Source organism: Pongo pygmaeus, chromosome 7 (assembly GCF_028885625.2).
Source record: "Pongo pygmaeus isolate AG05252 chromosome 7, NHGRI_mPonPyg2-v2.0_pri, whole genome shotgun sequence".
NCBI classification, from domain to species: Eukaryota; Metazoa; Chordata; class Mammalia; order Primates; family Hominidae; genus Pongo; species Pongo pygmaeus.
Genome location: NC_072380.2, coordinates 56,417,512 through 56,704,902, shown reverse-complemented (window position 1 = coordinate 56,704,902; position 287,391 = coordinate 56,417,512).

Sequence of the window (287,391 nt, the reverse complement as noted above, 5' to 3'; positions counted from 1 at the left end):
CCCAGGATTTGGGCAATATTCAGTACAGGGGGTCTTCCGAAAGTTCATAGAAAATGTACATGGTGAGAAATCTATGCATGGATTTCAATTCGTTTTCACTAAAATAAACATGTACTAACTTCTTACAACCTTTCTGAACTGGATCTCATTGGAGGCACTAAGAAGGATGGGACATCCACTGAAAAGGCCTCCTATCAGTGCAACTTGAATTCCGCTAAAATTGCAGCAAGAGCAAACATCCAATTGACGGTGAAGCTTGGGTGGAAGAATGAAGAAATCATTGATGTTTGAAGAAAAGCTTCTAAGGACACTAGCCCAAAGAAATCAACTCTTTACGGAGGTATGGCTTGTTTCAAGAAGAGATGAGAAGATGTGGAAGATGAATCCTGCAGTGGCTGTGAAAACCATTGTGCCCAGATCAGCTGCAGTGACGACGAGAGCTATCAGTGGAAATTTTCAACAGGAGGGATCACGATCCTGGGGCACCTGTTTGACAAATTGTAACCGGAATTTGGAACATGGCTTTGCCAATATGATCCTGAAGACAAAGCGTCATCAAAGCGATGGCTACCAAGAGATGGCAGTGGTCCAGTCAAAGGAAAAGGAGGGCAGACCAAAGGCAACATCATGGCATCAGTGTTATGGGACGCTCAAGGCATTTTGCATGTTGACTTTCTGAAGAGCCAAACATCTGCTTATTAGGAGAGTGTTTTGCGAAACTTAGACAAAGCTTTGGTAGAAACATGCTGGGAAAGTCTCACTCGAGTCCTTTTTGACCACATCAATCCTCTGCTCATTCCTCTCGTCAAACAAGGGCCATTTTGTCAGTTTCAATGGGCAATCCTTAGGAATTCACCTTCCAGGCTGGTTTCGTTCCTTCCAACTTCTTTTTGTTTCCTCATGAGAAAAAGTCTCCTTGCCTTGCTTGGAAAGATGAGAGAAAGTCTCGTTGCCTTGCTTGGAAAGATGAGAGATGAGATCCTCCTCTTGTCTCCCAGGACAGAATGGTCAGACTTGAGTTTCCTTTCTCCTCACTCTTGTCTTCCTTGAGGGAGCTGCTGTGCCAGACAGAACTGCTCCCGTGTCTAGACACTGGTAGACTCGTTGAAGATCCGCACAGGCAATCCTCCGTGGGGTCAAAGTGGAAGGACTTATTTCTTTAGGGCTCAGTAGTCCGCATCCTGACGCGCACCTTCAGCAGGCCAGGGTGGGGAAAAGGAGGGTGAAAGGGGGTGGCTCAGAGCCCGCTTCTTCAGCTTGGGGGTATCCTGGGAGGAACCGTTGTCCAGTGAGCAGGTCTTCGTCTCCACCAAATTCCCTAGGGGGAAATTTCTGGCAGCCCTTCTTGTTCAGCAGCTTATTGGGGCCAGGTGGACCTCGGCTAGTCACCAGCCGGAAGGCCTTTCTCCATTTCAGTTAGTTTTGCAAGTTGCCTAGGTGACTATTGACCTCATTATCCAGAACAGCAAAGGGACGAGGGGTGAGAAGAGTGGCCGTCTGGGTTTGCAGCATATTGCTGCCTTATAGGAGTTGTGCAGTCATCGGGTGTGTGGAACTCCACCTGGCTGATCGGTGGGAACGCCTCCACAAACTCGCTAAATTCAGTAGCTTTTGCCTTCCAAGATTCATTTGTCCAATGTAGAATGCTTTAAACGAACGAGCATGAAGAGTGCTGGGCCGGAAAGTGACGATACGGATGGTAGGGGCTCCTCGGAGTAGAGGAGTAGAGTTTTACTATGATAACTAGGAGGCAAATAACAAGGAGCTGAACGTGATGCATAATAAACGAAGCACACACTCACGAAGCTCCATACCAACTACATTCAAATGGTAATCATGATATTTGGAAATACAACTTAATGGGAAATCATTAAGTAATCTCATCCAACTTTCTTTAGTGGGTGGCAGGGCTACGGAGGGGAAACAGCAATGGTTCTGGTACCTCCTTAACTTTCTTCCATTCAATTCACCCAACAAGCCTCCAGAGAAGATATTACTGCTTTGATATTACAAAGGGAAAGACAGGTATGGCATCTCTAAAGAGCACAATGTTCTAGGACTGGGATGACTTGAAATCCACACACACACATTTCTGAGAGAATTTTGCCATAAGGTACCTTACACCTTACTGTAAACTTATTTTACAATAAGTCTTGAACATCATTCCAAGTTACCATTTGGAAGAGTTTCCTCCATTTGGTTTTGTTCTAGCTGCATAGTATTCTTCTGTAAGGATGAACGTACTCTGATTTAGTTAGCCAGCCTCTTACTGATGTACAATTAAGTCGTTTTTAAATCTTTCACTCTTGAAAATCTTGTTTCTCACACATAAATATTTGTATCCAATAAATAGTTGAAGTAGAATTGTTGGAGTTCGAGACCAGCCTGGCCAACATGGTGAAAACCCATCTCTCCTAGAAACACAAAATTGGCCGCACATGATGGGACATGCCTTTAATCTCAGCTGAGGCAGGAGAATCACTTCAGCCTGGGAGGCAGAGGTTGTAGTGAGCCGAAATCATGCCACTGCACTCCAGCCTGGGGAACACGAGCGAAACCATATCCCCCCCAAAACAATAATAATAAATGTATATCTATCTATCTATCTCTCTATCTATATAGGTACATATATCCAATAGAATCCTATTCAGCCTTGAAAAAGAAAGAAATCTTATCATTAGCAACATGAATGAGCCTAGAGGATGTTCTACTGTGTGAAATAAAGCAAAGGCCAGACACAGTGGCTCAGGCCTGTAATCCCAGGACTTTGGGAGGAGAAGGGAGGAGGAAGAGTTGAGCCCAGGAGTTGGAGATCAACCATCTCTACAAAAAATACAAAAATTAGCCAGGTGTGGTGTTGGACGCCTGTAGTCCTAGCTACTCAGGAGGCTGAAGTGGGAGGATCTCTTGACCCCGGGAGGTGGAGGCCGTGGTGAGCCGTGTTTGTGTCACTGTACTCCAGCCTTGGTGACAGACTCCGACACTGTCTGAAAAAATACATCAATACATCATAAAGTTTTAAAAAGCAAACACAGAAATACAAATACTGCACGATCTCACTTCTATGTGCAATGTAAAAAAGTGGAACTCAGAGTCGTAGAGAGCAGAACGCTGCTTACCCGAGGCAGGGGCCGGGGAGGGATTGGGAGATGTTAGTCTAATGATACAAAATTTCAGATACGAATAGTTCTAGAGATATGTTGAACAGCACGGCAACCACAGTGGGTAACTATGTACTGTATACTTGAAATGTGCTATCAGAGTAGATTTGAAACATGTTCTCATCACCATAAAATCAGTATGTGAGGAAACGAATGTGTTAATTAGCTTGATTTTTGTGTCATTCCACAATGTATACATATATGAAACATCATGTTGTACACCATAAATATATATCATTTTTATTTGTCAATTAAAAATGACAATTGAAATAAATTATAAAAATACAATGAAATAACGTACACTGCAAAAGACTTTTATCTATTAAATCTCCAGAGAAGAACTCTAAGTTATAAAGGAAAATAAAATTCCAGGAACGGTGAAATCCATCAGAAATGCCCTTCTTCAGCGCTTTCTGAAATTTGTCTGACACACTGGAAATCCAGTTCTTCACTAAGTCAGTGTTCTGGAAGTGTTAGTGTGTGTGTATATACGTGTGCGTGGGCTCACATACACAAATTAAATGAATGGAAATGTAAGCATCCAGATTATCAGTTTAATTTAGTTATCCATACATACACACACACACACACACACTCACACACCGAAAACATTGACAAAATCAGCCATTCCACCAAAACTAGCTGCTTAGTGTCTCATCTCTCATTGAAGATTCCAAATAGAAACGTGGATTTAAAGAGGCATGGTGGTTCATTCTCTCTTGGAGCCCTGTTGGAAGTTGACTGACTGATTCAGGCATTGTGTTTGCTCTTGCTTCCCTGGTTCTTTGAATTGGGACGTGAGGGTGTCCATTTTAGATCTTTCCTGCTTTCTCTTGTGGGCATTTAATGCTACGTTTCCCTCTACACACTGCTTTCAATGTATCCCAGAGATTCTGGTATGTTGTGTCTTTGTTCTCATTGGTTTCAAAGAACATCTTTATTCTGTCTTCATTTCGCTATGTACCCAGTAGTCACTCAGGAGCAGATTGCTCCGTTTCCGTGTAGTTGAGCGGTTTTGAGTGAGTTTCTTCATCCTGAGGTCCAGTTTGACTGCCCTGGGGTCTGAGAGACAGTTGGTTGTAATTTCTGTTCTTTTGCATTTGCGGAGGAGTGCTTTCCTTCCAACTATGTGGTCAGTTTTGGAATAAGTGTGATGTGGTGCTGAGAAGAATGTATATTCTGTTGATTTGGGGTGGAGAGTTAATGTAGATGTCTATTCGGTCTGCTTGGTGCAGAGCTAAGTTCAGTTCCTGGATATCCTTTTCAACTTTCTGTCTCGTTGATCTGTTTCATGTTGACGGTGGGGTGTTAAAATCTCCCATTGCTATTGTGTGGGTGTCTAATTATCTTCTGATGACACTTGAAAGATCAAGAAGTAGAAGCGCAAAAAGGTTATGCGTCCAATATGACAAAGCTAGTCAGTGGTGGAATTGGAATGGGAACCCAGATGTCTAACTCCAGAGCCTAAGGGCTTGAGCCACCTCACAGTGGTGCCTCTAGAGAAAACCAGGTAAGCGCACATTCAAAAGCAAAGGACTTTGAGTTGTTTTTAGCTTTTTTTTTATTTTTAATTTTTAACTTCATACAGACACTTATTCTGCGCCTGCCCCGGGGGCGGGGGAAAAATCGGGTGGGGGAGGGGAGGTTCAGACAGCCCCACAGAAGGGGAAGAGGCCCAAGAACGAAGACGATCAGGAGGCTGGTGGGCCTGGGGGCTGGCCTTGTTGTCAGAGGCCGGGGAAGTCCAGGTGGGCTGGGGGAGGCTAGTGGTGGAAGGCCAGAGGTCTGGGAGGGGCAGAGGGATGGGCACAGGCGCCAGGGGCGGCGGCAGGGTCTCCGGGGACTGGGAGTGGCGGCTGGGGCCTCGGGGAGCCCATTGGTGGAAGGACAGAGGTCTGGGAGGGGCAGAGGGATGGGGACAGGGACGACGGCCCGCGGCAGGGACTCCGGGGGACTGGGAGTCCGGGGTCGGGGTTAGTCTTGGCTTTTGGCCCTCTCCTGCCGCCGGCTGCTCCAGTTTCTTTCGCTTTGCGGCGAGGTGGACAGGGCTAGCTCTCGGGATCGATGGCAGTTTGGGAAGAGGCCTGGGGCTCAGGACAGGCCAGGGCGGCGGGAGAGGCGGACCGGTGGCGTGGCTGGATCTGGGCGCGCTGTCGAACCTTCCACATCGCCAGCTGCAGGCAGGCGTTTGCGTCCTCGCTGGAGTTGTGGCCGTCCTGGCTGTCCTGGATGATCTGTCCCAGGTAGTCGGCCGCGAGATTCCTGAGGGAACGCTTGTAGGGGAAACCCAGGTAGTGCGGGAAGAGCACGGCCGTGTCCACCACGGTGCTGTGGATCAGCTTGAGGGCCAGCAGATCGCTCTCCAGGCTGTGCCCGATGAGGATGGTTTGGGCGCTGAAAAAGCTCAGCAGGATGGCTTGGACTTCGGGCAACGTGACGCTCGTCTTGGCGACGTCGGCCTCGGTCACTCCGGAAAACCTGGTGTTGTAGTCCACGATCTCGTTGTCGGGCTTGACGAAGGTGTCGTACACCACTTGCATGTCGGCGTCCACCACGGTGACGCGGGTCAGCTCCAGGCCATGCGTGGTGTAGCACATCTCACAGTCCAAGGCGTAGATTCCTGGATAAGCGTCTGTGGAAAACTCTTTCTTGAAGGTCTTCACGAAGCCATGGAGGCTCTCCTTGCGGCCGTCCCGCACGTGCTGCTTTGCCACCTGGCAGCCCACTGAGCCAGGAGCAGCTGCACAGCAGGTGTACTGGCTAACCCGGCCTCCAGCCACTTGGCTGGAGCGGACCCGCCCCCAGTGATAATAACACAACTGGTCGCGTAGACAGCGGCCCGAGGAGGACACCAGGTAGTCGGTGCCACAACGGCAGCAGACCCTGCAGGAGGAGTCGCCGGGCCCCTTCCCCTGGCCAGTGAAGAGGACGGCGCCTCCGGGCCGCTCGGGGTGCGGGAAGGGGTAGCCGTTCTCCTTGAGCTGGTCCTGGGTGAGCAGGAACTCCTGGAGGCGGCTGTACAGGGCGGCCCTGCTGAGGCCCGGCATGGAGCTGGGGGTCAGGCCCTTCAGTCTCTTGAGGGTGTTCAGGACCACATTCAGGTACATGTTCTTGTTGGGGCTGCAGTCGTAGGCCACCTTCTCCTCGTTCAGCGCCTTCTCCTCGGCCTCCTGCTGGGAGGCGCAGAACTTGAGACACTCTTTGGTGAACAGTTGGAGATAGCCTCGGCGGATGACGGTGGGGACTTGGCAGCGAGACCTTCGGAGGATAATGGGTTTCTTCCAAGTCGGTAAGGATGGACGACGGACGATTCGCTTAGAGCTGAGTGTGGTGGAGGTCTTGCATGCCCTCCCCCGTCTGTTGCGACCAGTCTTCCGTGGCTGTGTGCCGACCCTGGAGCCATTGGAGCGTTGGCTGCTGCCGGCCACCCGGGTTCTCTTGGCATCGGTGCGACCTGCGACCAAGCAGGGGCTGGGAAAGTGGGCGATCCTCTTCCTCTCCCTGGGGGCTGAGATGCGGACTCCACAGGGCCTCTCTGTCAGCCTTGGGGCGGCTGGCAAGCAGCAGGCCGACCCCCTCTGCGCGGGGAAGTACCACGCCTCCGTCGCCATCTTGGGCCACGCTGGGGGCACCGCCGGACCCCTATTCTGGGGCTCCGCCCGGATGTCCACGAGTGCTGAGGCCTGGTTGTGCATCTGGGGCACGCAGAGCCCGAAGCTCTGGGCAGGCTGATGAGAGGGCAGTGGGAATTCTGGAGCCTCGAGGGCCGCCTCCTCGGCCACCTTCTTGGCTTCTGGGTATGCAGGAGGGAACCAGCAGGGAGCTGTGGCTCGCAACATCTTGCTGCCTTCGGGAACACCGACCTGGCTCTGCTCCACTCCCAAATGGCGGCTTGCCTCGTGGGGCGCCTCCTCGGCCACCTTCTTAGCTTCTGGGTATGCAGGTGGGAACCAGCAGGGAGCTGTGGCTCGCAACATCTTGCTGCCTTCGGGAGCACCGGCCTGGCTCTGCTCCTCTCCCAACTGGCGGCTTGCCTCGAGGGCCGCCTCCTCGGCCACCTTCTTGGCTTCTGGGCATGCAGGTGGGAACCAGCAGGGAGCTGTGGCTCGCAACATCTTGCTGCCTTCGGGAACACCGACCTGGCTCTGCTCCTCTCCCAAATGGCGGCTTGCCTCGTGGGCCGCCTCCTCGGCCACCTTCTTAGCTTCTGGGTATGCAGGTGGGAACCAGCAGGGAGCTGTGGCTCGCAACATCTTGCTGCCTTCGGGAGCACCGGCCTGGCTCTGCTCCTCTCCCAACTGGCGGCTTCAATGAGTGGCGCGGCCGCCCCGCCTCACCTTTATACAGGCACAGGGCAGAGTGGGTGGGACTTCCCCTTCATTGGATTGGTGCTTCAGTCTAGTCACACTGAACCTCATCTTCCACGAGACTTCAGCTTGGGAATTCCTCAGGGGGTCCGCCCATGGAATCAACTGGAATTCCCGGTTGCCAACCTTGGAGCTAGGTTCCTTTTCTTAAGTTAATTGACTGTCCCTGCACAGCAGTCCTATAATAGCGAGTGGAATTGGGCTACCTAGGATTAAATTAAGGTTCAGGGAGGTTGGTCAGCTTGCTGGGCCCACCCAGCAACCCATGGAGCCAGGACTTGGCCAGCAGTCTGCTGCATGCTGGAGGGCATGCCTCTCTCTGGGGCTGCCTTTCCCTGCTCTGTGCACTCCTCCACTGTGGGCAAACTGAAGACAGGAAGTGGACCGCATCCACTTCTCTCCCAGGATTTGGGCAATATTCAGTACAGGGGGTCTTCCGAAAGTTCATAGAAAATGTACATGGTGAGAAATCTATGCATGGATTTCAATTCGTTTTCACTAAAATAAACATGTACTAACTTCTTACAACCTTTCCGAACTGGATCTCATTGGAGGCACTAAGAAGGATGAGACATCCACTGAAAAGGCCTCCTATCAGTGCAACTTGAATTCCGCTAAAATTGCAGCAAGAGCAAACATCCAATTGACGGTGAAGCTTGGGTGGAAGAATGAAGAAATCATTGATGTTTGAAGAAAAGCTTCTAAGGACACTAGCCCAAAGAAATCAACTCTTTACGGAGGTATGGCTTGTTTCAAGAAGAGATGAGAAGATGTGGAAGATGAATCCTGCAGTGGCTGTGAAAACCATTGTGCCCAGATCAGCTGCAGTGACGACGAGAGCTATCAGTGGAAATTTTCAACAGGAGGGATCACGATCCTGGGGCACCTGTTTGACAAATTGTAACCGGAATTTGGAACATGGCTTTGCCAATATGATCCTGAAGACAAAGCGTCATCAAAGCGATGGCTACCAAGAGATGGCAGTGGTCCAGTCAAAGGAAAAGGAGGGCAGACCAAAGGCAACATCATGGCATCAGTGTTATGGGACGCTCAAGGCATTTTGCATGTTGACTTTCTGAAGAGCCAAACATCTGCTTATTAGGAGAGTGTTTTGCGAAACTTAGACAAAGCTTTGGTAGAAACGTGCTGGGAAAGTCTCACTCGAGTCCTTTTTGACCACATCAATGCTCTGCTCATTCCTCTCGTCAAACAAGGGCCATTTTGTCAGTTTCAATGGGCAATCCTTAGGAATTCACCTTCCAGGCTGGTTTCGTTCCTTCCAACTTCTTTTTGTTTCCTCATGAGAAAAAGTCTCCTTGCCTTGCTTGGAAAGATGAGAGAAAGTCTCGTTGCCTTGCTTGGAAAGATGAGAGATGAGATCCTCCTCTTGTCTCCCAGGACAGAATGGTCAGACTTGAGTTTCCTTTCTCCTCACTCTTGTCTTCCTTGAGGGAGCTGCTGTGCCAGACAGAACTGCTCCCGTGTCTAGACACTGGTAGACTCGTTGAAGATCCGCACAGGCAATCCTCCGTGGGGTCAAAGTGGAAGGACTTATTTCTTTAGGGCTCAGTAGTCCGCATCCTGACGCGCACCTTCACCAGGCCAGGGTGGGGAAAAGGAGGGTGAAAGGGGGTGGCTCAGAGCCCGCTTCTTCAGCTTGGGGGTATCCTGGGAGGAACCGTTGTCCAGTGAGCAGGTCTTCGTCTCCACCAAATTCCCTAGGGGGAAATTTCTGGCAGCCCTTCTTGTTCAGCAGCTTATTGGGGCCAGGTGGACCTCGGCTAGTCACCAGCCGGAAGGCCTTTCTCCATTTCAGTTTGTTTTGCAGTTGCCTAGGTGACTATTGACCTCATTATCCAGAACAGCAAAGGGACGAGAGGTGAGAAGTGTGGCCGTCTGGGTTTGCAGCATATTGCTGCCTTATAGGAGTTGTGCAGTCATCGGGTGTGTGGAACTCCACCTGGCTGACCGGTGGGAACGCCTCCACAAACTCGCTAAATTCAGTAGCTTTTGCCTTCCAAGATTCATTTGCCCAATGTAGAATACTTTAAACGAACGAGCATGAAGAGTGCTGGGCCGGAAAGTGACGATACGGATGGTAGGGGCTCCTCGGAGTAGAGGAGTAGAGTTTTACTATGATAACTAGGAGGCAAATAACAAGGAGCTGAACGTGATGCATAATAAACGAAGCACACACTCACGAAGCTCCATACCAACTACATTCAAATGGTAATCATGATATTTGGAAATACAACTTAATGGGAAATCATTAAGTAATCTCATCCAACTTTCTTTAGTGGGTGGCAGGGCTATGGAGGGGAAACAGGAATGGTTCTGCTACCTCCTTAACTTTCTTCCATTAAATTCACCCAACAAGCCTCCAGAGAAGATATTACTGCTTTGATATTACAAAGGGAAAGACAGGTATGGCATCTCTAAAGAGCACAATGTTCTAAGACTGGGATGACTTGAAATCCACACACACATTTCTGAGAGAATTTTGCCATAAGGTACCTTACACCTTACTGTAAACTTATTTTACAATAAGTCTTGAACATCATTCCAAGTTACCATTTGGAAGAGTTTCCTCCATTTGGTTTTGTTCTAGCTGCATAGTATTCTTCTGTAAGGATGAACGTACTCTGATTTAGTTAGCCAGCCTCTTACTGATGTACAATTAAGTCGTTTTTAAATCTTTCACTCTTGAAAATCTTGTTTCTCACACATAAATATTTGTATCCAATAAATAGTTGAAGTAGAATTGTTGGAGTTCGAGACCAGCCTGGCCAACATGGTGAAAACCCATCTCTCCTAGAAACACAAAATTGGCCGCACATGATGGGACATGCCTTTAATCTCAGCTGAGGCAGGAGAATCACTTCAGCCTGGGAGGCAGAGGTTGTAGTGAGCCGAAATCATGCCACTGCACTCCAGCCTGGGGAACACGAGCGAAACCATATCCCCCGCAAAACAATAATAATAAATGTATATCTATCTATCTCTCTATCTATATAGGTACATATATCCAATAGAATCCTATTCAGCCTTGAAAAAGAAAGAAATCTTATCATTAGCAACATGAATGAGCCTAGAGGTTGTTCTACTGTGTGAAATAAAGCAAAGGCCAGACACAGTGGCTCAGGCCTGTAATCCCAGGACTTTGGGAGGAGAAGGGAGGAGGAAGAGTTGAGCCCAGGAGTTGGAGATCAACCATCTCTACAAAAAATACAAAAATTAGCCAGGTGTGGTGTTGGACGCCTGTAGTCCTAGCTACTCAGGAGGCTGAAGTGGGAGGATCTCTTGACCCCGGGAGGTGGAGGCCGTGGTGAGCCGTGTTTGTGTCACTGTACTCCAGCCTTGGTGACAGACTCCGACACTGTCTGAAAAAATACATCAATACATCATAAAGTTTTAAAAAGCAAACACAGAAATACAAATACTGCACGATCTCACTTCTATGTGCAATGTAAAAAAGTGGAACTCAGAGTCGTAGAGAGCAGAACGCTGCTTACCCGAGGCAGGGGCCGGGGAGGGATTGGGAGATGTTAGTCTAATGATACAAAATTTCAGATACGAATAGTTCTAGAGATATGTTGAACAGCACGGCAACCACAGTGGGTAACTATGTACTGTATACTTGAAATGTGCTATCAGAGTAGATTTGAAACATGTTCTCATCACCATAAAATCAGTATGTGAGGAAACGAATGTGTTAATTAGCTTGATTTTTGTGTCATTCCACAATGTATACATATATGAAACATCATGTTGTACACCATAAATATATATCATTTTTATTTGTCAATTTAAAATGACAATTTAAATAAATTATAAAAATAAAATGAAATAACGTACACTGCAAAAGACTTTTATCTATTAAATCTCCAGAGAAGAACTCTAAGTTATAAAGGAAAATAAAATTCCAGGAACGGTGAAATCCATCAGAAATGCCCTTCTTCAGCGCTTTCTGAAATTTGTCTGACACACTGGAAATCCAGTTCTTCACTAAGTCAGTGTTCTGGAAGTGTTAGTGTGTGTGTATATACGTGTGCGTGGGCTCACATACACAAATTAAATGAATGGAAATGTAAGCATCCAGATTATCAGTTTAATTTAGTTATCCATACATACACACACACACACACACTCACACACCGAAAACATTGACAAAATCAGCCATTCCACCAAAACTAGCTGCTTAGTGTCTCATCTCTCATTGAAGATTCCAAATAGAAACGTGGATTTAAAGAGGCATGGTGGTTCATTCTCTCTTGGAGCCCTGTTGGAAGTTGACTGACTGATTCAGGCATTGTGTTTGCTCTTGCTTCCCTGGTTCTTTGAATTGGGACGTGAGGGTGTCCATTTTAGATCTTTCCTGCTTTCTCTTGTGGGCATTTAATGCTACGTTTCCCTCTACACACTGCTTTCAATGTATCCCAGAGATTCTGGTATGTTGTGTCTTTGTTCTCATTGGTTTCAAAGAACATCTTTATTCTGTCTTCATTTCGCTATGTACCCAGTAGTCACTCAGGAGCAGATTGCTCCGTTTCCGTGTAGTTGAGCGGTTTTGAGTGAGTTTCTTCATCCTGAGGTCCAGTTTGACTGCCCTGGGGTCTGAGAGACAGTTGGTTGTAATTTCTGTTCTTTTGCATTTGCGGAGGAGTGCTTTCCTTCCAACTATGTGGTCAGTTTTGGAATAAGTGTGATGTGGTGCTGAGAAGAATGTATATTCTGTTGATTTGGGGTGGAGAGTTAATGTAGATGTCTATTCGGTCTGCTTGGTGCAGAGCTAAGTTCAGTTCCTGGATATCCTTTTCAACTTTCTGTCTCGTTGATCTGTTTCATGTTGACGGTGGGGTGTTAAAATCTCCCATTGCTATTGTGTGGGTGTCTAATTATCTTCTGATGACACTTGAAAGATCAAGAAGTAGAAGCGCAAAAAGGTTATGCGTCCAATATGACAAAGCTAGTCAGTGGTGGAATTGGAATGGGAACCCAGATGTCTAACTCCAGAGCCTAAGGGCTTGAGCCACCTCACAGTGGTGCCTCTAGAGAAAACCAGGTAAGCGCACATTCAAAAGCAAAGGACTTTGAGTTGTTTTTAGCTTTTTTTTTATTTTTAATTTTTAACTTCATACAGACATTTATTCTGCGCCTGCCCCGGGGGCGGGGGAAAAATCGGGTGGGGGAGGGGAGGTTCAGACAGCCCCACAGAAGGGGAAGAGGCCCAAGAACGAAGACGATCAGGAGGCTGGTGGGCCTGGGGGCTGGCCTTGTTGTCAGAGGCCGGGGAAGTCCAGGTGGGCTGGGGGAGGCTAGTGGTGGAAGGCCAGAGGTCTGGGAGGGGCAGAGGGATGGGCACAGGCGCCAGGGGCGGCGGCAGGGTCTCCGGGGACTGGGAGTGGCGGCTGGGGCCTCGGGGAGCCCATTGGTGGAAGGACAGAGGTCTGGGAGGGGCAGAGGGATGGGGACAGGGACGACGGCCCGCGGCAGGGACTCCGGGGGACTGGGAGTCCGGGGTCGGGGTTAGTCTTGGCTTTTGGCCCTCTCCTGCCGCCGGCTGCTCCAGTTTCTTTCGCTTTGCGGCGAGGTGGACAGGGCTAGCTCTCGGGATCGATGGCAGTTTGGGAAGAGGCCTGGGGCTCAGGACAGGCCAGGGCGGCGGGAGAGGCGGACCGGTGGCGTGGCTGGATCTGGGCGCGCTGTCGAACCTTCCACATCGCCAGCTGCAGGCAGGCGTTTGCGTCCTCGCTGGAGTTGTGGCCGTCCTGGCTGTCCTGGATGATCTGTCCCAGGTAGTCGGCCGCGAGATTCCTGAGGGAACGCTTGTAGGGGAAACCCAGGTAGTGCGGGAAGAGCACGGCCGTGTCCACCACGGTGCTGTGGATCAGCTTGAGGGCCAGCAGATCGCTCTCCAGGCTGTGCCCGATGAGGATGGTTTGGGCGCTGAAAAAGCTCAGCAGGATGGCTTGGACTTCGGGCAACGTGACGCTCGTCTTGGCGACGTCGGCCTCGGTCACTCCGGAAAACCTGGTGTTGTAGTCCACGATCTCGTTGTCGGGCTTGACGAAGGTGTCGTACACCACTTGCATGTCGGCGTCCACCACGGTGACGCGGGTCAGCTCCAGGCCATGCGTGGTGTAGCACATCTCACAGTCCAAGGCGTAGATTCCTGGATAAGCGTCTGTGGAAAACTCTTTCTTGAAGGTCTTCACGAAGCCATGGAGGCTCTCCTTGCGGCCGTCCCGCACGTGCTGCTTCGCCACCTGGCAGCCCACTGAGCCAGGAGCAGCTGCACAGCAGGTGTACTGGCTAACCCGGCCTCCAGCCACTTGGCTGGAGCGGACCCGCCCCCAGTGATAATAACACAACTGGTCGCGTAGACAGCGGCCCGAGGAGGACACCAGGTAGTCGGTGCCACAACGGCAGCAGACCCTGCAGGAGGAGTCGCCGGGCCCCTTCCCCTGGCCAGTGAAGAGGACGGCGCCTCCGGGCCGCTCGGGGTGCGGGAAGGGGTAGCCGTTCTCCTTGAGCTGGTCCTGGGTGAGCAGGAACTCCTGGAGGCGGCTGTACAGGGCGGCCCTGCTGAGGCCCGGCATGGAGCTGGGGGTCAGGCCCTTCAGTCTCTTGAGGGTGTTCAGGACCACATTCAGGTACATGTTCTTGTTGGGGCTGCAGTCGTAGGCCACCTTCTCCTCGTTCAGCGCCTTCTCCTCGGCCTCCTGCTGGGAGGCGCAGAACTTGAGACACTCTTTGGTGAACAGTTGGAGATAGCCTCGGCGGATGACGGTGGGGACTTGGCAGCGAGACCTTCGGAGGATAATGGGTTTCTTCCAAGTCGGTAAGGATGGACGACGGACGATTCGCTTAGAGCTGAGTGTGGTGGAGGTCTTGCATGCCCTCCCCCGTCTGTTGCGACCAGTCTTCCGTGGCTGTGTGCCGACCCTGGAGCCATTGGAGCGTTGGCTGCTGCCGGCCACCCGGGTTCTCTTGGCATCGGTGCGACCTGCGACCAAGCAGGGGCTGGGAAAGTGGGCGATCCTCTTCCTCTCCCTGGGGGCTGAGATGCGGACTCCACAGGGCCTCTCTGTCAGCCTTGGGGCGGCTGGCAAGCAGCAGGCCGACCCCCTCTGCGCGGGGAAGTACCACGCCTCCGTCGCCATCTTGGGCCACGCTGGGGGCACCGCCGGACCCCTATTCTGGGGCTCCGCCCGGATGTCCACGAGTGCTGAGGCCTGGTTGTGCATCTGGGGCACGCAGAGCCCGAAGCTCTGGGCAGGCTGATGAGAGGGCAGTGGGAATTCTGGAGCCTCGAGGGCCGCCTCCTCGGCCACCTTCTTGGCTTCTGGGTATGCAGGAGGGAACCAGCAGGGAGCTGTGGCTCGCAACATCTTGCTGCCTTCGGGAACACCGACCTGGCTCTGCTCCACTCCCAAATGGCGGCTTGCCTCGTGGGGCGCCTCCTCGGCCACCTTCTTAGCTTCTGGGTATGCAGGTGGGAACCAGCAGGGAGCTGTGGCTCGCAACATCTTGCTGCCTTCGGGAGCACCGGCCTGGCTCTGCTCCTCTCCCAACTGGCGGCTTGCCTCGAGGGCCGCCTCCTCGGCCACCTTCTTGGCTTCTGGGCATGCAGGTGGGAACCAGCAGGGAGCTGTGGCTCGCAACATCTTGCTGCCTTCGGGAACACCGACCTGGCTCTGCTCCTCTCCCAAATGGCGGCTTGCCTCGTGGGCCGCCTCCTCGGCCACCTTCTTAGCTTCTGGGTATGCAGGTGGGAACCAGCAGGGAGCTGTGGCTCGCAACATCTTGCTGCCTTCGGGAGGACCGGCCTGGCTCTGCTCCTCTCCCAACTGGCGGCTTCAATGAGTGGCGCGGCCGCCCCGCCTCACCTTTATACAGGCACAGGGCAGAGTGGGTGGGACTTCCCCTTCATTGGATTGGTGCTTCAGTCTAGTCACACTGAACCTCATCTTCCACGAGACTTCAGCTTGGGAATTCCTCAGGGGGTCCGCCCATGGAATCAACTGGAATTCCCGGTTGCCAACCTTGGAGCTAGGTTCCTTTTCTTAAGTTAATTGACTGTCCCTGCACAGCAGTCCTATAATAGCGAGTGGAATTGGGCTACCTAGGATTAAATTAAGGTTCAGGGAGGTTGGTCAGCTTGCTGGGCCCACACAGCAACCCATGGAGCCAGGACTGGGCCAGCAGTCTGCTGCATGCTGGAGGGCATGCCTCTCTCTGGGGCTGCCTTTTCCTGCTCTGTGCACTCCTCCACTGTGGGCAAACTGAAGACAGGAAGTGGACCGCATCCACTTCTCTCCCAGGATTTGGGCAATATTCAGTACAGGGGGTCTTCCGAAAGTTCATAGAAAATGTACATGGTGAGAAATCTATGCATGGATTTCAATTCGTTTTCACTAAAATAAACATGTACTAACTTCTTACAACCTTTCTGAACTGGATCTCATTGGAGGCACTAAGAAGGATGAGACATCCACTGAAAAGGCCTCCTATCAGTGCAACTTGAATTCCGCTAAAATTGCAGCAAGAGGAAACATCCAACTGACGGTGAAGCTTGGGTGGAAGAATGAAGAAATCATTGATGTTTGAAGAAAAGCTTCTAAGGACACTAGCCCAAAGAAATCAACTCTTTACGGAGGTATGGCTTGTTTCAAGAAGAGATGAGAAGATGTGGAAGATGAATCCTGCAGTGGCTGTGAAAACCATTGTGCCCAGATCAGCTGCAGTGACGACGAGAGCTATCAGTGGAAATTTTCAACAGGAGGGATCACGATCCTGGGGCACCTGTTTGACAAATTGTAACCGGAATTTGGAACATGGCTTTGCCAATATGATCCTGAAGACAAAGCGTCATCAAAGCGATGGCTACCAAGAGATGGCAGTGGTCCAGTCAAAGGAAAAGGAGGGCAGACCAAAGGCAACATCATGGCATCAGTGTTATGGGACGCTCAAGGCATTTTGCATGTTGACTTTCTGAAGAGCCAAACATCTGCTTATTAGGAGAGTGTTTTGCGAAACTTAGACAAAGCTTTGGTAGAAACATGCTGGGAAAGTCTCACTCGAGTCCTTTTTGACCACATCAATGCTCTGCTCATTCCTCTCGTCAAACAAGGGCCATTTTGTCAGTTTCAATGGGCAATCCTTAGGAATTCACCTTCCAGGCTGGTTTCGTTCCTTCCAACTTCTTTTTGTTTCCTCATGAGAAAAAGTCTCCTTGCCTTGCTTGGAAAGATGAGAGAAAGTCTCGTTGCCTTGCTTGGAAAGATGAGAGATGAGATCCTCCTCTTGTCTCCCAGGACAGAATGGTCAGACTTGAGTTTCCTTTCTCCTCACTCTTGTCTTCCTTGAGGGAGCTGCTGTGCCAGACAGAACTGCTCCCGTGTCTAGACACTGGTAGACTCGTTGAAGATCCGCACAGGCAATCCTCCGTGGGGTCAAAGTGGAAGGACTTGTTTCTTTAGGGCTCAGTAGTCCGCATCCTGACGCGCACCTTCAGCAGGCCAGGGTGGGGAAAAGGAGGGTGAAAGGGGGTGGCTCAGTGCCCGCTTCTTCAGCTTGGGGGTATCCTGGGAGGAACCGTTGTCCAGTGAGCAGGTCTTCGTCTCCACCAAATTCCCTAGGGGGAAATTTCTGGCAGCCCTTCTTGTTCAGCAGCTTATTGTGGCCAGGTGGACCTCGGCTAGTCACCAGCCGGAAGGCCTTTCTCCATTTCAGTTAGTTTTGCAAGTTGCCTAGGTGACTATTGACCTCATTATCCAGAACAGCAAAGGGACGAGGGGTGAGAAGAGTGGCCGTCTGGGTTTGCAGCATATTGCTGCCTTATAGGAGTTGTGCAGTCATCGGGTGTGTGGAACTCCACCTTGCTGATCGGTGGGAAGGCCTCCACAAACTCGCTAAATTCAGTAGCTTTTGCCTTCCAAGATTCATTTGCCCAATGTAGAATACTTTAAACGAACGAGCATGAAGAGTGCTGGGCCGGAAAGTGACGATACGGATGGTAGGGGCTCCTCGGAGTAGAGGAGTAGAGTTTTACTATGATAACTAGGAGGCAAATAACAAGGAGCTGAACGTGATGCATAATAAACGAAGCACACACTCACGAAGCTCCATACCAACTACATTCAAATGGTAATCATGATATTTGGAAATACAACTTAATGGGAAATCATTAAGTAATCTCATCCAACTTTCTTTAGTGGGTGGCAGGGCTATGGAGGGGAAACAGCAATGGTTCTGCTACCTCCTTAACTTTCTTCCATTAAATTCACCCAACAAGCCTCCAGAGAAGATATTACTGCTTTGATATTACAAAGGGAAAGACAGGTATGGCATATCTAAAGAGCACAATGTTCTAGGACTGGGATGACTTGAAATCCACACACACATTTCTGAGAGAATTTTGCCATAAGGTACCTTACACCTTACTGTAAACTTATTTTACAATAAGTCTTGAACATCATTCCAAGTTACCATTTGGAAGAGTTTCCTCCATTTGGTTTTGTTCTAGCTGCATAGTATTCTTCTGTAAGGATGAACGTACTCTGATTTAGTTAGCCAGCCTCTTACTGATGTACAATTAAGTCGTTTTTAAATCTTTCACTCTTGAAAATCTTGTTTCTCACACATAAATATTTGTATCCAATAAATAGTTGAAGTAGAATTGTTGGAGTTCGAGACCAGCCTGGCCAACATGGTGAAAACCCATCTCTCCTAGAAACACAAAATTGGCCGCACATGATAGGACATGCCTTTAATCTCAGCTGAGGCAGGAGAATCACTTCAGCCTGGGAGGCAGAGGTTGTAGTGAGCCGAAATCATGCCACTGCACTCCAGCCTGGGGAACACGAGCGAAACCATATCCCCCCCAAAACAATAATAATAAATATCTATCTATCTATCTATCTATCTATATAGGTACATGTATCCAATAGAATCCTATTCAGCCTTGAAAAAGAAAGAAATCTTATCATTAGCAACATGAATGAGCTTAGAGGATGTTCTACTGTGTGAAATAAAGCAAAGGCCAGACACAGTGGCTCAGGCCTGTAATCCCAGGACTTTGGGAGGAGAAGGGAGGAGGAAGAGTTGAGCCCAGGAGTTGGAGATCAACCATCTCTACAAAAAATACAAAAATTAGCCAGGTGTGGTGTTGGACGCCTGTAGTCCTAGCTACTCAGGAGGCTGAAGTGGGAGGATCTCTTGACCCCGGGAGGTGGAGGCCGTGGTGAGCCGTGTTTGTGTCACTGTACTCCAGCCTTGGTGACAGACTCCGACACTGTCTGAAAAAATACATCAATACATCATAAAGTTTTAAAAAGCAAACACAGAAATACAAAAACTGCACGATCTCACTTCTATGTGCAATGTAAAAAAGTGGAACTCAGAGTCGTAGAGAGCAGAACGCTGCTTACCCGAGGCAGGGGCCGGGGAGGGATTGGGAGATGTTAGTCTAATGATACAAAATTTCAGATACGAATAGTTCTAGAGATATGTTGAACAGCACGGCAACGACAGTGGGTAACTATGTACTGTATACTTGAAATGTGCTATCAGAGTAGATTTGAAACATGTTCTCATCACCATAAAATCAGTATGTGAGGAAACGAATGTGTTAATTAGCTTGATTTTTGTGTCATTCCAGAATGTATACATATATGAAACATCATGTTGTACACCATAAATATATATCATTTTTATTTGTCAATTAAAAATGACAATTGAAATAAATTATAAAAATACAATGAAATAACGTACACTGCAAAAGACTTTTATCTATTAAATCTCCAGAGAAGAACTGTAAGTTATAAAGGAAAGTAAAATTCCAGGAACGGTGAAATCCATCAGAAATGCCCTTCTTCAGCGCTTTCTGAAATTTGTCTGACACACTGGAAATCCAGTTCTTCACTAAGTCAGTGTTCTGGAAGTGTTAGTGTGTGTGTATATACGTGTGCGTGGGCTCACATACACAAATTAAATGAATGGAAATGTAAGCATCCAGATTATCAGTTTAATTTAGTTATCTATACATACACACACACACACACACACTCACACACCGAAAATATTGACAAAATCAGCCATTCCACCAAAACTAGCTGCTTAGTGTCTCATCTCTCATTGAAGATTCCAAATAGAAACGTGGATTTAAAGAGGCATGGTGGTTCATTCTCTCTTGGAGCCCTGTTGGAAGTTGACTGACTGATTCAGGCATGGTGTTTGCTCTTGCTTCCCTGATTCTTTGAATTGGGACGTGAGGGTGTCCATTTTAGATCTTTCCTGCTTTCTCTTGTGGGCATTTAATGCTACGTTTCCCTCTACACACTGCTTTCAATGTATCCCAGAGATTCTGGTATGTTGTGTCTTTGTTCTCATTGGTTTCAAAGAACATCTTTATTCTGTCTTCATTTCGCTATGTACCCAGTAGTCACTCAGGAGCAGATTGCTCCGTTTCCGTGTAGTTGAGCGGTTTTGAGTGAGTTTCTTCATCCTGAGGTCCAGTTTGACTGCCCTGTGCTCTGAGAGACAGTTGGTTGTAATTTCTGTTCTTTTGCATTTGCGGAGGAGTGCTTTCCTTCCAACTATGTGGTCAGTTTTGGAATAAGTGTGATGTGGTGCTGAGAAGAATGTATATTCTGTTGATTTGGGGTGGAGAGTTAATGTAGATGTCTATTCGGTCTGCTTGGTGCAGAGCTAAGTTCAGTTCCTGGATATCCTTTTCAACTTTCTGTCTCGTTGATCTGTTTCATGTTGACGGTGGGGTGTTAAAATCTCCCATTGCTATTGTGTGGGTGTCTAATTATCTTCTGATGACACTTGAAAGATCAAGAAGTAGAAGCGCAAAAATGTTATGCGTCCAATATGACAAAGCTAGTAAGTGGTGGAATTGGAATGGGAACCCAGATGTCTAACTCCAGAGCCTAAGCGCTTGAGCCACCTCACAGTGGTGCCTCTAGAGAAAACCAGGTAAGCGCACATTCAAAAGCAAAGGACTTTCAGTTGTTTTTAGCTTTTTTTTTATTTTTAATTTTTAACTTCATACAGACATTTATTCTGCGCCTGCCCCGGGGGCGGGGGAAAAATCGGGTGTGGTAGGGGAGGTTCAGACAGCCCCACAGAAGGGGAAGAGGCCCAAGAACGAAGACGATCAGGAGGCTGGTGGGCCTGGGGGCTGGCCTTGTTGTCAGAGGCCGGGGAAGTCCAGGTGGGCTGGGGGAGGCTAGTGGTGGAAGGCCAGAGGTCTGGGAGGGGCAGAGGGATGGGCACAGGCGCCAGGGGCGGCGGCAGGGTCTCCGGGGACTGGGAGTGGCGGCTGGGGCCTCGGGGAGCCCATTGGTGGAAGGACAGAGGTCTGGGAGGGGCAGAGGGATGGGGACAGGGACGACGGCCCGCGGCAGGGACTCCGGGGGACTGGGAGTCCGGGGTCGGGGTTAGTCTTGGCTTTTGGCCCTCTCCTGCCGCCGGCTGCTCCAGTTTCTTTCGCTTTGCGGCGAGGTGGACAGGGCTAGCTCTCGGGATCGATGGCAGTTTGGGAAGAGGCCTGGGGCTCAGGACAGGCCAGGGCGGCGGGAGAGGCGGACCGGTGGCGTGGCTGGATCTGGGCGCGCTGTCGAACCTTCCACATCGCCAGCTGCAGGCAGGCGTTTGCGTCCTCGCTGGAGTTGTGGCCGTCCTGGCTGTCCTGGATGATCTGTCCCAGGTAGTCGGCCGCGAGATTCCTGAGGGAACGCTTGTAGGGGAAACCCAGGTAGTGCGGGAAGAGCACGGCCGTGTCCACCACGGTGCTGTGGATCAGCTTGAGGGCCAGCAGATCGCTCTCCAGGCTGTGCCCGATGAGGATGGTTTGGGCGCTGAAAAAGCTCAGCAGGATGGCTTGGACTTCGGGCAACGTGACGCTCGTCTTGGCGACGTCGGCCTCGGTCACTCCGGAAAACCTGGTGTTGTAGTCCACGATCTCGTTGTCGGGCTTGACGAAGGTGTCGTACACCACTTGCATGTCGGCGTCCACCACGGTGACGCGGGTCAGCTCCAGGCCATGCGTGGTGTAGCACATCTCACAGTCCAAGGCGTAGATTCCTGGATAAGCGTCTGTGGAAAACTCTTTCTTGAAGGTCTTCACGAAGCCATGGAGGCTCTCCTTGCGGCCGTCCCGCACGTGCTGCTTCGCCACCTGGCAGCCCACTGAGCCAGGAGCAGCTGCACAGCAGGTGTACTGGCTAACCCGGCCTCCAGCCACTTGGCTGGAGCGGACCCGCCCCCAGTGATAATAACACAACTGGTCGCGTAGACAGCGGCCCGAGGAGGACACCAGGTAGTCGGTGCCACAACGGCAGCAGACCCTGCAGGAGGAGTCGCCGGGCCCCTTCCCCTGGCCAGTGAAGAGGACGGCGCCTCCGGGCCGCTCGGGGTGCGGGAAGGGGTAGCCGTTCTCCTTGAGCTGGTCCTGGGTGAGCAGGAACTCCTGGAGGCGGCTGTACAGGGCGGCCCTGCTGAGGCCCGGCATGGAGCTGGGGGTCAGGCCCTTCAGTCTCTTGAGGGTGTTCAGGACCACATTCAGGTACATGTTCTTGTTGGGGCTGCAGTCGTAGGCCACCTTCTCCTCGTTCAGCGCCTTCTCCTCGGCCTCCTGCTGGGAGGCGCAGAACTTGAGACACTCTTTGGTGAACAGTTGGAGATAGCCTCGGCGGATGACGGTGGGGACTTGGCAGCGAGACCTTCGGAGGATAATGGGTTTCTTCCAAGTCGGTAAGGATGGACGACGGACGATTCGCTTAGAGCTGAGTGTGGTGGAGGTCTTGCATGCCCTCCCCCGTCTGTTGCGACCAGTCTTCCGTGGCTGTGTGCCGACCCTGGAGCCATTGGAGCGTTGGCTGCTGCCGGCCACCCGGGTTCTCTTGGCATCGGTGCGACCTGCGACCAAGCAGGGGCTGGGAAAGTGGGCGATCCTCTTCCTCTCCCTGGGGGCTGAGATGCGGACTCCACAGGGCCTCTCTGTCAGCCTTGGGGCGGCTGGCAAGCAGCAGGCCGACCCCCTCTGCGCGGGGAAGTACCACGCCTCCGTCGCCATCTTGGGCCACGCTGGGGGCACCGCTGGACCCCTATTCTGGGGCTCCGCCCGGATGTCCACGAGTGCTGAGGCCTGGTTGTGCATCTGGGGCACGCAGAGCCCGAAGCTCTGGGCAGGCTGATGAGAGGGCAGTGGGAATTCTGGAGCCTCGAGGGCCGCCTCCTCGGCCACCTTCTTGGCTTCTGGGTATGCAGGAGGGAACCAGCAGGGAGCTGTGGCTCGCAACATCTTGCTGCCTTCGGGAACACCGACCTGGCTCTGCTCCACTCCCAAATGGCGGCTTGCCTCGTGGGGCGCCTCCTCGGCCACCTTCTTAGCTTCTGGGTATGCAGGTGGGAACCAGCAGGGAGCTGTGGCTCGCAACATCTTGCTGCCTTCGGGAGCACCGGCCTGGCTCTGCTCCTCTCCCAACTGGCGGCTTGCCTCGAGGGCCGCCTCCTCGGCCACCTTCTTGGCTTCTGGGCATGCAGGTGGGAACCAGCAGGGAGCTGTGGCTCGCAACATCTTGCTGCCTTCGGGAACACCGACCTGGCTCTGCTCCTCTCCCAAATGGCGGCTTGCCTCGTGGGCCGCCTCCTCGGCCACCTTCTTAGCTTCTGGGTATGCAGGTGGGAACCAGCAGGGAGCTGTGGCTCGCAACATCTTGCTGCCTTCGGGAGCACCGGCCTGGCTCTGCTCCTCTCCCAACTGGCGGCTTCAATGAGTGGCGCGGCCGCCCCGCCTCACCTTTATACAGGCACAGGGCAGAGTGGGTGGGACTTCCCCTTCATTGGATTGGTGCTTCAGTCTAGTCACACTGAACCTCATCTTCCACGAGACTTCAGCTTGGGAATTCCTCAGGGGGTCCGCCCATGGAATCAACTGGAATTCCCGGTTGCCAACCTTGGAGCTAGGTTCCTTTTCTTAAGTTAATTGACTGTCCCTGCACAGCAGTCCTATAATAGCGAGTGGAATTGGGCTACCTAGGATTAAATTAAGGTTCAGGGAGGTTGGTCAGCTTGCTGGGCCCACACAGCAACCCATGGAGCCAGGACTGGGCCAGCAGTCTGCTACATGCTGGAGGGCATGCCTCTCTCTGGGGCTGCCTTTCCCTGCTCTGTGCACTCCTCCACTGTGGGCAAACTGAAGACAGGAAGTGGACCGCATCCACTTCTCTCCCAGGATTTGGGCAATATTCAGTACAGGGGGTCTTCCGAAAGTTCATAGAAAATGTACATGGTGAGAAATCTATGCATGGATTTCAATTCGTTTTCACTAAAATAAACATGTACTAACTTCTTACAACCTTTCTGAACTGGATCTCATTGGAGGCACTAAGAAGGATGAGACATCCACTGAAAAGGCCTCCTATCAGTGCAACTTGAATTCCGCTAAAATTGCAGCAAGAGCAAACATCCAATTGACGGTGAAGCTTGGGTGGAAGAATGAAGAAATCATTGATGTTTGAAGAAAAGCTTCTAAGGACACTAGCCCAAAGAAATCAACTCTTTACGGAGGTATGGCTTGTTTCAAGAAGAGATGAGAAGATGTGGAAGATGAATCCTGCAGTGGCTGTGAAAACCATTGTGCCCAGATCAGCTGCAGTGACGACGAGAGCTATCAGTGGAAATTTTCAACAGGAGGGATCACGATCCTGGGGCACCTGTTTGACAAATTGTAACCGGAATTTGGAACATGGCTTTGCCAATATGATCCTGAAGACAAAGCGTCATCAAAGCGATGGCTACCAAGAGATGGCAGTGGTCCAGTCAAAGGAAAAGGAGGGCAGACCAAAGGCAACATCATGGCATCAGTGTTATGGGACGCTCAAGGCATTTTGCATGTTGACTTTCTGAAGAGCCAAACATCTGCTTATTAGGAGAGTGTTTTGCGAAACTTAGACAAAGCTTTGGTAGAAACGTGCTGGGAAAGTCTCACTCGAGTCCTTTTTGACCACATCAATCCTCTGCTCATTCCTCTCGTCAAACAAGGCCATTTTTTCAGTTTCAATGGGCAATCCTTAGGAATTCACCTTCCAGGCTGGTTTCGTTCCTTCCAACTTCTTTTTGTTTCCTCATGAGAAAAAGTCTCCTTGCCTTGCTTGGAAAGATGAGAGAAAGTCTCGTTGCCTTGCTTGGAAAGATGAGAGATGAGATCCTCCTCTTGTCTCCCAGGACAGAATGGTCAGACTTGAGTTTCCTTTCTCCTCACTCTTGTCTTCCTTGAGGGAGCTGCTGTGCCAGACAGAACTGCTCCCGTGTCTAGACACTGGTAGACTCGTTGAAGATCCGCACAGGCAATCCTCCGTGGGGTCAAAGTGGAAGGACTTATTTCTTTAGGGCTCAGTAGTCGGCATCCTGACGCGCACCTTCAGCAGGCCAGGGTGGGGAAAAGGAGGGTGAAAGGGGGTGGCTCAGAGCCCGCTTCTTCAGCTTGGGGGTATCCTGGGAGGAACCGTTGTCCAGTGAGCAGGTCTTCGTCTCCACCAAATTCCCTAGGGGGAAATTTCTGGCAGCCCTTCTTGTTCAGCAGCTTATTGGGGCCAGGTGGACCTCGGCTAGTCACCAGCCGGAAGGCCTTTCTCCATTTCAGTTTGTTTTGCTGTTGCCTAGGTGACTATTGACCTCATTATCCAGAACAGCAAAGGGACGAGGGGTGAGAAGAGTGGCCGTCTGGGTTTGCAGCATATTGCTGCCTTATAGGAGTTGTGCAGTCATCGGGTGTGTGGAACTCCACCTGGCTGACCGGTGGGAACGCCTCCACAAACTCGCTAAATTCAGTAGCTTTTGCCTTCCAAGATTCATTTACACAATGTAGAATGCTTTAAACGAACGAGCATGAAGAGTGCTGGGCCGGAAAGTGACGATACGGATGGTAGGGGCTCCTCGGAGTAGAGGAGTAGAGTTTTACTATGATAACTAGGAGGCAAATAACAAGGAGCTGAACGTGATGCATAATAAACGAAGCACACACTCACGAAGCTCCATACCAACTACATTCAAATGGTAATCATGATATTTGGAAATACAACTTAATGGGAAATCATTAAGTAATCTCATCCAACTTTCTTTAGTGGGTGGCAGGGCTACGGAGGGGAAACAGCAATGGTTCTGGTACCTCCTTAACTTTCTTCCATTAAATTCACCCAACAAGCCTCCAGAGAAGATATTACTGCTTTGATATTACAAAGGGAAAGACAGGTATGGCATCTCTAAAGAGCACAATGTTCTAGGACTGGGATGACTTGAAATCCACACACACACATTTCTGAGAGAATTTTGCCATAAGGTACCTTACACCTTACTGTAAACTTATTTTACAATAAGTCTTGAACATCATTCCAAGTTACCATTTGGAAGAGTTTCCTCCATTTGGTTTTGTTCTAGCTGCATAGTATTCTTCTGTAAGGATGAACGTACTCTGATTTAGTTAGCCAGCCTCTTACTGATGTACAATTAAGTCGTTTTTAAATCTTTCACTCTTGAAAATCTTGTTTCTCACACATAAATATTTGTATCCAATAAATAGTTGAAGTAGAATTGTTGGAGTTCGAGACCAGCCTGGCCAACATGGTGAAAACCCATCTCTCCTAGAAACACAAAATTGGCCGCACATGATGGGACATGCCTTTAATCTCAGCTGAGGCAGGAGAATCACTTCAGCCTGGGAGGCAGAGGTTGTAGTGAGCCGAAATCATGCCACTGCACTCCAGCCTGGGGAACACGAGCGAAACCATATCCCCCCCAAAACAATAATAATAAATGTCTATCTATCTATCTCTCTATCTATATAGGTACATATATCCAATAGAATCCTATTCAGCCTTGAAAAAGAAAGAAATCTTATCATTAGCAACATGAATGAGCCTAGAGGATGTTCTACTGTGTGAAATAAAGCAAAGGCCAGACACAGTGGCTCAGGTCTGTAATCCCAGGACTTTGGGAGGAGAAGGGAAGAGGAAGAGTTGAGCCCAGGAGTTGGAGATCAACCATCTCTACAAAAAATACAAAAACTAGCCAGGTGTGGTGTTGGACGCCTGTAGTCCTAGCTACTCAGGAGGCTGAAGTGGGAGGATCTCTTGACCCCGGGAGGTGGAGGCCGTGGTGAGCCGTGTTTGTGTCACTGTACTCCAGCCTTGGTGACAGACTCCGACACTGTCTGAAAAAATACATCAATACATCATAAAGTTTTAAAAAGCAAACACAGAAATACAAATACTGCACGATCTCACTTCTATGTGCAATGTAAAAAAGTGGAACTCAGAGTCGTAGAGAGCAGAACGCTGCTTACCCGAGGCAGGGGCCGGGGAGGGATTGGGAGATGTTAGTCTAATGATACAAAATTCCAGATACGAATAGTTCTAGAGATATGTTGAACAGCACGGCAACCACAGTGGGTAACTATGTACTGTATACTTGAAATGTGCTATCAGAGTAGATTTGAAACATGTTCTCATCACCATAAAATCAGTATGTGAGGAAACGAATGTGTTAATTAGCTTGATTTTTGTGTCATTCCACAATGTATACATATATGAAACATCATGTTGTACACCATAAATATATATCATTTTTATTTGTCAATTTAAAATGACAATTCAAATAAATTATAAAAATAAAATGAAATAACGTACACTGCAAAAGACTTTTATCTATTAAATCTCCAGAGAAGAACTGTAAGTTATAAAGGAAAATAAAATTCCAGGAACGGTGAAATCCATCAGAAATGCCCTTCTTCAGCGCTTTCTGAAATTTGTCTGACACACTGGAAATCCAGTTCTTCACTAAGTCAGTGTTCTGGAAGTGTTAGTGTGTGTGTATATACGTGAGCGTGGGCTCACATACACAAATTAAATGAATGGAAATGTAAGCATCCAGATTATCAGTTTAATTTAGTTATCTATACATACACACACACACACACTCACACACCGAAAACATTGACAAAATCAGCCATTCCACCAAAACTAGCTGCTTAGTGTCTCATCTCTCATTGAAGATTCCAAATAGAAACGTGGATTTAAAGAGGCATGGTGGTTCATTCTCTCTTGGAGCCCTGTTGGAAGTTGACTGACTGATTCAGGCATTGTGTTTGCTCTTGCTTCCCTGGTTCTTTGAATTGGGACGTGAGGGTGTCCATTTTAGATCTTTCCTGCTTTCTCTTGTGGGCATTTAATGCTACGTTTCCCTCTACACACTGCTTTCAATGTATCCCAGAGATTCTGGTATGTTGTGTCTTTGTTCTCATTGGTTTCAAAGAACATCTTTATTCTGTCTTCATTTCGCTATGTACCCAGTAGTCACTCAGGAGCAGATTGCTCCGTTTCCGTGTAGTTGAGCGGTTTTGAGTGAGTTTCTTCATCCTGAGGTCCAGTTTGACTGCCCTGGGGTCTGAGAGACAGTTGGTTGTAATTTCTGTTCTTTTGCATTTGCGGAGGAGTGCTTTCCTTCCAACTATGTGGTCAGTTTTGGAATAAGTGTGATGTGGTGCTGAGAAGAATGTATATTCTGTTGATTTGGGGTGGAGAGTTAATGTAGATGTCTATTCGGTCTGCTTGGTGCAGAGCTAAGTTCAGTTCCTGGATATCCTTTTCAACTTTCTGTCTCGTTGATCTGTTTCATGTTGACGGTGGGGTGTTAAAATCTCCCATTGCTATTGTGTGGGTGTCTAATTATCTTCTGATGACACTTGAAAGATCAAGAAGTAGAAGCGCAAAAAGGTTATGCGTCCAATATGACAAAGCTAGTCAGTGGTGGAATTGGAATGGGAACCCAGATGTCTAACTCCAGAGCCTAAGGGCTTGAGCCACCTCACAGTGGTGCCTCTAGAGAAAACCAGGTAAGCGCACATTCAAAAGCAAAGGACTTTGAGTTGTTTTTAGCTTTTTTTTTATTTTTAATTTTTAACTTCATACAGACATTTATTCTGCGCCTGCCCCGGGGGCGGGGGAAAAATCGGGTGGGGGAGGGGAGGTTCAGACAGCCCCACAGAAGGGGAAGAGGCCCAAGAACGAAGACGATCAGGAGGCTGGTGGGCCTGGGGTCTGGCCTTGTTGTCAGAGGCCGGGGAATTCCAGGTGGGCTGGGGGAGGCTAGTGGTGGAAGGCCAGAGGTCTGGGAGGGGCAGAGGGATGGGCACAGGCGCCAGGGGCGGCGGCAGGGTCTCCGGGGACTGGGAGTGGCGGCTGGGGCCTCGGGGAGCCCATTGGTGGAAGGACAGAGGTCTGGGAGGGGCAGAGGGATGGGGACAGGGACGACGGCCCGCGGCAGGGACTCCGGGGGACTGGGAGTCCGGGGTCGGGGTTAGTCTTGGCTTTTGGCCCTCTCCTGCCGCCGGCTGCTCCAGTTTCTTTCGCTTTGCGGCGAGGTGGACAGGGCTAGCTCTCGGGATCGATGGCAGTTTGGGAAGAGGCCTGGGGCTCAGGACAGGCCAGGGCGGCGGGAGAGGCGGACCGGTGGCGTGGCTGGATCTGGGCGCGCTGTCGAACCTTCCACATCGCCAGCTGCAGGCAGGCGTTTGCGTCCTCGCTGGAGTTGTGGCCGTCCTGGCTGTCCTGGATGATCTGTCCCAGGTAGTCGGCCGCGAGATTCCTGAGGGAACGCTTGTAGGGGAAACCCAGGTAGTGCGGGAAGAGCACGGCCGTGTCCACCACGGTGCTGTGGATCAGCTTGAGGGCCAGCAGATCGCTCTCCAGGCTGTGCCCGATGAGGATGGTTTGGGCGCTGAAAAAGCTCAGCAGGATGGCTTGGACTTCGGGCAACGTGACGCTCGTCTTGGCGACGTCGGCCTCGGTCACTCCGGAAAACCTGGTGTTGTAGTCCACGATCTCGTTGTCGGGCTTGACGAAGGTGTCGTACACCACTTGCATGTCGGCGTCCACCACGGTGACGCGGGTCAGCTCCAGGCCATGCGTGGTGTAGCACATCTCACAGTCCAAGGCGTAGATTCCTGGATAAGCGTCTGTGGAAAACTCTTTCTTGAAGGTCTTCACGAAGCCATGGAGGCTCTCCTTGCGGCCGTCCCGCACGTGCTGCTTCGCCACCTGGCAGCCCACTGAGCCAGGAGCAGCTGCACAGCAGGTGTACTGGCTAACCCGGCCTCCAGCCACTTGGCTGGAGCGGACCCGCCCCCAGTGATAATAACACAACTGGTCGCGTAGACAGCGGCCCGAGGAGGACACCAGGTAGTCGGTGCCACAACGGCAGCAGACCCTGCAGGAGGAGTCGCCGGGCCCCTTCCCCTGGCCAGTGAAGAGGACGGCGCCTCCGGGCCGCTCGGGGTGCGGGAAGGGGTAGCCGTTCTCCTTGAGCTGGTCCTGGGTGAGCAGGAACTCCTGGAGGCGGCTGTACAGGGCGGCCCTGCTGAGGCCCGGCATGGAGCTGGGGGTCAGGCTCTTCAGTCTCTTGAGGGTGTTCAGGACCACATTCAGGTACATGTTCTTGTTGGGGCTGCAGTCGTAGGCCACCTTCTCCTCGTTCAGCGCCTTCTCCTCGGCCTCCTGCTGGGAGGCGCAGAACTTGAGACACTCTTTGGTGAACAGTTGGAGATAGCCTCGGCGGATGACGGTGGGGACTTGGCAGCGAGACCTTCGGAGGATAATGGGTTTCTTCCAAGTCGGTAAGGATGGACGACGGACGATTCGCTTAGAGCTGAGTGTGGTGGAGGTCTTGCATGCCCTCCCCCGTCTGTTGCGACCAGTCTTCCGTGGCTGTGTGCCGACCCTGGAGCCATTGGAGCGTTGGCTGCTGCCGGCCACCCGGGTTCTCTTGGCATCGGTGCGACCTGCGACCAAGCAGGGGCTGGGAAAGTGGGCGATCCTCTTCCTCTCCCTGGGGGCTGAGATGCGGACTCCACAGGGCCTCTCTGTCAGCCTTGGGGCGGCTGGCAAGCAGCAGGCCGACCCCCTCTGCGCGGGGAAGTACCACGCCTCCGTCGCCATCTTGGGCCACGCTGGGGGCACCGCCGGACCCCTATTCTGGGGCTCCGCCCGGATGTCCACGAGTGCTGAGGCCTGGTTGTGCATCTGGGGCACGCAGAGCCCGAAGCTCTGGGCAGGCTGATGAGAGGGCAGTGGGAATTCTGGAGCCTCGAGGGCCGCCTCCTCGGCCACCTTCTTGGCTTCTGGGTATGCAGGAGGGAACCAGCAGGGAGCTGTGGCTCGCAACATCTTGCTGCCTTCGGGAACACCGACCTGGCTCTGCTCCACTCCCAAATGGCGGCTTGCCTCGTGGGGCGCCTCCTCGGCCACCTTCTTAGCTTCTGGGTATGCAGGTGGGAACCAGCAGGGAGCTGTGGCTCGCAACATCTTGCTGCCTTCGGGAGCACCGGCCTGGCTCTGCTCCTCTCCCAACTGGCGGCTTGCCTCGAGGGCCGCCTCCTCGGCCACCTTCTTGGCTTCTGGGCATGCAGGTGGGAACCAGCAGGGAGCTGTGGCTCGCAACATCTTGCTGCCTTCGGGAACACCGACCTGGCTCTGCTCCTCTCCCAAATGGCGGCTTGCCTCGTGGGCCGCCTCCTCGGCCACCTTCTTAGCTTCTGGGTATGCAGGTGGGAACCAGCAGGGAGCTGTGGCTCGCAACATCTTGCTGCCTTCGGGAGCACCGGCCTGGCTCTGCTCCTCTCCCAACTGGCGGCTTCAATGAGTGGCGCGGCCGCCCCGCCTCACCTTTATACAGGCACAGGGCAGAGTGGGTGGGACTTCCCCTTCATTGGATTGGTGCTTCAGTCTAGTCACACTGAACCTCATCTTCCACGAGACTTCAGCTTGGGGATTCCTCAGGGGGTCCGCCCATGGAATCAACTGGAATTCCCGGTTGCCAACCTTGGAGCTAGGTTCCTTTTCTTAAGTTAATTGACTGTCCCTGCACAGCAGTCCTATAATAGCGAGTGGAATTGGGCTACCTAGGATTAAATTAAGGTTCAGGGAGGTTGGTCAGCTTGCTGGGCCCACACAGCAACCCATGGAGCCAGGACTGGGCCAGCAGTCTGCCGCATGCTGGAGGGCATGCCTCTCTCTGGGGCTGCCTTTCCCTGCTCTGTGCACTCCTCCACTGTGGGCAAACTGAAGACAGGAAGTGGACCGCATCCACTTCTCTCCCAGGATTTGGGCAATATTCAGTACAGGGGGTCTTCCGAAAGTTCATAGAAAATGTACATGGTGAGAAATCTATGCATGGATTTCAATTCGTTTTCACTAAAATAAACATGTACTAACTTCTTACAACCTTTCTGAACTGGATCTCATTGGAGGCACTAAGAAGGATGAGACATCCACTGAAAAGGCCTCCTATCAGTGCAACTTGAATTCCGCTAAAATTGCAGCAAGAGCAAACATCCAATTGACGGTGAAGCTTGGGTGGAAGAATGAAGAAATCATTGATGTTTGAAGAAAAGCTTCTAAGGACACCAGCCCAAAGAAATCAACTCTTTACGGAGGTATGGCTTGTTTCAAGAAGAGATGAGAAGATGTGGAAGATGAATCCTGCAGTGGCTGTGAAAACCATTGTGCCCAGATCAGCTGCAGTGAGGACGAGAGCTATCAGTGGAAATTTTCAACAGGAGGGATCACGATCCTGGGGCACCTGTTTGACAAATTGTAACCGGAATTTGGAACATGGCTTTGCCAATATGATCCTGAAGACAAAGCGTCATCAAAGCGATGGCTACCAAGAGATGGCAGTGGTCCAGTCAAAGGAAAAGGAGGGCAGACCAAAGGCAACATCATGGCATCAGTGTTATGGGACGCTCAAGGCATTTTGCATGTTGACTTTCTGAAGAGCCAAACATCTGCTTATTAGGAGAGTGTTTTGCGAAACTTAGACAAAGCTTTGGTAGAAACATGCTGGGAAAGTCTCACTCGAGTCCTTTTTGACCACATCAATGCTCTGCTCATTCCTCTCGTCAAACAAGGGCCATTTTGTCAGTTTCAATGGGCAATCCTTAGGAATTCACCTTCCAGGCTGGTTTCGTTCCTTCCAACTTCTTTTTGTTTCCTCATGAGAAAAAGTCTCCTTGCCTTGCTTGGAAAGATGAGAGAAAGTCTCGTTGCCTTGCTTGGAAAGATGAGAGATGAGATCCTCCTCTTGTCTCCCAGGACAGAATGGTCAGACTTGAGTTTCCTTTCTCCTCACTCTTGTCTTCCTTGAGGGAGCTGCTGTGCCAGACAGAACTGCTCCCGTGTCTAGACACTGGTAGACTCGTTGAAGATCCGCACAGGCAATCCTCCGTGGGGTCAAAGTGGAAGGACTTATTTCTTTAGGGCTCAGTAGTCCGCATCCTGACGCGCACCTTCACCAGGCCAGGGTGGGGAAAAGGAGGGTGAAAGGGGGTGGCTCAGAGCCCGCTTCTTCAGCTTGGGGGTATCCTGGGAGGAACCGTTGTCCAGTGAGCAGGTCTTCGTCTCCACCAAATTCCCTAGGGGGAAATTTCTGGCAGCCCTTCTTGTTCAGCAGCTTATTGGGGCCAGGTGGACCTCGGCTAGTCACCAGCCGGAAGGCCTTTCTCCATTTCAGTTTGTTTTGCAGTTGCCTAGGTGACTATTGACCTCATTATCCAGAACAGCAAAGGGACGAGAGGTGAGAAGAGTGGCCGTCTGGGCTTGCAGCATATTGCTGCCTTATAGGAGTTGTGCAGTCATCGGGTGTGTGGAACTCCACCTGGCTGACCGGTGGGAACGCCTCCACAAACTCGCTAAATTCAGTAGCTTTTGCCTTCCAAGATTCATTTACACAATGTAGAATGCTTTAAACGAACGAGCATGAAGAGTGCTGGGCCGGAAAGTGACGATACGGATGGTAGGGGCTCCTCGGAGTAGAGGAGTAGAGTTTTACTATGATAACTAGGAGGCAAATAACAAGGAGCTGAACGTGATGCATAATAAACGAAGCACACACTCACGAAGCTCCATACCAACTACATTCAAATGGTAATCATGATATTTGGAAATACAACTTAATGGGAAATCATTAAGTAATCTCATCCAACTTTCTTTAGTGGGTGGCAGGGCTACGGAGGGGAAACAGCAATGGTTCTGGTACCTCCTTAACTTTCTTCCATTAAATTCACCCAACAAGCCTCCAGAGAAGATATTACTGCTTTGATATTACAAAGGGAAAGACAGGTATGGCATCTCTAAAGAGCTCAATGTTCTAGGACTGGGATGGATTGAAATCCACACACACACATTTCTGAGAGAATTTTGCCATAAGGTACCTTACACCTTACTGTAAACTTATTTTACAATAAGTCTTGAACATCATTCCAAGTTACCATTTGGAAGAGTTTCCTCCATTTGGTTTTGTTCTAGCTGCATAGTATTCTTCTGTAAGGATGAACGTACTCTGATTAGGTTAGCCAGCCTCTTACTGATGTACAATTAAGTCGTTTTTAAATCTTTCACTCTTGAAAATCTTGTTTCTCACACATAAATATTTGTATCCAATAAATAGTTGAAGTAGAATTGTTGGAGTTCGAGACCAGCCTGGCCAACATGGTGAAAACCCATCTCTCCTAGAAACACAAAATTGGCCGCACATGATGGGACATGCCTTTAATCTCAGCTGAGGCAGGAGAATCACTTCAGCCTGGGAGGCAGAGGTTGTAGTGAGCCGAAATCATGCCACTGCACTCCAGCCTGGGGAACACGAGCGAAACCATATCCCCCCCAAAACAATAATAATAAATATCTATCTATCTATCTCTCTATCTATATAGGTACATATATCCAATAGAATCCTATTCAGCCTTGAAAAAGAAAGAAATCTTATCATTAGCAACATGAATGAGCCTAGAGGATGTTCTACTGTGTGAAATAAAGCAAAGGCCAGACACAGTGGCTCAGGCCTGTAATCCCAGGACTTTGGGAGGAGAAGGGAGGAGGAAGAGTTGAGCCCAGGAGTTGGAGATCAACCATCTCTACAAAAAATACAAAAATTAGCCAGGTGTGGTGTTGGACGCCTGTAGTCCTAGCTACTCAGGAGGCTGAAGTGGGAGGATCTCTTGACCCCGGGAGGTGGAGGCCGTGGTGAGCCGTGTTTGTGTCACTGTACTCCAGCCTTGGTGACAGACTCCGACACTGTCTGAAAAAATACATCAATACATCATAAAGTTTTAAAAAGCAAACACAGAAATACAAATACTGCACGATCTCACTTCTATGTGCAATGTAAAAAAGTGGAACTCAGAGTCGTAGAGAGCAGAACGCTGCTTACCCGAGGCAGGGGCCGGGGAGGGATTGGGAGATGTTAGTCTAATGATACAAAATTTCAGATACGAATAGTTCTAGAGATATGTTGAACAGCACGGCAACCACAGTGGGTAACTATGTACTGTATACTTGAAATGTGCTATCAGAGTAGATTTGAAACATGTTCTCATCACCATAAAATCAGTATGTGAGGAAACGAATGTGTTAATTAGCTTGATTTTTGTGTCATTCCACAATGTATACATATATGAATCATCATGTTGTACACCATAAATATATATCATTTTTATTTGTCAATTTAAAATGACAATTTAAATAAATTATAAAAATAAAATGAAATAACGTACACTGCAAAAGACTTTTATCTATTAAACCTCCAGAGAAGAACTCTAAGTTATAAAGGAAAATAAAATTCCAGGAACGGTGAAATCCATCAGAAATGCCCTTCTTCAGCGCTTTCTGAAATTTGTCTGACACACTGGAAATCCAGTTCTTCACTAAGTCAGTGTTCTGGAAGTGTTAGTGTGTGTGTATATACGTGTGCGTGGGCTCACATACACAAATTAAATGAATGGAAATGTAAGCATCCAGATTATCAGTTTAATTTAGTTATCTATACATACACACACACACACACTCACACACCGAAAACATTGACAAAATCAGCCATTCCACCAAAACTAGCTGCTTAGTGTCTCATCTCTCATTGAAGATTCCAAATAGAAACGTGGATTTAAAGAGGCATGGTGGTTCATTCTCTCTTGGAGCCCTGTTGGAAGTTGACTGACTGATTCAGGCATTGTGTTTGCTCTTGCTTCCCTGGTTCTTTGAATTGGGACGTGAGGGTGTCCATTTTAGATCTTTCCTGCTTTGTCTTGTGGGCATTTAATGCTACGTTTCCCTCTACACACTGCTTTCAATGTATCCCAGAGATTCTGGTATGTTGTGTCTTTGTTCTCATTGGTTTCAAAGAACATCTTTATTCTGTCTTCATTTCGCTATGTACCCAGTAGTCACTCAGGAGCAGATTGCTCCGTTTCCGTGTAGTTGAGCGGTTTTGAGTGAGTTTCTTCATCCTGAGGTCCAGTTTGACTGCCCTGGGGTCTGAGAGACAGTTGGTTGTAATTTCTGTTCTTTTGCATTTGCGGAGGAGTGCTTTCCTTCCAACTATGTGGTCAGTTTTGGAATAAGTGTGATGTGGTGCTGAGAAGAATGTATATTCTGTTGATTTGGGGTGGAGAGTTAATGTAGATGTCTATTCGGTCTGCTTGGTGCAGAGCTAAGTTCAGTTCCTGGATATCCTTTTCAACTTTCTGTCTCGTTGATCTGTTTCATGTTGACGGTGGGGTGTTAAAATCTCCCATTGCTATTGTGTGGGTGTCTAATTATCTTCTGATGACACTTGAAAGATCAAGAAGTAGAAGCGCAAAAAGGTTATGCGTCCAATATGACAAAGCTAGTCAGTGGTGGAAATGGAATGGGAACCCAGATGTCTAACTCCAGAGCCTAAGGGCTTGAGCCACCTCACAGTGGTGCCTCTAGAGAAAACCAGGTAAGCGCACATTCAAAAGCAAAGGACTTTGAGTTGTTTTTAGCTTTTTTTTTATTTTTAATTTTTAACTTCATACAGACATTTATTCTGCGCCTGCCCCGGGGGCGGGGGAAAAATCGGGTGGGGGAGGGGAGGTTCAGACAGCCCCACAGAAGGGGAAGAGGCCCAAGAACGAAGACGATCAGGAGGCTGGTGGGCCTGGGGGCTGGCCTTGTTGTCAGAGGCCGGGGAAGTCCAGGTGGGCTGGGGGAGGCTAGTGGTGGAAGGCCAGAGGTCTGGGAGGGACAGAGGGATGGGCACAGGCGCCAGGGGCGGCGGCAGGGTCTCCGGGGACTGGGAGTGGCGGCTGGGGCCTCGGGGAGCCCATTGGTGGAAGGACAGAGGTCTGGGAGGGGCAGAGGGATGGGGACAGGGACGACGGCCCGCGGCAGGGACTCCGGGGGACTGGGAGTCCGGGGTCGGGGTTAGTCTTGGCTTTTGGCCCTCTCCTGCCGCCGGCTGCTCCAGTTTCTTTCGCTTTGCGGCGAGGTGGACAGGGCTAGCTCTCGGGATCGATGGCAGTTTGGGAAGAGGCCTGGGGCTCAGGACAGGCCAGGGCGGCGGGAGAGGCGGACCGGTGGCGTGGCTGGATCTGGGCGCGCTGTCGAACCTTCCACATCGCCAGCTGCAGGCAGGCGTTTGCGTCCTCGCTGGAGTTGTGGCCGTCCTGGCTGTCCTGGATGATCTGTCCCAGGTAGTCGGCCGCGAGATTCCTGAGGGAACGCTTGTAGGGGAAACCCAGGTAGTGCGGGAAGAGCACGGCCGTGTCCACCACGGTGCTGTGGATCAGCTTGAGGGCCAGCAGATCGCTCTCCAGGCTGTGCCCGATGAGGATGGTTTGGGCGCTGAAAAAGCTCAGCAGGATGGCTTGGACTTCGGGCAACGTGACGCTCGTCTTGGCGACGTCGGCCTCGGTCACTCCGGAAAACCTGGTGTTGTAGTCCACGATCTCGTTGTCGGGCTTGACGAAGGTGTCGTACACCACTTGCATGTCGGCGTCCACCACGGTGACGCGGGTCAGCTCCAGGCCATGCGTGGTGTAGCACATCTCACAGTCCAAGGCGTAGATTCCTGGATAAGCGTCTGTGGAAAACTCTTTCTTGAAGGTCTTCACGAAGCCATGGAGGCTCTCCTTGCGGCCGTCCCGCACGTGCTGCTTCGCCACCTGGCAGCCCACTGAGCCAGGAGCAGCTGCACAGCAGGTGTACTGGCTAACCCGGCCTCCAGCCACTTGGCTGGAGCGGACCCGCCCCCAGTGATAATAACACAACTGGTCGCGTAGACAGCGGCCCGAGGAGGACACCAGGTAGTCGGTGCCACAACGGCAGCAGACCCTGCAGGAGGAGTCGCCGGGCCCCTTCCCCTGGCCAGTGAAGAGGACGGCGCCTCCGGGCCGCTCGGGGTGCGGGAAGGGGTAGCCGTTCTCCTTGAGCTGGTCCTGGGTGAGCAGGAACTCCTGGAGGCGGCTGTACAGGGCGGCCCTGCTGAGGCCCGGCATGGAGCTGGGGGTCAGGCTCTTCAGTCTCTTGAGGGTGTTCAGGACCACATTCAGGTACATGTTCTTGTTGGGGCTGCAGTCGTAGGCCACCTTCTCCTCGTTCAGCGCCTTCTCCTCGGCCTCCTGCTGGGAGGCGCAGAACTTGAGACACTCTTTGGTGAACAGTTGGAGATAGCCTCGGCGGATGACGGTGGGGACTTGGCAGCGAGACCTTCGGAGGATAATGGGTTTCTTCCAAGTCGGTAAGGATGGACGACGGACGATTCGCTTAGAGCTGAGTGTGGTGGAGGTCTTGCATGCCCTCCCCCGTCTGTTGCGACCAGTCTTCCGTGGCTGTGTGCCGACCCTGGAGCCATTGGAGCGTTGGCTGCTGCCGGCCACCCGGGTTCTCTTGGCATCGGTGCGACCTGCGACCAAGCAGGGGCTGGGAAAGTGGGCGATCCTCTTCCTCTCCCTGGGGGCTGAGATGCGGACTCCACAGGGCCTCTCTGTCAGCCTTGGGGCGGCTGGCAAGCAGCAGGCCGACCCCCTCTGCGCGGGGAAGTACCACGCCTCCGTCGCCATCTTGGGCCACGCTGGGGGCACCGCCGGACCCCTATTCTGGGGCTCCGCCCGGATGTCCACGAGTGCTGAGGCCTGGTTGTGCATCTGGGGCACGCAGAGCCCGAAGCTCTGGGCAGGCTGATGAGAGGGCAGTGGGAATTCTGGAGCCTCGAGGGCCGCCTCCTCGGCCACCTTCTTGGCTTCTGGGTATGCAGGAGGGAACCAGCAGGGAGCTGTGGCTCGCAACATCTTGCTGCCTTCGGGAACACCGACCTGGCTCTGCTCCACTCCCAAATGGCGGCTTGCCTCGTGGGGCGCCTCCTCGGCCACCTTCTTAGCTTCTGGGTATGCAGGTGGGAACCAGCAGGGAGCTGTGGCTCGCAACATCTTGCTGCCTTCGGGAGCACCGGCCTGGCTCTGCTCCTCTCCCAACTGGCGGCTTGCCTCGAGGGCCGCCTCCTCGGCCACCTTCTTGGCTTCTGGGCATGCAGGTGGGAACCAGCAGGGAGCTGTGGCTCGCAACATCTTGCTGCCTTCGGGAACACCGACCTGGCTCTGCTCCTCTCCCAAATGGCGGCTTGCCTCGTGGGCCGCCTCCTCGGCCACCTTCTTAGCTTCTGGGTATGCAGGTGGGAACCAGCAGGGAGCTGTGGCTCGCAACATCTTGCTGCCTTCGGGAGCACCGGCCTGGCTCTGCTCCTCTCCCAACTGGCGGCTTCAATGAGTGGCGCGGCCGCCCCGCCTCACCTTTATACAGGCACAGGGCAGAGTGGGTGGGACTTCCCCTTCATTGGATTGGTGCTTCAGTCTAGTCACACTGAACCTCATCTTCCACGAGACTTCAGCTTGGGGATTCCTCAGGGGGTCCGCCCATGGAATCAACTGGAATTCCCGGTTGCCAACCTTGGAGCTAGGTTCCTTTTCTTAAGTTAATTGACTGTCCCTGCACAGCAGTCCTATAATAGCGAGTGGAATTGGGCTACCTAGGATTAAATTAAGGTTCAGGGAGGTTGGTCAGCTTGCTGGGCCCACACAGCAACCCATGGAGCCAGGACTGGGCCAGCAGTCTGCCGCATGCTGGAGGGCATGCCTCTCTCTGGGGCTGCCTTTCCCTGCTCTGTGCACTCCTCCACTGTGGGCAAACTGAAGACAGGAAGTGGACCGCATCCACTTCTCTCCCAGGATTTGGGCAATATTCAGTACAGGGGGTCTTCCGAAAGTTCATAGAAAATGTACATGGTGAGAAATCTATGCATGGATTTCAATTCGTTTTCACTAAAATAAACATGTACTAACTTCTTACAACCTTTCTGAACTGGATCTCATTGGAGGCACTAAGAAGGATGAGACATCCACTGAAAAGGCCTCCTATCAGTGCAACTTGAATTCCGCTAAAATTGCAGCAAGAGCAAACATCCAATTGACGGTGAAGCTTGGGTGGAAGAATGAAGAAATCATTGATGTTTGAAGAAAAGCTTCTAAGGACACCAGCCCAAAGAAATCAACTCTTTACGGAGGTATGGCTTGTTTCAAGAAGAGATGAGAAGATGTGGAAGATGAATCCTGCAGTGGCTGTGAAAACCATTGTGCCCAGATCAGCTGCAGTGAGGACGAGAGCTATCAGTGGAAATTTTCAACAGGAGGGATCACGATCCTGGGGCACCTGTTTGACAAATTGTAACCGGAATTTGGAACATGGCTTTGCCAATATGATCCTGAAGACAAAGCGTCATCAAAGCGATGGCTACCAAGAGATGGCAGTGGTCCAGTCAAAGGAAAAGGAGGGCAGACCAAAGGCAACATCATGGCATCAGTGTTATGGGACGCTCAAGGCATTTTGCATGTTGACTTTCTGAAGAGCCAAACATCTGCTTATTAGGAGAGTGTTTTGCGAAACTTAGACAAAGCTTTGGTAGAAACATGCTGGGAAAGTCTCACTCGAGTCCTTTTTGACCACATCAATGCTCTGCTCATTCCTCTCGTCAAACAAGGGCCATTTTGTCAGTTTCAATGGGCAATCCTTAGGAATTCACCTTCCAGGCTGGTTTCGTTCCTTCCAACTTCTTTTTGTTTCCTCATGAGAAAAAGTCTCCTTGCCTTGCTTGGAAAGATGAGAGAAAGTCTCGTTGCCTTGCTTGGAAAGATGAGAGATGAGATCCTCCTCTTGTCTCCCAGGACAGAATGGTCAGACTTGAGTTTCCTTTCTCCTCACTCTTGTCTTCCTTGAGGGAGCTGCTGTGCCAGACAGAACTGCTCCCGTGTCTAGACACTGGTAGACTCGTTGAAGATCCGCACAGGCAATCCTCCGTGGGGTCAAAGTGGAAGGACTTATTTCTTTAGGGCTCAGTAGTCCGCATCCTGACGCGCACCTTCACCAGGCCAGGGTGGGGAAAAGGAGGGTGAAAGGGGGTGGCTCAGAGCCCGCTTCTTCAGCTTGGGGGTATCCTGGGAGGAACCGTTGTCCAGTGAGCAGGTCTTCGTCTCCACCAAATTCCCTAGGGGGAAATTTCTGGCAGCCCTTCTTGTTCAGCAGCTTATTGGGGCCAGGTGGACCTCGGCTAGTCACCAGCCGGAAGGCCTTTCTCCATTTCAGTTTGTTTTGCAGTTGCCTAGGTGACTATTGACCTCATTATCCAGAACAGCAAAGGGACGAGAGGTGAGAAGAGTGGCCGTCTGGGCTTGCAGCATATTGCTGCCTTATAGGAGTTGTGCAGTCATCGGGTGTGTGGAACTCCACCTGGCTGACCGGTGGGAACGCCTCCACAAACTCGCTAAATTCAGTAGCTTTTGCCTTCCAAGATTCATTTACACAATGTAGAATGCTTTAAACGAACGAGCATGAAGAGTGCTGGGCCGGAAAGTGACGATACGGATGGTAGGGGCTCCTCGGAGTAGAGGAGTAGAGTTTTACTATGATAACTAGGAGGCAAATAACAAGGAGCTGAACGTGATGCATAATAAACGAAGCACACACTCACGAAGCTCCATACCAACTACATTCAAATGGTAATCATGATATTTGGAAATACAACTTAATGGGAAATCATTAAGTAATCTCATCCAACTTTCTTTAGTGGGTGGCAGGGCTACGGAGGGGAAACAGCAATGGTTCTGGTACCTCCTTAACTTTCTTCCATTAAATTCACCCAACAAGCCTCCAGAGAAGATATTACTGCTTTGATATTACAAAGGGAAAGACAGGTATGGCATCTCTAAAGAGCTCAATGTTCTAGGACTGGGATGGATTGAAATCCACACACACACATTTCTGAGAGAATTTTGCCATAAGGTACCTTACACCTTACTGTAAACTTATTTTACAATAAGTCTTGAACATCATTCCAAGTTACCATTTGGAAGAGTTTCCTCCATTTGGTTTTGTTCTAGCTGCATAGTATTCTTCTGTAAGGATGAACGTACTCTGATTAGGTTAGCCAGCCTCTTACTGATGTACAATTAAGTCGTTTTTAAATCTTTCACTCTTGAAAATCTTGTTTCTCACACATAAATATTTGTATCCAATAAATAGTTGAAGTAGAATTGTTGGAGTTCGAGACCAGCCTGGCCAACATGGTGAAAACCCATCTCTCCTAGAAACACAAAATTGGCCGCACATGATGGGACATGCCTTTAATCTCAGCTGAGGCAGGAGAATCACTTCAGCCTGGGAGGCAGAGGTTGTAGTGAGCCGAAATCATGCCACTGCACTCCAGCCTGGGGAACACGAGCGAAACCATATCCCCCCCAAAACAATAATAATAAATATCTATCTATCTATCTCTCTATCTATATAGGTACATATATCCAATAGAATCCTATTCAGCCTTGAAAAAGAAAGAAATCTTATCATTAGCAACATGAATGAGCCTAGAGGATGTTCTACTGTGTGAAATAAAGCAAAGGCCAGACACAGTGGCTCAGGCCTGTAATCCCAGGACTTTGGGAGGAGAAGGGAGGAGGAAGAGTTGAGCCCAGGAGTTGGAGATCAACCATCTCTACAAAAAATACAAAAATTAGCCAGGTGTGGTGTTGGACGCCTGTAGTCCTAGCTACTCAGGAGGCTGAAGTGGGAGGATCTCTTGACCCCGGGAGGTGGAGGCCGTGGTGAGCCGTGTTTGTGTCACTGTACTCCAGCCTTGGTGACAGACTCCGACACTGTCTGAAAAAATACATCAATACATCATAAAGTTTTAAAAAGCAAACACAGAAATACAAATACTGCACGATCTCACTTCTATGTGCAATGTAAAAAAGTGGAACTCAGAGTCGTAGAGAGCAGAACGCTGCTTACCCGAGGCAGGGGCCGGGGAGGGATTGGGAGATGTTAGTCTAATGATACAAAATTTCAGATACGAATAGTTCTAGAGATATGTTGAACAGCACGGCAACCACAGTGGGTAACTATGTACTGTATACTTGAAATGTGCTATCAGAGTAGATTTGAAACATGTTCTCATCACCATAAAATCAGTATGTGAGGAAACGAATGTGTTAATTAGCTTGATTTTTGTGTCATTCCACAATGTATACATATATGAATCATCATGTTGTACACCATAAATATATATCATTTTTATTTGTCAATTTAAAATGACAATTTAAATAAATTATAAAAATAAAATGAAATAACGTACACTGCAAAAGACTTTTATCTATTAAACCTCCAGAGAAGAACTCTAAGTTATAAAGGAAAATAAAATTCCAGGAACGGTGAAATCCATCAGAAATGCCCTTCTTCAGCGCTTTCTGAAATTTGTCTGACACACTGGAAATCCAGTTCTTCACTAAGTCAGTGTTCTGGAAGTGTTAGTGTGTGTGTATATACGTGTGCGTGGGCTCACATACACAAATTAAATGAATGGAAATGTAAGCATCCAGATTATCAGTTTAATTTAGTTATCTATACATACACACACACACACACTCACACACCGAAAACATTGACAAAATCAGCCATTCCACCAAAACTAGCTGCTTAGTGTCTCATCTCTCATTGAAGATTCCAAATAGAAACGTGGATTTAAAGAGGCATGGTGGTTCATTCTCTCTTGGAGCCCTGTTGGAAGTTGACTGACTGATTCAGGCATTGTGTTTGCTCTTGCTTCCCTGGTTCTTTGAATTGGGACGTGAGGGTGTCCATTTTAGATCTTTCCTGCTTTGTCTTGTGGGCATTTAATGCTACGTTTCCCTCTACACACTGCTTTCAATGTATCCCAGAGATTCTGGTATGTTGTGTCTTTGTTCTCATTGGTTTCAAAGAACATCTTTATTCTGTCTTCATTTCGCTATGTACCCAGTAGTCACTCAGGAGCAGATTGCTCCGTTTCCGTGTAGTTGAGCGGTTTTGAGTGAGTTTCTTCATCCTGAGGTCCAGTTTGACTGCCCTGGGGTCTGAGAGACAGTTGGTTGTAATTTCTGTTCTTTTGCATTTGCGGAGGAGTGCTTTCCTTCCAACTATGTGGTCAGTTTTGGAATAAGTGTGATGTGGTGCTGAGAAGAATGTATATTCTGTTGATTTGGGGTGGAGAGTTAATGTAGATGTCTATTCGGTCTGCTTGGTGCAGAGCTAAGTTCAGTTCCTGGATATCCTTTTCAACTTTCTGTCTCGTTGATCTGTTTCATGTTGACGGTGGGGTGTTAAAATCTCCCATTGCTATTGTGTGGGTGTCTAATTATCTTCTGATGACACTTGAAAGATCAAGAAGTAGAAGCGCAAAAAGGTTATGCGTCCAATATGACAAAGCTAGTCAGTGGTGGAAATGGAATGGGAACCCAGATGTCTAACTCCAGAGCCTAAGGGCTTGAGCCACCTCACAGTGGTGCCTCTAGAGAAAACCAGGTAAGCGCACATTCAAAAGCAAAGGACTTTGAGTTGTTTTTAGCTTTTTTTTTATTTTTAATTTTTAACTTCATACAGACATTTATTCTGCGCCTGCCCCGGGGGCGGGGGAAAAATCGGGTGGGGGAGGGGAGGTTCAGACAGCCCCACAGAAGGGGAAGAGGCCCAAGAACGAAGACGATCAGGAGGCTGGTGGGCCTGGGGGCTGGCCTTGTTGTCAGAGGCCGGGGAAGTCCAGGTGGGCTGGGGGAGGCTAGTGGTGGAAGGCCAGAGGTCTGGGAGGGACAGAGGGATGGGCACAGGCGCCAGGGGCGGCGGCAGGGTCTCCGGGGACTGGGAGTGGCGGCTGGGGCCTCGGGGAGCCCATTGGTGGAAGGACAGAGGTCTGGGAGGGGCAGAGGGATGGGGACAGGGACGACGGCCCGCGGCAGGGACTCCGGGGGACTGGGAGTCCGGGGTCGGGGTTAGTCTTGGCTTTTGGCCCTCTCCTGCCGCCGGCTGCTCCAGTTTCTTTCGCTTTGCGGCGAGGTGGACAGGGCTAGCTCTCGGGATCGATGGCAGTTTGGGAAGAGGCCTGGGGCTCAGGACAGGCCAGGGCGGCGGGAGAGGCGGACCGGTGGCGTGGCTGGATCTGGGCGCGCTGTCGAACCTTCCACATCGCCAGCTGCAGGCAGGCGTTTGCGTCCTCGCTGGAGTTGTGGCCGTCCTGGCTGTCCTGGATGATCTGTCCCAGGTAGTCGGCCGCGAGATTCCTGAGGGAACGCTTGTAGGGGAAACCCAGGTAGTGCGGGAAGAGCACGGCCGTGTCCACCACGGTGCTGTGGATCAGCTTGAGGGCCAGCAGATCGCTCTCCAGGCTGTGCCCGATGAGGATGGTTTGGGCGCTGAAAAAGCTCAGCAGGATGGCTTGGACTTCGGGCAACGTGACGCTCGTCTTGGCGACGTCGGCCTCGGTCACTCCGGAAAACCTGGTGTTGTAGTCCACGATCTCGTTGTCGGGCTTGACGAAGGTGTCGTACACCACTTGCATGTCGGCGTCCACCACGGTGACGCGGGTCAGCTCCAGGCCATGCGTGGTGTAGCACATCTCACAGTCCAAGGCGTAGATTCCTGGATAAGCGTCTGTGGAAAACTCTTTCTTGAAGGTCTTCACGAAGCCATGGAGGCTCTCCTTGCGGCCGTCCCGCACGTGCTGCTTCGCCACCTGGCAGCCCACTGAGCCAGGAGCAGCTGCACAGCAGGTGTACTGGCTAACCCGGCCTCCAGCCACTTGGCTGGAGCGGACCCGCCCCCAGTGATAATAACACAACTGGTCGCGTAGACAGCGGCCCGAGGAGGACACCAGGTAGTCGGTGCCACAACGGCAGCAGACCCTGCAGGAGGAGTCGCCGGGCCCCTTCCCCTGGCCAGTGAAGAGGACGGCGCCTCCGGGCCGCTCAGGGTGCGGGAAGGGGTAGCCGTTCTCCTTGAGCTGGTCCTGGGTGAGCAGGAACTCCTGGAGGCGGCTGTACAGGGCGGCCCTGCTGAGGCCCGGCATGGAGCTGGGGGTCAGGCCCTTCAGTCTCTTGAGGGTGTTCAGGACCACATTCAGGTACATGTTCTTGTTGGGGCTGCAGTCGTAGGCCACCTTCTCCTCGTTCAGCGCCTTCTCCTCGGCCTCCTGCTGGGAGGCGCAGAACTTGAGACACTCTTTGGTGAACAGTTGGAGATAGCCTCGGCGGATGACGGTGGGGACTTGGCAGCGAGACCTTCGGAGGATAATGGGTTTCTTCCAAGTCGGTAAGGATGGACGACGGACGATTCGCTTAGAGCTGAGTGTGGTGGAGGTCTTGCATGCCCTCCCCCGTCTGTTGCGACCAGTCTTCCGTGGCTGTGTGCCGACCCTGGAGCCATTGGAGCGTTGGCTGCTGCCGGCCACCCGGGTTCTCTTGGCATCGGTGCGACCTGCGACCAAGCAGGGGCTGGGAAAGTGGGCGATCCTCTTCCTCTCCCTGGGGGCTGAGATGCGGACTCCACAGGGCCTCTCTGTCAGCCTTGGGGCGGCTGGCAAGCAGCAGGCCGACCCCCTCTGCGCGGGGAAGTACCACGCCTCCGTCGCCATCTTGGGCCACGCTGGGGGCACCGCCGGACCCCTATTCTGGGGCTCCGCCCGGATGTCCACGAGTGCTGAGGCCTGGTTGTGCATCTGGGGCACGCAGAGCCCGAAGCTCTGGGCAGGCTGATGAGAGGGCAGTGGGAATTCTGGAGCCTCGAGGGCCGCCTCCTCGGCCACCTTCTTGGCTTCTGGGTATGCAGGAGGGAACCAGCAGGGAGCTGTGGCTCGCAACATCTTGCTGCCTTCGGGAACACCGACCTGGCTCTGCTCCACTCCCAAATGGCGGCTTGCCTCGTGGGGCGCCTCCTCGGCCACCTTCTTAGCTTCTGGGTATGCAGGTGGGAACCAGCAGGGAGCTGTGGCTCGCAACATCTTGCTGCCTTCGGGAGCACCGGCCTGGCTCTGCTCCTCTCCCAACTGGCGGCTTGCCTCGAGGGCCGCCTCCTCGGCCACCTTCTTGGCTTCTGGGCATGCAGGTGGGAACCAGCAGGGAGCTGTGGCTCGCAACATCTTGCTGCCTTCGGGAACACCGACCTGGCTCTGCTCCTCTCCCAAATGGCGGCTTGCCTCGTGGGCCGCCTCCTCGGCCACCTTCTTAGCTTCTGGGTATGCAGGTGGGAACCAGCAGGGAGCTGTGGCTCGCAACATCTTGCTGCCTTCGGGAGCACCGGCCTGGCTCTGCTCCTCTCCCAACTGGCGGCTTCAATGAGTGGCGCGGCCGCCCCGCCTCACCTTTATACAGGCACAGGGCAGAGTGGGTGGGACTTCCCCTTCATTGGATTGGTGCTTCAGTCTAGTCACACTGAACCTCATCTTCCACGAGACTTCAGCTTGGGGATTCCTCAGGGGGTCCGCCCATGGAATCAACTGGAATTCCCGGTTGCCAACCTTGGAGCTAGGTTCCTTTTCTTAAGTTAATTGACTGTCCCTGCACAGCAGTCCTATAATAGCGAGTGGAATTGGGCTACCTAGGATTAAATTAAGGTTCAGGGAGGTTGGTCAGCTTGCTGGGCCCACACAGCAACCCATGGAGCCAGGACTGGGCCAGCAGTCTGCCGCATGCTGGAGGGCATGCCTCTCTCTGGGGCTGCCTTTCCCTGCTCTGTGCACTCCTCCACTGTGGGCAAACTGAAGACAGGAAGTGGACCGCATCCACTTCTCTCCCAGGATTTGGGCAATATTCAGTACAGGGGGTCTTCCGAAAGTTCATAGAAAATGTACATGGTGAGAAATCTATGCATGGATTTCAATTCGTTTTCACTAAAATAAACATGTACTAACTTCTTACAACCTTTCTGAACTGGATCTCATTGGAGGCACTAAGAAGGATGAGATATCCACTGAAAAGGCCTCCTATCAGTGCAACTTGAATTCCGCTAAAATTGCAGCAAGAGCAAACATCCAATTGACGGTGAAGCTTGGGTGGAAGAATGAAGAAATCATTGATGTTTGAAGAAAAGCTTCTAAGGACACCAGCCCAAAGAAATCAACTCTTTACGGAGGTATGGCTTGTTTCAAGAAGAGATGAGAAGATGTGGAAGATGAATCCTGCAGTGGCTGTGAAAACCATTGTGCCCAGATCAGCTGCAGTGAGGACGAGAGCTATCAGTGGAAATTTTCAACAGGAGGGATCACGATCCTGGGGCACCTGTTTGACAAATTGTAACCGGAATTTGGAACATGGCTTTGCCAATATGATCCTGAAGACAAAGCGTCATCAAAGCGATGGCTACCAAGAGATGGCAGTGGTCCAGTCAAAGGAAAAGGAGGGCAGACCAAAGGCAACATCATGGCATCAGTGTTATGGGACGCTCAAGGCATTTTGCATGTTGACTTTCTGAAGAGCCAAACATCTGCTTATTAGGAGAGTGTTTTGCGAAACTTAGACAAAGCTTTGGTAGAAACGTGCTGGGAAAGTCTCACTCGAGTCCTTTTTGACCACATCAATGCTCTGCTCATTCCTCTCGTCAAACAAGGGCCATTTTGTCAGTTTCAATGGGCAATCCTTAGGAATTCACCTTCCAGGCTGGTTTCGTTCCTTCCAACTTCTTTTTGTTTCCTCATGAGAAAAAGTCTCCTTGCCTTGCTTGGAAAGATGAGAGAAAGTCTCGTTGCCTTGCTTGGAAAGATGAGAGATGAGATCCTCCTCTTGTCTCCCAGGACAGAATGGTCAGACTTGAGTTTCCTTTCTCCTCACTCTTGTCTTCCTTGAGGGAGCTGCTGTGCCAGACAGAACTGCTCCCGTGTCTAGACACTGGTAGACTCGTTGAAGATCCGCGCAGGCAATCCTCCGTGGGGTCAAAGTGGAAGGACTTATTTCTTTAGGGCTCAGTAGTCCGCATCCTGACGCGCACCTTCAGCAGGCCAGGGTGGGGAAAAGGAGGGTGAAAGGGGGTGGCTCAGAGCCCGCTTCTTCAGCTTGGGGGTATCCTGGGAGGAACCGTTGTCCAGTGAGCAGGTCTTCGTCTCCACCAAATTCCCTAGGGGGAAATTTCTGGCAGCCCTTCTTGTTCAGCAGCTTATTGGGGCCAGGTGGACCTCGGCTAGTCACCAGCCGGAAGGCCTTTCTCCATTTCAGTTAGTTTTGCAAGTTGCCTAGGTGACTATTGACCTCATTATCCAGAACAGCAAAGGGACGAGGGGTGAGAAGAGTGGCCCTCTGGGTTTGCAGCATATTGCTGCCTTATAGGAGTTGTGCAGTCATCGGGTGTGTGGAACTCCACCTGGCTGATCGGTGGGAACGCCTCCACAAACTCGCTAAATTCAGTAGCTTTTGCCTTCCAAGATTCATTTGCCCAATGTAGAATGCTTTAAACGAACGAGCATGAAGAGTGCTGGGCCGGAAAGTGACGATACGGATGGTAGGGGCTCCTCGGAGTAGAGGAGTAGAGTTTTACTATGATAACTAGGAGGCAAATAACAAGGAGCTGAACGTGATGCATAATAAACGAAGCACACACTCACGAAGCTCCATACCAACTACATTCAAATGGTAATCATGATATTTGGAAATACAACTTAATGGGAAATCATTAAGTAATCTCATCCAACTTTCTTTAGTGGGTGGCAGGGCTACGGAGGGGAAACAGCAATGGTTCTGGTACCTCCTTAACTTTCTTCCATTCAATTCACCCAACAAGCCTCCAGAGAAGATATTACTGCTTTGATATTACAAAGGGAAAGACAGGTATGGCATCTCTAAAGAGCACAATGTTCTAGGACTGGGATGACTTGAAATCCACACACACACATTTCTGAGAGAATTTTGCCATAAGGTACCTTACACCTTACTGTAAACTTATTTTACAATAAGTCTTGAACATCATTCCAAGTTACCATTTGGAAGAGTTTCCTCCATTTGGTTTTGTTCTAGCTGCATAGTATTCTTCTGTAAGGATGAACGTACTCTGATTTAGTTAGCCAGCCTCTTACTGATGTACAATTAAGTCGTTTTTAAATCTTTCACTCTTGAAAATCTTGTTTCTCACACATAAATATTTGTATCCAATAAATAGTTGAAGTAGAATTGTTGGAGTTCGAGACCAGCCTGGCCAACATGGTGAAAACCCATCTCTCCTAGAAACACAAAATTGGCCGCACATGATGGGACATGCCTTTAATCTCAGCTGAGGCAGGAGAATCACTTCAGCCTGGGAGGCAGAGGTTGTAGTGAGCCGAAATCATGCCACTGCACTCCAGCCTGGGGAACACGAGCGAAACCATATCCCCCCCAAAACAATAATAATAAATGTATATCTATCTATCTCTCTATCTATATAGGTACATATATCCAATAGAATCCTATTCAGCCTTGAAAAAGAAAGAAATCTTATCATTAGCAACATGAATGAGCCTAGAGGATGTTCTACTGTGTGAAATAAAGCAAAGGCCAGACACAGTGGCTCAGGCCTGTAATCCCAGGACTTTGGGAGGAGAAGGGAGGAGGAAGAGTTGAGCCCAGGAGTTGGAGATCAACCATCTCTACAAAAAATACAAAAATTAGCCAGGTGTGGTGTTGGACGCCTGTAGTCCTAGCTACTCAGGAGGCTGAAGTGGGAGGATCTCTTGACCCCGGGAGGTGGAGGCCGTGGTGAGCCGTGTTTGTGTCACTGTACTCCAGCCTTGGTGACAGACTCCGACACTGTCTGAAAAAATACATCAATACATCATAAAGTTTTAAAAAGCAAACACAGAAATACAAATACTGCACGATCTCACTTCTATGTGCAATGTAAAAAAGTGGAACTCAGAGTCGTAGAGAGCAGAACGCTGCTTACCCGAGGCAGGGGCCGGGGAGGGATTGGGAGATGTTAGTCTAATGATACAAAATTCCAGATACGAATAGTTCTAGAGATATGTTGAACAGCACGGCAACCACAGTGGGTAACTATGTACTGTATACTTGAAATGTGCTATCAGAGTAGATTTGAAACATGTTCTCATCACCATAAAATCAGTATGTGAGGAAACGAATGTGTTAATTAGCTTGATTTTTGTGTCATTCCACAATGTATACATATATGAAACATCATGTTGTACACCATAAATATATATCATTTTTATTTGTCAATTTAAAATGACAATTCAAATAAATTATAAAAATAAAATGAAATAACGTACACTGCAAAAGACTTTTATCTATTAAATCTCCAGAGAAGAACTCTAAGTTATAAAGGAAAATAAAATTCCAGGAACGGTGAAATCCATCAGAAATGCCCTTCTTCAGCGCTTTCTGAAATTTGTCTGACACACTGGAAATCCAGTTCTTCACTAAGTCAGTGTTCTGGAAGTGTTAGTGTGTGTGTATATACGTGTGCGTGGGCTCACATACACAAATTAAATGAATGGAAATGTAAGCATCCAGATTATCAGTTTAATTTAGTTATCCATACATACACACACACACACACACACTCACACACCGAAAACATTGACAAAATCAGCCATTCCACCAAAACTAGGTGCTTAGTGTCTCATCTCTCATTGAAGATTCCAAATAGAAACGTGGATTTAAAGAGGCATGGTGGTTCATTCTCTCTTGGAGCCCTGTTGGAAGTTGACTGACTGATTCAGGCATTGTGTTTGCTCTTGCTTCCCTGGTTCTTTGAATTGGGACGTGAGGGTGTCCATTTTAGATCTTTCCTGCTTTGTCTTGTGGGCATTTAATGCTACGTTTCCCTCTACACACTGCTTTCAATGTATCCCAGAGATTCTGGTATGTTGTGTCTTTGTTCTCATTGGTTTCAAAGAACATCTTTATTCTGTCTTCATTTCGCTATGTACCCAGTAGTCACTCAGGAGCAGATTGCTCCGTTTCCGTGTAGTTGAGCGGTTTTGAGTGAGTTTCTTCATCCTGAGGTCCAGTTTGACTGCCCTGGGGTCTGAGAGACAGTTGGTTGTAATTTCTGTTCTTTTGCATTTGCGGAGGAGTGCTTTCCTTCCAACTATGTGGTCAGTTTTGGAATAAGTGTGATGTGGTGCTGAGAAGAATGTATATTCTGTTGATTTGGGGTGGAGAGTTAATGTAGATGTCTATTCGGTCTGCTTGGTGCAGAGCTAAGTTCAGTTCCTGGATATCCTTTTCAACTTTCTGTCTCGTTGATCTGTTTCATGTTGACGGTGGGGTGTTAAAATCTCCCATTGCTATTGTGTGGGTGTCTAATTATCTTCTGATGACACTTGAAAGATCAAGAAGTAGAAGCGCAAAAAGGTTATGCGTCCAATATGACAAAGCTAGTCAGTGGTGGAATTGGAATGGGAACCCAGATGTCTAACTCCAGAGCCTAAGGGCTTGAGCCACCTCACAGTGGTGCCTCTAGAGAAAACCAGGTAAGCGCACATTCAAAAGCAAAGGACTTTGAGTTGTTTTTAGCTTTTTTTTTATTTTTAATTTTTAACTTCATACAGACATTTATTCTGCGCCTGCCCCGGGGGCGGGGGAAAAATCGGGTGGGGGAGGGGAGGTTCAGACAGCCCCACAGAAGGGGAAGAGGCCCAAGAACGAAGACGATCAGGAGGCTGGTGGGCCTGGGGGCTGGCCTTGTTGTCAGAGGCCGGGGAAGTCCAGGTGGGCTGGGGGAGGCTAGTGGTGGAAGGCCAGAGGTCTGGGAGGGGCAGAGGGATGGGCACAGGCGCCAGGGGCGGCGGCAGGGTCTCCGGGGACTGGGAGTGGCGGCTGGGGCCTCGGGGAGCCCATTGGTGGAAGGACAGAGGTCTGGGAGGGGCAGAGGGATGGGGACAGGGACGACGGCCCGCGGCAGGGACTCCGGGGGACTGGGAGTCCGGGGTCGGGGTTAGTCTTGGCTTTTGGCCCTCTCCTGCCGCCGGCTGCTCCAGTTTCTTTCGCTTTGCGGCGAGGTGGACAGGGCTAGCTCTCGGGATCGATGGCAGTTTGGGAAGAGGCCTGGGGCTCAGGACAGGCCAGGGCGGCGGGAGAGGCGGACCGGTGGCGTGGCTGGATCTGGGCGCGCTGTCGAACCTTCCACATCGCCAGCTGCAGGCAGGCGTTTGCGTCCTCGCTGGAGTTGTGGCCGTCCTGGCTGTCCTGGATGATCTGTCCCAGGTAGTCGGCCGCGAGATTCCTGAGGGAACGCTTGTAGGGGAAACCCAGGTAGTGCGGGAAGAGCACGGCCGTGTCCACCACGGTGCTGTGGATCAGCTTGAGGGCCAGCAGATCGCTCTCCAGGCTGTGCCCGATGAGGATGGTTTGGGCGCTGAAAAAGCTCAGCAGGATGGCTTGGACTTCGGGCAACGTGACGCTCGTCTTGGCGACGTCGGCCTCGGTCACTCCGGAAAACCTGGTGTTGTAGTCCACGATCTCGTTGTCGGGCTTGACGAAGGTGTCGTACACCACTTGCATGTCGGCGTCCACCACGGTGACGCGGGTCAGCTCCAGGCCATGCGTGGTGTAGCACATCTCACAGTCCAAGGCGTAGATTCCTGGATAAGCGTCTGTGGAAAACTCTTTCTTGAAGGTCTTCACGAAGCCATGGAGGCTCTCCTTGCGGCCGTCCCGCACGTGCTGCTTCGCCACCTGGCAGCCCACTGAGCCAGGAGCAGCTGCACAGCAGGTGTACTGGCTAACCCGGCCTCCAGCCACTTGGCTGGAGCGGACCCGCCCCCAGTGATAATAACACAACTGGTCGCGTAGACAGCGGCCCGAGGAGGACACCAGGTAGTCGGTGCCACAACGGCAGCAGACCCTGCAGGAGGAGTCGCCGGGCCCCTTCCCCTGGCCAGTGAAGAGGACGGCGCCTCCGGGCCGCTCGGGGTGCGGGAAGGGGTAGCCGTTCTCCTTGAGCTGGTCCTGGGTGAGCAGGAACTCCTGGAGGCGGCTGTACAGGGCGGCCCTGCTGAGGCCCGGCATGGAGCTGGGGGTCAGGCCCTTCAGTCTCTTGAGGGTGTTCAGGACCACATTCAGGTACATGTTCTTGTTGGGGCTGCAGTCGTAGGCCACCTTCTCCTCGTTCAGCGCCTTCTCCTCGGCCTCCTGCTGGGAGGCGCAGAACTTGAGACACTCTTTGGTGAACAGTTGGAGATAGCCTCGGCGGATGACGGTGGGGACTTGGCAGCGAGACCTTCGGAGGATAATGGGTTTCTTCCAAGTCGGTAAGGATGGACGACGGACGATTCGCTTAGAGCTGAGTGTGGTGGAGGTCTTGCATGCCCTCCCCCGTCTGTTGCGACCAGTCTTCCGTGGCTGTGTGCCGACCCTGGAGCCATTGGAGCGTTGGCTGCTGCCGGCCACCCGGGTTCTCTTGGCATCGGTGCGACCTGCGACCAAGCAGGGGCTGGGAAAGTGGGCGATCCTCTTCCTCTCCCTGGGGGCTGAGATGCGGACTCCACAGGGCCTCTCTGTCAGCCTTGGGGCGGCTGGCAAGCAGCAGGCCGACCCCCTCTGCGCGGGGAAGTACCACGCCTCCGTCGCCATCTTGGGCCACGCTGGGGGCACCGCCGGACCCCTATTCTGGGGCTCCGCCCGGATGTCCACGAGTGCTGAGGCCTGGTTGTGCATCTGGGGCACGCAGAGCCCGAAGCTCTGGGCAGGCTGATGAGAGGGCAGTGGGAATTCTGGAGCCTCGAGGGCCGCCTCCTCGGCCACCTTCTTGGCTTCTGGGTATGCAGGAGGGAACCAGCAGGGAGCTGTGGCTCGCAACATCTTGCTGCCTTCGGGAACACCGACCTGGCTCTGCTCCACTCCCAAATGGCGGCTTGCCTCGTGGGGCGCCTCCTCGGCCACCTTCTTAGCTTCTGGGTATGCAGGTGGGAACCAGCAGGGAGCTGTGGCTCGCAACATCTTGCTGCCTTCGGGAGCACCGGCCTGGCTCTGCTCCTCTCCCAACTGGCGGCTTGCCTCGAGGGCCGCCTCCTCGGCCACCTTCTTGGCTTCTGGGCATGCAGGTGGGAACCAGCAGGGAGCTGTGGCTCGCAACATCTTGCTGCCTTCGGGAACACCGACCTGGCTCTGCTCCTCTCCCAAATGGCGGCTTGCCTCGTGGGCCGCCTCCTCGGCCACCTTCTTAGCTTCTGGGAATGCAGGTGGGAACCAGCAGGGAGCTGTGGCTCGCAACATCTTGCTGCCTTCGGGAGCACCGGCCTGGCTCTGCTCCTCTCCCAACTGGCGGCTTCAATGAGTGGCGCGGCCGCCCCGCCTCACCTTTATACAGGCACAGGGCAGAGTGGGTGGGACTTCCCCTTCATTGGATTGGTGCTTCAGTCTAGTCACACTGAACCTCATCTTCCACGAGACTTCAGCTTGGGGATTCCTCAGGGGGTCCGCCCATGGAATCAACTGGAATTCCCGGTTGCCAACCTTGGAGCTAGGTTCCTTTTCTTAAGTTAATTGACTGTCCCTGCACAGCAGTCCTATAATAGCGAGTGGAATTGGGCTACCTAGGATTAAATTAAGGTTCAGGGAGGTTGGTCAGCTTGCTGGGCCCACACAGCAACCCATGGAGCCAGGACTGGGCCAGCAGTCTGCCGCATGCTGGAGGGCATGCCTCTCTCTGGGGCTGCCTTTCCCTGCTCTGTGCACTCCTCCACTGTGGGCAAACTGAAGACAGGAAGTGGGCCGCATCCACTTCTCTCCCAGGATTTGGGCAATATTCAGTACAGGGGGTCTTCCGAAAGTTCATAGAAAATGTACATGGTGAGAAATCTATGCATGGATTTCAATTCGTTTTCACTAAAATAAACATGTACTAACTTCTTACAACCTTTCTGAACTGGATCTCATTGGAGGCACTAAGAAGGATGAGATATCCACTGAAAAGGCCTCCTATCAGTGCAACTTGAATTCCGCTAAAATTGCAGCAAGAGCAAACATCCAATTGACGGTGAAGCTTGGGTGGAAGAATGAAGAAATCATTGATGTTTGAAGAAAAGCTTCTAAGGACACCAGCCCAAAGAAATCAACTCTTTACGGAGGTATGGCTTGTTTCAAGAAGAGATGAGAAGATGTGGAAGATGAATCCTGCAGTGGCTGTGAAAACCATTGTGCCCAGATCAGCTGCAGTGAGGACGAGAGCTATCAGTGGAAATTTTCAACAGGAGGGATCACGATCCTGGGGCACCTGTTTGACAAATTGTAACCGGAATTTGGAACATGGCTTTGCCAATATGATCCTGAAGACAAAGCGTCATCAAAGCGATGGCTACCAAGAGATGGCAGTGGTCCAGTCAAAGGAAAAGGAGGGCAGACCAAAGGCAACATCATGGCATCAGTGTTATGGGACGCTCAAGGCATTTTGCATGTTGACTTTCTGAAGAGCCAAACATCTGCTTATTAGGAGAGTGTTTTGCGAAACTTAGACAAAGCTTTGGTAGAAACATGCTGGGAAAGTCTCACTCGAGTCCTTTTTGACCACATCAATGCTCTGCTCATTCCTCTCGTCAAACAAGGGCCATTTTGTCAGTTTCAATGGGCAATCCTTAGGAATTCACCTTCCAGGCTGGTTTCGTTCCTTCCAACTTCTTTTTGTTTCCTCATGAGAAAAAGTCTCCTTGCCTTGCTTGGAAAGATGAGAGAAAGTCTCGTTGCCTTGCTTGGAAAGATGAGAGATGAGATCCTCCTCTTGTCTCCCAGGACAGAGTGGTCAGACTTGAGTTTCCTTTCTCCTCACTCTTGTCTTCCTTGAGGGAGCTGCTGTGCCAGACAGAACTGCTCCCGTGTCTAGACACTGGTAGACTCGTTGAAGATCCGCGCAGGCAATCCTCCGTGGGGTCAAAGTGGAAGGACTTATTTCTTTAGGGCTCAGTAGTCCGCATCCTGACGCGCACCTTCAGCAGGCCAGGGTGGGGAAAAGGAGGGTGAAAGGGGGTGGCTCAGAGCCCGCTTCTTCAGCTTGGGGGTATCCTGGGAGGAACCGTTGTCCAGTGAGCAGGTCTTCGTCTCCACCAAATTCCCTAGGGGGAAATTTCTGGCAGCCCTTCTTGTTCAGCAGCTTATTGGGGCCAGGTGGACCTCGGCTAGTCACCAGCCGGAAGGCCTTTCTCCATTTCAGTTAGTTTTGCAAGTTGCCTAGGTGACTATTGACCTCATTATCCAGAACAGCAAAGGGACGAGGGGTGAGAAGAGTGGCCGTCTGGGTTTGCAGCATATTGCTGCCTTATAGGAGTTGTGCAGTCATCGGGTGTGTGGAACTCCACCTGGCTGATCGGTGGGAACGCCTCCACAAACTCGCTAAATTCAGTAGCTTTTGCCTTCCAAGATTCATTTGCCCAATGTAGAATGCTTTAAACGAACGAGCATGAAGAGTGCTGGGCCGGAAAGTGACGATACGGATGGTAGGGGCTCCTCGGAGTAGAGGAGTAGAGTTTTACTATGATAACTAGGAGGCAAATAACAAGGAGCTGAACGTGATGCATAATAAACGAAGCACACACTCACGAAGCTCCATACCAACTACATTCAAATGGTAATCATGATATTTGGAAATACAACTTAATGGGAAATCATTAAGTAATCTCATCCAACTTTCTTTAGTGGGTGGCAGGGCTACGGAGGGGAAACAGCAATGGTTCTGGTACCTCCTTAACTTTCTTCCATTCAATTCACCCAACAAGCCTCCAGAGAAGATATTACTGCTTTGATATTACAAAGGGAAAGACAGGTATGGCATCTCTAAAGAGCACAATGTTCTAGGACTGGGATGACTTGAAATCCACACACACACATTTCTGAGAGAATTTTGCCATAAGGTACCTTACACCTTACTGTAAACTTATTTTACAATAAGTCTTGAACATCATTCCAAGTTACCATTTGGAAGAGTTTCCTCCATTTGGTTTTGTTCTAGCTGCATAGTATTCTTCTGTAAGGATGAACGTACTCTGATTTAGTTAGCCAGCCTCTTACTGATGTACAATTAAGTCGTTTTTAAATCTTTCACTCTTGAAAATCTTGTTTCTCACACATAAATATTTGTATCCAATAAATAGTTGAAGTAGAATTGTTGGAGTTCGAGACAAGCCTGGCCAACATGGTGAAAACCCATCTCTCCTAGAAACACAAAATTGGCCGCACATGATGGGACATGCCTTTAATCTCAGCTGAGGCAGGAGAATCACTTCAGCCTGGGAGGCAGAGGTTGTAGTGAGCCGAAATCATGCCACTGCACTCCAGCCTGGGGAACACGAGCGAAACCATATCCCCCCCAAAACAATAATAATAAATGTCTATCTATCTATCTCTCTATCTATATAGGTACATATATCCAATAGAATCCTATTCAGCCTTGAAAAAGAAAGAAATCTTATCATTAGCAACATGAATGAGCCTAGAGGATGTTCTACTGTGTGAAATAAAGCAAAGGCCAGACACAGTGGCTCAGGCCTGTAATCCCAGGACTTTGGGAGGAGAAGGGAGGAGGAAGAGTTGAGCCCAGGAGTTGGAGATCAACCATCTCTACAAAAAATACAAAAATTAGCCAGGTGTGGTGTTGGACGCCTGTAGTCCTAGCTACTCAGGAGGCTGAAGTGGGAGGATCTCTTGACCCCGGGAGGTGGAGGCCGTGGTGAGCCGTGTTTGTGTCACTGTACTCCAGCCTTGGTGACAGACTCCGACACTGTCTGAAAAAATACATCAATACATCATAAAGTTTTAAAAAGCAAACACAGAAATACAAATACTGCACGATCTCACTTCTATGTGCAATGTAAAAAAGTGGAACTCAGAGTCGTAGAGAGCAGAACGCTGCTTACCCGAGGCAGGGGCCGGGGAGGGATTGGGAGATGTTAGTCTAATGATACAAAATTCCAGATACGAATAGTTCTAGAGATATGTTGAACAGCACGGCAACCACAGTGGGTAACTATGTACTGTATACTTGAAATGTGCTATCAGAGTAGATTTGAAACATGTTCTCATCACCATAAAATCAGTATGTGAGGAAACGAATGTGTTAATTAGCTTGATTTTTGTGTCATTCCACAATGTATACATATATGAAACATCATGTTGTACACCATAAATATATATCATTTTTATTTGTCAATTTAAAATGACAATTCAAATAAATTATAAAAATAAAATGAAATAACGTACACTGCAAAAGACTTTTATCTATTAAATCTCCAGAGAAGAACTCTAAGTTATAAAGGAAAATAAAATTCCAGGAACGGTGAAATCCATCAGAAATGCCCTTCTTCAGCGCTTTCTGAAATTTGTCTGACACACTGGAAATCCAGTTCTTCACTAAGTCAGTGTTCTGGAAGTGTTAGTGTGTGTGTATATACGTGTGCGTGGGCTCACATACACAAATTAAATGAATGGAAATGTAAGCATCCAGATTATCAGTTTAATTTAGTTATCCATACATACACACACACACACACACACTCACACACCGAAAACATTGACAAAATCAGCCATTCCACCAAAACTAGGTGCTTAGTGTCTCATCTCTCATTGAAGATTCCAAATAGAAACGTGGATTTAAAGAGGCATGGTGGTTCATTCTCTCTTGGAGCCCTGTTGGAAGTTGACTGACTGATTCAGGCATTGTGTTTGCTCTTGCTTCCCTGGTTCTTTGAATTGGGACGTGAGGGTGTCCATTTTAGATCTTTCCTGCTTTCTCTTGTGGGCATTTAATGCTACGTTTCCCTCTACACACTGCTTTCAATGTATCCCAGAGATTCTGGTATGTTGTGTCTTTGTTCTCATTGGTTTCAAAGAACATCTTTATTCTGTCTTCATTTCGCTATGTACCCAGTAGTCACTCAGGAGCAGATTGCTCCGTTTCCGTGTAGTTGAGCGGTTTTGAGTGAGTTTCTTCATCCTGAGGTCCAGTTTGACTGCCCTGGGGTCTGAGAGACAGTTGGTTGTAATTTCTGTTCTTTTGCATTTGCGGAGGAGTGCTTTCCTTCCAACTATGTGGTCAGTTTTGGAATAAGTGTGATGTGGTGCTGAGAAGAATGTATATTCTGTTGATTTGGGGTGGAGAGTTAATGTAGATGTCTATTCGGTCTGCTTGGTGCAGAGCTAAGTTCAGTTCCTGGATATCCTTTTCAACTTTCTGTCTCGTTGATCTGTTTCATGTTGACGGTGGGGTGTTAAAATCTCCCATTGCTATTGTGTGGGCGTCTAATTATCTTCTGATGACACTTGAAAGATCAAGAAGTAGAAGCGCAAAAAAGTTATGCGTCCAATATGACAAAGCTAGTCAGTGGTGGAATTGGAATGGGAACCCAGATGTCTAACTCCAGAGCCTAAGCGCTTGAGCCACCTCACAGTGGTGCCTCTAGAGAAAACCAGGTAAGCGCACATTCAAAAGCAAAGGACTTTCAGTTGTTTTTAGCTTTTTTTTTATTTTTAATTTTTAACTTCATACAGACATTTATTCTGCGCCTGCCCCGGGGGCGGGGGAAAAATCGGGTGGGGGAGGGGAGGTTCAGACAGCCCCACAGAAGGGGAAGAGGCCCAAGAACGAAGACGATCAGGAGGCTGGTGGGCCTGGGGGCTGGCCTTGTTGTCAGAGGCCGGGGAAGTCCAGGTGGGCTGGGGGAGGCTAGTGGTGGAAGGCCAGAGGTCTGGGAGGGGCAGAGGGATGGGCACAGGCGCCAGGGGCGGCGGCAGGGTCTCCGGGGACTGGGAGTGGCGGCTGGGGCCTCGGGGAGCCCATTGGTGGAAGGACAGAGGTCTGGGAGGGGCAGAGGGATGGGGACAGGGACGACGGCCCGCGGCAGGGACTCCGGGGGACTGGGAGTCCGGGGTCGGGGTTAGTCTTGGCTTTTGGCCCTCTCCTGCCGCCGGCTGCTCCAGTTTCTTTCGCTTTGCGGCGAGGTGGACAGGGCTAGCTCTCGGGATCGATGGCAGTTTGGGAAGAGGCCTGGGGCTCAGGACAGGCCAGGGCGGCGGGAGAGGCGGACCGGTGGCGTGGCTGGATCTGGGCGCGCTGTCGAACCTTCCACATCGCCAGCTGCAGGCAGGCGTTTGCGTCCTCGCTGGAGTTGTGGCCGTCCTGGCTGTCCTGGATGATCTGTCCCAGGTAGTCGGCCGCGAGATTCCTGAGGGAACGCTTGTAGGGGAAACCCAGGTAGTGCGGGAAGAGCACGGCCGTGTCCACCACGGTGCTGTGGATCAGCTTGAGGGCCAGCAGATCGCTCTCCAGGCTGTGCCCGATGAGGATGGTTTGGGCGCTGAAAAAGCTCAGCAGGATGGCTTGGACTTCGGGCAACGTGACGCTCGTCTTGGCGACGTCGGCCTCGGTCACTCCGGAAAACCTGGTGTTGTAGTCCACGATCTCGTTGTCGGGCTTGACGAAGGTGTCGTACACCACTTGCATGTCGGCGTCCACCACGGTGACGCGGGTCAGCTCCAGGCCATGCGTGGTGTAGCACATCTCACAGTCCAAGGCGTAGATTCCTGGATAAGCGTCTGTGGAAAACTCTTTCTTGAAGGTCTTCACGAAGCCATGGAGGCTCTCCTTGCGGCAGTCCCGCACGTGCTGCTTCGCCACCTGGCAGCCCACTGAGCCAGGAGCAGCTGCACAGCAGGTGTACTGGCTAACCCGGCCTCCAGCCACTTGGCTGGAGCGGACCCGCCCCCAGTGATAATAACACAACTGGTCGCGTAGACAGCGGCCCGAGGAGGACACCAGGTAGTCGGTGCCACAACGGCAGCAGACCCTGCAGGAGGAGTCGCCGGGCCCCTTCCCCTGGCCAGTGAAGAGGACGGCGCCTCCGGGCCGCTCGGGGTGCGGGAAGGGGTAGCCGTTCTCCTTGAGCTGGTCCTGGGTGAGCAGGAACTCCTGGAGGCGGCTGTACAGGGCGGCCCTGCTGAGGCCCGGCATGGAGCTGGGGGTCAGGCCCTTCAGTCTCTTGAGGGTGTTCAGGACCACATTCAGGTACATGTTCTTGTTGGGGCTGCAGTCGTAGGCCACCTTCTCCTCGTTCAGCGCCTTCTCCTCGGCCTCCTGCTGGGAGGCGCAGAACTTGAGACACTCTTTGGTGAACAGTTGGAGATAGCCTCGGCGGATGACGGTGGGGACTTGGCAGCGAGACCTTCGGAGGATAATGGGTTTCTTCCAAGTCGGTAAGGATGGACGACGGACGATTCGCTTAGAGCTGAGTGTGGTGGAGGTCTTGCATGCCCTCCCCCGTCTGTTGCGACCAGTCTTCCGTGGCTGTGTGCCGACCCTGGAGCCATTGGAGCGTTGGCTGCTGCCGGCCACCCGGGTTCTCTTGGCATCGGTGCGACCTGCGACCAAGCAGGGGCTGGGAAAGTGGGCGATCCTCTTCCTCTCCCTGGGGGCTGAGATGCGGACTCCACAGGGCCTCTCTGTCAGCCTTGGGGCGGCTGGCAAGCAGCAGGCCGACCCCCTCTGCGCGGGGAAGTACCACGCCTCCGTCGCCATCTTGGGCCACGCTGGGGGCACCGCCGGACCCCTATTCTGGGGCTCCGCCCGGATGTCCACGAGTGCTGAGGCCTGGTTGTGCATCTGGGGCACGCAGAGCCCGAAGCTCTGGGCAGGCTGATGAGAGGGCAGTGGGAATTCTGGAGCCTCGAGGGCCGCCTCCTCGGCCACCTTCTTGGCTTCTGGGTATCCAGGAGGGAACCAGCAGGGAGCTGTGGCTCGCAACATCTTGCTGCCTTCGGGAACACCGACCTGGCTCTGCTCCACTCCCAAATGGCGGCTTGCCTCGTGGGGCGCCTCCTCGGCCACCTTCTTAGCTTCTGGGTATGCAGGTGGGAACCAGCAGGGAGCTGTGGCTCGCAACATCTTGCTGCCTTCGGGAGCACCGGCCTGGCTCTGCTCCTCTCCCAACTGGCGGCTTCAATGAGTGGCGCGGCCGCCCCGCCTCACCTTTATACAGGCACAGGGCAGAGTGGGTGGGACTTCCCCTTCATTGGATTGGTGCTTCAGTCTAGTCACACTGAACCTCATCTTCCACGAGACTTCAGCTTGGGGATTCCTCAGGGGGTCCGCCCATGGAATCAACTGGAATTCCCGGTTGCCAACCTTGGAGCTAGGTTCCTTTTCTTAAGTTAATTGACTGTCCCTGCACAGCAGTCCTATAATAGCGAGTGGAATTGGGCTACCTAGGATTAAATTAAGGTTCAGGGAGGTTGGTCAGCTTGCTGGGCCCACACAGCAACCCATGGAGCCAGGACTGGGCCAGCAGTCTGCCGCATGCTGGAGGGCATGCCTCTCTCTGGGGCTGCCTTTCCCTGCTCTGTGCACTCCTCCACTGTGGGCAAACTGAAGACAGGAAGTGGACCGCATCCACTTCTCTCCCAGGATTTGGGCAATATTCAGTACAGGGGGTCTTCCGAAAGTTCATAGAAAATGTACATGGTGAGAAATCTATGCATGGATTTCAATTCGTTTTCACTAAAATAAACATGTACTAACTTCTTACAACCTTTCTGAACTGGATCTCATTGGAGGCACTAAGAAGGATGAGATATCCACTGAAAAGGCCTCCTATCAGTGCAACTTGAATTCCGCTAAAATTGCAGCAAGAGCAAACATCCAATTGACGGTGAAGCTTGGGTGGAAGAATGAAGAAATCATTGATGTTTGAAGAAAAGCTTCTAAGGACACCAGCCCAAAGAAATCAACTCTTTACGGAGGTATGGCTTGTTTCAAGAAGAGATGAGAAGATGTGGAAGATGAATCCTGCAGTGGCTGTGAAAACCATTGTGCCCAGATCAGCTGCAGTGAGGACGAGAGCTATCAGTGGAAATTTTCAACAGGAGGGATCACGATCCTGGGGCACCTGTTTGACAAATTGTAACCGGAATTTGGAACATGGCTTTGCCAATATGATCCTGAAGACAAAGCGTCATCAAAGCGATGGCTACCAAGAGATGGCAGTGGTCCAGTCAAAGGAAAAGGAGGGCAGACCAAAGGCAACATCATGGCATCAGTGTTATGGGACGCTCAAGGCATTTTGCATGTTGACTTTCTGAAGAGCCAAACATCTGCTTATTAGGAGAGTGTTTTGCGAAACTTAGACAAAGCTTTGGTAGAAACATGCTGGGAAAGTCTCACTCGAGTCCTTTTTGACCACATCAATGCTCTGCTCATTCCTCTCGTCAAACAAGGGCCATTTTGTCAGTTTCAATGGGCAATCCTTAGGAATTCACCTTCCAGGCTGGTTTCGTTCCTTCCAACTTCTTTTTGTTTCCTCATGAGAAAAAGTCTCCTTGCCTTGCTTGGAAAGATGAGAGAAAGTCTCGTTGCCTTGCTTGGAAAGATGAGAGATGAGATCCTCCTCTTGTCTCCCAGGACAGAGTGGTCAGACTTGAGTTTCCTTTCTCCTCACTCTTGTCTTCCTTGAGGGAGCTGCTGTGCCAGACAGAACTGCTCCCGTGTCTAGACACTGGTAGACTCGTTGAAGATCCGCGCAGGCAATCCTCCGTGGGGTCAAAGTGGAAGGACTTATTTCTTTAGGGCTCAGTAGTCCGCATCCTGACGCGCACCTTCAGCAGGCCAGGGTGGGGAAAAGGAGGGTGAAAGGGGGTGGCTCAGAGCCCGCTTCTTCAGCTTGGGGGTATCCTGGGAGGAACCGTTGTCCAGTGAGCAGGTCTTCGTCTCCACCAAATTCCCTAGGGGGAAATTTCTGGCAGCCCTTCTTGTTCAGCAGCTTATTGGGGCCAGGTGGACCTCGGCTAGTCACCAGCCGGAAGGCCTTTCTCCATTTCAGTTAGTTTTGCAAGTTGCCTAGGTGACTATTGACCTCATTATCCAGAACAGCAAAGGGACGAGGGGTGAGAAGAGTGGCCGTCTGGGTTTGCAGCATATTGCTGCCTTATAGGAGTTGTGCAGTCATCGGGTGTGTGGAACTCCACCTGGCTGATCGGTGGGAACGCCTCCACAAACTCGCTAAATTCAGTAGCTTTTGCCTTCCAAGATTCATTTGCCCAATGTAGAATGCTTTAAACGAACGAGCATGAAGAGTGCTGGGCCGGAAAGTGACGATACGGATGGTAGGGGCTCCTCGGAGTAGAGGAGTAGAGTTTTACTATGATAACTAGGAGGCAAATAACAAGGAGCTGAACGTGATGCATAATAAACGAAGCACACACTCACGAAGCTCCATACCAACTACATTCAAATGGTAATCATGATATTTGGAAATACAACTTAATGGGAAATCATTAAGTAATCTCATCCAACTTTCTTTAGTGGGTGGCAGGGCTACGGAGGGGAAACAGCAATGGTTCTGGTACCTCCTTAACTTTCTTCCATTCAATTCACCCAACAAGCCTCCAGAGAAGATATTACTGCTTTGATATTACAAAGGGAAAGACAGGTATGGCATCTCTAAAGAGCACAATGTTCTAGGACTGGGATGACTTGAAATCCACACACACACATTTCTGAGAGAATTTTGCCATAAGGTACCTTACACCTTACTGTAAACTTATTTTACAATAAGTCTTGAACATCATTCCAAGTTACCATTTGGAAGAGTTTCCTCCATTTGGTTTTGTTCTAGCTGCATAGTATTCTTCTGTAAGGATGAACGTACTCTGATTTAGTTAGCCAGCCTCTTACTGATGTACAATTAAGTCGTTTTTAAATCTTTCACTCTTGAAAATCTTGTTTCTCACACATAAATATTTGTATCCAATAAATAGTTGAAGTAGAATTGTTGGAGTTCGAGACAAGCCTGGCCAACATGGTGAAAACCCATCTCTCCTAGAAACACAAAATTGGCCGCACATGATGGGACATGCCTTTAATCTCAGCTGAGGCAGGAGAATCACTTCAGCCTGGGAGGCAGAGGTTGTAGTGAGCCGAAATCATGCCACTGCACTCCAGCCTGGGGAACACGAGCGAAACCATATCCCCCCCAAAACAATAATAATAAATGTCTATCTATCTATCTCTCTATCTATATAGGTACATATATCCAATAGAATCCTATTCAGCCTTGAAAAAGAAAGAAATCTTATCATTAGCAACATGAATGAGCCTAGAGGATGTTCTACTGTGTGAAATAAAGCAAAGGCCAGACACAGTGGCTCAGGCCTGTAATCCCAGGACTTTGGGAGGAGAAGGGAGGAGGAAGAGTTGAGCCCAGGAGTTGGAGATCAACCATCTCTACAAAAAATACAAAAATTAGCCAGGTGTGGTGTTGGACGCCTGTAGTCCTAGCTACTCAGGAGGCTGAAGTGGGAGGATCTCTTGACCCCGGGAGGTGGAGGCCGTGGTGAGCCGTGTTTGTGTCACTGTACTCCAGCCTTGGTGACAGACTCCGACACTGTCTGAAAAAATACATCAATACATCATAAAGTTTTAAAAAGCAAACACAGAAATACAAATACTGCACGATCTCACTTCTATGTGCAATGTAAAAAAGTGGAACTCAGAGTCGTAGAGAGCAGAACGCTGCTTACCCGAGGCAGGGGCCGGGGAGGGATTGGGAGATGTTAGTCTAATGATACAAAATTCCAGATACGAATAGTTCTAGAGATATGTTGAACAGCACGGCAACCACAGTGGGTAACTATGTACTGTATACTTGAAATGTGCTATCAGAGTAGATTTGAAACATGTTCTCATCACCATAAAATCAGTATGTGAGGAAACGAATGTGTTAATTAGCTTGATTTTTGTGTCATTCCACAATGTATACATATATGAAACATCATGTTGTACACCATAAATATATATCATTTTTATTTGTCAATTTAAAATGACAATTCAAATAAATTATAAAAATAAAATGAAATAACGTACACTGCAAAAGACTTTTATCTATTAAATCTCCAGAGAAGAACTCTAAGTTATAAAGGAAAATAAAATTCCAGGAACGGTGAAATCCATCAGAAATGCCCTTCTTCAGCGCTTTCTGAAATTTGTCTGACACACTGGAAATCCAGTTCTTCACTAAGTCAGTGTTCTGGAAGTGTTAGTGTGTGTGTATATACGTGTGCGTGGGCTCACATACACAAATTAAATGAATGGAAATGTAAGCATCCAGATTATCAGTTTAATTTAGTTATCCATACATACACACACACACACACACACTCACACACCGAAAACATTGACAAAATCAGCCATTCCACCAAAACTAGGTGCTTAGTGTCTCATCTCTCATTGAAGATTCCAAATAGAAACGTGGATTTAAAGAGGCATGGTGGTTCATTCTCTCTTGGAGCCCTGTTGGAAGTTGACTGACTGATTCAGGCATTGTGTTTGCTCTTGCTTCCCTGGTTCTTTGAATTGGGACGTGAGGGTGTCCATTTTAGATCTTTCCTGCTTTCTCTTGTGGGCATTTAATGCTACGTTTCCCTCTACACACTGCTTTCAATGTATCCCAGAGATTCTGGTATGTTGTGTCTTTGTTCTCATTGGTTTCAAAGAACATCTTTATTCTGTCTTCATTTCGCTATGTACCCAGTAGTCACTCAGGAGCAGATTGCTCCGTTTCCGTGTAGATGAGCGGTTTTGAGTGAGTTTCTTCATCCTGAGGTCCAGTTTGACTGCCCTGGGGTCTGAGAGACAGTTGGTTGTAATTTCTGTTCTTTTGCATTTGCGGAGGAGTGCTTTCCTTCCAACTATGTGGTCAGTTTTGGAATAAGTGTGATGTGGTGCTGAGAAGAATGTATATTCTGTTGATTTGGGGTGGAGAGTTAATGTAGATGTCTATTCGGTCTGCTTGGTGCAGAGCTAAGTTCAGTTCCTGGATATCCTTTTCAACTTTCTGTCTCGTTGATCTGTTTCATGTTGACGGTGGGGTGTTAAAATCTCCCATTGCTATTGTGTGGGTGTCTAATTATCTTCTGATGACACTTGAAAGATCAAGAAGTAGAAGCGCAAAAAAGTTATGCGTCCAATATGACAAAGCTAGTCAGTGGTGGAATTGGAATGGGAACCCAGATGTCTAACTCCAGAGCCTAAGGGCTTGAGCCACCTCACAGTGGTGCCTCTAGAGAAAACCAGGTAAGCGCACATTCAAAAGCAAAGGACTTTGAGTTGTTTTTAGCTTTTTTTTTATTTTTAATTTTTAACTTCATACAGACATTTATTCTGCGCCTGCCCCGGGGGCGGGGGAAAAATCGGGTGGGGGAGGGGAGGTTCAGACAGCCCCACAGAAGGGGAAGAGGCCCAAGAACGAAGACGATCAGGAGGCTGGTGGGCCTGGGGGCTGGCCTTGTTGTCAGAGGCCGGGGAAGTCCAGGTGGGCTGGGGGAGGCTAGTGGTGGAAGGCCAGAGGTCTGGGAGGGGCAGAGGGATGGGCACAGGCGCCAGGGGCGGCGGCAGGGTCTCCGGGGACTGGGAGTGGCGGCTGGGGCCTCGGGGAGCCCATTGGTGGAAGGACAGAGGTCTGGGAGGGGCAGAGGGATGGGGACAGGGACGACGGCCCGCGGCAGGGACTCCGGGGGACTGGGAGTCCGGGGTCGGGGTTAGTCTTGGCTTTTGGCCCTCTCCTGCCGCCGGCTGCTCCAGTTTCTTTCGCTTTGCGGCGAGGTGGACAGGGCTAGCTCTCGGGATCGATGGCAGTTTGGGAAGAGGCCTGGGGCTCAGGACAGGCCAGGGCGGCGGGAGAGGCGGACCGGTGGCGTGGCTGGATCTGGGCGCGCTGTCGAACCTTCCACATCGCCAGCTGCAGGCAGGCGTTTGCGTCCTCGCTGGAGTTGTGGCCGTCCTGGCTGTCCTGGATGATCTGTCCCAGGTAGTCGGCCGCGAGATTCCTGAGGGAACGCTTGTAGGGGAAACCCAGGTAGTGCGGGAAGAGCACGGCCGTGTCCACCACGGTGCTGTGGATCAGCTTGAGGGCCAGCAGATCGCTCTCCAGGCTGTGCCCGATGAGGATGGTTTGGGCGCTGAAAAAGCTCAGCAGGATGGCTTGGACTTCGGGCAACGTGACGCTCGTCTTGGCGACGTCGGCCTCGGTCACTCCGGAAAACCTGGTGTTGTAGTCCACGATCTCGTTGTCGGGCTTGACGAAGGTGTCGTACACCACTTGCATGTCGGCGTCCACCACGGTGACGCGGGTCAGCTCCAGGCCATGCGTGGTGTAGCACATCTCACAGTCCAAGGCGTAGATTCCTGGATAAGCGTCTGTGGAAAACTCTTTCTTGAAGGTCTTCACGAAGCCATGGAGGCTCTCCTTGCGGCCGTCCCGCACGTGCTGCTTCGCCACCTGGCAGCCCACTGAGCCAGGAGCAGCTGCACAGCAGGTGTACTGGCTAACCCGGCCTCCAGCCACTTGGCTGGAGCAGACCCGCCCCCAGTGATAATAACACAACTGGTCGCGTAGACAGCGGCCCGAGGAGGACACCAGGTAGTCGGTGCCACAACGGCAGCAGACCCTGCAGGAGGAGTCGCCGGGCCCCTTCCCCTGGCCAGTGAAGAGGACGGCGCCTCCGGGCCGCTCGGGGTGCGGGAAGGGGTAGCCGTTCTCCTTGAGCTGGTCCTGGGTGAGCAGGAACTCCTGGAGGCGGCTGTACAGGGCGGCCCTGCTGAGGCCCGGCATGGAGCTGGGGGTCAGGCCCTTCAGTCTCTTGAGGGTGTTCAGGACCACATTCAGGTACATGTTCTTGTTGGGGCTGCAGTCGTAGGCCACCTTCTCCTCGTTCAGCGCCTTCTCCTCGGCCTCCTGCTGGGAGGCGCAGAACTTGAGACACTCTTTGGTGAACAGTTGGAGATAGCCTCGGCGGATGACGGTGGGGACTTGGCAGCGAGACCTTCGGAGGATAATGGGTTTCTTCCAAGTCGGTAAGGATGGACGACGGACGATTCGCTTAGAGCTGAGTGTGGTGGAGGTCTTGCATGCCCTCCCCCGTCTGTTGCGACCAGTCTTCCGTGGCTGTGTGCCGACCCTGGAGCCATTGGAGCGTTGGCTGCTGCCGGCCACCCGGGTTCTCTTGGCATCGGTGCGACCTGCGACCAAGCAGGGGCTGGGAAAGTGGGCGATCCTCTTCCTCTCCCTGGGGGCTGAGATGCGGACTCCACAGGGCCTCTCTGTCAGCCTTGGGGCGGCTGGCAAGCAGCAGGCCGACCCCCTCTGCGCGGGGAAGTACCACGCCTCCGTCGCCATCTTGGGCCACGCTGGGGGCACCGCCGGACCCCTATTCTGGGGCTCCGCCCGGATGTCCACGAGTGCTGAGGCCTGGTTGTGCATCTGGGGCACGCAGAGCCCGAAGCTCTGGGCAGGCTGATGAGAGGGCAGTGGGAATTCTGGAGCCTCGAGGGCCGCCTCCTCGGCCACCTTCTTGGCTTCTGGGTATCCAGGAGGGAACCAGCAGGGAGCTGTGGCTCGCAACATCTTGCTGCCTTCGGGAACACCGACCTGGCTCTGCTCCACTCCCAAATGGCGGCTTGCCTCGTGGGGCGCCTCCTCGGCCACCTTCTTAGCTTCTGGGTATGCAGGTGGGAACCAGCAGGGAGCTGTGGCTCGCAACATCTTGCTGCCTTCGGGAGCACCGGCCTGGCTCTGCTCCTCTCCCAACTGGCGGCTTGCCTCGAGGGCCGCCTCCTCGGCCACCTTCTTGGCTTCTGGGCATGCAGGTGGGAACCAGCAGGGAGCTGTGGCTCGCAACATCTTGCTGCCTTCGGGAGCACCGGCCTGGCTCTGCTCCTCTCCCAACTGGCGGCTTCAATGAGTGGCGCGGCCGCCCCGCCTCACCTTTATACAGGCACAGGGCAGAGTGGGTGGGACTTCCCCTTCATTGGATTGGTGCTTCAGTCTAGTCACACTGAACCTCATCTTCCACGAGACTTCAGCTTGGGGATTCCTCAGGGGGTCCGCCCATGGAATCAACTGGAATTCCCGGTTGCCAACCTTGGAGCTAGGTTCCTTTTCTTAAGTTAATTGACTGTCCCTGCACAGCAGTCCTATAATAGCGAGTGGAATTGGGCTACCTAGGATTAAATTAAGGTTCAGGGAGGTTGGTCAGCTTGCTGGGCCCACACAGCAACCCATGGAGCCAGGACTGGGCCAGCAGTCTGCCGCATGCTGGAGGGCATGCCTCTCTCTGGGGCTGCCTTTCCCTGCTCTGTGCACTCCTCCACTGTGGGCAAACTGAAGACAGGAAGTGGACCGCATCCACTTCTCTCCCAGGATTTGGGCAATATTCAGTACAGGGGGTCTTCCGAAAGTTCATAGAAAATGTACATGGTGAGAAATCTATGCATGGATTTCAATTCGTTTTCACTAAAATAAACATGTACTAACTTCTTACAACCTTTCTGAACTGGATCTCATTGGAGGCACTAAGAAGGATGAGATATCCACTGAAAAGGCCTCCTATCAGTGCAACTTGAATTCCGCTAAAATTGCAGCAAGAGCAAACATCCAATTGACGGTGAAGCTTGGGTGGAAGAATGAAGAAATCATTGATGTTTGAAGAAAAGCTTCTAAGGACACCAGCCCAAAGAAATCAACTCTTTACGGAGGTATGGCTTGTTTCAAGAAGAGATGAGAAGATGTGGAAGATGAATCCTGCAGTGGCTGTGAAAACCATTGTGCCCAGATCAGCTGCAGTGAGGACGAGAGCTATCAGTGGAAATTTTCAACAGGAGGGATCACGATCCTGGGGCACCTGTTTGACAAATTGTAACCGGAATTTGGAACATGGCTTTGCCAATATGATCCTGAAGACAAAGCGTCATCAAAGCGATGGCTACCAAGAGATGGCAGTGGTCCAGTCAAAGGAAAGGGAGGGCAGACCAAAGGCAACATCATGGCATCAGTGTTATGGGACGCTCAAGGCATTTTGCATGTTGACTTTCTGAAGAGCCAAACATCTGCTTATTAGGAGAGTGTTTTGCGAAACTTAGACAAAGCTTTGGTAGAAACATGCTGGGAAAGTCTCACTCGAGTCCTTTTTGACCACATCAATGCTCTGCTCATTCCTCTCGTCAAACAAGGGCCATTTTGTCAGTTTCAATGGGCAATCCTTAGGAATTCACCTTCCAGGCTGGTTTCGTTCCTTCCAACTTCTTTTTGTTTCCTCATGAGAAAAAGTCTCCTTGCCTTGCTTGGAAAGATGAGAGAAAGTCTCGTTGCCTTGCTTGGAAAGATGAGAGATGAGATCCTCCTCTTGTCTCCCAGGACAGAGTGGTCAGACTTGAGTTTCCTTTCTCCTCACTCTTGTCTTCCTTGAGGGAGCTGCTGTGCCAGACAGAACTGCTCCCGTGTCTAGACACTGGTAGACTCGTTGAAGATCCGCGCAGGCAATCCTCCGTGGGGTCAAAGTGGAAGGACTTATTTCTTTAGGGCTCAGTAGTCCGCATCCTGACGCGCACCTTCAGCAGGCCAGGGTGGGGAAAAGGAGGGTGAAAGGGGGTGGCTCAGAGCCCGCTTCTTCAGCTTGGGGGTATCCTGGGAGGAACCGTTGTCCAGTGAGCAGGTCTTCGTCTCCACCAAATTCCCTAGGGGGAAATTTCTGGCAGCCCTTCTTGTTCAGCAGCTTATTGGGGCCAGGTGGACCTCGGCTAGTCACCAGCCGGAAGGCCTTTCTCCATTTCAGTTAGTTTTGCAAGTTGCCTAGGTGACTATTGACCTCATTATCCAGAACAGCAAAGGGACGAGGGGTGAGAAGAGTGGCCGTCTGGGTTTGCAGCATATTGCTGCCTTATAGGAGTTGTGCAGTCATCGGGTGTGTGGAACTCCACCTGGCTGATCGGTGGGAACGCCTCCACAAACTCGCTAAATTCAGTAGCTTTTGCCTTCCAAGATTCATTTGCCCAATGTAGAATGCTTTAAACGAACGAGCATGAAGAGTGCTGGGCCGGAAAGTGACGATACGGATGGTAGGGGCTCCTCGGAGTAGAGGAGTAGAGTTTTACTATGATAACTAGGAGGCAAATAACAAGGAGCTGAACGTGATGCATAATAAACGAAGCACACACTCACGAAGCTCCATACCAACTACATTCAAATGGTAATCATGATATTTGGAAATACAACTTAATGGGAAATCATTAAGTAATCTCATCCAACTTTCTTTAGTGGGTGGCAGGGCTACGGAGGGGAAACAGCAATGGTTCTGGTACCTCCTTAACTTTCTTCCATTAAATTCACCCAACAAGCCTCCAGAGAAGATATTACTGCTTTGATATTACAAAGGGAAAGACAGGTATGGCATCTCTAAAGAGCACAATGTTCTAGGACTGGGATGACTTGAAATCCACACACACACATTTCTGAGAGAATTTTGCCATAAGGTACCTTACACCTTACTGTAAACTTATTTTACAATAAGTCTTGAACATCATTCCAAGTTACCATTTGGAAGAGATTCCTCCATTTGGTTTTGTTCTAGCTGCATAGTATTCTTCTGTAAGGATGAACGTACTCTGATTTAGTTAGCCAGCCTCTTACTGATGTACAATTAAGTCGTTTTTAAATCTTTCACTCTTGAAAATCTTGTTTCTCACACATAAATATTTGTATCCAATAAATAGTTGAAGTAGAATTGTTGGAGTTCGAGACAAGCCTGGCCAACATGGTGAAAACCCATCTCTCCTAGAAACACAAAATTGGCCGCACATGATGGGACATGCCTTTAATCTCAGCTGAGGCAGGAGAATCACTTCAGCCTGGGAGGCAGAGGTTGTAGTGAGCCGAAATCATGCCACTGCACTCCAGCCTGGGGAACACGAGCGAAACCATATCCCCCCCAAAACAATAATAATAAATGTCTATCTATCTATCTCTCTATCTATATAGGTACATATATCCAATAGAATCCTATTCAGCCTTGAAAAAGAAAGAAATCTTATCATTAGCAACATGAATGAGCCTAGAGGATGTTCTACTGTGTGAAATAAAGCAAAGGCCAGACACAGTGGCTCAGGCCTGTAATCCCAGGACTTTGGGAGGAGAAGGGAGGAGGAAGAGTTGAGCCCAGGAGTTGGAGATCAACCATCTCTACAAAAAATACAAAAATTAGCCAGGTGTGGTGTTGGACGCCTGTAGTCCTAGCTACTCAGGAGGCTGAAGTGGGAGGATCTCTTGACCCCGGGAGGTGGAGGCCGTGGTGAGCCGTGTTTGTGTCACTGTACTCCAGCCTTGGTGACAGACTCCGACACTGTCTGAAAAAATACATCAATACATCATAAAGTTTTAAAAAGCAAACACAGAAATACAAATACTGCACGATCTCACTTCTATGTGCAATGTAAAAAAGTGGAACTCAGAGTCGTAGAGAGCAGAACGCTGCTTACCCGAGGCAGGGGCCGGGGAGGGATTGGGAGATGTTAGTCTAATGATACAAAATTCCAGATACGAATAGTTCTAGAGATATGTTGAACAGCACGGCAACCACAGTGGGTAACTATGTACTGTATACTTGAAATGTGCTATCAGAGTAGATTTGAAACATGTTCTCATCACCATAAAATCAGTATGTGAGGAAACGAATGTGTTAATTAGCTTGATTTTTGTGTCATTCCACAATGTATACATATATGAAACATCATGTTGTACACCATAAATATATATCATTTTTATTTGTCAATTTAAAATGACAATTCAAATAAATTATAAAAATAAAATGAAATAACGTACACTGCAAAAGACTTTTATCTATTAAATCTCCAGAGAAGAACTCTAAGTTATAAAGGAAAATAAAATTCCAGGAACGGTGAAATCCATCAGAAATGCCCTTCTTCAGCGCTTTCTGAAATTTGTCTGACACACTGGAAATCCAGTTCTTCACTAAGTCAGTGTTCTGGAAGTGTTAGTGTGTGTGTATATACGTGTGCGTGGGCTCACATACACAAATTAAATGAATGGAAATGTAAGCATCCAGATTATCAGTTTAATTTAGTTATCCATACATACACACACACACACACACACTCACACACCGAAAACATTGACAAAATCAGCCATTCCACCAAAACTAGGTGCTTAGTGTCTCATCTCTCATTGAAGATTCCAAATAGAAACGTGGATTTAAAGAGGCATGGTGGTTCATTCTCTCTTGGAGCCCTGTTGGAAGTTGACTGACTGATTCAGGCATTGTGTTTGCTCTTGCTTCCCTGGTTCTTTGAATTGGGACGTGAGGGTGTCCATTTTAGATCTTTCCTGCTTTCTCTTGTGGGCATTTAATGCTACGTTTCCCTCTACACACTGCTTTCAATGTATCCCAGAGATTCTGGTATGTTGTGTCTTTGTTCTCATTGGTTTCAAAGAACATCTTTATTCTGTCTTCATTTCGCTATGTACCCAGTAGTCACTCAGGAGCAGATTGCTCCGTTTCCGTGTAGTTGAGCGGTTTTGAGTGAGTTTCTTCATCCTGAGGTCCAGTTTGACTGCCCTGGGGTCTGAGAGACAGTTGGTTGTAATTTCTGTTCTTTTGCATTTGCGGAGGAGTGCTTTCCTTCCAACTATGTGGTCAGTTTTGGAATAAGTGTGATGTGGTGCTGAGAAGAATGTATATTCTGTTGATTTGGGGTGGAGAGTTAATGTAGATGTCTATTCGGTCTGCTTGGTGCAGAGCTAAGTTCAGTTCCTGGATATCCTTTTCAACTTTCTGTCTCGTTGATCTGTTTCATGTTGACGGTGGGGTGTTAAAATCTCCCATTGCTATTGTGTGGGTGTCTAATTATCTTCTGATGACACTTGAAAGATCAAGAAGTAGAAGCGCAAAAAAGTTATGCGTCCAATATGACAAAGCTAGTCAGTGGTGGAATTGGAATGGGAACCCAGATGTCTAACTCCAGAGCCTAAGGGCTTGAGCCACCTCACAGTGGTGCCTCTAGAGAAAACCAGGTAAGCGCACATTCAAAAGCAAAGGACTTTGAGTTGTTTTTAGCTTTTTTTTTATTTTTAATTTTTAACTTCATACAGACATTTATTCTGCGCCTGCCCCGGGGGCGGGGGAAAAATCGGGTGGGGGAGGGGAGGTTCAGACAGCCCCACAGAAGGGGAAGAGGCCCAAGAACGAAGACGATCAGGAGGCTGGTGGGCCTGGGGGCTGGCCTTGTTGTCAGAGGCCGGGGAAGTCCAGGTGGGCTGGGGGAGGCTAGTGGTGGAAGGCCAGAGGTCTGGGAGGGGCAGAGGGATGGGCACAGGCGCCAGGGGCGGCGGCAGGGTCTCCGGGGACTGGGAGTGGCGGCTGGGGCCTCGGGGAGCCCATTGGTGGAAGGACAGAGGTCTGGGAGGGGCAGAGGGATGGGGACAGGGACGACGGCCCGCGGCAGGGACTCCGGGGGACTGGGAGTCCGGGGTCGGGGTTAGTCTTGGCTTTTGGCCCTCTCCTGCCGCCGGCTGCTCCAGTTTCTTTCGCTTTGCGGCGAGGTGGACAGGGCTAGCTCTCGGGATCGATGGCAGTTTGGGAAGAGGCCTGGGGCTCAGGACAGGCCAGGGCGGCGGGAGAGGCGGACCGGTGGCGTGGCTGGATCTGGGCGCGCTGTCGAACCTTCCACATCGCCAGCTGCAGGCAGGCGTTTGCGTCCTCGCTGGAGTTGTGGCCGTCCTGGCTGTCCTGGATGATCTGTCCCAGGTAGTCGGCCGCGAGATTCCTGAGGGAACGCTTGTAGGGGAAACCCAGGTAGTGCGGGAAGAGCACGGCCGTGTCCACCACGGTGCTGTGGATCAGCTTGAGGGCCAGCAGATCGCTCTCCAGGCTGTGCCCGATGAGGATGGTTTGGGCGCTGAAAAAGCTCAGCAGGATGGCTTGGACTTCGGGCAACGTGACGCTCGTCTTGGCGACGTCGGCCTCGGTCACTCCGGAAAACCTGGTGTTGTAGTCCACGATCTCGTTGTCGGGCTTGACGAAGGTGTCGTACACCACTTGCATGTCGGCGTCCACCACGGTGACGCGGGTCAGCTCCAGGCCATGCGTGGTGTAGCACATCTCACAGTCCAAGGCGTAGATTCCTGGATAAGCGTCTGTGGAAAACTCTTTCTTGAAGGTCTTCACGAAGCCATGGAGGCTCTCCTTGCGGCCGTCCCGCACGTGCTGCTTCGCCACCTGGCAGCCCACTGAGCCAGGAGCAGCTGCACAGCAGGTGTACTGGCTAATCCGGCCTCCAGCCACTTGGCTGGAGCGGACCCGCCCCCAGTGATAATAACACAACTGGTCGCGTAGACAGCGGCCCGAGGAGGACACCAGGTAGTCGGTGCCACAACGGCAGCAGACCCTGCAGGAGGAGTCGCCGGGCCCCTTCCCCTGGCCAGTGAAGAGGACGGCGCCTCCGGGCCGCTCGGGGTGCGGGAAGGGGTAGCCGTTCTCCTCGAGCTGGTCCTGGGTGAGCAGGAACTCCTGGAGGCGGCTGTACAGGGCGGCCCTGCTGAGGCCCGGCATGGAGCTGGGGGTCAGGCCCTTCAGTCTCTTGAGGGTGTTCAGGACCACATTCAGGTACATGTTCTTGTTGGGGCTGCAGTCGTAGGCCACCTTCTCCTCGTTCAGCGCCTTCTCCTCGGCCTCCTGCTGGGAGGCGCAGAACTTGAGACACTCTTTGGTGAACAGTTGGAGATAGCCTCGGCGGATGACGGTGGGGACTTGGCAGCGAGACCTTCGGAGGATAATGGGTTTCTTCCAAGTCGGTAAGGATGGACGACGGACGATTCGCTTAGAGCTGAGTGTGGTGGAGGTCTTGCATGCCCTCCCCCGTCTGTTGCGACCAGTCTTCCGTGGCTGTGTGCCGACCCTGGAGCCATTGGAGCGTTGGCTGCTGCCGGCCACCCGGGTTCTCTTGGCATCGGTGCGACCTGCGACCAAGCAGGGGCTGGGAAAGTGGGCGATCCTCTTCCTCTCCCTGGGGGCTGAGATGCGGACTCCACAGGGCCTCTCTGTCAGCCTTGGGGCGGCTGGCAAGCAGCAGGCCGACCCCCTCTGCGCGGGGAAGTACCACGCCTCCGTCGCCATCTTGGGCCACGCTGGGGGCACCGCCGGACCCCTATTCTGGGGCTCCGCCCGGATGTCCACGAGTGCTGAGGCCTGGTTGTGCATCTGGGGCACGCAGAGCCCGAAGCTCTGGGCAGGCTGATGAGAGGGCAGTGGGAATTCTGGAGCCTCGAGGGCCGCCTCCTCGGCCACCTTCTTGGCTTCTGGGTATGCAGGAGGGAACCAGCAGGGAGCTGTGGCTCGCAACATCTTGCTGCCTTCGGGAACACCGACCTGGCTCTGCTCCACTCCCAAATGGCGGCTTGCCTCGTGGGGCGCCTCCTCGGCCACCTTCTTAGCTTCTGGGTATGCAGGTGGGAACCAGCAGGGAGCTGTGGCTCGCAACATCTTGCTGCCTTCGGGAGCACCGGCCTGGCTCTGCTCCTCTCCCAACTGGCGGCTTGCCTCGAGGGCCGCCTCCTCGGCCACCTTCTTGGCTTCTGGGCATGCAGGTGGGAACCAGCAGGGAGCTGTGGCTCGCAACATCTTGCTGCCTTCGGGAGCACCGGCCTGGTTCTGCTCCTCTCCCAACTGGCGGCTTCAATGAGTGGCGCGGCCGCCCCGCCTCACCTTTATACAGGCACAGGGCAGAGTGGGTGGGACTTCCCCTTCATTGGATTGGTGCTTCAGTCTAGTCACACTGAACCTCATCTTCCACGAGACTTCAGCTTGGGGATTCCTCAGGGGGTCCGCCCATGGAATCAACTGGAATTCCCGGTTGCCAACCTTGGAGCTAGGTTCCTTTTCTTAAGTTAATTGACTGTCCCTGCACAGCAGTCCTATAATAGCGAGTGGAATTGGGCTACCTAGGATTAAATTAAGGTTCAGGGAGGTTGGTCAGCTTGCTGGGCCCACACAGCAACCCATGGAGCCAGGACTGGGCCAGCAGTCTGCCGCATGCTGGAGGGCATGCCTCTCTCTGGGGCTGCCTTTCCCTGCTCTGTGCACTCCTCCACTGTGGGCAAACTGAAGACAGGAAGTGGACCGCATCCACTTCTCTCCCAGGATTTGGGCAATATTCAGTACAGGGGGTCTTCCGAAAGTTCATAGAAAATGTACATGGTGAGAAATCTATGCATGGATTTCAATTCGTTTTCACTAAAATAAACATGTACTAACTTCTTACAACCTTTCTGAACTGGATCTCATTGGAGGCACTAAGAAGGATGAGATATCCACTGAAAAGGCCTCCTATCAGTGCAACTTGAATTCCGCTAAAATTGCAGCAAGAGCAAACATCCAATTGACGGTGAAGCTTGGGTGGAAGAATGAAGAAATCATTGATGTTTGAAGAAAAGCTTCTAAGGACACCAGCCCAAAGAAATCAACTCTTTACGGAGGTATGGCTTGTTTCAAGAAGAGATGAGAAGATGTGGAAGATGAATCCTGCAGTGGCTGTGAAAACCATTGTGCCCAGATCAGCTGCAGTGACGACGAGAGCTATCAGTGGAAATTTTCAACAGGAGGGATCACGATCCTGGGGCACCTGTTTGACAAATTGTAACCGGAATTTGGAACATGGCTTTGCCAATATGATCCTGAAGACAAAGCGTCATCAAAGCGATGGCTACCAAGAGATGGCAGTGGTCCAGTCAAAGGAAAAGGAGGGCAGACCAAAGGCAACATCATGGCATCAGTGTTATGGGACGCTCAAGGCATTTTGCATGTTGACTTTCTGAAGAGCCAAACATCTGCTTATTAGGAGAGTGTTTTGCGAAACTTAGACAAAGCTTTGGTAGAAACATGCTGGGAAAGTCTCACTCGAGTCCTTTTTGACCACATCAATGCTCTGCTCATTCCTCTCGTCAAACAAGGGCCATTTTGTCAGTTTCAATGGGCAATCCTTAGGAATTCACCTTCCAGGCTGGTTTCGTTCCTTCCAACTTCTTTTTGTTTCCTCATGAGAAAAAGTCTCCTTGCCTTGCTTGGAAAGATGAGAGAAAGTCTCGTTGCCTTGCTTGGAAAGATGAGAGATGAGATCCTCCTCTTGTCTCCCAGGACAGAGTGGTCAGACTTGAGTTTCCTTTCTCCTCACTCTTGTCTTCCTTGAGGGAGCTGCTGTGCCAGACAGAACTGCTCCCGTGTCTAGACACTGGTAGACTCGTTGAAGATCCGCGCAGGCAATCCTCCGTGGGGTCAAAGTGGAAGGACTTATTTCTTTAGGGCTCAGTAGTCCGCATCCTGACGCGCACCTTCAGCAGGCCAGGGTGGGGAAAAGGAGGGTGAAAGGGGGTGGCTCAGAGCCCGCTTCTTCAGCTTGGGGGTATCCTGGGAGGAACCGTTGTCCAGTGAGCAGGTCTTCGTCTCCACCAAATTCCCTAGGGGGAAATTTCTGGCAGCCCTTCTTGTTCAGCAGCTTATTGGGGCCAGGTGGACCTCGGCTAGTCACCAGCCGGAAGGCCTTTCTCCATTTCAGTTAGTTTTCCAAGTTGCCTAGGTGACTATTGACCTCATTATCCAGAACAGCAAAGGGACGAGGGGTGAGAAGAGTGGCCGTCTGGGTTTGCAGCATATTGCTGCCTTATAGGAGTTGTGCAGTCATCGGGTGTGTGGAACTCCACCTGGCTGATCGGTGGGAACGCCTCCACAAACTCGCTAAATTCAGTAGCTTTTGCCTTCCAAGATTCATTTGCCCAATGTAGAATGCTTTAAACGAACGAGCATGAAGAGTGCTGGGCCGGAAAGTGACGATACGGATGGTAGGGGCTCCTCGGAGTAGAGGAGTAGAGTTTTACTATGATAACTAGGAGGCAAATAACAAGGAGCTGAACGTGATGCATAATAAACGAAGCACACACTCACGAAGCTCCATACCAACTACATTCAAATGGTAATCATGATATTTGGAAATACAACTTAATGGGAAATCATTAAGTAATCTCATCCAACTTTCTTTAGTGGGTGGCAGGGCTACGGAGGGGAAACAGCAATGGTTCTGGTACCTCCTTAACTTTCTTCCATTCAATTCACCCAACAAGCCTCCAGAGAAGATATTACTGCTTTGATATTACAAAGGGAAAGACAGGTATGGCATCTCTAAAGAGCACAATGTTCTAGGACTGGGATGACTTGAAATCCACACACACACATTTCTGAGAGAATTTTGCCATAAGGTACCTTACACCTTACTGTAAACTTATTTTACAATAAGTCTTGAACATCATTCCAAGTTACCATTTGGAAGAGTTTCCTCCATTTGGTTTTGTTCTAGCTGCATAGTATTCTTCTGTAAGGATGAACGTACTCTGATTTAGTTAGCCAGCCTCTTACTGATGTACAATTAAGTCGTTTTTAAATCTTTCACTCTTGAAAATCTTGTTTCTCACACATAAATATTTGTATCCAATAAATAGTTGAAGTAGAATTGTTGGAGTTCGAGACCAGCCTGGCCAACATGGTGAAAACCCATCTCTCCTAGAAACACAAAATTGGCCGCACATGATGGGACATGCCTTTAATCTCAGCTGAGGCAGGAGAATCACTTCAGCCTGGGAGGCAGAGGTTGTAGTGAGCCGAAATCATGCCACTGCACTCCAGCCTGGGGAACACGAGCGAAACCATATCCCCCCCAAAACAATAATAATAAATGTATATCTATCTATCTATCTATCTATCTATATAGGTACATATATCCAATAGAATCCTATTCAGCCTTGAAAAAGAAAGAAATCTTATCATTAGCAACATGAATGAGCCTAGAGGATGTTCTACTGTGTGAAATAAAGCAAAGGCCAGACACAGTGGCTCAGGCCTGTAATCCCAGGACTTTGGGAGGAGAAGGGAGGAGGAAGAGTTGAGCCCAGGAGTTGGAGATCAACCATCTCTACAAAAAATACAAAAATTAGCCAGGTGTGGTGTTGGACGCCTGTAGTCCTAGCTACTCAGGAGGCTGAAGTGGGAGGATCTCTTGACCCCGGGAGGTGGAGGCCGTGGTGAGCCGTGTTTGTGTCACTGTACTCCAGCCTTGGTGACAGACTCCGACACTGTCTGAAAAAATACATCAATACATCATAAAGTTTTAAAAAGCAAACACAGAAATACAAATACTGCACGATCTCACTTCTATGTGCAATGTAAAAAAGTGGAACTCAGAGTCGTAGAGAGCAGAACGCTGCTTACCCGAGGCAGGGGCCGGGGAGGGATTGGGAGATGTTAGTCTAATGATACAAAATTCCAGATACGAATAGTTCTAGAGATATGTTGAACAGCACGGCAACCACAGTGGGTAACTATGTACTGTATACTTGAAATGTGCTATCAGAGTAGATTTGAAACATGTTCTCATCACCATAAAATCAGTATGTGAGGAAACGAATGTGTTAATTAGCTTGATTTTTGTGTCATTCCACAATGTATACATATATGAAACATCATGTTGTACACCATAAATATATATCATTTTTATTTGTCAATTTAAAATGACAATTCAAATAAATTATAAAAATAAAATGAAATAACGTACACTGCAAAAGACTTTTATCTATTAAATCTCCAGAGAAGAACTCTAAGTTATAAAGGAAAATAAAATTCCAGGAACGGTGAAATCCATCAGAAATGCCCTTCTTCAGCGCTTTCTGAAATTTGTCTGACACACTGGAAATCCAGTTCTTCACTAAGTCAGTGTTCTGGAAGTGTTAGTGTGTGTGTATATACGTGTGCGTGGGCTCACATACACAAATTAAATGAATGGAAATGTAAGCATCCAGATTATCAGTTTAATTTAGTTATCCATACATACACACACACACACACACTCACACACCGAAAACATTGACAAAATCAGCCATTCCACCAAAACTAGCTGCTTAGTGTCTCATCTCTCATTGAAGATTCCAAATAGAAACGTGGATTTAAAGAGGCATGGTGGTTCATTCTCTCTTGGAGCCCTGTTGGAAGTTGACTGACTGATTCAGGCATTGTGTTTGCTCTTGCTTCCCTGGTTCTTTGAATTGGGACGTGAGGGTGTCCATTTTAGATCTTTCCTGCTTTCTCTTGTGGGCATTTAATGCTACGTTTCCCTCTACACACTGCTTTCAATGTATCCCAGAGATTCTGGTATGTTGTGTCTTTGTTCTCATTGGTTTCAAAGAACATCTTTATTCTGTCTTCATTTCGCTATGTACCCAGTAGTCACTCAGGAGCAGATTGCTCCGTTTCCGTGTAGTTGAGCGGTTTTGAGTGAGTTTCTTCATCCTGAGGTCCAGTTTGACTGCCCTGGGGTCTGAGAGACAGTTGGTTGTAATTTCTGTTCTTTTGCATTTGCGGAGGAGTGCTTTCCTTCCAACTATGTGGTCAGTTTTGGAATAAGTGTGATGTGGTGCTGAGAAGAATGTATATTCTGTTGATTTGGGGTGGAGAGTTAATGTAGATGTCTATTCGGTCTGCTTGGTGCAGAGCTAAGTTCAGTTCCTGGATATCCTTTTCAACTTTCTGTCTCGTTGATCTGTTTCATGTTGACGGTGGGGTGTTAAAATCTCCCATTGCTATTGTGTGGGTGTCTAATTATCTTCTGATGACACTTGAAAGATCAAGAAGTAGAAGCGCAAAAAAGTTATGCGTCCAATATGACAAAGCTAGTCAGTGGTGGAATTGGAATGGGAACCCAGATGTCTAACTCCAGAGCCTAAGGGCTTGAGCCACCTCACAGTGGTGCCTCTAGAGAAAACCAGGTAAGCGCACATTCAAAAGCAAAGGACTTTGAGTTGTTTTTAGCTTTTTTTTTATTTTTAATTTTTAACTTCATACAGACATTTATTCTGCGCCTGCCCCGGGGGCGGGGGAAAAATCGGGTGGGGGAGGGGAGGTTCAGACAGCCCCACAGAAGGGGAAGAGGCCCAAGAACGAAGACGATCAGGAGGCTGGTGGGCCTGGGGGCTGGCCTTGTTGTCAGAGGCCGGGGAAGTCCAGGTGGGCTGGGGGAGGCTAGTGGTGGAAGGCCAGAGGTCTGGGAGGGGCAGAGGGATGGGCACAGGCGCCAGGGGCGGCGGCAGGGTCTCCGGGGACTGGGAGTGGCGGCTGGGGCCTCGGGGAGCCCATTGGTGGAAGGACAGAGGTCTGGGAGGGGCAGAGGGATGGGGACAGGGACGACGGCCCGCGGCAGGGACTCCGGGGGACTGGGAGTCCGGGGTCGGGGTTAGTCTTGGCTTTTGGCCCTCTCCTGCCGCCGGCTGCTCCAGTTTCTTTCGCTTTGCGGCGAGGTGGACAGGGCTAGCTCTCGGGATCGATGGCAGTTTGGGAAGAGGCCTGGGGCTCAGGACAGGCCAGGGCGGCGGGAGAGGCGGACCGGTGGCGTGGCTGGATCTGGGCGCGCTGTCGAACCTTCCACATCGCCAGCTGCAGGCAGGCGTTTGCGTCCTCGCTGGAGTTGTGGCCGTCCTGGCTGTCCTGGATGATCTGTCCCAGGTAGTCGGCCGCGAGATTCCTGAGGGAACGCTTGTAGGGGAAACCCAGGTAGTGCGGGAAGAGCACGGCCGTGTCCACCACGGTGCTGTGGATCAGCTTGAGGGCCAGCAGATCGCTCTCCAGGCTGTGCCCGATGAGGATGGTTTGGGCGCTGAAAAAGCTCAGCAGGATGGCTTGGACTTCGGGCAACGTGACGCTCGTCTTGGCGACGTCGGCCTCGGTCACTCCGGAAAACCTGGTGTTGTAGTCCACGATCTCGTTGTCGGGCTTGACGAAGGTGTCGTACACCACTTGCATGTCGGCGTCCACCACGGTGACGCGGGTCAGCTCCAGGCCATGCGTGGTGTAGCACATCTCACAGTCCAAGGCATAGATTCCTGGATAAGCGTCTGTGGAAAACTCTTTCTTGAAGGTCTTCACGAAGCCATGGAGGCTCTCCTTGCGGCCGTCCCGCACGTGCTGCTTCGCCACCTGGCAGCCCACTGAGCCAGGAGCAGCTGCACAGCAGGTGTACTGGCTAACCCGGCCTCCAGCCACTTGGCTGGAGCGGACCCGCCCCCAGTGATAATAACACAACTGGTCGCGTAGACAGCGGCCCGAGGAGGACACCAGGTAGTCGGTGCCACAACGGCAGCAGACCCTGCAGGAGGAGTCGCCGGGCCCCTTCCCCTGGCCAGTGAAGAGGACGGCGCCTCCGGGCCGCTCGGGGTGCGGGAAGGGGTAGCCGTTCTCCTTGAGCTGGTCCTGGGTGAGCAGGAACTCCTGGAGGCGGCTGTACAGGGCGGCCCTGCTGAGGCCCGGCATGGAGTTGGGGGTCAGGCCCTTCAGTCTCTTGAGGGTGTTCAGGACCACATTCAGGTACATGTTCTTGTTGGGGCTGCAGTCGTAGGCCACCTTCTCCTCGTTCAGCGCCTTCTCCTCGGCCTCCTGCTGGGAGGCGCAGAACTTGAGACACTCTTTGGTGAACAGTTGGAGATAGCCTCGGCGGATGACGGTGGGGACTTGGCAGCGAGACCTTCGGAGGATAATGGGTTTCTTCCAAGTCGGTAAGGATGGACGACGGACGATTCGCTTAGAGCTGAGTGTGGTGGAGGTCTTGCATGCCCTCCCCCGTCTGTTGCGACCAGTCTTCCGTGGCTGTGTGCCGACCCTGGAGCCATTGGAGCGTTGGCTGCTGCCGGCCACCCGGGTTCTCTTGGCATCGGTGCGACCTGCGACCAAGCAGGGGCTGGGAAAGTGGGCGATCCTCTTCCTCTCCCTGGGGGCTGAGATGCGGACTCCACAGGGCCTCTCTGTCAGCCTTGGGGCGGCTGGCAAGCAGCAGGCCGACCCCCTCTGCGCGGGGAAGTACCACGCCTCCGTCGCCATCTTGGGCCACGCTGGGGGCACCGCCGGACCCCTATTCTGGGGCTCCGCCCGGATGTCCACGAGTGCTGAGGCCTGGTTGTGCATCTGGGGCACGCAGAGCCCGAAGCTCTGGGCAGGCTGATGAGAGGGCAGTGGGAATTCTGGAGCCTCGAGGGCCGCCTCCTCGGCCACCTTCTTGGCTTCTGGGTATGCAGGAGGGAACCAGCAGGGAGCTGTGGCTCGCAGCATCTTGCTGCCTTCGGGAACACCCACCTGGCTCTGCTCCACTCCCAAATGGCGGCTTGCCTCGTGGGGCGCCTCCTCGGCCACCTTCTTAGCTTCTGGGTATGCAGGTGGGAACCAGCAGGGAGCTGTGGCTCGCAACATCTTGCTGCCTTCGGGAGCACCGGCCTGGCTCTGCTCCTCTCCCAACTGGCGGCTTGCCTCGAGGGCCGCCTCCTCGGCCACCTTCTTGGCTTCTGGGCATGCAGGTGGGAACCAGCAGGGAGCTGTGGCTCGCAACATCTTGCTGCCTTCGGGAACACCGACCTGGCTCTGCTCCTCTCCCAAATGGCGGCTTGCCTCGTGGGCCGCCTCCTCGGCCACCTTCTTAGCTTCTGGGTATGCAGGTGGGAACCAGCAGGGAGCTGTGGCTCGCAACATCTTGCTGCCTTCGGGAGCACCGGCCTGGCTCTGCTCCTCTCCCAACTGGCGGCTTCAATGAGTGGCGCGGCCGCCCCGCCTCACCTTTATACAGGCACAGGGCAGAGTGGGTGGGACTTCCCCTTCATTGGATTGGTGCTTCAGTCTAGTCACACTGAACCTCATCTTCCACGAGACTTCAGCTTGGGGATTCCTCAGGGGGTCCGCCCATGGAATCAACTGGAATTCCCGGTTGCCAACCTTGGAGCTAGGTTCCTTTTCTTAAGTTAATTGACTGTCCCTGCACAGCAGTCCTATAATAGCGAGTGGAATTGGGCTACCTAGGATTAAATTAAGGTTCAGGGAGGTTGGTCAGCTTGCTGGGCCCACACAGCAACCCATGGAGCCAGGACTGGGCCAGCAGTCTGCCGCATGCTGGAGGGCATGCCTCTCTCTGGGGCTGCCTTTCCCTGCTCTGTGCACTCCTCCACTGTGGGCAAACTGAAGACAGGAAGTGGACCGCATCCACTTCTCTCCCAGGATTTGGGCAATATTCAGTACAGGGGGTCTTCCGAAAGTTCATAGAAAATGTACATGGTGAGAAATCTATGCATGGATTTCAATTCGTTTTCACTAAAATAAACATGTACTAACTTCTTACAACCTTTCTGAACTGGATCTCATTGGAGGCACTAAGAAGGATGAGACATCCACTGAAAAGGCCTCCTATCAGTGCAACTTGAATTCCGCTAAAATTGCAGCAAGAGCAAACATCCAATTGACGGTGAAGCTTGGGTGGAAGAATGAAGAAATCATTGATGTTTGAAGAAAAGCTTCTAAGGACACTAGCCCAAAGAAATCAACTCTTTACGGAGGTATGGCTTGTTTCAAGAAGAGATGAGAAGATGTGGAAGATGAATCCTGCAGTGGCTGTGAAAACCATTTTGCCCAGATCAGCTGCAGTGACGACGAGAGCTATCAGTGGAAATTTTCAACAGGAGGGATCACGATCCTGGGGCACCTGTTTGACAAATTGTAACCGGAATTTGGAACATGGCTTTGCCAATATGATCCTGAAGACAAAGCGTCATCAAAGCGATGGCTACCAAGAGATGGCAGTGGTCCAGTCAAAGGAAAAGGAGGGCAGACCAAAGGCAACATCATGGCATCAGTGTTATGGGACGCTCAAGGCATTTTGCATGTTGACTTTCTGAAGAGCCAAACATCTGCTTATTAGGAGAGTGTTTTGCGAAACTTAGACAAAGCTTTGGTAGAAACATGCTGGGAAAGTCTCACTCGAGTCCTTTTTGACCACATCAATGCTCTGCTCATTCCTCTCGTCAAACAAGGGCCATTTTGTCAGTTTCAATGGGCAATCCTTAGGAATTCACCTTCCAGGCTGGTTTCGTTCCTTCCAACTTCTTTTTGTTTCCTCATGAGAAAAAGTCTCCTTGCCTTGCTTGGAAAGATGAGAGAAAGTCTCGTTGCCTTGCTTGGAAAGATGAGAGATGAGATCCTCCTCTTGTCTCCCAGGACAGAATGGTCAGACTTGAGTTTCCTTTCTCCTCACTCTTGTCTTCCTTGAGGGAGCTGCTGTGCCAGACAGAACTGCTCCCGTGTCTAGACACTGGTAGACTCGTTGAAGATCCGCGCAGGCAATCCTCCGTGGGGTCAAAGTGGAAGGACTTATTTCTTTAGGGCTCAGTAGTCCGCATCCTGACGCGCACCTTCAGCAGGCCAGGGTGGGGAAAAGGAGGGTGAAAGGGGGTGGCTCAGAGCCCGCTTCTTCAGCTTGGGGGTATCCTGGGAGGAACCGTTGTCCAGTGAGCAGGTCTTCGTCTCCACCAAATTCCCTAGGGGGAAATTTCTGGCAGCCCTTCTTGTTCAGCAGCTTATTGGGGCCAGGTGGACCTCGGCTAGTCACCAGCCGGAAGGCCTTTCTCCATTTCAGTTAGTTTTGCAAGTTGCCTAGGTGACTATTGACCTCATTATCCAGAACAGCAAAGGGACGAGGGGTGAGAAGAGTGGCCGTCTGGGTTTGCAGCATATTGCTGCCTTATAGGAGTTGTGCAGTCATCGGGTGTGTGGAACTCCACCTGGCTGATCGGTGGGAACGCCTCCACAAACTCGCTAAATTCAGTAGCTTTTGCCTTCCAAGATTCATTTGCCCAATGTAGAATGCTTTAAACGAACGAGCATGAAGAGTGCTGGGCCGGAAAGTGACGATACGGATGGTAGGGGCTCCTCGGAGTAGAGGAGTAGAGTTTTACTATGATAACTAGGAGGCAAATAACAAGGAGCTGAACGTGATGCATAATAAACGAAGCACACACTCACGAAGCTCCATACCAACTACATTCAAATGGTAATCATGATATTTGGAAATACAACTTAATGGGAAATCATTAAGTAATCTCATCCAACTTTCTTTAGTGGGTGGCAGGGCTACGGAGGGGAAACAGCAATGGTTCTGGTACCTCCTTAACTTTCTTCCATTCAATTCACCCAACAAGCCTCCAGAGAAGATATTACTGCTTTGATATTACAAAGGGAAAGACAGGTATGGCATCTCTAAAGAGCACAATGTTCTAGGACTGGGATGACTTGAAATCCACACACACACATTTCTGAGAGAATTTTGCCATAAGGTACCTTACACCTTACTGTAAACTTATTTTACAATAAGTCTTGAACATCATTCCAAGTTACCATTTGGAAGAGTTTCCTCCATTTGGTTTTGTTCTAGCTGCATAGTATTCTTCTGTAAGGATGAACGTACTCTGATTTAGTTAGCCAGCCTCTTACTGATGTACAATTAAGTCGTTTTTAAATCTTTCACTCTTGAAAATCTTGTTTCTCACACATAAATATTTGTATCCAATAAATAGTTGAAGTAGAATTGTTGGAGTTCGAGACCAGCCTGGCCAACATGGTGAAAACCCATCTCTCCTAGAAACACAAAATTGGCCGCACATGATGGGACATGCCTTTAATCTCAGCTGAGGCAGGAGAATCACTTCAGCCTGGGAGGCAGAGGTTGTAGTGAGCCGAAATCATGCCACTGCACTCCAGCCTGGGGAACACGAGCGAAACCATATCCCCCCCAAAACAATAATAATAAATGTATATCTATCTATCTATCTATCTATCTATATAGGTACATATATCCAATAGAATCCTATTCAGCCTTGAAAAAGAAAGAAATCTTATCATTAGCAACATGAATGAGCCTAGAGGATGTTCTACTGTGTGAAATAAAGCAAAGGCCAGACACAGTGGCTCAGGCCTGTAATCCCAGGACTTTGGGAGGAGAAGGGAGGAGGAAGAGTTGAGCCCAGGAGTTGGAGATCAACCATCTCTACAAAAAATACAAAAATTAGCCAGGTGTGGTGTTGGACGCCTGTAGTCCTAGCTACTCAGGAGGCTGAAGTGGGAGGATCTCTTGACCCCGGGAGGTGGAGGCCGTGGTGAGCCGTGTTTGTGTCACTGTACTCCAGCCTTGGTGACAGACTCCGACACTGTCTGAAAAAATACATCAATACATCATAAAGTTTTAAAAAGCAAACACAGAAATACAAATACTGCACGATCTCACTTCTATGTGCAATGTAAAAAAGTGGAACTCAGAGTCGTAGAGAGCAGAACGCTGCTTACCCGAGGCAGGGGCCGGGGAGGGATTGGGAGATGTTAGTCTAATGATACAAAATTCCAGATACGAATAGTTCTAGAGATATGTTGAACAGCACGGCAACCACAGTGGGTAACTATGTACTGTATACTTGAAATGTGCTATCAGAGTAGATTTGAAACATGTTCTCATCACCATAAAATCAGTATGTGAGGAAACGAATGTGTTAATTAGCTTGATTTTTGTGTCATTCCACAATGTATACATATATGAAACATCATGTTGTACACCATAAATATATATCATTTTTATTTGTCAATTTAAAATGACAATTCAAATAAATTATAAAAATAAAATGAAATAACGTACACTGCAAAAGACTTTTATCTATTAAATCTCCAGAGAAGAACTCTAAGTTATAAAGGAAAATAAAATTCCAGGAACGGTGAAATCCATCAGAAATGCCCTTCTTCAGCGCTTTCTGAAATTTGTCTGACACACTGGAAATCCAGTTCTTCACTAAGTCAGTGTTCTGGAAGTGTTAGTGTGTGTGTATATACGTGTGCGTGGGCTCACATACACAAATTAAATGAATGGAAATGTAAGCATCCAGATTATCAGTTTAATTTAGTTATCCATACATACACACACACACACACACTCACACACCGAAAACATTGACAAAATCAGCCATTCCACCAAAACTAGCTGCTTAGTGTCTCATCTCTCATTGAAGATTCCAAATAGAAACGTGGATTTAAAGAGGCATGGTGGTTCATTCTCTCTTGGAGCCCTGTTGGAAGTTGACTGACTGATTCAGGCATTGTGTTTGCTCTTGCTTCCCTGGTTCTTTGAATTGGGACGTGAGGGTGTCCATTTTAGATCTTTCCTGCTTTCTCTTGTGGGCATTTAATGCTACGTTTCCCTCTACACACTGCTTTCAATGTATCCCAGAGATTCTGGTATGTTGTGTCTTTGTTCTCATTGGTTTCAAAGAACATCTTTATTCTGTCTTCATTTCGCTATGTACCCAGTAGTCACTCAGGAGCAGATTGCTCCGTTTCCGTGTAGTTGAGCGGTTTTGAGTGAGTTTCTTCATCCTGAGGTCCAGTTTGACTGCCCTGGGGTCTGAGAGACAGTTGGTTGTAATTTCTGTTCTTTTGCATTTGCGGAGGAGTGCTTTCCTTCCAACTATGTGGTCAGTTTTGGAATAAGTGTGATGTGGTGCTGAGAAGAATGTATATTCTGTTGATTTGGGGTGGAGAGTTAATGTAGATGTCTATTCGGTCTGCTTGGTGCAGAGCTAAGTTCAGTTCCTGGATATCCTTTTCAACTTTCTGTCTCGTTGATCTGTTTCATGTTGACGGTGGGGTGTTAAAATCTCCCATTGCTATTGTGTGGGTGTCTAATTATCTTCTGATGACACTTGAAAGATCAAGAAGTAGAAGCGCAAAAAGGTTATGCGTCCAATATGACAAAGCTAGTCAGTGGTGGAATTGGAATGGGAACCCAGATGTCTAACTCCAGAGCCTAAGGGCTTGAGCCACCTCACAGTGGTGCCTCTAGAGAACACCAGGTAAGCGCACATTCAAAAGCAAAGGACTTTGAGTTGTTTTTAGCTTTTTTTTTATTTTTAATTTTTAACTTCATACAGACATTTATTCTGCGCCTGCCCCGGGGGCGGGGGAAAAATCGGGTGGGGGAGGGGAGGTTCAGACAGCCCCACAGAAGGGGAAGAGGCCCAAGAACGAAGACGATCAGGAGGCTGGTGGGCCTGGGGGCTGGCCTTGTTGTCAGAAGCCGGGGAAGTCCAGGTGGGCTGGGGGAGGCTAGTGGTGGAAGGCCAGAGGTCTGGGAGGGTCAGAGGGATGGGCACAGGCGCCAGGGGCGGCGGCAGGGACTCCGGGGACTGGGAGTGGCGGCTGGGGCCTCGGGGAGCCCATTGGTGGAAGGACAGAGGTCTGGGAGGGGCAGAGGGATGGGGACAGGGACGACGGCCCGCGGCAGGGACTCCGGGGGACTGGGAGTCTGGGGTCGGGGTTAGTCTTGGCTTTTGGCCCTCTCCTGCCGCCGGCTGCTCCAGTTTCTTTCGCTTTGCGGCGAGGTGGACAGGGCTAGCTCTCGGGATCGATGGCAGTTTGGGAAGAGGCCTGGGGCTCAGGACAGGCCAGGGCGGCAGGAGAGGCGGACCGGTGGCGTGGCTGCATCTGGGCGCGCTGTCGAACCTTCCACATCGCCAGCTGCAGGCAGGCGTTTGCGTCCTCGCTGGAGTTGTGGCCGTCCTGGCTGTCCTGGATGATCTGTCCCAGGTAGTCGGCCGCGAGATTCCTGAGGGAACGCTTGTAGGGGAAACCCAGGTAGTGCGGGAAGAGCACGGCCGTGTCCACCACGGTGCTGTGGATCAGCTTGAGGGCCAGCAGATCGCTCTCCAGGCTGTGCCCGATGAGGATGGTTTGGGCGCTGAAAAAGCTCAGCAGGATGGCTTGGACTTCGGGCAACGTGACGCTCGTCTTGGCGACGTCGGCCTCGGTCACTCCGGAAAACCTGGTGTTGTAGTCCACGATCTCGTTGTCGGGCTTGACGAAGGTGTCGTACACCACTTGCATGTCGGCGTCCACCACGGTGACGCGGGTCAGCTCCAGGCCATGCGTGGTGTAGCACATCTCACAGTCCAAGGCGTAGATTCCTGGATAAGCGTCTGTGGAAAACTCTTTCTTGAAGGTCTTCACGAAGCCATGGAGGCTCTCCTTGCGGCCGTCCCGCACGTGCTGCTTTGCCACCTGGCAGCCCACTGAGCCAGGAGCAGCTGCACAGCAGGTGTACTGGCTAACCCGGCCTCCAGCCACTTGGCTGGAGCGGACCCGCCCCCAGTGATAATAACACAACTGGTCGCGTAGACAGCGGCCCGAGGAGGACACCAGGTAGTCGGTGCCACAACGGCAGCAGACCCTGCAGGAGGAGTCGCCGGGCCCCTTCCCCTGGCCAGTGAAGAGGACGGCGCCTCCGGGCCGCTCGGGGTGCGGGAAGGGGTAGCCGTTCTCCTTGAGCTGGTCCTGGGTGAGCAGGAACTCCTGGAGGCGGCTGTACAGGGCGGCCCTGCTGAGGCCCGGCATGGAGCTGGGGGTCAGGCCCTTCAGTCTCTTGAGGGTGTTCAGGACCACATTCAGGTACATGTTCTTGTTGGGGCTGCAGTCGTAGGCCACCTTCTCCTCGTTCAGCGCCTTCTCCTCGGCCTCCTGCTGGGAGGCGCAGAACTTGAGACACTCTTTGGTGAACAGTTGGAGATAGCCTCGGCGGATGACGGTGGGGACTTGGCAGCGAGACCTTCGGAGGATAATGGGTTTCTTCCAAGTCGGTAAGGACGGACGACGGACGATTCGCTTAGAGCTGAGTGTGGTGGAGGTCTTGCATGCCCTCCCCCGTCTGTTGCGACCAGTCTTCCGTGGCTGTGTGCCGACCCTGGAGCCATTGGAGCGTTGGCTGCTGCCGGCCACCCGGGTTCTCTTGGCATCGGTGCGACCTGCGACCAAGCAGGGGCTGGGAAAGTGGGCGATCCTCTTCCTCTCCCTGGGGGCTGAGATGCGGACTCCACAGGGCCTCTCTGTCAGCCTTGGGGCGGCTGGCAAGCAGCAGGCCGACCCCCTCTGCGCGGGGAAGTACCACGCCTCCGTCGCCATCTTGGGCCACGCTGGGGGCACCGCCGGACCCCTATTCTGGGGCTCCGCCCGGATGTCCACGAGTGCTGAGGCCTGGTTGTGCATCTGGGGCACGCAGAGCCCGAAGCTCTGGGCAGGCTGATGAGAGGGCAGTGGGAATTCTGGAGCCTCGAGGGCCGCCTCCTCGGCCACCTTCTTGGCTTCTGGGTATGCAGGAGGGAACCAGCAGGGAGCTGTGGCTCGCAGCATCTTGCTGCCTTCGGGAACACCGACCTGGCTCTGCTCCACCCCCAAATGGCGGCTTGCCTCGTGGGGCGCCTCCTCGGCCACCTTCTTAGCTTCTGGGTATGCAGGTGGGAACCAGCAGGGAGCTGTGGCTCGCAACATCTTGCTGCCTTCGGGAGCACTGGCCTGGCTCTGCTCCTCTCCCAACTGGCGGCTTGCCTCGAGGGCCGCCTCCTCGGCCACCTTCTTGGCTTCTGGGCATGCAGGTGGGAACCAGCAGGGAGCTGTGGCTCGCAACATCTTGCTGCCTTCGGGAACACCGACCTGGCTCTGCTCCTCTCCCAACTGGCGGCTTCAATGGGTGGCGCGGCCGCCCCGCCTCACCTTTATACAGGCACAGGGCAGAGTGGGTGGGACTTCCCCTTCATTGGATTGGTGCTTCAGTCTAGTCACACTGAACCTCATCTTCCACGAGACTTCAGCTTGGGAATTCCTCAGGGCGTCCGCCCATGGAATCAACTGGAATTCCCGGTTGCCAACCTTGGAGCTAGGTTCCTTTTCTTAAGTTAATTGACTGTCCCTGCACAGCAGTCCTATAATAGCGAGTGGAATTGGGCTACCTAGGATTAAATTAAGGTTCAGGGAGGTTGGTCAGCTTGCTGGGCCCACACAGCAACCCATGGAGCCAGGACTGGGCCAGCAGTCTGCTGCATGCTGGAGGGCATGCCTCTCTCTGGGGCTGCCTTTCCCTGCTCTGTGCACTCCTCCACTGTGGGCAAACTGAAGACAGGAAGTGGACCGCATCCACTTCTCTCCCAGGATTTGGGCAATATTCAGTACAGGGGGTCTTCCGAAAGTTCATAGAAAATGTACATGGTGAGAAATCTATGCATGGATTTCAATTCGTTTTCACTAAAATAAACATGTACTAACTTCTTACAACCTTTCTGAACTGGATCTCATTGGAGGCACTAAGAAGGATGAGACATCCACTGAAAAGGCCTCCTATCAGTGCAACTTGAATTCCGCTAAAATTGCAGCAAGAGGAAACATCCAACTGACGGTGAAGCTTGGGTGGAAGAATGAAGAAATCATTGATGTTTGAAGAAAAGCTTCTAAGGACACTAGCCCAAAGAAATCAACTCTTTACGGAGGTATGGCTTGTTTCAAGAAGAGATGAGAAGATGTGGAAGATGAATCCTGCAGTGGCTGTGAAAACCATTGTGCCCAGATCAGCTGCAGTGACGACGAGAGCTATCAGTGGAAATTTTCAACAGGAGGGATCACGATCCTGGGGCACCTGTTTGACAAATTGTAACCGGAATTTGGAACATGGCTTTGCCAATATGATCCTGAAGACAAAGCGTCATCAAAGCGATGGCTACCAAGAGATGGCAGTGGTCCAGTCAAAGGAAAAGGAGGGCAGACCAAAGGCAACATCATGGCATCAGTGTTATGGGACGCTCAAGGCATTTTGCATGTTGACTTTCTGAAGAGCCAAACATCTGCTTATTAGGAGAGTGTTTTGCGAAACTTAGACAAAGCTTTGGTAGAAACGTGCTGGGAAAGTCTCACTCGAGTCCTTTTTGACCACATCAATGCTCTGCTCATTCCTCTCGTCAAACAAGGGCCATTTTGTCAGTTTCAATGGGCAATCCTTAGGAATTCACCTTCCAGGCTGGTTTCGTTCCTTCCAACTTCTTTTTGTTTCCTCATGAGAAAAAGTCTCCTTGCCTTGCTTGGAAAGATGAGAGAAAGTCTCGTTGCCTTGCTTGGAAAGATGAGAGATGAGATCCTCCTCTTGTCTCCCAGGACAGAATGGTCAGACTTGAGTTTCCTTTCTCCTCACTCTTGTCTTCCTTGAGGGAGCTGCTGTGCCAGACAGAACTGCTCCCGTGTCTAGACACTGGTAGACTCGTTGAAGATCCGCACAGGCAATCCTCCGTGGGGTCAAAGTGGAAGGACTTGTTTCTTTAGGGCTCAGTAGTCCGCATCCTGACGCGCACCTTCAGCAGGCCAGGGTGGGGAAAAGGAGGGTGAAAGGGGGTGGCTCAGAGCCCGCTTCTTCAGCTTGGGGGTATCCTGGGAGGAACCGTTGTCCAGTGAGCAGGTCTTCGTCTCCACCAAATTCCCTAGGGGGAAATTTCTGGCAGCCCTTCTTGTTCAGCAGCTTATTGGGGCCAGGTGGACCTCGGCTAGTCACCAGCCGGAAGGCCTTTCTCCATTTCAGTTTGTTTTGCAGTTGCCTAGGTGACTATTGACCTCATTATCCAGAACAGCAAAGGGACGAGAGGTGAGAAGAGTGGCCGTCTGGGTTTGCAGCATATTGCTGCCTTATAGGAGTTGTGCAGTCATCGGGTGTGTGGAACTCCACCTGGCTGACCGGTGGGAACGCCTCCACAAACTCGCTAAATTCAGTAGCTTTTGCCTTCCAAGATTCATTTACACAATGTAGAATGCTTTAAACGAACGAGCATGAAGAGTGCTGGGCCGGAAAGTGACGATACGGATGGTAGGGGCTCCTCGGAGTAGAGGAGTAGAGTTTTACTATGATAACTAGGAGGCAAATAACAAGGAGCTGAACGTGATGCATAATAAACGAAGCACACACTCACGAAGCTCCATACCAACTACATTCAAATGGTAATCATGATATTTGGAAATACAACTTAATGGGAAATCATTAAGTAATCTCATCCAACTTTCTTTAGTGGGTGGCAGGGCTACGGAGGGGAAACAGCAATGGTTCTGGTACCTCCTTAACTTTCTTCCATTCAATTCACCCAACAAGCCTCCAGAGAAGATATTACTGCTTTGATATTACAAAGGGAAAGACAGGTATGGCATCTCTAAAGAGCACAATGTTCTAGGACTGGGATGACTTGAAATCCACACACACACATTTCTGAGAGAATTTTGCCATAAGGTACCTTACACCTTACTGTAAACTTATTTTACAATAAGTCTTGAACATCATTCCAAGTTACCATTTGGAAGAGTTTCCTCCATTTGGTTTTGTTCTAGCTGCATAGTATTCTTCTGTAAGGATGAACGTACTCTGATTTAGTTAGCCAGCCTCTTACTGATGTACAATTAAGTCGTTTTTAAATCTTTCACTCTTGAAAATCTTGTTTCTCACACATAAATATTTGTATCCAATAAATAGTTGAAGTAGAATTGTTGGAGTTCGAGACCAGCCTGGCCAACATGGTGAAAACCCATCTCTCCTAGAAACACAAAATTGGCCGCACATGATGGGACATGCCTTTAATCTCAGCTGAGGCAGGAGAATCACTTCAGCCTGGGAGGCAGAGGTTGTAGTGAGCCGAAATCATGCCACTGCACTCCAGCCTGGGGAACACGAGCGAAACCATATCCCCCCCAAAACAATAATAATAAATGTATATCTATCTATCTATCTATCTATCTATATAGGTACATATATCCAATAGAATCCTATTCAGCCTTGAAAAAGAAAGAAATCTTATCATTAGCAACATGAATGAGCCTAGAGGATGTTCTACTGTGTGAAATAAAGCAAAGGCCAGACACAGTGGCTCAGGCCTGTAATCCCAGGACTTTGGGAGGAGAAGGGAGGAGGAAGAGTTGAGCCCAGGAGTTGGAGATCAACCATCTCTACAAAAAATACAAAAATTAGCCAGGTGTGGTGTTGGACGCCTGTAGTCCTAGCTACTCAGGAGGCTGAAGTGGGAGGATCTCTTGACCCCGGGAGGTGGAGGCCGTGGTGAGCCGTGTTTGTGTCACTGTACTCCAGCCTTGGTGACAGACTCCGACACTGTCTGAAAAAATACATCAATACATCATAAAGTTTTAAAAAGCAAACACAGAAATACAAATACTGCACGATCTCACTTCTATGTGCAATGTAAAAAAGTGGAACTCAGAGTCGTAGAGAGCAGAACGCTGCTTACCCGAGGCAGGGGCCGGGGAGGGATTGGGAGATGTTAGTCTAATGATACAAAATTTCAGATACGAATAGTTCTAGAGATATGTTGAACAGCACGGCAACCACAGTGGGTAACTATGTACTGTATACTTGAAATGTGCTATCAGAGTAGATTTGAAACATGTTCTCATCACCATAAAATCAGTATGTGAGGAAACGAATGTGTTAATTAGCTTGATTTTTGTGTCATTCCACAATGTATACATATATGAAACATCATGTTGTACACCATAAATATATATCATTTTTATTTGTCAATTTAAAATGACAATTCAAATAAATTATAAAAATAAAATGAAATAACGTACACTGCAAAAGACTTTTATCTATTAAATCTCCAGAGAAGAACTCTAAGTTATAAAGGAAAATAAAATTCCAGGAACGGTGAAATCCATCAGAAATGCCCTTCTTCAGCGCTTTCTGAAATTTGTCTGACACACTGGAAATCCAGTTCTTCACTAAGTCAGTGTTCTGGAAGTGTTAGTGTGTGTGTATATACGTGTGCGTGGGCTCACATACACAAATTAAATGAATGGAAATGTAAGCATCCAGATTATCAGTTTAATTTAGTTATCCATACATACACACACACACACACACACTCACACACCGAAAACATTGACAAAATCAGCCATTCCACCAAAACTAGGTGCTTAGTGTCTCATCTCTCATTGAAGATTCCAAATAGAAACGTGGATTTAAAGAGGCATGGTGGTTCATTCTCTCTTGGAGCCCTGTTGGAAGTTGACTGACTGATTCAGGCATTGTGTTTGCTCTTGCTTCCCTGGTTCTTTGAATTGGGACGTGAGGGTGTCCATTTTAGATCTTTCCTGCTTTCTCTTGTGGGCATTTAATGCTACGTTTCCCTCTACACACTGCTTTCAATGTATCCCAGAGATTCTGGTATGTTGTGTCTTTGTTCTCATTGGTTTCAAAGAACATCTTTATTCTGTCTTCATTTCGCTATGTACCCAGTAGTCACTCAGGAGCAGATTGCTCCGTTTCCGTGTAGTTGAGCGGTTTTGAGTGAGTTTCTTCATCCTGAGGTCCAGTTTGACTGCCCTGGGGTCTGAGAGACAGTTGGTTGTAATTTCTGTTCTTTTGCATTTGCGGAGGAGTGCTTTCCTTCCAACTATGTGGTCAGTTTTGGAATAAGTGTGATGTGGTGCTGAGAAGAATGTATATTCTGTTGATTTGGGGTGGAGAGTTAATGTAGATGTCTATTCGGTCTGCTTGGTGCAGAGCTAAGTTCAGTTCCTGGATATCCTTTTCAACTTTCTGTCTCGTTGATCTGTTTCATGTTGACGGTGGGGTGTTAAAATCTCCCATTGCTATTGTGTGGGTGTCTAATTATCTTCTGATGACACTTGAAAGATCAAGAAGTAGAAGCGCAAAAAAGTTATGCGTCCAATATGACAAAGCTAGTCAGTGGTGGAATTGGAATGGGAACCCAGATGTCTAACTCCAGAGCCTAAGGGCTTGAGCCACCTCACAGTGGTGCCTCTAGAGAAAACCAGGTAAGCGCACATTCAAAAGCAAAGGACTTTGAGTTGTTTTTAGCTTTTTTTTTTTTTAATTTTTAACTTCATACAGACATTTATTCTGCGCCTGCCCCGGGGGCGGGGGAAAAATCGGGTGGGGGAGGGGAGGTTCAGACAGCCCCACAGAAGGGGAAGAGGCCCAAGAACGAAGACGATCAGGAGGCTGGTGGGCCTGGGGGCTGGCCTTGTTGTCAGAGGCCGGGGAAGTCCAGGTGGGCTGGGGGAGGCTAGTGGTGGAAGGCCAGAGGTCTGGGAGGGGCAGAGGGATGGGCACAGGCGCCAGGGGCGGCGGCAGGGTCTCCGGGGACTGGGAGTGGCGGCTGGGGCCTCGGGGAGCCCATTGGTGGAAGGACAGAGGTCTGGGAGGGGCAGAGGGATGGGGACAGGGACGACGGCCCGCGGCAGGGACTCCGGGGGACTGGGAGTCCGGGGTCGGGGTTAGTCTTGGCTTTTGGCCCTCTCCTGCCGCCGGCTGCTCCAGTTTCTTTCGCTTTGCGGCGAGGTGGACAGGGCTAGCTCTCGGGATCGATGGCAGTTTGGGAAGAGGCCTGGGGCTCAGGACAGGCCAGGGCGGCGGGAGAGGCGGACCGGTGGCGTGGCTGGATCTGGGCGCGCTGTCGAACCTTCCACATCGCCAGCTGCAGGCAGGCGTTTGCGTCCTCGCTGGAGTTGTGGCCGTCCTGGCTGTCCTGGATGATCTGTCCCAGGTAGTCGGCCGCGAGATTCCTGAGGGAACGCTTGTAGGGGAAACCCAGGTAGTGCGGGAAGAGCACGGCCGTGTCCACCACGGTGCTGTGGATCAGCTTGAGGGCCAGCAGATCGCTCTCCAGGCTGTGCCCGATGAGGATGGTTTGGGCGCTGAAAAAGCTCAGCAGGATGGCTTGGACTTCGGGCAACGTGACGCTCGTCTTGGCGACGTCGGCCTCGGTCACTCCGGAAAACCTGGTGTTGTAGTCCACGATCTCGTTGTCGGGCTTGACGAAGGTGTCGTACACCACTTGCATGTCGGCGTCCACCACGGTGACGCGGGTCAGCTCCAGGCCATGCGTGGTGTAGCACATCTCACAGTCCAAGGCATAGATTCCTGGATAAGCGTCTGTGGAAAACTCTTTCTTGAAGGTCTTCACGAAGCCATGGAGGCTCTCCTTGCGGCCGTCCCGCACGTGCTGCTTCGCCACCTGGCAGCCCACTGAGCCAGGAGCAGCTGCACAGCAGGTGTACTGGCTAACCCGGCCTCCAGCCACTTGGCTGGAGCGGACCCGCCCCCAGTGATAATAACACAACTGGTCGCGTAGACAGCGGCCCGAGGAGGACACCAGGTAGTCGGTGCCACAACGGCAGCAGACCCTGCAGGAGGAGTCGCCGGGCCCCTTCCCCTGGCCAGTGAAGAGGACGGCGCCTCCGGGCCGCTCGGGGTGCGGGAAGGGGTAGCCGTTCTCCTTGAGCTGGTCCTGGGTGAGCAGGAACTCCTGGAGGCGGCTGTACAGGGCGGCCCTGCTGAGGCCCGGCATGGAGTTGGGGGTCAGGCCCTTCAGTCTCTTGAGGGTGTTCAGGACCACATTCAGGTACATGTTCTTGTTGGGGCTGCAGTCGTAGGCCACCTTCTCCTCGTTCAGCGCCTTCTCCTCGGCCTCCTGCTGGGAGGCGCAGAACTTGAGACACTCTTTGGTGAACAGTTGGAGATAGCCTCGGCGGATGACGGTGGGGACTTGGCAGCGAGACCTTCGGAGGATAATGGGTTTCTTCCAAGTCGGTAAGGATGGACGACGGACGATTCGCTTAGAGCTGAGTGTGGTGGAGGTCTTGCATGCCCTCCCCCGTCTGTTGCGACCAGTCTTCCGTGGCTGTGTGCCGACCCTGGAGCCATTGGAGCGTTGGCTGCTGCCGGCCACCCGGGTTCTCTTGGCATCGGTGCGACCTGCGACCAAGCAGGGGCTGGGAAAGTGGGCGATCCTCTTCCTCTCCCTGGGGGCTGAGATGCGGACTCCACAGGGCCTCTCTGTCAGCCTTGGGGCGGCTGGCAAGCAGCAGGCCGACCCCCTCTGCGCGGGGAAGTACCACGCCTCCGTCGCCATCTTGGGCCACGCTGGGGGCACCGCCGGACCCCTATTCTGGGGCTCCACCCGGATGTCCACGAGTGCTGAGGCCTGGTTGTGCATCTGGGGCACGCAGAGCCCGAAGCTCTGGGCAGGCTGATGAGAGGGCAGTGGGAATTCTGGAGCCTCGAGGGCCGCCTCCTCGGCCACCTTCTTGGCTTCTGGGTATGCAGGAGGGAACCAGCAGGGAGCTGTGGCTCGCAGCATCTTGCTGCCTTCGGGAACACCCACCTGGCTCTGCTCCACTCCCAAATGGCGGCTTGCCTCGTGGGGCGCCTCCTCGGCCACCTTCTTAGCTTCTGGGTATGCAGGTGGGAACCAGCAGGGAGCTGTGGCTCGCAACATCTTGCTGCCTTCGGGAGCACCGGCCTGGCTCTGCTCCTCTCCCAACTGGCGGCTTCAATGAGTGGCGCGGCCGCCCCGCCTCACCTTTATACAGGCACAGGGCAGAGTGGGTGGGACTTCCCCTTCATTGGATTGGTGCTTCAGTCTAGTCACACTGAACCTCATCTTCCACGAGACTTCAGCTTGGGGATTCCTCAGGGGGTCCGCCCATGGAATCAACTGGAATTCCCGGTTGCCAACCTTGGAGCTAGGTTCCTTTTCTTAAGTTAATTGACTGTCCCTGCACAGCAGTCCTATAATAGCGAGTGGAATTGGGCTACCTAGGATTAAATTAAGGTTCAGGGAGGTTGGTCAGCTTGCTGGGCCCACACAGCAACCCATGGAGCCAGGACTGGGCCAGCAGTCTGCCGCATGCTGGAGGGCATGCCTCTCTCTGGGGCTGCCTTTCCCTGCTCTGTGCACTCCTCCACTGTGGGCAAACTGAAGACAGGAAGTGGACCGCATCCACTTCTCTCCCAGGATTTGGGCAATATTCAGTACAGGGGGTCTTCCGAAAGTTCATAGAAAATGTACATGGTGAGAAATCTATGCATGGATTTCAATTCGTTTTCACTAAAATAAACATGTACTAACTTCTTACAACCTTTCTGAACTGGATCTCATTGGAGGCACTAAGAAGGATGAGACATCCACTGAAAAGGCCTCCTATTAGTGCAACTTGAATTCCGCTAAAATTGCAGCAAGAGCAAACATCCAATTGACGGTGAAGCTTGGGTGGAAGAATGAAGAAATCATTGATGTTTGAAGAAAAGCTTCTAAGGACACTAGCCCAAAGAAATCAACTCTTTACGGAGGTATGGCTTGTTTCAAGAAGAGATGAGAAGATGTGGAAGATGAATCCTGCAGTGGCTGTGAAAACCATTGTGCCCAGATCAGCTGCAGTGACGACGAGAGCTATCAGTGGAAATTTTCAACAGGAGGGATCACGATCCTGGGGCACCTGTTTGACAAATTGTAACCGGAATTTGGAACATGGCTTTGCCAATATGATCCTGAAGACAAAGCGTCATCAAAGCGATGGCTACCAAGAGATGGCAGTGGTCCAGTCAAAGGAAAAGGAGGGCAGACCAAAGGCAACATCATGGCATCAGTGTTATGGGACGCTCAAGGCATTTTGCATGTTGACTTTCTGAAGAGCCAAACATCTGCTTATTAGGAGAGTGTTTTGCGAAACTTAGACAAAGCTTTGGTAGAAACATGCTGGGAAAGTCTCACTCGAGTCCTTTTTGACCACATCAATGCTCTGCTCATTCCTCTCGTCAAACAAGGGCCATTTTGTCAGTTTCAATGGGCAATCCTTAGGAATTCACCTTCCAGGCTGGTTTCGTTCCTTCCAACTTCTTTTTGTTTCCTCATGAGAAAAAGTCTCCTTGCCTTGCTTGGAAAGATGAGAGAAAGTCTCGTTGCCTTGCTTGGAAAGATGAGAGATGAGATCCTCCTCTTGTCTCCCAGGACAGAATGGTCAGACTTGAGTTTCCTTTCTCCTCACTCTTGTCTTCCTTGAGGGAGCTGCTGTGCCAGACAGAACTGCTCCCGTGTCTAGACACTGGTAGACTCGTTGAAGATCCGCGCAGGCAATCCTCCGTGGGGTCAAAGTGGAAGGACTTATTTCTTTAGGGCTCAGTAGTCCGCATCCTGACGCGCACCTTCAGCAGGCCAGGGTGGGGAAAAGGAGGGTGAAAGGGGGTGGCTCAGAGCCCGCTTCTTCAGCTTGGGGGTATCCTGGGAGGAACCGTTGTCCAGTGAGCAGGTCTTCGTCTCCACCAAATTCCCTAGGGGGAAATTTCTGGCAGCCCTTCTTGTTCAGCAGCTTATTGGGGCCAGGTGGACCTCGGCTAGTCACCAGCCGGAAGGCCTTTCTCCATTTCAGTTAGTTTTGCAAGTTGCCTAGGTGACTATTGACCTCATTATCCAGAACAGCAAAGGGACGAGGGGTGAGAAGAGTGGCCGTCTGGGTTTGCAGCATATTGCTGCCTTATAGGAGTTGTGCAGTCATCGGGTGTGTGGAACTCCACCTGGCTGATCGGTGGGAACGCCTCCACAAACTCGCTAAATTCAGTAGCTTTTGCCTTCCAAGATTCATTTGCCCAATGTAGAATGCTTTAAACGAACGAGCATGAAGAGTGCTGGGCCGGAAAGTGACGATACGGATGGTAGGGGCTCCTCGGAGTAGAGGAGTAGAGTTTTACTATGATAACTAGGAGGCAAATAACAAGGAGCTGAACGTGATGCATAATAAACGAAGCACACACTCACGAAGCTCCATACCAACTACATTCAAATGGTAATCATGATATTTGGAAATACAACTTAATGGGAAATCATTAAGTAATCTCATCCAACTTTCTTTAGTGGGTGGCAGGGCTACGGAGGGGAAACAGCAATGGTTCTGGTACCTCCTTAACTTTCTTCCATTCAATTCACCCAACAAGCCTCCAGAGAAGATATTACTGCTTTGATATTACAAAGGGAAAGACAGGTATGGCATCTCTAAAGAGCACAATGTTCTAGGACTGGGATGACTTGAAATCCACACACACACATTTCTGAGAGAATTTTGCCATAAGGTACCTTACACCTTACTGTAAACTTATTTTACAATAAGTCTTGAACATCATTCCAAGTTACCATTTGGAAGAGTTTCCTCCATTTGGTTTTGTTCTAGCTGCATAGTATTCTTCTGTAAGGATGAACGTACTCTGATTTAGTTAGCCAGCCTCTTACTGATGTACAATTAAGTCGTTTTTAAATCTTTCACTCTTGAAAATCTTGTTTCTCACACATAAATATTTGTATCCAATAAATAGTTGAAGTAGAATTGTTGGAGTTCGAGACCAGCCTGGCCAACATGGTGAAAACCCATCTCTCCTAGAAACACAAAATTGGCCGCACATGATGGGACATGCCTTTAATCTCAGCTGAGGCAGGAGAATCACTTCAGCCTGGGAGGCAGAGGTTGTAGTGAGCCGAAATCATGCCACTGCACTCCAGCCTGGGGAACACGAGCGAAACCATATCCCCCCCAAAACAATAATAATAAATATCTATCTATCTATCTCTCTATCTATATAGGTACATATATCCAATAGAATCCTATTCAGCCTTGAAAAAGAAAGAAATCTTATCATTAGCAACATGAATGAGCCTAGAGGATGTTCTACTGTGTGAAATAAAGCAAAGGCCAGACACAGTGGCTCAGGCCTGTAATCCCAGGACTTTGGGAGGAGAAGGGAGGAGGAAGAGTTGAGCCCAGGAGTTGGAGATCAACCATCTCTACAAAAAATACAAAAATTAGCCAGGTGTGGTGTTGGACGCCTGTAGTCCTAGCTACTCAGGAGGCTGAAGTGGGAGGATCTCTTGACCCCGGGAGGTGGAGGCCGTGGTGAGCCGTGTTTGTGTCACTGTACTCCAGCCTTGGTGACAGACTCCGACACTGTCTGAAAAAATACATCAATACATCATAAAGTTTTAAAAAGCAAACACAGAAATACAAATACTGCACGATCTCACTTCTATGTGCAATGTAAAAAAGTGGAACTCAGAGTCGTAGAGAGCAGAACGCTGCTTACCCGAGGCAGGGGCCGGGGAGGGATTGGGAGATGTTAGTCTAATGATACAAAATTCCAGATACGAATAGTTCTAGAGATATGTTGAACAGCACGGCAACCACAGTGGGTAACTATGTACTGTATACTTGAAATGTGCTATCAGAGTAGATTTGAAACATGTTCTCATCACCATAAAATCAGTATGTGAGGAAACGAATGTGTTAATTAGCTTGATTTTTGTGTCATTCCACAATGTATACATATATGAAACATCATGTTGTACACCATAAATATATATCATTTTTATTTGTCAATTTAAAATGACAATTCAAATAAATTATAAAAATAAAATGAAATAACGTACACTGCAAAAGACTTTTATCTATTAAATCTCCAGAGAAGAACTGTAAGTTATAAAGGAAAATAAAATTCCAGGAACGGTGAAATCCATCAGAAATGCCCTTCTTCAGCGCTTTCTGAAATTTGTCTGACACACTGGAAATCCAGTTCTTCACTAAGTCAGTGTTCTGGAAGTGTTAGTGTGTGTGTATATACGTGTGCGTGGGCTCACATACACAAATTAAATGAATGGAAATGTAAGCATCCAGATTATCAGTTTAATTTAGTTATCCATACATACACACACACACACACACTCACACACCGAAAACATTGACAAAATCAGCCATTCCACCAAAACTAGCTGCTTAGTGTCTCATCTCTCATTGAAGATTCCAAATAGAAACGTGGATTTAAAGAGGCATGTTGGTTCATTCTCTCTTGGAGCCCTGTTGGAAGTTGACTGACTGATTCAGGCATTGTGTTTGCTCTTGCTTCCCTGGTTCTTTGAATTGGGACGTGAGGGTGTCCATTTTAGATCTTTCCTGCTTTCTCTTGTGGGCATTTAATGCTACGTTTCCCTCTACACACTGCTTTCAATGTATCCCAGAGATTCTGGTATGTTGTGTCTTTGTTCTCATTGGTTTCAAAGAACATCTTTATTCTGTCTTCATTTCGCTATGTACCCAGTAGTCACTCAGGAGCAGATTGCTCCGTTTCCGTGTAGTTGAGCGGTTTTGAGTGAGTTTCTTCATCCTGAGGTCCAGTTTGACTGCCCTGGGGTCTGAGAGACAGTTGGTTGTAATTTCTGTTCTTTTGCATTTGCGGAGGAGTGCTTTCCTTCCAACTATGTGGTCAGTTTTGGAATAAGTGTGATGTGGTGCTGAGAAGAATGTATATTCTGTTGATTTGGGGTGGAGAGTTAATGTAGATGTCTATTCGGTCTGCTTGGTGCAGAGCTAAGTTCAGTTCCTGGATATCCTTTTCAACTTTCTGTCTCGTTGATCTGTTTCATGTTGACGGTGGGGTGTTAAAATCTCCCATTGCTATTGTGTGGGTGTCTAATTATCTTCTGATGACACTTGAAAGATCAAGAAGTAGAAGCGCAAAAAGGTTATGCGTCCAATATGACAAAGCTAGTCAGTGGTGGAATTGGAATGGGAACCCAGATGTCTAACTCCAGAGCCTAAGCGCTTGAGCCACCTCACAGTGGTGCCTCTAGAGAACACCAGGTAAGCGCACATTCAAAAGCAAAGGACTTTGAGTTGTTTTTAGCTTTTTTTTTATTTTTAATTTTTAACTTCATACAGACATTTATTCTGCGCCTGCCCCGGGGGCGGGGGAAAAATCGGGTGGGGGAGGGGAGGTTCAGACAGCCCCACAGAAGGGGAAGAGGCCCAAGAACGAAGACGATCAGGAGGCTGGTGGGCCTGGGGGCTGGCCTTGTTGTCAGAAGCCGGGGAAGTCCAGGTGGGCTGGGGGAGGCTAGTGGTGGAAGGCCAGAGGTCTGGGAGGGTCAGAGGGATGGGCACAGGCGCCAGGGGCGGCGGCAGGGACTCCGGGGACTGGGAGTGGCGGCTGGGGCCTCGGGGAGCCCATTGGTGGAAGGACAGAGGTCTGGGAGGGGCAGAGGGATGGGGACAGGGACGACGGCCCGCGGCAGGGACTCCGGGGGACTGGGAGTCTGGGGTCGGGGTTAGTCTTGGCTTTTGGCCCTCTCCTGCCGCCGGCTGCTCCAGTTTCTTTCGCTTTGCGGCGAGGTGGACAGGGCTAGCTCTCGTGATCGATGGCAGTTTGGGAAGAGGCCTGGGGCTCAGGACAGGCCAGGGCGGCAGGAGAGGCGGACCGGTGGCGTGGCTGCATCTGGGCGCGCTGTCGAACCTTCCACATCGCCAGCTGCAGGCAGGCGTTTGCGTCCTCGCTGGAGTTGTGGCCGTCCTGGCTGTCCTGGATGATCTGTCCCAGGTAGTCGGCCGCGAGATTCCTGAGGGAACGCTTGTAGGGGAAACCCAGGTAGTGCGGGAAGAGCACGGCCGTGTCCAACACGGTGCTGTGGATCAGCTTGAGGGCCAGCAGATCGCTCTCCAGGCTGTGCCCGATGAGGATGGTTTGGGCGCTGAAAAAGCTCAGCAGGATGGCTTGGACTTCGGGCAACGTGACGCTCGTCTTGGCGACGTCGGCCTCGGTCACTCCGGAAAACCTGGTGTTGTAGTCCACGATCTCGTTGTCGGGCTTGACGAAGGTGTCGTACACCACTTGCATGTCGGCGTCCACCACGGTGACGCGGGTCAGCTCCAGGCCATGCGTGGTGTAGCACATCTCACAGTCCAAGGCGTAGATTCCTGGATAAGCGTCTGTGGAAAACTCTTTCTTGAAGGTCTTCACGAAGCCATGGAGGCTCTCCTTGCGGCCGTCCCGCACGTGCTGCTTTGCCACCTGGCAGCCCACTGAGCCAGGAGCAGCTGCACAGCAGGTGTACTGGCTAACCCGGCCTCCAGCCACTTGGCTGGAGCGGACCCGCCCCCAGTGATAATAACACAACTGGTCGCGTAGACAGCGGCCCGAGGAGGACACCAGGTAGTCGGTGCCACAACGGCAGCAGACCCTGCAGGAGGAGTCGCCGGGCCCCTTCCCCTGGCCAGTGAAGAGGACGGCGCCTCCGGGCCGCTCGGGGTGCGGGAAGGGGTAGCCATTCTCCTTGAGCTGGTCCTGGGTGAGCAGGAACTCCTGGAGGCGGCTGTACAGGGCGGCCCTGCTGAGGCCCGGCATGGAGCTGGGGGTCAGGCCCTTCAGTCTCTTGAGGGTGTTCAGGACCACATTCAGGTACATGTTCTTGTTGGGGCTGCAGTCGTAGGCCACCTTCTCCTCGTTCAGCGCCTTCTCCTCGGCCTCCTGCTGGGAGGCGCAGAACTTGAGACACTCTTTGGTGAACAGTTGGAGATAGCCTCGGCGGATGACGGTGGGGACTTGGCAGCGAGACCTTCGGAGGATAATGGGTTTCTTCCAAGTCGGTAAGGATGGACGACGGACGATTCGCTTAGAGCTGAGTGTGGTGGAGGTCTTGCATGCCCTCCCCCGTCTGTTGCGACCAGTCTTCCGTGGCTGTGTGCCGACCCTGGAGCCATTGGAGCGTTGGCTGCTGCCGGCCACCCGGGTTCTCTTGGCATCGGTGCGACCTGCGACCAAGCAGGGGCTGGGAAAGTGGGCGATCCTCTTCCTCTCCCTGGGGGCTGAGATGCGGACTCCACAGGGCCTCTCTGTCAGCCTTGGGGCGGCTGGCAAGCAGCAGGCCGACCCCCTCTGCGCGGGGAAGTACCACGCCTCCGTCGCCATCTTGGGCCACGCTGGGGGCACCGCCGGACCCCTATTCTGGGGCTCCGCCCGGATGTCCACGAGTGCTGAGGCCTGGTTGTGCATCTGGGGCACGCAGAGCCCGAAGCTCTGGGCAGGCTGATGAGAGGGCAGTGGGAATTCTGGAGCCTCGAGGGCCGCCTCCTCGGCCACCTTCTTGGCTTCTGGGTATGCAGGAGGGAACCAGCAGGGAGCTGTGGCTCGCAGCATCTTGCTGCCTTCGGGAACACCGACCTGGCTCTGCTCCACCCCCAAATGGCGGCTTGCCTCGTGGGGCGCCTCCTCGGCCACCTTCTTAGCTTCTGGGTATGCAGGTGGGAACCAGCAGGGAGCTGTGGCTCGCAACATCTTGCTGCCTTCGGGAGCACCGGCCTGGCTCTGCTCCTCTCCCAACTGGCGGCTTGCCTCGAGGGCCGCCTCCTCGGCCACCTTCTTGGCTTCTGGGCATGCAGGTGGGAACCAGCAGGGAGCTGTGGCTCGCAACATCTTGCTGCCTTCGGGAACACCGACCTGGCTCTGCTCCTCTCCCAACTGGCGGCTTCAATGGGTGGCGCGGCCGCCCCGCCTCACCTTTATACAGGCACAGGGCAGAGTGGGTGGGACTTCCCCTTCATTGGATTGGTGCTTCAGTCTAGTCACACTGAACCTCATCTTCCACGAGACTTCAGCTTGGGAATTCCTCAGGGCGTCCGCCCATGGAATCAACTGGAATTCCCGGTTGCCAACCTTGGAGCTAGGTTCCTTTTCTTAAGTTAATTGACTGTCCCTGCACAGCAGTCCTATAATAGCGAGTGGAATTGGGCTACCTAGGATTAAATTAAGGTTCAGGGAGGTTGGTCAGCTTGCTGGGCCCACACAGCAACCCATGGAGCCAGGACTGGGCCAGCAGTCTGCTGCATGCTGGAGGGCATGCCTCTCTCTGGGGCTGCCTTTCCCTGCTCTGTGCACTCCTCCACTGTGGGCAAACTGAAGACAGGAAGTGGACCGCATCCACTTCTCTCCCAGGATTTGGGCAATATTCAGTACAGGGGGTCTTCCGAAAGTTCATAGAAAATGTACATGGTGAGAAATCTATGCATGGATTTCAATTCGTTTTCACTAAAATAAACATGTACTAACTTCTTACAACCTTTCTGAACTGGATCTCATTGGAGGCACTAAGAAGGATGAGACATCCACTGAAAAGGCCTCCTATCAGTGCAACTTGAATTCCGCTAAAATTGCAGCAAGAGGAAACATCCAACTGACGGTGAAGCTTGGGTGGAAGAATGAAGAAATCATTGATGTTTGAAGAAAAGCTTCTAAGGACACTAGCCCAAAGAAATCAACTCTTTACGGAGGTATGGCTTGTTTCAAGAAGAGATGAGAAGATGTGGAAGATGAATCCTGCAGTGGCTGTGAAAACCATTGTGCCCAGATCAGCTGCAGTGACGACGAGAGCTATCAGTGGAAATTTTCAACAGGAGGGATCACGATCCTGGGGCACCTGTTTGACAAATTGTAACCGGAATTTGGAACATGGCTTTGCCAATATGATCCTGAAGACAAAGCGTCATCAAAGCGATGGCTACCAAGAGATGGCAGTGGTCCAGTCAAAGGAAAAGGAGGGCAGACCAAAGGCAACATCATGGCATCAGTGTTATGGGACGCTCAAGGCATTTTGCATGTTGACTTTCTGAAGAGCCAAACATCTGCTTATTAGGAGAGTGTTTTGCGAAACTTAGACAAAGCTTTGGTAGAAACGTGCTGGGAAAGTCTCACTCGAGTCCTTTTTGACCACATCAATGCTCTGCTCATTCCTCTCGTCAAACAAGGGCCATTTTGTCAGTTTCAATGGGCAATCCTTAGGAATTCACCTTCCAGGCTGGTTTCGTTCCTTCCAACTTCTTTTTGTTTCCTCATGAGAAAAAGTCTCCTTGCCTTGCTTGGAAAGATGAGAGAAAGTCTCGTTGCCTTGCTTGGAAAGATGAGAGATGAGATCCTCCTCTTGTCTCCCAGGACAGAATGGTCAGACTTGAGTTTCCTTTCTCCTCACTCTTGTCTTCCTTGAGGGAGCTGCTGTGCCAGACAGAACTGCTCCCGTGTCTAGACACTGGTAGACTCGTTGAAGATCCGCACAGGCAATCCTCCGTGGGGTCAAAGTGGAAGGACTTGTTTCTTTAGGGCTCAGTAGTCCGCATCCTGACGCGCACCTTCACCAGGCCAGGGTGGGGAAAAGGAGGGTGAAAGGGGGTGGCTCAGAGCCCGCTTCTTCAGCTTGGGGGTATCCTGGGAGGAACCGTTGTCCAGTGAGCAGGTCTTCGTCTCCACCAAATTCCCTAGGGGGAAATTTCTGGCAGCCCTTCTTGTTCAGCAGCTTATTGGGGCCAGGTGGACCTCGGCTAGTCACCAGCCGGAAGGCCTTTCTCCATTTCAGTTTGTTTTGCAGTTGCCTAGGTGACTATTGACCTCATTATCCAGAACAGCAAAGGGACGAGAGGTGAGAAGAGTGGCCGTCTGGGTTTGCAGCATATTGCTGCCTTATAGGAGTTGTGCAGTCATCGGGTGTGTGGAACTCCACCTGGCTGACCGGTGGGAACGCCTCCACAAACTCGCTAAATTCAGTAGCTTTTGCCTTCCAAGATTCATTTACACCATGTAGAATGCTTTAAACGAACGAGCATGAAGAGTGCTGGGCCGGAAAGTGACGATACGGATGGTAGGGGCTCCTCGGAGTAGAGGAGTAGAGTTTTACTATGATAACTAGGAGGCAAATAACAAGGAGCTGAACGTGATGCATAATAAACGAAGCACACACTCACGAAGCTCCATACCAACTACATTCAAATGGTAATCATGATATTTGGAAATACAACTTAATGGGAAATCATTAAGTAATCTCATCCAACTTTCTTTAGTGGGTGGCAGGGCTACGGAGGGGAAACAGCAATGGTTCTGGTACCTCCTTAACTTTCTTCCATTCAATTCACCCAACAAGCCTCCAGAGAAGATATTACTGCTTTGATATTACAAAGGGAAAGACAGGTATGGCATCTCTAAAGAGCACAATGTTCTAGGACTGGGATGACTTGAAATCCACACACACCCATTTCTGAGAGAATTTTGCCATAAGGTACCTTACACCTTACTGTAAACTTATTTTACAATAAGTCTTGAACATCATTCCAAGTTACCATTTGGAAGAGTTTCCTCCATTTGGTTTTGTTCTAGCTGCATAGTATTCTTCTGTAAGGATGAACGTACTCTGATTTAGTTAGCCAGCCTCTTACTGATGTACAATTAAGTCGTTTTTAAATCTTTCACTCTTGAAAATCTTGTTTCTCACACATAAATATTTGTATCCAATAAATAGTTGAAGTAGAATTGTTGGAGTTCGAGACCAGCCTGGCCAACATGGTGAAAACCCATCTCTCCTAGAAACACAAAATTGGCCGCACATGATGGGACATGCCTTTAATCTCAGCTGAGGCAGGAGAATCACTTCAGCCTGGGAGGCAGAGGTTGTAGTGAGCCGAAATCATGCCACTGCACTCCAGCCTGGGGAACACGAGCGAAACCATATCCCCCCCAAAACAATAATAATAAATATCTATCTATCTATCTCTCTATCTATATAGGTACATATATCCAATAGAATCCTATTCAGCCTTGAAAAAGAAAGAAATCTTATCATTAGCAACATGAATGAGCCTAGAGGATGTTCTACTGTGTGAAATAAAGCAAAGGCCAGACACAGTGGCTCAGGCCTGTAATCCCAGGACTTTGGGAGGAGAAGGGAGGAGGAAGAGTTGAGCCCAGGAGTTGGAGATCAACCATCTCTACAAAAAATACAAAAATTAGCCAGGTGTGGTGTTGGACGCCTGTAGTCCTAGCTACTCAGGAGGCTGAAGTGGGAGGATCTCTTGACCCCGGGAGGTGGAGGCCGTGGTGAGCCGTGTTTGTGTCACTGTACTCCAGCCTTGGTGACAGACTCCGACACTGTCTGAAAAAATACATCAATACATCATAAAGTTTTAAAAAGCAAACACAGAAATACAAATACTGCACGATCTCACTTCTATGTGCAATGTAAAAAAGTGGAACTCAGAGTCGTAGAGAGCAGAACGCTGCTTACCCGAGGCAGGGGCCGGGGAGGGATTGGGAGATGTTAGTCTAATGATACAAAATTCCAGATACGAATAGTTCTAGAGATATGTTGAACAGCACGGCAACCACAGTGGGTAACTATGTACTGTATACTTGAAATGTGCTATCAGAGTAGATTTGAAACATGTTCTCATCACCATAAAATCAGTATGTGAGGAAACGAATGTGTTAATTAGCTTGATTTTTGTGTCATTCCACAATGTATACATATATGAAACATCATGTTGTACACCATAAATATATATCATTTTTATTTGTCAATTTAAAATGACAATTCAAATAAATTATAAAAATAAAATGAAATAACGTACACTGCAAAAGACTTTTATCTATTAAATCTCCAGAGAAGAACTGTAAGTTATAAAGGAAAATAAAATTCCAGGAACGGTGAAATCCATCAGAAATGCCCTTCTTCAGCGCTTTCTGAAATTTGTCTGACACACTGGAAATCCAGTTCTTCACTAAGTCAGTGTTCTGGAAGTGTTAGTGTGTGTGTATATACGTGTGCGTGGGCTCACATACACAAATTAAATGAATGGAAATGTAAGCATCCAGATTATCAGTTTAATTTAGTTATCCATACATACACACACACACACACACTCACACACCGAAAACATTGACAAAATCAGCCATTCCACCAAAACTAGCTGCTTAGTGTCTCATCTCTCATTGAAGATTCCAAATAGAAACGTGGATTTAAAGAGGCATGGTGGTTCATTCTCTCTTGGAGCCCTGTTGGAAGTTGACTGACTGATTCAGGCATTGTGTTTGCTCTTGCTTCCCTGGTTCTTTGAATTGGGACGTGAGGGTGTCCATTTTAGATCTTTCCTGCTTTCTCTTGTGGGCATTTAATGCTACGTTTCCCTCTACACACTGCTTTCAATGTATCCCAGAGATTCTGGTATGTTGTGTCTTTGTTCTCATTGGTTTCAAAGAACATCTTTATTCTGTCTTCATTTCGCTATGTACCCAGTAGTCACTCAGGAGCAGATTGCTCCGTTTCCGTGTAGTTGAGCGGTTTTGAGTGAGTTTCTTCATCCTGAGGTCCAGTTTGACTGCCCTGGGGTCTGAGAGACAGTTGGTTGTAATTTCTGTTCTTTTGCATTTGCGGAGGAGTGCTTTCCTTCCAACTATGTGGTCAGTTTTGGAATAAGTGTGATGTGGTGCTGAGAAGAATGTATATTCTGTTGATTTGGGGTGGAGAGTTAATGTAGATGTCTATTCGGTCTGCTTGGTGCAGAGCTAAGTTCAGTTCCTGGATATCCTTTTCAACTTTCTGTCTCGTTGATCTGTTTCATGTTGACGGTGGGGTGTTAAAATCTCCCATTGCTATTGTGTGGGTGTCTAATTATCTTCTGATGACACTTGAAAGATCAAGAAGTAGAAGCGCAAAAAGGTTATGCGTCCAATATGACAAAGCTAGTCAGTGGTGGAATTGGAATGGGAACCCAGATGTCTAACTCCAGAGCCTAAGCGCTTGAGCCACCTCACAGTGGTGCCTCTAGAGAACACCAGGTAAGCGCACATTCAAAAGCAAAGGACTTTGAGTTGTTTTTAGCTTTTTTTTTATTTTTAATTTTTAACTTCATACAGACATTTATTCTGCGCCTGCCCCGGGGGCGGGGGAAAAATCGGGTGGGGGAGGGGAGGTTCAGACAGCCCCACAGAAGGGGAAGAGGCCCAAGAACGAAGACGATCAGGAGGCTGGTGGGCCTGGGGGCTGGCCTTGTTGTCAGAAGCCGGGGAAGTCCAGGTGGGCTGGGGGAGGCTAGTGGTGGAAGGCCAGAGGTCTGGGAGGGTCAGAGGGATGGGCACAGGCGCCAGGGGCGGCGGCAGGGACTCCGGGGACTGGGAGTGGCGGCTGGGGCCTCGGGGAGCCCATTGGTGGAAGGACAGAGGTCTGGGAGGGGCAGAGGGATGGGGACAGGGACGACGGCCCGCGGCAGGGACTCCGGGGGACTGGGAGTCTGGGGTCGGGGTTAGTCTTGGCTTTTGGCCCTCTCCTGCCGCCGGCTGCTCCAGTTTCTTTCGCTTTGCGGCGAGGTGGACAGGGCTAGCTCTCGGGATCGATGGCAGTTTGGGAAGAGGCCTGGGGCTCAGGACAGGCCAGGGCGGCAGGAGAGGCGGACCGGTGGCGTGGCTGCATCTGGGCGCGCTGTCGAACCTTCCACATCGCCAGCTGCAGGCAGGCGTTTGCGTCCTCGCTGGAGTTGTGGCCGTCCTGGCTGTCCTGGATGATCTGTCCCAGGTAGTCGGCCGCGAGATTCCTGAGGGAACGCTTGTAGGGGAAACCCAGGTAGTGCGGGAAGAGCACGGCCGTGTCCAACACGGTGCTGTGGATCAGCTTGAGGGCCAGCAGATCGCTCTCCAGGCTGTGCCCGATGAGGATGGTTTGGGCGCTGAAAAAGCTCAGCAGGATGGCTTGGACTTCGGGCAACGTGACGCTCGTCTTGGCGACGTCGGCCTCGGTCACTCCGGAAAACCTGGTGTTGTAGTCCACGATCTCGTTGTCGGGCTTGACGAAGGTGTCGTACACCACTTGCATGTCGGCGTCCACCACGGTGACGCGGGTCAGCTCCAGGCCATGCGTGGTGTAGCACATCTCACAGTCCAAGGCGTAGATTCCTGGATAAGCGTCTGTGGAAAACTCTTTCTTGAAGGTCTTCACGAAGCCATGGAGGCTCTCCTTGCGGCCGTCCCGCACGTGCTGCTTTGCCACCTGGCAGCCCACTGAGCCAGGAGCAGCTGCACAGCAGGTGTACTGGCTAACCCGGCCTCCAGCCACTTGGCTGGAGCGGACCCGCCCCCAGTGATAATAACACAACTGGTCGCGTAGACAGCGGCCCGAGGAGGACACCAGGTAGTCGGTGCCACAACGGCAGCAGACCCTGCAGGAGGAGTCGCCGGGCCCCTTCCCCTGGCCAGTGAAGAGGACGGCGCCTCCGGGCCGCTCGGGGTGCGGGAAGGGGTAGCCGTTCTCCTTGAGCTGGTCCTGGGTGAGCAGGAACTCCTGGAGGCGGCTGTACAGGGCGGCCCTGCTGAGGCCCGGCATGGAGCTGGGGGTCAGGCCCTTCAGTCTCTTGAGGGTGTTCAGGACCACATTCAGGTACATGTTCTTGTTGGGGCTGCAGTCGTAGGCCACCTTCTCCTCGTTCAGCGCCTTCTCCTCGGCCTCCTGCTGGGAGGCGCAGAACTTGAGACACTCTTTGGTGAACAGTTGGAGATAGCCTCGGCGGATGACGGTGGGGACTTGGCAGCGAGACCTTCGGAGGATAATGGGTTTCTTCCAAGTCGGTAAGGATGGACGACGGACGATTCGCTTAGAGCTGAGTGTGGTGGAGGTCTTGCATGCCCTCCCCCGTCTGTTGCGACCAGTCTTCCGTGGCTGTGTGCCGACCCTGGAGCCATTGGAGCGTTGGCTGCTGCCGGCCACCCGGGTTCTCTTGGCATCGGTGCGACCTGCGACCAAGCAGGGGCTGGGAAAGTGGGCGATCCTCTTCCTCTCCCTGGGGGCTGAGATGCGGACTCCACAGGGCCTCTCTGTCAGCCTTGGGGCGGCTGGCAAGCAGCAGGCCGACCCCCTCTGCGCGGGGAAGTACCACGCCTCCGTCGCCATCTTGGGCCACGCTGGGGGCACCGCCGGACCCCTATTCTGGGGCTCCGCCCGGATGTCCACGAGTGCTGAGGCCTGGTTGTGCATCTGGGGCACGCAGAGCCCGAAGCTCTGGGCAGGCTGATGAGAGGGCAGTGGGAATTCTGGAGCCTCGAGGGCCGCCTCCTCGGCCACCTTCTTGGCTTCTGGGTATGCAGGAGGGAACCAGCAGGGAGCTGTGGCTCGCAGCATCTTGCTGCCTTCGGGAACACCGACCTGGCTCTGCTCCACCCCCAAATGGCGGCTTGCCTCGTGGGGCGCCTCCTCGGCCACCTTCTTAGCTTCTGGGTATGCAGGTGGGAACCAGCAGGGAGCTGTGGCTCGCAACATCTTGCTGCCTTCGGGAGCACCGGCCTGGCTCTGCTCCTCTCCCAACTGGCGGCTTGCCTCGAGGGCCGCCTCCTCGGCCACCTTCTTGGCTTCTGGGCATGCAGGTGGGAACCAGCAGGGAGCTGTGGCTCGCAACATCTTGCTGCCTTCGGGAACACCGACCTGGCTCTGCTCCTCTCCCAAATGGCGGCTTGCCTCGTGGGCCGCCTCCTCGGCCACCTTCTTAGCTTCTGGGTATGCAGGTGGGAACCAGCAGGGAGCTGTGGCTCGCAACATCTTGCTGCCTTCGGGAGCACCGGCCTGGCTCTGCTCCTCTCCCAACTGGCGGCTTCAATGAGTGGCGCGGCCGCCCCGCCTCACCTTTATACAGGCACAGGGCAGAGTGGGTGGGACTTCCCCTTCATTGGATTGGTGCTTCAGTCTAGTCACACTGAACCTCATCTTCCACGAGACTTCAGCTTGGGAATTCCTCAGGGGGTCCGCCCATGGAATCAACTGGAATTCCCGGTTGCCAACCTTGGAGCTAGGTTCCTTTTCTTAAGTTAATTGACTGTCCCTGCACAGCAGTCCTATAATAGCGAGTGGAATTGGGCTACCTAGGATTAAATTAAGTTTCAGGGAGGTTGGTCAGCTTGCTGGGCCCACACAGCAACCCATGGAGCCAGGACTGGGCCAGCAGTCTGCTGCATGCTGGAGGGCATGCCTCTCTCTGGGGCTGCCTTTCCCTGCTCTGTGCACTCCTCCACTGTGGGCAAACTGAAGACAGGAAGTGGACCGCATCCACTTCTCTCCCAGGATTTGGGCAATATTCAGTACAGGGGGTCTTCCGAAAGTTCATAGAAAATGTACATGGTGAGAAATCTATGCATGGATTTCAATTCGTTTTCACTAAAATAAACATGTACTAACTTCTTACAACCTTTCTGAACTGGATCTCATTGGAGGCACTAAGAAGGATGAGACATCCACTGAAAAGGCCTCCTATCAGTGCAACTTGAATTCCGCTAAAATTGCAGCAAGAGGAAACATCCAACTGACGGTGAAGCTTGGGTGGAAGAATGAAGAAATCATTGATGTTTGAAGAAAAGCTTCTAAGGACACTAGCCCAAAGAAATCAACTCTTTACGGAGGTATGGCTTGTTTCAAGAAGAGATGAGAAGATGTGGAAGATGAATCCTGCAGTGGCTGTGAAAACCATTGTGCCCAGATCAGCTGCAGTGACGACGAGAGCTATCAGTGGAAATTTTCAACAGGAGGGATCACGATCCTGGGGCACCTGTTTGACAAATTGTAACCGGAATTTGGAACATGGCTTTGCCAATATGATCCTGAAGACAAAGCGTCATCAAAGCGATGGCTACCAAGAGATGGCAGTGGTCCAGTCAAAGGAAAAGGAGGGCAGACCAAAGGCAACATCATGGCATCAGTGTTATGGGACGCTCAAGGCATTTTGCATGTTGACTTTCTGAAGAGCCAAACATCTGCTTATTAGGAGAGTGTTTTGCGAAACTTAGACAAAGCTTTGGTAGAAACGTGCTGGGAAAGTCTCACTCGAGTCCTTTTTGACCACATCAATGCTCTGCTCATTCCTCTCGTCAAACAAGGGCCATTTTGTCAGTTTCAATGGGCAATCCTTAGGAATTCACCTTCCAGGCTGGTTTCGTTCCTTCCAACTTCTTTTTGTTTCCTCATGAGAAAAAGTCTCCTTGCCTTGCTTGGAAAGATGAGAGAAAGTCTCGTTGCCTTGCTTGGAAAGATGAGAGATGAGATCCTCCTCTTGTCTCCCAGGACAGAATGGTCAGACTTGAGTTTCCTTTCTCCTCACTCTTGTCTTCCTTGAGGGAGCTGCTGTGCCAGACAGAACTGCTCCCGTGTCTAGACACTGGTAGACTCGTTGAAGATCCGCACAGGCAATCCTCCGTGGGGTCAAAGTGGAAGGACTTGTTTCTTTAGGGCTCAGTAGTCCGCATCCTGACGCGCACCTTCACCAGGCCAGGGTGGGGAAAAGGAGGGTGAAAGGGGGTGGCTCAGAGCCCGCTTCTTCAGCTTGGGGGTATCCTGGGAGGAACCGTTGTCCAGTGAGCAGGTCTTCGTCTCCACCAAATTCCCTAGGGGGAAATTTCTGGCAGCCCTTCTTGTTCAGCAGCTTATTGGGGCCAGGTGGACCTCGGCTAGTCACCAGCCGGAAGGCCTTTCTCCATTTCAGTTTGTTTTGCAGTTGCCTAGGTGACTATTGACCTCATTATCCAGAACAGCAAAGGGACGAGAGGTGAGAAGAGTGGCCGTCTGGGTTTGCAGCATATTGCTGCCTTATAGGAGTTGTGCAGTCATCGGGTGTGTGGAACTCCACCTGGCTGACCGGTGGGAACGCCTCCACAAACTCGCTAAATTCAGTAGCTTTTGCCTTCCAAGATTCATTTACACAATGTAGAATGCTTTAAACGAACGAGCATGAAGAGTGCTGGGCCGGAAAGTGACGATACGGATGGTAGGGGCTCCTCGGAGTAGAGGAGTAGAGTTTTACTATGATAACTAGGAGGCAAATAACAAGGAGCTGAACGTGATGCATAATAAACGAAGCACACACTCACGAAGCTCCATACCAACTACATTCAAATGGTAATCATGATATTTGGAAATACAACTTAATGGGAAATCATTAAGTAATCTCATCCAACTTTCTTTAGTGGGTGGCAGGGCTACGGAGGGGAAACAGCAATGGTTCTGGTACCTCCTTAACTTTCTTCCATTCAATTCACCCAACAAGCCTCCAGAGAAGATATTACTGCTTTGATATTACAAAGGGAAAGACAGGTATGGCATCTCTAAAGAGCACAATGTTCTAGGACTGGGATGACTTGAAATCCACACACACCCATTTCTGAGAGAATTTTGCCATAAGGTACCTTACACCTTACTGTAAACTTATTTTACAATAAGTCTTGAACATCATTCCAAGTTACCATTTGGAAGAGTTTCCTCCATTTGGTTTTGTTCTAGCTGCATAGTATTCTTCTGTAAGGATGAACGTACTCTGATTTAGTTAGCCAGCCTCTTACTGATGTACAATTAAGTCGTTTTTAAATCTTTCACTCTTGAAAATCTTGTTTCTCACACATAAATATTTGTATCCAATAAATAGTTGAAGTAGAATTGTTGGAGTTCGAGACCAGCCTGGCCAACATGGTGAAAACCCATCTCTCCTAGAAACACAAAATTGGCCGCACATGATGGGACATGCCTTTAATCTCAGCTGAGGCAGGAGAATCACTTCAGCCTGGGAGGCAGAGGTTGTAGTGAGCCGAAATCATGCCACTGCACTCCAGCCTGGGGAACACGAGCGAAACCATATCCCCCCCAAAACAATAATAATAAATATCTATCTATCTATCTCTCTATCTATATAGGTACATATATCCAATAGAATCCTATTCAGCCTTGAAAAAGAAAGAAATCTTATCATTAGCAACATGAATGAGCCTAGAGGATGTTCTACTGTGTGAAATAAAGCAAAGGCCAGACACAGTGGCTCAGGCCTGTAATCCCAGGACTTTGGGAGGAGAAGGGAGGAGGAAGAGTTGAGCCCAGGAGTTGGAGATCAACCATCTCTACAAAAAATACAAAAATTAGCCAGGTGTGGTGTTGGACGCCTGTAGTCCTAGCTACTCAGGAGGCTGAAGTGGGAGGATCTCTTGACCCCGGGAGGTGGAGGCCGTGGTGAGCCGTGTTTGTGTCACTGTACTCCAGCCTTGGTGACAGACTCCGACACTGTCTGAAAAAATACATCAATACATCATAAAGTTTTAAAAAGCAAACACAGAAATACAAATACTGCACGATCTCACTTCTATGTGCAATGTAAAAAAGTGGAACTCAGAGTCGTAGAGAGCAGAACGCTGCTTACCCGAGGCAGGGGCCGGGGAGGGATTGGGAGATGTTAGTCTAATGATACAAAATTTCAGATACGAATAGTTCTAGAGATATGTTGAACAGCACGGCAACCACAGTGGGTAACTATGTACTGTATACTTGAAATGTGCTATCAGAGTAGATTTGAAACATGTTCTCATCACCATAAAATCAGTATGTGAGGAAACGAATGTGTTAATTAGCTTGATTTTTGTGTCATTCCACAATGTATACATATATGAAACATCATGTTGTACACCATAAATATCTATCATTTTTATTTGTCAATTTAAAATGACAATTTAAATAAATTATAAAAATAAAATGAAATAACGTACACTGCAAAAGACTTTTATCTATTAAATCTCCAGGGAAGAACTGTAAGTTATAAAGGAAAGTAAAATTCCAGGAACGGTGAAATCCATCAGAAATGCCCTTCTTCAGCGCTTTCTGAAATTTGTCTGACACACTGGAAATCCAGTTCTTCACTAAGTCAGTGTTCTGGAAGTGTGAGTGTGTGTGTATATACGTGTGCGTGGGCTCACATACACAAATTAAATGAATGGAAATGTAAGCATCCAGATTATCAGTTTAATTTAGTTATCTATACATACACACACACACACACTCACACACCGAAAACATTGACAAAATCAGCCATTCCACCAAAACTAGCTGCTTAGTGTCTCATCTCTCATTGAAGATTCCAAATAGAAACGTGGATTTAAAGAGGCATGGTGGTTCATTCTCTCTTGGAGCCCTGTTGGAAGTTGACTGACTGATTCAGGCATGGTGTTTGCTCTTGCTTCCCTGGTTCTTTGAATTGGGACGTGAGGGTGTCCATTTTAGATCTTTCCTGCTTTCTCTTGTGGGCATTTAATGCTACGTTTCCCTCTACACACTGCTTTCAATGTATCCCAGAGATTCTGGTATGTTGTGTCTTTGTTCTCATTGGTTTCAAAGAACATCTTTATTCTGTCTTCATTTCGCTATGTACCCAGTAGTCACTCAGGAGCAGATTGCTCCGTTTCCGTGTAGTTGAGCGGTTTTGAGTGAGTTTCTTCATCCTGAGGTCCAGTTTGACTGCCCTGGGGTCTGAGAGACAGTTGGTTGTAATTTCTGTTCTTTTGCATTTGCGGAGGAGTGCTTTCCTTCCAACTATGTGGTCAGTTTTGGAATAAGTGTGATGTGGTGCTGAGAAGAATGTATATTCTGTTGATTTGGGGTGGAGAGTTAATGTAGATGTCTATTCGGTCTGCTTGGTGCAGAGCTAAGTTCAGTTCCTGGATATCCTTTTCAACTTTCTGTCTCGTTGATCTGTTTCATGTTGACGGTGGGGTGTTAAAATCTCCCATTGCTATTGTGTGGGTGTCTAATTATCTTCTGATGACACTTGAAAGATCAAGAAGTAGAAGCGCAAAAAGGTTATGCGTCCAATATGACAAAGCTAGTCAGTGGTGGAATTGGAATGGGAACCCAGATGTCTAACTCCAGAGCCTAAGGGCTTGAGCCACCTCACAGTGGTGCCTCTAGAGAAAACCAGGTAAGCGCACATTCAAAAGCAAAGGACTTTGAGTTGTTTTTAGCTTTTTTTTTATTTTTAATTTTTAACTTCATACAGACATTTATTCTGCGCCTGCCCCGGGGGCGGGGGAAAAATCGGGTGGGGGAGGGGAGGTTCAGACAGCCCCACAGAAGGGGAAGAGGCCCAAGAACGAAGACGATCAGGAGGCTGGTGGGCCTGGGGGCTGGCCTTGTTGTCAGAGGCCGGGGAAGTCCAGGTGGGCTGGGGGAGGCTAGTGGTGGAAGGCCAGAGGTCTGGGAGGGGCAGAGGGATGGGCACAGGCGCCAGGGGCGGCGGCAGGGACTCCGGGGACTGGGAGTGGCGGCTGGGGCCTCGGGGAGCCCATTGGTGGAAGGACAGAGGTCTGGGAGGGGCAGAGGGATGGGGACAGGGACGACGGCCCGCGGCAGGGACTCCGGGGGACTGGAGTCCGGGGTCGGGGTTAGTCTTGGCTTTTGGCCCTCTCCTGCCGCCGGCTGCTCCAGTTTCTTTCGCTTTGCGGCGAGGTGGACAGGGCTGGCTCTCGGGATCGATGGCAGTTTGGGAAGAGGCCTGGGGCTCAGGACAGGCCAGGGCGGCGGGAGAGGCGGACCGGTGGCGTGGCTGGATCTGGGCGCGCTGTCGAACCTTCCACATCGCCAGCTGCAGGCAGGCGTTTGCGTCCTCGCTGGAGTTGTGGCCGTCCTGGCTGTCCTGGATGATCTGTCCCAGGTAGTCGGCCGCGAGATTCCTGAGGGAACGCTTGTAGGGGAAACCCAGGTAGTGCGGGAAGAGCACGGCCGTGTCCACCACGGTGCTGTGGATCAGCTTGAGGGCCAGCAGATCGCTCTCCAGGCTGTGCCCGATGAGGATGGTTTGGGCGCTGAAAAAGCTCAGCAGGATGGCTTGGACTTCGGGCAACGTGACGCTCGTCTTGGCGACGTCGGCCTCGGTCACTCCGGAAAACCTGGTGTTGTAGTCCACGATCTCGTTGTCGGGCTTGACGAAGGTGTCGTACACCACTTGCATGTCGGCGTCCACCACGGTGACGCGGGTCAGCTCCAGGCCATGCGTGGTGTAGCACATCTCACAGTCCAAGGCGTAGATTCCTGGATAAGCGTCTGTGGAAAACTCTTTCTTGAAGGTCTTCACGAAGCCATGGAGGCTCTCCTTGCGGCCGTCCCGCACGTGCTGCTTTGCCACCTGGCAGCCCACTGAGCCAGGAGCAGCTGCACAGCAGGTGTACTGGCTAACCTGGCCTCCAGCCACTTGGCTGGAGCGGACCCGCCCCCAGTGATAATAACACAACTGGTCGCGTAGACAGCGGCCCGAGGAGGACACCAGGTAGTCGGTGCCACAACGGCAGCAGACCCTGCAGGAGGAGTCGCCGGGCCCCTTCCCCTGGCCAGTGAAGAGGACGGAGCCTCCGGGCCGCTCGGGGTGCGGGAAGGGGTAGCCGTTCTCCTTGAGCTGGTCCTGGGTGAGCAGGAACTCCTGGAGGCGGCTGTACAGGGCGGCCCTGCTGAGGCCTGGCATGGAGCTGGGGGTCAGGCCCTTCAGTCTCTTGAGGGTGTTCAGGACCACATTCAGGTACATGTTCTTGTTGGGGCTGCAGTCGTAGGCCACCTTCTCCTCGTTCAGCGCCTTCTCCTCGGCCTCCTGCTGGGAGGCGCAGAACTTGAGACACTCTTTGGTGAACAGTTGGAGATAGCCTCGGCGGATGACGGTGGGGACTTGGCAGCGAGACCTTCGGAGGATAATGGGTTTCTTCCAAGTCGGTAAGGATGGACGACGGACGATTCGCTTAGAGCTGAGTGTGGTGGAGGTCTTGCATGCCCTCCCCCGTCTGTTGCGACCAGTCTTCCGTGGCTGTGTGCCGACCCTGGAGCCATTGGAGCGTTGGCTGCTGCCGGCCACCCGGGTTCTCTTGGCATCGGTGCAACCTGCGACCAAGCAGGGGCTGGGAAAGTGGGCGATCCTCTTCCTCTCCCTGGGGGCTGAGATGCGGACTCCACAGGGCCTCTCTGTCAGCCTTGGGGCGGCTGGCAAGCAGCAGGCCGACCCCCTCTGCGCGGGGAAGTACCACGCCTCCGTCGCCATCTTGGGCCACGCTGGGGGCACCGCCGGACCCCTATTCTGGGGCTCCGCCCGGATGTCCACGAGTGCTGAGGCCTGGTTGTGCATCTGGGGCACGCAGAGCCCGAAGCTCTGGGCAGGCTGATGAGAGGGCAGTGGGAATTCTGGAGCCTCGAGGGCCGCCTCCTCGGCCACCTTCTTGGCTTCTGGGTATGCAGGAGGGAACCAGCAGGGAGCTGTGGCTCGCAGCATCCTGCTGCCTTCGGGAACACCGACCTGGCTCTGCTCCACCCCCAAATGGCGGCTTGCCTCGTGGGGCGCCTCCTCGGCCACCTTCTTAGCTTCTGGGTATGCAGGTGGGAACCAGCAGGGAGCTGTGGCTCGCAACATCTTGCTGCCTTCGGGAGCACCGGCCTGGCTCTGCTCCTCTCCCAACTGGCGGCTTGCCTCGAGGGCCGCCTCCTCGGCCACCTTCTTGGCTTCTGGGCATGCAGGTGGGAACCAGCAGGGAGCTGTGGCTCGCAACATCTTGCTGCCTTCGGGAACACCGACCTGGCTCTGCTCCTCTCCCAAATGGCGGCTTGCCTCGTGGGCCGCCTCCTCGGCCACCTTCTTAGCTTCTGGGTATGCAGGTGGGAACCAGCAGGGAGCTGTGGCTCGCAACATCTTGCTGCCTTCGGGAGCACCGGCCTGGCTCTGCTCCTCTCCCAACTGGCGGCTTCAATGAGTGGCGCGGCGGCCCCGCCTCACCTTTATACAGGCACAGGGCAGAGTGGGTGGGACTTCCCCTTCATTGGATTGGTGCTTCAGTCTAGTCACACTGAACCTCATCTTCCACGAGACTTCAGCTTGGGAATTCCTCAGGGGGTCCGCCCATGGAATCAACTGGAATTCCCGGTTGCCAACCTTGGAGCTAGGTTCCTTTTCTTAAGTTAATTGACTGTCCCTGCACAGCAGTCCTATAATAGCGAGTGGAATTGGGCTACCTAGGATTAAATTAAGGTTCAGGGAGGTTGGTCAGCTTGCTGGGCCCACACAGCAACCCATGGAGCCAGGACTGGGCCAGCAGTCTGCTGCATGCTGGAGGGCATGCCTCTCTCTGGGGCTGCCTTTCCCTGCTCTGTGCACTCCTCCACTGTGGGCAAACTGAAGACAGGAAGTGGACCGCATCCACTTCTCTCCCAGGATTTGGGCAATATTCAGTACAGGGGGTCTTCCGAAAGTTCATAGAAAATGTACATGGTGAGAAATCTATGCATGGATTTCAATTCGTTTTCACTAAAATAAACATGTACTAACTTCTTACAACCTTTCTGAACTGGATCTCATTGGAGGCACTAAGAAGGATGAGACATCCACTGAAAAGGCCTCCTATCAGTGCAACTTGAATTCCGCTAAAATTGCAGCAAGAGGAAACATCCAACTGACGGTGAAGCTTGGGTGGAAGAATGAAGAAATCATTGATGTTTGAAGAAAAGCTTCTAAGGACACTAGCCCAAAGAAATCAACTCTTTACGGAGGTATGGCTTGTTTCAAGAAGAGATGAGAAGATGTGGAAGATGAATCCTGCAGTGGCTGTGAAAACCATTGTGCCCAGATCAGCTGCAGTGACGACGAGAGCTATCAGTGGAAATTTTCAACAGGAGGGATCACGATCCTGGGGCACCTGTTTGACAAATTGTAACCGGAATTTGGAACATGGCTTTGCCAATATGATCCTGAAGACAAAGCGTCATCAAAGCGATGGCTACCAAGAGATGGCAGTGGTCCAGTCAAAGGAAAAGGAGGGCAGACCAAAGGCAACATCATGGCATCAGTGTTATGGGACGCTCAAGGCATTTTGCATGTTGACTTTCTGAAGAGCCAAACATCTGCTTATTAGGAGAGTGTTTTGCGAAACTTAGACAAAGCTTTGGTAGAAACGTGCTGGGAAAGTCTCACTCGAGTCCTTTTTGACCACATCAATGCTCTGCTCATTCCTCTCGTCAAACAAGGGCCATTTTGTCAGTTTCAATGGGCAATCCTTAGGAATTCACCTTCCAGGCTGGTTTCGTTCCTTCCAACTTCTTTTTGTTTCCTCATGAGAAAAAGTCTCCTTGCCTTGCTTGGAAAGATGAGAGAAAGTCTCGTTGCCTTGCTTGGAAAGATGAGAGATGAGATCCTCCTCTTGTCTCCCAGGACAGAATGGTCAGACTTGAGTTTCCTTTCTCCTCACTCTTGTCTTCCTTGAGGGAGCTGCTGTGCCAGACAGAACTGCTCCCGTGTCTAGACACTGGTAGACTCGTTGAAGATCCGCACAGGCAATCCTCCGTGGGGTCAAAGTGGAAGGACTTGTTTCTTTAGGGCTCAGTAGTCCGCATCCTGACGCGCACCTTCACCAGGCCAGGGTGGGGAAAAGGAGGGTGAAAGGGGGTGGCTCAGAGCCCGCTTCTTCAGCTTGGGGGTATCCTGGGAGGAACCGTTGTCCAGTGAGCAGGTCTTCGTCTCCACCAAATTCCCTAGGGGGAAATTTCTGGCAGCCCTTCTTGTTCAGCAGCTTATTGGGGCCAGGTGGACCTCGGCTAGTCACCAGCCGGAAGGCCTTTCTCCATTTCAGTTTGTTTTGCAGTTGCCTAGGTGACTATTGACCTCATTATCCAGAACAGCAAAGGGACGAGAGGTGAGAAGAGTGGCCGTCTGGGTTTGCAGCATATTGCTGCCTTATAGGAGTTGTGCAGTCATCGGGTGTGTGGAACTCCACCTGGCTGACCGGTGGGAACGCCTCCACAAACTCGCTAAATTCAGTAGCTTTTGCCTTCCAAGATTCATTTACACAATGTAGAATGCTTTAAACGAACGAGCATGAAGAGTGCTGGGCCGGAAAGTGACGATACGGATGGTAGGGGCTCCTCGGAGTAGAGGAGTAGAGTTTTACTATGATAACTAGGAGGCAAATAACAAGGAGCTGAACGTGATGCATAATAAACGAAGCACACACTCACGAAGCTCCATACCAACTACATTCAAATGGTAATCATGATATTTGGAAATACAACTTAATGGGAAATCATTAAGTAATCTCATCCAACTTTCTTTAGTGGGTGGCAGGGCTACGGAGGGGAAACAGCAATGGTTCTGGTACCTCCTTAACTTTCTTCCATTCAATTCACCCAACAAGCCTCCAGAGAAGATATTACTGCTTTGATATTACAAAGGGAAAGACAGGTATGGCATCTCTAAAGAGCACAATGTTCTAGGACTGGGATGACTTGAAATCCACACACACACATTTCTGAGAGAATTTTGCCATAAGGTACCTTACACCTTACTGTAAACTTATTTTACAATAAGTCTTGAACATCATTCCAAGTTACCATTTGGAAGAGTTTCCTCCATTTGGTTTTGTTCTAGCTGCATAGTATTCTTCTGTAAGGATGAACGTACTCTGATTTAGTTAGCCAGCCTCTTACTGATGTACAATTAAGTCGTTTTTAAATCTTTCACTCTTGAAAATCTTGTTTCTCACACATAAATATTTGTATCCAATAAATAGTTGAAGTAGAATTGTTGGAGTTCGAGACCAGCCTGGCCAACATGGTGAAAACCCATCTCTCCTAGAAACACAAAATTGGCCGCACATGATGGGACATGCCTTTAATCTCAGCTGAGGCAGGAGAATCACTTCAGCCTGGGAGGCAGAGGTTGTAGTGAGCCGAAATCATGCCACTGCACTCCAGCCTGGGGAACACGAGCGAAACCATATCCCCCCCAAAACAATAATAATAAATATCTATCTATCTATCTCTCTATCTATATAGGTACATATATCCAATAGAATCCTATTCAGCCTTGAAAAAGAAAGAAATCTTATCATTAGCAACATGAATGAGCCTAGAGGATGTTCTACTGTGTGAAATAAAGCAAAGGCCAGACACAGTGGCTCAGGCCTGTAATCCCAGGACTTTGGGAGGAGAAGGGAGGAGGAAGAGTTGAGCCCAGGAGTTGGAGATCAACCATCTCTACAAAAAATACAAAAATTAGCCAGGTGTGGTGTTGGACGCCTGTAGTCCTAGCTACTCAGGAGGCTGAAGTGGGAGGATCTCTTGACCCCGGGAGGTGGAGGCCGTGGTGAGCCGTGTTTGTGTCACTGTACTCCAGCCTTGGTGACAGACTCCGACACTGTCTGAAAAAATACATCAATACATCATAAAGTTTTAAAAAGCAAACACAGAAATACAAATACTGCACGATCTCACTTCTATGTGCAATGTAAAAAAGTGGAACTCAGAGTCGTAGAGAGCAGAACGCTGCTTACCCGAGGCAGGGGCCGGGGAGGGATTGGGAGATGTTAGTCTAATGATACAAAATTTCAGATACGAATAGTTCTAGAGATATGTTGAACAGCACGGCAACGACAGTGGGTAACTATGTACTGTATACTTGAAATGTGCTATCAGAGTAGATTTGAAACATGTTCTCATCACCATAAAATCAGTATGTGAGGAAACGAATGTGTTAATTAGCTTGATTTTTGTGTCATTCCACAATGTATACATATATGAAACATCATGTTGTACACCATAAATATATATCATTTTTATTTGTCAATTTAAAATGACAATTTAAATAAATTATAAAAATAAAATGAAATAACGTACACTGCAAAAGACTTTTATCTATTAAATCTCCAGGGAAGAACTGTAAGTTATAAAGGAAAGTAAAATTCCAGGAACGGTGAAATCCATCAGAAATGCCCTTCTTCAGCGCTTTCTGAAATTTGTCTGACACACTGGAAATCCAGTTCTTCACTAAGTCAGTGTTCTGGAAGTGTGAGTGTGTGTGTATATACGTGTGCGTGGGCTCACATACACAAATTAAATGAATGGAAATGTAAGCATCCAGATTATCAGTTTAATTTAGTTATCTATACATACACACACACACACACTCACACACCGAAAACATTGACAAAATCAGCCATTCCACCAAAACTAGCTGCTTAGTGTCTCATCTCTCATTGAAGATTCCAAATAGAAACGTGGATTTAAAGAGGCATGGTGGTTCATTCTCTCTTGGAGCCCTGTTGGAAGTTGACTGACTGATTCAGGCATTGTGTTTGCTCTTGCTTCCCTGGTTCTTTGAATTGGGACGTGAGGGTGTCCATTTTAGATCTTTCCTGCTTTCTCTTGTGGGCATTTAATGCTACGTTTCCCTCTACACACTGCTTTCAATGTATCCCAGAGATTCTGGTATGTTGTGTCTTTGTTCTCATTGGTTTCAAAGAACATCTTTATTCTGTCTTCATTTCGCTATGTACCCAGTAGTCACTCAGGAGCAGATTGCTCCGTTTCCGTGTAGTTGAGCGGTTTTGAGTGAGTTTCTTCATCCTGAGGTCCAGTTTGACTGCCCTGGGGTCTGAGAGACAGTTGGTTGTAATTTCTGTTCTTTTGCATTTGCGGAGGAGTGCTTTCCTTCCAACTATGTGGTCAGTTTTGGAATAAGTGTGATGTGGTGCTGAGAAGAATGTATATTCTGTTGATTTGGGGTGGAGAGTTAATGTAGATGTCTATTCGGTCTGCTTGGTGCAGAGCTAAGTTCAGTTCCTGGATATCCTTTTCAACTTTCTGTCTCGTTGATCTGTTTCATGTTGACGGTGGGGTGTTAAAATCTCCCATTGCTATTGTGTGGGTGTCTAATTATCTTCTGATGACACTTGAAAGATCAAGAAGTAGAAGCGCAAAAAGGTTATGCGTCCAATATGACAAAGCTAGTCAGTGGTGGAATAGGAATGGGAACCCAGATGTCTAACTCCAGAGCCTAAGGGCTTGAGCCACCTCACAGTGGTGCCTCTAGAGAAAACCAGGTAAGCGCACATTCAAAAGCAAAGGACTTTGAGTTGCTTTTAGCTTTTTTTTTATTTTTAATTTTTAACTTCATAGAGACATTTATTCTGCGCCTGCCCCGGGGGCGGGGGAAAAATCGGGTGGGGGAGGGGAGGTTCAGACAGCCCCACAGAAGGGGAAGAGGCCCAAGAACGAAGACGATCAGGAGGCTGGTGGGCCTGGGGGCTGGCCTTGTTGTCAGAGGCCGGGGAAGTCCAGGTGGGCTGGGGGAGGCTAGTGGTGGAAGGCCAGAGGTCTGGGAGGGGCAGAGGGATGGGCACAGGCGCCAGGGGCGGCGGCAGGGACTCCGGGGACTGGGAGTGGCGGCTGGGGCCTCGGGGAGCCCATTGGTGGAAGGACAGAGGTCTGGGAGGGGCAGAGGGATGGGGACAGGGACGACGGCCCGCGGCAGGGACTCCGGGGGACTGGGAGTCCGGGGTCGGGGTTAGTCTTGGCTTTTGGCCCTCTCCTGCCGCCGGCTGCTCCAGTTTCTTTCGCTTTGCGGCGAGGTGGACAGGGCTAGCTCTCGGGATCGATGGCAGTTTGGGAAGAGGCCTGGGGCTCAGGACAGGCCAGGGCGGCGGGAGAGGCGGACCGGTGGCGTGGCTGGATCTGGGCGCGCTGTCGAACCTTCCACATCGCCAGCTGCAGGCAGGCGTTTGCGTCCTCGCTGGAGTTGTGGCCGTCCTGGCTGTCCTGGATGATCTGTCCCAGGTAGTCGGCCGCGAGATTCCTGAGGGAACGCTTGTAGGGGAAACCCAGGTAGTGCGGGAAGAGCACGGCCGTGTCCACCACGGTGCTGTGGATCAGCTTGAGGGCCAGCAGATCGCTCTCCAGGCTGTGCCCGATGAGGATGGTTTGGGCGCTGAAAAAGCTCAGCAGGATGGCTTGGACTTCGGGCAACGTGACGCTCGTCTTGGCGACGTCGGCCTCGGTCACTCCGGAAAACCTGGTGTTGTAGTCCACGATCTCGTTGTCGGGCTTGACGAAGGTGTCGTACACCACTTGCATGTCGGCGTCCACCACGGTGACGCGGGTCAGCTCCAGGCCATGCGTGGTGTAGCACATCTCACAGTCCAAGGCGTAGATTCCTGGATAAGCGTCTGTGGAAAACTCTTTCTTGAAGGTCTTCACGAAGCCATGGAGGCTCTCCTTGCGGCCGTCCCGCACGTGCTGCTTTGCCACCTGGCAGCCCACTGAGCCAGGAGCAGCTGCACAGCAGGTGTACTGGCTAACCCGGCCTCCAGCCACTTGGCTGGAGCGGACCCGCCCCCAGTGATAATAACACAACTGGTCGCGTAGACAGCGGCCCGAGGAGGACACCAGGTAGTCGGTGCCACAACGGCAGCAGACCCTGCAGGAGGAGTCGCCGGGCCCCTTCCCCTGGCCAGTGAAGAGGACGGCGCCTCCGGGCCGCTCGGGGTGCGGGAAGGGGTAGCCGTTCTCCTTGAGCTGGTCCTGGGTGAGCAGGAACTCCTGGAGGCGGCTGTACAGGGCGGCCCTGCTGAGGCCCGGCATGGAGCTGGGGGTCAGGCCCTTCAGTCTCTTGAGGGTGTTCAGGACCACATTCAGGTACATGTTCTTGTTGGGGCTGCAGTCGTAGGCCACCTTCTCCTCGTTCAGCGCCTTCTCCTCGGCCTCCTGCTGGGAGGCGCAGAACTTGAGACACTCTTTGGTGAACAGTTGGAGATAGCCTCGGCGGATGAAGGTGGGGACTTGGCAGCGAGACCTTCGGAGGATAATGGGTTTCTTCCAAGTCGGTAAGGATGGACGACGGACGATTCGCTTAGAGCTGAGTGTGGTGGAGGTCTTGCATGCCCTCCCCCGTCTGTTGCGACCAGTCTTCCGTGGCTGTGTGCCGACCCTGGAGCCATTGGAGCGTTGGCTGCTGCCGGCCACCCGGGTTCTCTTGGCATCGGTGCGACCTGCGACCAAGCAGGGGCTGGGAAAGTGGGTGATCCTCTTCCTCTCCCTGGGGGCTGAGATGCGGACTCCACAGGGCCTCTCTGTCAGCCTTGGGGCGGCTGGCAAGCAGCAGGCCGACCCCCTCTGCGCGGGGAAGTACCACGCCTCCGTCGCCATCTTGGGCCACGCTGGGGGCACCGCCGGACCCCTATTCTGGGGCTCCGCCCGGATGTCCACGAGTGCTGAGGCCTGGTTGTGCATCTGGGGCACGCAGAGCCCGAAGCTCTGGGCAGGCTGATGAGAGGGCAGTGGGAATTCTGGAGCCTCGAGGGCCGCCTCCTCGGCCACCTTCTTGGCTTCTGGGTATGCAGGAGGGAACCAGCAGGGAGCTGTGGCTCGCAGCATCTTGCTGCCTTCGGGAACACCGACCTGGCTCTGCTCCACCCCCAAATGGCGGCTTGCCTCGTGGGGCGCCTCCTCGGCCACCTTCTTAGCTTCTGGGTATGCAGGTGGGAACCAGCAGGGAGCTGTGGCTCGCAACATCTTGCTGCCTTCGGGAGCACCGGCCTGGCTCTGCTCCTCTCCCAACTGGCGGCTTGCCTCGAGGGCCGCCTCCTCGGCCACCTTCTTGGCTTCTGGGCATGCAGGTGGGAACCAGCAGGGAGCTGTGGCTCGCAACATCTTGCTGCCTTCGGGAACACTGACCTGGCTCTGCTCCTCTCCCAAATGGCGGCTTGCCTCGTGGGCCGCCTCCTCGGCCACCTTCTTAGCTTCTGGGTATGCAGGTGGGAACCAGCAGGGAGCTGTGGCTCGCAACATCTTGCTGCCTTCGGGAGCACCGGCCTGGCTCTGCTCCTCTCCCAACTGGCGGCTTCAATGAGTGGCGCGGCGGCCCCGCCTCACCTTTATACAGGCACAGGGCAGAGTGGGTGGGACTTCCCCTTCATTGGATTGGTGCTTCAGTCTAGTCACACTGAACCTCATCTTCCACGAGACTTCAGCTTGGGAATTCCTCAGGGGGTCCGCCCATGGAATCAACTGGAATTCCCGGTTGCCAACCTTGGAGCTAGGTTCCTTTTCTTAAGTTAATTGACTGTCCCTGCACAGCAGTCCTATAATAGCGAGTGGAATTGGGCTACCTAGGATTAAATTAAGGTTCAGGGAGGTTGGTCAGCTTGCTGGGCCCACACAGCAACCCATGGAGCCAGGACTGGGCCAGCAGTCTGCTGCATGCTGGAGGGCATGCCTCTCTCTGGGGCTGCCTTTCCCTGCTCTGTGCACTCCTCCACTGTGGGCAAACTGAAGACAGGAAGTGGACCGCATCCACTTCTCTCCCAGGATTTGGGCAATATTCAGTACAGGGGGTCTTCCGAAAGTTCATAGAAAATGTACATGGTGAGAAATCTATGCATGGATTTCAATTCGTTTTCACTAAAATAAACATGTACTAACTTCTTACAACCTTTCTGAACTGGATCTCATTGGAGGCACTAAGAAGGATGAGACATCCACTGAAAAGGCCTCCTATCAGTGCAACTTGAATTCCGCTAAAATTGCAGCAAGAGGAAACATCCAACTGACGGTGAAGCTTGGGTGGAAGAATGAAGAAATCATTGATGTTTGAAGAAAAGCTTCTAAGGACACTAGCCCAAAGAAATCAACTCTTTACGGAGGTATGGCTTGTTTCAAGAAGAGATGAGAAGATGTGGAAGATGAATCCTGCAGTGGCTGTGAAAACCATTGTGCCCAGATCAGCTGCAGTGACGACGAGAGCTATCAGTGGAAATTTTCAACAGGAGGGATCACGATCCTGGGGCACCTGTTTGACAAATTGTAACCGGAATTTGGAACATGGCTTTGCCAATATGATCCTGAAGACAAAGCGTCATCAAAGCGATGGCTACCAAGAGATGGCAGTGGTCCAGTCAAAGGAAAAGGAGGGCAGACCAAAGGCAACATCATGGCATCAGTGTTATGGGACGCTCAAGGCATTTTGCATGTTGACTTTCTGAAGAGCCAAACATCTGCTTATTAGGAGAGTGTTTTGCGAAACTTAGACAAAGCTTTGGTAGAAACGTGCTGGGAAAGTCTCACTCGAGTCCTTTTTGACCACATCAATGCTCTGCTCATTCCTCTCGTCAAACAAGGGCCATTTTGTCAGTTTCAATGGGCAATCCTTAGGAATTCACCTTCCAGGCTGGTTTCGTTCCTTCCAACTTCTTTTTGTTTCCTCATGAGAAAAAGTCTCCTTGCCTTGCTTGGAAAGATGAGAGAAAGTCTCGTTGCCTTGCTTGGAAAGATGAGAGATGAGATCCTCCTCTTGTCTCCCAGGACAGAATGGTCAGACTTGAGTTTCCTTTCTCCTCACTCTTGTCTTCCTTGAGGGAGCTGCTGTGCCAGACAGAACTGCTCCCGTGTCTAGACACTGGTAGACTCGTTGAAGATCCGCACAGGCAATCCTCCGTGGGGTCAAAGTGGAAGGACTTGTTTCTTTAGGGCTCAGTAGTCCGCATCCTGACGCGCACCTTCACCAGGCCAGGGTGGGGAAAAGGAGGGTGAAAGGGGGTGGCTCAGAGCCCGCTTCTTCAGCTTGGGGGTATCCTGGGAGGAACCGTTGTCCAGTGAGCAGGTCTTCGTCTCCACCAAATTCCCTAGGGGGAAATTTCTGGCAGCCCTTCTTGTTCAGCAGCTTATTGGGGCCAGGTGGACCTCGGCTAGTCACCAGCCGGAAGGCCTTTCTCCATTTCAGTTTGTTTTGCAGTTGCCTAGGTGACTATTGACCTCATTATCCAGAACAGCAAAGGGACGAGAGGTGAGAAGAGTGGCCGTCTGGGTTTGCAGCATATTGCTGCCTTATAGGAGTTGTGCAGTCATCGGGTGTGTGGAACTCCACCTGGCTGACCGGTGGGAACGCCTCCACAAACTCGCTAAATTCAGTAGCTTTTGCCTTCCAAGATTCATTTACACAGTGTAGAATGCTTTAAACGAACGAGCATGAAGAGTGCTGGGCCGGAAAGTGACGATACGGATGGTAGGGGCTCCTCGGAGTAGAGGAGTAGAGTTTTACTATGATAACTAGGAGGCAAATAACAAGGAGCTGAACGTGATGCATAATAAACGAAGCACACACTCACGAAGCTCCATACCAACTACATTCAAATGGTAATCATGATATTTGGAAATACAACTTAATGGGAAATCATTAAGTAATCTCATCCAACTTTCTTTAGTGGGTGGCAGGGCTACGGAGGGGAAACAGCAATGGTTCTGGTACCTCCTTAACTTTCTTCCATTCAATTCACCCAACAAGCCTCCAGAGAAGATATTACTGCTTTGATATTACAAAGGGAAAGACAGGTATGGCATCTCTAAAGAGCACAATGTTCTAGGACTGGGATGACTTGAAATCCACACACACACATTTCTGAGAGAATTTTGCCATAAGGTACCTTACACCTTACTGTAAACTTATTTTACAATAAGTCTTGAACATCATTCCAAGTTACCATTTGGAAGAGTTTCCTCCATTTGGTTTTGTTCTAGCTGCATAGTATTCTTCTGTAAGGATGAACGTACTCTGATTTAGTTAGCCAGCCTCTTACTGATGTACAATTAAGTCGTTTTTAAATCTTTCACTCTTGAAAATCTTGTTTCTCACACATAAATATTTGTATCCAATAAATAGTTGAAGTAGAATTGTTGGAGTTCGAGACCAGCCTGGCCAACATGGTGAAAACCCATCTCTCCTAGAAACACAAAATTGGCCGCACATGATGGGACATGCCTTTAATCTCAGCTGAGGCAGGAGAATCACTTCAGCCTGGGAGGCAGAGGTTGTAGTGAGCCGAAATCATGCCACTGCACTCCAGCCTGGGGAACACGAGCGAAACCATATCCCCCCCAAAACAATAATAATAAATGTATATCTATCTGTCTATCTATCTATATAGGTACATATATCCAATAGAATCCTATTCAGCCTTGAAAAAGAAAGAAATCTTATCATTAGCAACATGAATGAGCCTAGAGGATGTTCTACTGTGTGAAATAAAGCAAAGGCCAGACACAGTGGCTCAGGCCTGTAATCCCAGGACTTTGGGAGGAGAAGGGAGGAATAAGAGTTGAGCCCAGGAGTTGGAGATCAACCATCTCTACAAAAAATACAAAAATTAGCCAGGTGTGGTGTTGGACGCCTGTAGTCCTAGCTACTCAGGAGGCTGAAGTGGGAGGATCTCTTGACCCCGGGAGGTGGAGGCCGTGGTGAGCCGTGTTTGTGTCACTGTACTCCAGCCTTGGTGACAGACTCCGACACTGTCTGAAAAAATACATCAATACATCATAAAGTTTTAAAAAGCAAACACAGAAATACAAATACTGCACGATCTCACTTCTATGTGCAATGTAAAAAAGTGGAACTCAGAGTCGTAGAGAGCAGAACGCTGCTTACCCGAGGCAGGGGCCGGGGAGGGATTGGGAGATGTTAGTCTAATGATACAAAATTTCAGATACGAATAGTTCTAGAGATATGTTGAACAGCACGGCAACCACAGTGGGTAACTATGTACTGTATACTTGAAATGTGCTATCAGAGTAGATTTGAAACATGTTCTCATCACCATAAAATCAGTATGTGAGGAAACGAATGTGTTAATTAGCTTGATTTTTGTGTCATTCCACAATGTATACATATATGAAACATCATGTTGTACACCATAAATATATATCATTTTTATTTGTCAATTTAAAATGACAATTTAAATAAATTATAAAAATAAAATGAAATAACGTACACTGCAAAAGACTTTTATCTATTAAATCTCCAGAGAAGAACTGTAAGTTATAAAGGAAAATAAAATTCCAGGAACGGTGAAATACATCAGAAATGCCCTTCTTCAGCGCTTTCTGAAATTTGTCTGACACACTGGAAATCCAGTTCTTCACTAAGTCAGTGTTCTGGAAGTGTTAGTGTGTGTGTATATACGTGTGCGTGGGCTCACATACACAAATTAAATGAATGGAAATGTAAGCATCCAGATTATCAGTTTAATTTAGTTATCTATACATACACACACACACACACTCACACACCGAAAACATTGACAAAATCAGCCATTCCACCAAAACTAGCTGCTTAGTGTCTCATCTCTCATTGAAGATTCCAAATAGAAACGTGGATTTAAAGAGGCATGGTGGTTCATTCTCTCTTGGAGCCCTGTTGGAAGTTGACTGACTGATTCAGGCATTGTGTTTGCTCTTGCTTCCCTGGTTCTTTGAATTGGGACGTGAGGGTGTCCATTTTAGATCTTTCCTGCTTTGTCTTGTGGGCATTTAATGCTACGTTTCCCTCTACACACTGCTTTCAATGTATCCCAGAGATTCTGGTATGTTGTGTCTTTGTTCTCATTGGTTTCAAAGAACATCTTTATTCTGTCTTCATTTCGCTATGTACCCAGTAGTCACTCAGGAGCAGATTGCTCCGTTTCCGTGTAGTTGAGCGGTTTTGAGTGAGTTTCTTCATCCTGAGGTCCAGTTTGACTGCCCTGGGGTCTGAGAGACAGTTGGTTGTAATTTCTGTTCTTTTGCATTTGCGGAGGAGTGCTTTCCTTCCAACTATGTGGTCAGTTTTGGAATAAGTGTGATGTGGTGCTGAGAAGAATGTATATTCTGTTGATTTGGGGTGGAGAGTTAATGTAGATGTCTATTCGGTCTGCTTGGTGCAGAGCTAAGTTCAGTTCCTGGATATCCTTTTCAACTTTCTGTCTCGTTGATCTGTTTCATGTTGACGGTGGGGTGTTAAAATCTCCCATTGCTATTGTGTGGGTGTCTAATTATCTTCTGATGACACTTGAAAGATCAAGAAGTAGAAGCGCAAAAAGGTTATGCGTCCAATATGACAAAGCTAGTCAGTGGTGGAATTGGAATGGGAACCCAGATGTCTAACTCCAGAGCCTAAGGGCTTGAGCCACCTCACAGTGGTGCCTCTAGAGAAAACCAGGTAAGCGCACATTCAAAAGCAAAGGACTTTGAGTTGTTTTTAGCTTTTTTTTTATTTTTAATTTTTAACTTCATACAGACATTTATTCTGCGCCTGCCCCGGGGGCGGGGGAAAAATCGGGTGTGGTAGGGGAGGTTCAGACAGCCCCACAGAAGGGGAAGAGGCCCAAGAACGAAGACGATCAGGAGGCTGGTGGGCCTGGGGGCTGGCCTTGTTGTCAGAGGCCGGGGAAGTCCAGGTGGGCTGGGGGAGGCTAGTGGTGGAAGGCCAGAGGTCTGGGAGGGGCAGAGGGATGGGCACAGGCGCCAGGGGCGGCGGCAGGGTCTCCGGGGACTGGGAGTGGCGGCTGGGGCCTCGGGGAGCCCATTGGTGGAAGGACAGAGGTCTGGGAGGGGCAGAGGGATGGGGACAGGGACGACGGCCCGCGGCAGGGACTCCGGGGGACTGGGAGTCCGGGGTCGGGGTTAGTCTTGGCTTTTGGCCCTCTCCTGCCGCCGGCTGCTCCAGTTTCTTTCGCTTTGCGGCGAGGTGGACAGGGCTAGCTCTCGGGATCGATGGCAGTTTGGGAAGAGGCCTGGGGCTCAGGACAGGCGAGGGCGGCGGGAGAGGCGGACCGGTGGCGTGGCTGGATCTGGGCGCGCTGTCGAACCTTCCACATCGCCAGCTGCAGGCAGGCGTTTGCGTCCTCGCTGGAGTTGTGGCCGTCCTGGCTGTCCTGGATGATCTGTCCCAGGTAGTCGGCCGCGAGATTCCTGAGGGAACGCTTGTAGGGGAAACCCAGGTAGTGCGGGAAGAGCACGGCCGTGTCCACCACGGTGCTGTGGATCAGCTTGAGGGCCAGCAGATCGCTCTCCAGGCTGTGCCCGATGAGGATGGTTTGGGCGCTGAAAAAGCTCAGCAGGATGGCTTGGACTTCGGGCAACGTGACGCTCGTCTTGGCGACGTCGGCCTCGGTCACTCCGGAAAACCTGGTGTTGTAGTCCACGATCTCGTTGTCGGGCTTGACGAAGGTGTCGTACACCACTTGCATGTCGGCGTCCACCACGGTGACGCGGGTCAGCTCCAGGCCATGCGTGGTGTAGCACATCTCACAGTCCAAGGCGTAGATTCCTGGATAAGCGTCTGTGGAAAACTCTTTCTTGAAGGTCTTCACGAAGCCATGGAGGCTCTCCTTGCGGCCGTCCCGCACGTGCTGCTTTGCCACCTGGCAGCCCACTGAGCCAGGAGCAGCTGCACAGCAGGTGTACTGGCTAACCCGGCCTCCAGCCACTTGGCTGGAGCGGACCCGCCCCCAGTGATAATAACACAACTGGTCGCGTAGACAGCGGCCCGAGGAGGACACCAGGTAGTCGGTGCCACAACGGCAGCAGACCCTGCAGGAGGAGTCGCCGGGCCCCTTCCCCTGGCCAGTGAAGAGGACGGCGCCTCCGGGCCGCTCGGGGTGCGGGAAGGGGTAGCCGTTCTCCTTGAGCTGGTCCTGGGTGAGCAGGAACTCCTGGAGGCGGCTGTACAGGGCGGCCCTGCTGAGGCCCGGCATGGAGCTGGGGGTCAGGCCCTTCAGTCTCTTGAGGGTGTTCAGGACCACATTCAGGTACATGTTCTTGTTGGGGCTGCAGTCGTAGGCCACCTTCTCCTCGTTCAGCGCCTTCTCCTCGGCCTCCTGCTGGGAGGCGCAGAACTTGAGACACTCTTTGGTGAACAGTTGGAGATAGCCTCGGCGGATGACGGTGGGGACTTGGCAGCGAGACCTTCGGAGGATAATGGGTTTCTTCCAAGTCGGTAAGGATGGACGACGGACGATTCGCTTAGAGCTGAGTGTGGTGGAGGTCTTGCATGCCCTCCCCCGTCTGTTGCGACCAGTCTTCCGTGGCTGTGTGCCGACCCTGGAGCCATTGGAGCGTTGGCTGCTGCCAGCCACCCGGGTTCTCTTGGCATCGGTGCGACCTGCGACCAAGCAGGGGCTGGGAAAGTGGGCGATCCTCTTCCTCTCCCTGGGGGCTGAGATGCGGACTCCACAGGGCCTCTCTGTCAGCCTTGGGGCGGCTGGCAAGCAGCAGGCCGACCCCCTCTGCGCGGGGAAGTACCACGCCTCCGTCGCCATCTTGGGCCACGCTGGGGGCACCGCCGGACCCCTATTCTGGGGCTCCGCCCGGATGTCCACGAGTGCTGAGGCCTGGTTGTGCATCTGGGGCACGCAGAGCCCGAAGCTCTGGGCAGGCTGATGAGAGGGCAGTGGGAATTCTGGAGCCTCGAGGGCCGCCTCCTCGGCCACCTTCTTGGCTTCTGGGTATGCAGGAGGGAACCAGCAGGGAGCTGTGGCTCGCAACATCTTGCTGCCTTCGGGAACACCGACCTGGCTCTGCTCCACTCCCAAATGGCGGCTTGCCTCGTGGGGCGCCTCCTCGGCCACCTTCTTAGCTTCTGGGTATGCAGGTGGGAACCAGCAGGGAGCTGTGGCTCGCAACATCTTGCTGCCTTCGGGAGCACCGGCCTGGCTCTGCTCCTCTCCCAACTGGCGGCTTGCCTCGAGGGCCGCCTCCTCGGCCACCTTCTTGGCTTCTGGGCATGCAGGTGGGAACCAGCAGGGAGCTGTGGCTCGCAACATCTTGCTGCCTTCGGGAACACCGACCTGGCTCTGCTCCTCTCCCAAATGGCGGCTTGCCTCGTGGGCCGCCTCCTCGGCCACCTTCTTAGCTTCTGGGTATGCAGGTGGGAACCAGCAGGGAGCTGTGGCTCGCAACATCTTGCTGCCTTCGGGAGCACCGGCCTGGCTCTGCTCCTCTCCCAACTGGCGGCTTGCCTCGAGGGCCGCCTCCTCGGCCACCTTCTTGGCTTCTGGGCATGCAGGTGGGAACCAGCAGGGAGCTGTGGCTCGCAACATCTTGCTGCCTTCGGGAACACCGACCTGGCTCTGCTCCTCTCCCAAATGGCGGCTTGCCTCGTGGGCTGCCTCCTCGGCCACCTTCTTAGCTTCTGGGTATGCAGGTGGGAACCAGCAGGGAGCTGTGGCTCGCAACATCTTGCTGCCTTCGGGAGCACCGGCCTGGCTCTGCTCCTCTCCCAACTGGCGGCTTCAATGAGTGGCGCGGCCGCCCCGCCTCACCTTTATACAGGCACAGGGCAGAGTGGGTGGGACTTCCCCTTCATTGGATTGGTGCTTCAGTCTAGTCACACTGAACCTCATCTTCCACGAGACTTCAGCTTGGGAATTCCTCAGGGGGTCCGCCCATGGAATCAACTGGAATTCCCGGTTGCCAACCTTGGAGCCAGGTTCCTTTTCTTAAGTTAATTGACTGTCCCTGCACAGCAGTCCTATAATAGCGAGTGGAATTGGGCTACCTAGGATTAAATTAAGGTTCAGGGAGGTTGGTCAGCTTGCTGGGCCCACACAGCAACCCATGGAGCCAGGACTGGGCCAGCAGTCTGCTGCATGCTGGAGGGCATGCCTCTCTCTGGGGTTGCCTTTCCCTGCTCTGTGCACTCCTCCACTGTGGGCAAACTGAAGACAGGAAGTGGACCGCATCCACTTCTCTCCCAGGATTTGGGCAATATTCAGTACAGGGGGTCTTCCGAAAGTTCATAGAAAATGTACATGGTGAGAAATCTATGCATGGATTTCAATTCGTTTTCACTAAAATAAACATGTACTAACTTCTTACAACCTTTCTGAACTGGATCTCATTGGAGGCACTAAGAAGGATGAGACATCCACTGAAAAGGCCTCCTATCAGTGCAACTTGAATTCCGCTAAAATTGCAGCAAGAGCAAACATCCAATTGACGGTGAAGCTTGGGTGGAAGAATGAAGAAATCATTGATGTTTGAAGAAAAGCTTCTAAGGACACTAGCCCAAAGAAATCAACTCTTTACGGAGGTATGGCTTGTTTCAAGAAGTGATGAGAAGATGTGGAAGATGAATCCTGCAGTGGCTGTGAAAACCATTGTGCCCAGATCAGCTGCAGTGACGACGAGAGCTATCAGTGGAAATTTTCAACAGGAGGGATCACGATCCTGGGGCACCTCTTTGACAAATTGTAACCGGAATTTGGAACATGGCTTTGCCAATATGATCCTGAAGACAAAGCGTCATCAAAGCGATGGCTACCAAGAGATGGCAGTGGTCCAGTCAAAGGAAAAGGAGGGCAGACCAAAGGCAACATCATGGCATCAGTGTTATGGGACGCTCAAGGCATTTTGCATGTTGACTTTCTGAAGAGCCAAACATCTGCTTATTAGGAGAGTGTTTTGCGAAACTTAGACAAAGCTTTGGTAGAAACGTGCTGGGAAAGTCTCACTCGAGTCCTTTTTGACCATATCAATGCTCTGCTCATTCCTCTCGTCAAACAAGGGCCATTTTGTCAGTTTCAATGGGCAATCCTTAGGAATTCACCTTCCAGGCTGGTTTCGTTCCTTGCAACTTCTTTTTGTTTCCTCATGAGAAAAAGTCTCCTTGCCTTGCTTGGAAAGATGAGAGAAAGTCTCGTTGCCTTGCTTGGAAAGATGAGAGATGAGATCCTCCTCTTGTCTCCCAGGACAGAATGGTCAGACTTGAGTTTCCTTTCTCCTCACTCTTGTCTTCCTTGAGGGAGCTGCTGTGCCAGACAGAACTGCTCCCATGTCTAGACACTGGTAGACTCGTTGAAGATCCGCACAGGCAATCCTCCGTGGGGTCAAAGTGGAAGGACTTATTTCTTTAGGGCTCAGTAGTCCGCATCCTGACGCGCACCTTCACCAGGCCAGGGTGGGGAAAAGGAGGGTGAAAGGGGGTGGCTCAGAGCCCGCTTCTTCAGCTTGGGGGTATCCTGGGAGGAACCGTTGTCCAGTGAGCAGGTCTTCGTCTCCACCAAATTCCCTAGGGGGAAATTTCTGGCAGCCCTTCTTGTTCAGCAGCTTATTGGGGCCAGGTGGACCTCGGCTAGTCACCAGCCGGAAGGCCTTTCTCCATTTCAGTTTGTTTTGCAGTTGCCTAGGTGACTATTGACCTCATTATCCAGAACAGCAAAGGGACGAGGGGTGAGAAGAGTGGCCGTCTGGGTTTGCAGCATATTGCTGCCTTATAGGAGTTGTGCAGTCATCGGGTGTGTGGAACTCCACCTGGCTGACCGGTGGGAACGCCTCCACAAACTCGCTAAATTCAGTAGCTTTTGCCTTCCAAGATTCATTTACACAATGTAGAATGCTTTAAACGAACGAGCATGAAGAGTGCTGGGCCGGAAAGTGACGATACGGATGGTAGGGGCTCCTCGGAGTAGAGGAGTAGAGTTTTACTATGATAACTAGGAGGCAAATAACAAGGAGCTGAACGTGATGCATAATAAACGAAGCACACACTCACGAAGCTCCATACCAACTACATTCAAATGGTAATCATGATATTTGGAAATACAACTTAATGGGAAATCATTAAGTAATCTCATCCAAATTTCTTTAGTGGGTGGCAGGGCTACGGAGGGGAAACAGCAATGGTTCTGGTACCTCCTTAACTTTCTTCCATTCAATTCACCCAACAAGCCTCCAGAGAAGATATTACTGCTTTGATATTACAAAGGGAAAGACAGGTATGGCATCTCTAAAGAGCACAATGTTCTAGGACTGGGATGACTTGAAATCCACACACACACATTTCTGAGAGAATTTTGCCATAAGGTACCTTACACCTTACTGTAAACTTATTTTACAATAAGTCTTGAACATCATTCCAAGTTACCATTTGGAAGAGTTTCCTCCATTTGGTTTTGTTCTAGCTGCATAGTATTCTTCTGTAAGGATGAACGTACTCTGATTTAGTTAGCCAGCCTCTTACTGATGTACAATTAAGTCGTTTTTAAATCTTTCACTCTTGAAAATCTTGTTTCTCACACATAAATATTTGTATCCAATAAATAGTTGAAGTAGAATTGTTGGAGTTCGAGACCAGCCTGGCCAACATGGTGAAAACCCATCTCTCCTAGAAACACAAAATTGGCCGCACATGATGGGACATGCCTTTAATCTCAGCTGAGGCAGGAGAATCACTTCAGCCTGGGAGGCAGAGGTTGTAGTGAGCCGAAATCATGCCACTGCACTCCAGCCTGGGGAACACGAGCGAAACCATATCCCCCCCAAAACAATAATAATAAATATCTATCTATCTATCTCTCTATCTATATAGGTACATATATCCAATAGAATCCTATTCAGCCTTGAAAAAGAAAGAAATCTTATCATTAGCAACATGAATGAGCCTAGAGGATGTTCTACTGTGTGAAATAAAGCAAAGGCCAGACACAGTGGCTCAGGCCTGTAATCCCAGGACTTTGGGAGGAGAAGGGAGGAGGAAGAGTTGAGCCCAGGAGTTGGAGATCAACCATCTCTACAAAAAATACAAAAATTAGCCAGGTGTGGTGTTGGACGCCTGTAGTCCTAGCTACTCAGGAGGCTGAAGTGGGAGGATCTCTTGACCCCGGGAGGTGGAGGCCGTGGTGAGCCGTGTTTGTGTCACTGTACTCCAGCCTTGGTGACAGACTCCGACACTGTCTGAAAAAATACATCAATACATCATAAAGTTTTAAAAAGCAAACACAGAAATACAAATACTGCACGATCTCACTTCTATGTGCAATGTAAAAAAGTGGAACTCAGAGTCGTAGAGAGCAGAACGCTGCTTACCCGAGGCAGGGGCCGGGGAGGGATTGGGAGATGTTAGTCTAATGATACAAAATTTCAGATACGAATAGTTCTAGAGATATGTTGAACAGCACGGCAACCACAGTGGGTAACTATGTACTGTATACTTGAAATGTGCTATCAGAGTAGATTTGAAACATGTTCTCATCACCATAAAATCAGTATGTGAGGAAACGAATGTGTTAATTAGCTTGATTTTTGTGTCATTCCACAATGTATACATATATGAAACATCATGTTGTACACCATAAATATATATCATTTTTATTTGTCAATTTAAAATGACAATTTAAATAAATTATAAAAATAAAATGAAATAACGTACACTGCAAAAGACTTTTATCTATTAAATCTCCAGGGAAGAACTGTAAGTTATAAAGGAAAGTAAAATTCCAGGAACGGTGAAATCCATCAGAAATGCCCTTCTTCAGCGCTTTCTGAAATTTGTCTGACACACTGGAAATCCAGTTCTTCACTAAGTCAGTGTTCTGGAAGTGTGAGTGTGTGTGTATATACGTGTGCGTGGGCTCACATACACAAATTAAATGAATGGAAATGTAAGCATCCAGATTATCAGTTTAATTTAGTTATCTATACATACACACACACACACACTCACACACCGAAAACATTGACAAAATCAGCCATTCCACCAAAACTAGCTGCTTAGTGTCTCATCTCTCATTGAAGATTCCAAATAGAAACGTGGATTTAAAGAGGCATGGTGGTTCATTCTCTCTTGGAGCCCTGTTGGAAGTTGACTGACTGATTCAGGCATTGTGTTTGCTCTTGCTTCCCTGGTTCTTTGAATTGGGACGTGAGGGTGTCCATTTTAGATCTTTCCTGCTTTCTCTTGTGGGCATTTAATGCTACGTTTCCCTCTACACACTGCTTTCAATGTATCCCAGAGATTCTGGTATGTTGTGTCTTTGTTCTCATTGGTTTCAAAGAACATCTTTATTCTGTCTTCATTTCGCTATGTACCCAGTAGTCACTCAGGAGCAGATTGCTCCGTTTCCGTGTAGTTGAGCGGTTTTGAGTGAGTTTCTTCATCCTGAGGTCCAGTTTGACTGCCCTGGGGTCTGAGAGACAGTTGGTTGTAATTTCTGTTCTTTTGCATTTGCGGAGGAGTGCTTTCCTTCCAACTATGTGGTCAGTTTTGGAATAAGTGTGATGTGGTGCTGAGAAGAATGTATATTCTGTTGATTTGGGGTGGAGAGTTAATGTAGATGTCTATTCGGTCTGCTTGGTGCAGAGCTAAGTTCAGTTCCTGGATATCCTTTTCAACTTTCTGTCTCGTTGATCTGTTTCATGTTGACGGTGGGGTGTTAAAATCTCCCATTGCTATTGTGTGGGTGTCTAATTATCTTCTGATGACACTTGAAAGATCAAGAAGTAGAAGCGCATAAAGGTTATGCGTCCAATATGACAAAGCTAGTCAGTGGTGGAATTGGAATGGGAACCCAGATGTCTAACTCCAGAGCCTAAGGGCTTGAGCCACCTCACAGTGGTGCCTCTAGAGAAAACCAGGTAAGCGCACATTCAAAAGCAAAGGACTTTGAGTTGTTTTTAGCTTTTTTTTTATTTTTAATTTTTAACTTCATAGAGACATTTATTCTGCGCCTGCCCCGGGGGCGGGGGAAAAATCGGGTGGGGGAGGGGAGGTTCAGACAGCCCCACAGAAGGGGAAGAGGCCCAAGAACGAAGACGATCAGGAGGCTGGTGGGCCTGGGGGCTGGCCTTGTTGTCAGAGGCCGGGGAAGTCCAGGTGGGCTGGGGGAGGCTAGTGGTGGAAGGCCAGAGGTCTGGGAGGGTCAGAGGGATGGGCACAGGCGCCAGGGGCGGCGGCAGGGACTCCGGGGACTGGGAGTGGCGGCTGGGGCCTCGGGGAGCCCATTGGTGGAAGGACAGAGGTCTGGGAGGGGCAGAGGGATGGGGACAGGGACGACGGCCCGCGGCAGGGACTCCGGGGGACTGGGAGTCCGGGGTCGGGGTTAGTCTTGGCTTTTGGCCCTCTCCTGCCGCCGGCTGCTCCAGTTTCTTTCGCTTTGCGGCGAGGTGGACAGGGCTAGCTCTCGGGATCGATGGCAGTTTGGGAAGAGGCCTGGGGCTCAGGACAGGCCAGGGCGGCGGGAGAGGCGGACCGGTGGCGTGGCTGGATCTGGGCGCGCTGTCGAACCTTCCACATCGCCAGCTGCAGGCAGGCGTTTGCGTCCTCGCTGGAGTTGTGGCCGTCCTGGCTGTCCTGGATGATCTGTCCCAGGTAGTCGGCCGCGAGATTCCTGAGGGAACGCTTGTAGGGGAAACCCAGGTAGTGCGGGAAGAGCACGGCCGTGTCCACCACGGTGCTGTGGATCAGCTTGAGGGCCAGCAGATCGCTCTCCAGGCTGTGCCCGATGAGGATGGTTTGGGCGCTGAAAAAGCTCAGCAGGATGGCTTGGACTTCGGGCAACGTGACGCTCGTCTTGGCGACGTCGGCCTCGGTCACCCCGGAAAACCTGGTGTTGTAGTCCACGATCTCGTTGTCGGGCTTGACGAAGGTGTCGTACACCACTTGCATGTCGGCGTCCACCACGGTGACGCGGGTCAGCTCCAGGCCATGCGTGGTGTAGCACATCTCACAGTCCAAGGCGTAGATTCCTGGATAAGCGTCTGTGGAAAACTCTTTCTTGAAGGTCTTCACGAAGCCATGGAGGCTCTCCTTGCGGCCATCCCGCACGTGCTGCTTTGCCACCTGGCAGCCCATTGAGCCAGGAGCAGCTGCACAGCAGGTGTACTGGCTAACCCGGCCTCCAGCCACTTGGCTGGAGCGGACCCGCCCCCAGTGATAATAACACAACTGGTCGCGTAGACAGCGGCCCGAGGAGGACACCAGGTAGTCGGTGCCACAACGGCAGCAGACCCTGCAGGAGGAGTCGCCGGGCCCCTTCCCCTGGCCAGTGAAGAGGACGGCGCCTCCGGGCCGCTCGGGGTGCGGGAAGGGGTAGCCGTTCTCCTTGAGCTGGTCCTGGGTGAGCAGGAACTCCTGGAGGCGGCTGTACAGGGCGGCCCTGCTGAGGCCCGGCATGGAGCTGGGGGTCAGGCCCTTCAGTCTCTTGAGGGTGTTCAGGACCACATTCAGGTACATGTTCTTGTTGGGGCTGCAGTCGTAGGCCACCTTCTCCTCGTTCAGCGCCTTCTCCTCGGCCTCCTGCTTGGAGGCGCAGAACTTGAGACACTCTTTGGTGAACAGTTGGAGATAGCCTCGGCGGATGACGGTGGGGACTTGGCAGCGAGACCTTCGGAGGATAATGGGTTTCTTCCAAGTCGGTAAGGATGGACGACGGACGATTCGCTTAGAGCTGAGTGTGGTGGAGGTCTTGCATGCCCTCCCCCGTCTGTTGCGACCAGTCTTCCGTGGCTGTGTGCCGACCCTGGAGCCATTGGAGCGTTGGCTGCTGCCGGCCACCCGGGTTCTCTTGGCATCGGTGCGACCTGCGACCAAGCAGGGGCTGGGAAAGTGGGCGATCCTCTTCCTCTCCCTGGGGGCTGAGATGCGGACTCCACAGGGCCTCTCTGTCAGCCTTGGGGCGGCTGGCAAGCAGCAGGCCGACCCCCTCTGCGCGGGGAAGTACCACGCCTCCGTCGCCATCTTGGGCCACGCTGGGGGCACCGCCGGACCCCTATTCTGGGGCTCCGCCCGGATGTCCACGAGTGCTGAGGCCTGGTTGTGCATCTGGGGCACGCAGAGCCCGAAGCTCTGGGCAGGCTGATGAGAGGGCAGTGGGAATTCTGGAGCCTCGAGGGCCGCCTCCTCGGCCACCTTCTTGGCTTCTGGGTATGCAGGAGGGAACCAGCAGGGAGCTGTGGCTCGCAGCATCTTGCTGCCTTCGGGAACACCGACCTGGCTCTGCTCCACCCCCAAATGGCGGCTTGCCTCGTGGGGCGCCTCCTCGGCCACCTTCTTAGCTTCTGGGTATGCAGGTGGGAACCAGCAGGGAGCTGTGGCTCGCAACATCTTGCTGCCTTCGGGAGCACCGGCCTGGCTCTGCTCCTCTCCCAACTGGCGGCTTCAATGAGTGGCGCGGCCGCCCCGCCTCACCTTTATACAGGCACAGGGCAGAGTGGGTGGGACTTCCCCTTCATTGGATTGGTGCTTCAGTCTAGTCACACTGAACCTCATCTTCCACGAGACTTCAGCTTGGGAATTCCTCAGGGGGTCCGCCCATGGAATCAACTGGAATTCCCGGTTGCCAACCTTGGAGCTAGGTTCCTTTTCTTAAATTAATTGACTGTCCCTGCACAGCAGTCCTATAATAGCGAGTGGAATTGGGCTACCTAGGATTAAATTAAGGTTCAGGGAGGTTGGTCAGCTTGCTGGGCCCACACAGCAACCCATGGAGCCAGGACTGGGCCAGCAGTCTGCTGCATGCTGGAGGGCATGCCTCTCTCTGGGGCTGCCTTTCCCTGCTCTGTGCACTCCTCCACTGTGGGCAAACTGAAGACAGGAAGTGGACCGCATCCACTTCTCTCCCAGGATTTGGGCAATATTCAGTACAGGGGGTCTTCCGAAAGTTCATAGAAAATGTACATGGTGAGAAATCTATGCATGGATTTCAATTCGTTTTCACTAAAATAAACATGTACTAACTTCTTACAACCTTTCTGAACTGGATCTCATTGGAGGCACTAAGAAGGATGAGACATCCACTGAAAAGGCCTCCTATCAGTGCAACTTGAATTCCGCTAAAATTGCAGCAAGAGGAAACATCCAACTGACGGTGAAGCTTGGGTGGAAGAATGAAGAAATCATTGATGTTTGAAGAAAAGCTTCTAAGGACACTAGCCCAAAGAAATCAACTCTTTACGGAGGTATGGCTTGTTTCAAGAAGAGATGAGAAGATGTGGAAGATGAATCCTGCAGTGGCTGTGAAAACCATTGTGCCCAGATCAGCTGCAGTGACGACGAGAGCTATCAGTGGAAATTTTCAACAGGAGGGATCACGATCCTGGGGCACCTCTTTGACAAATTGTAACCGGAATTTGGAACATGGCTTTGCCAATATGATCCTGAAGACAAAGCGTCATCAAAGCGATGGCTACCAAGAGATGGCAGTGGTCCAGTCAAAGGAAAAGGAGGGCAGACCAAAGGCAACATCATGGCATCAGTGTTATGGGACGCTCAAGGCATTTTGCATGTTGACTTTCTGAAGAGCCAAACATCTGCTTATTAGGAGAGTGTTTTGCGAAACTTAGACAAAGCTTTGGTAGAAACGTGCTGGGAAAGTCTCACTCGAGTCCTTTTTGACCACATCAATGCTCTGCTCATTCCTCTCGTCAAACAAGGGCCATTTTGTCAGTTTCAATGGGCAATCCTTAGGAATTCACCTTCCAGGCTGGTTTCGTTCCTTGCAACTTCTTTTTGTTTCCTCATGAGAAAAAGTCTCCTTGCCTTGCTTGGAAAGATGAGAGAAAGTCTCGTTGCCTTGCTTGGAAAGATGAGAGATGAGATCCTCCTCTTGTCTCCCAGGACAGAATGGTCAGACTTGAGTTTCCTTTCTCCTCACTCTTGTCTTCCTTGAGGGAGCTGCTGTGCCAGACAGAACTGCTCCCGTGTCTAGACACTGGTAGACTCGTTGAAGATCCGCACAGGCAATCCTCCGTGGGGTCAAAGTGGAAGGACTTGTTTCTTTAGGGCTCAGTAGTCCGCATCCTGACGCGCACCTTCACCAGGCCAGGGTGGGGAAAAGGAGGGTGAAAGGGGGTGGCTCAGAGCCCGCTTCTTCAGCTTGGGGGTATCCTGGGAGGAACCGTTGTCCAGTGAGCAGGTCTTCGTCTCCACCAAATTCCCTAGGGGGAAATTTCTGGCAGCCCTTCTTGTTCAGCAGCTTATTGGGGCCAGGTGGACCTCGGCTAGTCACCAGCCGGAAGGCCTTTCTCCATTTCAGTTTGTTTTGCAGTTGCCTAGGTGACTATTGACCTCATTATCCAGAACAGCAAAGGGACGAGAGGTGAGAAGAGTGGCCGTCTGGGTTTGCAGCATATTGCTGCCTTATAGGAGTTGTGCAGTCATCGGGTGTGTGGAACTCCACCTGGCTGACCGGTGGGAACGCCTCCACAAACTCGCTAAATTCAGTAGCTTTTGCCTTCCAAGATTCATTTACACAATGTAGAATGCTTTAAACGAACGAGCATGAAGAGTGCTGGGCCGGAAAGTGACGATACGGATGGTAGGGGCTCCTCGGAGTAGAGGAGTAGAGTTTTACTATGATAACTAGGAGGCAAATAACAAGGAGCTGAACGTGATGCATAATAAACGAAGCACACACTCACGAAGCTCCATACCAACTACATTCAAATGGTAATCATGATATTTGGAAATACAACTTAATGGGAAATCATTAAGTAATCTCATCCAACTTTCTTTAGTGGGTGGCAGGGCTACGGAGGGGAAACAGCAATGGTTCTGGTACCTCCTTAACTTTCTTCCATTCAATTCACCCAACAAGCCTCCAGAGAAGATATTACTGCTTTGATATTACAAAGGGAAAGACAGGTATGGCATCTCTAAAGAGCACAATGTTCTAGGACTGGGATGACTTGAAATCCACACACACACATTTCTGAGAGAATTTTGCCATAAGGTACCTTACACCTTACTGTAAACTTATTTTACAATAAGTCTTGAACATCATTCCAAGTTACCATTTGGAAGAGTTTCCTCCATTTGGTTTTGTTCTAGCTGCATAGTATTCTTCTGTAAGGATGAACGTACTCTGATTTAGTTAGCCAGCCTCTTACTGATGTACAATTAAGTCGTTTTTAAATCTTTCACTCTTGAAAATCTTGTTTCTCACACATAAATATTTGTATCCAATAAATAGTTGAAGTAGAATTGTTGGAGTTCGAGACCAGCCTGGCCAACATGGTGAAAACCCATCTCTCCTAGAAACACAAAATTGGCCGCACATGATGGGACATGCCTTTAATCTCAGCTGAGGCAGGAGAATCACTTCAGCCTGGGAGGCAGAGGTTGTAGTGAGCCGAAATCATGCCACTGCACTCCAGCCTGGGGAACACGAGCGAAACCATATCCCCCCCAAAACAATAATAATAAATATCTATCTATCTATCTCTCTATCTATATAGGTACATATATCCAATAGAATCCTATTCAGCCTTGAAAAAGAAAGAAATCTTATCATTAGCAACATGAATGAGCCTAGAGGATGTTCTACTGTGTGAAATAAAGCAAAGGCCAGACACAGTGGCTCAGGCCTGTAATCCCAGGACTTTGGGAGGAGAAGGGAGGAGGAAGAGTTGAGCCCAGGAGTTGGAGATCAACCATCTCTACAAAAAATACAAAAATTAGCCAGGTGTGGTGTTGGACGCCTGTAGTCCTAGCTACTCAGGAGGCTGAAGTGGGAGGATCTCTTGACCCCGGGAGGTGGAGGCCGTGGTGAGCCGTGTTTGTGTCACTGTACTCCAGCCTTGGTGACAGACTCCGACACTGTCTGAAAAAATACATCAATACATCATAAAGTTTTAAAAAGCAAACACAGAAATACAAATACTGCACGATCTCACTTCTATGTGCAATGTAAAAAAGTGGAACTCAGAGTCGTAGAGAGCAGAACGCTGCTTACCCGAGGCAGGGGCCGGGGAGGGATTGGGAGATGTTAGTCTAATGATACAAAATTTCAGATACGAATAGTTCTAGAGATATGTTGAACAGCACGGCAACCACAGTGGGTAACTATGTACTGTATACTTGAAATGTGCTATCAGAGTAGATTTGAAACATGTTCTCATCACCATAAAATCAGTATGTGAGGAAACGAATGTGTTAATTAGCTTGATTTTTGTGTCATTCCACAATGTATACATATATGAAACATCATGTTGTACACCATAAATATATATCATTTTTATTTGTCAATTTAAAATGACAATTTAAATAAATTATAAAAATAAAATGAAATAACGTACACTGCAAAAGACTTTTATCTATTAAATCTCCAGGGAAGAACTGTAAGTTATAAAGGAAAGTAAAATTCCAGGAACGGTGAAATCCATCAGAAATGCCCTTCTTCAGCGCTTTCTGAAATTTGTCTGACACACTGGAAATCCAGTTCTTCACTAAGTCAGTGTTCTGGAAGTGTGAGTGTGTGTGTATATACGTGTGCGTGGGCTCACATACACAAATTAAATGAATGGAAATGTAAGCATCCAGATTATCAGTTTAATTTAGTTATCTATACATACACACACACACACACTCACACACCGAAAACATTGACAAAATCAGCCATTCCACCAAAACTAGCTGCTTAGTGTCTCATCTCTCATTGAAGATTCCAAATAGAAACGTGGATTTAAAGAGGCATGGTGGTTCATTCTCTCTTGGAGCCCTGTTGGAAGTTGACTGACTGATTCAGGCATTGTGTTTGCTCTTGCTTCCCTGGTTCTTTGAATTGGGACGTGAGGGTGTCCATTTTAGATCTTTCCTGCTTTGTCTTGTGGGCATTTAATGCTACGTTTCCCTCTACACACTGCTTTCAATGTATCCCAGAGATTCTGGTATGTTGTGTCTTTGTTCTCATTGGTTTCAAAGAACATCTTTATTCTGTCTTCATTTCGCTATGTACCCAGTAGTCACTCAGGAGCAGATTGCTCCGTTTCCGTGTAGTTGAGCGGTTTTGAGTGAGTTTCTTCATCCTGAGGTCCAGTTTGACTGCCCTGGGGTCTGAGAGACAGTTGGTTGTAATTTCTGTTCTTTTGCATTTGCGGAGGAGTGCTTTCCTTCCAACTATGTGGTCAGTTTTGGAATAAGTGTGATGTGGTGCTGAGAAGAATGTATATTCTGTTGATTTGGGGTGGAGAGTTAATGTAGATGTCTATTCGGTCTGCTTGGTGCAGAGCTAAGTTCAGTTCCTGGATATCCTTTTCAACTTTCTGTCTCGTTGATCTGTTTCATGTTGACGGTGGGGTGTTAAAATCTCCCATTGCTATTGTGTGGGTGTCTAATTATCTTCTGATGACACTTGAAAGATCAAGAAGTAGAAGCGCATAAAGGTTATGCGTCCAATATGACAAAGCTAGTCAGTGGTGGAATTGGAATGGGAACCCAGATGTCTAACTCCAGAGCCTAAGGGCTTGAGCCACCTCACACTGGTGCCTCTAGAGAAAACCAGGTAAGCGCACATTCAAAAGCAAAGGACTTTGAGTTGTTTTTAGCTTTTTTTTTATTTTTAATTTTTAACTTCATAGAGACATTTATTCTGCGCCTGCCCCGGGGGCGGGGGAAAAATCGGGTGGGGGAGGGGAGGTTCAGACAGCCCCACAGAAGGGGAAGAGGCCCAAGAACGAAGACGATCAGGAGGCTGGTGGGCCTGGGGGCTGGCCTTGTTGTCAGAGGCCGGGGAAGTCCAGGTGGGCTGGGGGAGGCTAGTGGTGGAAGGCCAGAGGTCTGGGAGGGTCAGAGGGATGGGCACAGGCGCCAGGGGCGGCGGCAGGGACTCCGGGGATTGGGAGTGGCGGCTGGGGCCTCGGGGAGCCCATTGGTGGAAGGACAGAGGTCTGGGAGGGGCAGAGGGATGGGGACAGGGACGACGGCCCGCGGCAGGGACTCCGGGGGACTGGGAGTCCGGGGTCGGGGTTAGTCTTGGCTTTTGGCCCTCTCCTGCCGCCGGCTGCTCCAGTTTCTTTCGCTTTGCGGCGAGGTGGACAGGGCTAGCTCTCGGGATCGATGGCAGTTTGGGAAGAGGCCTGGGGCTCAGGACAGGCCAGGGCGGCGGGAGAGGCGGACCGGTGGCGTGGCTGGATCTGGGCGCGCTGTCGAACCTTCCACATCGCCAGCTGCAGGCAGGCGTTTGCGTCCTCGCTGGAGTTGTGGCCGTCCTGGCTGTCCTGGATGATCTGTCCCAGGTAGTCGGCCGCGAGATTCCTGAGGGAACGCTTGTAGGGGAAACCCAGGTAGTGCGGGAAGAGCACGGCCGTGTCCACCACGGTGCTGTGGATCAGCTTGAGGGCCAGCAGATCGCTCTCCAGGCTGTGCCCGATGAGGATGGTTTGGGCGCTGAAAAAGCTCAGCAGGATGGCTTGGACTTCGGGCAACGTGACGCTCGTCTTGGCGACGTCGGCCTCGGTCACTCCGGAAAACCTGGTGTTGTAGTCCACGATCTCGTTGTCGGGCTTGACGAAGGTGTCGTACACCACTTGCATGTCGGCGTCCACCACGGTGACGCGGGTCAGCTCCAGGCCATGCGTGGTGTAGCACATCTCACAGTCCAAGGCGTAGATTCCTGGATAAGCGTCTGTGGAAAACTCTTTCTTGAAGGTCTTCACGAAGCCATGGAGGCTCTCCTTGCGGCCATCCCGCACGTGCTGCTTTGCCACCTGGCAGCCCATTGAGCCAGGAGCAGCTGCACAGCAGGTGTACTGGCTAACCCGGCCTCCAGCCACTTGGCTGGAGCGGACCCGCCCCCAGTGATAATAACACAACTGGTCGCGTAGACAGCGGCCCGAGGAGGACACCAGGTAGTCGGTGCCACAACGGCAGCAGACCCTGCAGGAGGAGTCGCCGGGCCCCTTCCCCTGGCCAGTGAAGAGGACGGCGCCTCCGGGCCGCTCGGGGTGCGGGAAGGGGTAGCCGTTCTCCTTGAGCTGGTCCTGGGTGAGCAGGAACTCCTGGAGGCGGCTGTACAGGGCGGCCCTGCTGAGGCCCGGCATGGAGCTGGGGGTCAGGCCCTTCAGTCTCTTGAGGGTGTTCAGGACCACATTCAGGTACATGTTCTTGTTGGGGCTGCAGTCGTAGGCCACCTTCTCCTCGTTCAGCGCCTTCTCCTCGGCCTCCTGCTTGGAGGCGCAGAACTTGAGACACTCTTTGGTGAACAGTTGGAGATAGCCTCGGCGGATGACGGTGGGGACTTGGCAGCGAGACCTTCGGAGGATAATGGGTTTCTTCCAAGTCGGTAAGGATGGACGACGGACGATTCGCTTAGAGCTGAGTGTGGTGGAGGTCTTGCATGCCCTCCCCCGTCTGTTGCGACCAGTCTTCCGTGGCTGTGTGCCGACCCTGGAGCCATTGGAGCGTTGGCTGCTGCCGGCCACCCGGGTTCTCTTGGCATCGGTGCGACCTGCGACCAAGCAGGGGCTGGGAAAGTGGGCGATCCTCTTCCTCTCCCTGGGGGCTGAGATGCGGACTCCACAGGGCCTCTCTGTCAGCCTTGGGGCGGCTGGCAAGCAGCAGGCCGACCCCCTCTGCGCGGGGAAGTACCACGCCTCCGTCGCCATCTTGGGCCACGCTGGGGGCACCGCCGGACCCCTATTCTGGGGCTCCGCCCGGATGTCCACGAGTGCTGAGGCCTGGTTGTGCATCTGGGGCACGCAGAGCCCGAAGCTCTGGGCAGGCTGATGAGAGGGCAGTGGGAATTCTGGAGCCTCGAGGGCCGCCTCCTCGGCCACCTTCTTGGCTTCTGGGTATGCAGGAGGGAACCAGCAGGGAGCTGTGGCTCGCAGCATCTTGCTGCCTTCGGGAACACCGACCTGGCTCTGCTCCACCCCCAAATGGCGGCTTGCCTCGTGGGGCGCCTCCTCGGCCACCTTCTTAGCTTCTGGGTATGCAGGTGGGAACCAGCAGGGAGCTGTGGCTCGCAACATCTTGCTGCCTTCGGGAGCACCGGCCTGGCTCTGCTCCTCTCCCAACTGGCGGCTTGCCTCGAGGGCCGCCTCCTCGGCCACCTTCTTGGCTTCTGGGCATGCAGGTGGGAACCAGCAGGGAGCTGTGGCTCGCAACATCTTGCTGCCTTCGGGAACACCGACCTGGCTCTGCTCCTCTCCCAAATGGCGGCTTGCCTCGTGGGCCGCCTCCTCGGCCACCTTCTTAGCTTCTGGGTATGCAGGTGGGAACCAGCAGGGAGCTGTGGCTCGCAACATCTTGCTGCCTTCGGGAGCACCGGCCTGGCTCTGCTCCTCTCCCAACTGGCGGCTTCAATGAGTGGCGCGGCCGCCCCGCCTCACCTTTATACAGGCACAGGGCAGAGTGGGTGGGACTTCCCCTTCATTGGATTGGTGCTTCAGTCTAGTCACACTGAACCTCATCTTCCACGAGACTTCAGCTTGGGAATTCCTCAGGGGGTCCGCCCATGGAATCAACTGGAATTCCCGGTTGCCAACCTTGGAGCTAGGTTCCTTTTCTTAAGTTAATTGACTGTCCCTGCACAGCAGTCCTATAATAGCGAGTGGAATTGGGCTACCTAGGATTAAATTAAGTTTCAGGGAGGTTGGTCAGCTTGCTGGGCCCACACAGCAACCCATGGAGCCAGGACTGGGCCAGCAGTCTGCTGCATGCTGGAGGGCATGCCTCTCTCTGGGGCTGCCTTTCCCTGCTCTGTGCACTCCTCCACTGTGGGCAAACTGAAGACAGGAAGTGGACCGCATCCACTTCTCTCCCAGGATTTGGGCAATATTCAGTACAGGGGGTCTTCCGAAAGTTCATAGAAAATGTACATGGTGAGAAATCTATGCATGGATTTCAATTCGTTTTCACTAAAATAAACATGTACTAACTTCTTACAACCTTTCTGAACTGGATCTCATTGGAGGCACTAAGAAGGATGAGACATCCACTGAAAAGGCCTCCTATCAGTGCAACTTGAATTCCGCTAAAATTGCAGCAAGAGGAAACATCCAACTGACGGTGAAGCTTGGGTGGAAGAATGAAGAAATCATTGATGTTTGAAGAAAAGCTTCTAAGGACACTAGCCCAAAGAAATCAACTCTTTACGGAGGTATGGCTTGTTTCAAGAAGAGATGAGAAGATGTGGAAGATGAATCCTGCAGTGGCTGTGAAAACCATTGTGCCCAGATCAGCTGCAGTGACGACGAGAGCTATCAGTGGAAATTTTCAACAGGAGGGATCACGATCCTGGGGCACCTCTTTGACAAATTGTAACCGGAATTTGGAACATGGCTTTGCCAATATGATCCTGAAGACAAAGCGTCATCAAAGCGATGGCTACCAAGAGATGGCAGTGGTCCAGTCAAAGGAAAAGGAGGGCAGACCAAAGGCAACATCATGGCATCAGTGTTATGGGACGCTCAAGGCATTTTGCATGTTGACTTTCTGAAGAGCCAAACATCTGCTTATTAGGAGAGTGTTTTGCGAAACTTAGACAAAGCTTTGGTAGAAACGTGCTGGGAAAGTCTCACTCGAGTCCTTTTTGACCACATCAATGCTCTGCTCATTCCTCTCGTCAAACAAGGGCCATTTTGTCAGTTTCAATGGGCAATCCTTAGGAATTCACCTTCCAGGCTGGTTTCGTTCCTTGCAACTTCTTTTTGTTTCCTCATGAGAAAAAGTCTCCTTGCCTTGCTTGGAAAGATGAGAGAAAGTCTCGTTGCCTTGCTTGGAAAGATGAGAGATGAGATCCTCCTCTTGTCTCCCAGGACAGAATGGTCAGACTTGAGTTTCCTTTCTCCTCACTCTTGTCTTCCTTGAGGGAGCTGCTGTGCCAGACAGAACTGCTCCCGTGTCTAGACACTGGTAGACTCGTTGAAGATCCGCACAGGCAATCCTCCGTGGGGTCAAAGTGGAAGGACTTGTTTCTTTAGGGCTCAGTAGTCCGCATCCTGACGCGCACCTTCACCAGGCCAGGGTGGGGAAAAGGAGGGTGAAAGGGGGTGGCTCAGAGCCCGCTTCTTCAGCTTGGGGGTATCCTGGGAGGAACCGTTGTCCAGTGAGCAGGTCTTCGTCTCCACCAAATTCCCTAGGGGGAAATTTCTGGCAGCCCTTCTTGTTCAGCAGCTTATTGGGGCCAGGTGGACCTCGGCTAGTCACCAGCCGGAAGGCCTTTCTCCATTTCAGTTTGTTTTGCAGTTGCCTAGGTGACTATTGACCTCATTATCCAGAACAGCAAAGGGACGAGAGGTGAGAAGAGTGGCCGTCTGGGTTTGCAGCATATTGCTGCCTTATAGGAGTTGTGCAGTCATCGGGTGTGTGGAACTCCACCTGGCTGACCGGTGGGAACGCCTCCACAAACTCGCTAAATTCAGTAGCTTTTGCCTTCCAAGATTCATTTACACAATGTAGAATGCTTTAAACGAACGAGCATGAAGAGTGCTGGGCCGGAAAGTGACGATACGGATGGTAGGGGCTCCTCGGAGTAGAGGAGTAGAGTTTTACTATGATAACTAGGAGGCAAATAACAAGGAGCTGAACGTGATGCATAATAAACGAAGCACACACTCACGAAGCTCCATACCAACTACATTCAAATGGTAATCATGATATTTGGAAATACAACTTAATGGGAAATCATTAAGTAATCTCATCCAACTTTCTTTAGTGGGTGGCAGGGCTACGGAGGGGAAACAGCAATGGTTCTGGTACCTCCTTAACTTTCTTCCATTCAATTCACCCAACAAGCCTCCAGAGAAGATATTACTGCTTTGATATTACAAAGGGAAAGACAGGTATGGCATCTCTAAAGAGCACAATGTTCTAGGACTGGGATGACTTGAAATCCACACACACACATTTCTGAGAGAATTTTGCCATAAGGTACCTTACACCTTACTGTAAACTTATTTTACAATAAGTCTTGAACATCATTCCAAGTTACCATTTGGAAGAGTTTCCTCCATTTGGTTTTGTTCTAGCTGCATAGTATTCTTCTGTAAGGATGAACGTACTCTGATTTAGTTAGCCAGCCTCTTACTGATGTACAATTAAGTCGTTTTTAAATCTTTCACTCTTGAAAATCTTGTTTCTTACACATAAATATTTGTATCCAATAAATAGTTGAAGTAGAATTGTTGGAGTTCGAGACCAGCCTGGCCAACATGGTGAAAACCCATCTCTCCTAGAAACACAAAATTGGCCGCACATGATGGGACATGCCTTTAATCTCAGCTGAGGCAGGAGAATCACTTCAGCCTGGGAGGCAGAGGTTGTAGTGAGCCGAAATCATGCCACTGCACTCCAGCCTGGGGAACACGAGCGAAACCATATCCCCCCCAAAACAATAATAATAAATATCTATCTATCTATCTCTCTATCTATATAGGTACATATATCCAATAGAATCCTATTCAGCCTTGAAAAAGAAAGAAATCTTATCATTAGCAACATGAATGAGCCTAGAGGATGTTCTACTGTGTGAAATAAAGCAAAGGCCAGACACAGTGGCTCAGGCCTGTAATCCCAGGACTTTGGGAGGAGAAGGGAGGAGGAAGAGTTGAGCCCAGGAGTTGGAGATCAACCATCTCTACAAAAAATACAAAAATTAGCCAGGTGTGGTGTTGGACGCCTGTAGTCCTAGCTACTCAGGAGGCTGAAGTGGGAGGATCTCTTGACCCCGGGAGGTGGAGGCCGTGGTGAGCCGTGTTTGTGTCACTGTACTCCAGCCTTGGTGACAGACTCCGACACTGTCTGAAAAAATACATCAATACATCATAAAGTTTTAAAAAGCAAACACAGAAATACAAATACTGCACGATCTCACTTCTATGTGCAATGTAAAAAAGTGGAACTCAGAGTCGTAGAGAGCAGAACGCTGCTTACCCGAGGCAGGGGCCGGGGAGGGATTGGGAGATGTTAGTCTAATGATACAAAATTTCAGATACGAATAGTTCTAGAGATATGTTGAACAGCACGGCAACCACAGTGGGTAACTATGTACTGTATACTTGAAATGTGCTATCAGAGTAGATTTGAAACATGTTCTCATCACCATAAAATCAGTATGTGAGGAAACGAATGTGTTAATTAGCTTGATTTTTGTGTCATTCCACAATGTATACATATATGAAACATCATGTTGTACACCATAAATATATATCATTTTTATTTGTCAATTTAAAATGACAATTTAAATAAATTATAAAAATAAAATGAAATAACGTACACTGCAAAAGACTTTTATCTATTAAATCTCCAGGGAAGAACTGTAAGTTATAAAGGAAAGTAAAATTCCAGGAACGGTGAAATCCATCAGAAATGCCCTTCTTCAGCGCTTTCTGAAATTTGTCTGACACACTGGAAATCCAGTTCTTCACTAAGTCAGTGTTCTGGAAGTGTGAGTGTGTGTGTATATACGTGTGCGTGGGCTCACATACACAAATTAAATGAATGGAAATGTAAGCATCCAGATTATCAGTTTAATTTAGTTATCCATACATACACACACACACACACACTCACACACCGAAAACATTGACAAAATCAGCCATTCCACCAAAACTAGCTGCTTAGTGTCTCATCTCTCATTGAAGATTCCAAATAGAAACGTGGATTTAAAGAGGCATGGTGGTTCATTCTCTCTTGGAGCCCTGTTGGAAGTTGACTGACTGATTCAGGCATTGTGTTTGCTCTTGCTTCCCTGGTTCTTTGAATTGGGACGTGAGGGTGTCCATTTTAGATCTTTCCTGCTTTCTCTTGTGGGCATTTAATGCTACGTTTCCCTCTACACACTGCTTTCAATGTATCCCAGAGATTCTGGTATGTTGTGTCTTTGTTCTCATTGGTTTCAAAGAACATCTTTATTCTGTCTTCATTTCGCTATGTACCCAGTAGTCACTCAGGAGCAGATTGCTCCGTTTCCGTGTAGTTGAGCGGTTTTGAGTGAGTTTCTTCATCCTGAGGTCCAGTTTGACTGCCCTGGGGTCTGAGAGACAGTTGGTTGTAATTTCTGTTCTTTTGCATTTGCGGAGGAGTGCTTTCCTTCCAACTATGTGGTCAGTTTTGGAATAAGTGTGATGTGGTGCTGAGAAGAATGTATATTCTGTTGATTTGGGGTGGAGAGTTAATGTAGATGTCTATTCGGTCTGCTTGGTGCAGAGCTAAGTTCAGTTCCTGGATATCCTTTTCAACTTTCTGTCTCGTTGATCTGTTTCATGTTGACGGTGGGGTGTTAAAATCTCCCATTGCTATTGTGTGGGTGTCTAATTATCTTCTGATGACACTTGAAAGATCAAGAAGTAGAAGCGCAAAAAGGTTATGCGTCCAATATGACAAAGCTAGTCAGTGGTGGAATTGGAATGGGAACCCAGATGTCTAACTCCAGAGCCTAAGGGCTTGAGCCACCTCACAGTGGTGCCTCTAGAGAAAACCAGGTAAGCGCACATTCAAAAGCAAAGGACTTTGAGTTGTTTTTAGCTTTTTTTTTATTTTTAATTTTTAACTTCATAGAGACATTTATTCTGCGCCTGCCCCGGGGGCGGGGGAAAAATCGGGTGGGGGAGGGGAGGTTCAGACAGCCCCACAGAAGGGGAAGAGGCCCAAGAACGAAGACGATCAGGAGGCTGGTGGGCCTGGGGGCTGGCCTTGTTGTCAGAGGCCGGGGAAGTCCAGGTGGGCTGGGGGAGGCTAGTGGTGGAAGGCCAGAGGTCTGGGAGGGTCAGAGGGATGGGCACAGGCGCCAGGGGTGGCGGCAGGGACTCCGGGGACTGGGAGTGGCGGCTGGGGCCTCGGGGAGCCCATTGGTGGAAGGACAGAGGTCTGGGAGGGGCAGAGGGATGGGGACAGGGACGACGGCCCGCGGCAGGGACTCCGGGGGACTGGGAGTCCGGGGTCGGGGTTAGTCTTGGCTTTTGGCCCTCTCCTGCCGCCGGCTGCTCCAGTTTCTTTCGCTTTGCGGCGAGGTGGACAGGGCTAGCTCTCGGGATCGATGGCAGTTTGGGAAGAGGCCTGGGGCTCAGGACAGGCCAGGGCGGCGGGAGAGGCGGACCGGTGGCGTGGCTGGATCTGGGCGCGCTGTCGAACCTTCCACATCGCCAGCTGCAGGCAGGCGTTTGCGTCCTCGCTGGAGTTGTGGCCGTCCTGGCTGTCCTGGATGATCTGTCCCAGGTAGTCGGCCGCGAGATTCCTGAGGGAACGCTTGTAGGGGAAACCCAGGTAGTGCGGGAAGAGCACGGCCGTGTCCACCACGGTGCTGTGGATCAGCTTGAGGGCCAGCAGATCGCTCTCCAGGCTGTGCCCGATGAGGATGGTTTGGGCGCTGAAAAAGCTCAGCAGGATGGCTTGGACTTCGGGCAACGTGACGCTCGTCTTGGCGACGTCGGCCTCGGTCACTCCGGAAAACCTGGTGTTGTAGTCCACGATCTCGTTGTCGGGCTTGACGAAGGTGTCGTACACCACTTGCATGTCGGCGTCCACCACGGTGACGCGGGTCAGCTCCAGGCCATGCGTGGTGTAGCACATCTCACAGTCCAAGGCGTAGATTCCTGGATAAGCGTCTGTGGAAAACTCTTTCTTGAAGGTCTTCACGAAGCCATGGAGGCTCTCCTTGCGGCCATCCCGCACGTGCTGCTTTGCCACCTGGCAGCCCATTGAGCCAGGAGCAGCTGCACAGCAGGTGTACTGGCTAACCCGGCCTCCAGCCACTTGGCTGGAGCGGACCCGCCCCCAGTGATAATAACACAACTGGTCGCGTAGACAGCGGCCCGAGGAGGACACCAGGTAGTCGGTGCCACAACGGCAGCAGACCCTGCAGGAGGAGTCGCCGGGCCCCTTCCCCTGGCCAGTGAAGAGGACGGCGCCTCCGGGCCGCTCGGGGTGCGGGAAGGGGTAGCCGTTCTCCTTGAGCTGGTCCTGGGTGAGCAGGAACTCCTGGAGGCGGCTGTACAGGGCGGCCCTGCTGAGGCCCGGCATGGAGCTGGGGGTCAGGCCCTTCAGTCTCTTGAGGGTGTTCAGGACCACATTCAGGTACATGTTCTTGTTGGGGCTGCAGTCGTAGGCCACCTTCTCCTCGTTCAGCGCCTTCTCCTCGGCCTCCTGCTTGGAGGCGCAGAACTTGAGACACTCTTTGGTGAACAGTTGGAGATAGCCTCGGCGGATGACGGTGGGGACTTGGCAGCGAGACCTTCGGAGGATAATGGGTTTCTTCCAAGTCGGTAAGGATGGACGACGGACGATTCGCTTAGAGCTGAGTGTGGTGGAGGTCTTGCATGCCCTCCCCCGTCTGTTGCGACCAGTCTTCCGTGGCTGTGTGCCGACCCTGGAGCCATTGGAGCGTTGGCTGCTGCCGGCCACCCGGGTTCTCTTGGCATCGGTGCGACCTGCGACCAAGCAGGGGCTGGGAAAGTGGGCGATCCTCTTCCTCTCCCTGGGGGCTGAGATGCGGACTCCACAGGGCCTCTCTGTCAGCCTTGGGGCGGCTGGCAAGCAGCAGGCCGACCCCCTCTGCGCGGGGAAGTACCACGCCTCCGTCGCCATCTTGGGCCACGCTGGGGGCACCGCCGGACCCCTATTCTGGGGCTCCGCCCGGATGTCCACGAGTGCTGAGGCCTGGTTGTGCATCTGGGGCACGCAGAGCCCGAAGCTCTGGGCAGGCTGATGAGAGGGCAGTGGGAATTCTGGAGCCTCGAGGGCCGCCTCCTCGGCCACCTTCTTGGCTTCTGGGTATGCAGGAGGGAACCAGCAGGGAGCTGTGGCTCGCAGCATCTTGCTGCCTTCGGGAACACCGACCTGGCTCTGCTCCACCCCCAAATGGCGGCTTGCCTCGTGGGGCGCCTCCTCGGCCACCTTCTTAGCTTCTGGGTATGCAGGTGGGAACCAGCAGGGAGCTGTGGCTCGCAACATCTTGCTGCCTTCGGGAGCACCGGCCTGGCTCTGCTCCTCTCCCAACTGGCGGCTTGCCTCGAGGGCCGCCTCCTCGGCCACCTTCTTGGCTTCTGGGCATGCAGGTGGGAACCAGCAGGGAGCTGTGGCTCGCAACATCTTGCTGCCTTCGGGAACACCGACCTGGCTCTGCTCCTCTCCCAAATGGCGGCTTGCCTCGTGGGCCGCCTCCTCGGCCACCTTCTTAGCTTCTGGGTATGCAGGTGGGAACCAGCAGGGAGCTGTGGCTCGCAACATCTTGCTGCCTTCGGGAGCACCGGCCTGGCTCTGCTCCTCTCCCAACTGGCGGCTTCAATGAGTGGCGCGGCCGCCCCGCCTCACCTTTATACAGGCACAGGGCAGAGTGGGTGGGACTTCCCCTTCATTGGATTGGTGCTTCAGTCTAGTCACACTGAACCTCATCTTCCACGAGACTTCAGCTTGGGAATTCCTCAGGGGGTCCGCCCATGGAATCAACTGGAATTCCCGGTTGCCAACCTTGGAGCTAGGTTCCTTTTCTTAAGTTAATTGACTGTCCCTGCACAGCAGTCCTATAATAGCGAGTGGAATTGGGCTACCTAGGATTAAATTAAGGTTCAGGGAGGTTGGTCAGCTTGCTGGGCCCACACAGCAACCCATGGAGCCAGGACTGGGCCAGCAGTCTGCTGCATGCTGGAGGGCATGCCTCTCTCTGGGGCTGCCTTTCCCTGCTCTGTGCACTCCTCCACTGTGGGCAAACTGAAGACAGGAAGTGGACCGCATCCACTTCTCTCCCAGGATTTGGGCAATATTCAGTACAGGGGGTCTTCCGAAAGTTCATAGAAAATGTACATGGTGAGAAATCTATGCATGGATTTCAATTCGTTTTCACTAAAATAAACATGTACTAACTTCTTACAACCTTTCTGAACTGGATCTCATTGGAGGCACTAAGAAGGATGAGACATCCACTGAAAAGGCCTCCTATCAGTGCAACTTGAATTCCGCTAAAATTGCAGCAAGAGGAAACATCCAACTGACGGTGAAGCTTGGGTGGAAGAATGAAGAAATCATTGATGTTTGAAGAAAAGCTTCTAAGGACACTAGCCCAAAGAAATCAACTCTTTACGGAGGTATGGCTTGTTTCAAGAAGAGATGAGAAGATGTGGAAGATGAATCCTGCAGTGGCTGTGAAAACCATTGTGCCCAGATCAGCTGCAGTGACGACGAGAGCTATCAGTGGAAATTTTCAACAGGAGGGATCACGATCCTGGGGCACCTCTTTGACAAATTGTAACCGGAATTTGGAACATGGCTTTGCCAATATGATCCTGAAGACAAAGCGTCATCAAAGCGATGGCTACCAAGAGATGGCAGTGGTCCAGTCAAAGGAAAAGGAGGGCAGACCAAAGGCAACATCATGGCATCAGTGTTATGGGACGCTCAAGGCATTTTGCATGTTGACTTTCTGAAGAGCCAAACATCTGCTTATTAGGAGAGTGTTTTGCGAAACTTAGACAAAGCTTTGGTAGAAACGTGCTGGGAAAGTCTCACTCGAGTCCTTTTTGACCACATCAATGCTCTGCTCATTCCTCTCGTCAAACAAGGGCCATTTTGTCAGTTTCAATGGGCAATCCTTAGGAATTCACCTTCCAGGCTGGTTTCGTTCCTTGCAACTTCTTTTTGTTTCCTCATGAGAAAAAGTCTCCTTGCCTTGCTTGGAAAGATGAGAGAAAGTCTCGTTGCCTTGCTTGGAAAGATGAGAGATGAGATCCTCCTCTTGTCTCCCAGGACAGAATGGTCAGACTTGAGTTTCCTTTCTCCTCACTCTTGTCTTCCTTGAGGGAGCTGCTGTGCCAGACAGAACTGCTCCCGTGTCTAGACACTGGTAGACTCGTTGAAGATCCGCACAGGCAATCCTCCGTGGGGTCAAAGTGGAAGGACTTGTTTCTTTAGGGCTCAGTAGTCCGCATCCTGACGCGCACCTTCACCAGGCCAGGGTGGGGAAAAGGAGGGTGAAAGGGGGTGGCTCAGAGCCCGCTTCTTCAGCTTGGGGGTATCCTGGGAGGAACCGTTGTCCAGTGAGCAGGTCTTCGTCTCCACCAAATTCCCTAGGGGGAAATTTCTGGCAGCCCTTCTTGTTCAGCAGCTTATTGGGGCCAGGTGGACCTCGGCTAGTCACCAGCCGGAAGGCCTTTCTCCATTTCAGTTTGTTTTGCAGTTGCCTAGGTGACTATTGACCTCATTATCCAGAACAGCAAAGGGACGAGAGGTGAGAAGAGTGGCCGTCTGGGTTTGCAGCATATTGCTGCCTTATAGGAGTTGTGCAGTCATCGGGTGTGTGGAACTCCACCTGGCTGACCGGTGGGAACGCCTCCACAAACTCGCTAAATTCAGTAGCTTTTGCCTTCCAAGATTCATTTACACAATGTAGAATGCTTTAAACGAACGAGCATGAAGAGTGCTGGGCCGGAAAGTGACGATACGGATGGTAGGGGCTCCTCGGAGTAGAGGAGTAGAGTTTTACTATGATAACTAGGAGGCAAATAACAAGGAGCTGAACGTGATGCATAATAAACGAAGCACACACTCACGAAGCTCCATACCAACTACATTCAAATGGTAATCATGATATTTGGAAATACAACTTAATGGGAAATCATTAAGTAATCTCATCCAACTTTCTTTAGTGGGTGGCAGGGCTACGGAGGGGAAACAGCAATGGTTCTGGTACCTCCTTAACTTTCTTCCATTCAATTCACCCAACAAGCCTCCAGAGAAGATATTACTGCTTTGATATTACAAAGGGAAAGACAGGTATGGCATCTCTAAAGAGCACAATGTTCTAGGACTGGGATGACTTGAAATCCACACACACACATTTCTGAGAGAATTTTGCCATAAGGTACCTTACACCTTACTGTAAACTTATTTTACAATAAGTCTTGAACATCATTCCAAGTTACCATTTGGAAGAGTTTCCTCCATTTGGTTTTGTTCTAGCTGCATAGTATTCTTCTGTAAGGATGAACGTACTCTGATTTAGTTAGCCAGCCTCTTACTGATGTACAATTAAGTCGTTTTTAAATCTTTCACTCTTGAAAATCTTGTTTCTCACACATAAATATTTGTATCCAATAAATAGTTGAAGTAGAATTGTTGGAGTTCGAGACCAGCCTGGCCAACATGGTGAAAACCCATCTCTCCTAGAAACACAAAATTGGCCGCACATGATGGGACATGCCTTTAATCTCAGCTGAGGCAGGAGAATCACTTCAGCCTGGGAGGCAGAGGTTGTAGTGAGCCGAAATCATGCCACTGCACTCCAGCCTGGGGAACACGAGCGAAACCATATCCCCCCCAAAACAATAATAATAAATATCTATCTATCTATCTCTCTATCTATATAGGTACATATATCCAATAGAATCCTATTCAGCCTTGAAAAAGAAAGAAATCTTATCATTAGCAACATGAATGAGCCTAGAGGATGTTCTACTGTGTGAAATAAAGCAAAGGCCAGACACAGTGGCTCAGGCCTGTAATCCCAGGACTTTGGGAGGAGAAGGGAGGAGGAAGAGTTGAGCCCAGGAGTTGGAGATCAACCATCTCTACAAAAAATACAAAAATTAGCCAGGTGTGGTGTTGGACGCCTGTAGTCCTAGCTACTCAGGAGGCTGAAGTGGGAGGATCTCTTGACCCCGGGAGGTGGAGGCCGTGGTGAGCCGTGTTTGTGTCACTGTACTCCAGCCTTGGTGACAGACTCCGACACTGTCTGAAAAAATACATCAATACATCATAAAGTTTTAAAAAGCAAACACAGAAATACAAATACTGCACGATCTCACTTCTATGTGCAATGTAAAAAAGTGGAACTCAGAGTCGTAGAGAGCAGAACGCTGCTTACCCGAGGCAGGGGCCGGGGAGGGATTGGGAGATGTTAGTCTAATGATACAAAATTTCAGATACGAATAGTTCTAGAGATATGTTGAACAGCACGGCAACCACAGTGGGTAACTATGTACTGTATACTTGAAATGTGCTATCAGAGTAGATTTGAAACATGTTCTCATCACCATAAAATCAGTATGTGAGGAAACGAATGTGTTAATTAGCTTGATTTTTGTGTCATTCCACAATGTATACATATATGAAACATCATGTTGTACACCATAAATATATATCATTTTTATTTGTCAATTTAAAATGACAATTTAAATAAATTATAAAAATAAAATGAAATAACGTACACTGCAAAAGACTTTTATCTATTAAATCTCCAGGGAAGAACTGTAAGTTATAAAGGAAAGTAAAATTCCAGGAACGGTGAAATCCATCAGAAATGCCCTTCTTCAGCGCTTTCTGAAATTTGTCTGACACACTGGAAATCCAGTTCTTCACTAAGTCAGTGTTCTGGAAGTGTGAGTGTGTGTGTATATACGTGTGCGTGGGCTCACATACACAAATTAAATGAATGGAAATGTAAGCATCCAGATTATCAGTTTAATTTAGTTATCTATACATACACACACACACACACTCACACACCGAAAACATTGACAAAATCAGCCATTCCACCAAAACTAGCTGCTTAGTGTCTCATCTCTCATTGAAGATTCCAAATAGAAACGTGGATTTAAAGAGGCATGGTGGTTCATTCTCTCTTGGAGCCCTGTTGGAAGTTGACTGACTGATTCAGGCATTGTGTTTGCTCTTGCTTCCCTGGTTCTTTGAATTGGGACGTGAGGGTGTCCATTTTAGATCTTTCCTGCTTTCTCTTGTGGGCATTTAATGCTACGTTTCCCTCTACACACTGCTTTCAATGTATCCCAGAGATTCTGGTATGTTGTGTCTTTGTTCTCATTGGTTTCAAAGAACATCTTTATTCTGTCTTCATTTCGCTATGTACCCAGTAGTCACTCAGGAGCAGATTGCTCCGTTTCCGTGTAGTTGAGCGGTTTTGAGTGAGTTTCTTCATCCTGAGGTCCAGTTTGACTGCCCTGGGGTCTGAGAGACAGTTGGTTGTAATTTCTGTTCTTTTGCATTTGCGGAGGAGTGCTTTCCTTCCAACTATGTGGTCAGTTTTGGAATATGTGTGATGTGGTGCTGAGAAGAATGTATATTCTGTTGATTTGGGGTGGAGAGTTAATGTAGATGTCTATTCGGTCTGCTTGGTGCAGAGCTAAGTTCAGTTCCTGGATATCCTTTTCAACTTTCTGTCTCGTTGATCTGTTTCATGTTGACGGTGGGGTGTTAAAATCTCCCATTGCTATTGTGTGGGTGTCTAATTATCTTCTGATGACACTTGAAAGATCAAGAAGTAGAAGCGCAAAAAGGTTATGCGTCCAATATGACAAAGCTAGTCAGTGGTGGAATTGGAATGGGAACCCAGATGTCTAACTCCAGAGCCTAAGGGCTTGAGCCACCTCACAGTGGTGCCTCTAGAGAAAACCAGGTAAGCGCACATTCAAAAGCAAAGGACTTTGAGTTGTTTTTAGCTTTTTTTTTATTTTTAATTTTTAACTTCATAGAGACATTTATTCTGCGCCTGCCCCGGGGGCGGGGGAAAAATCGGGTGGGGGAGGGGAGGTTCAGACAGCCCCACAGAAGGGGAAGAGGCCCAAGAACGAAGACGATCAGGAGGCTGGTGGGCCTGGGGGCTGGCCTTGTTGTCAGAGGCCGGGGAAGTCCAGGTGGGCTGGGGGAGGCTAGTGGTGGAAGGCCAGAGGTCTGGGAGGGTCAGAGGGATGGGCACAGGCGCCAGGGGTGGCGGCAGGGACTCCGGGGACTGGGAGTGGCGGCTGGGGCCTCGGGGAGCCCATTGGTGGAAGGACAGAGGTCTGGGAGGGGCAGAGGGATGGGGACAGGGACGACGGCCCGCGGCAGGGACTCCGGGGGACTGGGAGTCCGGGGTCGGGGTTAGTCTTGGCTTTTGGCCCTCTCCTGCCGCCGGCTGCTCCAGTTTCTTTCGCTTTGCGGCGAGGTGGACAGGGCTAGCTCTCGGGATCGATGGCAGTTTGGGAAGAGGCCTGGGGCTCAGGACAGGCCAGGGCGGCGGGAGAGGCGGACCGGTGGCGTGGCTGGATCTGGGCGCGCTGTCGAACCTTCCACATCGCCAGCTGCAGGCAGGCGTTTGCGTCCTCGCTGGAGTTGTGGCCGTCCTGGCTGTCCTGGATGATCTGTCCCAGGTAGTCGGCCGCGAGATTCCTGAGGGAACGCTTGTAGGGGAAACCCAGGTAGTGCGGGAAGAGCACGGCCGTGTCCACCACGGTGCTGTGGATCAGCTTGAGGGCCAGCAGATCGCTCTCCAGGCTGTGCCCGATGAGGATGGTTTGGGCGCTGAAAAAGCTCAGCAGGATGGCTTGGACTTCGGGCAACGTGACGCTCGTCTTGGCGACGTCGGCCTCGGTCACTCCGGAAAACCTGGTGTTGTAGTCCACGATCTCGTTGTCGGGCTTGACGAAGGTGTCGTACACCACTTGCATGTCGGCGTCCACCACGGTGACGCGGGTCAGCTCCAGGCCATGCGTGGTGTAGCACATCTCACAGTCCAAGGCGTAGATTCCTGGATAAGCGTCTGTGGAAAACTCTTTCTTGAAGGTCTTCACGAAGCCATGGAGGCTCTCCTTGCGGCCGTCCCGCACGTGCTGCTTCGCCACCTGGCAGCCCACTGAGCCAGGAGCAGCTGCACAGCAGGTGTACTGGCTAACCCGGCCTCCAGCCACTTGGCTGGAGCGGACCCGCCCCCAGTGATAATAACACAACTGGTCGCGTAGACAGCGGCCCGAGGAGGACACCAGGTAGTCGGTGCCACAACGGCAGCAGACCCTGCAGGAGGAGTCGCCGGGCCCCTTCCCCTGGCCAGTGAAGAGGACGGCGCCTCCGGGCCGCTCGGGGTGCGGGAAGGGGTAGCCGTTCTCCTTGAGCTGGTCCTGGGTGAGCAGGAACTCCTGGAGGCGGCTGTACAGGGCGGCCCTGCTGAGGCCCGGCATGGAGCTGGGGGTCAGGCCCTTCAGTCTCTTGAGGGTGTTCAGGACCACATTCAGGTACATGTTCTTGTTGGGGCTGCAGTCGTAGGCCACCTTCTCCTCGTTCAGCGCCTTCTCCTCGGCCTCCTGCTTGGAGGCGCAGAACTTGAGACACTCTTTGGTGAACAGTTGGAGATAGCCTCGGCGGATGACGGTGGGGACTTGGCAGCGAGACCTTCGGAGGATAATGGGTTTCTTCCAAGTCGGTAAGGATGGACGACGGACGATTCGCTTAGAGCTGAGTGTGGTGGAGGTCTTGCATGCCCTCCCCCGTCTGTTGCGACCAGTCTTCCGTGGCTGTGTGCCGACCCTGGAGCCATTGGAGCGTTGGCTGCTGCCGGCCACCCGGGTTCTCTTGGCATCGGTGCGACCTGCGACCAAGCAGGGGCTGGGAAAGTGGGCGATCCTCTTCCTCTCCCTGGGGGCTGAGATGCGGACTCCACAGGGCCTCTCTGTCAGCCTTGGGGCGGCTGGCAAGCAGCAGGCCGACCCCCTCTGCGCGGGGAAGTACCACGCCTCCGTCGCCATCTTGGGCCACGCTGGGGGCACCGCCGGACCCCTATTCTGGGGCTCCGCCCGGATGTCCACGAGTGCTGAGGCCTGGTTGTGCATCTGGGGCACGCAGAGCCCGAAGCTCTGGGCAGGCTGATGAGAGGGCAGTGGGAATTCTGGAGCCTCGAGGGCCGCCTCCTCGGCCACCTTCTTGGCTTCTGGGTATGCAGGAGGGAACCAGCAGGGAGCTGTGGCTCGCAGCATCTTGCTGCCTTCGGGAACACCGACCTGGCTCTGCTCCACCCCCAAATGGCGGCTTGCCTCGTGGGGCGCCTCCTCGGCCACCTTCTTAGCTTCTGGGTATGCAGGTGGGAACCAGCAGGGAGCTGTGGCTCGCAACATCTTGCTGCCTTCGGGAGCACCGGCCTGGCTCTGCTCCTCTCCCAACTGGCGGCTTGCCTCGAGGGCCGCCTCCTCGGCCACCTTCTTGGCTTCTGGGCATGCAGGTGGGAACCAGCAGGGAGCTGTGGCTCGCAACATCTTGCTGCCTTCGGGAACACCGACCTGGCTCTGCTCCTCTCCCAAATGGCGGCTTGCCTCGTGGGCCGCCTCCTCGGCCACCTTCTTAGCTTCTGGGTATGCAGGTGGGAACCAGCAGGGAGCTGTGGCTCGCAACATCTTGCTGCCTTCGGGAGCACCGGCCTGGCTCTGCTCCTCTCCCAACTGGCGGCTTCAATGAGTGGCGCGGTGGCCCCGCCTCACCTTTATACAGGCACAGGGCAGAGTGGGTGGGACTTCCCCTTCATTGGATTGGTGCTTCAGTCTAGTCACACTGAACCTCATCTTCCACGAGACTTCAGCTTGGGAATTCCTCAGGGGGTCCGCCCATGGAATCAACTGGAATTCCCGGTTGCCAACCTTGGAGCTAGGTTCCTTTTCTTAAGTTAAGTGACTGTCCCTGCACAGCAGTCCTATAATAGCGAGTGGAATTGGGCTACCTAGGATTAAATTAAGGTTCAGGGAGGTTGGTCAGCTTGCTGGGCCCACACAGCAACCCATGGAGCCAGGACTGGGCCAGCAGTCTGCTGCATGCTGGAGGGCATGCCTCTCTCTGGGGCTGCCTTTCCCTGCTCTGTGCACTCCTCCACTGTGGGCAAACTGAAGACAGGAAGTGGACCGCATCCACTTCTCTCCCAGGATTTGGGCAATATTCAGTACAGGGGGTCTTCCGAAAGTTCATAGAAAATGTACATGGTGAGAAATCTATGCATGGATTTCAATTCGTTTTCACTAAAATAAACATGTACTAACTTCTTACAACCTTTCTGAACTGGATCTCATTGGAGGCACTAAGAAGGATGAGACATCCACTGAAAAGGCCTCCTATCAGTGCAACTTGAATTCCGCTAAAATTGCAGCAAGAGGAAACATCCAACTGACGGTGAAGCTTGGGTGGAAGAATGAAGAAATCATTGATGTTTGAAGAAAAGCTTCTAAGGACACTAGCCCAAAGAAATCAACTCTTTACGGAGGTATGGCTTGTTTCAAGAAGAGATGAGAAGATGTGGAAGATGAATCCTGCAGTGGCTGTGAAAACCATTGTGCCCAGATCAGCTGCAGTGACGACGAGAGCTATCAGTGGAAATTTTCAACAGGAGGGATCACGATCCTGGGGCACCTGTTTGACAAATTGTAACCGGAATTTGGAACATGGCTTTGCCAATATGATCCTGAAGACAAAGCGTCATCAAAGCGATGGCTACCAAGAGATGGCAGTGGTCCAGTCAAAGGAAAAGGAGGGCAGACCAAAGGCAACATCATGGCATCAGTGTTATGGGACGCTCAAGGCATTTTGCATGTTGACTTTCTGAAGAGCCAAACATCTGCTTATTAGGAGAGTGTTTTGCGAAACTTAGACAAAGCTTTGGTAGAAACGTGCTGGGAAAGTCTCACTCGAGTCCTTTTTGACCACATCAATGCTCTGCTCATTCCTCTCGTCAAACAAGGGCCATTTTGTCAGTTTCAATGGGCAATCCTTAGGAATTCACCTTCCAGGCTGGTTTCGTTCCTTCCAACTTCTTTTTGTTTCCTCATGAGAAAAAGTCTCCTTGCCTTGCTTGGAAAGATGAGAGAAAGTCTCGTTGCCTTGCTTGGAAAGATGAGAGATGAGATCCTCCTCTTGTCTCCCAGGACAGAATGGTCAGACTTGAGTTTCCTTTCTCCTCACTCTTGTCTTCCTTGAGGGAGCTGCTGTGCCAGACAGAACTGCTCCCGTGTCTAGACACTGGTAGACTCGTTGAAGATCCGCACAGGCAATCCTCCGTGGGGTCAAAGTGGAAGGACTTGTTTCTTTAGGGCTCAGTAGTCCGCATCGTGACGCGCACCTTCACCAGGCCAGGGTGGGGAAAAGGAGGGTGAAAGGGGGTGGCTCAGAGCCCGCTTCTTCAGCTTGGGGATATCCTGGGAGGAACCGTTGTCCAGTGAGCAGGTCTTCGTCTCCACCAAATTCCCTAGGGGGAAATTTCTGGCAGCCCTTCTTGTTCAGCAGCTTATTGGGGCCAGGTGGACCTCGGCTAGTCACCAGCCGGAAGGCCTTTCTCCATTTCAGTTTGTTTTGCAGTTGCCTAGGTGACTATTGACCTCATTATCCAGAACAGCAAAGGGACGAGAGGTGAGAAGAGTGGCCGTCTGGGTTTGCAGCATATTGCTGCCTTATAGGAGTTGTGCAGTCATCGGGTGTGTGGAACTCCACCTGGCTGACCGGTGGGAACGCCTCCACAAACTCGCTAAATTCAGTAGCTTTTGCCTTCCAAGATTCATTTACACAATGTAGAATGCTTTAAACGAACGAGCATGAAGAGTGCTGGGCCGGAAAGTGACGATACGGATGGTAGGGGCTCCTCGGAGTAGAGGAGTAGAGTTTTACTATGATAACTAGGAGGCAAATAACAAGGAGCTGAACGTGATGCATAATAAACGAAGCACACACTCACGAAGCTCCATACCAACTACATTCAAATGGTAATCATGATATTTGGAAATACAACTTAATGGGAAATCATTAAGTAATCTCATCCAACTTTCTTTAGTGGGTGGCAGGGCTACGGAGGGGAAACAGCAATGGTTCTGGTACCTCCTTAACTTTCTTCCATTCAATTCACCCAACAAGCCTCCAGAGAAGATATTACTGCTTTGATATTACAAAGGGAAAGACAGGTATGGCATCTCTAAAGAGCACAATGTTCTAGGACTGGGATGACTTGAAATCCACACACACACATTTCTGAGAGAATTTTGCCATAAGGTACCTTACACCTTACTGTAAACTTATTTTACAATAAGTCTTGAACATCATTCCAAGTTACCATTTGGAAGAGTTTCCTCCATTTGGTTTTGTTCTAGCTGCATAGTATTCTTCTGTAAGGATGAACGTACTCTGATTTAGTTAGCCAGCCTCTTACTGATGTACAATTAAGTCGTTTTTAAATCTTTCACTCTTGAAAATCTTGTTTCTCACACATAAATATTTGTATCCAATAAATAGTTGAAGTAGAATTGTTGGAGTTCGAGACCAGCCTGGCCAACATGGTGAAAACCCATCTCTCCTAGAAACACAAAATTGGCCGCACATGATGGGACATGCCTTTAATCTCAGCTGAGGCAGGAGAATCACTTCAGCCTGGGAGGCAGAGGTTGTAGTGAGCCGAAATCATGCCACTGCACTCCAGCCTGGGGAACACGAGCGAAACCATATCCCCCCCAAAACAATAATAATAAATATCTATCTATCTATCTCTCTATCTATATAGGTACATATATCCAATAGAATCCTATTCAGCCTTGAAAAAGAAAGAAATCTTATCATTAGCAACATGAATGAGCCTAGAGGATGTTCTACTGTGTGAAATAAAGCAAAGGCCAGACACAGTGGCTCAGGCCTGTAATCCCAGGACTTTGGGAGGAGAAGGGAGGAGGAAGAGTTGAGCCCAGGAGTTGGAGATCAACCATCTCTACAAAAAATACAAAAATTAGCCAGGTGTGGTGTTGGACGCCTGTAGTCCTAGCTACTCAGGAGGCTGAAGTGGGAGGATCTCTTGACCCCGGGAGGTGGAGGCCGTGGTGAGCCGTGTTTGTGTCACTGTACTCCAGCCTTGGTGACAGACTCCGACACTGTCTGAAAAAATACATCAATACATCATAAAGTTTTAAAAAGCAAACACAGAAATACAAATACTGCACGATCTCACTTCTATGTGCAATGTAAAAAAGTGGAACTCAGAGTCGTAGAGAGCAGAACGCTGCTTACCCGAGGCAGGGGCCGGGGAGGGATTGGGAGATGTTAGTCTAATGATACAAAATTTCAGATACGAATAGTTCTAGAGATATGTTGAACAGCACGGCAACCACAGTGGGTAACTATGTACTGTATACTTGAAATGTGCTATCAGAGTAGATTTGAAACATGTTCTCATCACCATAAAATCAGTATGTGAGGAAACGAATGTGTTAATTAGCTTGATTTTTGTGTCATTCCACAATGTATACATATATGAAACATCATGTTGTACACCATAAATATATATCATTTTTATTTGTCAATTTAAAATGACAATTTAAATAAATTATAAAAATACAATGAAATAACGTACACTGCAAAAGACTTTTATCTATTAAATCTCCAGAGAAGAACTGTAAGTTATAAAGGAAAGTAAAATTCCAGGAACGGTGAAATCCATCAGAAATGCCCTTCTTCAGCGCTTTCTGAAATTTGTCTGACACACTGGAAATCCAGTTCTTCACTAAGTCAGTGTTCTGGAAGTGTTAGTGTGTGTGTATATACGTGTGCGTGGGCTCACATACACAAATTAAATGAATGGAAATGTAAGCATCCAGATTATCAGTTTAATTTAGTTATCTATACATACACACACACACACACACACTCACACACCGAAAACATTGACAAAATCAGCCATTCCACCAAAACTAGCTGCTTAGTGTCTCATCTCTCATTGAAGATTCCAAATAGAAACGTGGATTTTAAGAGGCATGGTGGTTCATTCTCTCTTGGAGCCCTGTTGGAAGTTGACTGACTGATTCAGGCATGGTGTTTGCTCTTGCTTCCCTGATTCTTTGAATTGGGACGTGAGGGTGTCCATTTTAGATCTTTCCTGCTTTCTCTTGTGGGCATTTAATGCTACGTTTCCCTCTACACACTGCTTTCAATGTATCCCAGAGATTCTGGTATGTTGTGTCTTTGTTCTCATTGGTTTCAAAGAACATCTTTATTCTGTCTTCATTTCGCTATGTACCCAGTAGTCACTCAGGAGCAGATTGCTCCGTTTCCTTGTAGTTGAGCGGTTTTGAGTGAGTTTCTTCATTCTGAGGTCCAGTTTGACTGCCCTGTGGTCTGAGAGACAGTTGGTTGTAATTTCTGTTCTTTTGCATTTGCGGAGGACTGCTTTCCTTCCAACTATGTGGTCAGTTTTGGAATAAGTGTGATGTGGTGCTGAGAAGAATGTATATTCTGTTGATTTGGGGTGGAGAGTTAATGTAGATGTCTATTCGGTCTGCTTGGTGCAGAGCTAAGTTCAGTTCCTGGATATCCTTTTCAACTTTCTGTCTCGTTGATCTGTTTCATGTTGACGGTGGGGTGTTAAAATCTCCCATTGCTATTGTGTGGGTGTCTAATTATCTTCTGATGACACTTGAAAGATCAAGAAGTAGAAGCGCAAAAAAGTTATGCGTCCAATATGACAAAGCTAGTCAGTGGTGGAATTGGAATGGGAACCCAGATGTCTAACTCCAGAGCCTAAGGGCTTGAGCCACATCACAGTGGTGCCTCTAGAGAAAACCAGGTAAGCGCACATTCAAAAGCAAAGGACTTTGAGTTGTTTTTAGCTTTTTTTTTATTTTTAATTTTTAACTTCATAGAGACATTTATTCTGCGCCTGCCCCGGGGGCGGGGGAAAAATCGGGTGTGGTAGGGGAGGTTCAGACAGCCCCACAGAAGGGGAAGAGGCCCAAGAACGAAGACGATCAGGAGGCTGGTGGGCCTGGGGGCTGGCCTTGTTGTCAGAGGCCGGGGAAGTCCAGGTGGGCTGGGGGAGGCTAGTGGTGGAAGGCCAGAGGTCTGGGAGGGGCAGAGGGATGGGCACAGGCGCCAGGGGCGGCGGCAGGGTCTCCGGGGACTGGGAGTGGCGGCTGGGGCCTCGGGGAGCCCATTGGTGGAAGGACAGAGGTCTGGGAGGGGCAGAGGGATGGGGACAGGGACGACGGCCCGCGGCAGGGACTCCGGGGGACTGGGAGTCCGGGGTCGGGGTTAGTCTTGGCTTTTGGCCCTCTCCTGCCGCCGGCTGCTCCAGTTTCTTTCGCTTTGCGGCGAGGTGGACAGGGCTAGCTCTCGGGATCGATGTCAGTTTTGGAAGAGGCCTGGGGCTCAGGACAGGCCAGGGCGGCGGGAGAGGCGGACCGGTGGCGTGGCTGGATCTGGGCGCGCTGTCGAACCTTCCACATCGCCAGCTGCAGGCAGGCGTTTGCGTCCTCGCTGGAGTTGTGGCCGTCCTGGCTGTCCTGGATGATCTGTCCCAGGTAGTCGGCCGCGAGATTCCTGAGGGAACGCTTGTAGGGGAAACCCAGGTAGTGCGGGAAGAGCACGGCCGTGTCCACCACGGTGCTGTGGATCAGCTTGAGGGCCAGCAGATCGCTCTCCAGGCTGTGCCCGATGAGGATGGTTTGGGCGCTGAAAAAGCTCAGCAGGATGGCTTGGACTTCGGGCAACGTGACGCTCGTCTTGGCGACGTCGGCCTCGGTCACTCCGGAAAACCTGGTGTTGTAGTCCACGATCTCGTTGTCGGGCTTGACGAAGGTGTCGTACACCACTTGCATGTCGGCGTCCACCACGGTGACGCGGGTCAGCTCCAGGCCATGCGTGGTGTAGCACATCTCACAGTCCAAGGCGTAGATTCCTGGATAAGCGTCTGTGGAAAACTCTTTCTTGAAGGTCTTCACGAAGCCATGGAGGCTCTCCTTGCGGCCGTCCCGCACGTGCTGCTTCGCCACCTGGCAGCCCACTGAGCCAGGAGCAGCTGCACAGCAGGTGTACTGGCTAACCCGGCCTCCAGCCACTTGGCTGGAGCGGACCCGCCCCCAGTGATAATAACACAACTGGTCGCGTAGACAGCGGCCCGAGGAGGACACCAGGTAGTCGGTGCCACAACGGCAGCAGACCCTGCAGGAGGAGTCGCCGGGCCCCTTCCCCTGGCCAGTGAAGAGGACGGCGCCTCCGGGCCGCTCGGGGTGCGGGAAGGGGTAGCCGTTCTCCTTGAGCTGGTCCTGGGTGAGCAGGAACTCCTGGAGGCGGCTGTACAGGGCGGCCCTGCTGAGGCCCGGCATGGAGCTGGGGGTCAGGCCCTTCAGTCTCTTGAGGGTGTTCAGGACCACATTCAGGTACATGTTCTTGTTGGGGCTGCAGTCGTAGGCCACCTTCTCCTCGTTCAGCGCCTTCTCCTCGGCCTCCTGCTGGGAGGCGCAGAACTTGAGACACTCTTTGGTGAACAGTTGGAGATAGCCTCGGCGGATGAAGGTGGGGACTTGGCAGCGAGACCTTCGGAGGATAATGGGTTTCTTCCAAGTCGGTAAGGATGGACGACGGACGATTCGCTTAGAGCTGAGTGTGGTGGAGGTCTTGCATGCCCTCCCCCGTCTGTTGCGACCAGTCTTCCGTGGCTGTGTGCCGACCCTGGAGCCATTGGAGCGTTGGCTGCTGCCGGCCACCCGGGTTCTCTTGGCATCGGTGCGACCTGCGACCAAGCAGGGGCTGGGAAAGTGGGCGATCCTCTTCCTCTCCCTGGGGGCTGAGATGCGGACTCCACAGGGCCTCTCTGTCAGCCTTGGGGCGGCTGGCAAGCAGCAGGCCGACCCCCTCTGCGCGGGGAAGTACCACGCCTCCGTCGCCATCTTGGGCCACGCTGGGGGCACCGCCGGACCCCTATTCTGGGGCTCCGCCCGGATGTCCACGAGTGCTGAGGCCTGGTTGTGCATCTGGGGCACGCAGAGCCCGAAGCTCTGGGCAGGCTGATGAGAGGGCAGTGGGAATTCTGGAGCCTCGAGGGCCGCCTCCTCGGCCACCTTCTTGGCTTCTGGGTATGCAGGAGGGAACCAGCAGGGAGCTGTGGCTCGCAGCATCTTGCTGCCTTCGGGAACACCGACCTGGCTCTGCTCCACCCCCAAATGGCGGCTTGCCTCGTGGGGCGCCTCCTCGGCCACCTTCTTAGCTTCTGGGTATGCAGGTGGGAACCAGCAGGGAGCTGTGGCTCGCAACATCTTGCTGCCTTCGGGAGCACCGGCCTGGCTCTGCTCCTCTCCCAACTGGCGGCTTGCCTCGAGGGCCGCCTCCTCGGCCACCTTCTTGGCTTCTGGGCATGCAGGTGGGAACCAGCAGGGAGCTGTGGCTCGCAACATCTTGCTGCCTTCGGGAACACCGACCTGGCTCTGCTCCTCTCCCAAATGGCGGCTTGCCTCGTGGGCCGCCTCCTCGGCCACCTTCTTAGCTTCTGGGTATGCAGGTGGGAACCAGCAGGGAGCTGTGGCTCGCAACATCTTGCTGCCTTCGGGAGCACCGGCCTGGCTCTGCTCCTCTCCCAACTGGCGGCTTCAATGAGTGGCGCGGCCGCCCCGCCTCACCTTTATACAGGCACAGGGCAGAGTGGGTGGGACTTCCCCTTCATTGGATTGGTGCTTCAGTCTAGTCACACTGAACCTCATCTTCCACGAGACTTCAGCTTGGGAATTCCTCAGGGGGTCCGCCCATGGAATCAACTGGAATTCCCGGTTGCCAACCTTGGAGCTAGGTTCCTTTCCTTAAATTAATTGACTGTCCCTGCACAGCAGTCCTATAATAGCGAGTGGAATTGGGCTACCTAGGATTAAATTAAGGTTCAGGGAGGTTGGTCAGCTTGCTGGGCCCACACAGCAACCCATGGAGCCAGGACTGGGCCAGCAGTCTGCTGCATGCTGGAGGGCATGCCTCTCTCTGGGGCTGCCTTTCCCTGCTCTGTGCACTCCTCCACTGTGGGCAAACTGAAGACAGGAAGTGGACCGCATCCACTTCTCTCCCAGGATTTGGGCAATATTCAGTACAGGGGGTCTTCCGAAAGTTCATAGAAAATGTACATGGTGAGAAATCTATGCATGGATTTCAATTCGTTTTCACTAAAATAAACATGTACTAACTTCTTACAACCTTTCTGAACTGGATCTCATTGGAGGCACTAAGAAGGATGAGACATCCACTGAAAAGGCCTCCTATCAGTGCAACTTGAATTCCGCTAAAATTGCAGCAAGAGGAAACATCCAACTGACGGTGAAGCTTGGGTGGAAGAATGAAGAAATCATTGATGTTTGAAGAAAAGCTTCTAAGGACACTAGCCCAAAGAAATCAACTCTTTACGGAGGTATGGCTTGTTTCAAGAAGAGATGAGAAGATGTGGAAGATGAATCCTGCAGTGGCTGTGAAAACCATTGTGCCCAGATCAGCTGCAGTGACGACGAGAGCTATCAGTGGAAATTTTCAACAGGAGGGATCACGATCCTGGGGCACCTGTTTGACAAATTGTAACCGGAATTTGGAACATGGCTTTGCCAATATGATCCTGAAGACAAAGCGTCATCAAAGCGATGGCTACCAAGAGATGGCAGTGGTCCAGTCAAAGGAAAAGGAGGGCAGACCAAAGGCAACATCATGGCATCAGTGTTATGGGACGCTCAAGGCATTTTGCATGTTGACTTTCTGAAGAGCCAAACATCTGCTTATTAGGAGAGTGTTTTGCGAAACTTAGACAAAGCTTTGGTAGAAACGTGCTGGGAAAGTCTCACTCGAGTCCTTTTTGACCACATCAATGCTCTGCTCATTCCTCTCGTCAAACAAGGGCCATTTTGTCAGTTTCAATGGGCAATCCTTAGGAATTCACCTTCCAGGCTGGTTTCGTTCCTTCCAACTTCTTTTTGTTTCCTCATGAGAAAAAGTCTCCTTGCCTTGCTTGGAAAGATGAGAGAAAGTCTCGTTGCCTTGCTTGGAAAGATGAGAGATGAGATCCTCCTCTTGTCTCCCAGGACAGAATGGTCAGACTTGAGTTTCCTTTCTCCTCACTCTTGTCTTCCTTGAGGGAGCTGCTGTGCCAGACAGAACTGCTCCCGTGTCTAGACACTGGTAGACTCGTTGAAGATCCGCACAGGCAATCCTCCGTGGGGTCAAAGTGGAAGGACTTGTTTCTTTAGGGCTCAGTAGTCCGCATCCTGACGCGCACCTTCACCAGGCCAGGGTGGGGAAAAGGAGGGTGAAAGGGGGTGGCTCAGAGCCCGCTTCTTCAGCTTGGGGGTATCCTGGGAGGAACCGTTGTCCAGTGAGCAGGTCTTCGTCTCCACCAAATTCCCTAGGGGGAAATTTCTGGCAGCCCTTCTTGTTCAGCAGCTTATTGGGGCCAGGTGGACCTCGGCTAGTCACCAGCCGGAAGGCCTTTCTCCATTTCAGTTTGTTTTGCAGTTGCCTAGGTGACTATTGACCTCATTATCCAGAACAGCAAAGGGACGAGAGGTGAGAAGAGTGGCCGTCTGGGTTTGCAGCATATTGCTGCCTTATAGGAGTTGTGCAGTCATCGGGTGTGTGGAACTCCACCTGGCTGACCGGTGGGAACGCCTCCACAAACTCGCTAAATTCAGTAGCTTTTGCCTTCCAAGATTCATTTACACAATGTAGAATGCTTTAAACGAACGAGCATGAAGAGTGCTGGGCCGGAAAGTGACGATACGGATGGTAGGGGCTCCTCGGAGTAGAGGAGTAGAGTTTTACTATGATAACTAGGAGGCAAATAACAAGGAGCTGAACGTGATGCATAATAAACGAAGCACACACTCACGAAGCTCCATACCAACTACATTCAAATGGTAATCATGATATTTGGAAATACAACTTAATGGGAAATCATTAAGTAATCTCATCCAACTTTCTTTAGTGGGTGGCAGGGCTACGGAGGGGAAACAGCAATGGTTCTGGTACCTCCTTAACTTTCTTCCATTCAATTCACCCAACAAGCCTCCAGAGAAGATATTACTGCTTTGATATTACAAAGGGAAAGACAGGTATGGCATCTCTAAAGAGCACAATGTTCTAGGACTGGGATGACTTGAAATCCACACACACACATTTCTGAGAGAATTTTGCCATAAGGTACCTTACACCTTACTGTAAACTTATTTTACAATAAGTCTTGAACATCATTCCAAGTTACCATTTGGAAGAGTTTCCTCCATTTGGTTTTGTTCTAGCTGCATAGTATTCTTCTGTAAGGATGAACGTACTCTGATTTAGTTAGCCAGCCTCTTACTGATGTACAATTAAGTCGTTTTTAAATCTTTCACTCTTGAAAATCTTGTTTCTCACACATAAATATTTGTATCCAATAAATAGTTGAAGTAGAATTGTTGGAGTTCGAGACCAGCCTGGCCAACATGGTGAAAACCCATCTCTCCTAGAAACACAAAATTGGCCGCACATGATGGGACATGCCTTTAATCTCAGCTGAGGCAGGAGAATCACTTCAGCCTGGGAGGCAGAGGTTGTAGTGAGCCGAAATCATGCCACTGCACTCCAGCCTGGGGAACACGAGCGAAACCATATCCCCCCCAAAACAATAATAATAAATATCTATCTATCTATCTCTCTATCTATATAGGTACATATATCCAATAGAATCCTATTCAGCCTTGAAAAAGAAAGAAATCTTATCATTAGCAACATGAATGAGCCTAGAGGATGTTCTACTGTGTGAAATAAAGCAAAGGCCAGACACAGTGGCTCAGGCCTGTAATCCCAGGACTTTGGGAGGAGAAGGGAGGAGGAAGAGTTGAGCCCAGGAGTTGGAGATCAACCATCTCTACAAAAAATACAAAAATTAGCCAGGTGTGGTGTTGGACGCCTGTAGTCCTAGCTACTCAGGAGGCTGAAGTGGGAGGATCTCTTGACCCCGGGAGGTGGAGGCCGTGGTGAGCCGTGTTTGTGTCACTGTACTCCAGCCTTGGTGACAGACTCCGACACTGTCTGAAAAAATACATCAATACATCATAAAGTTTTAAAAAGCAAACACAGAAATACAAATACTGCACGATCTCACTTCTATGTGCAATGTAAAAAAGTGGAACTCAGAGTCGTAGAGAGCAGAACGCTGCTTACCCGAGGCAGGGGCCGGGGAGGGATTGGGAGATGTTAGTCTAATGATACAAAATTTCAGATACGAATAGTTCTAGAGATATGTTGAACAGCACGGCAACCACAGTGGGTAACTATGTACTGTATACTTGAAATGTGCTATCAGAGTAGATTTGAAACATGTTCTCATCACCATAAAATCAGTATGTGAGGAAACGAATGTGTTAATTAGCTTGATTTTTGTGTCATTCCACAATGTATACATATATGAAACATCATGTTGTACACCATAAATATATATCATTTTTATTTGTCAATTTAAAATGACAATTTAAATAAATTATAAAAATAAAATGAAATAACGTACACTGCAAAAGACTTTTATCTATTAAATCTCCAGGGAAGAACTGTAAGTTATAAAGGAAAGTAAAATTCCAGGAACGGTGAAATCCATCAGAAATGCCCTTCTTCAGCGCTTTCTGAAATTTGTCTGACACACTGGAAATCCAGTTCTTCACTAAGTCAGTGTTCTGGAAGTGTGAGTGTGTGTGTATATACGTGTGCGTGGGCTCACATACACAAATTAAATGAATGGAAATGTAAGCATCCAGATTATCAGTTTAATTTAGTTATCTATACATACACACACACACACACTCACACACCGAAAACATTGACAAAATCAGCCATTCCACCAAAACTAGCTGCTTAGTGTCTCATCTCTCATTGAAGATTCCAAATAGAAACGTGGATTTAAAGAGGCATGGTGGTTCATTCTCTCTTGGAGCCCTGTTGGAAGTTGACTGACTGATTCAGGCATTGTGTTTGCTCTTGCTTCCCTGGTTCTTTGAATTGGGACGTGAGGGTGTCCATTTTAGATCTTTCCTGCTTTCTCTTGTGGGCATTTAATGCTACGTTTCCCTCTACACACTGCTTTCAATGTATCCCAGAGATTCTGGTATGTTGTGTCTTTGTTCTCATTGGTTTCAAAGAACATCTTTATTCTGTCTTCATTTCGCTATGTACCCAGTAGTCACTCAGGAGCAGATTGCTCCGTTTCCGTGTAGTTGAGCGGTTTTGAGTGAGTTTCTTCATCCTGAGGTCCAGTTTGACTGCCCTGGGGTCTGAGAGACAGTTGGTTGTAATTTCTGTTCTTTTGCATTTGCGGAGGAGTGCTTTCCTTCCAACTATGTGGTCAGTTTTGGAATAAGTGTGATGTGGTGCTGAGAAGAATGTATATTCTGTTGATTTGGGGTGGAGAGTTAATGTAGATGTCTATTCGGTCTGCTTGGTGCAGAGCTAAGTTCAGTTCCTGGATATCCTTTTCAACTTTCTGTCTCGTTGATCTGTTTCATGTTGACGGTGGGGTGTTAAAATCTCCCATTGCTATTGTGTGGGTGTCTAATTATCTTCTGATGACACTTGAAAGATCAAGAAGTAGAAGCGCAAAAAGGTTATGCGTCCAATATGACAAAGCTAGTCAGTGGTGGAATTGGAATGGGAACCCAGATGTCTAACTCCAGAGCCTAAGGGCTTGAGCCACCTCACAGTGGTGCCTCTAGAGAAAACCAGGTAAGCGCACATTCAAAAGCAAAGGACTTTGAGTTGTTTTTAGCTTTTTTTTTATTTTTAATTTTTAACTTCATAGAGACATTTATTCTGCGCCTGCCCCGGGGGCGGGGGAAAAATCGGGTGGGGGAGGGGAGGTTCAGACAGCCCCACAGAAGGGGAAGAGGCCCAAGAACGAAGACGATCAGGAGGCTGGTGGGCCTGGGGGCTGGCCTTGTTGTCAGAGGCCGGGGAAGTCCAGGTGGGCTGGGGGAGGCTAGTGGTGGAAGGCCAGAGGTCTGGGAGGGTCAGAGGGATGGGCACAGGCGCCAGGGGCGGCGGCAGGGACTCCGGGGACTGGGAGTGGCGGCTGGGGCCTCGGGGAGCCCATTGGTGGAAGGACAGAGGTCTGGGAGGGGCAGAGGGATGGGGACAGGGACGACGGCCCGCGGCAGGGACTCCGGGGGACTGGGAGTCCGGGGTCGGGGTTAGTCTTGGCTTTTGGCCCTCTCCTGCCGCCGGCTGCTCCAGTTTCTTTCGCTTTGCGGCGAGGTGGACAGGGCTAGCTCTCGGGATCGATGGCAGTTTGGGAAGAGGCCTGGGGCTCAGGACAGGCCAGGGCGGCGGGAGAGGCGGACCGGTGGCGTGGCTGGATCTGGGCGCGCTGTCGAACCTTCCACATCGCCAGCTGCAGGCAGGCGTTTGCGTCCTCGCTGGAGTTGTGGCCGTCCTGGCTGTCCTGGATGATCTGTCCCAGGTAGTCGGCCGCGAGATTCCTGAGGGAACGCTTGTAGGGGAAACCCAGGTAGTGCGGGAAGAGCACGGCCGTGTCCACCACGGTGCTGTGGATCAGCTTGAGGGCCAGCAGATCGCTCTCCAGGCTGTGCCCGATGAGGATGGTTTGGGCGCTGAAAAAGCTCAGCAGGATGGCTTGGACTTCGGGCAACGTGACGCTCGTCTTGGCGACGTCGGCCTCGGTCACTCCGGAAAACCTGGTGTTGTAGTCCACGATCTCGTTGTCGGGCTTGACGAAGGTGTCGTACACCACTTGCATGTCGGCGTCCACCACGGTGACGCGGGTCAGCTCCAGGCCATGCGTGGTGTAGCACATCTCACAGTCCAAGGCGTAGATTCCTGGATAAGCGTCTGTGGAAAACTCTTTCTTGAAGGTCTTCACGAAGCCATGGAGGCTCTCCTTGCGGCCGTCCCGCACGTGCTGCTTTGCCACCTGGCAGCCCACTGAGCCAGGAGCAGCTGCACAGCAGGTGTACTGGCTAACCCGGCCTCCAGCCACTTGGCTGGAGCGGACCCGCCCCCAGTGATAATAACACAACTGGTCGCGTAGACAGCGGCCAGAGGAGGACACCAGGTAGTCGGTGCCACAACGGCAGCAGACCCTGCAGGAGGAGTCGCCGGGCCCCTTCCCCTGGCCAGTGAAGAGGACGGCGCCTCCGGGCCGCTCGGGGTGCGGGAAGGGGTAGCCGTTCTCCTTGAGCTGGTCCTGGGTGAGCAGGAACTCCTGGAGGCGGCTGTACAGGGCGGCCCTGCTGAGGCCCGGCATGGAGCTGGGGGTCAGGCCCTTCAGTCTCTTGAGGGTGTTCAGGACCACATTCAGGTACATGTTCTTGTTGGGGCTGCAGTCGTAGGCCACCTTCTCCTCGTTCAGCGCCTTCTCCTCGGCCTCCTGCTTGGAGGCACAGAACTTGAGACACTCTTTGGTGAACAGTTGCAGATAGCCTCGGCGGATGACGGTGGGGACTTGGCAGCGAGACCTTCGGAGGATAATGGGTTTCTTCCAAGTCGGTAAGGATGGACGACGGACGATTCGCTTAGAGCTGAGTGTGGTGGAGGTCTTGCATGCCCTCCCCCGTCTGTTGCGACCAGTCTTCCGTGGCTGTGTGCCGACCCTGGAGCCATTGGAGCGTTGGCTGCTGCCGGCCACCCGGGTTCTCTTGGCATCGGTGCGACCTGCGACCAAGCAGGGGCTGGGAAAGTGGGCGATCCTCTTCCTCTCCCTGGGGGCTGAGATGCGGACTCCACAGGGCCTCTCTGTCAGCCTTGGGGCGGCTGGCAAGCAGCAGGCCGACCCCCTCTGCGCGGGGAAGTACCACGCCTCCGTCGCCATCTTGGGCCACGCTGGGGGCACCGCCGGACCCCTATTCTGGGGCTCCGCCCGGATGTCCACGAGTGCTGAGGCCTGGTTGTGCATCTGGGGCACGCAGAGCCCGAAGCTCTGGGCAGGCTGATGAGAGGGCAGTGGGAATTCTGGAGCCTCGAGGGCCGCCTCCTCGGCCACCTTCTTGGCTTCTGGGTATGCAGGAGGGAACCAGCAGGGAGCTGTGGCTCGCAGCATCTTGCTGCCTTCGGGAACACCGACCTGGCTCTGCTCCACCCCCAAATGGCGGCTTGCCTCGTGGGGCGCCTCCTCGGCCACCTTCTTAGCTTCTGGGTATGCAGGTGGGAACCAGCAGGGAGCTGTGGCTCGCAACATCTTGCTGCCTTCGGGAGCACCGGCCTGGCTCTGCTCCTCTCCCAACTGGCGGCTTGCCTCGAGGGCCGCCTCCTCGGCCACCTTCTTGGCTTCTGGGCATGCAGGTGGGAACCAGCAGGGAGCTGTGGCTCGCAACATCTTGCTGCCTTCGGGAACACCGACCTGGCTCTGCTCCTCTCCCAAATGGCGGCTTGCCTCGTGGGCCGCCTCCTCGGCCACCTTCTTAGCTTCTGGGTATGCAGGTGGGAACCAGCAGGGAGCTGTGGCTCGCAACATCTTGCTGCCTTCGGGAGCACCGGCCTGGCTCTGCTCCTCTCCCAACTGGCGGCTTCAATGAGTGGCGCGGCGGCCCCGCCTCACCTTTATACAGGCACAGGGCAGAGTGGGTGGGACTTCCCCTTCATTGGATTGGTGCTTCAGTCTAGTCACACTGAACCTCATCTTCCACGAGACTTCAGCTTGGGAATTCCTCAGGGGGTCCGCCCATGGAATCAACTGGAATTCCCGGTTTCCAACCTTGGAGCTAGGTTCCTTTTCTTAAGTTAAGTGACTGTCCCTGCACAGCAGTCCTATAATAGCGAGTGGAATTGGGCTACCTAGGATTAAATTAAGGTTCAGGGAGGTTGGTCAGCTTGCTGGGCCCACACAGCAACCCATGGAGCCAGGACTGGGCCAGCAGTCTGCTGCATGCTGGAGGGCATGCCTCTCTCTGGGGCTGCCTTTCCCTGCTCTGTGCACTCCTCCACTGTGGGCAAACTGAAGACAGGAAGTGGACCGCATCCACTTCTCTCCCAGGATTTGGGCAATATTCAGTACAGGGGGTCTTCCGAAAGTTCATAGAAAATGTACATGGTGAGAAATCTATGCATGGATTTCAATTCGTTTTCACTAAAATAAACATGTACTAACTTCTTACAACCTTTCTGAACTGGATCTCATTGGAGGCACTAAGAAGGATGAGACATCCACTGAAAAGGCCTCCTATCAGTGCAACTTGAATTCCGCTAAAATTGCAGCAAGAGGAAACATCCAACTGACGGTGAAGCTTGGGTGGAAGAATGAAGAAATCATTGATGTTTGAAGAAAAGCTTCTAAGGACACTAGCCCAAAGAAATCAACTCTTTACGGAGGTATGGCTTGTTTCAAGAAGAGATGAGAAGATGTGGAAGATGAATCCTGCAGTGGCTGTGAAAACCATTGTGCCCAGATCAGCTGCAGTGACGACGAGAGCTATCAGTGGAAATTTTCAACAGGAGGGATCACGATCCTGGGGCACCTGTTTGACAAATTGTAACCGGAATTTGGAACATGGCTTTGCCAATATGATCCTGAAGACAAAGCGTCATCAAAGCGATGGCTACCAAGAGATGGCAGTGGTCCAGTCAAAGGAAAAGGAGGGCAGACCAAAGGCAACATCATGGCATCAGTGTTATGGGACGCTCAAGGCATTTTGCATGTTGACTTTCTGAAGAGCCAAACATCTGCTTATTAGGAGAGTGTTTTGCGAAACTTAGACAAAGCTTTGGTAGAAACGTGCTGGGAAAGTCTCACTCGAGTCCTTTTTGACCACATCAATGCTCTGCTCATTCCTCTCGTCAAACAAGGGCCATTTTGTCAGTTTCAATGGGCAATCCTTAGGAATTCACCTTCCAGGCTGGTTTCGTTCCTTCCAACTTCTTTTTGTTTCCTCATGAGAAAAAGTCTCCTTGCCTTGCTTGGAAAGATGAGAGAAAGTCTCGTTGCCTTGCTTGGAAAGATGAGAGATGAGATCCTCCTCTTGTCTCCCAGGACAGAATGGTCAGACTTGAGTTTCCTTTCTCCTCACTCTTGTCTTCCTTGAGGGAGCTGCTGTGCCAGACAGAACTGCTCCCGTGTCTAGACACTGGTAGACTCGTTGAAGATCCGCACAGGCAATCCTCCGTGGGGTCAAAGTGGAAGGACTTGTTTCTTTAGGGCTCAGTAGTCCACATCCTGACGCGCACCTTCACCAGGCCAGGGTGGGGAAAAGGAGGGTGAAAGGGGGTGGCTCAGAGCCCGCTTCTTCAGCTTGGGGGTATCCTGGGAGGAACCGTTGTCCAGTGAGCAGGTCTTCGTCTCCACCAAATTCCCTAGGGGGAAATTTCTGGCAGCCCTTCTTGTTCAGCAGCTTATTGGGGCCAGGTGGACCTCGGCTAGTCACCAGCCGGAAGGCCTTTCTCCATTTCAGTTAGTTTTGCAAGTTGCCTAGGTGACTATTGACCTCATTATCCAGAACAGCAAAGGGACGAGGGGTGAGAAGAGTGGCCGTCTGGGTTTGCAGCATATTGCTGCCTTATAGGAGTTGTGCAGTCATCGGGTGTGTGGAACTCCACCTTGCTGATCGGTGGGAACGCCTCCACAAACTCGCTAAATTCAGTAGCTTTTGCCTTCCAAGATTCATTTGCCCAATGTAGAATACTTTAAACGAACGAGCATGAAGAGTGCTGGGCCGGAAAGTGACGATACGGATGGTAGGGGCTCCTCGGAGTAGAGGAGTAGAGTTTTACTATGATAACTAGGAGGCAAATAACAAGGAGCTGAACGTGATGCATAATAAACGAAGCACACACTCACGAAGCTCCATACCAACTACATTCAAATGGTAATCATGATATTTGGAAATACAACTTAATGGGAAATCATTAAGTAATCTCATCCAACTTTCTTTAGTGGGTGGCAGGGCTATGGAGGGGAAACAGCAATGGTTCTGCTACCTCCTTAACTTTCTTCCATTAAATTCACCCAACAAGCCTCCAGAGAAGATATTACTGCTTTGATATTACAAAGGGAAAGACAGGTATGGCATCTCTAAAGAGCACAATGTTCTAGGACTGGGATGACTTGAAATCCACACACACATTTCTGAGAGAATTTTGCCATAAGGTACCTTACACCTTACTGTAAACTTATTTTACAATAAGTCTTGAACATCATTCCAAGTTACCATTTGGAAGAGTTTCCTCCATTTGGTTTTGTTCTAGCTGCATAGTATTCTTCTGTAAGGATGAACGTACTCTGATTTAGTTAGCCAGCCTCTTACTGATGTACAATTAAGTCGTTTTTAAATCTTTCACTCTTGAAAATCTTGTTTCTCACACATAAATATTTGTATCCAATAAATAGTTGAAGTAGAATTGTTGGAGTTCGAGACCAGCCTGGCCAACATGGTGAAAACCCATCTCTCCTAGAAACACAAAATTGGCCGCACATGATGGGACATGCCTTTAATCTCAGCTGAGGCAGGAGAATCACTTCAGCCTGGGAGGCAGAGGTTGTAGTGAGCCGAAATCATGCCACTGCACTCCAGCCTGGGGAACACGAGCGAAACCATATCCCCCCCAAAACAATAATAATAAATATCTATCTATCTATCTCTCTATCTATATAGGTACATATATCCAATAGAATCCTATTCAGCCTTGAAAAAGAAAGAAATCTTATCATTAGCAACATGAATGAGCCTAGAGGATGTTCTACTGTGTGAAATAAAGCAAAGGCCAGACACAGTGGCTCAGGCCTGTAATCCCAGGACTTTGGGAGGAGAAGGGAGGAGGAAGAGTTGAGCCCAGGAGTTGGAGATCAACCATCTCTACAAAAAATACAAAAATTAGCCAGGTGTGGTGTTGGACGCCTGTAGTCCTAGCTACTCAGGAGGCTGAAGTGGGAGGATCTCTTGACCCCGGGAGGTGGAGGCCGTGGTGAGCCGTGTTTGTGTCACTGTACTCCAGCCTTGGTGACAGACTCCGACACTGTCTGAAAAAATACATCAATACATCATAAAGTTTTAAAAAGCAAACACAGAAATACAAATACTGCACGATCTCACTTCTATGTGCAATGTAAAAAAGTGGAACTCAGAGTCGTAGAGAGCAGAACGCTGCTTACCCGAGGCAGGGGCCGGGGAGGGATTGGGAGATGTTAGTCTAATGATACAAAATTTCAGATACGAATAGTTCTAGAGATATGTTGAACAGCACGGCAACGACAGTGGGTAACTATGTACTGTATACTTGAAATGTGCTATCAGAGTAGATTTGAAACATGTTCTCATCACCATAAAATCAGTATGTGAGGAAACGAATGTGTTAATTAGCTTGATTTTTGTGTCATTCCACAATGTATACATATATGAAACATCATGTTGTACACCATAAATATATATCATTTTTATTTGTCAATTTAAAATGACAATTGAAATAAATTATAAAAATACAATGAAATAACGTACACTGCAAAAGACTTTTATCTATTAAATCTCCAGAGAAGAACTGTAAGTTATAAAGGAAAGTAAAATTCCAGGAACGGTGAAATCCATCAGAAATGCCCTTCTTCAGCGCTTTCTGAAATTTGTCTGACACACTGGAAATCCAGTTCTTCACTAAGTCAGTGTTCTGGAAGTGTTAGTGTGTGTGTATATACGTGTGCGTGGGCTCACATACACAAATTAAATGAATGGAAATGTAAGCATCCAGATTATCAGTTTAATTTAGTTATCTATACATACACACACACACACACACACTCACACACCGAAAACATTGACAAAATCAGCCATTCCACCAAAACTAGCTGCTTAGTGTCTCATCTCTCATTGAAGATTCCAAATAGAAACGTGGATTTAAAGAGGCATGGTGGTTCATTCTCTCTTGGAGCCCTGTTGGAAGTTGACTGACTGATTCAGGCATGGTGTTTGCTCTTGCTTCCCTGATTCTTTGAATTGGGACGTGAGGGTGTCCATTTTAGATCTTTCCTGCTTTCTCTTGTGGGCATTTAATGCTACGTTTCCCTCTACACACTGCTTTCAATGTATCCCAGAGATTCTGGTATGTTGTGTCTTTGTTCTCATTGGTTTCAAAGAACATCTTTATTCTGTCTTCATTTCGCTATGTACCCAGTAGTCACTCAGGAGCAGATTGCTCCGTTTCCTTGTAGTTGAGCGGTTTTGAGTGAGTTTCTTCATTCTGAGGTCCAGTTTGACTGCCCTGTGGTCTGAGAGACAGTTGGTTGTAATTTCTGTTCTTTTGCATTTGCGGAGGACTGCTTTCCTTCCAACTATGTGGTCAGTTTTGGAATAAGTGTGATGTGGTGCTGAGAAGAATGTATATTCTGTTGATTTGGGGTGGAGAGTTAATGTAGATGTCTATTCGGTCTGCTTGGTGCAGAGCTAAGTTCAGTTCCTGGATATCCTTTTCAACTTTCTGTCTCGTTGATCTGTTTCATGTTGACGGTGGGGTGTTAAAATCTCCCATTGCTATTGTGTGGGTGTCTAATTATCTTCTGATGACACTTGAAAGATCAAGAAGTAGAAGCGCAAAAAAGTTATGCGTCCAATATGACAAAGCTAGTCAGTGGTGGAATTGGAATGGGAACCCAGATGTCTAACTCCAGAGCCTAAGGGCTTGAGCCACCTCACAGTGGTGCCTCTAGAGAAAACCAGGTAAGCGCACATTCAAAAGCAAAGGACTTTCAGTTGTTTTTAGCTTTTTTTTTATTTTTAATTTTTAACTTCATACAGACATTTATTCTGCGCCTGCCCCGGGGGCGGGGGAAAAATCGGGTGTGGTAGGGGAGGTTCAGACAGCCCCACAGAAGGGGAAGAGGCCCAAGAACGAAGACGATCAGGAGGCTGGTGGGCCTGGGGGCTGGCCTTGTTGTCAGAGGCCGGGGAAGTCCAGGTGGGCTGGGGGAGGCTAGTGGTGGAAGGCCAGAGGTCTGGGAGGGGCAGAGGGATGGGCACAGGCGCCAGGGGCGGCGGCAGGGTCTCCGGGGACTGGGAGTGGCGGCTGGGGCCTCGGGGAGCCCATTGGTGGAAGGACAGAGGTCTGGGAGGGGCAGAGGGATGGGGACAGGGACGACGGCCCGCGGCAGGGACTCCGGGGGACTGGGAGTCCGGGGTCGGGGTTAGTCTTGGCTTTTGGCCCTCTCCTGCCGCCGGCTGCTCCAGTTTCTTTCGCTTTGCGGCGAGGTGGACAGGGCTAGCTCTCGGGATCGATGGCAGTTTGGGAAGAGGCCTGGGGCTCAGGACAGGCCAGGGCGGCGGGAGAGGCGGACCGGTGGCGTGGCTGGATCTGGGCGCGCTGTCGAACCTTCCACATCGCCAGCTGCAGGCAGGCGTTTGCGTCCTCGCTGGAGTTGTGGCCGTCCTGGCTGTCCTGGATGATCTGTCCCAGGTAGTCGGCCGCGAGATTCCTGAGGGAACGCTTGTAGGGGAAACCCAGGTAGTGCGGGAAGAGCACGGCCGTGTCCACCACGGTGCTGTGGATCAGCTTGAGGGCCAGCAGATCGCTCTCCAGGCTGTGCCCGATGAGGATGGTTTGGGCGCTGAAAAAGCTCAGCAGGATGGCTTGGACTTCGGGCAACGTGACGCTCGTCTTGGCGACGTCGGCCTCGGTCACTCCGGAAAACCTGGTGTTGTAGTCCACGATCTCGTTGTCGGGCTTGACGAAGGTGTCGTACACCACTTGCATGTCGGCGTCCACCACGGTGACGCGGGTCAGCTCCAGGCCATGCGTGGTGTAGCACATCTCACAGTCCAAGGCGTAGATTCCTGGATAAGCGTCTGTGGAAAACTCTTTCTTGAAGGTCTTCACGAAGCCATGGAGGCTCTCCTTGCGGCCGTCCCGCACGTGCTGCTTCGCCACCTGGCAGCCCACTGAGCCAGGAGCAGCTGCACAGCAGGTGTACTGGCTAACCCGGCCTCCAGCCACTTGGCTGGAGCGGACCCGCCCCCAGTGATAATAACACAACTGGTCGCGTAGACAGCGGCCCGAGGAGGACACCAGGTAGTCGGTGCCACAACGGCAGCAGACCCTGCAGGAGGAGTCGCCGGGCCCCTTCCCCTGGCCAGTGAAGAGGACGGCGCCTCCGGGCCGCTCGGGGTGCGGGAAGGGGTAGCCGTTCTCCTTGAGCTGGTCCTGGGTGAGCAGGAACTCCTGGAGGCGGCTGTACAGGGCGGCCCTGCTGAGGCCCGGCATGGAGCTGGGGGTCAGGCCCTTCAGTCTCTTGAGGGTGTTCAGGACCACATTCAGGTACATGTTCTTGTTGGGGCTGCAGTCGTAGGCCACCTTCTCCTCGTTCAGCGCCTTCTCCTCGGCCTCCTGCTGGGAGGCGCAGAACTTGAGACACTCTTTGGTGAACAGTTGGAGATAGCCTCGGCGGATGACGGTGGGGACTTGGCAGCGAGACCTTCGGAGGATAATGGGTTTCTTCCAAGTCGGTAAGGATGGACGACGGACGATTCGCTTAGAGCTGAGTGTGGTGGAGGTCTTGCATGCCCTCCCCCGTCTGTTGCGACCAGTCTTCCGTGGCTGTGTGCCGACCCTGGAGCCATTGGAGCGTTGGCTGCTGCCGGCCACCCGGGTTCTCTTGGCATCGGTGCGACCTGCGACCAAGCAGGGGCTGGGAAAGTGGGCGATCCTCTTCCTCTCCCTGGGGGCTGAGATGCGGACTCCACAGGGCCTCTCTGTCAGCCTTGGGGCGGCTGGCAAGCAGCAGGCCGACCCCCTCTGCGCGGGGAAGTACCACGCCTCCGTCGCCATCTTGGGCCACGCTGGGGGCACCGCCGGACCCCTATTCTGGGGCTCCGCCCGGATGTCCACGAGTGCTGAGGCCTGGTTGTGCATCTGGGGCACGCAGAGCCCGAAGCTCTGGGCAGGCTGATGAGAGGGCAGTGGGAATTCTGGAGCCTCGAGGGCCGCCTCCTCGGCCACCTTCTTGGCTTCTGGGTATGCAGGAGGGAACCAGCAGGGAGCTGTGGCTCGCAACATCTTGCTGCCTTCGGGAACACCGACCTGGCTCTGCTCCACTCCCAAATGGCGGCTTGCCTCGTGGGGCGCCTCCTCGGCCACCTTCTTAGCTTCTGGGTCAGGTGGGAACCAGCAGGGAGCTGTGGCTCGCAACATCTTGCTGCCTTCGGGAGCACCGGCCTGGCTCTGCTCCTCTCCCAACTGGCGGCTTGCCTCGAGGGCCGCCTCCTCGGCCACCTTCTTGGCTTCTGGGCATGCAGGTGGGAACCAGCAGGGAGCTGTGGCTCGCAACATCTTGCTGCCTTCGGGAACACCAACCTGGCTCTGCTCCTCTCCCAAATGGCGGCTTGCCTCGTGGGCCGCCTCCTCGGCCACCTTCTTAGCTTCTGGGTATGCAGGTGGGAACCAGCAGGGAGCTGTGGCTCGCAACATCTTGCTGCCTTCGGGAGCACCGGCCTGGCTCTGCTCCTCTCCCAACTGGCGGCTTCAATGAGTGGCGCGGCCGCCCCGCCTCACCTTTATACAGGCACAGGGCAGAGTGGGTGGGACTTCCCCTTCATTGGATTGGTGCTTCAGTCTAGTCACACTGAACCTCATCTTCCACGAGACTTCAGCTTGGGAATTCCTCAGGGGGTCCGCCCATGGAATCAACTGGAATTCCCGGTTGCCAACCTTGGAGCTAGGTTCCTTTTCTTAAGTTAATTGACTGTCCCTGCACAGCAGTCCTATAATAGCGAGTGGAATTGGGCTACCTAGGATTAAATTAAGGTTCAGGGAGGTTGGTCAGCTTGCTGGGCCCACACAGCAACCCATGGAGCCAGGACTGGGCCAGCAGTCTGCTGCATGCTTGAGGGCATGCCTCTCTCTGGGGCTGCCTTTCCCTGCTCTGTGCACTCCTCCACTGTGGGCAAACTGAAGACAGGAAGTGGACCGCATCCACTTCTCTCCCAGGATTTGGGCAATATTCAGTACAGGGGGTCTTCCGAAAGTTCATAGAAAATGTACATGGTGAGAAATCTATGCATGGATTTCAATTCGTTTTCACTAAAATAAACATGTACTAACTTCTTACAACCTTTCTGAACTGGATCTCATTGGAGGCACTAAGAAGGATGAGACATCCACTGAAAAGGCCTCCTATCAGTGCAACTTGAATTCCGCTAAAATTGCAGCAAGAGCAAACATCCAATTGACGGTGAAGCTTGGGTGGAAGAATGAAGAAATCATTGATGTTTGAAGAAAAGCTTCTAAGGACACTAGCCCAAAGAAATCAACTCTTTACGGAGGTATGGCTTGTTTCAAGAAGAGATGAGAAGATGTGGAAGATGAATCCTGCAGTGGCTGTGAAAACCATTGTGCCCAGATCAGCTGCAGTGACGACGAGAGCTATCAGTGGAAATTTTCAACAGGAGGGATCACGATCCTGGGGCACCTGTTTGACAAATTGTAACCGGAATTTGGAACATGGCTTTGCCAATATGATCCTGAAGACAAAGCGTCATCAAAGCGATGGCTACCAAGAGATGGCAGTGGTCCAGTCAAAGGAAAAGGAGGGCAGACCAAAGGCAACATCATGGCATCAGTGTTATGGGACGCTCAAGGCATTTTGCATGTTGACTTTCTGAAGAGCCAAACATCTGCTTATTAGGAGAGTGTTTTGCGAAACTTAGACAAAGCTTTGGTAGAAACGTGCTGGGAAAGTCTCACTCGAGTCCTTTTTGACCACATCAATGCTCTGCTCATTCCTCTCGTCAAACAAGGGCCATTTTGTCAGTTTCAATGGGCAATCCTTAGGAATTCACCTTCCAGGCTGGTTTCGTTCCTTCCAACTTCTTTTTGTTTCCTCATGAGAAAAAGTCTCCTTGCCTTGCTTGGAAAGATGAGAGAAAGTCTCGTTGCCTTGCTTGGAAAGATGAGAGATGAGATCCTCCTCTTGTCTCCCAGGACAGAATGGTCAGACTTGAGTTTCCTTTCTCCTCACTCTTGTCTTCCTTGAGGGAGCTGCTGTGCCAGACAGAACTGCTCCCGTGTCTAGACACTGGTAGACTCATTGAAGATCCGCGCAGGCAATCCTCCGTGGGGTCAAAGTGGAAGGACTTATTTCTTTAGGGCTCAGTAGTCCGCATCCTGACGCGCACCTTCACCAGGCCAGGGTGGGGAAAAGGAGGGTGAAAGGGGGTGGCTCAGAGCCCGCTTCTTCAGCTTGGGGGTATCCTGGGAGGAACCGTTGTCCAGTGAGCAGGTCTTCGTCTCCACCAAATTCCCTAGGGGGAAATTTCTGGCAGCCCTTCTTGTTCAGCAGCTTATTGGGGCCAGGTGGACCTCGGCTAGTCACCAGCCGGAAGGCCTTTCTCCATTTCAGTTTGTTTTGCAGTTGCCTAGGTGACTATTGACCTCATTATCCAGAACAGCAAAGGGACGAGAGGTGAGAAGAGTGGCCGTCTGGGTTTGCAGCATATTGCTGCCTTATAGGAGTTGTGCAGTCATCGGGTGTGTGGAACTCCACGTGGCTGACCGGTGGGAACGCCTCCACAAACTCGCTAAATTCAGTAGCTTTTGCCTTCCAAGATTCATTTACACAATGTAGAATGCTTTAAACGAACGGGCATGAAGAGTGCTGGGCCGGAAAGTGATGATACGGATGGTAGGGGCTCCTCGGAGTAGAGGAGTAGAGTTTTACTATGATAACTAGGAGGCAAATAACAAGGAGCTGAACGTGATGCATAATAAACGAAGCACACACTCACGAAGCTCCATACCAACTACATTCAAATGGTAATCATGATATTTGGAAATACAACTTAATGGGAAATCATTAAGTAATCTCATCCAACTTTCTTTAGTGGGTGGCAGGGCTACGGAGGGGAAACAGCAATGGTTCTGGTACCTCCTTAACTTTCTTCCATTCAATTCACCCAACAAGCCTCCAGAGAAGATATTACTGCTTTGATATTACAAAGGGAAAGACAGGTATGGCATCTCTAAAGAGCACAATGTTCTAGGACTGGGATGACTTGAAATCCACACACACACATTTCTGAGAGAATTTTGCCATAAGGTACCTTACACCTTACTGTAAACTTATTTTACAATAAGTCTTGAACATCATTCCAAGTTACCATTTGGAAGAGTTTCCTCCATTTGGTTTTGTTCTAGCTGCATAGTATTCTTCTGTAAGGATGAACGTACTCTGATTTAGTTAGCCAGCCTCTTACTGATGTACAATTAAGTCGTTTTTAAATCTTTCACTCTTGAAAATCTTGTTTCTCACACATAAATATTTGTATCCAATAAATAGTTGAAGTAGAATTGTTGGAGTTCGAGACCAGCCTGGCCAACATGGTGAAAACCCATCTCTCCTAGAAACACAAAATTGGCCGCACATGATGGGACATGCCTTTAATCTCAGCTGAGGCAGGAGAATCACTTCAGCCTGGGAGGCAGAGGTTGTAGTGAGCCGAAATCATGCCACTGCACTCCAGCCTGGGGAACACGAGCGAAACCATATCCCCCCCAAAACAATAATAATAAATATCTATCTATCTATCTCTCTATCTATATAGGTACATATATCCAATAGAATCCTATTCAGCCTTGAAAAAGAAAGAAATCTTATCATTAGCAACATGAATGAGCCTAGAGGATGTTCTACTGTGTGAAATAAAGCAAAGGCCAGACACAGTGGCTCAGGCCTGTAATCCCAGGACTTTGGGAGGAGAAGGGAGGAGGAAGAGTTGAGCCCAGGAGTTGGAGATCAACCATCTCTACAAAAAATACAAAAATTAGCCAGGTGTGGTGTTGGACGCCTGTAGTCCTAGCTACTCAGGAGGCTGAAGTGGGAGGATCTCTTGACCCCGGGAGGTGGAGGCCGTGGTGAGCCGTGTTTGTGTCACTGTACTCCAGCCTTGGTGACAGACTCCGACACTGTCTGAAAAAATACATCAATACATCATAAAGTTTTAAAAAGCAAACACAGAAATACAAATACTGCACGATCTCACTTCTATGTGCAATGTAAAAAAGTGGAACTCAGAGTCGTAGAGAGCAGAACGCTGCTTACCCGAGGCAGGGGCCGGGGAGGGATTGGGAGATGTTAGTCTAATGATACAAAATTTCAGATACGAATAGTTCTAGAGATATGTTGAACAGCACGGCAACCACAGTGGGTAACTATGTACTGTATACTTGAAATGTGCTATCAGAGTAGATTTGAAACATGTTCTCATCACCATAAAATCAGTATGTGAGGAAACGAATGTGTTAATTAGCTTGATTTTTGTGTCATTCCACAATGTATACATAGATGAAACATCATGTTGTACACCATAAATATATATCATTTTTATTTGTCAATTTAAAATGACAATTGAAATAAATTATAAAAATACAATGAAATAACGTACACTGCAAAAGACTTTTATCTATTAAATCTCCAGAGAAGAACTGTAAGTTATAAAGGAAAGTAAAATTCCAGGAACGGTGAAATCCATCAGAAATGCCCTTCTTCAGCGCTTTCTGAAATTTGTCTGACACACTGGAAATCCAGTTCTTCACTAAGTCAGTGTTCTGGAAGTGTGAGTGTGTGTGTATATACGTGTGCGTGGGCTCACATACACAAATTAAATGAATGGAAATGTAAGCATCCAGATTATCAGTTTAATTTAGTTATCTATACATACACACACACACACACTCACACACCGAAAACATTGACAAAATCAGCCATTCCACCAAAACTAGCTGCTTAGTGTCTCATCTCTCATTGAAGATTCCAAATAGAAACGTGGATTTAAAGAGGCATGGTGGTTCATTCTCTCTTGGAGCCCTGTTGGAAGTTGACTGACTGATTCAGGCATGGTGTTTGCTCTTGCTTCCCTGATTCTTTGAATTGGGACGTGAGGGTGTCCATTTTAGATCTTTCCTGCTTTCTCTTGTGGGCATTTAATGCTACGTTTCCCTCTACACACTGCTTTCAATGTATCCCAGAGATTCTGGTATGTTGTGTCTTTGTTCTCATTGGTTTCAAAGAACATCTTTATTCTGTCTTCATTTCGCTATGTACCCAGTAGTCACTCAGGAGCAGATTGCTCCGTTTCCGTGTAGTTGAGCGGTTTTGAGTGAGTTTCTTCATCCTGAGGTCCAGTTTGACTGCCCTGTGGTCTGAGAGACAGTTGGTTGTAATTTCTGTTCTTTTGCATTTGTGGAGGAGTGCTTTCCTTCCAACTATGTGGTCAGTTTTGGAATAAGTGTGATGTGGTGCTGAGAAGAATGTATATTCTGTTGATTTGGGGTGGAGAGTTAATGTAGATGTCTATTCGGTCTGCTTGGTGCAGAGCTAAGTTCAGTTCCTGGATATCCTTTTCAACTTTCTGTCTCGTTGATCTGTTTCATGTTGACGGTGGGGTGTTAAAATCTCCCATTGCTATTGTGTGGGTGTCTAATTATCTTCTGATGACACTTGAAAGATCAAGAAGTAGAAGCGCAAAAAGGTTATGCGTCCAATATGACAAAGCTAGTCAGTGGTGGAATTGGAATGGGAACCCAGATGTCTAACTCCAGAGCCTAAGGGCTTGAGCCACCTCACAGTGGTGCCTCTAGAGAAAACCAGGTAAGCGCACATTCAAAAGCAAAGGACTTTGAGTTGTTTTTAGCTTTTTTTTTATTTTTAATTTTTAACTTCATACAGACATTTATTCTGCGCCTGCCCCGGGGGCGGGGGAAAAATCGGGTGGGGGAGGGGAGGTTCAGACAGCCCCACAGAAGGGGAAGAGGCCCAAGAACGAAGACGATCAGGAGGCTGGTGGGCCTGGGGGCTGGCCTTGTTGTTAGAGGCCGCGGTAGTCCAGGTGGGCTGGGGGAGGCTAGTGGTGGAAGGCCAGAGGTCTGGGAGGGGCAGAGGGATAGGCACAGGCGCCAGGGGCGGCGGCAGGGACTCCGGGGACTGGGAGTGGCGGCTGGGGCCTCGGGGAGCCCATTGGTGGAAGGACAGAGGTCTGGGAGGGGCAGAGGGATGGGGACAGGGACGACGGCCCGCGGCAGGGACTCCGGGGGACTGGGAGTCCGGGGTCGGGGTTAGTCTTGGCTTTTGGCCCTCTCCTGCCGCCGGCTGCTCCAGTTTCTTTCGCTTTGCGGCGAGGTGGACAGGGCTAGCTCTCGGGATCGATGGCAGTTTGGGAAGAGGCCTGGGGCTCAGGACAGGCCAGGGCGGCGGGAGAGGCGGACCGGTGGCGTGGCTGGATCTGGGCGCGCTGTCGAACCTTCCACATCGCCAGCTGCAGGCAGGCGTTTGCGTCCTCGCTGGAGTTGTGGCCGTCCTGGCTGTCCTGGATGATCTGTCCCAGGTAGTCGGCCGCGAGATTCCTGAGGGAACGCTTGTAGGGGAAACCCAGGTAGTGCGGGAAGAGCACGGCCGTGTCCACCACGGTGCTGTGGATCAGCTTGAGGGCCAGCAGATCGCTCTCCAGGCTGTGCCCGATGAGGATGGTTTGGGCGCTGAAAAAGCTCAGCAGGATGGCTTGGACTTCGGGCAACGTGACGCTCGTCTTGGCGACGTCGGCCTCGGTCACTCCGGAAAACCTGGTGTTGTAGTCCACGATCTCGTTGTCGGGCTTGACGAAGGTGTCGTACACCACTTGCATGTCGGCGTCCACCACGGTGACGCGGGTCAGCTCCAGGCCATGCGTGGTGTAGCACATCTCACAGTCCAAGGCGTAGATTCCTGGATAAGCGTCTGTGGAAAACTCTTTCTTGAAGGTCTTCACGAAGCCATGGAGGCTCTCCTTGCGGCCGTCCCGCACGTGCTGCTTTGCCACCTGGCAGCCCACTGAGCCAGGAGCAGCTGCACAGCAGGTGTACTGGCTAACCCGGCCTCCAGCCACTTGGCTGGAGCGGACCCGCCCCCAGTGATAATAACACAACTGGTCGCGTAGACAGCGGCCCGAGGAGGACACCAGGTAGTCGGTGCCACAACGGCAGCAGACCCTGCAGGAGGAGTCGCCGGGCCCCTTCCCCTGGCCAGTGAAGAGGACGGCGCCTCCGGGCCGCTCGGGGTGCGGGAAGGGGTAGCCGTTCTCCTTGAGCTGGTCCTGGGTGAGCAGGAACTCCTGGAGGCGGCTGTACAGGGCGGCCCTGCTGAGGCCCGGCATGGAGCTGGGGGTCAGGCCCTTCAGTCTCTTGAGGGTGTTCAGGACCACATTCAGGTACATGTTCTTGTTGGGGCTGCAGTCGTAGGCCACCTTCTCCTCGTTCAGCGCCTTCTCCTCGGCCTCCTGCTTGGAGGCGCAGAACTTGAGACACTCTTTGGTGAACAGTTGGAGATAGCCTCGGCGGATGACGGTGGGGACTTGGCAGCGAGACCTTCGGAGGATAATGGGTTTCTTCCAAGTCGGTAAGGATGGACGACGGACGATTCGCTTAGAGCTGAGTGTGGTGGAGGTCTTGCATGCCCTCCCCCGTCTGTTGCGACCAGTCTTCCGTGGCTGTGTGCCGACCCTGGAGCCATTGGAGCGTTGGCTGCTGCCGGCCACCCGGGTTCTCTTGGCATCGGTGCGACCTGCGACCAAGCAGGGGCTGGGAAAGTGGGCGATCCTCTTCCTCTCCCTGGGGGCTGAGATGCGGACTCCACAGGGCCTCTCTGTCAGCCTTGGGGCGGCTGGCAAGCAGCAGGCCGACCCCCTCTGCGCGGGGAAGTACCACGCCTCCGTCGCCATCTTGGGCCACGCTGGGGGCACCGCCGGACCCCTATTCTGGGGCTCCGCCCGGATGTCCACGAGTGCTGAGGCCTGGTTGTGCATCTGGGGCATGCAGAGCCCGAAGCTCTGGGCAGGCTGATGAGAGGGCAGTGGGAATTCTGGAGCCTCGAGGGCCGCCTCCTCGGCCACCTTCTTGGCTTCTGGGTATGCAGGAGGGAACCAGCAGGGAGCTGTGGCTCGCAACATCTTGCTGCCTTCGGGAACACCGGCCTGGCTCTGCTCCACTCCCAAATGGCGGCTTGCCTCGTGGGGCGCCTCCTCGGCCACCTTCTTAGCTTCTGGGTATGCAGGTGGGAACCAGCAGGGAGCTGTGGCTCGCAACATCTTGCTGCCTTCGGGAACACCGACCTGGCTCTGCTCCTCTCCCAAATGGTGGCTTGCCTCGTGGGCCGCCTCCTCGGCCACCTTCTTAGCTTCTGGGTATGCAGGTGGGAACCAGCAGGGAGCTGTGGCTTGCAACATCTTGCTGCCTTCGGGAGCACCGGCCTGGCTCTGCTCCTCTCCCAACTGGCGGCTTCAATGAGTGGCGCGGCCGCCCCGCCTCACCTTTATACAGGCACAGGGCAGAGTGGGTGGGACTTCCCCTTCATTGGATTGGTGCTTCAGTCTAGTCACACTGAACCTCATCTTCCACGAGACTTCAGCTTGGGAATTCCTCAGGGGGTCCGCCCATGGAATCAACTGGAATTCCCGGTTGCCAACCTTGGAGCTAGGTTCCTTTTCTTAAGTTAATTGACTGTCCCTGCACAGCAGTCCTATAATAGCGAGTGGAATTGGGCTACCTAGGATTAAATTAAGGTTCAGGGAGGTTGGTCAGCTTGCTGGGCCCACACAGCAACCCATGGAGCCAGGACTGGGCCAGCAGTCTGCTGCATGCTGGAGGGCATGCCTCTCTCTGGGGCTGCCTTTCCCTGCTCTGTGCACTCCTCCACTGTGGGCAAACTGAAGACAGGAAGTGGACCGCATCCACTTCTCTCCCAGGATTTGGGCAATATTCAGTACAGGGGGTCTTCCGAAAGTTCATAGAAAATGTACATGTTGAGAAATCTATGCATGGATTTCAATTCGTTTTCACTAAAATAAACATGTACTAACTTCTTACAACCTTTCTGAACTGGATCTCATTGGAGGCACTAAGAAGGATGAGACATCCACTGAAAAGGCCTCCTATCAGTGCAACTTGAATTCCGCTAAAATTGCAGCAAGAGGAAACATCCAACTGACGGTGAAGCTTGGGTGGAAGAATGAAGAAATCATTGATGTTTGAAGAAAAGCTTCTAAGGACACTAGCCCAAAGAAATCAACTCTTTACGGAGGTATGGCTTGTTTCAAGAAGAGATGAGAAGATGTGGAAGATGAATCCTGCAGTGGCTGTGAAAACCATTGTGCCCAGATCAGCTGCAGTGACGACGAGAGCTATCAGTGGAAATTTTCAACAGGAGGGATCACGATCCTGGGGCACCTCTTTGACAAATTGTAACCGGAATTTGGAACATGGCTTTGCCAATATGATCCTGAAGACAAAGCGTCATCAAAGCGATGGCTACCAAGAGATGGCAGTGGTCCAGTCAAAGGAAAAGGAGGGCAGACCAAAGGCAACATCATGGCATCAGTGTTATGGGACGCTCAAGGCATTTTGCATGTTGACTTTCTGAAGAGCCAAACATCTGCTTATTAGGAGAGTGTTTTGCGAAACTTAGACAAAGCTTTGGTAGAAACGTGCTGGGAAAGTCTCACTCGAGTCCTTTTTGACCACATCAATGCTCTGCTCATTCCTCTCGTCAAACAAGGGCCATTTTGTCAGTTTCAATGGGCAATCCTTAGGAATTCACCTTCCAGGCTGGTTTCGTTCCTTCCAACTTCTTTTTGTTTCCTCATGAGAAAAAGTCTCCTTGCCTTGCTTGGAAAGATGAGAGAAAGTCTCGTTGCCTTGCTTGGAAAGATGAGAGATGAGATCCTCCTCTTGTCTCCCAGGACAGAATGGTCAGACTTGAGTTTCCTTTCTCCTCACTCTCGTCTTCCTTGAGGGAGCTGCTGTGCCAGACAGAACTGCTCCCGTGTCTAGACACTGGTAGACTCGTTGAAGATACGCACAGGCAATCCTCCGTGGGGTCAAAGTGGAAGGACTTGTTTCTTTAGTGCTCAGTAGTCCACATCCTGACGCGCACCTTCACCAGGCCAGGGTGGGGAAAAGGAGGGTGAAAGGGGGTGGCTCAGAGCCCGCTTCTTCAGCTTGGGGGTATCCTGGGAGGAACCGTTGTCCAGTGAGCAGGTCTTCGTCTCCACCAAATTCCCTAGGGGGAAATTTCTGGCAGCCCTTCTTGTTCAGCAGCTTATTGGGGCCAGGTGGACCTCGGCTAGTCACCAGCCGGAAGGCCTTTCTCCATTTCAGTTAGTTTTGCATGTTGCCTAGGTGACTATTGACCTCATTATCCAGAACAGCAAAGGGACGAGGGGTGAGAAGAGTGGCCGTCTGGGTTTGCAGCATATTGCTGCCTTATAGGAGTTGTGCAGTCATCGGGTGTGTGGAACTCCACCTTGCTGATCGGTGGGAACGCCTCCACAAACTCGCTAAATTCAGTAGCTTTTGCCTTCCAAGATTCATTTGCCCAATGTAGAATACTTTAAACGAACGAGCATGAAGAGTGCTGGGCCGGAAAGTGACGATACGGATGGTAGGGGCTCCTCGGAGTAGAGGAGTAGAGTTTTACTATGATAACTAGGAGGCAAATAACAAGGAGCTGAACGTGATGCATAATAAACGAAGCACACACTCACGAAGCTCCATACCAACTACATTCAAATGGTAATCATGATATTTGGAAATACAACTTAATGGGAAATCATTAAGTAATCTCATCCAACTTTCTTTAGTGGGTGGCAGGGCTATGGAGGGGAAACAGCAATGGTTCTGCTACCTCCTTAACTTTCTTCCATTAAATTCACCCAACAAGCCTCCAGAGAAGATATTACTGCTTTGATATTACAAAGGGAAAGACAGGTATGGCATCTCTAAAGAGCACAATGTTCTAGGACTGGGATGACTTGAAATCCACACACACATTTCTGAGAGAATTTTGCCATAAGGTTCCTTACACCTTACTGTAAACTTATTTTACAATAAGTCTTGAACATCATTCCAAGTTACCATTTGGAAGAGTTTCCTCCATTTGGTTTTGTTCTAGCTGCATAGTATTCTTCTGTAAGGATGAACGTACTCTGATTTAGTTAGCCAGCCTCTTACTGATGTACAATTAAGTCGTTTTTAAATCTTTCACTCTTGAAAATCTTGTTTCTCACACATAAATATTTGTATCCAATAAATAGTTGAAGTAGAATTGTTGGAGTTCGAGACCAGCCTGGCCAACATGGTGAAAACCCATCTCTCCTAGAAACACAAAATTGGCCGCACATGATGGGACATGCCTTTAATCTCAGCTGAGGCAGGAGAATCACTTCAGCCTGGGAGGCAGAGGTTGTAGTGAGCCGAAATCATGCCACTGCACTCCAGCCTGGGGAACACGAGCGAAACCATATCCCCCCCAAAACAATAATAATAAATATCTATCTATCTATCTCTCTATCTATATAGGTACATATATCCAATAGAATCCTATTCAGCCTTGAAAAAGAAAGAAATCTTATCATTAGCAACATGAATGAGCCTAGAGGATGTTCTACTGTGTGAAATAAAGCAAAGGCCAGACACAGTGGCTCAGGCCTGTAATCCCAGGACTTTGGGAGGAGAAGGGAGGAGGAAGAGTTGAGCCCAGGAGTTGGAGATCAACCATCTCTACAAAAAATACAAAAATTAGCCAGGTGTGGTGTTGGACGCCTGTAGTCCTAGCTACTCAGGAGGCTGAAGTGGGAGGATCTCTTGACCCCGGGAGGTGGAGGCCGTGGTGAGCCGTGTTTGTGTCACTGTACTCCAGCCTTGGTGACAGACTCCGACACTGTCTGAAAAAATACATCAATACATCATAAAGTTTTAAAAAGCAAACACAGAAATACAAATACTGCACGATCTCACTTCTATGTGCAATGTAAAAAAGTGGAACTCAGAGTCGTAGAGAGCAGAACGCTGCTTACCCGAGGCAGGGGCCGGGGAGGGATTGGGAGATGTTAGTCTAATGATACAAAATTTCAGATACGAATAGTTCTAGAGATATGTTGAACAGCACGGCAACCACAGTGGGTAACTATGTACTGTATACTTGAAATGTGCTATCAGAGTAGATTTGAAACATGTTCTCATCACCATAAAATCAGTATGTGAGGAAACGAATGTGTTAATTAGCTTGATTTTTGTGTCATTCCACAATGTATACATATATGAAACATCATGTTGTACACCATAAATATATATCATTTTTATTTGTCAATTTAAAATGACAATTTAAATAAATTATAAAAATAAAATGAAATAACGTACACTGCAAAAGACTTTTATCTATTAAATCTCCAGGGAAGAACTGTAAGTTATAAAGGAAAGTAAAATTCCAGGAACGGTGAAATCCATCAGAAATGCCCTTCTTCAGCGCTTTCTGAAATTTGTCTGACACACTGGAAATCCAGTTCTTCACTAAGTCAGTGTTCTGGAAGTGTGAGTGTGTGTGTATATACGTGTGCGTGGGCTCACATACACAAATTAAATGAATGGAAATGTAAGCATCCAGATTATCAGTTTAATTTAGTTATCTATACATACACACACACACACACTCACACACCGAAAACATTGACAAAATCAGCCATTCCACCAAAACTAGCTGCTTAGTGTCTCATCTCTCATTGAAGATTCCAAATAGAAACGTGGATTTAAAGAGGCATGGTGGTTCATTCTCTCTTGGAGCCCTGTTGGAAGTTGACTGACTGATTCAGGCATTGTGTTTGCTCTTGCTTCCCTGGTTCTTTGAATTGGGACGTGAGGGTGTCCATTTTAGATCTTTCCTGCTTTCTCTTGTGGGCATTTAATGCTACGTTTCCCTCTACACACTGCTTTCAATGTATCCCAGAGATTCTGGTATGTTGTGTCTTTGTTCTCATTGGTTTCAAAGAACATCTTTATTCTGTCTTCATTTCGCTATGTACCCAGTAGTCACTCAGGAGCAGATTGCTCCGTTTCCGTGTAGTTGAGCGGTTTTGAGTGAGTTTCTTCATCCTGAGGTCCAGTTTGACTGCCCTGGGGTCTGAGAGACAGTTGGTTGTAATTTCTGTTCTTTTGCATTTGCGGAGGAGTGCTTTCCTTCCAACTATGTGGTCAGTTTTGGAATAAGTGTGATGTGGTGCTGAGAAGAATGTATATTCTGTTGATTTGGGGTGGAGAGTTAATGTAGATGTCTATTCGGTCTGCTTGGTGCAGAGCTAAGTTCAGTTCCTGGATATCCTTTTCAACTTTCTGTCTCGTTGATCTGTTTCATGTTGACGGTGGGGTGTTAAAATCTCCCATTGCTATTGTGTGGGTGTCTAATTATCTTCTGATGACACTTGAAAGATCAAGAAGTAGAAGCGCAAAAAGGTTATGCGTCCAATATGACAAAGCTAGTCAGTGGTGGAATTGGAATGGGAACCCAGATGTCTAACTCCAGAGCCTAAGGGCTTGAGCCACCTCACAGTGGTGCCTCTAGAGAAAACCAGGTAAGCGCACATTCAAAAGCAAAGGACTTTGAGTTGTTTTTAGCTTTTTTTTTATTTTTAATTTTTAACTTCATACAGACATTTATTCTGCGCCTGCCCCGGGGGCGGGGGAAAAATCGGGTGGGGGAGGGGAGGTTCAGACAGCCCCACAGAAGGGGAAGAGGCCCAAGAACGAAGACGATCAGGAGGCTGGTGGGCCTGGGGGCTGGCCTTGTTGTCAGAGGCCGGGGAAGTCCAGGTGGGCTGGGGGAGGCTAGTGGTGGAAGGCCAGAGGTCTGGGAGGGGCAGAGGGATGGGCACAGGCGCCAGGGGCGGCGGCAGGGACTCCGGGGACTGGGAGTGGCGGCTGGGGCCTCGGGGAGCCCATTGGTGGAAGGACAGAGGTCTGGGAGGGGCAGAGGGATGGGGACAGGGACGACGGCCCGCGGCAGGGACTCCGGGGGACTGGGAGTCCGGGGTCGGGGTTAGTCTTGGCTTTTGGCCCTCTCCTGCCGCCGTCTGCTCCAGTTTCTTTCGCTTTGCGGCGAGGTGGACAGGGCTAGCTCTCGGGATCGATGGCTGTTTGGGAAGAGGCCTGGGGCTCAGGACAGGCCAGGGCGGCGGGAGAGGCGGACCGGTGGCGTGGCTGGATCTGGGCGCGCTGTCGAACCTTCCACATCGCCAGCTGCAGGCAGGCGTTTGCGTCCTCGCTGGAGTTGTGGCCGTCCTGGCTGTCCTGGATGATCTGTCCCAGGTAGTCGGCCGCGAGATTCCTGAGGGAACGCTTGTAGGGGAAACCCAGGTAGTGCGGGAAGAGCACGGCCGTGTCCACCACGGTGCTGTGGATCAGCTTGAGGGCCAGCAGATCGCTCTCCAGGCTGTGCCCGATGAGGATGGTTTGGGCGCTGAAAAAGCTCAGCAGGATGGCTTGGACTTCGGGCAACGTGACGCTCGTCTTGGCGACGTCGGCCTCGGTCACTCCGGAAAACCTGGTGTTGTAGTCCACGATCTCGTTGTCGGGCTTGACGAAGGTGTCGTACACCACTTGCATGTCGGCGTCCACCACGGTGACGCGGGTCAGCTCCAGGCCATGCGTGGTGTAGCACATCTCACAGTCCAAGGCGTAGATTCCTGGATAAGCGTCTGTGGAAAACTCTTTCTTGAAGGTCTTCACGAAGCCATGGAGGCTCTCCTTGCGGCCGTCCCGCACGTGCTGCTTCGCCACCTGGCAGCCCACTGAGCCAGGAGCAGCTGCACAGCAGGTGTACTGGCTAACCCGGCCTCCAGCCACTTGGCTGGAGCGGACCCGCCCCCAGTGATAATAACACAACTGGTCGCGTAGACAGCGGCCCGAGGAGGACACCAGGTAGTCGGTGCCACAACGGCAGCAGACCCTGCAGGAGGAGTCGCCGGGCCCCTTCCCCTGGCCAGTGAAGAGGACGGCGCCTCCGGGCCGCTCGGGGTGCGGGAAGGGGTAGCCGTTCTCCTTGAGCTGGTCCTGGGTGAGCAGGAACTCCTGGAGGCGGCTGTACAGGGCGGCCCTGCTGAGGCCCGGCATGGAGCTGGGGGTCAGGCCCTTCAGTCTCTTGAGGGTGTTCAGGACCACATTCAGGTACATGTTCTTGTTGGGGCTGCAGTCGTAGGCCACCTTCTCCTCGTTCAGCGCCTTCTCCTCGGCCTCCTGCTTGGAGGCGCAGAACTTGAGACACTCTTTGGTGAACAGTTGGAGATAGCCTCGGCGGATGACGGTGGGGACTTGGCAGCGAGACCTTCGGAGGATAATGGGTTTCTTCCAAGTCGGTAAGGATGGACCACGGACGATTCGCTTAGAGCTGAGTGTGGTGGAGGTCTTGCATGCCCTCCCCCGTCTGTTGCGACCAGTCTTCCGTGGCTGTGTGCCGACCCTGGAGCCATTGGAGCGTTGGCTGCTGCCGGCCACCTGGGTTCTCTTGGCATCGGTGCGACCTGCGACCAAGCAGGGGCTGGGAAAGTGGGCGATCCTCTTCCTCTCCCTGGGGGCTGAGATGCGGACTCCACAGGGCCTCTCTGTCAGCCTTGGGGCGGCTGGCAAGCAGCAGGCCGACCCCCTCTGCGCGGGGAAGTACCACGCCTCCGTCGCCATCTTGGGCCACGCTGGGGGCACCGCCGGACCCCTATTCTGGGGCTCCGCCCGGATGTCCACGAGTGCTGAGGCCTGGTTGTGCATCTGGGGCACGCAGAGCCCGAAGCTCTGGGCAGGCTGATGAGAGGGCAGTGGGAATTCTGGAGCCTCGAGGGCCGCCTCCTCGGCCACCTTCTTGGCTTCTGGGTATGCAGGAGGGAACCAGCAGGGAGCTGTGGCTCGCAGCATCTTGCTGCCTTCGGGAACACCGACCTGGCTCTGCTCCACTCCCAAATGGCGGCTTGCCTCGTGGGGGGCCTCCTCGGCCACCTTCTTAGCTTCTGGGTATGCAGGTGGGAACCAGCAGGGAGCTGTGGCTCGCAACATCTTGCTGCCTTCGGGAGCACCGGCCTGGCTCTGCTCCTCTCCCAACTGGCGGCTTGCCTCGAGGGCCGCCTCCTCGGCCACCTTCTTGGCTTCTGGGCATGCAGGTGGGAACCAGCAGGGAGCTGTGGCTCGCAACATCTTGCTGCCTTCGGGAACACCGACCTGGCTCTGCTCCTCTCCCAAATGGTGGCTTGCCTCCTGGGCCGCCTCCTCGGCCACCTTCTTAGCTTCTGGGTATGCAGGTGGGAACCAGCAGGGAGCTGTGGCTCGCAACATCTTGCTGCCTTCGGGAGCACCGGCCTGGCTCTGCTCCTCTCCCAACTGGCGGCTTCAATGAGTGGCGCGGCCGCCCCGCCTCACCTTTATACAGGCACAGGGCAGAGTGGGTGGGACTTCCCCTTCATTGGATTGGTGCTTCAGTCTAGTCACACTGAACCTCATCTTCCACGAGACTTCAGCTTGGGAATTCCTCAGGGGGTCCGCCCATGGAATCAACTGGAATTCCCGGTTGCCAACCTTGGAGCTAGGTTCCTTTTCTTAAGTTAATTGACTGTCCCTGCACAGCAGTCCTATAATAGCGAGTGGAATTGGGCTACCTAGGATTAAATTAAGGTTCAGGGAGGTTGGTCAGCTTGCTGGGCCCACACAGCAACCCATGGAGCCAGGACTGGGCCAGCAGTCTGCTGCATGCTGGAGGGCATGCCTCTCTCTGGGGCTGCCTTTCCCTGCTCTGTGCACTCCTCCACTGTGGGCAAACTGAAGACAGGAAGTGGACCGCATCCACTTCTCTCCCAGGATTTGGGCAATATTCAGTACAGGGGGTCTTCCGAAAGTTCATAGAAAATGTACATGGTGAGAAATCTATGCATGGATTTCAATTCGTTTTCACTAAAATAAACATGTACTAACTTCTTACAACCTTTCTGAACTGGATCTCATTGGAGGCACTAAGAAGGATGAGACATCCACTGAAAAGGCCTCCTATCAGTGCAACTTGAATTCCGCTAAAATTGCAGCAAGAGCAAACATCCAATTGACGGTGAAGCTTGGGTGGAAGAATGAAGAAATCATTGATGTTTGAAGAAAAGCTTCTAAGGACACTAGCCCAAAGAAATCAACTCTTTACGGAGGTATGGCTTGTTTCAAGAAGAGATGAGAAGATGTGGAAGATGAATCCTGCAGTGGCTGTGAAAACCATTGTGCCCAGATCAGCTGCAGTGACGACGAGAGCTATCAGTGGAAATTTTCAACAGGAGGGATCACGATCCTGGGGCACCTGTTTGACAAATTGTAACCGGAATTTGGAACATGGCTTTGCCAATATGATCCTGAAGACAAAGCGTCATCAAAGCGATGGCTACCAAGAGATGGCAGTGGTCCAGTCAAAGGAAAAGGAGGGCAGACCAAAGGCAACATCATGGCATCAGTGTTATGGGACGCTCAAGGCATTTTGCATGTTGACTTTCTGAAGAGCCAAACATCTGCTTATTAGGAGAGTGTTTTGCGAAACTTAGACAAAGCTTTGGTAGAAACGTGCTGGGAAAGTCTCACTCGAGTCCTTTTTGACCACATCAATGCTCTGCTCATTCCTCTCGTCAAACAAGGGCCATTTTGTCAGTTTCAATGGGCAATCCTTAGGAATTCACCTTCCAGGCTGGTTTCGTTCCTTCCAACTTCTTTTTGTTTCCTCATGAGAAAAAGTCTCCTTGCCTTGCTTGGAAAGATGAGAGAAAGTCTCGTTGCCTTGCTTGGAAAGATGAGAGATGAGATCCTCCTCTTGTCTCCCAGGACAGAATGGTCAGACTTGAGTTTCCTTTCTCCTCACTCTTGTCTTCCTTGAGGGAGCTGCTGTGCCAGACAGAACTGCTCCCGTGTCTAGACACTGGTAGACTCGTTGAAGATCCGCGCAGGCAATCCTACGTGGGGTCAAAGTGGAAGGACTTATTTCTTTAGGGCTCAGTAGTCCGCATCCTGACGCGCACCTTCACCAGGCCAGGGTGGGGAAAAGGAGGGTGAAAGGGGGTGGCTCAGAGCCCGCTTCTTCAGCTTGGGGGTATCCTGGGAGGAACCGTTGTCCAGTGAGCAGGTCTTTGTCTCCACCAAATTCCCTAGGGGGAAATTTCTGGCAGCCCTTCTTGTTCAGCAGCTTATTGGGGCCAGGTGGACCTCGGCTAGTCACCAGCCGGAAGGCCTTTCTCCATTTCAGTTAGTTTTGCAAGTTGCCTAGGTGACTATTGACCTCATTATCCAGAACAGCAAAGGGACGAGGGGTGAGAAGAGTGGCCGTCTGGGTTTGCAGCATATTGCTGCCTTATAGGAGTTGTGCAGTCATCGGGTGTGTGGAACTCCACCTGGCTGATCGGTGGGAACGCCTCCCCAAACTCGCTAAATTCAGTAGCTTTTGCCTTCCAAGATTCATTTGCCCAATGTAGAATGCTTTAAACGAACGAGCATGAAGAGTGCTGGGCCGGAAAGTGACGATACGGATGGTAGGGGCTCCTCGGAGTAGAGGAGTAGAGTTTTACTATGATAACTAGGAGGCAAATAACAAGGAGCTGAACGTGATGCATAATAAACGAAGCACACACTCACGAAGCTCCATACCAACTACATTCAAATGGTAATCATGATATTTGGAAATACAACTTAATGGGAAATCATTAAGTAATCTCATCCAACTTTCTTTAGTGGGTGGCAGGGCTACGGAGGGGAAACAGCAATGGTTCTGGTACCTCCTTAACTTTCTTCCATTCAATTCACCCAACAAGCCTCCAGAGAAGATATTACTGCTTTGATATTACAAAGGGAAAGACAGGTATGGCATCTCTAAAGAGCACAATGTTCTAGGACTGGGATGACTTGAAATCCACACACACACATTTCTGAGAGAATTTTGCATAAGGTACCTTACACCTTACTGTAAACTTATTTTACAATAAGTCTTGAACATCATTCCAAGTTACCATTTGGAAGAGTTTCCTCCATTTGGTTTTGTTCTAGCTGCATAGTATTCTTCTGTAAGGATGAACGTACTCTGATTTAGTTAGCCAGCCTCTTACTGATGTACAATTAAGTCGTTTTTAAATCTTTCACTCTTGAAAATCTTGTTTCTCACACATAAATATTTGTATCCAATAAATAGTTGAAGTAGAATTGTTGGAGTTCGAGACCAGCCTGGCCAACATGGTGAAAACCCATCTCTCCTAGAAACACAAAATTGGCCGCACATGATGGGACATGCCTTTAATCTCAGCTGAGGCAGGAGAATCACTTCAGCCTGGGAGGCAGAGGTTGTAGTGAGCCGAAATCATGCCACTGCACTCCAGCCTGGGGAACACGAGCGAAACCATATCCCCCCCAAAACAATAATAATAAATGTATATCTATCTGTCTATCTATCTATATAGGTACATATATCCAATAGAATCCTATTCAGCCTTGAAAAAGAAAGAAATCTTATCATTAGCAACATGAATGAGCCTAGAGGATGTTCTACTGTGTGAAATAAAGCAAAGGCCAGACACAGTGGCTCAGGCCTGTAATCCCAGGACTTTGGGAGGAGAAGGGAGGAGGAAGAGTTGAGCCCAGGAGTTGGAGATCAACCATCTCTACAAAAAATACAAAAATTAGCCAGGTGTGGTGTTGGACGCCTGTAGTCCTAGCTACTCAGGAGGCTGAAGTGGGAGGATCTCTTGACCCCGGGAGGTGGAGGCCGTGGTGAGCCGTGTTTGTGTCACTGTACTCCAGCCTTGGTGACAGACTCCGACACTGTCTGAAAAAATACATCAATACATCATAAAGTTTTAAAAAGCAAACACAGAAATACAAATACTGCACGATCTCACTTCTATGTGCAATGTAAAAAAGTGGAACTCAGAGTCGTAGAGAGCAGAACGCTGCTTACCCGAGGCAGGGGCCGGGGAGGGATTGGGAGATGTTAGTCTAATGATACAAAATTTCAGATACGAATAGTTCTAGAGATATGTTGAACAGCACGGCAACCACAGTGGGTAACTATGTACTGTATACTTGAAATGTGCTATCAGAGTAGATTTGAAACATGTTCTCATCACCATAAAATCAGTATGTGAGGAAACGAATGTGTTAATTAGCTTGATTTTTGTGTCATTCCACAATGTATACATAGATGAAACATCATGTTGTACACCATAAATATATATCATTTTTATTTGTCAATTTAAAATGACAATTGAAATAAATTATAAAAATACAATGAAATAACGTACACTGCAAAAGACTTTTATCTATTAAATCTCCAGAGAAGAACTGTAAGTTATAAAGGAAAGTAAAATTCCAGGAACGGTGAAATCCATCAGAAATGCCCTTCTTCAGCGCTTTCTGAAATTTGTCTGACACACTGGAAATCCAGTTCTTCACTAAGTCAGTGTTCTGGAAGTGTGAGTGTGTGTGTATATACGTGTGCGTGGGCTCACATACACAAATTAAATGAATGGAAATGTAAGCATCCAGATTATCAGTTTAATTTAGTTATCTATACATACACACACACACACACTCACACACCGAAAACATTGACAAAATCAGCCATTCCACCAAAACTAGCTGCTTAGTGTCTCATCTCTCATTGAAGATTCCAAATAGAAACGTGGATTTAAAGAGGCATGGTGGTTCATTCTCTCTTGGAGCCCTGTTGGAAGTTGACTGACTGATTCAGGCATGGTGTTTGCTCTTGCTTCCCTGATTCTTTGAATTGGGACGTGAGGGTGTCCATTTTAGATCTTTCCTGCTTTCTCTTGTGGGCATTTAATGCTACGTTTCCCTCTACACACTGCTTTCAATGTATCCCAGAGATTCTGGTATGTTGTGTCTTTGTTCTCATTGGTTTCAAAGAACATCTTTATTCTGTCTTCATTTCGCTATGTACCCAGTAGTCACTCAGGAGCAGATTGCTCCGTTTCCGTGTAGTTGAGCGGTTTTGAGTGAGTTTCTTCATCCTGAGGTCCAGTTTGACTGCCCTGTGGTCTGAGAGACAGTTGGTTGTAATTTCTGTTCTTTTGCATTTGTGGAGGAGTGCTTTCCTTCCAACTATGTGGTCAGTTTTGGAATAAGTGTGATGTGGTGCTGAGAAGAATGTATATTCTGTTGATTTGGGGTGGAGAGTTAATGTAGATGTCTATTCGGTCTGCTTGGTGCAGAGCTAAGTTCAGTTCCTGGATATCCTTTTCAACTTTCTGTCTCGTTGATCTGTTTCATGTTGACGGTGGGGTGTTAAAATCTCCCATTGCTATTGTGTGGGTGTCTAATTATCTTCTGATGACACTTGAAAGATCAAGAAGTAGAAGCGCAAAAAGGTTATGCGTCCAATATGACAAAGCTAGTCAGTGGTGGAATTGGAATGGGAACCCAGATGTCTAACTCCAGAGCCTAAGGGCTTGAGCCACCTCACAGTGGTGCCTCTAGAGAAAACCAGGTAAGCGCACATTCAAAAGCAAAGGACTTTGAGTTGTTTTTAGCTTTTTTTTTATTTTTAATTTTTAACTTCATACAGACATTTATTCTGCGCCTGCCCCGGGGGCGGGGGAAAAATCGGGTGGGGGAGGGGAGGTTCAGACAGCCCCACAGAAGGGGAAGAGGCCCAAGAACGAAGACGATCAGGAGGCTGGTGGGCCTGGGGGCTGGCCTTGTTGTTAGAGGCCGCGGTAGTCCAGGTGGGCTGGGGGAGGCTAGTGGTGGAAGGCCAGAGGTCTGGGAGGGGCAGAGGGATAGGCACAGGCGCCAGGGGCGGCGGCAGGGACTCCGGGGACTGGGAGTGGCGGCTGGGGCCTCGGGGAGCCCATTGGTGGAAGGACAGAGGTCTGGGAGGGGCAGAGGGATGGGGACAGGGACGACGGCCCGCGGCAGGGACTCCGGGGGACTGGGAGTCCGGGGTCGGGGTTAGTCTTGGCTTTTGGCCCTCTCCTGCCGCCGGCTGCTCCAGTTTCTTTCGCTTTGCGGCGAGGTGGACAGGGCTAGCTCTCGGGATCGATGGCAGTTTGGGAAGAGGCCTGGGGCTCAGGACAGGCCAGGGCGGCGGGAGAGGCGGACCGGTGGCGTGGCTGGATCTGGGCGCGCTGTCGAACCTTCCACATCGCCAGCTGCAGGCAGGCGTTTGCGTCCTCGCTGGAGTTGTGGCCGTCCTGGCTGTCCTGGATGATCTGTCCCAGGTAGTCGGCCGCGAGATTCCTGAGGGAACGCTTGTAGGGGAAACCCAGGTAGTGCGGGAAGAGCACGGCCGTGTCCACCACGGTGCTGTGGATCAGCTTGAGGGCCAGCAGATCGCTCTCCAGGCTGTGCCCGATGAGGATGGTTTGGGCGCTGAAAAAGCTCAGCAGGATGGCTTGGACTTCGGGCAACGTGACGCTCGTCTTGGCGACGTCGGCCTCGGTCACTCCGGAAAACCTGGTGTTGTAGTCCACGATCTCGTTGTCGGGCTTGACGAAGGTGTCGTACACCACTTGCATGTCGGCGTCCACCACGGTGACGCGGGTCAGCTCCAGGCCATGCGTGGTGTAGCACATCTCACAGTCCAAGGCGTAGATTCCTGGATAAGCGTCTGTGGAAAACTCTTTCTTGAAGGTCTTCACGAAGCCATGGAGGCTCTCCTTGCGGCCGTCCCGCACGTGCTGCTTTGCCACCTGGCAGCCCACTGAGCCAGGAGCAGCTGCACAGCAGGTGTACTGGCTAACCCGGCCTCCAGCCACTTGGCTGGAGCGGACCCGCCCCCAGTGATAATAACACAACTGGTCGCGTAGACAGCGGCCCGAGGAGGACACCAGGTAGTCGGTGCCACAACGGCAGCAGACCCTGCAGGAGGAGTCGCCGGGCCCCTTCCCCTGGCCAGTGAAGAGGACGGCGCCTCCGGGCCGCTCGGGGTGCGGGAAGGGGTAGCCGTTCTCCTTGAGCTGGTCCTGGGTGAGCAGGAACTCCTGGAGGCGGCTGTACAGGGCGGCCCTGCTGAGGCCCGGCATGGAGCTGGGGGTCAGGCCCTTCAGTCTCTTGAGGGTGTTCAGGACCACATTCAGGTACATGTTCTTGTTGGGGCTGCAGTCGTAGGCCACCTTCTCCTCGTTCAGCGCCTTCTCCTCGGCCTCCTGCTTGGAGGCGCAGAACTTGAGACACTCTTTGGTGAACAGTTGGAGATAGCCTCGGCGGATGACGGTGGGGACTTGGCAGCGAGACCTTCGGAGGATAATGGGTTTCTTCCAAGTCGGTAAGGATGGACGACGGACGATTCGCTTAGAGCTGAGTGTGGTGGAGGTCTTGCATGCCCTCCCCCGTCTGTTGCGACCAGTCTTCCGTGGCTGTGTGCCGACCCTGGAGCCATTGGAGCGTTGGCTGCTGCCGGCCACCCGGGTTCTCTTGGCATCGGTGCGACCTGCGACCAAGCAGGGGCTGGGAAAGTGGGCGATCCTCTTCCTCTCCCTGGGGGCTGAGATGCGGACTCCACAGGGCCTCTCTGTCAGCCTTGGGGCGGCTGGCAAGCAGCAGGCCGACCCCCTCTGCGCGGGGAAGTACCACGCCTCCGTCGCCATCTTGGGCCACGCTGGGGGCACCGCCGGACCCCTATTCTGGGGCTCCGCCCGGATGTCCACGAGTGCTGAGGCCTGGTTGTGCATCTGGGGCAGGCAGAGCCCGAAGCTCTGGGCAGGCTGATGAGAGGGCAGTGGGAATTCTGGAGCCTCGAGGGCCGCCTCCTCGGCCACCTTCTTGGCTTCTGGGTATGCAGGAGGGAACCAGCAGGGAGCTGTGGCTCGCAACATCTTGCTGCCTTCGGGAACACCGGCCTGGCTCTGCTCCACTCCCAAATGGCGGCTTGCCTCGTGGGGCGCCTCCTCGGCCACCTTCTTAGCTTCTGGGTATGCAGGTGGGAACCAGCAGGGAGCTGTGGCTCGCAACATCTTGCTGCCTTCGGGAGCACCGGCCTGGCTCTGCTCCTCTCCCAACTGGCGGCTTGCCTCGAGGGCCGCCTCCTCGGCCACCTTCTTGGCTTCTGGGCATGCAGGTGGGAACCAGCAGGGAGCTGTGGCTCGCAACATCTTGCTGCCTTCGGGAACACCGACCTGGCTCTGCTCCTCTCCCAAATGGCGGCTTGCCTCGTGGGCCGCCTCCTCGGCCACCTTCTTAGCTTCTGGGTATGCAGGTGGGAACCAGCAGGGAGCTGTGGCTCGCAACATCTTGCTGCCTTCGGGAGCACCGGCCTGGCTCTGCTCCTCTCCCAACTGGCGGCTTGCCTCGAGGGCCGCCTCCTCGGCCACCTTCTTGGCTTCTGGGCATGCAGGTGGGAACCAGCAGGGAGCTGTGGCTCGCAACATCTTGCTGCCTTCGGGAACACCGACCTGGCTCTGCTCCTCTCCCAAATGACGGCTTGCCTCGTGGGCCGCCTCCTCGGCCACCTTCTTAGCTTCTGGGTATGCAGGTGGGAACCAGCAGGGAGCTGTGGCTCGCAACATCTTGCTGCCTTCGGGAGCACCGGCCTGGCTCTGCTCCTCTCCCAACTGGCGGCTTCAATGAGTGGCGCGGCCGCCCCGCCTCACCTTTATACAGGCACAGAGCAGAGTGGGTGGGACTTCCCCTTCATTGGATTGGTGCTTCAGTCTAGTCACACTGAACCTCATCTTCCACGAGACTTCAGCTTGGGAATTCCTCAGGGGGTCCGCCCATGGAATCAACTGGAATTCCCGGTTGCCAACCTTGGAGCTAGGTTCCTTTTCTTAAGTTAATTGACTGTCCCTGCACAGCTGTCCTATAATAGCGAGTGGAATTGGGCTACCTAGGATTAAATTAAGGTTCAGGGAGGTTGGTCAGCTTGCTGGGCCCACACAGCAACCCATGGAGCCAGGACTGGGCCAGCAGTCTGCCGCATGCTGGAGGGCATGCCTCTCTCTGGGGCTGCCTTTCCCTGCTCTGTGCACTCCTCCACTGTGGGCAAACTGAAGACAGGAAGTGGACCGCATCCACTTCTCTCCCAGGATTTGGGCAATATTCAGTACAGGGGGTCTTCCGAAAGTTCATAGAAAATGTACATGGTGAGAAATCTATGCATGGATTTCAATTCGTTTTCACTAAAATAAACATGTACTAACTTCTTACAACCTTTCTGAACTGGATCTCATTGGAGGCACTAAGAAGGATGAGACATCCACTGAAAAGGCCTCCTATCAGTGCAACTTGAATTCCGCTAAAATTGCAGCAAGAGGAAACATCCAACTGACGGTGAAGCTTGGGTGGAAGAATGAAGAAATCATTGATGTTTGAAGAAAAGCTTCTAAGGACACTAGCCCAAAGAAATCAACTCTTTACGGAGGTATGGCTTGTTTCAAGAAGAGATGAGAAGATGTGGAAGATGAATCCTGCAGTGGCTGTGAAAACCATTGTGCCCAGATCAGCTGCAGTGACGACGAGAGCTATCAGTGGAAATTTTCAACAGGAGGGATCACGATCCTGGGGCACCTGTTTGACAAATTGTAACCGGAATTTGGAACATGGCTTTGCCAATATGATCCTGAAGACAAAGCGTCATCAAAGCGATGGCTACCAAGAGATGGCAGTGGTCCAGTCAAAGGAAAAGGAGGGCAGACCAAAGGCAACATCATGGCATCAGTGTTATGGGACGCTCAAGGCATTTTGCATGTTGACTTTCTGAAGAGCCAAACATCTGCTTATTAGGAGAGTGTTTTGCGAAACTTAGACAAAGCTTTGGTAGAAACATGCTGGGAAAGTCTCACTCGAGTCCTTTTTGACCACATCAATGCTCTGCTCATTCCTCTCGTCAAACAAGGGCCATTTTGTCAGTTTCAATGGGCAATCCTTAGGAATTCACCTTCCAGGCTGGTTTCGTTCCTTCCAACTTCTTTTTGTTTCCTCATGAGAAAAAGTCTCCTTGTCTTGCTTGGAAAGATGAGAGAAAGTCTCGTTGCCTTGCTTGGAAAGATGAGAGATGAGATCCTCCTCTTGTCTCCCAGGACAGAATGGTCAGACTTGAGTTTCCTTTCTCCTCACTCTTGTCTTCCTTGAGGGAGCTGCTGTGCCAGACAGAACTGCTCCCGTGTCTAGACACTGGTAGACTCGTTGAAGATCCGCACAGGCAATCCTCCGTGGGGTCAAAGTGGAAGGACTTATTTCTTTAGGGCTCAGTAGTCCGCATCCTGACGCGCACCTTCACCAGGACAGGGTGGGGAAAAGGAGGGTGAAAGGGGGTGGCTCAGAGCCCGCTTCTTCAGCTTGGGGGTATCCTGGGAGGAACCGTTGTCCAGTGAGCAGGTCTTCGTCTCCACCAAATTCCCTAGGGGGAAATTTCTGGCAGCCCTTCTTGTTCAGCAGCTTATTGGGGCCAGGTGGACCTCGGCTAGTCACCAGCCAGAAGGCCTTTCTCCATTTCAGTTAGTTTTGCAAGTTGCCTAGGTGACTATTGACCTCATTATCCAGAACAGCAAAGGGACGAGAGGTGAGAAGAGTGGCCGTCTGGGTTTGCAGCATATTGCTGCCTTATAGGAGTTGTGCAGTCATCGGGTGTGTGGAACTCCACCTGGCTGACCGGTGGGAACGACTCCACAAACTCGCTAAATTCAGTAGCTTTTGCCTTCCAAGATTCATTTACACAATGTAGAATGCTTTAAACGAACGAGCATGAAGAGCGCTGGGCCGGAAAGTGACGATACGGATGGTAGGGGCTCCTCGGAGTAGAGGAGTAGAGTTTTACTATGATAACTAGGAGGTAAATAACAAGGAGCTGAACGTGATGCATAATAAACGAAGCACACACTCACGAAGCTCCATACCAACTACATTCAAATGGTAATCATGATATTTGGAAATACAACTTAATGGGAAATCATTAAGTAATCTCATCCAACTTTCTTTAGTGGGTGGCAGGGCTACGGAGGGGAAACAGCAATGGTTCTGGTACCTCCTTAACTTTCTTCCATTAAATTCACCCAACAAGCCTCCAGAGAAGATATTACTGCTTTGATATTACAAAGGGAAAGACAGGTATGGCATCTCTAAAGAGCACAATGTTCTAGGACTGGGATGACTTGAAATCCACACACACACATTTCTGAGAGAATTTTGCCATAAGGTACCTTACACCTTACTGTAAACTTATTTTACAATAAGTCTTGAACATCATTCCAAGTTACCATTTGGAAGAGTTTCCTCCATTTGGTTTTGTTCTAGCTGCATAGTATTCTTCTGTAAGGATGAACGTACTCTGATTTAGTTAGCCAGCCTCTTACTGATGTACAATTAAGTCGTTTTTAAATCTTTCACTCTTGAAAATCTTGTTTCTCACACATAAATATTTGTATCCAATAAATAGTTGAAGTAGAATTGTTGGAGTTCGAGACCAGCCTGGCCAACATGGTGAAAACCCATCTCTCCTAGAAACACAAAATTGGCCACACATGATGGGACATGCCTTTAATCTCAGCTGAGGCAGGAGAATCACTTCAGCCTGGGAGGCAGAGGTTGTAGTGAGCCGAAATCATGCCACTGCACTCCAGCCTGGGGAACACGAGCGAAACCATATCCCCCCCAAAACAATAATAATAAATATCTATCTATCTATCTCTCTATCTATATAGGTACATATATCCAATAGAATCCTATTCAGCCTTGAAAAAGAAAGAAATCTTATCATTAGCAACATGAATGAGCCTAGAGGATGTTCTACTGTGTGAAATAAAGCAAAGGCCAGACACAGTGGCTCAGGTCTGTAATCCCAGGACTTTGGGAGGAGAAGGGAGGAGGAAGAGTTGAGCCCAGGAGTTGGAGATCAACCATCTCTACAAAAAATACAAAAATTAGCCAGGTGTGGTGTTGGACGCCTGTAGTCCTAGCTACTCAGGAGGCTGAAGTGGGAGGATCTCTTGACCCCGGGAGGTGGAGGCCGTGGTGAGCCGTGTTTGTGTCACTGTACTCCAGCCTTGGTGACAGACTCCGACACTGTCTGAAAAAATACATCAATACATCATAAAGTTTTAAAAAGCAAACACAGAAATACAAATACTGCACGATCTCACTTCTATGTGCAATGTAAAAAAGTGGAACTCAGAGTCGTAGAGAGCAGAACGCTGCTTACCCGAGTCAGGGGCCGGGGAGGGATTGGGAGATGTTAGTCTAATGATACAAAATTTCAGATACGAATAGTTCTAGAGATATGTTGAACAGCACGGCAACCACAGTGGGTAACTATGTACTGTATACTTGAAATGTGCTATCAGAGTAGATTTGAAACATGTTCTCATCACCATAAAATCAGTATGTGAGGAAACGAATGTGTTAATTAGCTTGATTTTTGTGTCATTCCACAATGTATACATATATGAAACATCATGTTGTACACCATAAATATATATCATTTTTATTTGTCAATTTAAAATGACAATTTAAATAAATTATAAAAATAAAATGAAATAACGTACACTGCAAAAGACTTTTATCTATTAAATCTCCAGAGAAGAACTCTAAGTTATAAAGGAAAATAAAATTCCAGGAACGGTGAAATCCATCAGAAATGCCCTTCTTCAGCGCTTTCTGAAATTTGTCTGACACACTGGAAATCCAGTTCTTCACTAAGTCAGTGTTCTGGAAGTGTTAGTGTGTGTGTATATACGTGTGCGTGGGCTCACATACACAAATTAAATGAATGGAAATGTAAGCATCCAGATTATCAGTTTAATTTAGTTATCTATACATACACACACACACACACTCACACACCGAAAACATTGACAAAATCAGCCATTCCACCAAAACTAGCTGCTTAGTGTCTCATCTCTCATTGAAGATTCCAAATAGAAACGTGGATTTAAAGAGGCATGGTGGTTCATTCTCTCTTGGAGCCCTGTTGGAAGTTGACTGACTGATTCAGGCATTGTGTTTGCTCTTGCTTCCCTGGTTCTTTGAATTGGGACGTGAGGGTGTCCATTTTAGATCTTTCCTGCTTTCTCTTGTGGGCATTTAATGCTACGTTTCCCTCTACACACTGCTTTCAATGTATCCCAGAGATTCTGGTATGTTGTGTCTTTGTTCTCATTGGTTTCAAAGAACATCTTTATTCTGTCTTCATTTCGCTATGTACCCAGTAGTCACTCAGGAGCAGATTGCTCCGTTTCCGTGTAGTTGAGCGGTTTTGAGTGAGTTTCTTCATCCTGAGGTCCAGTTTGACTGCCCTGGGGTCTGAGAGACAGTTGGTTGTAATTTCTGTTCTTTTGCATTTGCGGAGGAGTGCTTTCCTTCCAACTATGTGGTCAGTTTTGGAATAAGTGTGATGTGGTGCTGAGAAGAATGTATATTCTGTTGATTTGGGGTGGAGAGTTAATGTAGATGTCTATTCGGTCTGCTTGGTGCAGAGCTAAGTTCAGTTCCTGGATATCCTTTTCAACTTTCTGTCTCGTTGATCTGTTTCATGTTGACGGTGGGGTGTTAAAATCTCCCATTGCTATTGTGTGGGTGTCTAATTATCTTCTGATGACACTTGAAAGATCAAGAAGTAGAAGCGCAAAAAGGTTATGCGTCCAATATGACAAAGCTAGTCAGTGGTGGAATTGGAATGGGAACCCAGATGTCTAACTCCAGAGCCTAAGGGCTTGAGCCACCTCACAGTGGTGCCTCTAGAGAAAACCAGGTAAGCGCACATTCAAAAGCAAAGGACTTTGAGTTGTTTTTAGCTTTTTTCTTATTTTTAATTTTTAACTTCATACAGACATTTATTCTGCGCCTGCCCCGGGGGCGGGGGAAAAATCGGGTGGGGGAGGGGAGGTTCAGACAGCCCCACAGAAGGGGAAGAGGCCCAAGAACGAAGACGATCAGGAGGCTGGTGGGCCTGGGGGCTGGCCTTGTTGTCAGAGGCCGGGGAAGTCCAGGTGGGCTGGGGGAGGCTAGTGGTGGAAGGCCAGAGGTCTGGGAGGGGCAGAGGGATGGGCACAGGCGCCAGGGGCGGCGGCAGGGTCTCCGGGGACTGGGAGTGGCGGCTGGGGCCTCGGGGAGCCCATTGGTGGAAGGACAGAGGTCTGGGAGGGGCAGAGGGATGGGGACAGGGACGACGGCCCGCGGCAGGGACTCCGGGGGACTGGGAGTCCGGGGTCGGGGTTAGTCTTGGCTTTTGGCCCTCTCCTGCCGCCGGCTGCTCCAGTTTCTTTCGCTTTGCGGCGAGGTGGACAGGGCTAGCTCTCGGGATCGATGTCAGTTTGGGAAGAGGCCTGGGGCTCAGGACAGGCCAGGGCGGCGGGAGAGGCGGACCGGTGGCGTGGCTGGATCTGGGCGCGCTGTCGAACCTTCCACATCGCCAGCTGCAGGCAGGCGTTTGCGTCCTCGCTGGAGTTGTGGCCGTCCTGGCTGTCCTGGATGATCTGTCCCAGGTAGTCGGCCGCGAGATTCCTGAGGGAACGCTTGTAGGGGAAACCCAGGTAGTGCGGGAAGAGCACGGCCGTGTCCAACACGGTGCTGTGGATCAGCTTGAGGGCCAGCAGATCGCTCTCCAGGCTGTGCCCGATGAGGATGGTTTGGGCGCTGAAAAAGCTCAGCAGGATGGCTTGGACTTCGGGCAACGTGACGCTCGTCTTGGCGACGTCGGCCTCGGTCACTCCGGAAAACCTGGTGTTGTAGTCCACGATCTCGTTGTCGGGCTTGACGAAGGTGTCGTACACCACTTGCATGTCGGCGTCCACCACGGTGACGCGGGTCAGCTCCAGGCCATGCGTGGTGTAGCACATCTCACAGTCCAAGGCGTAGATTCCTGGATAAGCGTCTGTGGAAAACTCTTTCTTGAAGGTCTTCACGAAGCCATGGAGGCTCTCCTTGCGGCCGTCCCGCACGTGCTGCTTTGCCACCTGGCAGCCCACTGAGCCAGGAGCAGCTGCACAGCAGGTGTACTGGCTAACCCGGCCTCCAGCCACTTGGCTGGAGCGGACCCGCCCCCAGTGATAATAACACAACTGGTCGCGTAGACAGCGGCCCGAGGAGGACACCAGGTAGTCGGTGCCACAACGGCAGCAGACCCTGCAGGAGGAGTCGCCGGGCCCCTTCCCCTGGCCAGTGAAGAGGACGGCGCCTCCGGGCCGCTCGGGGTGCGGGAAGGGGTAGCCGTTCTCCTTGAGCTGGTCCTGGGTGAGCAGGAACTCCTGGAGGCGGCTGTACAGGGTGGCCCTGCTGAGGCCCGGCATGGGGCTGGGGGTCAGGCCCTTCAGTCTCTTGAGGGTGTTCAGGACCACATTCAGGTACATGTTCTTGTTGGGGCTGCAGTCGTAGGCCACCTTCTCCTCGTTCAGCGCCTTCTCCTCGGCCTCCTGCTGGGAGGCGCAGAACTTGAGACACTCTTTGGTGAACAGTTGGAGATAGCCTCGGCGGATGACGGTGGGGACTTGGCAGCGAGACCTTCGGAGGATAATGGGTTTCTTCCAAGTCGGTAAGGATGGACGACGGACGATTCGCTTAGAGCTGAGTGTGGTGGAGGTCTTGCATGCCCTCCCCCGTCTGTTGCGACCAGTCTTCCGTGGCTGTGTGCCGACCCTGGAGCCATTGGAGCGTTGGCTGCTGCCGGCCACCCGGGTTCTCTTGGCATCGGTGCGACCTGCGACCAAGCAGGGGCTGGGAAAGTGGGCGATCCTCTTCCTCTCCCTGGGGGCTGAGATGCGGACTCCACAGGGCCTCTCTGTCAGCCTTGGGGCGGCTGGCAAGCAGCAGGCCGACCCCCTCTGCGCGGGGAAGTACCACGCCTCCGTCGCCATCTTGGGCCACGCTGGGGGCACCGCCGGACCCCTATTCTGGGGCTCCGCCCGGATGTCCACGAGTGCTGAGGCCTGGTTGTGCATCTGGGGCACGCAGAGCCCGAAGCTCTGGGCAGGCTGATGAGAGGGCAGTGGGAATTCTGGAGCCTCGAGGGCCGCCTCCTCGGCCACCTTCTTGGCTTCTGGGTATGCAGGAGGGAACCAGCAGGGAGCTGTGGCTCGCAACATCTTGCTGCCTTCGGGAACACCGACCTGGCTCTGCTCCACTCCCAAATGGCGGCTTGCCTCGTGGGGCGCCTCCTCGGCCACCTTCTTAGCTTCTGGGTATGCAGGTGGGAACCAGCAGGGAGCTGTGGCTCGCAACATCTTGCTGCCTTCGGGAGCACCGGCCTGGCTCTGCTCCTCTCCCAACTGGCGGCTTGCCTCGAGGGCCGCCTCCTCGGCCACCTTCTTGGCTTCTGGGCATGCAGGTGGGAACCAGCAGGGAGCTGTGGCTCGCAACATCTTGCTGCCTTCGGGAACACCGACCTGGCTCTGCTCCTCTCCCAAATGGCGGCTTGCCTCGTGGGCCGCCTCCTCGGCCACCTTCTTAGCTTCTGGGTATGCAGGTGGGAACCAGCAGGGAGCTGTGGCTCGCAACATCTTGCTGCCTTCGGGAGCACCGGCCTGGCTCTGCTCCTCTCCCAACTGGCGGCTTCAATGAGTGGCGCGGCCGCCCCGCCTCACCTTTATACAGGCACAGGGCAGAGTGGGTGGGACTTCCCCTTCATTGGATTGGTGCTTCAGTCTAGTCACACTGAACCTCATCTTCCACGAGACTTCAGCTTGGGAATTCCTCAGGGGGTCCGCCCATGGAATCAACTGGAATTCCCGGTTGCCAACCTTGGAGCTAGGTTCCTTTTCTTAAGTTAATTGACTGTCCCTGCACAGCAGTCCTATAATAGCGAGTGGAATTGGGCTACCTAGGATTAAATTAAGGTTCAGGGAGGTTGGTCAGCTTGCTGGGCCCACACAGCAACCCATGGAGCCAGGACTGGGCCAGCAGTCTGCTACATGCTGGAGGGCATGCCTCTCTCTGGGGCTGCCTTTCCCTGCTCTGTGCACTCCTCCACTGTGGGCAAACTGAAGACAGGAAGTGGACCGCATCCACTTCTCTCCCAGGATTTGGGCAATATTCAGTACAGGGGGTCTTCCGAAAGTTCATATAAAATGTACATGGTGAGAAATCTATGCATGGATTTCAATTCGTTTTCACTAAAATAAACATGTACTAACTTCTTACAACCTTTCTGAACTGGATCTCATTGGAGGCACTAAGAAGGATGGGACATCCACTGAAAAGGCCTCCTATCAGTGCAACTTGAATTCCGCTAAAATTGCAGCAAGAGCAAACATCCAATTGACGGTGAAGCTTGGGTGGAAGAATGAAGAAATCATTGATGTTTGAAGAAAAGCTTCTAAGGACACTAGCCCAAAGAAATCAACTCTTTACGGAGGTATGGCTTGTTTCAAGAAGAGATGAGAAGATGTGGAAGATGAATCCTGCAGTGGCTGTGAAAACCATTGTGCCCAGATCAGCTGCAGTGACGACGAGAGCTATCAGTGGAAATTTTCAACAGGAGGGATCACGATCCTGGGGCACCTGTTTGACAAATTGTAACCGGAATTTGGAACATGGCTTTGCCAATATGATCCTGAAGACAAAGCGTCATCAAAGCGATGGCTACCAAGAGATGGCAGTGGTCCAGTCAAAGGAAAAGGAGGGCAGACCAAAGGCAACATCATGGCATCAGTGTTATGGGACGCTCAAGGCATTTTGCATGTTGACTTTCTGAAGAGCCAAACATCTGCTTATTAGGAGAGTGTTTTGCGAAACTTAGACAAAGCTTTGGTAGAAACATGCTGGGAAAGTCTCACTCGAGTCCTTTTTGACCACATCAATGCTCTGCTCATTCCTCTCGTCAAACAAGGGCCATTTTGTCAGTTTCAATGGGCAATCCTTAGGAATTCACCTTCCAGGCTGGTTTCGTTCCTTCCAACTTCTTTTTGTTTCCTCATGAGAAAAAGTCTCCTTGCCTTGCTTGGAAAGATGAGAGAAAGTCTCGTTGCCTTGCTTGGAAAGATGAGAGATGAGATCCTCCTCTTGTCTCCCAGGACAGAATGGTCAGACTTGAGTTTCCTTTCTCCTCACTCTTGTCTTCCTTGAGGGAGCTGCTGTGCCAGACAGAACTGCTCCCGTGTCTAGACACTGGTAGACTCGTTGAAGATCCGCACAGGCAATCCTCCGTGGGGTCAAAGTGGAAGGACTTATTTCTTTAGGGCTCAGTAGTCCGCATCCTGACGCGCACCTTCAGCAGGCCAGGGTGGGGAAAAGGAGGGTGAAAGGGGGTGGCTCAGAGCCCGCTTCTTCAGCTTGGGGGTATCCTGGGAGGAACCGTTGTCCAGTGAGCAGGTCTTCGTCTCCACCAAATTCCCTAGGGGGAAATTTCTGGCAGCCCTTCTTGTTCAGCAGCTTATTGGGGCCAGGTGGACCTCGGCTAGTCACCAGCCGGAAGGCCTTTCTCCATTTCAGTTAGTTTTGCAAGTTGCCTAGGTGACTATTGACCTCATTATCCAGAACAGCAAAGGGACGAGGGGTGAGAAGAGTGGCCGTCTGGGTTTGCAGCATATTGCTGCCTTATAGGAGTTGTGCAGTCATCGGGTGTGTGGAACTCCACCTGGCTGATCGGTGGGAACGCCTCCACAAACTCGCTAAATTCAGTAGCTTTTGCCTTCCAAGATTCATTTGCCCAATGTAGAATGCTTTAAACGAACGAGCATGAAGAGTGCTGGGCCGGAAAGTGACGATACGGATGGTAGGGGCTCCTCGGAGTAGAGGAGTAGAGTTTTACTATGATAACTAGGAGGCAAATAACAAGGAGCTGAACGTGATGCATAATAAACGAAGCACACACTCACGAAGCTCCATACCAACTACATTCAAATGGTAATCATGATATTTGGAAATACAACTTAATGGGAAATCATTAAGTAATCTCATCCAACTTTCTTTAGTGGGTGGCAGGGCTACGGAGGGGAAACAGCAATGGTTCTGGTACCTCCTTAACTTTCTTCCATTCAATTCACCCAACAAGCCTCCAGAGAAGATATTACTGCTTTGATATTACAAAGGGAAAGACAGGTATGGCATCTCTAAAGAGCACAATGTTCTAGGACTGGGATGACTTGAAATCCACACACACACATTTCTGAGAGAATTTTGCCATAAGGTACCTTACACCTTACTGTAAACTTATTTTACAATAAGTCTTGAACATCATTCCAAGTTACCATTTGGAAGAGTTTCCTCCATTTGGTTTTGTTCTAGCTGCATAGTATTCTTCTGTAAGGATGAACGTACTCTGATTTAGTTAGCCAGCCTCTTACTGATGTACAATTAAGTCGTTTTTAAATCTTTCACTCTTGAAAATCTTGTTTCTCACACATAAATATTTGTATCCAATAAATAGTTGAAGTAGAATTGTTGGAGTTCGAGACCAGCCTGGCCAACATGGTGAAAACCCATCTCTCCTAGAAACACAAAATTGGCCGCACATGATGGGACATGCCTTTAATCTCAGCTGAGGCAGGAGAATCACTTCAGCCTGGGAGGCAGAGGTTGTAGTGAGCCGAAATCATGCCACTGCACTCCAGCCTGGGGAACACGAGCGAAACCATATCCCCCCCAAAACAATAATAATAAATGTATATCTATCTATCTCTCTATCTATATAGGTACATATATCCAATAGAATCCTATTCAGCCTTGAAAAAGAAAGAAATCTTATCATTAGCAACATGAATGAGCCTAGAGGATGTTCTACTGTGTGAAATAAAGCAAAGGCCAGACACAGTGGCTCAGGCCTGTAATCCCAGGACTTTGGGAGGAGAAGGGAGGAGGAAGAGTTGAGTCCTGGAGTTGGAGATCAACCATCTCTACAAAAAATACAAAAATTAGCCAGGTGTGGTGTTGGACGCCTGTAGTCCTAGCTACTCAGGAGGCTGAAGTGGGAGGATCTCTTGACCCCGGGAGGTGGAGGCCGTGGTGAGCCGTGTTTGTGTCACTGTACTCCAGCCTTGGTGACAGACTCCGACACTGTCTGAAAAAATACATCAATACATCATAAAGTTTTAAAAAGCAAACACAGAAATACAAATACTGCACGATCTCACTTCTATGTGCAATGTAAAAAAGTGGAACTCAGAGTCGTAGAGAGCAGAACGCTGCTTACCCGAGGCAGGGGCCGGGGAGGGATTGGGAGATGTTAGTCTAATGATACAAAATTTCAGATACGAATAGTTCTAGAGATATGTTGAACAGCACGGCAACCACAGTGGGTAACTATGTACTGTATACTTGAAATGTGCTATCAGAGTAGATTTGAAACATGTTCTCATCACCATAAAATCAGTATGTGAGGAAACGAATGTGTTAATTAGCTTGATTTTTGTGTCATTCCACAATGTATACATATATGAAACATCATGTTGTACACCATAAATATATATCATTTTTATTTGTCAATTTAAAATGACAATTTAAATAAATTATAAAAATAAAATGAAATAACGTACACTGCAAAAGACTTTTATCTATTAAATCTCCAGAGAAGAACTCTAAGTTATAAAGGAAAATAAAATTCCAGGAACGGTGAAATCCATCAGAAATGCCCTTCTTCAGCGCTTTCTGAAATTTGTCTGACACACTGGAAATCCAGTTCTTCACTAAGTCAGTGTTCTGGAAGTGTTAGTGTGTGTGTATATGCGTGTGCGTGGGCTCACATACACAAATTAAATGAATGGAAATGTAAGCATCCAGATTATCAGTTTAATTTAGTTATCTATACATACACACACACACACACACTCACACACCGAAAACATTGACAAAATCAGCCATTCCACCAAAACTAGGTGCTTAGTGTCTCATCTCTCATTGAAGATTCCAAATAGAAACGTGGATTTAAAGAGGCATGGTGGTTCATTCTCTCTTGGAGCCCTGTTGGAAGTTGACTGACTGATTCAGGCATGGTGTTTGCTCTTGCTTCCCTGGTTCTTTGAATTGGGACGTGAGGGTGTCCATTTTAGATCTTTCCTGCTTTCTCTTGTGGGCATTTAATGCTACGTTTCCCTCTACACACTGCTTTCAATGTATCCCAGAGATTCTGGTATGTTGTGTCTTTGTTCTCATTGGTTTCAAAGAACATCTTTATTCTGTCTTCATTTCGCTATGTACCCAGTAGTCACTCAGGAGCAGATTGCTCCGTTTCCGTGTAGTTGAGCGGTTTTGAGTGAGTTTCTTCATCCTGAGGTCCAGTTTGACTGCCCTGGGGTCTGAGAGACAGTTGGTTGTAATTTCTGTTCTTTTGCATTTGCGGAGGAGTGCTTTCCTTCCAACTATGTGGTCAGTTTTGGAATAAGTGTGATGTGGTGCTGAGAAGAATGTATATTCTGTTGATTTGGGGTGGAGAGTTAATGTAGATGTCTATTCGGTCTGCTTGGTGCAGAGCTAAGTTCAGTTCCTGGATATCCTTTTCAACTTTCTGTCTCGTTGATCTGTTTCATGTTGACGGTGGGGTGTTAAAATCTCCCATTGCTATTGTGTGGGTGTCTAATTATCTTCTGATGACACTTGAAAGATCAAGAAGTAGAAGCGCAAAAAAGTTATGCGTCCAATATGACAAAGCTAGTCAGTGGTGGAATTGGAATGGGAACCCAGATGTCTAACTCCAGAGCCTAAGGGCTTGAGCCACCTCACAGTGGTGCCTCTAGAGAAAACCAGGTAAGCGCACATTCAAAAGCAAAGGACTTTGAGTTGTTTTTAGCTTTTTTTTTATTTTTAATTTTTAACTTCATACAGACATTTATTCTGCGCCTGCCCCGGGGGCGGGGGAAAAATCGGGTGGGGGAGGGGAGGTTCAGACAGCCCCACAGAAGGGGAAGAGGCCCAAGAACGAAGACGATCAGGAGGCTGGTGGGCCTGGGGGCTGGCCTTGTTGTCAGAGGCCGGGGAAGTCCAGGTGGGCTGGGGGAGGCTAGTGGTGGAAGGCCAGAGGTCTGGGAGGGGCAGAGGGATGGGCACAGGCGCCAGGGGCGGCGGCAGGGTCTCCGGGGACTGGGAGTGGCGGCTGGGGCCTCGGGGAGCCCACTGGTGGAAGGACAGAGGTCTGGGAGGGGCAGAGGGATGGGGACAGGGACGACGGCCCGCGGCAGGGACTCCGGGGGACTGGGAGTCCGGGGTCGGGGTTAGTCTTGGCTTTTGGCCCTCTCCTGCCGCCGGCTGCTCCAGTTTCTTTCGCTTTGCGGCGAGGTGGACAGGGCTAGCTCTCGGGATCGATGTCAGTTTGGGAAGAGGCCTGGGGCTCAGGACAGGCCAGGGCGGCGGGAGAGGCGGACCGGTGGCGTGGCTGGATCTGGGCGTGCTGTCGAACCTTCCACATCGCCAGCTGCAGGCAGGCGTTTGCGTCCTCGCTGGAGTTGTGGCCGTCCTGGCTGTCCTGGATGATCTGTCCCAGGTAGTCGGCCGCGAGATTCCTGAGGGAACGCTTGTAGGGGAAACCCAGGTAGTGCGGGAAGAGCACGGCCGTGTCCACCACGGTGCTGTGGATCAGCTTGAGGGCCAGCAGATCGCTCTCCAGGCTGTGCCCGATGAGGATGGTTTGGGCGCTGAAAAAGCTCAGCAGGATGGCTTGGACTTCGGGCAACGTGACGCTCGTCTTGGCGACGTCGGCCTCGGTCACTCCGGAAAACCTGGTGTTGTAGTCCACGATCTCGTTGTCGGGCTTGACGAAGGTGTCGTACACCACTTGCATGTCGGCGTCCACCACGGTGACGCGGGTCAGCTCCAGGCCATGCGTGGTGTAGCACATCTCACAGTCCAAGGCGTAGATTCCTGGATAAGCGTCTGTGGAAAACTCTTTCTTGAAGGTCTTCACGAAGCCATGGAGGCTCTCCTTGCGGCCGTCCCGCACGTGCTGCTTTGCCACCTGGCAGCCCACTGAGCCAGGAGCAGCTGCACAGCAGGTGTACTGGCTAACCCGGCCTCCAGCCACTTGGCTGGAGCGGACCCGCCCCCAGTGATAATAACACAACTGGTCGCGTAGACAGCGGCCCGAGGAGGACACCAGGTAGTCGGTGCCACAACGGCAGCAGACCCTGCAGGAGGAGTCGCCGGGCCCCTTCCCCTGGCCAGTGAAGAGGACGGCGCCTCCGGGCCGCTCGGGGTGCGGGAAGGGGTAGCCGTTCTCCTTGAGCTGGTCCTGGGTGAGCAGGAACTCCTGGAGGCGGCTGTACAGGGCGGCCCTGCTGAGGCCCGGCATGGGGCTGGGGGTCAGGCCCTTCAGTCTCTTGAGGGTGTTCAGGACCACATTCAGGTACATGTTCTTGTTGGGGCTGCAGTCGTAGGCCACCTTCTCCTCGTTCAGCGCCTTCTCCTCGGCCTCCTGCTGGGAGGCGCAGAACTTGAGACACTCTTTGGTGAACAGTTGGAGATAGCCTCGGCGGATGACGGTGGGGACTTGGCAGCGAGACCTTCGGAGGATAATGGGTTTCTTCCAAGTCGGTAAGGATGGACGACGGACGATTCGCTTAGAGCTGAGTGTGGTGGAGGTCTTGCATGCCCTCCCCCGTCTGTTGCGACCAGTCTTCCGTGGCTGTGTGCCGACCCTGGAGCCATTGGAGCGTTGGCTGCTGCCGGCCACCCGGGTTCTCTTGGCATCGGTGCGACCTGCGACCAAGCAGGGGCTGGGAAAGTGGGCGATCCTCTTCCTCTCCCTGGGGGCTGAGATGCGGACTCCACAGGGCCTCTCTGTCAGCCTTGGGGCGGCTGGCAAGCAGCAGGCCGACCCCCTCTGCGCGGGGAAGTACCACGCCTCCGTCGCCATCTTGGGCCACGCTGGGGGCACCGCCGGACCCCTATTCTGGGGCTCCGCCCGGATGTCCACGAGTGCTGAGGCCTGGTTGTGCATCTGGGGCACGCAGAGCCCGAAGCTCTGGGCAGGCTGATGAGAGGGCAGTGGGAATTCTGGAGCCTCGAGGGCCGCCTCCTCGGCCACCTTCTTGGCTTCTGGGTATGCAGGAGGGAACCAGCAGGGAGCTGTGGCTCGCAACATCTTGCTGCCTTCAGGAACACCGACCTGGCTCTGCTCCACTCCCAAATGGCGGCTTGCCTCGTGGGGCGCCTCCTCGGCCACCTTCTTAGCTTCTGGGTATGCAGGTGGGAACCAGCAGGGAGCTGTGGCTCGCAACATCTTGCTGCCTTCGGGAGCACCGGCCTGGCTCTGCTCCTCTCCCAACTGGCGGCTTGCCTCGAGGGCCGCCTCCTCGGCCACCTTCTTGGCTTCTGGGCATGCAGGTGGGAACCAGCAGGGAGCTGTGGCTCGCAACATCTTGCTGCCTTCGGGAACACCGACCTGGCTCTGCTCCTCTCCCAAATGGCGGCTTGCCTCGTGGGCCGCCTCCTCGGCCACCTTCTTAGCTTCTGGGTATGCAGGTGGGAACCAGCAGGGAGCTGTGGCTCGCAACATCTTGCTGCCTTCGGGAGCACCGGCCTGGCTCTGCTCCTCTCCCAACTGGCGGCTTCAATGAGTGGCGCGGCCGCCCCGCCTCACCTTTATACAGGCACAGGGCAGAGTGGGTGGGACTTCCCCTTCATTGGATTGGTGCTTCAGTCTAGTCACACTGAACCTCATCTTCCACGAGACTTCAGCTTGGGAATTCCTCAGGGGGTCCGCCCATGGAATCAACTGGAATTCCCGGTTGCCAACCTTGGAGCTAGGTTCCTTTTCTTAAGTTAATTGACTGTCCCTGCACAGCAGTCCTATAATAGCGAGTGGAATTGGGCTACCTAGGATTAAATTAAGGTTCAGGGAGGTTGGTCAGCTTGCTGGGCCCACACAGCAACCCATGGAGCCAGGACTGGGCCAGCAGTCTGCTACATGCTGGAGGGCATGCCTCTCTCTGGGGCTGCCTTTCCCTGCTCTGTGCACTCCTCCACTGTGGGCAAACTGAAGACAGGAAGTGGACCGCATCCACTTCTCTCCCAGGATTTGGGCAATATTCAGTACAGGGGGTCTTCCGAAAGTTCATAGAAAATGTACATGGTGAGAAATCTATGCATGGATTTCAATTCGTTTTCACTAAAATAAACATGTACTAACTTCTTACAACCTTTCTGAACTGGATCTCATTGGAGGCACTAAGAAGGATGGGACATCCACTGAAAAGGCCTCCTATCAGTGCAACTTGAATTCCGCTAAAATTGCAGCAAGAGCAAACATCCAATTGACGGTGAAGCTTGGGTGGAAGAATGAAGAAATCATTGATGTTTGAAGAAAAGCTTCTAAGGACACTAGCCCAAAGAAATCAACTCTTTACGGAGGTATGGCTTGTTTCAAGAAGAGATGAGAAGATGTGGAAGATGAATCCTGCAGTGGCTGTGAAAACCATTGTGCCCAGATCAGCTGCAGTGACGACGAGAGCTATCAGTGGAAATTTTCAACAGGAGGGATCACGATCCTGGGGCACCTGTTTGACAAATTGTAACCGGAATTTGGAACATGGCTTTGCCAATATGATCCTGAAGACAAAGCGTCATCAAAGCGATGGCTACCAAGAGATGGCAGTGGTCCAGTCAAAGGAAAAGGAGGGCAGACCAAAGGCAACATCATGGCATCAGTGTTATGGGACGCTCAAGGCATTTTGCATGTTGACTTTCTGAAGAGCCAAACATCTGCTTATTAGGAGAGTGTTTTGCGAAACTTAGACAAAGCTTTGGTAGAAACATGCTGGGAAAGTCTCACTCGAGTCCTTTTTGACCACATCAATGCTCTGCTCATTCCTCTCGTCAAACAAGGGCCATTTTGTCAGTTTCAATGGGCAATCCTTAGGAATTCACCTTCCAGGCTGGTTTCGTTCCTTCCAACTTCTTTTTGTTTCCTCATGAGAAAAAGTCTCCTTGCCTTGCTTGGAAAGATGAGAGAAAGTCTCGTTGCCTTGCTTGGAAAGATGAGAGATGAGATCCTCCTCTTGTCTCCCAGGACAGAATGGTCAGACTTGAGTTTCCTTTCTCCTCACTCTTGTCTTCCTTGAGGGAGCTGCTGTGCCAGACAGAACTGCTCCCGTGTCTAGACACTGGTAGACTCGTTGAAGATCCGCACAGGCAATCCTCCGTGGGGTCAAAGTGGAAGGACTTATTTCTTTAGGGCTCAGTAGTCCGCATCCTGACGCGCACCTTCAGCAGGCCAGGGTGGGGAAAAGGAGGGTGAAAGGGGGTGGCTCAGAGCCCGCTTCTTCAGCTTGGGGGTATCCTGGGAGGAACCGTTGTCCAGTGAGCAGGTCTTCGTCTCCACCAAATTCCCTAGGGGGAAATTTCTGGCAGCCCTTCTTGTTCAGCAGCTTATTGGGGCCAGGTGGACCTCGGCTAGTCACCAGCCGGAAGGCCTTTCTCCATTTCAGTTAGTTTTGCAAGTTGCCTAGGTGACTATTGACCTCATTATCCAGAACAGCAAAGGGACGAGGGGTGAGAAGAGTGGCCGTCTGGGTTTGCAGCATATTGCTGCCTTATAGGAGTTGTGCAGTCATCGGGTGTGTGGAACTCCACCTGGCTGATCGGTGGGAACGCCTCCACAAACTCGCTAAATTCAGTAGCTTTTGCCTTCCAAGATTCATTTGCCCAATGTAGAATGCTTTAAACGAACGAGCATGAAGAGTGCTGGGCCGGAAAGTGACGATACGGATGGTAGGGGCTCCTCGGAGTAGAGGAGTAGAGTTTTACTATGATAACTAGGAGGCAAATAACAAGGAGCTGAACGTGATGCATAATAAACGAAGCACACACTCACGAAGCTCCATACCAACTACATTCAAATGGTAATCATGATATTTGGAAATACAACTTAATGGGAAATCATTAAGTAATCTCATCCAACTTTCTTTAGTGGGTGGCAGGGCTACGGAGGGGAAACAGCAATGGTTCTGGTACCTCCTTAACTTTCTTCCATTCAATTCACCCAACAAGCCTCCAGAGAAGATATTACTGCTTTGATATTACAAAGGGAAAGACAGGTATGGCATCTCTAAAGAGCACAATGTTCTAGGACTGGGATGACTTGAAATCCACACACACACATTTCTGAGAGAATTTTGCCATAAGGTACCTTACACCTTACTGTAAACTTATTTTACAATAAGTCTTGAACATCATTCCAAGTTACCATTTGGAAGAGTTTCCTCCATTTGGTTTTGTTCTAGCTGCATAGTATTCTTCTGTAAGGATGAACGTACTCTGATTTAGTTAGCCAGCCTCTTACTGATGTACAATTAAGTCGTTTTTAAATCTTTCACTCTTGAAAATCTTGTTTCTCACACATAAATATTTGTATCCAATAAATAGTTGAAGTAGAATTGTTGGAGTTCGAGACCAGCCTGGCCAACATGGTGAAAACCCATCTCTCCTAGAAACACAAAATTGGCCGCACATGATGGGACATGCCTTTAATCTCAGCTGAGGCAGGAGAATCACTTCAGCCTGGGAGGCAGAGGTTGTAGTGAGCCGAAATCATGCCACTGCACTCCAGCCTGGGGAACACGAGCGAAACCATATCCCCCCCAAAACAATAATAATAAATGTATATCTATCTATCTATCTATCTATATAGGTACATATATCCAATAGAATCCTATTCAGCCTTGAAAAAGAAAGAAATCTTATCATTAGCAACATGAATGAGCCTAGAGGATGTTCTACTGTGTGAAATAAAGCAAAGGCCAGACACAGTGGCTCAGGCCTGTAATCCCAGGACTTTGGGAGGAGAAGGGAGGAGGAAGAGTTGAGTCCTGGAGTTGGAGATCAACCATCTCTACAAAAAATACAAAAATTAGCCAGGTGTGGTGTTGGACGCCTGTAGTCCTAGCTACTCAGGAGGCTGAAGTGGGAGGATCTCTTGACCCCGGGAGGTGGAGGCCGTGGTGAGCCGTGTTTGTGTCACTGTACTCCAGCCTTGGTGACAGACTCCGACACTGTCTGAAAAAATACATCAATACATCATAAAGTTTTAAAAAGCAAACACAGAAATACAAATACTGCACGATCTCACTTCTATGTGCAATGTAAAAAAGTGGAACTCAGAGTCGTAGAGAGCAGAACGCTGCTTACCCGAGGCAGGGGCCGGGGAGGGATTGGGAGATGTTAGTCTAATGATACAAAATTTCAGATACGAATAGTTCTAGAGATATGTTGAACAGCACGGCAACCACAGTGGGTAACTATGTACTGTATACTTGAAATGTGCTATCAGAGTAGATTTGAAACATGTTCTCATCACCATAAAATCAGTATGTGAGGAAACGAATGTGTTAATTAGCTTGATTTTTGTGTCATTCCACAATGTATACATATATGAAACATCATGTTGTACACCATAAATATATATCATTTTTATTTGTCAATTTAAAATGACAATTTAAATAAATTATAAAAATAAAATGAAATAACGTACACTGCAAAAGACTTTTATCTATTAAATCTCCAGAGAAGAACTCTAAGTTATAAAGGAAAATAAAATTCCAGGAACGGTGAAATCCATCAGAAATGCCCTTCTTCAGCGCTTTCTGAAATTTGTCTGACACACTGGAAATCCAGTTCTTCACTAAGTCAGTGTTCTGGAAGTGTTAGTGTGTGTGTATATGCGTGTGCGTGGGCTCACATACACAAATTAAATGAATGGAAATGTAAGCATCCAGATTATCAGTTTAATTTAGTTATCTATACATACACACACACACACACACTCACACACCGAAAACATTGACAAAATCAGCCATTCCACCAAAACTAGGTGCTTAGTGTCTCATCTCTCATTGAAGATTCCAAATAGAAACGTGGATTTAAAGAGGCATGGTGGTTCATTCTCTCTTGGAGCCCTGTTGGAAGTTGACTGACTGATTCAGGCATGGTGTTTGCTCTTGCTTCCCTGGTTCTTTGAATTGGGACGTGAGGGTGTCCATTTTAGATCTTTCCTGCTTTCTCTTGTGGGCATTTAATGCTACGTTTCCCTCTACACACTGCTTTCAATGTATCCCAGAGATTCTGGTATGTTGTGTCTTTGTTCTCATTGGTTTCAAAGAACATCTTTATTCTGTCTTCATTTCGCTATGTACCCAGTAGTCACTCAGGAGCAGATTGCTCCGTTTCCGTGTAGTTGAGCGGTTTTGAGTGAGTTTCTTCATCCTGAGGTCCAGTTTGACTGCCCTGGGGTCTGAGAGACAGTTGGTTGTAATTTCTGTTCTTTTGCATTTGCGGAGGAGTGCTTTCCTTCCAACTATGTGGTCAGTTTTGGAATAAGTGTGATGTGGTGCTGAGAAGAATGTATATTCTGTTGATTTGGGGTGGAGAGTTAATGTAGATGTCTATTCGGTCTGCTTGGTGCAGAGCTAAGTTCAGTTCCTGGATATCCTTTTCAACTTTCTGTCTCGTTGATCTGTTTCATGTTGACGGTGGGGTGTTAAAATCTCCCATTGCTATTGTGTGGGTGTCTAATTATCTTCTGATGACACTTGAAAGATCAAGAAGTAGAAGCGCAAAAAAGTTATGCGTCCAATATGACAAAGCTAGTCAGTGGTGGAATTGGAATGGGAACCCAGATGTCTAACTCCAGAGCCTAAGGGCTTGAGCCACCTCACAGTGGTGCCTCTAGAGAAAACCAGGTAAGCGCACATTCAAAAGCAAAGGACTTTGAGTTGTTTTTAGCTTTTTTTTTATTTTTAATTTTTAACTTCATACAGACATTTATTCTGCGCCTGCCCCGGGGGCGGGGGAAAAATCGGGTGGGGGAGGGGAGGTTCAGACAGCCCCACAGAAGGGGAAGAGGCCCAAGAACGAAGACGATCAGGAGGCTGGTGGGCCTGGGGGCTGGCCTTGTTGTCAGAGGCCGGGGAAGTCCAGGTGGGCTGGGGGAGGCTAGTGGTGGAAGGCCAGAGGTCTGGGAGGGGCAGAGGGATGGGCACAGGCGCCAGGGGCGGCGGCAGGGTCTCCGGGGACTGGGAGTGGCGGCTGGGGCCTCGGGGAGCCCACTGGTGGAAGGACAGAGGTCTGGGAGGGGCAGAGGGATGGGGACAGGGACGACGGCCCGCGGCAGGGACTCCGGGGGACTGGGAGTCCGGGGTCGGGGTTAGTCTTGGCTTTTGGCCCTCTCCTGCCGCCGGCTGCTCCAGTTTCTTTCGCTTTGCGGCGAGGTGGACAGGGCTAGCTCTCGGGATCGATGGCAGTTTGGGAAGAGGCCTGGGGCTCAGGACCCGCCAGGGCGGCGGGAGAGGCGGACCGGTGGCGTGGCTGGATCTGGGCGTGCTGTCGAACCTTCCACATCGCCAGCTGCAGGCAGGCGTTTGCGTCCTCGCTGGAGTTGTGGCCGTCCTGGCTGTCCTGGATGATCTGTCCCAGGTAGTCGGCCGCGAGATTCCTGAGGGAACGCTTGTAGGGGAAACCCAGGTAGTGCGGGAAGAGCACGGCCGTGTCCACCACGGTGCTGTGGATCAGCTTGAGGGCCAGCAGATCGCTCTCCAGGCTGTGCCCGATGAGGATGGTTTGGGCGCTGAAAAAGCTCAGCAGGATGGCTTGGACTTCGGGCAACGTGACGCTCGTCTTGGCGACGTCGGCCTCGGTCACTCCGGAAAACCTGGTGTTGTAGTCCACGATCTCGTTGTCGGGCTTGACGAAGGTGTCGTACACCACTTGCATGTCGGCGTCCACCACGGTGACGCGGGTCAGCTCCAGGCCATGCGTGGTGTAGCACATCTCACAGTCCAAGGCGTAGATTCCTGGATAAGCGTCTGTGGAAAACTCTTTCTTGAAGGTCTTCACGAAGCCATGGAGGCTCTCCTTGCGGCCGTCCCGCACGTGCTGCTTTGCCACCTGGCAGCCCACTGAGCCAGGAGCAGCTGCACAGCAGGTGTACTGGCTAACCCGGCCTCCAGCCACTTGGCTGGAGCGGACCCGCCCCCAGTGATAATAACACAACTGGTCGCGTAGACAGCGGCCCGAGGAGGACACCAGGTAGTCGGTGCCACAACGGCAGCAGACCCTGCAGGAGGAGTCGCCGGGCCCCTTCCCCTGGCCAGTGAAGAGGACGGCGCCTCCGGGCCGCTCGGGGTGCGGGAAGGGGTAGCCGTTCTCCTTGAGCTGGTCCTGGGTGAGCAGGAACTCCTGGAGGCGGCTGTACAGGGCGGCCCTGCTGAGGCCCGGCATGGGGCTGGGGGTCAGGCCCTTCAGTCTCTTGAGGGTGTTCAGGACCACATTCAGGTACATGTTCTTGTTGGGGCTGCAGTCGTAGGCCACCTTCTCCTCGTTCAGCGCCTTCTCCTCGGCCTCCTGCTGGGAGGCGCAGAACTTGAGACACTCTTTGGTGAACAGTTGGAGATAGCCTCGGCGGATGACGGTGGGGACTTGGCAGCGAGACCTTCGGAGGATAATGGGTTTCTTCCAAGTCGGTAAGGATGGACGACGGACGATTCGCTTAGAGCTGAGTGTGGTGGAGGTCTTGCATGCCCTCCCCCGTCTGTTGCGACCAGTCTTCCGTGGCTGTGTGCCGACCCTGGAGCCATTGGAGCGTTGGCTGCTGCCGGCCACCCGGGTTCTCTTGGCATCGGTGCGACCTGCGACCAAGCAGGGGCTGGGAAAGTGGGCGATCCTCTTCCTCTCCCTGGGGGCTGAGATGCGGACTCCACAGGGCCTCTCTGTCAGCCTTGGGGCGGCTGGCAAGCAGCAGGCCGACCCCCTCTGCGCGGGGAAGTACCACGCCTCCGTCGCCATCTTGGGCCACGCTGGGGGCACCGCCGGACCCCTATTCTGGGGCTCCGCCCGGATGTCCACGAGTGCTGAGGCCTGGTTGTGCATCTGGGGCACGCAGAGCCCGAAGCTCTGGGCAGGCTGATGAGAGGGCAGTGGGAATTCTGGAGCCTCGAGGGCCGCCTCCTCGGCCACCTTCTTGGCTTCTGGGTATGCAGGAGGGAACCAGCAGGGAGCTGTGGCTCGCAACATCTTGCTGCCTTCGGGAACACCGACCTGGCTCTGCTCCACTCCCAAATGGCGGCTTGCCTCGTGGGGCGCCTCCTCGGCCACCTTCTTAGCTTCTGGGTATGCAGGTGGGAACCAGCAGGGAGCTGTGGCTCGCAACATCTTGCTGCCTTCGGGAGCACCGGCCTGGCTCTGCTCCTCTCCCAACTGGCGGCTTGCCTCGAGGGCCGCCTCCTCGGCCACCTTCTTGGCTTCTGGGCATGCAGGTGGGAACCAGCAGGGAGCTGTGGCTCGCAACATCTTGCTGCCTTCGGGAACACCGACCTGGCTCTGCTCCTCTCCCAAATGGCGGCTTGCCTCGTGGGCCGCCTCCTCGGCCACCTTCTTAGCTTCTGGGTATGCAGGTGGGAACCAGCAGGGAGCTGTGGCTCGCAACATCTTGCTGCCTTCGGGAGCACCGGCCTGGCTCTGCTCCTCTCCCAACTGGCGGCTTCAATGAGTGGCGCGGCCGCCCCGCCTCACCTTTATACAGGCACAGGGCAGAGTGGGTGGGACTTCCCCTTCATTGGATTGGTGCTTCAGTCTAGTCACACTGAACCTCATCTTCCACGAGACTTCAGCTTGGGGATTCCTCAGGGGGTCCGCCCATGGAATCAACTGGAATTCCCGGTTGCCAACCTTGGAGCTAGGTTCCTTTTCTTAAGTTAATTGACTGTCCCTGCACAGCAGTCCTATAATAGCGAGTGGAATTGGGCTACCTAGGATTAAATTAAGGTTCAGGGAGGTTGGTCAGCTTGCTGGGCCCACACAGCAACCCATGGAGCCAGGACTGGGCCAGCAGTCTGCTACATGCTGGAGGGCATGCCTCTCTCTGGGGCTGCCTTTCCCTGCTCTGTGCACTCCTCCACTGTGGGCAAACTGAAGACAGGAAGTGGACCGCATCCACTTCTCTCCCAGGATTTGGGCAATATTCAGTACAGGGGGTCTTCCGAAAGTTCATAGAAAATGTACATGGTGAGAAATCTATGCATGGATTTCAATTCGTTTTCACTAAAATAAACATGTACTAACTTCTTACAACCTTTCTGAACTGGATCTCATTGGAGGCACTAAGAAGGATGGGACATCCACTGAAAAGGCCTCCTATCAGTGCAACTTGAATTCCGCTAAAATTGCAGCAAGAGCAAACATCCAATTGACGGTGAAGCTTGGGTGGAAGAATGAAGAAATCATTGATGTTTGAAGAAAAGCTTCTAAGGACACTAGCCCAAAGAAATCAACTCTTTACGGAGGTATGGCTTGTTTCAAGAAGAGATGAGAAGATGTGGAAGATGAATCCTGCAGTGGCTGTGAAAACCATTGTGCCCAGATCAGCTGCAGTGACGACGAGAGCTATCAGTGGAAATTTTCAACAGGAGGGATCACGATCCTGGGGCACCTGTTTGACAAATTGTAACCGGAATTTGGAACATGGCTTTGCCAATATGATCCTGAAGACAAAGCGTCATCAAAGCGATGGCTACCAAGAGATGGCAGTGGTCCAGTCAAAGGAAAAGGAGGGCAGACCAAAGGCAACATCATGGCATCAGTGTTATGGGACGCTCAAGGCATTTTGCATGTTGACTTTCTGAAGAGCCAAACATCTGCTTATTAGGAGAGTGTTTTGCGAAACTTAGACAAAGCTTTGGTAGAAACATGCTGGGAAAGTCTCACTCGAGTCCTTTTTGACCACATCAATGCTCTGCTCATTCCTCTCGTCAAACAAGGGCCATTTTGTCAGTTTCAATGGGCAATCCTTAGGAATTCACCTTCCAGGCTGGTTTCGTTCCTTCCAACTTCTTTTTGTTTCCTCATGAGAAAAAGTCTCCTTGCCTTGCTTGGAAAGATGAGAGAAAGTCTCGTTGCCTTGCTTGGAAAGATGAGAGATGAGATCCTCCTCTTGTCTCCCAGGACAGAATGGTCAGACTTGAGTTTCCTTTCTCCTCACTCTTGTCTTCCTTGAGGGAGCTGCTGTGCCAGACAGAACTGCTCCCGTGTCTAGACACTGGTAGACTCGTTGAAGATCCGCACAGGCAATCCTCCGTGGGGTCAAAGTGGAAGGACTTATTTCTTTAGGGCTCAGTAGTCCGCATCCTGACGCGCACCTTCAGCAGGCCAGGGTGGGGAAAAGGAGGGTGAAAGGGGGTGGCTCAGAGCCCGCTTCTTCAGCTTGGGGGTATCCTGGGAGGAACCGTTGTCCAGTGAGCAGGTCTTCGTCTCCACCAAATTCCCTAGGGGGAAATTTCTGGCAGCCCTTCTTGTTCAGCAGCTTATTGGGGCCAGGTGGACCTCGGCTAGTCACCAGCCGGAAGGCCTTTCTCCATTTCAGTTAGTTTTGCAAGTTGCCTAGGTGACTATTGACCTCATTATCCAGAACAGCAAAGGGACGAGGGGTGAGAAGAGTGGCCGTCTGGGTTTGCAGCATATTGCTGCCTTATAGGAGTTGTGCAGTCATCGGGTGTGTGGAACTCCACCTGGCTGATCGGTGGGAACGCCTCCACAAACTCGCTAAATTCAGTAGCTTTTGCCTTCCAAGATTCATTTGCCCAATGTAGAATGCTTTAAACGAACGAGCATGAAGAGTGCTGGGCCGGAAAGTGACGATACGGATGGTAGGGGCTCCTCGGAGTAGAGGAGTAGAGTTTTACTATGATAACTAGGAGGCAAATAACAAGGAGCTGAACGTGATGCATAATAAACGAAGCACACACTCACGAAGCTCCATACCAACTACATTCAAATGGTAATCATGATATTTGGAAATACAACTTAATGGGAAATCATTAAGTAATCTCATCCAACTTTCTTTAGTGGGTGGCAGGGCTACGGAGGGGAAACAGCAATGGTTCTGGTACCTCCTTAACTTTCTTCCATTCAATTCACCCAACAAGCCTCCAGAGAAGATATTACTGCTTTGATATTACAAAGGGAAAGACAGGTATGGCATCTCTAAAGAGCACAATGTTCTAGGACTGGGATGACTTGAAATCCACACACACACATTTCTGAGAGAATTTTGCCATAAGGTACCTTACACCTTACTGTAAACTTATTTTACAATAAGTCTTGAACATCATTCCAAGTTACCATTTGGAAGAGTTTCCTCCATTTGGTTTTGTTCTAGCTGCATAGTATTCTTCTGTAAGGATGAACGTACTCTGATTTAGTTAGCCAGCCTCTTACTGATGTACAATTAAGTCGTTTTTAAATCTTTCACTCTTGAAAATCTTGTTTCTCACACATAAATATTTGTATCCAATAAATAGTTGAAGTAGAATTGTTGGAGTTCGAGACCAGCCTGGCCAACATGGTGAAAACCCATCTCTCCTAGAAACACAAAATTGGCCGCACATGATGGGACATGCCTTTAATCTCAGCTGAGGCAGGAGAATCACTTCAGCCTGGGAGGCAGAGGTTGTAGTGAGCCGAAATCATGCCACTGCACTCCAGCCTGGGGAACACGAGCGAAACCATATCCCCCCCAAAACAATAATAATAAATGTATATCTATCTATCTCTCTATCTATATAGGTACATATATCCAATAGAATCCTATTCAGCCTTGAAAAAGAAAGAAATCTTATCATTAGCAACATGAATGAGCCTAGAGGATGTTCTACTGTGTGAAATAAAGCAAAGGCCAGACACAGTGGCTCAGGCCTGTAATCCCAGGACTTTGGGAGGAGAAGGGAGGAGGAAGAGTTGAGTCCTGGAGTTGGAGATCAACCATCTCTACAAAAAATACAAAAATTAGCCAGGTGTGGTGTTGGACGCCTGTAGTCCTAGCTACTCAGGAGGCTGAAGTGGGAGGATCTCTTGACCCCGGGAGGTGGAGGCCGTGGTGAGCCGTGTTTGTGTCACTGTACTCCAGCCTTGGTGACAGACTCCGACACTGTCTGAAAAAATACATCAATACATCATAAAGTTTTAAAAAGCAAACACAGAAATACAAATACTGCACGATCTCACTTCTATGTGCAACGTAAAAAAGTGGAACTCAGAGTCGTAGAGAGCAGAACGCTGCTTACCCGAGGCAGGGGCCGGGGAGGGATTGGGAGATGTTAGTCTAATGATACAAAATTTCAGATACGAATAGTTCTAGAGATATGTTGAACAGCACGGCAACCACAGTGGGTAACTATGTACTGTATACTTGAAATGTGCTATCAGAGTAGATTTGAAACATGTTCTCATCACCATAAAATCAGTATGTGAGGAAACGAATGTGTTAATTAGCTTGATTTTTGTGTCATTCCACAATGTATACATATATGAAACATCATGTTGTACACCATAAATATATATCATTTTTATTTGTCAATTTAAAATGACAATTTAAATAAATTATAAAAATAAAATGAAATAACGTACACTGCAAAAGACTTTTATCTATTAAATCTCCAGAGAAGAACTCTAAGTTATAAAGGAAAATAAAATTCCAGGAACGGTGAAATCCATCAGAAATGCCCTTCTTCAGCGCTTTCTGAAATTTGTCTGACACACTGGAAATCCAGTTCTTCACTAAGTCAGTGTTCTGGAAGTGTTAGTGTGTGTGTATATGCGTGTGCATGGGCTCACATACACAAATTAAATGAATGGAAATGTAAGCATCCAGATTATCAGTTTAATTTAGTTATCTATACATACACACACACACACACACTCACACACCGAAAACATTGACAAAATCAGCCATTCCACCAAAACTAGGTGCTTAGTGTCTCATCTCTCATTGAAGATTCCAAATAGAAACGTGGATTTAAAGAGGCATGGTGGTTCATTCTCTCTTGGAGCCCTGTTGGAAGTTGACTGACTGATTCAGGCATGGTGTTTGCTCTTGCTTCCCTGGTTCTTTGAATTGGGACGTGAGGGTGTCCATTTTAGATCTTTCCTGCTTTCTCTTGTGGGCATTTAATGCTACGTTTCCCTCTACACACTGCTTTCAATGTATCCCAGAGATTCTGGTATGTTGTGTCTTTGTTCTCATTGGTTTCAAAGAACATCTTTATTCTGTCTTCATTTCGCTATGTACCCAGTAGTCACTCAGGAGCAGATTGCTCCGTTTCCGTGTAGTTGAGCGGTTTTGAGTGAGTTTCTTCATCCTGAGGTCCAGTTTGACTGCCCTGGGGTCTGAGAGACAGTTGGTTGTAATTTCTGTTCTTTTGCATTTGCGGAGGAGTGCTTTCCTTCCAACTATGTGGTCAGTTTTGGAATAAGTGTGATGTGGTGCTGAGAAGAATGTATATTCTGTTGATTTGGGGTGGAGAGTTAATGTAGATGTCTATTCGGTCTGCTTGGTGCAGAGCTAAGTTCAGTTCCTGGATATCCTTTTCAACTTTCTGTCTCGTTGATCTGTTTCATGTTGACGGTGGGGTGTTAAAATCTCCCATTGCTATTGTGTGGGTGTCTAATTATCTTCTGATGACACTTGAAAGATCAAGAAGTAGAAGCGCAAAAAAGTTATGCGTCCAATATGACAAAGCTAGTCAGTGGTGGAATTGGAATGGGAACCCAGATGTCTAACTCCAGAGCCTAAGGGCTTGAGCCACCTCACAGTGGTGCCTCTAGAGAAAACCAGGTAAGCGCACATTCAAAAGCAAAGGACTTTGAGTTGTTTTTAGCTTTTTTTTTATTTTTAATTTTTAACTTCATACAGACATTTATTCTGCGCCTGCCCCGGGGGCGGGGGAAAAATCGGGTGGGGGAGGGGAGGTTCAGACAGCCCCACAGAAGGGGAAGAGGCCCAAGAACGAAGACGATCAGGAGGCTGGTGGGCCTGGGGGCTGGCCTTGTTGTCAGAGGCCGGGGAAGTCCAGGTGGGCTGGGGGAGGCTAGTGGTGGAAGGCCAGAGGTCTGGGAGGGGCAGAGGGATGGGCACAGGCGCCAGGGGCGGCGGCAGGGTCTCCGGGGACTGGGAGTGGCGGCTGGGGCCTCGGGGAGCCCACTGGTGGAAGGACAGAGGTCTGGGAGGGGCAGAGGGATGGGGACAGGGACGACGGCCCGCGGCAGGGACTCCGGGGGACTGGGAGTCCGGGGTCGGGGTTAGTCTTGGCTTTTGGCCCTCTCCTGCCGCCGGCTGCTCCAGTTTCTTTCGCTTTGCGGCGAGGTGGACAGGGCTAGCTCTCGGGATCGATGTCAGTTTGGGAAGAGGCCTGGGGCTCAGGACAGGCCAGGGCGGCGGGAGAGGCGGACCGGTGGCGTGGCTGGATCTGGACGTGCTGTCGAACCTTCCACATCGCCAGCTGCAGGCAGGCGTTTGCGTCCTCGCTGGAGTTGTGGCCGTCCTGGCTGTCCTGGATGATCTGTCCCAGGTAGTCGGCCGCGAGATTCCTGAGGGAACGCTTGTAGGGGAAACCCAGGTAGTGCGGGAAGAGCACGGCCGTGTCCACCACGGTGCTGTGGATCAGCTTGAGGGCCAGCAGATCGCTCTCCAGGCTGTGCCCGATGAGGATGGTTTGGGCGCTGAAAAAGCTCAGCAGGATGGCTTGGACTTCGGGCAACGTGACGCTCGTCTTGCCGACGTCGGCCTCGGTCACTCCGGAAAACCTGGTGTTGTAGTCCACGATCTCGTTGTCGGGCTTGACGAAGGTGTCGTACACCACTTGCATGTCGGCGTCCACCACGGTGACGCGGGTCAGCTCCAGGCCATGCGTGGTGTAGCACATCTCACAGTCCAAGGCGTAGATTCCTGGATAAGCGTCTGTGGAAAACTCTTTCTTGAAGGTCTTCACGAAGCCATGGAGGCTCTCCTTGCGGCCGTCCCGCACGTGCTGCTTTGCCACCTGGCAGCCCACTGAGCCAGGAGCAGCTGCACAGCAGGTGTACTGGCTAACCCGGCCTCCAGCCACTTGGCTGGAGCGGACCCGCCCCCAGTGATAATAACACAACTGGTCGCGTAGACAGCGGCCCGAGGAGGACACCAGGTAGTCGGTGCCACAACGGCAGCAGACCCTGCAGGAGGAGTCGCCGGGCCCCTTCCCCTGGCCAGTGAAGAGGACGGCGCCTCCGGGCCGCTCGGGGTGCGGGAAGGGGTAGCCGTTCTCCTTGAGCTGGTCCTGGGTGAGCAGGAACTCCTGGAGGCGGCTGTACAGGGCGGCCCTGCTGAGGCCCGGCATGGGGCTGGGGGTCAGGCCCTTCAGTCTCTTGAGGGTGTTCAGGACCACATTCAGGTACATGTTCTTGTTGGGGCTGCAGTCGTAGGCCACCTTCTCCTCGTTCAGCGCCTTCTCCTCGGCCTCCTGCTGGGAGGCGCAGAACTTGAGACACTCTTTGGTGAACAGTTGGAGATAGCCTCGGCGGATGACGGTGGGGACTTGGCAGCGAGACCTTCGGAGGATAATGGGTTTCTTCCAAGTCGGTAAGGATGGACGACGGACGATTCGCTTAGAGCTGAGTGTGGTGGAGGTCTTGCATGCCCTCCCCCGTCTGTTGCGACCAGTCTTCCGTGGCTGTGTGCCGACCCTGGAGCCATTGGAGCGTTGGCTGCTGCCGGCCACCCGGGTTCTCTTGGCATCGGTGCGACCTGCGACCAAGCAGGGGCTGGGAAAGTGGGCGATCCTCTTCCTCTCCCTGGGGGCTGAGATGCGGACTCCACAGGGCCTCTCTGTCAGCCTTGGGGCGGCTGGCAAGCAGCAGGCCGACCCCCTCTGCGCGGGGAAGTACCACGCCTCCGTCGCCATCTTGGGCCACGCTGGGGGCACCGCCGGACCCCTATTCTGGGGCTCCGCCCGGATGTCCACGAGTGCTGAGGCCTGGTTGTGCATCTGGGGCACGCAGAGCCCGAAGCTCTGGGCAGGCTGATGAGAGGGCAGTGGGAATTCTGGAGCCTCGAGGGCCGCCTCCTCGGCCACCTTCTTGGCTTCTGGGTATGCAGGAGGGAACCAGCAGGGAGCTGTGGCTCGCAACATCTTGCTGCCTTCGGGAACACCGACCTGGCTCTGCTCCACTCCCAAATGGCGGCTTGCCTCGTGGGGCGCCTCCTCGGCCACCTTCTTAGCTTCTGGGTATGCAGGTGGGAACCAGCAGGGAGCTGTGGCTCGCAACATCTTGCTGCCTTCGGGAGCACCGGCCTGGCTCTGCTCCTCTCCCAACTGGCGGCTTGCCTCGAGGGCCGCCTCCTCGGCCACCTTCTTGGCTTCTGGGCATGCAGGTGGGAACCAGCAGGGAGCTGTGGCTCGCAACATCTTGCTGCCTTCGGGAACACCGACCTGGCTCTGCTCCTCTCCCAAATGGCGGCTTGCCTCGTGGGCCGCCTCCTCGGCCACCTTCTTAGCTTCTGGGTATGCAGGTGGGAACCAGCAGGGAGCTGTGGCTCGCAACATCTTGCTGCCTTCGGGAGCACCGGCCTGGCTCTGCTCCTCTCCCAACTGGCGGCTTCAATGAGTGGCGCGGCCGCCCCGCCTCACCTTTATACAGGCACAGGGCAGAGTGGGTGGGACTTCCCCTTCATTGGATTGGTGCTTCAGTCTAGTCACACTGAACCTCATCTTCCACGAGACTTCAGCTTGGGAATTCCTCAGGGGGTCCGCCCATGGAATCAACTGGAATTCCCGGTTGCCAACCTTGGAGCTAGGTTCCTTTTCTTAAGTTAATTGACTGTCCCTGCACAGCAGTCCTATAATAGCGAGTGGAATTGGGCTACCTAGGATTAAATTAAGGTTCAGGGAGGTTGGTCAGCTTGCTGGGCCCACACAGCAACCCATGGAGCCAGGACTGGGCCAGCAGTCTGCTACATGCTGGAGGGCATGCCTCTCTCTGGGGCTGCCTTTCCCTGCTCTGTGCACTCCTCCACTGTGGGCAAACTGAAGACAGGAAGTGGACCGCATCCACTTCTCTCCCAGGATTTGGGCAATATTCAGTACAGGGGGTCTTCCGAAAGTTCATAGAAAATGTACATGGTGAGAAATCTATGCATGGATTTCAATTCGTTTTCACTAAAATAAACATGTACTAACTTCTTACAACCTTTCTGAACTGGATCTCATTGGAGGCACTAAGAAGGATGGGACATCCACTGAAAAGGCCTCCTATCAGTGCAACTTGAATTCCGCTAAAATTGCAGCAAGAGCAAACATCCAATTGACGGTGAAGCTTGGGTGGAAGAATGAAGAAATCATTGATGTTTGAAGAAAAGCTTCTAAGGACACTAGCCCAAAGAAATCAACTCTTTACGGAGGTATGGCTTGTTTCAAGAAGAGATGAGAAGATGTGGAAGATGAATCCTGCAGTGGCTGTGAAAACCATTGTGCCCAGATCAGCTGCAGTGACGACGAGAGCTATCAGTGGAAATTTTCAACAGGAGGGATCACGATCCTGGGGCACCTGTTTGACAAATTGTAACCGGAATTTGGAACATGGCTTTGCCAATATGATCCTGAAGACAAAGCGTCATCAAAGCGATGGCTACCAAGAGATGGCAGTGGTCCAGTCAAAGGAAAAGGAGGGCAGACCAAAGGCAACATCATGGCATCAGTGTTATGGGACGCTCAAGGCATTTTGCATGTTGACTTTCTGAAGAGCCAAACATCTGCTTATTAGGAGAGTGTTTTGCGAAACTTAGACAAAGCTTTGGTAGAAACGTGCTGGGAAAGTCTCACTCGAGTCCTTTTTGACCACATCAATGCTCTGCTCATTCCTCTCGTCAAACAAGGGCCATTTTGTCAGTTTCAATGGGCAATCCTTAGGAATTCACCTTCCAGGCTGGTTTCGTTCCTTCCAACTTCTTTTTGTTTCCTCATGAGAAAAAGTCTCCTTGCCTTGCTTGGAAAGATGAGAGAAAGTCTCGTTGCCTTGCTTGGAAAGATGAGAGATGAGATCCTCCTCTTGTCTCCCAGGACAGAATGGTCAGACTTGAGTTTCCTTTCTCCTCACTCTTGTCTTCCTTGAGGGAGCTGCTGTGCCAGACAGAACTGCTCCCGTGTCTAGACACTGGTAGACTCGTTGAAGATCCGCACAGGCAATCCTCCGTGGGGTCAAAGTGGAAGGACTTATTTCTTTAGGGCTCAGTAGTCCGCATCCTGACGCGCACCTTCAGCAGGCCAGGGTGGGGAAAAGGAGGGTGAAAGGGGGTGGCTCAGAGCCCGCTTCTTCAGCTTGGGGGTATCCTGGGAGGAACCGTTGTCCAGTGAGCAGGTCTTCGTCTCCACCAAATTCCCTAGGGGGAAATTTCTGGCAGCCCTTCTTGTTCAGCAGCTTATTGGGGCCAGGTGGACCTCGGCTAGTCACCAGCCGGAAGGCCTTTCTCCATTTCAGTTAGTTTTGCAAGTTGCCTAGGTGACTATTGACCTCATTATCCAGAACAGCAAAGGGACGAGGGGTGAGAAGAGTGGCCGTCTGGGTTTGCAGCATATTGCTGCCTTATAGGAGTTGTGCAGTCATCGGGTGTGTGGAACTCCACCTGGCTGATCGGTGGGAACGCCTCCACAAACTCGCTAAATTCAGTAGCTTTTGCCTTCCAAGATTCATTTGCCCAATGTAGAATGCTTTAAACGAACGAGCATGAAGAGTGCTGGGCCGGAAAGTGACGATACGGATGGTAGGGGCTCCTCGGAGTAGAGGAGTAGAGTTTTACTATGATAACTAGGAGGCAAATAACAAGGAGCTGAACGTGATGCATAATAAACGAAGCACACACTCACGAAGCTCCATACCAACTACATTCAAATGGTAATCATGATATTTGGAAATACAACTTAATGGGAAATCATTAAGTAATCTCATCCAACTTTCTTTAGTGGGTGGCAGGGCTACGGAGGGGAAACAGCAATGGTTCTGGTACCTCCTTAACTTTCTTCCATTCAATTCACCCAACAAGCCTCCAGAGAAGATATTACTGCTTTGATATTACAAAGGGAAAGACAGGTATGGCATCTCTAAAGAGCACAATGTTCTAGGACTGGGATGACTTGAAATCCACACACACACATTTCTGAGAGAATTTTGCCATAAGGTACCTTACACCTTACTGTAAACTTATTTTACAATAAGTCTTGAACATCATTCCAAGTTACCATTTGGAAGAGTTTCCTCCATTTGGTTTTGTTCTAGCTGCATAGTATTCTTCTGTAAGGATGAACGTACTCTGATTTAGTTAGCCAGCCTCTTACTGATGTACAATTAAGTCGTTTTTAAATCTTTCACTCTTGAAAATCTTGTTTCTCAAACATAAATATTTGTATCCAATAAATAGTTGAAGTAGAATTGTTGGAGTTCGAGACCAGCCTGGCCAACATGGTGAAAACCCATCTCTCCTAGAAACACAAAATTGGCCGCACATGATGGGACATGCCTTTAATCTCAGCTGAGGCAGGAGAATCACTTCAGCCTGGGAGGCAGAGGTTGTAGTGAGCCGAAATCATGCCACTGCACTCCAGCCTGGGGAACACGAGCGAAACCATATCCCCCCCAAAACAATAATAATAAATGTATATCTATCTATCTCTCTATCTATATAGGTACATATATCCAATAGAATCCTATTCAGCCTTGAAAAAGAAAGAAATCTTATCATTAGCAACATGAATGAGCCTAGAGGATGTTCTACTGTGTGAAATAAAGCAAAGGCCAGACACAGTGGCTCAGGCCTGTAATCCCAGGACTTTGGGAGGAGAAGGGAGGAGGAAGAGTTGAGTCCTGGAGTTGGAGATCAACCATCTCTACAAAAAATACAAAAATTAGCCAGGTGTGGTGTTGGACGCCTGTAGTCCTAGCTACTCAGGAGGCTGAAGTGGGAGGATCTCTTGACCCCGGGAGGTGGAGGCCGTGGTGAGCCGTGTTTGTGTCACTGTACTCCAGCCTTGGTGACAGACTCCGACACTGTCTGAAAAAATACATCAATACATCATAAAGTTTTAAAAAGCAAACACAGAAATACAAATACTGCACGATCTCACTTCTATGTGCAACGTAAAAAAGTGGAACTCAGAGTCGTAGAGAGCAGAACGCTGCTTACCCGAGGCAGGGGCCGGGGAGGGATTGGGAGATGTTAGTCTAATGATACAAAATTTCAGATACGAATAGTTCTAGAGATATGTTGAACAGCACGGCAACCACAGTGGGTAACTATGTACTGTATACTTGAAATGTGCTATCAGAGTAGATTTGAAACATGTTCTCATCACCATAAAATCAGTATGTGAGGAAACGAATGTGTTAATTAGCTTGATTTTTGTGTCATTCCACAATGTATACATATATGAAACATCATGTTGTACACCATAAATATATATCATTTTTATTTGTCAATTTAAAATGACAATTTAAATAAATTATAAAAATAAAATGAAATAACGTACACTGCAAAAGACTTTTATCTATTAAATCTCCAGAGAAGAACTCTAAGTTATAAAGGAAAATAAAATTCCAGGAACGGTGAAATCCATCAGAAATGCCCTTCTTCAGCGCTTTCTGAAATTTGTCTGACACACTGGAAATCCAGTTCTTCACTAAGTCAGTGTTCTGGAAGTGTTAGTGTGTGTGTATATGCGTGTGCGTGGGCTCACATACACAAATTAAATGAATGGAAATGTAAGCATCCAGATTATCAGTTTAATTTAGTTATCTATACATACACACACACACACACACTCACACACCGAAAACATTGACAAAATCAGCCATTCCACCAAAACTAGGTGCTTAGTGTCTCATCTCTCATTGAAGATTCCAAATAGAAACGTGGATTTAAAGAGGCATGGTGGTTCATTCTCTCTTGGAGCCCTGCTGGAAGTTGACTGACTGATTCAGGCATGGTGTTTGCTCTTGCTTCCCTGGTTCTTTGAATTGGGACGTGAGGGTGTCCATTTTAGATCTTTCCTGCTTTCTCTTGTGGGCATTTAATGCTACGTTTCCCTCTACACACTGCTTTCAATGTATCCCAGAGATTCTGGTATGTTGTGTCTTTGTTCTCATTGGTTTCAAAGAACATCTTTATTCTGTCTTCATTTCGCTATGTACCCAGTAGTCACTCAGGAGCAGATTGCTCCGTTTCCGTGTAGTTGAGCGGTTTTGAGTGAGTTTCTTCATCCTGAGGTCCAGTTTGACTGCCCTGGGGTCTGAGAGACAGTTGGTTGTAATTTCTGTTCTTTTGCATTTGCGGAGGAGTGCTTTCCTTCCAACTATGTGGTCAGTTTTGGAATAAGTGTGATGTGGTGCTGAGAAGAATGTATATTCTGTTGATTTGGGGTGGAGAGTTAATGTAGATGTCTATTCGGTCTGCTTGGTGCAGAGCTAAGTTCAGTTCCTGGATATCCTTTTCAACTTTCTGTCTCGTTGATCTGTTTCATGTTGACGGTGGGGTGTTAAAATCTCCCATTGCTATTGTGTGGGTGTCTAATTATCTTCTGATGACACTTGAAAGATCAAGAAGTAGAAGCGCAAAAAAGTTATGCGTCCAATATGACAAAGCTAGTCAGTGGTGGAATTGGAATGGGAACCCAGATGTCTAACTCCAGAGCCTAAGGGCTTGAGCCACCTCACAGTGGTGCCTCTAGAGAAAACCAGGTAAGCGCACATTCAAAAGCAAAGGACTTTGAGTTGTTTTTAGCTTTTTTTTTATTTTTAATTTTTAACTTCATACAGACATTTATTCTGCGCCTGCCCCGGGGGCGGGGGAAAAATCGGGTGGGGGAGGGGAGGTTCAGACAGCCCCACAGAAGGGGAAGAGGCCCAAGAACGAAGACGATCAGGAGGCTGGTGGGCCTGGGGGCTGGCCTTGTTGTCAGAGGCCGGGGAAGTCCAGGTGGGCTGGGGGAGGCTAGTGGTGGAAGGCCAGAGGTCTGGGAGGGGCAGAGGGATGGGCACAGGCGCCAGGGGCGGCGGCAGGGTCTCCGGGGACTGGGAGTGGCGGCTGGGGCCTCGGGGAGCCCACTGGTGGAAGGACAGAGGTCTGGGAGGGGCAGAGGGATGGGGACAGGGACGACGGCCCGCGGCAGGGACTCCGGGGGACTGGGAGTCCGGGGTCGGGGTTAGTCTTGGCTTTTGGCCCTCTCCTGCCGCCGGCTGCTCCAGTTTCTTTCGCTTTGCGGCGAGGTGGACAGGGCTAGCTCTCGGGATCGATGTCAGTTTGGGAAGAGGCCTGGGGCTCAGGACAGGCCAGGGCGGCGGGAGAGGCGGACCGGTGGCGTGGCTGGATCTGGGCGTGCTGTCGAACCTTCCACATCGCCAGCTGCAGGCAGGCGTTTGCGTCCTCGCTGGAGTTGTGGCCGTCCTGGCTGTCCTGGATGATCTGTCCCAGGTAGTCGGCCGCGAGATTCCTGAGGGAACGCTTGTAGGGGAAACCCAGGTAGTGCGGGAAGAGCACGGCCGTGTCCACCACGGTGCTGTGGATCAGCTTGAGGGCCAGCAGATCGCTCTCCAGGCTGTGCCCGATGAGGATGGTTTGGGCGCTGAAAAAGCTCAGCAGGATGGCTTGGACTTCGGGCAACGTGACGCTCGTCTTGGCGACGTCGGCCTCGGTCACTCCGGAAAACCTGGTGTTGTAGTCCACGATCTCGTTGTCGGGCTTGACGAAGGTGTCGTACACCACTTGCATGTCGGCGTCCACCACGGTGACGCGGGTCAGCTCCAGGCCATGCGTGGTGTAGCACATCTCACAGTCCAAGGCGTAGATTCCTGGATAAGCGTCTGTGGAAAACTCTTTCTTGAAGGTCTTCACGAAGCCATGGAGGCTCTCCTTGCGGCCGTCCCGCACGTGCTGCTTTGCCACCTGGCAGCCCACTGAGCCAGGAGCAGCTGCACAGCAGGTGTACTGGCTAACCCGGCCTCCAGCCACTTGGCTGGAGCGGACCCGCCCCCAGTGATAATAACACAACTGGTCGCGTAGACAGCGGCCCGAGGAGGACACCAGGTAGTCGGTGCCACAACGGCAGCAGACCCTGCAGGAGGAGTCGCCGGGCCCCTTCCCCTGGCCAGTGAAGAGGACGGCGCCTCCGGGCCGCTCGGGGTGCGGGAAGGGGTAGCCGTTCTCCTTGAGCTGGTCCTGGGTGAGCAGGAACTCCTGGAGGCGGCTGTACAGGGCGGCCCTGCTGAGGCCCGGCATGGGGCTGGGGGTCAGGCCCTTCAGTCTCTTGAGGGTGTTCAGGACCACATTCAGGTACATGTTCTTGTTGGGGCTGCAGTCGTAGGCCACCTTCTCCTCGTTCAGCGCCTTCTCCTCGGCCTCCTGCTGGGAGGCGCAGAACTTGAGACACTCTTTGGTGAACAGTTGGAGATAGCCTCGGCGGATGACGGTGGGGACTTGGCAGCGAGACCTTCGGAGGATAATGGGTTTCTTCCAAGTCGGTAAGGATGGACGACGGACGATTCGCTTAGAGCTGAGTGTGGTGGAGGTCTTGCATGCCCTCCCCCGTCTGTTGCGACCAGTCTTCCGTGGCTGTGTGCCGACCCTGGAGCCATTGGAGCGTTGGCTGCTGCCGGCCACCCGGGTTCTCTTGGCATCGGTGCGACCTGCGACCAAGCAGGGGCTGGGAAAGTGGGCGATCCTCTTCCTCTCCCTGGGGGCTGAGATGCGGACTCCACAGGGCCTCTCTGTCAGCCTTGGGGCGGCTGGCAAGCAGCAGGCCGACCCCCTCTGCGCGGGGAAGTACCACGCCTCCGTCGCCATCTTGGGCCACGCTGGGGGCACCGCCGGACCCCTATTCTGGGGCTCCGCCCGGATGTCCACGAGTGCTGAGGCCTGGTTGTGCATCTGGGGCACGCAGAGCCCGAAGCTCTGGGCAGGCTGATGAGAGGGCAGTGGGAATTCTGGAGCCTCGAGGGCCGCCTCCTCGGCCACCTTCTTGGCTTCTGGGTATGCAGGAGGGAACCAGCAGGGAGCTGTGGCTCGCAACATCTTGCTGCCTTCGGGAACACCGACCTGGCTCTGCTCCACTCCCAAATGGCGGCTTGCCTCGTGGGGCGCCTCCTCGGCCACCTTCTTAGCTTCTGGGTATGCAGGTGGGAACCAGCAGGGAGCTGTGGCTCGCAACATCTTGCTGCCTTCGGGAGCACCGGCCTGGCTCTGCTCCTCTCCCAACTGGCGGCTTGCCTCGAGGGCCGCCTCCTCGGCCACCTTCTTGGCTTCTGGGCATGCAGGTGGGAACCAGCAGGGAGCTGTGGCTCGCAACATCTTGCTGCCTTCGGGAACACCGACCTGGCTCTGCTCCTCTCCCAAATGGCGGCTTGCCTCGTGGGCCGCCTCCTCGGCCACCTTCTTAGCTTCTGGGTATGCAGGTGGGAACCAGCAGGGAGCTGTGGCTCGCAACATCTTGCTGCCTTCGGGAGCACCGGCCTGGCTCTGCTCCTCTCCCAACTGGCGGCTTCAATGAGTGGCGCGGCCGCCCCGCCTCACCTTTATACAGGCACAGGGCAGAGTGGGTGGGACTTCCCCTTCATTGGATTGGTGCTTCAGTCTAGTCACACTGAACCTCATCTTCCACGAGACTTCAGCTTGGGAATTCCTCAGGGGGTCCGCCCATGGAATCAACTGGAATTCCCGGTTGCCAACCTTGGAGCTAGGTTCCTTTTCTTAAGTTAATTGACTGTCCCTGCACAGCAGTCCTATAATAGCGAGTGGAATTGGGCTACCTAGGATTAAATTAAGGTTCAGGGAGGTTGGTCAGCTTGCTGGGCCCACACAGCAACCCATGGAGCCAGGACTGGGCCAGCAGTCTGCCACATGCTGGAGGGCATGCCTCTCTCTGGGGCTGCCTTTCCCTGCTCTGTGCACTCCTCCACTGTGGGCAAACTGAAGACAGGAAGTGGACCGCATCCACTTCTCTCCCAGGATTTGGGCAATATTCAGTACAGGGGGTCTTCCGAAAGTTCATAGAAAATGTACATGGTGAGAAATCTATGCATGGATTTCAATTCGTTTTCACTAAAATAAACATGTACTAACTTCTTACAACCTTTCTGAACTGGATCTCATTGGAGGCACTAAGAAGGATGGGACATCCACTGAAAAGGCCTCCTATCAGTGCAACTTGAATTCCGCTAAAATTGCAGCAAGAGCAAACATCCAATTGACGGTGAAGCTTGGGTGGAAGAATGAAGAAATCATTGATGTTTGAAGAAAAGCTTCTAAGGACACTAGCCCAAAGAAATCAACTCTTTACGGAGGTATGGCTTGTTTCAAGAAGAGATGAGAAGATGTGGAAGATGAATCCTGCAGTGGCTGTGAAAACCATTGTGCCCAGATCAGCTGCAGTGACGACGAGAGCTATCAGTGGAAATTTTCAACAGGAGGGATCACGATCCTGGGGCACCTGTTTGACAAATTGTAACCGGAATTTGGAACATGGCTTTGCCAATATGATCCTGAAGACAAAGCGTCATCAAAGCGATGGCTACCAAGAGATGGCAGTGGTCCAGTCAAAGGAAAAGGAGGGCAGACCAAAGGCAACATCATGGCATCAGTGTTATGGGACGCTCAAGGCATTTTGCATGTTGACTTTCTGAAGAGCCAAACATCTGCTTATTAGGAGAGTGTTTTGCGAAACTTAGACAAAGCTTTGGTAGAAACGTGCTGGGAAAGTCTCACTCGAGTCCTTTTTGACCACATCAATGCTCTGCTCATTCCTCTCGTCAAACAAGGGCCATTTTGTCAGTTTCAATGGGCAATCCTTAGGAATTCACCTTCCAGGCTGGTTTCGTTCCTTCCAACTTCTTTTTGTTTCCTCATGAGAAAAAGTCTCCTTGCCTTGCTTGGAAAGATGAGAGAAAGTCTCGTTGCCTTGCTTGGAAAGATGAGAGATGAGATCCTCCTCTTGTCTCCCAGGACAGAATGGTCAGACTTGAGTTTCCTTTCTCCTCACTCTTGTCTTCCTTGAGGGAGCTGCTGTGCCAGACAGAACTGCTCCCGTGTCTAGACACTGGTAGACTCGTTGAAGATCCGCGCAGGCAATCCTCCGTGGGGTCAAAGTGGAAGGACTTATTTCTTTAGGGCTCAGTAGTCCGCATCCTGACGCGCACCTTCAGCAGGCCAGGGTGGGGAAAAGGAGGGTGAAAGGGGGTGGCTCAGAGCCCGCTTCTTCAGCTTGGGGGTATCCTGGGAGGAACCGTTGTCCAGTGAGCAGGTCTTCGTCTCCACCAAATTCCCTAGGGGGAAATTTCTGGCAGCCCTTCTTGTTCAGCAGCTTATTGGGGCCAGGTGGACCTCGGCTAGTCACCAGCCGGAAGGCCTTTCTCCATTTCAGTTAGTTTTGCAAGTTGCCTAGGTGACTATTGACCTCATTATCCAGAACAGCAAAGGGACGAGGGGTGAGAAGAGTGGCCGTCTGGGTTTGCAGCATATTGCTGCCTTATAGGAGTTGTGCAGTCATCGGGTGTGTGGAACTCCACCTGGCTGATCGGTGGGAACGCCTCCCCAAACTCGCTAAATTCAGTAGCTTTTGCCTTCCAAGATTCATTTGCCCAATGTAGAATGCTTTAAACGAACGAGCATGAAGAGTGCTGGGCCGGAAAGTGACGATACGGATGGTAGGGGCTCCTCGGAGTAGAGGAGTAGAGTTTTACTATGATAACTAGGAGGCAAATAACAAGGAGCTGAACGTGATGCATAATAAACGAAGCACACACTCACGAAGCTCCATACCAACTACATTCAAATGGTAATCATGATATTTGGAAATACAACTTAATGGGAAATCATTAAGTAATCTCATCCAACTTTCTTTAGTGGGTGGCAGGGCTACGGAGGGGAAACAGCAATGGTTCTGGTACCTCCTTAACTTTCTTCCATTCAATTCACCCAACAAGCCTCCAGAGAAGATATTACTGCTTTGATATTACAAAGGGAAAGACAGGTATGGCATCTCTAAAGAGCACAATGTTCTAGGACTGGGATGACTTGAAATCCACACACACACATTTCTGAGAGAATTTTGCCATAAGGTACCTTACACCTTACTGTAAACTTATTTTACAATAAGTCTTGAACATCATTCCAAGTTACCATTTGGAAGAGTTTCCTCCATTTGGTTTTGTTCTAGCTGCATAGTATTCTTCTGTAAGGATGAACGTACTCTGATTTAGTTAGCCAGCCTCTTACTGATGTACAATTAAGTCGTTTTTAAATCTTTCACTCTTGAAAATCTTGTTTCTCACACATAAATATTTGTATCCAATAAATAGTTGAAGTAGAATTGTTGGAGTTCGAGACCAGCCTGGCCAACATGGTGAAAACCCATCTCTCCTAGAAACACAAAATTGGCCGCACATGATGGGACATGCCTTTAATCTCAGCTGAGGCAGGAGAATCACTTCAGCCTGGGAGGCAGAGGTTGTAGTGAGCCGAAATCATGCCACTGCACTCCAGCCTGGGGAACACGAGCGAAACCATATCCCCCCCAAAACAATAATAATAAATGTATATCTATCTATCTCTCTATCTATATAGGTACATATATCCAATAGAATCCTATTCAGCCTTGAAAAAGAAAGAAATCTTATCATTAGCAACATGAATGAGCCTAGAGGATGTTCTACTGTGTGAAATAAAGCAAAGGCCAGACACAGTGGCTCAGGCCTGTAATCCCAGGACTTTGGGAGGAGAAGGGAGGAGGAAGAGTTGAGTCCTGGAGTTGGAGATCAACCATCTCTACAAAAAATACAAAAATTAGCCAGGTGTGGTGTTGGACGCCTGTAGTCCTAGCTACTCAGGAGGCTGAAGTGGGAGGATCTCTTGACCCCGGGAGGTGGAGGCCGTGGTGAGCCGTGTTTGTGTCACTGTACTCCAGCCTTGGTGACAGACTCCGACACTGTCTGAAAAAATACATCAATACATCATAAAGTTTTAAAAAGCAAACACAGAAATACAAATACTGCACGATCTCACTTCTATGTGCAATGTAAAAAAGTGGAACTCAGAGTCGTAGAGAGCAGAACGCTGCTTACCCGAGGCAGGGGCCGGGGAGGGATTGGGAGATGTTAGTCTAATGATACAAAATTTCAGATACGAATAGTTCTAGAGATATGTTGAACAGCACGGCAACCACAGTGGGTAACTATGTACTGTATACTTGAAATGTGCTATCAGAGTAGATTTGAAACATGTTCTCATCACCATAAAATCAGTATGTGAGGAAACGAATGTGTTAATTAGCTTGATTTTTGTGTCATTCCACAATGTATACATATATGAAACATCATGTTGTACACCATAAATATATATCATTTTTATTTGTCAATTTAAAATGACAATTTAAATAAATTATAAAAATAAAATGAAATAACGTACACTGCAAAAGACTTTTATCTATTAAATCTCCAGAGAAGAACTCTAAGTTATAAAGGAAAATAAAATTCCAGGAACGGTGAAATCCATCAGAAATGCCCTTCTTCAGCGCTTTCTGAAATTTGTCTGACACACTGGAAATCCAGTTCTTCACTAAGTCAGTGTTCTGGAAGTGTTAGTGTGTGTGTATATGCGTGTGCGTGGGCTCACATACACAAATTAAATGAATGGAAATGTAAGCATCCAGATTATCAGTTTAATTTAGTTATCTATACATACACACACACACACACACTCACACACCGAAAACATTGACAAAATCAGCCATTCCACCAAAACTAGGTGCTTAGTGTCTCATCTCTCATTGAAGATTCCAAATAGAAACGTGGATTTAAAGAGGCATGGTGGTTCATTCTCTCTTGGAGCCCTGTTGGAAGTTGACTGACTGATTCAGGCATGGTGTTTGCTCTTGCTTCCCTGGTTCTTTGAATTGGGACGTGAGGGTGTCCATTTTAGATCTTTCCTGCTTTCTCTTGTGGGCATTTAATGCTACGTTTCCCTCTACACACTGCTTTCAATGTATCCCAGAGATTCTGGTATGTTGTGTCTTTGTTCTCATTGGTTTCAAAGAACATCTTTATTCTGTCTTCATTTCGCTATGTACCCAGTAGTCACTCAGGAGCAGATTGCTCCGTTTCCGTGTAGTTGAGCGGTTTTGAGTGAGTTTCTTCATCCTGAGGTCCAGTTTGACTGCCCTGGGGTCTGAGAGACAGTTGGTTGTAATTTCTGTTCTTTTGCATTTGCGGAGGAGTGCTTTCCTTCCAACTATGTGGTCAGTTTTGGAATAAGTGTGATGTGGTGCTGAGAAGAATGTATATTCTGTTGATTTGGGGTGGAGAGTTAATGTAGATGTCTATTCGGTCTGCTTGGTGCAGAGCTAAGTTCAGTTCCTGGATATCCTTTTCAACTTTCTGTCTCGTTGATCTGTTTCATGTTGACGGTGGGGTGTTAAAATCTCCCATTGCTATTGTGTGGGTGTCTAATTATCTTCTGATGACACTTGAAAGATCAAGAAGTAGAAGCGCAAAAAAGTTATGCGTCCAATATGACAAAGCTAGTCAGTGGTGGAATTGGAATGGGAACCCAGATGTCTAACTCCAGAGCCTAAGGGCTTGAGCCACCTCACAGTGGTGCCTCTAGAGAAAACCAGGTAAGCGCACATTCAAAAGCAAAGGACTTTGAGTTGTTTTTAGCTTTTTTTTTATTTTTAATTTTTAACTTCATACAGACATTTATTCTGCGCCTGCCCCGGGGGCGGGGGAAAAATCGGGTGGGGGAGGGGAGGTTCAGACAGCCCCACAGAAGGGGAAGAGGCCCAAGAACGAAGACGATCAGGAGGCTGGTGGGCCTGGGGGCTGGCCTTGTTGTCAGAGGCCGGGGAAGTCCAGGTGGGCTGGGGGAGGCTAGTGGTGGAAGGCCAGAGGTCTGGGAGGGGCAGAGGGATGGGCACAGGCGCCAGGGGCAGCGGCAGGGTCTCCGGGGACTGGGAGTGGCGGCTGGGGCCCCGGGGAGCCCACTGGTGGAAGGACAGAGGTCTGGGAGGGGCAGAGGGATGGGCACAGGGACGACGGCCCGCGGCAGGGACTCCGGGAGACTGGGAGTCCGGGGTCGGGGTTAGTCTTGGCTTTTGGCCCTCTCCTGCCGCCGGCTGCTCCAGTTTCTTTCGCTTTGCGGCGAGGTGGACAGGGCTAGCTCTCGGGATCGATGGCAGTTTGGGAAGAGGCCTGGGGCTCAGGACAGGCCAGGGCGGCGGGAGAGGCGGACCGGTGGCGTGGCTGGATCTGGGCGCGCTGTCGAACCTTCCACATCGCCAGCTGCAGGCAGGCGTTTGCGTCCTCGCTGGAGTTGTGGCCGTCCTGGCTGTCCTGGATGATCTGTCCCAGGTAGTCGGCCGCGAGATTCCTGAGGGAACGCTTGTAGGGGAAACCCAGGTAGTGCGGGAAGAGCACGGCCGTGTCCACCACGGTGCTGTGGATCAGCTTGAGGGCCAGCAGATCGCTCTCCAGGCTGTGCCCGATGAGGATGGTTTGGGCGCTGAAAAAGCTCAGCAGGATGGCTTGGACTTCGGGCAACGTGACGCTCGTCTTGGCGACGTCGGCCTCGGTCACTCCGGAAAACCTGGTGTTGTAGTCCACGATCTCGTTGTCGGGCTTGACGAAGGTGTCGTACACCACTTGCATGTCGGCGTCCACCACGGTGACGCGGGTCAGCTCCAGGCCATGCGTGGTGTAGCACATCTCACAGTCCAACGCGTAGATTCCTGGATAAGCGTCTGTGGAAAACTCTTTCTTGAAGGTCTTCACGAAGCCATGGAGGCTCTCCTTGCGGCCGTCCCGCACGTGCTGCTTCGCCACCTGGCAGCCCACTGAGCCAGGAGCAGCTGCACAGCAGGTGTACTGGCTAACCCGGCCTCCAGCCACTTGGCTGGAGCGGACCCGCCCCCAGTGATAATAACACAACTGGTCGCGTAGACAGCGGCCCGAGGAGGACACCAGGTAGTCGGTGCCACAACGGCAGCAGACCCTGCAGGAGGAGTCGCCGGGCCCCTTCCCCTGGCCAGTGAAGAGGACGGCGCCTCCGGGCCGCTCGGGGTGCGGGAAGGGGTAGCCGTTCTCCTTGAGCTGGTCCTGGGTGAGCAGGAACTCCTGGAGGCGGCTGTACAGGGCGGCCCTGCTGAGGCCCGGCATGGAGCTGGGGGTCAGGCCCTTCAGTCTCTTGAGGGTGTTCAGGACCACATTCAGGTACATGTTCTTGTTGGGGCTGCAGTCGTAGGCCACCTTCTCCTCGTTCAGCGCCTTCTCCTCGGCCTCCTGCTGGGAGGCGCAGAACTTGAGACACTCTTTGGTGAACAGTTGGAGATAGCCTCGGCGGATGACGGTGGGGACTTGGCAGCGAGACCTTCGGAGGATAATGGGTTTCTTCCAAGTCGGTAAGGATGGACGACGGACGATTCGCTTAGAGCTGAGTGTGGTGGAGGTCTTGCATGCCCTCCCCCGTCTGTTGCGACCAGTCTTCCGTGGCTGTGTGCCGACCCTGGAGCCATTGGAGCGTTGGCTGCTGCCGGCCACCCGGGTTCTCTTGGCATCGGTGCGACCTGCGACCAAGCAGGGGCTGGGAAAGTGGGCGATCCTCTTCCTCTCCCTGGGGGCTGAGATGCGGACTCCACAGGGCCTCTCTGTCAGCCTTGGGGCGGCTGGCAAGCAGCAGGCCGACCCCCTCTGCGCGGGGAAGTACCACGCCTCCGTCGCCATCTTGGGCCACGCTGGGGGCACCGCCGGACCCCTATTCTGGGGCTCCGCCCGGATGTCCACGAGTGCTGAGGCCTGGTTGTGCATCTGGGGCACGCAGAGCCCGAAGCTCTGGGCAGGCTGATGAGAGGGCAGTGGGAATTCTGGAGCCTCGAGGGCCGCCTCCTCGGCCACCTTCTTGGCTTCTGGGTATGCAGGAGGGAACCAGCAGGGAGCTGTGGCTCGCAACATCTTGCTGCCTTCGGGAACACCGACCTGGCTCTGCTCCACTCCCAAATGGCGGCTTGCCTCGTGGGGCGCCTCCTCGGCCACCTTCTTAGCTTCTGGGTATGCAGGTGGGAACCAGCAGGGAGCTGTGGCTCGCAACATCTTGCTGCCTTCGGGAGCACCGGCCTGGCTCTGCTCCTCTCCCAACTGGCGGCTTGCCTCGAGGGCCGCCTCCTCGGCCACCTTCTTGGCTTCTGGGCATGCAGGTGGGAACCAGCAGGGAGCTGTGGCTCGCAACATCTTGCTGCCTTCGGGAACACCGACCTGGCTCTGCTCCTCTCCCAAATGGCGGCTTGCCTCGTGGGCCGCCTCCTCGGCCACCTTCTTAGCTTCTGGGTATGCAGGTGGGAACCAGCAGGGAGCTGTGGCTCGCAACATCTTGCTGCCTTCGGGAGCACCGGCCTGGCTCTGCTCCTCTCCCAACTGGCGGCTTCAATGAGTGGCGCGGCCGCCCCGCCTCACCTTTATACAGGCACAGGGCAGAGTGGGTGGGACTTCCCCTTCATTGGATTGGTGCTTCAGTCTAGTCACACTGAACCTCATCTTCCACGAGACTTCAGCTTGGGAATTCCTCAGGGGGTCCGCCCATGGAATCAACTGGAATTCCCGGTTGCCAACCTTGGAGCTAGGTTCCTTTTCTTAAGTTAATTGACTGTCCCTGCACAGCAGTCCTATAATAGCGAGTGGAATTGGGCTACCTAGGATTAAATTAAGGTTCAGGGAGGTTGGTCAGCTTGCTGGGCCCACACAGCAACCCATGGAGCCAGGACTGGGCCAGCAGTCTGCCACATGCTGGAGGGCATGCCTCTCTCTGGGGCTGCCTTTCCCTGCTCTGTGCACTCCTCCACTGTGGGCAAACTGAAGACAGGAAGTGGACCGCATCCACTTCTCTCCCAGGATTTGGGCAATATTCAGTACAGGGGGTCTTCCGAAAGTTCATAGAAAATGTACATGGTGAGAAATCTATGCATGGATTTCAATTCGTTTTCACTAAAATAAACATGTACTAACTTCTTACAACCTTTCTGAACTGGATCTCATTGGAGGCACTAAGAAGGATGGGACATCCACTGAAAAGGCCTCCTATCAGTGCAACTTGAATTCCGCTAAAATTGCAGCAAGAGCAAACATCCAATTGACGGTGAAGCTTGGGTGGAAGAATGAAGAAATCATTGATGTTTGAAGAAAAGCTTCTAAGGACACTAGCCCAAAGAAATCAACTCTTTACGGAGGTATGGCTTGTTTCAAGAAGAGATGAGAAGATGTGGAAGATGAATCCTGCAGTGGCTGTGAAAACCATTGTGCCCAGATCAGCTGCAGTGACGACGAGAGCTATCAGTGGAAATTTTCAACAGGAGGGATCACGATCCTGGGGCACCTGTTTGACAAATTGTAACCGGAATTTGGAACATGGCTTTGCCAATATGATCCTGAAGACAAAGCGTCATCAAAGCGATGGCTACCAAGAGATGGCAGTGGTCCAGTCAAAGGAAAAGGAGGGCAGACCAAAGGCAACATCATGGCATCAGTGTTATGGGACGCTCAAGGCATTTTGCATGTTGACTTTCTGAAGAGCCAAACATCTGCTTATTAGGAGAGTGTTTTGCGAAACTTAGACAAAGCTTTGGTAGAAACGTGCTGGGAAAGTCTCACTCGAGTCCTTTTTGACCACATCAATGCTCTGCTCATTCCTCTCGTCAAACAAGGGCCATTTTGTCAGTTTCAATGGGCAATCCTTAGGAATTCACCTTCCAGGCTGGTTTCGTTCCTTCCAACTTCTTTTTGTTTCCTCATGAGAAAAAGTCTCCTTGCCTTGCTTGGAAAGATGAGAGAAAGTCTCGTTGCCTTGCTTGGAAAGATGAGAGATGAGATCCTCCTCTTGTCTCCCAGGACAGAATGGTCAGACTTGAGTTTCCTTTCTCCTCACTCTTGTCTTCCTTGAGGGAGCTGCTGTGCCAGACAGAACTGCTCCCGTGTCTAGACACTGGTAGACTCGTTGAAGATCCGCGCAGGCAATCCTCCGTGGGGTCAAAGTGGAAGGACTTATTTCTTTAGGGCTCAGTAGTCCGCATCCTGACGCGCACCTTCAGCAGGCCAGGGTGGGGAAAAGGAGGGTGAAAGGGGGTGGCTCAGAGCCCGCTTCTTCAGCTTGGGGGTATCCTGGGAGGAACCGTTGTCCAGTGAGCAGGTCTTCGTCTCCACCAAATTCCCTAGGGGGAAATTTCTGGCAGCCCTTCTTGTTCAGCAGCTTATTGGGGCCAGGTGGACCTCGGCTAGTCACCAGCCGGAAGGCCTTTCTCCATTTCAGTTAGTTTTGCAAGTTGCCTAGGTGACTATTGACCTCATTATCCAGAACAGCAAAGGGACGAGGGGTGAGAAGAGTGGCCGTCTGGGTTTGCAGCATATTGCTGCCTTATAGGAGTTGTGCAGTCATCGGGTGTGTGGAACTCCACCTGGCTGATCGGTGGGAACGCCTCCCCAAACTCGCTAAATTCAGTAGCTTTTGCCTTCCAAGATTCATTTGCCCAATGTAGAATGCTTTAAACGAACGAGCATGAAGAGTGCTGGGCCGGAAAGTGACGATACGGATGGTAGGGGCTCCTCGGAGTAGAGGAGTAGAGTTTTACTATGATAACTAGGAGGCAAATAACAAGGAGCTGAACGTGATGCATAATAAACGAAGCACACACTCACGAAGCTCCATACCAACTACATTCAAATGGTAATCATGATATTTGGAAATACAACTTAATGGGAAATCATTAAGTAATCTCATCCAACTTTCTTTAGTGGGTGGCAGGGCTACGGAGGGGAAACAGCAATGGTTCTGGTACCTCCTTAACTTTCTTCCATTCAATTCACCCAACAAGCCTCCAGAGAAGATATTACTGCTTTGATATTACAAAGGGAAAGACAGGTATGGCATCTCTAAAGAGCACAATGTTCTAGGACTGGGATGACTTGAAATCCACACACACACATTTCTGAGAGAATTTTGCCATAAGGTACCTTACACCTTACTGTAAACTTATTTTACAATAAGTCTTGAACATCATTCCAAGTTACCATTTGGAAGAGTTTCCTCCATTTGGTTTTGTTCTAGCTGCATAGTATTCTTCTGTAAGGATGAACGTACTCTGATTTAGTTAGCCAGCCTCTTACTGATGTACAATTAAGTCGTTTTTAAATCTTTCACTCTTGAAAATCTTGTTTCTCACACATAAATATTTGTATCCAATAAATAGTTGAAGTAGAATTGTTGGAGTTCGAGACCAGCCTGGCCAACATGGTGAAAACCCATCTCTCCTAGAAACACAAAATTGGCCGCACATGATGGGACATGCCTTTAATCTCAGCTGAGGCAGGAGAATCACTTCAGCCTGGGAGGCAGAGGTTGTAGTGAGCCGAAATCATGCCACTGCACTCCAGCCTGGGGAACACGAGCGAAACCATATCCCCCCCAAAACAATAATAATAAATGTATATCTATCTATCTCTCTATCTATATAGGTACATATATCCAATAGAATCCTATTCAGCCTTGAAAAAGAAAGAAATCTTATCATTAGCAACATGAATGAGCCTAGAGGATGTTCTACTGTGTGAAATAAAGCAAAGGCCAGACACAGTGGCTCAGGCCTGTAATCCCAGGACTTTGGGAGGAGAAGGGAGGAGGAAGAGTTGAGTCCTGGAGTTGGAGATCAACCATCTCTACAAAAAATACAAAAATTAGCCAGGTGTGGTGTTGGACGCCTGTAGTCCTAGCTACTCAGGAGGCTGAAGTGGGAGGATCTCTTGACCCCGGGAGGTGGAGGCCGTGGTGAGCCGTGTTTGTGTCACTGTACTCCAGCCTTGGTGACAGACTCCGACACTGTCTGAAAAAATACATCAATACATCATAAAGTTTTAAAAAGCAAACACAGAAATACAAATACTGCACGATCTCACTTCTATGTGCAATGTAAAAAAGTGGAACTCAGAGTCGTAGAGAGCAGAACGCTGCTTACCCGAGGCAGGGGCCGGGGAGGGATTGGGAGATGTTAGTCTAATGATACAAAATTTCAGATACGAATAGTTCTAGAGATATGTTGAACAGCACGGCAACCACAGTGGGTAACTATGTACTGTATACTTGAAATGTGCTATCAGAGTAGATTTGAAACATGTTCTCATCACCATAAAATCAGTATGTGAGGAAACGAATGTGTTAATTAGCTTGATTTTTGTGTCATTCCACAATGTATACATATATGAAACATCATGTTGTACACCATAAATATATATCATTTTTATTTGTCAATTTAAAATGACAATTTAAATAAATTATAAAAATAAAATGAAATAACGTACACTGCAAAAGACTTTTATCTATTAAATCTCCAGAGAAGAACTCTAAGTTATAAAGGAAAATAAAATTCCAGGAACGGTGAAATCCATCAGAAATGCCCTTCTTCAGCGCTTTCTGAAATTTGTCTGACACACTGGAAATCCAGTTCTTCACTAAGTCAGTGTTCTGGAAGTGTTAGTGTGTGTGTATATGCGTGTGCGTGGGCTCACATACACAAATTAAATGAATGGAAATGTAAGCATCCAGATTATCAGTTTAATTTAGTTATCTATACATACACACACACACACACACTCACACACCGAAAACATTGACAAAATCAGCCATTCCACCAAAACTAGGTGCTTAGTGTCTCATCTCTCATTGAAGATTCCAAATAGAAACGTGGATTTAAAGAGGCATGGTGGTTCATTCTCTCTTGGAGCCCTGTTGGAAGTTGACTGACTGATTCAGGCATTGTGTTTGCTCTTGCTTCCCTGGTTCTTTGAATTGGGACGTGAGGGTGTCCATTTTAGATCTTTCCTGCTTTCTCTTGTGGGCATTTAATGCTACGTTTCCCTCTACACACTGCTTTCAATGTATCCCAGAGATTCTGGTATGTTGTGTCTTTGTTCTCATTGGTTTCAAAGAACATCTTTATTCTGTCTTCATTTCGCTATGTACCCAGTAGTCACTCAGGAGCAGATTGCTCCGTTTCCGTGTAGTTGAGCGGTTTTGAGTGAGTTTCTTCATCCTGAGGTCCAGTTTGACTGCCCTGGGGTCTGAGAGACAGTTGGTTGTAATTTCTGTTCTTTTGCATTTGCGGAGGAGTGCTTTCCTTCCAACTATGTGGTCAGTTTTGGAATAAGTGTGATGTGGTGCTGAGAAGAATGTATATTCTGTTGATTTGGGGTGGAGAGTTAATGTAGATGTCTATTCGGTCTGCTTGGTGCAGAGCTAAGTTCAGTTCCTGGATATCCTTTTCAACTTTCTGTCTCGTTGATCTGTTTCATGTTGACGGTGGGGTGTTAAAATCTCCCATTGCTATTGTGTGGGTGTCTAATTATCTTCTGATGACACTTGAAAGATCAAGAAGTAGAAGCGCAAAAAAGTTATGCGTCCAATATGACAAAGCTAGTCAGTGGTGGAATTGGAATGGGAACCCAGATGTCTAACTCCAGAGCCTAAGGGCTTGAGCCACCTCACAGTGGTGCCTCTAGAGAAAACCAGGTAAGCGCACATTCAAAAGCAAAGGACTTTGAGTTGTTTTTAGCTTTTTTTTTATTTTTAATTTTTAACTTCATACAGACATTTATTCTGCGCCTGCCCCGGGGGCGGGGGAAAAATCGGGTGGGGGAGGGGAGGTTCAGACAGCCCCACAGAAGGGGAAGAGGCCCAAGAACGAAGACGATCAGGAGGCTGGTGGGCCTGGGGGCTGGCCTTGTTGTCAGAGGCCGGGGAAGTCCAGGTGGGCTGGGGGAGGCTAGTGGTGGAAGGCCAGAGGTCTGGGAGGGGCAGAGGGATGGGCACAGGCGCCAGGGGCAGCGGCAGGGTCTCCGGGGACTGGGAGTTGCGGCTGGGGCCCCGGGGAGCCCACTGGTGGAAGGACAGAGGTCTGGGAGGGGCAGAGGGATGGGCACAGGGACGACGGCCCGCGGCAGGGACTCCGGGAGACTGGGAGTCCGGGGTCGGGGTTAGTCTTGGCTTTTGGCCCTCTCCTGCCGCCGGCTGCTCCAGTTTCTTTCGCTTTGCGGCGAGGTGGACAGGGCTAGCTCTCGGGATCGATGGCAGTTTGGGAAGAGGCCTGGGGCTCAGGACAGGCCAGGGCGGCGGGAGAGGCGGACCGGTGGCGTGGCTGGATCTGGGCGCGCTGTCGAACCTTCCACATCGCCAGCTGCAGGCAGGCGTTTGCGTCCTCGCTGGAGTTGTGGCCGTCCTGGCTGTCCTGGATGATCTGTCCCAGGTAGTCGGCCGCGAGATTCCTGAGGGAACGCTTGTAGGGGAAACCCAGGTAGTGCGGGAAGAGCACGGCCGTGTCCACCACGGTGCTGTGGATCAGCTTGAGGGCCAGCAGATCGCTCTCCAGGCTGTGCCCGATGAGGATGGTTTGGGCGCTGAAAAAGCTCAGCAGGATGGCTTGGACTTCGGGCAACGTGACGCTCGTCTTGGCGACGTCGGCCTCGGTCACTCCGGAAAACCTGGTGTTGTAGTCCACGATCTCGTTGTCGGGCTTGACGAAGGTGTCGTACACCACTTGCATGTCGGCGTCCACCACGGTGACGCGGGTCAGCTCCAGGCCATGCGTGGTGTAGCACATCTCACAGTCCAAGGCGTAGATTCCTGGATAAGCGTCTGTGGAAAACTCTTTCTTGAAGGTCTTCACGAAGCCATGGAGGCTCTCCTTGCGGCCGTCCCGCACGTGCTGCTTCGCCACCTGGCAGCCCACTGAGCCAGGAGCAGCTGCACAGCAGGTGTACTGGCTAACCCGGCCTCCAGCCACTTGGCTGGAGCGGACCCGCCCCCAGTGATAATAACACAACTGGTCGCGTAGACAGCGGCCCGAGGAGGACACCAGGTAGTCGGTGCCACAACGGCAGCAGACCCTGCAGGAGGAGTCGCCGGGCCCCTTCCCCTGGCCAGTGAAGAGGACGGCGCCTCCGGGCCGCTCGGGGTGCGGGAAGGGGTAGCCGTTCTCCTTGAGCTGGTCCTGGGTGAGCAGGAACTCCTGGAGGCGGCTGTACAGGGCGGCCCTGCTGAGGCCCGGCATGGAGCTGGGGGTCAGGCCCTTCAGTCTCTTGAGGGTGTTCAGGACCACATTCAGGTACATGTTCTTGTTGGGGCTGCAGTCGTAGGCCACCTTCTCCTCGTTCAGCGCCTTCTCCTCGGCCTCCTGCTGGGAGGCGCAGAACTTGAGACACTCTTTGGTGAACAGTTGGAGATAGCCTCGGCGGATGACGGTGGGGACTTGGCAGCGAGACCTTCGGAGGATAATGGGTTTCTTCCAAGTCGGTAAGGATGGACGACGGACGATTCGCTTAGAGCTGAGTGTGGTGGAGGTCTTGCATGCCCTCCCCCGTCTGTTGCGACCAGTCTTCCGTGGCTGTGTGCCGACCCTGGAGCCATTGGAGCGTTGGCTGCTGCCGGCCACCCGGGTTCTCTTGGCATCGGTGCGACCTGCGACCAAGCAGGGGCTGGGAAAGTGGGCGATCCTCTTCCTCTCCCTGGGGGCTGAGATGCGGACTCCACAGGGCCTCTCTGTCAGCCTTGGGGCGGCTGGCAAGCAGCAGGCCGACCCCCTCTGCGCGGGGAAGTACCACGCCTCCGTCGCCATCTTGGGCCACGCTGGGGGCACCGCCGGACCCCTATTCTGGGGCTCCGCCCGGATGTCCACGAGTGCTGAGGCCTGGTTGTGCATCTGGGGCACGCAGAGCCCGAAGCTCTGGGCAGGCTGATGAGAGGGCAATGGGAATTCTGGAGCCTCGAGGGCCGCCTCCTCGGCCACCTTCTTGGCTTCTGGGTATGCAGGAGGGAACCAGCAGGGAGCTGTGGCTCGCAACATCTTGCTGCCTTCGGGAACACCGACCTGGCTCTGCTCCACTCCCAAATGGCGGCTTGCCTCGTGGGGCGCCTCCTCGGCCACCTTCTTAGCTTCTGGGTATGCAGGTGGGAACCAGCAGGGAGCTGTGGCTCGCAACATCTTGCTGCCTTCGGGAGCACCGGCCTGGCTCTGCTCCTCTCCCAACTGGCGGCTTGCCTCGAGGGCCGCCTCCTCGGCCACCTTCTTGGCTTCTGGGCATGCAGGTGGGAACCAGCAGGGAGCTGTGGCTCGCAACATCTTGCTGCCTTCGGGAACACCGACCTGGCTCTGCTCCTCTCCCAAATGGCGGCTTGCCTCGTGGGCCGCCTCCTCGGCCACCTTCTTAGCTTCTGGGTATGCAGGTGGGAACCAGCAGGGAGCTGTGGCTCGCAACATCTTGCTGCCTTCGGGAGCACCGGCCTGGCTCTGCTCCTCTCCCAACTGGCGGCTTCAATGAGTGGCGCGGCCGCCCCGCCTCACCTTTATACAGGCACAGGGCAGAGTGGGTGGGACTTCCCCTTCATTGGATTGGTGCTTCAGTCTAGTCACACTGAACCTCATCTTCCACGAGACTTCAGCTTGGGAATTCCTCAGGGGGTCCGCCCATGGAATCAACTGGAATTCCCGGTTGCCAACCTTGGAGCTAGGTTCCTTTTCTTAAGTTAATTGACTGTCCCTGCACAGCAGTCCTATAATAGCGAGTGGAATTGGGCTACCTAGGATTAAATTAAGGTTCAGGGAGGTTGGTCAGCTTGCTGGGCCCACACAGCAACCCATGGAGCCAGGACTGGGCCAGCAGTCTGCCGCATGCTGGAGGGCATGCCTCTCTCTGGGGCTGCCTTTCCCTGCTCTGTGCACTCCTCCACTGTGGGCAAACTGAAGACAGGAAGTGGACCGCATCCACTTCTCTCCCAGGATTTGGGCAATATTCAGTACAGGGGGTCTTCCGAAAGTTCATAGAAAATGTACATGGTGAGAAATCTATGCATGGATTTCAATTCGTTTTCACTAAAATAAACATGTACTAACTTCTTACAACCTTTCTGAACTGGATCTCATTGGAGGCACTAAGAAGGATGAGACATCCACTGAAAAGGCCTCCTACCAGTGCAACTTGAATTCCGCTAAAATTGCAGCAAGAGGAAACATCCAACTGACGGTGAAGCTTGGGTGGAAGAATGAAGAAATCATTGATGTTTGAAGAAAAGCTTCTAAGGACACTAGCCCAAAGAAATCAACTCTTTACGGAGGTATGGCTTGTTTCAAGAAGAGATGAGAAGATGTGGAAGATGAATCCTGCAGTGGCTGTGAAAACCATTGTGCCCAGATCAGCTGCAGTGACGACGAGAGCTATCAGTGGAAATTTTCAACAGGAGGGATCACGATCCTGGGGCACCTCTTTGACAAATTGTAACCGGAATTTGGAACATGGCTTTGCCAATATGATCCTGAAGACAAAGCGTCATCAAAGCGATGGCTACCAAGAGATGGCAGTGGTCCAGTCAAAGGAAAAGGAGGGCAGACCAAAGGCAACATCATGGCATCAGTGTTATGGGACGCTCAAGGCATTTTGCATGTTGACTTTCTGAAGAGCCAAACATCTGCTTATTAGGAGAGTGTTTTGCGAAACTTAGACAAAGCTTTGGTAGAAACGTGCTGGGAAAGTCTCACTCGAGTCCTTTTTGACCACATCAATGCTCTGCTCATTCCTCTCGTCAAACAAGGGCCATTTTGTCAGTTTCAATGGGCAATCCTTAGGAATTCACCTTCCAGGCTGGTTTCGTTCCTTCCAACTTCTTTTTGTTTCCTCATGAGAAAAAGTCTCCTTGCCTTGCTTGGAAAGATGAGAGAAAGTCTCGTTGCCTTGCTTGGAAAGATGAGAGATGAGATCCTCCTCTTGTCTCCCAGGACAGAATGGTCAGACTTGAGTTTCCTTTCTCCTCACTCTTGTCTTCCTTGAGGGAGCTGCTGTGCCAGACAGAACTGCTCCCGTGTCTAGACACTGGTAGACTCGTTGAAGATCCGCACAGGCAATCCTCCGTGGGGTCAAAGTGGAAGGACTTGTTTCTTTAGGGCTCAGTAGTCCACATCCTGACGCGCACCTTCACCAGGCCAGGGTGGGGAAAAGGAGGGTGAAAGGGGGTGGCTCAGAGCCCGCTTCTTCAGCTTGGGGGTATCCTGGGAGGAACCGTTGTCCAATGAGCAGGTCTTCGTCTCCACCAAATTCCCTAGGGGGAAATTTCTGGCAGCCCTTCTTGTTCAGCAGCTTATTGGGGCCAGGTGGACCTCGGCTAGTCACCAGCCGGAAGGCCTTTCTCCATTTCAGTTAGTTTTGCAAGTTGCCTAGGTGACTATTGACCTCATTATCCAGAACAGCAAAGGGACGAGGGGTGAGAAGAGTGGCCGTCTGGGTTTGCAGCATATTGCTGCCTTATAGGAGTTGTGCAGTCATCGGGTGTGTGGAACTCCACCTTGCTGATCGGTGGGAACGCCTCCACAAACTCGCTAAATTCAGTAGCTTTTGCCTTCCAAGATTCATTTGCCCAATGTAGAATACTTTAAACGAACGAGCATGAAGAGTGCTGGGCCGGAAAGTGACGATACGGATGGTAGGGGCTCCTCGGAGTAGAGGAGTAGAGTTTTACTATGATAACTAGGAGGCAAATAACAAGGAGCTGAACGTGATGCATAATAAACGAAGCACACACTCACGAAGCTCCATACCAACTACATTCAAATGGTAATCATGATATTTGGAAATACAACTTAATGGGAAATCATTAAGTAATCTCATCCAACTTTCTTTAGTGGGTGGCAGGGCTATGGAGGGGAAACAGCAATGGTTCTGCTACCTCCTTAACTTTCTTCCATTAAATTCACCCAACAAGCCTCCAGAGAAGATATTACTGCTTTGATATTACAAAGGGAAAGACAGGTATGGCATCTCTAAAGAGCACAATGTTCTAGGACTGGGATGACTTGAAATCCACACACACATTTCTGAGAGAATTTTGCCATAAGGTACCTTACACCTTACTGTAAACTTATTTTACAATAAGTCTTGAACATCATTCCAAGTTACCATTTGGAAGAGTTTCCTCCATTTGGTTTTGTTCTAGCTGCATAGTATTCTTCTGTAAGGATGAACGTACTCTGATTTAGTTAGCCAGCCTCTTACTGATGTACAATTAAGTCGTTTTTAAATCTTTCACTCTTGAAAATCTTGTTTCTCACACATAAATATTTGTATCCAATAAATAGTTGAAGTAGAATTGTTGGAGTTCGAGACCAGCCTGGCCAACATGGTGAAAACCCATCTCTCCTAGAAACACAAAATTGGCCGCACATGATGGGACATGCCTTTAATCTCAGCTGAGGCAGGAGAATCACTTCAGCCTGGGAGGCAGAGGTTGTAGTGAGCCGAAATCATGCCACTGCACTCCAGCCTGGGGAACACGAGCGAAACCATATCCCCCCCAAAACAATAATAATAAATGTATATCTATCTATCTATCTATCTATATAGGTACATATATCCAATAGAATCCTATTCAGCCTTGAAAAAGAAAGAAATCTTATCATTAGCATCATGAATGAGCTTAGAGGATGTTCTACTGTGTGAAATAAAGCAAAGGCCAGACACAGTGGCTCAGGCCTGTAATCCCAGGACTTTGGGAGGAGAAGGGAAGAGGAAGAGTTGAGCCCAGGAGTTGGAGATCAACCATCTCTACAAAAAATACAAAAATTAGCCAGGTGTGGTGTTGGACGCCTGTAGTCCTAGCTACTCAGGAGGCTGAAGTGGGAGGATCTCTTGACCCCGGGAGGTGGAGGCCGTGGTGAGCCGTGTTTGTGTCACTGTACTCCAGCCTTGGTGACAGACTCCGACACTGTCTGAAAAAATACATCAATACATCATAAAGTTTTAAAAAGCAAACACAGAAATACAAATACTGCACGATCTCACTTCTATGTGCAATGTAAAAAAGTGGAACTCAGAGTCGTAGAGAGCAGAACGCTGCTTACCCGAGGCAGGGGCCGGGGAGGGATTGGGAGATGTTAGTCTAATGATACAAAATTTCAGATACGAATAGTTCTAGAGATATGTTGAACAGCACGGCAACGACAGTGGGTAACTATGTACTGTATACTTGAAATGTGCTATCAGAGTAGATTTGAAACATGTTCTCATCACCATAAAATCAGTATGTGAGGAAACGAATGTGTTAATTAGCTTGATTTTTGTGTCATTCCACAATGTATACATATATGAAACATCATGTTGTACACCATAAATATATATCATTTTTATTTTCAATTTAAAATGACAATTGAAATAAATTATAAAAATACAATGAAATAACGTACACTGCAAAAGACTTTTATCTATTAAATCTCCAGAGAAGAACTGTAAGTTATAAAGGAAAGTAAAATTCCAGGAACGGTGAAATCCATCAGAAATGCCCTTCTTCAGCGCTTTCTGAAATTTGTCTGACACACTGGAAATCCAGTTCTTCACTAAGTCAGTGTTCTGGAAGTGTTAGTGTGTGTGTATATACGTGTGCGTGGGCTCACATACACAAATTAAATGAATGGAAATGTAAGCATCCAGATTATCAGTTTAATTTAGTTATCTATACATACACACACACACACACACACTCACACACCGAAAACATTGACAAAATCAGCCATTCCACCAAAACTAGCTGCTTAGTGTCTCATCTCTCATTGAAGATTCCAAATAGAAACGTGGATTTAAAGAGGCATGGTGGTTCATTCTCTCTTGGAGCCCTGTTGGAAGTTGACTGACTGATTCAGGCATTGTGTTTGCTCTTGCTTCCCTGGTTCTTTGAATTGGGACGTGAGGGTGTCCATTTTAGATCTTTCCTGCTTTCTCTTGTGGGCATTTAATGCTACGTTTCCCTCTACACACTGCTTTCAATGTATCCCAGAGATTCTGGTATGTTGTGTCTTTGTTCTCATTGGTTTCAAAGAACATCTTTATTCTGTCTTCATTTCGCTATGTACCCAGTAGTCACTCAGGAGCAGATTGCTCCGTTTCCGTGTAGTTGAGCGGTTTTGAGTGAGTTTCTTCATCCTGAGGTCCAGTTTGACTGCCCTGGGGTCTGAGAGACAGTTGGTTGTAATTTCTGTTCTTTTGCATTTGCGGAGGAGTGCTTTCCTTCCAACTATGTGGTCAGTTTTGGAATAAGTGTGATGTGGTGCTGAGAAGAATGTATATTCTGTTGATTTGGGGTGGAGAGTTAATGTAGATGTCTATTCGGTCTGCTTGGTGCAGAGCTAAGTTCAGTTCCTGGATATCCTTTTCAACTTTCTGTCTCGTTGATCTGTTTCATGTTGACGGTGGGGTGTTAAAATCTCCCATTGCTATTGTGTGGGTGTCTAATTATCTTCTGATGACACTTGAAAGATCAAGAAGTAGAAGCGCAAAAAGGTTATGCGTCCAATATGACAAAGCTAGTCAGTGGTGGAATTGGAATGGGAACCCAGATGTCTAACTCCAGAGCCTAAGGGCTTGAGCCACCTCACAGTGGTGCCTCTAGAGAAAACCAGGTAAGCGCACATTCAAAAGCAAAGGACTTTGAGTTGTTTTTAGCTTTTTTTTTATTTTTAATTTTTAACTTCATACAGACATTTATTCTGCGCCTGCCCCGGGGGCGGGGGAAAAATCGGGTGGGGGAGGGGAGGTTCAGACAGCCCCACAGAAGGGGAAGAGGCCCAAGAACGAAGACGATCAGGAGGCTGGTGGGCCTGGGGGCTGGCCTTGTTGTCAGAGGCCGGGGAAGTCCAGGTGGGCTGGGGGAGGCTAGTGGTGGAAGGCCAGACGTCTGGGAGGGGCAGAGGGATGGGCACAGGCGCCAGGGGCGGCGGCAGGGTCTCCGGGGACTGGGAGTGGCGGCTGGGGCCTCGGGGAGCCCATTGGTGGAAGGACAGAGGTCTGGGAGGGGCAGAGGGATGGGGACAGGGACGACGGCCCGCGGCAGGGACTCCGGGGGACTGGGAGTCCGGGGTCGGGGTTAGTCTTGGCTTTTGGCCCTCTCCTGCCGCCGGCTGCTCCAGTTTCTTTCGCTTTGCGGCGAGGTGGACAGGGCTAGCTCTCGGGATCGATGTCAGTTTGGGAAGAGGCCTGGGGCTCAGGACAGGCCAGGGCGGCGGGAGAGGCGGACCGGTGGCGTGGCTGGATCTGGGCGCGCTGTCGAACCTTCCACATCGCCGGCTGCAGGCAGGCGTTTGCGTCCTCGCTGGAGTTGTGGCCGTCCTGGCTGTCCTGGATGATCTGTCCCAGGTAGTCGGCCGCGAGATTCCTGAGGGAACGCTTGTAGGGGAAACCCAGGTAGTGCGGGAAGAGCACGGCCGTGTCCACCACGGTGCTGTGGATCAGCTTGAGGGCCAGCAGATCGCTCTCCAGGCTGTGCCCGATGAGGATGGTTTGGGCGCTGAAAAAGCTCAGCAGGATGGCTTGGACTTCGGGCAACGTGACGCTCGTCTTGGCGACGTCGGCCTCGGTCACTCCGGAAAACCTGGTGTTGTAGTCCACGATCTCGTTGTCGGGCTTGACGAAGGTGTCGTACACCACTTGCATGTCGGCGTCCACCACGGTGACGCGGGTCAGCTCCAGGCCATGCGTGGTGTAGCACATCTCACAGTCCAAGGCGTAGATTCCTGGATAAGCGTCTGTGGAAAACTCTTTCTTGAAGGTCTTCACGAAGCCATGGAGGCTCTCCTTGCGGCCGTCCCGCACGTGCTGCTTCGCCACCTGGCAGCCCACTGAGCCAGGAGCAGCTGCACAGCAGGTGTACTGGCTAACCCGGCCTCCAGCCACTTGGCTGGAGCGGACCCGCCCCCAGTGATAATAACACAACTGGTCGCGTAGACAGCGGCCCGAGGAGGACACCAGGTAGTCGGTGCCACAACGGCAGCAGACCCTGCAGGAGGAGTCGCCGGGCCCCTTCCCCTGGCCAGTGAAGAGGACGGCGCCTCCGGGCCGCTCGGGGTGCGGGAAGGGGTAGCCGTTCTCCTTGAGCTGGTCCTGGGTGAGCAGGAACTCCTGGAGGCGGCTGTACAGGGCGGCCCTGCTGAGGCCCGGCATGGAGCTGGGGGTCAGGCCCTTCAGTCTCTTGAGGGTGTTCAGGACCACATTCAGGTACATGTTCTTGTTGGGGCTGGAGTCGTAGGCCACCTTCTCCTCGTTCAGCGCCTTCTCCTCGGCCTCCTGCTGGGAGGCGCAGAACTTGAGACACTCTTTGGTGAACAGTTGGAGATAGCCTCGGCGGATGACGGTGGGGACTTGGCAGCGAGACCTTCGGAGGATAATGGGTTTCTTCCAAGTCGGTAAGGATGGACGACGGACGATTCGCTTAGAGCTGAGTGTGGTGGAGGTCTTGCATGCCCTCCCCCGTCTGTTGCGACCAGTCTTCCGTGGCTGTGTGCCGACCCTGGAGCCATTGGAGCGTTGGCTGCTGCCGGCCACCCGGGTTCTCTTGGCATCGGTGCGACCTGCGACCAAGCAGGGGCTGGGAAAGTGGGCGATCCTCTTCCTCTCCCTGGGGGCTGAGATGCGGACTCCACAGGGCCTCTCTGTCAGCCTTGGGGCGGCTGGCAAGCAGCAGGCCGACCCCCTCTGCGCGGGGAAGTACCACGCCTCCGTCGCCATCTTGGGCCACGCTGGGGGCACCGCCGGACCCCTATTCTGGGGCTCCGCCCGGATGTCCACGAGTGCTGAGGCCTGGTTGTGCATCTGGGGCACGCAGAGCCCGAAGCTCTGGGCAGGCTGATGAGAGGGCAGTGGGAATTCTGGAGCCTCGAGGGCCGCCTCCTCGGCCACCTTCTTGGCTTCTGGGTATGCAGGAGGGAACCAGCAGGGAGCTGTGGCTCGCAACATCTTGCTGCCTTCGGGAACACCGACCTGGCTCTGCTCCACTCCCAAATGGCGGCTTGCCTCGTGGGGCGCCTCCTCGGCCACCTTCTTAGCTTCTGGGTATGCAGGTGGGAACCAGCAGGGAGCTGTGGCTCGCAACATCTTGCTGCCTTCGGGAGCACCGGCCTGGCTCTGCTCCTCTCCCAACTGGCGGCTTGCCTCGAGGGCCGCCTCCTCGGCCACCTTCTTGGCTTCTGGGCATGCAGGTGGGAACCAGCAGGGAGCTGTGGCTCGCAACATCTTGCTGCCTTCGGGAACACCGACCTGGCTCTGCTCCTCTCCCAAATGGCGGCTTGCCTCGTGGGCCGCCTCCTCGGCCACCTTCTTAGCTTCTGGGTATGCAGGTGGGAACCAGCAGGGAGCTGTGGCTCGCAACATCTTGCTGCCTTCGGGAGCACCGGCCTGGCTCTGCTCCTCTCCCAACTGGCGGCTTCAATGAGTGGCGCGGCCGCCCCGCCTCACCTTTATACAGGCACAGGGCAGAGTGGGTGGGACTTCCCCTTCATTGGATTGGTGCTTCAGTCTAGTCACACTGAACCTCATCTTCCACGAGACTTCAGCTTGGGAATTCCTCAGGGGGTCCGCCCATGGAATCAACTGGAATTCCCGGTTGCCAACCTTGGAGCTAGGTTCCTTTTCTTAAGTTAATTGACTGTCCCTGCACAGCAGTCCTATAATAGCGAGTGGAATTGGGCTACCTAGGATTAAATTAAGGTTCAGGGAGGTTGGTCAGCTTGCTGGGCCCACACAGCAACCCATGGAGCCAGGACTGGGCCAGCAGTCTGCTACATGCTGGAGGGCATGCCTCTCTCTGGGGCTGCCTTTCCCTGCTCTGTGCACTCCTCCACTGTGGGCAAACTGAAGACAGGAAGTGGACCGCATCCACTTCTCTCCCAGGATTTGGGCAATATTCAGTACAGGGGGTCTTCCGAAAGTTCATAGAAAATGTACATGGTGAGAAATCTATGCATGGATTTCAATTCGTTTTCACTAAAATAAACATGTACTAACTTCTTACAACCTTTCTGAACTGGATCTCATTGGAGGCACTAAGAAGGATGGGACATCCACTGAAAAGGCCTCCTATCAGTGCAACTTGAATTCCGCTAAAATTGCAGCAAGAGCAAACATCCAATTGACGGTGAAGCTTGGGTGGAAGAATGAAGAAATCATTGATGTTTGAAGAAAAGCTTCTAAGGACACTAGCCCAAAGAAATCAACTCTTTACGGAGGTATGGCTTGTTTCAAGAAGAGATGAGAAGATGTGGAAGATGAATCCTGCAGTGGCTGTGAAAACCATTGTGCCCAGATCAGCTGCAGTGACAACGAGAGCTATCAGTGGAAATTTTCAACAGGAGGGATCACGATCCTGGGGCACCTCTTTGACAAATTGTAACCGGAATTTGGAACATGGCTTTGCCAATATGATCCTGAAGACAAAGCGTCATCAAAGCGATGGCTACCAAGAGATGGCAGTGGTCCAGTCAAAGGAAAAGGAGGGCAGACCAAAGGCAACATCATGGCATCAGTGTTATGGGACGCTCAAGGCATTTTGCATGTTGACTTTCTGAAGAGCCAAACATCTGCTTATTAGGAGAGTGTTTTGCGAAACTTAGACAAAGCTTTGGTAGAAACGTGCTGGGAAAGTCTCACTCGAGTCCTTTTTGACCACATCAATGCTCTGCTCATTCCTCTCGTCAAACAAGGGCCATTTTGTCAGTTTCAATGGGCAATCCTTAGGAATTCACCTTCCAGGCTGGTTTCGTTCCTTCCAACTTCTTTTTGTTTCCTCATGAGAAAAAGTCTCCTTGCCTTGCTTGGAAAGATGAGAGAAAGTCTCGTTGCCTTGCTTGGAAAGATGAGAGATGAGATCCTCCTCTTGTCTCCCAGGACAGAATGGTCAGACTTGAGTTTCCTTTCTCCTCACTCTTGTCTTCCTTGAGGGAGCTGCTGTGCCAGACAGAACTGCTCCCGTGTCTAGACACTGGTAGACTCGTTGAAGATCCGCACAGGCAATCCTCCGTGGGGTCAAAGTGGAAGGACTTGTTTCTTTAGGGCTCAGTAGTCCACATCCTGACGCGCACCTTCACCAGGCCAGGGTGGGGAAAAGGAGGGTGAAAGGGGGTGGCTCAGAGCCCGCTTCTTCAGCTTGGGGGTATCCTGGGAGGAACCGTTGTCCAGTGAGCAGGTCTTCGTCTCCACCAAATTCCCTAGGGGGAAATTTCTGGCAGCCCTTCTTGTTCAGCAGCTTATTGGGGCCAGGTGGACCTCGGCTAGTCACCAGCCGGAAGGCCTTTCTCCATTTCAGTTAGTTTTGCAAGTTGCCTAGGTGACTATTGACCTCATTATCCAGAACAGCAAAGGGACGAGGGGTGAGAAGAGTGGCCGTCTGGGTTTGCAGCATATTGCTGCCTTATAGGAGTTGTGCAGTCATCGGGTGTGTGGAACTCCACCTTGCTGATCGGTGGGAACGCCTCCACAAACTCGCTAAATTCAGTAGCTTTTGCCTTCCAAGATTCATTTGCCCAATGTAGAATACTTTAAACGAACGAGCATGAAGAGTGCTGGGCCGGAAAGTGACGATACGGATGGTAGGGGCTCCTCGGAGTAGAGGAGTAGAGTTTTACTATGATAACTAGGAGGCAAATAACAAGGAGCTGAACGTGATGCATAATAAACGAAGCACACACTCACGAAGCTCCATACCAACTACATTCAAATGGTAATCATGATATTTGGAAATACAACTTAATGGGAAATCATTAAGTAATCTCATCCAACTTTCTTTAGTGGGTGGCAGGGCTATGGAGGGGAAACAGCAATGGTTCTGCTACCTCCTTAACTTTCTTCCATTAAATTCACCCAACAAGCCTCCAGAGAAGATATTACTGCTTTGATATTACAAAGGGAAAGACAGGTATGGCATCTCTAAAGAGCACAATGTTCTAGGACTGGGATGACTTGAAATCCACACACACATTTCTGAGAGAATTTTGCCATAAGGTACCTTACACCTTACTGTAAACTTATTTTACAATAAGTCTTGAACATCATTCCAAGTTACCATTTGGAAGAGTTTCCTCCATTTGGTTTTGTTCTAGCTGCATAGTATTCTTCTGTAAGGATGAACGTACTCTGATTTAGTTAGCCAGCCTCTTACTGATGTACAATTAAGTCGTTTTTAAATCTTTCACTCTTGAAAATCTTGTTTCTCACACATAAATATTTGTATCCAATAAATAGTTGAAGTAGAATTGTTGGAGTTCGAGACCAGCCTGGCCAACATGGTGAAAACCCATCTCTCCTAGAAACACAAAATTGGCCGCACATGATGGGACATGCCTTTAATCTCAGCTGAGGCAGGAGAATCACTTCAGCCTGGGAGGCAGAGGTTGTAGTGAGCCGAAATCATGCCACTGCACTCCAGCCTGGGGAACACGAGCGAAACCATATCCCCCCCAAAACAATAATAATAAATGTATATCTATCTATCTATCTATCTATATAGGTACATATATCCAATAGAATCCTATTCAGCCTTGAAAAAGAAAGAAATCTTATCATTAGCATCATGAATGAGCTTAGAGGATGTTCTACTGTGTGAAATAAAGCAAAGGCCAGACACAGTGGCTCAGGCCTGTAATCCCAGGACTTTGGGAGGAGAAGGGAAGAGGAAGAGTTGAGCCCAGGAGTTGGAGATCAACCATCTCTACAAAAAATACAAAAATTAGCCAGGTGTGGTGTTGGACGCCTGTAGTCCTAGCTACTCAGGAGGCTGAAGTGGGAGGATCTCTTGACCCCGGGAGGTGGAGGCCGTGGTGAGCCGTGTTTGTGTCACTGTACTCCAGCCTTGGTGACAGACTCCGACACTGTCTGAAAAAATACATCAATACATCATAAAGTTTTAAAAAGCAAACACAGAAATACAAATACTGCACGATCTCACTTCTATGTGCAATGTAAAAAAGTGGAACTCAGAGTCGTAGAGAGCAGAACGCTGCTTACCCGAGGCAGGGGCCGGGGAGGGATTGGGAGATGTTAGTCTAATGATACAAAATTTCAGATACGAATAGTTCTAGAGATA